The sequence below is a fragment of the Macaca fascicularis genome, chromosome 5 (genome assembly GCF_037993035.2).
Source record: "Macaca fascicularis isolate 582-1 chromosome 5, T2T-MFA8v1.1".
Lineage (NCBI taxonomy): Eukaryota > Metazoa > Chordata > Mammalia > Primates > Cercopithecidae > Macaca > Macaca fascicularis.
This window is the reverse complement of record NC_088379.1, coordinates 179,383,071-179,671,428: the sequence shown is the minus strand read 5'-3', so window position 1 is coordinate 179,671,428 and position 288,358 is coordinate 179,383,071. Positions and strand designations below refer to the sequence as shown.

General features: G+C 35.1%; 1 protein-coding gene across 2 annotated transcripts; it reads left to right on the top strand.

Annotated features, from left to right (window-relative positions):
* The first annotated feature begins 93,549 nt into the window (after positions 1–93,549).
* On the top strand, positions 93,550–267,099 carry GLRA3 (glycine receptor alpha 3). 2 transcript variants are annotated; one of them, XM_005556328.5, is made up of 10 exons: positions 93,550–94,056; positions 133,404–133,531; positions 148,527–148,594; positions 188,732–188,955; positions 201,460–201,542; positions 225,975–226,112; positions 231,479–231,693; positions 250,546–250,689; positions 252,956–253,000; positions 265,778–267,099. In XM_005556328.5, exons 1-10 carry the CDS (start codon positions 93,986–93,988, stop codon positions 266,054–266,056), a joined length of 1,395 nt encoding a protein of 464 aa, XP_005556385.2. In that variant the 5' UTR covers positions 93,550–93,985; the 3' UTR covers positions 266,057–267,099. The 2 variants fall into 2 exon arrangements, with proteins under 2 accessions (XP_005556385.2, XP_015306526.1); XM_015451040.4 differs by lacking the exon at positions 252,956–253,000 and having other exon boundaries at positions 265,778–266,450.
* The last annotated feature ends 21,259 nt before the right edge of the window (positions 267,100–288,358 follow it).

Below are 288,358 nucleotides of genomic sequence, written 5' to 3'. Positions count from 1 at the left end.
TATTATGATTATTTTACAATACTTTAAGATACTTCAATGGTTTTGCAAATCTCTACTTTACTCTATCTGTATAAAGATCCATACTCCTTTTTTTACAACAAATAGGAAATAAAGGATATAATTTTAAAAAATGATTTTGGGAAAGCTGACTTTCATTAGAGTGTGTCTGAAGCAGTGTTGTTATTGTGTGATCCCATATCTGAAGCATCTGTACGTGATACTTTGTTTCTATTTGTCTTTCAGCAAGCAAGGAAAACAGAAAGCACCCACTGTGATTTTCTAGTTATTTTTCTAAGCCTTCTCAAACAATTATTATCATCGATTTTCATCTAGCATCTTATATTCTGTCTGGTCCACTTCTTTGTTTCTCAGGAGCACAAGTCTTTACGTAACCACGTGGGTAGCCACTTCCTTTTTCCTTTGAAATGGATCCTTCTCCTGGCGTCTTAATTTTGGCACAAGTATAAGAGTTATGCAGACTCTCAGATTTAATAATGTAAAACAAATTCTGTCAGACAACATTTGAATTGGATGGTTCTGAAAGGGAAAACTGCATAGTTTAAAGTGACTTCCTCTATCACATTGTAAGGTATTTCCTTTCTTCCTTTCTTTAATAAAAGAACCATTTAATTACTCCTCTATGTCTTAGCCATGGAGGCGTGGCTATATGACAGAAGAGGCAGATGGTCATGACATTTTAAATATTTTTAATATAAACTTTGTTTTTTAAAAGCGTTTTAATTTACAGAAAAAAAATGCAAAGAAAGCACAGCGTTTCCATATATCTCCATACCCAGTTTCTCCTATTAGAAACATCTTACATTATATAATACATGTTTCACAATGAAAGAACCAATATTCACAACTCATTATTAAATGCATGAATTTTGTCAGATTTCCTTAATTTTTTCCTAATGTCTATTTGTGGTTCCAAGGTCCCAGCCAGGACACCACATTACAATTAGTCATGTCTTGAATTTTCAGTTTCTTTGGCTACGGCAGTTTTGCCCTTTCCTTGTTTTTAACGACCGTGACAATCTTGAGGAGCATTGGGAAGGTGTTTTGTAGAATGTTCCTCAATTAGTCTTTGAGGTTGCCTTTTTGCAGTTTTTTTATGGTTAGAATAATTTACACATATTTGGAAGGCCACAAAGGTAAAGTGCCTTTTATCATATCAAGGCAACTGCTATCGACATTCCTAGTCACAGTTAATGTTGGCCTTCATCATCGGGCTTAGGTAGTGTTTGTCCATTTCTCTAATGTAAAGTTACTCTTTCCGTTTTCCACATTGTAGCCTTTGAAAGGGTGTCACCTTGCATAGCCCACATGGAAGAAGTGGAGAATTATGCTTCTCCAGACTCCTAACATACAACAGTCTTTCAATGGTCTTTTAACTGCCTTTCTAAAATCTCATATAATTGAAATGATATACCAAGTAGACTTTTCAGACTGGCTTTTTTCACCTACTTAAGTTTCATCCATGTCTTTTGCACTTAAGTTTCATCCATGCACTTAAGTTTCATCCATGTCTTTTCATTCCTTAATGGTTCATTTCTTTTTATCACTAAACAGGATCCATTGTACTGATATATCATAGTTTCTTTATTCATTAGCATACTGAAACCCATCTTGTGACTTACACTTTCTGATGATTATGAATAAAGCTGCTATATACATTAACATGCAGGTTTTTGTGTAGACATAAGTTTTCAAATCAGTTCCATTAATATCCAAGAGTATAATTTCTGGATGTTGAGGTAAGACTATGTCTAACTTTGTAAGTAACTCCCAAGCTGTCTTCCAAAACTAGCAATGAATGAGAGTTCGTGTTGCACTGCATCCTTACCAGATATTGATATTGTCCAATTTTTTAAATGTTAACCTCTTTAGCAAGTGTGTAGCAGCATCTTGTCTTAACTTGCAATTTCCTAATGACAAATGTCTTGATAATATTTTCCTATGCTTATTTGCCATCTGTACATGTTCTTTGATGACGTGTCTGTCAGGTATTTTGCTCATTTTTCAATTGAGTTGTTAAGTATGATTTACAATAAAGTCGTTTATTTGGTATGTTGCATATTTCCCTCAGTCTGTGACTACTTTGTTCATTCTCTTAACAGTATCTTCTATCCTGAAAATGAAGGAAATTGCCTTCTTCTCACAGAAGATTGAGCTCAAAGAATTCATGAAGACAGAGAAGCTGAGAAGAAGTGGTCTTGGGAAGAATGACTTCTTGCAGAGCTGCTCTTCTAGCCTGTTAGCCCCCTGAAGAAGCACTTGTCAAGCAGAGTGTGAGGACTTAGACACAGAAACCAGTAGTAGTGAAACATCAGATGACCGTGCCTGGAGGTAGGCATATAAATACTCACGGTTACATCCGACCCAGTAGACTGGGGTTGTGTGTTTAGCAAGGATGCACAAGAAAGTTTTTTCTTTTCTCTTTCTTATGTTGCTGAATACTTCAGGAACAAGGAAAAAAAAATCGTATCCCAAAGAGAGAGTGATTGGTTTGTTCAGATTTTGTTGCTGTTCTTCCCTGCTATCTGATTAATAAAAAGAAGTATGTGTGGTGGAAAATATTTTTTAAAGAGAGAGAGAGAGATACATATATCTCATGCACAGTATATAGGGAGTGATGCAAATGTAGGAGCTGGCAGTGCAGAGAGGAGACATTGGTCTGAAGAAACAGCTCCTAATAGCTTATGGGGCACTCACCCTGTGCTCAAGCAATCATCGTCATTGACAAAGTGGCCATTTAAGTTATAATTGTATTAAATTAGGCCGGGCACGGTGGCTCATGCCTGTAATCCCAGCACTTTGGGAGGCCGGGGGGGGTGGATCACGAGGTCAGGAGTTCAAGATCAACCTGGCCAACATGGTGAAATCCTGTCTGTACTAAAAATACAAAAATTAGCTGGGTGTGGTGGGGCAGGCCTGTAATCCCAGTTACAATGGGTGGCTGAGCCAGGAGAATCACTTGAACTCGGGAGGCAGAGGTTGCAGTGAGCCGAGATCGCGCCACTGCACTCCAGACTAGGCAACAGAGCGAGACTACAACTCAAAAAAATAATAATAATAAATTAATTAACTAATGCTGATAATTTGAATACTTTATTTGGGGAGTTTGAGTAACTTTAACTCCTCACCAAGTATATGTGTTTTTTTGGTTTTGGTTTTGTTTCTTTTTTCTTTTGGGTTGATCTGTAACATATTTGAGTATAGGAAATAGTGGGTTATTCTTTTGGCCTTGCTATTCAGGGTGAATTATAAAATATAAATTTTTGTGAGATTTCAAAGATTATATTTCAAAGATTATATTCAAAGATAACATTGCTTACAGATTTAAAAGATGTGATTATCACAAGAATGTGATAGTGGGGGGATAAAATAAGAGAATATTTTCAAGATAAAAATATTTGTTTTATAAAAATAAAATTAAAATGGTTTCAAATATTTCAAATGGTAACTTTCTCTACCCACTGTCACAGTCATGAGGGTCTCTCTCTTACCTCTTCACAATGATAACTTGGTGGGGTTCCCAGAAGTAAAAACCCACAAAAGTATGGAAGCCTCCATAAATGGCACCTCTGAGTCTCTTATGCTCGTGCTAATTGAAACTCAGCCTCATCAAAAAGCTTCAGCAGTTTAGAAGAATTACCTTATAAATGTTATTACCAGTTTATGGCTTCAGAAACTTCTGCTCCAAATAAGCAGACTCCAGTTATGACCCTCTGTATTTGCCTGTCTCCAGATTTCAGGATGATTATTTGCTTTATGACTTCAGTTCTCTAATGAGTCCAAGAAAATTCATTGATTTCAGTTTGTTCAGCTTTTTTTTCTCTTGTTGAAAGAGTGTGTATAACATTCAAGTTGATAAGATATTCTCATCAACACAATTTTTAAAAAATGTATTTTGTTTACAACTTGTTTATTAAGAGTTTATAGTGGCAGTTACATTATGCTTCTTAATGTTCCTGCTGACAGACCTTTATTTCAATTTTATATATGATTTAAATTTGTCTTCATATTGGAAATGTTTAAGGAATTTTGATACTTACATTCACTTTCATAAAACCAAGATCTCAAAGGTTAAAAAGAATCATCAACTAATTTAGTAGTTAGAGACTCAATAGAGCGATTTCAATTGAGTCTGAACACTAAATTAATTGTTATAATACCTGATGAGTCTGACTTCCTAATGTCTCATTTCTTTATCTTATCATTCCACATTTTGAACTACATACAACAATGAAAATCATTTGAAAATTTACCTATAGCTTGGAAGAAATTGTAAAATTTAACCACACATGTGTGTGTGCATACATGTGCACACACACACAACTTATTCCCGCAGGTATTTCCTGTAGCAGTTAATAATACACCTTCCATATATTACATATTTAGTAAAGCTTTTAAAAATGATTCAATTTATGTAAATTATGTACACAATTATGTACACAGAAAGCATATAAACCTTTTATTGAGATGGGAAACTGATGGATCAAAATGTATACGAGTTGACATTATTAGCCACTATCCTTAAGGTGTACATCAGTCTAACCTGGTAACATATCCCTGTCTACTTTTTGGATAATAAGCAGTGGGCTTTTGTGCATCCATCTGGAAATTGGTTGTTGGGGACCATTCAACGATCTGGTTTTAGCCAAAATGCCCTTATGGGTTTGTCAGATAATATTATAATTCTTTGGCACCATGTACCAAGAGTAATCCAGCAACAGGAAATGAAATTCATTTTCTCGCTAATGTTGGTTGAGTACAGAGGCCAGTTTGTCCTACATGTGTGGGTAATGTCACATACCTTTTAAAAAAGATTTCACTTGGGGCCACCAGAAGCCATTTTAAGTGGACCAGAGGTGATTTTTATATTATGGCTTTTATTTCTCTTGTTGAAAAATTATATGTAACGTTTGGGTTGATTGGCTGTTTTCATAAATACAGGTTTTTAAAAATGTGTTTTGTTTACATCTTGTTTCTTAATCTTGTTTACACTCATCTTGTTTATACTCTCTGGTGACAATTCCATTGTACTTATTATTCTATTTTTCTTACTCTGGAACCAAAGACTGGCATAGTATAATATTCTCTTTGAACTTCTTCAAAGATGTGGTCTCTGAGTGTTGTGGGTTAGGGATCTTGGTGAGAACTGCCTGTTGGTGTAATGATCAATCGACATTTTCTTTTGCTTTGATGATGTCCCTTTTTGAATTGATATCCACCTTGATAATAATCAACTTCTTAGGAACCATTAGAGTTATTAAAATACCTTTAATCTGCTAATCATTCTAAATTAGGGTTTCTACTTATGTTAAACACCTTTATTTTCTCTGAAGCTTTTCAAAATCATGAGCTATCCCAAAACATTTCTACTATGAGTCTATAAACCTTCTTCCCTTTATTCATCCAGCAAGCTATGGGAATAAAGCAATTCTGTCATCTAGGCATATTTTTATCTCTGGAAAGGGGTCAAAATGGTGAGTTAAAATTTTTTCCAGTGTATCCTGCCTGATATTTTCTGGTTTCATTCTTAGGATATGACCTACAAACAAATCAAGATGAAATCTGGATTTCTGGGCATGCTTTAATAAATTTATTAGGGGGGTTTAATTAATCTACTAGATATTTAGGAAGCAGCGGTTAGAGGTCCATGAACTTCCCTCTTCTAATGGAAGAAGAGTAATAGTATTTAAAGTATTACAGTGACGAACGGAAACGTGGAAAGAAGAAAACAATACAATTTTAGAAAGCAAGCCTACTTTGTTAGGAAATACTGCATATTTTTAAAGGGCAGCAAAGACTGGCAAAATAAGGAACCATTAATTTTAAGGTAGAAAATAAAACTATGTTAGTAGAGGCCTCCATCAAGTTTCCACTCCTGCTTTCAGCTTAAGAAAGTAGGATTTTGACATTGGGTTAGTAGAAAAATAGTTGCATGATACTGGTTTGTGATGATTCCATGAAGTTGAGTTGAAAGAGATATTTGACTTGTTCAGATCTTTTATGTATGAATAGGTAACATGATTCACAATGACACAGAGGTTGTTGAAGGGCTAATTTTTAAAGCATTAAATGCCTATATATCCATAAATTCTCAGATAAGAGATTTGGTTAACAAAGATTTGGTCAAGTGATACAGTACTGTGTCAATTTCTGAAAATCAACGTGGCAGACGGAATAAGAAAATGACTCCTAAAATGCCCAGGTGTGCATGTACTTGTATAATCCTCCTCCCTTGAATGTAAGTAGGATCTTCGAATATGATAAATGTCACTTGAGTGATTGGATTATGTAATACAGAAAAGGTGAAAGGGTTTTGCCGCTGTAGCTGAGATCTCTGATTAGTTGACTTTGATTCAAAAGGGACATTATTCTGGATGGGAACTGATTTAATTGGGGGAAACCTCTAAAAGTAAAAGAATCTCTAGCTAGCCTTAAAGAGAAAGAGCTGTATTGAAAGCTTCCAGTAAATATGGGGAGCCTCTAAAAGGAGATGACCTCAATGCTACAACCACAAGTAACTAAATTCTACCAACAATGTTAATGAGCTTGGAAGAGGAATTTGAGCTCCAGAGGAGAATTGCAACATGGCTAATACCTTGATTTGAGCTTGTGAGACCCTGAACAAAGGACCTAGTTAAGCCTTACCCAAACTCCTCATCCTCAGAAACTGTGGTGTGGTAACTGCGTGTTGGTTTATGCATCTAACTCTGTGCTAATTTAATATCTAGCAAGAGAAAATGAATACACTTGGAAACCCATTGCTGGCTATAGTGAGTGAGACCCAAAGAATCATCTCTAAAATCTCTTAGTTACTAACTGGAAAAATTCTGAATGGTTATGATCTTTCAGGAGAGAGAAATTTACCTCCTTGGGATATATTATACTGTAGATGATACACTTTACTTTGAGAAAAAAAATTTGGTTCCCATCAGAAAGTTTATAGACTATTAGAGATAAAACAAGTAATTAGATAGATGGAGTCAGTCCTAGAGCTCAGCTAAACTTCAGAATACCACAAATTATGGTAGAATATAGGGAAATGTAAGTTCCTCGAGGCCCTGATTAAAGACTTTTACAAATTAAGACAATGTCTCAATAAACCCTAAGTCATAACTACCAGTGTACATTATTGATTTTCTCAGGAGAAAGCAAACTGATGACTGTGAATTAAACAGATGCTAAAGGAACAGAAAACAGATTTACAGCTGTAAAATATGCAACTTCATTATCCACCAAAGATAAAAGAATATTTGAATTTGTTACTCCAGAGAAGTGGGAGATTATTATTATATGTATACTCCTGAGATTCTGAACAAATTTATATCACTGCCCTGTGGTTTTTTTTTTTTTCTTTTTTTTTTCTTTTAACTTAGAGAAGTACTACAAGGAATGGTACAAAGTTTCATTTTCATTTCTCAATTCAGTTTTCATCTATTGATTTTAGTGCTTTGTTAGGCCTTGGTTTTAGAGGATATAGTGCAAGTTTGGGCAGATATTTGGAGGGTTTAGTCTGAAACTGATAGATTAAGCCTAAATAGTATTACAAAATCAGCTTAATCTATGCCCAGAAGTATGACTACTTCTTTGACCTTCAATTTGTGTAAAGAGTACAGGTAAGGCAAAGTTTAAATAGCTATAACCTGCTTGTGATCGAGGGCATCCTCAGGAAATGTGCAGGAACAGGCCATCAGGAGAGCTTTTATTTTACAGGAGATACTCGCACCACCCCATTTGGTTAGTGGATGTGATGTCACAAAGGAGGAAAGAATGTTTCTCAATTAAGAGTGTGAGGGCGACAGTTATGTGCTGGGGCATGCAAAGTGTTTGAGGGTTATTTAGAGGTACCCGGCACCTGATAGTTATTCAGTCCCAAGGAGAAGTCGGGTAACAATGTCAAGATGTATGGCAGATGTCACAGGGCCTATCAACCAAAATATTGACATTTTTTTCTTTAATAATTAGAGAACGTTGCCTTTATTCAATGAAAGGACATTGAGCTCTTTATTACCCCTTGCAGAAACTTCATTAATTACCCCATTTGTATTTGTTCCCTTTTGTTTCCTAGCTGAAAGAGTGAAATTATTTTTCCTATACTCTTTCAGTTTAAAGTGTATAAAACTGTCTTTTTCAAGAATAACCTAGGGTTTAACAACTATAGTGTTTTTACATGAATCCCAAAGCAAACAGCATCTTTAGAAATTCTCAACATATAGACCATTGTTGCAGTTGTTTTTTCATTTATTTTTAATTTTTTAATAATTAAATCTTTAAAGAATAGTTGCAAAGATTGTAGTGTTTTCATATATGCTTCATTTAGCTTCCCCTAATGTTAACATTTTGAATGACCGTGATACATTTATTAAAAGTAAAAAAATTACCATCAGCATAATACTATTAACTAAGTTACAGACTTCATTAGGATTTCTCTGTATTTTCCACTATCTTTTTTTTGTTTGTTTTTTCATTTCCGGGATCCAGTCCAGGTTAATCAGATTACTAAGTCATCTTGTCTCCTTAGTTTCCTCCAGTTTGTGACAGTTTCTCAGTTTTTCCTTGTTGTTCATTACCAATACACTTTGAAGGCATTTTGCAGAATGACCCTCGATACGGGTTTCTGTGGTTTCTCGTAATGCAACTGAGGTATGGATTTTGTGAAGAATATCATTTAAAGCCTTTTTCTAATATGTCAAGGAAACTTGATATCAACATGATTTATTATTAGAGATGGCTTGCTTTGACACCACAGTTAAGTTAGCGACTGATTGATTTCTCCACTAGAAAGCTGCCTTTTGTCTCTTTCCTGCGCTATTCATTAGAAGCTTCTTGGTAAGTCTAGTCCACCCTCAAGCTCCACCATGGAGAGAAGAGTGTCAAAGAATTTACAGGCATATGTTTAAACCATCATAGTACTTAATAAATATTTTGGAGAGATATTTTCAGGCTCTGAAAAAATCCTGTTGACTTATTTCTGCCATTCTTCTACGTTCACCATTTGTAAAGAAGCTTTTTCCTTTCTTCATCAATTAATTTATTTGATTATTTGTATCAGTATGGACACGTGTTTATTTCATCTAATGGGTAGTAATTCAATAATAGCATTGCTTATTTTGTTACTCAAGTTGTTCTAGGGTTGCCTTTGGGAGACTTTTGAAGTTTCAAGTTAACTCTTGGATTACTTTGACATGCCCTATGTATTCATCTATATGTTTATTTATTTCTCAGCCCTTGCTTGTTTTCTAGCACTATAGGATGCTCCAGAATCATTTGTATTTTTCCCACCCCAGCCCTAGGATCAGTCATTTCTCCAAATATGACCAAAGAAATCAATCATTCCTCTAAATATGATTGCAGAATCATATATAGAATCCATGATATAAGCAACAGTGGTGCTCATTGCTATAGAACTCTTATTGCTTATTTACTTTTTCTGGAAAGAGAAAGTTACATGTATATATGCACACATATCTATATGTATTTCTATATTTACTTATATTTATACATTTTAAAATAAGCAAGAACTCAATCTTTTATTTCCAGTTCTAACTCATCACCACAGGGGTCATTCTAGCCTCTCCTAATTGCTCATTTGTAATTCCCTTTTTCGATATAAAGAATTTGGTCCCAATTCCATTCCATGTAGTGAACTATTTACATTTTGTTTACTTACTTGTACAACTTTAGGAGTTGTATTTCCAGAATGGCTATATTTACCCTGTGAGATCAAAATTACCAGCTAAAATAAAGTGCTTATGTAAAGTTCTTTCTGTCTTTAATTTTATGATCTAGTCAAAACATTGTTCTCAACGTTATTGTGAGCTCTTTCTTGTTTCCCTCACAGACTTCAGTGAGATTAAATCCTATACTTAGATTTATTTGGCGCAGTCTTCATTTCATCCTTGGATTTCAAAAGCTTAGTTTATATTTTAATATGAGTACATTTAATTTACTATTTTGTATGGTTTCTGAAATTTTGAAAAATGCATCGTGTCATGTGTACATCACTGCAGAACCATACAAGACAGCTGCATCACTCTAAATTTCCATTGTGTGCTCTCCAGTGATCAAAACTAAATGTCCTGATCAACAACTGATGTTTTTTTCTTCAGTTAGCAAAATGTCATATAAATGAAAGTATACATTATACAGCCCTTTGGGTTTTGCTGCTTTCATTTGGCAAAATGAAATCAAGATTTCTTCATATTGTTGTATGAATCAACAGTTTCTTTTTTAGTGCTGAGTAATGTTTCTTTGTATAGGTATATTGCAGCATGTCAATCTACTAATATATTAAAGGGAATCCTGTTTATTTTCAGTTTGTGGTGATTATAAAGCTTTTATTAAAATTTGCATACAGGTTTCAGGTTTTGTGTGCACAGAGTTTTACTAATTCATGTAGGTTAAAAACTATACATGGTATTGTTGGTTCACATGGTGAAGATATGTTTAACTTTTTAAGAAACTGTCAGTTTCCGAAGAGACTGTACATACCACTTTGCAGTCCCACTAGCAGTGAAGGAGAGTTTCTGTTTCCTGCATCCTCACCAGCATTTGCTATTATCAATTTTTGTATGTTTGTTTTGTTCTATTTTGTTTTTGCCATTCTGATATGTGTGTAGAGGTAATTCAATATGGTTTTGATTGTCGTCTGTTTATTTTTTTTCCCAAAATGTTTGAGATCTTTCCTATCTTGATTAGGTAGTTTGTTCTTATGATTGTTAAATGATAAATGTTCTCTGCATTTCTGGATACAAGTTCTTTATCTCTAATGTAATTTGCAAATATTTTCTACCAGTCTGTTGTTTGTATTTTCATTTTCATTAGAATATATGTTGAAGAGCAAAATGTTTTAATTTTGATAAACTCTATTTATCAAACATAAATAGGAAAACTGTATTTATAGAACATATGGCTCATGCTTTTGCACCATATCTAAGAATTCATTACTAAGGTTATGCAATCTTCCTTCTCCTAGAACTTTTATAGTTTATGTTTCTATTTGGGTCTATAATCCATTTTGAATTAATTTTTATATTAGGCATGAAGTGTTTGCCAAGGTGTCATTTATTTATTTTGCATATGGATGTTCAATTGCTTCAGTACCATTTGCTAAAAAGACTGTGCTTTTCTATTTCTATTTTTGTGAGAAATCTGCTGGCTACATTTTGTGGGACTATTTCTAAGATATTTATTCTGCTCCACTGGTTTATGACTTGATCCTTTCATTAATATTATAGTCTTGAATGCTGTAGTTTTAGAATAGTATTATAATGTAGTAGTGTCAGATCTCCCCCACACACATTTTTTTCTTTATAAAAATGGTTCGTTATCTGGTTCCTTTGCCTTTCCATATACATTTTGAATCTCTTGTCAATATTTACAGAAGTTAGGTGGGATTTTTGTTGAGATAAAAAACAGTTTGGTAAGAATTGACATCTCAAATATTAAGTGTTTCAAACACTTAATGAATCCTGTGTAGCTTTCCATTTATTTAGATTGTCTTTGATTTTTTTCCATCAGGTTTATTTCCTTTACAGCATACAGATTCTCCACACGTTCTGTTACATTTAATTACACCAAAGCATTTCATTTTAAGTGCTACTATAAATTATATAACCCCCAAACCAGCTACCTTAAGATTCTCTCTCTCTCTCTCATGTGTGCGTGTGTGTGTGTGTGTGTGTGTGTGTGTGTGTGTGCTTCTTTGGTTGCTCACTTGCTTGGTCTTCAAGAGTTTGAATATGATATATGTAGATGTGTTTTCTTGGAATTTGTCCTGCTTGTTGTTCTCTCAGCTCTTTGGATCTGTGGATTGGTGTCTGTCACTAATATCAGAAAATTCTTAGGCACATTTTTAAAAATATTTATTCTGCTCATTATTTCTTCTCCCTTTGATATTCAAATTACACTTGTGTTAGACCAGATGATATTTCGTCATAGCTTTTTGTTGCTCTGCTCTCTTTTTCCCACTCCTTTATCTCTTTACATTTATTTGTGGCAATCTCTATTGACCATTCTAGAAATCCACTGATCATTTTCCTCAGGCTGGGTTGATTTTACAGGAATACCTCACTTTATTAGGCTTTGCTTTCTTAAACTTTACCAATATTTCATTTTTTATAAATAGAAGATTTGTGATAACCATCTATTGAGCAAGTCTATCAGCATCATTTTTCCAAGAGTATGTGCTCAGTTCACATCTCTGTGTCGCATTTTTGTAATTCTTGCAATATTTCAAACATTTTCATTATTATTATATCTGTTATGGCAACCTGTGATCAGTGATTTTTCATGTTACTGTTGTAATTGTTTTGGGGCATTACAAACTGAGCCCATATTAGATGGTAAACTTAATTGGTAAATGTGTGTTCTAACTACTCCACCAACCAGCCACTTCCCTGTCTCTCTTCCTCTCTTCAGGCTTCCCTATTCCCTGAGACACAATATTGAAATGAGGCCAATTACTAACCCTATAATGGTCTCTGAATGTGAAGGTAAAAGGAAGAGTCACATGTCTCTCACTTTAAATCAAAAACTAGAAATGATTAACCTAAGTAAGAATGTACCATTCAGGACATAGGCATGGGCAAAGACTTCATGTCTAAAACACCAAAAGCAACGGCAGCAAAAGCCAAAATTGACAAATGGGATCTCATTAAACTAAAGAGCTTCTGCACAGCAAAAGAAACTACCATCAGAGTGAACAGGCAACCTACAGAATGGGAGAACATTTTTGCAATCTACTCATCTGACAAAGGGCTAATATCCAGAACCTACAAAGAACTCAAACAAATTTACAAGAAAAAAACAAACAACCCCATCGAAAAGTGGGCAAAGGATATGAACAGACATTTCTCAAAAGAAGACATTCATACAGCCAACAGACACATGAAAACATGCTCATCATCACTGGCCATCAGAGAAATGCAAATCAAAACCACAATGAGATACCATCTCACACCAGTTAGAATGGCAATCATTAAAAACTTAGGAAACAACAGGTGCTGGAGACGATGTGGAGAAATAGGAACACTTTTACACTGTTGGTGAGATTGTAAACTAGTTCAACCATTATGGAAAACAGTATGGCGATTCCTCAAAGATCTAGAACTAGATGTACCATATGACCCAGCCATCCCATTACTGGGTATATACCCAAAGGATTGTAAATCATGCTGCTATAAAGACACATGCACACGTATGTTTATTGCGGCACTATTCACAATAGCAAAGACTTGGAATCAACCCAAATGTCCATCAGTGACAGACTGGATTAAGAAAATGTGGCACATATACACCATGGAATACTATGCAGCCATAAAAACGGATGAGTTTGTGTCCTTTGTAGGGACATGGATGCAGCTGGAAACCATCATTCTTAGCAAACTATCACAAGAACAGAAAACCAAACACCGCATGTTCTCACTCATAGGTGGGAACTGAACAATGAGATCACTTGGACTCAGGAAGGGGAACATCACACACCGGGGCCTATCATGGGGAGGGGGGAGTGGGGAGGGATTGCATTGGGAGTTATACCTGATGTAAATGACGAGTTGATGGGTGCTGACGAGTTGATGGGTGCAGCACACCAACATGGCACAAGTATACATATGTAACAAACCTGCACGTTATGCACATGTACCCTAGAACTTAAAGTATAATAATAATAATAAATAAATTTAAAAAAAAAGAAAGGTATGATGAAAGCCAAGATCAACCAAAAGCTAGGCCTTTTACACCAAACATATAACCAAATTGTGAATTCAAAGGAAAAGTTCTTGAAGAAAGTTAAAGTGCTGCTCCAAAGAACACAGAAATAATAAGGAAACCAGCAGTATTATTGCTGACATGGAGAATATTTTTATCATATGTATAGATCAAAACAGCCACAACATTTCCTTAAGCCAAAGCCAAATCCAGAAGAAGGCCCTAACTCTTTTCAATTCTATGAAGGCTGAGAGAGGTGAGGAAGATGGAGAAGAACAGTTTGAAGCTAGCGAAGGTTTATTCGTGAGATTTAAGGAAAGAAGCCATCTCCATAACATGAAATGACAAGGTGAAGCCTCAAGTACTGATGTGGAGTCTACAACAAGTTACCCAGAATATTTCCCTAAGATCACTGATGAAGGTGGCTACAGTAAACAGCAGATTTTTAATGTAGACAAAATGCCTTGTATTAGAAAAGGATGCCATCTAAAACTTCAACACAAGAGAAGAGATGGCAATGCCTGGTTTTAAACCTTTCAAGGATAGGATGCGTTACTTGATAGGAACATCCAATGTTCATTTACTATTCTGAAAATCCTAGAACCCTTATACATAGTAAATCTACTCTGTCTGTGCTCTATCAAAGCAAAAAAAAACAGCATGGATGACAGTACTTCTATTTATAATATGTGTTACTTAATATTTCAAGCCCACTGTTGAAACCTACTACTCAGAAGAAAAAAATTCCATCAAAATATTAGTGTTCATTGACAATGCACTTAGTCACCCAAGAGCTGTGATGGAGATGTACAAGATTAATTTTGACTTTCAATTCCTGTTATGTAAGAGACACATTTCATAAGGCTAGAGCCATCCATTGTGATTCCTCTGAAATATATTTCTTTCAAAGTCAATTGAAAATCTTCTGGAAAAGATTCAGCATTTTAGATGTCATTAAGAACGTTTGTCAAAATATCAATGCTAACCAGAGTTCAGAAGTTGATTCCAACCTTCATGGGTGACATTGAAGAGTTTAATACTTCAGTGGAAGAAGTAACTACAGATGTGGTGGAAATAGCAAGATAACAAGAATTAGAAGTGAAGCCTGAAGATGTGACTGAATTGCTGAAATCTCGTAACAAACCTTGAACAGATAAGGATTTTCTTCTTCTGGATGAACCAAAAAAAAGTAATTTCTTGAGATGAAATCTTCTCTCTGTGAAGATGCTGTGCCATTATTGAAATGACAAGCAATGGTTTAGAATACTGCATAAAGTTAGTTGATAAAGCAGCAGCAGGATTTGACAAGATTGATTCCAGTTTGGAAAGAAGTTCTATTGTGGGTAAAATGTTATCAAAGAGCATCATGCACTACAGAGAAATCTTTCATGAAATCAAGAGTAAATCAATGTGGCAAAGTTTACTGCTGTCTTGTTTTTTAACAAATTGCTACAGCCACCCCAACCTTCAGTAACTACCACCCTATTCTGTTAGCAGCCATCAACATTGAGGCAAGATCCTCCACTAGTAAAAAGATTATGACTTGCTTAAGGCTCAAAAGATCAATAGTATATTTTAGCAACAAAGTATTTTCAAATTAAAGTATGTACAGTGTCCCTTTTAGACATATGCTATTGCACAATTCATATACTACAGTGTAGTGTAAATATAACATATGTTACTAACTTTATTGCAATATTCATTTTATTGTAGTGGTCTGGAACTGAACCCACAATATCTCCAAAGTTTGCCTATACTACTGAGCCTGTCAAAGATGGGCTTCTTTATATCCATTATGATATTTTCAATTTCTAGTATTTCAATTTTTTTCTTATAGTTTCAATCTCTCTGCTAAATTTCTATATAATCTTCCATATTTTCTACATTTTCCATTAACCTTTAAAATATTAATTACAGTTATTTTTAATTATTATAATCTTAACATATGTATAATATTTGAGACTGGTTTTGATTATTATGTTTTCTCTGCAGGCTTTGTTTTTGAAAGGTAGTCCTGTTGTGTAGGACAGTAGATACTATGATTTTATGCTTTTTTATGCTTGAAAATGAATATACCTTACCTGTTGCTGGGCCTTATTTTGTTACGTTTAATCTAGTTGAGAGCTGAAATGGGTTGACACTTGTTGTTGGTGTTGTTACCTCAGCACACCAAAACTTTCAACTTCCTCTAGTGATAACCTAAGTTCGTATCATTGACTAATTTACTGAAGGCTTTTTTTCTGTATAAACGTTTCCTGATGGACTTTGTTCCCTCACTGACTTTAGATCTCCACTTTGTGCTGCTCACAAGAAAGGATTATTTCTCTCTTGCTGCTCTTCCAGCTACATCCCATTGTTATTTTCACGGGCATCTTGAGAGTATTTTGTTTGGGAGGAAATGAGGGGGAGTCATTCTCTGAAGTTTTCTTTGAGTCGTAGTCCTAGGCAGGTACTACAAACATGAGTACCAGGTTAAAGGCCTTCGCAGATATCCCTGCCCCACTTCCAGACATAATGATTGGCTAAATATTCTCCGCTTCCCTAAGAAGTAACATTTTCTTCTTGTTCTCTTCCCAGAGTTGCTGGGGATTTCCATATGTGCCCTCAGGCCACAGATTTTGAAGACTTCTGCTTCGCCTATGAAGCCTTTTTATCATTAGCAGAGGTGGGGAAGATGAGACTGGGCAGATGAGACTGACACCGGGCCGGGCAGTGTTACTCACCGTCCAGCCAGCACCATGAGGGAGGCTTTCTCAGTATTCTCAGCAGTATTCCCTGTGAGTACCTGGTATGGTTGCTAGAGGAAAACCTTGTAAGAGGGTACAAACCTAACATTTGCCAGTGTCTTGTTGTGGCTTCCAATTTTCATGCTTAACTACACTCAGATATTAGCATTTAGTGAAAAACTTCTAATTGACTCTGCATACCAACTCAAATGACATTCAGCATCTTTTGTCTCAGGTAAACAAATTCCCGGATCTTGTTTGTTCCTTAGAGCACATTTGTCACTCTGGATTTACTTTTTTTGCCCTGCAACATTCGTTGTCTTATGGTAAAAGTAATCAATTTTTAAGCTTTTTTAAAAAACTGTTTTTTCTTATTGTGAAGGAGGGAGAAACACTATCCAGTTCTCTTTATCTCTTAAATGACATAAGAACCCAGAAGCTGCCTTTTATGTAAATGTTTAACCATTGTGGTTGAAATAAATATAACGTATTTTCCAATACTAGGTCTTAAATAAAGCCATTTTCTCTGGAAAGTCATCCTATCCACTAGCTGTGTAGAATAGTTAGGAGACTATAATAAATCATAGAGTAAATTAGGAAATAAAGCTAAATTCTAAGTGTCTGTTTCCATTTTTGCATGATTATTGTAATCAGTTTTAAGAACAGAATGCTTATAAATCCAAATAATAACTCATCTTTTTATTAATTGTATAAGTCATAACAATAATTTCAAAAGCAATAGGATAATTTTGCATATCAGTTTTATTTTTAATATTTGGTATTGGGTTATTTGTCAACAATGGCTCTCTGTATCAGGATATTAAGCTATATAATAAAGGTGTAAAATTAATAACACTATAATATTCACAGAGATTACCAACATAACCCAACCTGAATAATATATGTTCATACCAGAGGGGTAAATGTCATTGTAGGTTAAAATCATTGGCAAGACACTGAGAGATATTCCAAGATTCCACCAGTGAATCAAATTTATATATATACACGATAGATAGATAGATAGATAGATAGATAGATAGATAGATAGATAGAAATATCAGTTTATGTTTTTCTGGGTCATTATATGGGTTATACTCAATTTGAACACATAATAATCCAAATATGCTTGTATTTCCCTTTTCTTACATAATTCAAAGTGCAAGAAATAGTACCCAAAATACTAAACTTTGTCATTTCCATTCTCCACGTTGATTAGTCCACAAGCTTATCTTAAAAATCTAAGAGACACCACGGGCACCATCAGGACTCATCTGCCCCACCCAGAGGCCAGGAGATCCACCCACACATACCACTGCAGACACCACTGGTACCAGCATATCCATGTCATGTACCAGTGGAATGGCACATCTGCCTCATTGTGAACACCTCTATCATCCATGTACCCCATTTAGAGTTCTAGGAACTGGTCCATTCACCCCACTGTGAACACTGCTAATGCCATGTGCCCCACTCAGAGGCCTAGAGACTAAGATGCCTCTCCTACTGTGGACACAGTTGGCACTAATGTGACCTTCTCAGGTGGCTGAAGACTGATCTGCTATTGCCACCACTGGTACCCATGGATCCCACTAGGACCTGAAGACTGACCCATCCAGGGCCAGAAGTCACCAGTGCTGATGCCCCCTTCACATCATCTTGGGGCCTGAGGACTGGTCTGCTCCATTCCCCAATCCCCAGCAAACCCTCATTATAGCCTCCAAAAACAGTTGCAGCCTCAGCCACTTAGTAACTTGCAGACACCAATGACATTGATTACAGCAGAAGTAATCATATAGAGACTACACTAAAATGGTCATCCAGAATCAAAACCAAAGCATCCTACCCAACTAACAGAATAGATACATCTACAGGAGCAACACTTTTCATATGGATACTACTCCATAAAACTAGAAGAAGGGACAGCTACATCAGATGTACAGACATCGACATTAGAATACAAGAAACATAAAAAAAACAAGGAAACAAGACAACTCCAAAGGAGCACAATAGCTCTTTAGTTACAGGCCCCAAGAAAAGAAAATATGTAGGATACCTGAAAAGGAATTGAAAATAATAACCTTAAGGAAACTAGTGAGATACAGAAAATCATAGATAAATAATACAAAGAAATAAGGAAAAAAATTCATAATCTGAGAAATAATTCAACAGAAATATAGATGTCATTTAAAAGAACCAAACACACATTCTGGAACTAGAGAATTCAATGAATTGTGTTTTTAAACTAAACAAGACCTTTAATAATACACTAAACCAAGTACAAGAAAGAATTCCTGAACTTGAATATATAAATATATTCTTTTGAAATAATACAGTCAGACAAAAAAAATAGGAAAAAAAGAATAAAAAAGAAGGAAGAAAGCCTACATGACATATGGAATAACACCAAACAAACAAATATATGATTTTTGGGAGCTCCAGAAGGAGAAAAGATGAAAAAGAGGCATAGAAAATCTATTCAATTAAATAATAACTAAAATCTTTCCAAGTTCTACAAAAAATATTGACATCCAGATAAAGAAAGCTCAAAGATCCCCAAATATTATACGTCCTATAACAAAAATTATTCTCCCTGAGGCACATTTTAGTCAATCTGTCCAAAGTCAAAGACAGACTTCTAAAAATAGAAAAAATGTGAAGTCACATGGAATTCCCATAAGACTAACAGCAGATTTCTCAGCCAAAAACTCACACACCAGGAGAGAATGGAATGATATGTTCAAATTCTGAAACAACAAAACTATCAGTCAAGAATACTATTTCCAGCAAAGCTATACTTCAGAAATTTTTTTAAAAAAAAGTCTTTCCCAAACAAACAAAAATTGAGGAAATTTATCAAAAAATGGACTGGTCTTAAATGTTTAAGGGAGTCCTATACCTGGATGTAACAGGATAATATTCGCCATCAGGAAAATACATTGAAGTGTGTAACTCAAAAAAGAGCAGATGCACAAATGAGAAAGAGAAAGGAATCAAATGTTATCACTACCAGAATGCCACCAAGTCACAAAGATAAGCAATAGGAGAAGAAGAAAGGAAGAAAAGATATGCAAAATAATCAGAAAACAATTTACAAAATGACAGGAATATGTTCTTATCTATCAATAACAACCTGGAATATAAACACTTTAAATTTCTCAGTTGAAAGATTTAGACTGTTTAGATACATTTTAAAAAGACAAGACCCACCTGTATGCTGCCTACAGAAATTCACTTCACTCTAAAGGCATGCATAGCCTGAAAATGAATGGTGGGAAAAGATAATTCAAGCAAATGGAAACCAAAAGCATACAGAAGTACCTATGTTTATATCATACAAAGTAGACTTTAAGTCTAAAATCACTTTAAAAAGATGCAAATAAGGTCATTATATAATGATAAAGGAATATATTCAGCAATTTCTAACAATTAGAAATATGTACGCACCAAATGGTAAAGTGTCCAGGTACCTATAGCAAATATCATTAGCGATAAAGAGAGAGACAGACCATAAAAAAGTAGCGACTTTAACACCCCACTTTCAGCATTGGACATATTATCTAGACAAAATTAAAAAAACAACCAAACAAACTTATACTGCACTGTAGGCCAAATAGAACTAACAGACATTTGCAGAACATTTTATCCAAAAGCTGCAGAATACACATTCTCATCAGTATATGAAACATTCTCCAGCATAGACCACATGTTGGGCCATAAAAGTAGTCTCAACAAATAAAAAAAAGTAGAAATTATGTCAAGTATTTCTTCTGACCACAATGGGATAACTAGAAACTGGTAATAAGAGGAACACTGGAAACTGTACTAATACATTGAAACTAAATAACATGCTCCTGAATGACCACTGGGTCAATGAAAAAATTTAAAAGAAAATTTAAAAATTTCATGAAACAAATGAAAAATGGAAACAAAACACTAAAATTTATGGGATGCAGCAAAAGCAGTACAATGAGGTAAGTTTGGAACAATAAATACCTACATCAAAACAGTAGAAAAACACCAAATAAACAACCTATGTGCATCAAGGAACTAGAAAAGCAAGAATAAATCAAACCTAAAATTAGCAGAAGAAAATAAAAAATAAAGAGTGGACAAGAACTAAATGAGATAGAGTCTCCAAAATAAAAAAAAGATCCACAAAATGAAAAGTTGGGTTTTTGAAAAGAAAATGATATTGACAAACTATTCACTAGATTAAGAAAAAAAGAGATAATCCCCAAACAACTAAAATCAGAAACATAAAAGAGACATTACATCTAATACTACAAAAATACAAATGATCACTAGAGACTCCTATGAATATCTATACACCAATGAATTGAAAAACCTAGAGGCAATGGGCAAATTCCTGGAGTATAAACTACTAATATTGAACCACCAAGAAATAGAAAACTTGAATAGACCAATAATAACAGGTAAGATTGAATCTGTAATAAAAAGCCTCTCAACAAAGAAAAGTCCAGCACTGAATGGTTTTGCTGCTGAATTCCACTAAATCTTTAAAGAATAACTAATATAAATTCTTCTCAAACTGTTTAAAAATTTTCAAAAGGAAGGAATTCTTCCTGACTCATTCTGTGATGCAAGTACTATCCACAAGCCAAAATCAAAGACACAACAAAAATTGAAAACACTATATAGGCCAACATCCCTGATGACCATAAGTGCAAATATCCTTAAAAATATACTAACAAACCAAATCTAACAACACATTAAAAAGATAATACACCATGATCAAGTAGGATTTATCTCAGGAATGCAAGGTTGGTTCAACATATGCAAAACAGTAAATGTCATACACTGCATCAACAGAATAAAGGAAAAAAAAACTTACAATCATCTTACTAGATGCAGAGAAAGCATTTGGTAAAAATCCCTATTGCTTCATAATAAAACTCTAAACAAACGCTGTATAGAAGGAACATGCCACAAAACAATAGAGAGCATTGTATTAGTCCATTCTCACACTGCTATAAAAAATAGCCAAGACTGAGTAATTTATAAAGGAAAGAGGTTTAATTGACTCACATTTTTTGCATGGCTGGGAAGGCCTTAGGAAACTTAACAATCATGATGGAAGGGGAAGGAGGTATATCTTACATGGTGACAGGCAAGAGAAGAGTGAGCAAAGAAGGAACTTGCCAAACACTTATAAAACCATCAGATCTCGTGAGAACTCACTTTCATGAGAATGGCATGGAGGAAACTACCCCCATGATCCAATCACCTCTCACCAGTTTCTTCCCTCAACACCTAGGAATTACAATTCAAGATGAGATCTGGGTGGGGACACAAAGCCTAACCATATCAACCACATATGACAAACCCACAGCGAACATCGTAGTACATGGGGAAGAATTGGAAGCCTTTCCTCTAAGATCTAGGAGAAGACAGGGAAGGCCACTTTTGTCACTTTTGTTTTACATAATACTGGGAATCAGCCAGAGCAATCAGGCAAAAGGAATAAATAAAGGGCATCCAGATTGGAAAGGAAGAAGTTAAATTGTCCTTGTTTGGAGAAGAAGCAATCTATGATCTTACATTTAGAAAAACATAGACTTTGCTGGGGAAAAAAAAAAAAAAAAAAAAAAAAAAAAAACCCTGTTAGAATTGATAAGCAAATTCAGTTAAGTTACAGGATACAAAATCAATGTACAAAAATCAGTAGCATTTCTACTTGAAAAAAAAAAATCAAGCAGTTTATTTTACAATAGTTACAAAATATCTAGAAATAAATGTAACCAAAGAAATAAAATTTCTCTACAATAAAAACTATAAACCCCCGATGAAATAAACTGACAAGGACCCAAAAATGGGGGGATAATTTATGTTCATGGACTAGCAGAATTAGTATTGTTAAAATGTCAATATTTCTCAATGTGATCTACAGATTTAATGCAATCATTACCAAAATGTCAATGACAATCTTCCAGAAATAGGAAAAATTCTCCTAAAGTTTGCATGGAATGACAAAAGACTCCAAATAGCAGTCCTGAGAATAAAGAACAAAGCTGGAGGCATCACACTACTTGACTTCAAAATATACTACAAAACTACAGTAACCAAAACAGCATGGTACTGGCATAAAAACAGACACATTGACCAATGGAACAGAATAGAGACCAGTGGAACAGAAAAGAGAACACAGAAATAAATCTTTGTATTTATGGTTGACTCATTTCAGACTAAGTTGCCAAGAACATACATTGCAGAAAAGAAAGTCTCTTCAATAAATGGGACTGGGAAACTGGATATGCACATGCAGAAGAATGAAACTAGACCCCTATCTCTCACCATATACAAAAATCAACTCAAAATGGCTTAAATACTTAAATTTAAGACACAAAACTATGAAACTAATAGAAGAAAACTTAGGAGAAATGGTTCAGGACATTGGTGTGGGCAAAGAATTTTTGGGATAAGACCTAAAAAGCACAGGCCATAAAAGCAGAAATAGATAGATGGTATTACATCAGCCTAAAACGTTTCTGCACAGCAAAGAAAACAATCATAGAGTGAGAAGACAACCTACAAAATGAGAAAAATATCTGCAAACTATCGATTCAACATGGGCTTAATAATCAAGATATATAAGGAGCTCAACCAATTCAGCAGCAAAAAAAAAAAAAAAAAAAAAATCCAATTTTAAAATGGGCAAATGATATCCACAGACATTTCTCAAAAGAAGACATACAAATGAGAAACAGGTATATAAAAAATGCTCAACATTACTGATAATCATAAAAATGCAAATTGAAACTGCAATGAGATATCATGTCACCCCAGCAATAAGGACCATTGTCAAATAGACAAAAAGTGACAGAAACTGGTAAAGATGTGGAAGAAGGGGAATTTTCACACACTATTTGTGAGACTGTAAAGACTATGTAAAAACCTAAAAAAGAACTGCCATATGATTCAGTAATCCTACTGCTGGATATATACCAAAAAGAACAGAAATCAGTATATCAAAAAGCTATCTACACTCCCATGTTTATTACAGTGCTATTCACAGTAGTCAAGACATGGAATCAACCTAAGTGTCCATCAGTCAATGAAGAGATAAAGTGTGGTATATAAACACACAATAAAACATTATTCAGTCATAAAAAATAATGAAATATTTTTGTTTTGGCAACATATATTTGCCTGGATGACAATATATTAAGTAAAATAAGCTAGGCATATAAACACATATATCATTCACACATACGTGAAGGCTTAAAAAAACATTGACTCATGGAGATAGAGAATAGAACGATGGTTACCACAGGCTGGGAACATGGGGGAAGGGGGATAGAGAGAGATTGGTTAATGGACACAAAAATACACTTAGATAGAAGGAATAATTTCTAGTGTTCAATAGCATAGTAGTATGAATATACTTCTTAATAATTTATTATATATTTTTAAATAGCTAGAAAAGAAGATTTGGCATATTTTCAACACAAGTAAAGGATAAATGTTCGAGATGATGGTCATCTGAATTACTCTGGTTTGATTATTACACATTGTATATGTATCAAAATATCACATGTGCCCCATAAATATGTACAATTATTATATAACGATAAGAAAATTCACATGTAATATTTGGGATTTGTAGCCAAAATAAGCCTAAGAGAAACAGGAGTATTCGTGTGTGTGTGTGTGTGTGTGTGTGTTTGGGGGTGTGTGTGTGTGATATCACCTTCCTTAAATTATTGAAACACAAATATTAACTTTAAATGCTTTACTGTAACCAGGTCCTACATGAGGCACTTTATATATCCATCATCCTCCATCCCTGCAACAATCTTAGGTTATCTGCTACCTTCATTTTTTACCTGTGAAGAAACTGAGGCTTGGAGCATTATAATATGTAAGTCAAAATCAAACTGAAGGGCAGAGACAGAGCTGAGTTTTTGAATTAAAATGTGGTTGAATAAAGTATTCCTTCTATTTCCAGTTTTTCACTCTATTCCACATAATTATCATCATATAATATGCTAATTGTATGTAGAAGAAATTCAACCACATAAAACAATGTACCTTTAAACAATAAGAAAGTTGGCCATATTTTCAAATGAGAACATAAAAGCATAAAAACTGGATTAGTTTATATATGTGTGATGATTGTAGATAATTTAATACTGGGTTGCTAGAACTAGCCTTTGATCTTTAGTCAGGGTTTTAAGAAATCCCTTAGCTACTAAACTATAACTAAAACTATGTAGACCACTAAAAGATAAGGGAATAAAAACATTCTGATAATACAAAAAGCTACTAAGGCTTTTGATTCTAACATTGATTTAATTTGTATTACAAATACAATGAATCACAGGTATGATACTTGGTGAGTTAGAATTGGGCCACTTTTATTAATATCTACCTTAAGGAAGAATTGTTGCTCACTTGGCTAGTTATTCCTATAATGTGTGCCACCCAGTACCAAGCATAGGTTGTGGAACACGGCAGACTCCTAAAAATTATATTGAACTATGTAGCTGTTGAATTGTTTTGTTTTGCTTCTTAAAAATTAAAATCAGGAAATTACATAACTTCAATCTAAGTTTCAGTTGTGAATATAACTGAAACTTAGTAGATTACAATATAACCAAGCTGTACAAACCTATTTTTCCTTGACATCAGATTCTTTATGGGTTAATAAAACACTGTAAAATAAATCCATTTGTAGGAGATAAAAATATCAACTATACTTACAAAATGCTTCTTAATTAGGTACCAAGATTCCAGAAAGAACATAACATCAAATAAATGATCTACCTTTTTTGAAGAGCTTTTTCACTAAAACAAAAATAATATTAATATTAGTTTGTGGAGTCAAAAACATGTAGAATTCCAAAAGCATGACAAAATAACATAAAAATAGAACACAGTAGAAAAATATTTACAGGTCAGTCCATTACCAAGAAAATCCCAAAGCTACAGAAGTATTAGATTTCAGTAAGTTAAACAGTTAAAAATGGATGTTGCAGTTTTTAGAATAACTACGAAATGAAAGAATATACAATTAAAAGTCAATTGATGGGTCTATTAGTTTTTATGGCTGCTATAACAAATTATGGCAAATTTGATATCTTAAAAGAGCAAAGATTTATTCTTTCACAGTCCTAAAGGCCAGAAGTCTGAAATCCAGGAGTTGAAAAGGCTATATCCTTTCTGGAAACTCTGAGGAAGAACTTTTTCCTTGTCTTGTTCATCTGCTGGCGGCTGTCAACTCTCCTTGTCTAGTGGCCACAGCTCTCCTGCTCTGTCTTCTTATTACTTTCTCCTTTGTACATGTGTGTCTAATCTCCATGTGTCTCTCTTTTATAAGGACACTTGAGGTAACATTCAAGACCTACCTGATAATTAGGATAATCTCCTCATCTCAAGTTCCATAACTTAATTAGATCTGCAAAGAACCTTTTCCGAGTAAGGAAATATTCACAGTTTTCAGGGATTAGGAGGTAGACACATCTTTTTACGAACCCACAGTAAGCCGTCTACAATGGGGGGAATGCATTAATAAAAATAATTTATTAATACAAAAGAAGAGAGGAAGAAATGAGAGGATGTGGAACATAAAATAGTTTAGACAAATAGAAAATACATAGTAAAATGACAGATGCAAATAGATCAATAATCCATCAAATGTTAGTGGAGCTAACAGTACAATTAAATGTAAATGTGGTGATGCTGGTTTAAAAATATTCCTAGTTATGAAACCACTTTAATTAAAACAGAAGCTAAAATGTTAGAAAAGTTATATAAATTTCACGACTTAAGAAAGATATCCTCCTTTCATCTATTAGGATATATGACTTTATTTTCTATCAAAGCACCAATGCATCCCCAGTAATTGATGGAGTTACCTGGGACAGTGTTGGCATTCAATAAATATTTTCTATTGAAAAAATGAATGATTAGGGAATGTGTGTTTCCTGAGAAACAGACATCACCAAGGCATGGACATATTAGATATACAGTGATCTTATTATATTGAATTATATCCGGAAATGCTTTATAAAGGAGATATTTGAACTGTCAGGATGAATGAATCAGAGATCAATTGGCAGAAGTGGATTGAGAGAAGAAAATGTGGTAGAAGATTAATTTAAAACAAGTAAGAAAGTATAAGGACTGCTTTGAAAAAAAAGGTGATTGAAGAGTTTGCTGTCACAAAGGTTTACACTGGTGAGCAGAGTGACATCATTTTGGGAAATGGTTTGCAGCCATGTTGTAAAGATATTCAAGTGCAAGACTGACAATAAATTTAAGTAAAATTTCTGAACAATGCAATAGCATTAAATGATGAAGTAGTGCTTTGAAGAAAATGGGTCTAGTGTTGTACTGTGTAGCATATACTCAGGACGGCATTCTTATGGACCTCCTCCCTTCCTGAACCTACCCTGATATTAACTTAATAAGCATTAAAAGTGTTGAGCTGCAGAGGCATGTTAAATGGTGAAATTTATATAACCTTTCTAACGTTTTAGCTTTCGTTTTAATTAAAGTGGTTTCATAACTAGGAATATTTTTAAACCAGCATCATCGCATTTACCTTTAACGTGTTAGTTCTACTATTAGTTTCACTAATATTTGATGGATTACTGATCTATTTGTATCTGTCATTTTATTATATATTTTCTATTTGTCTGAACTGTTTTATGTTCCACATCCTCTCATTTCTTCCCTTCTTTTGTATTAATACATTATTTTTATTCATGCATTTCCCTCATCATAGAGGGCTTAATGGTGGTTCCCAAAAAGATATGTCTGCAACTTTACACTTTTAATCTAAGGAATTTCTGAGCATTCTGGTTATTTGTGCTGCACTTTTCTGCACACTGGCTTTCACAATTCAGAATCTTTTTAAATTTCGTTCTTGGCCCTTTTTACTTGAACTGCTTAGCCTGACCCAGGACTCCAGTCCACGACTGACTCATAATTCCTCATTGGGAATTGAAGCTAGTTTGGGCCTCTATGCTACTTATTCTAAGGAACAGCATGAAGAGCTACGTACACCCAGATCAAGCTCCTTGTAACATGTCACACCAGACCCTCATAACCTCTTCAAGTTTCAGAGGAATAATCAGATAAATGAGGTTGATGTTGAAAGAACAGTAAACACGCAATTTCAATTGCTAAAGAAGTGGTTACAAAAGCTGAAAAAAAATGAATGAATATCAGCTGGCATTGGGGGAAATTGCAGGAGCGGAAAAAACCAACAACGAACCCTCAGAGAGGAAACAGAAAACAAGGAGCTCCAGTGATGACCTCAAATGTGACAAATCAACAATAAAGACAGAGACAAGAAAAACGGAGTTAGTTTTATCTGGGATTAAAGGAAACATCATAAATTGAATGCCTCAATGCCTGAGGAAGAAGAAGGATCAGAAATCAGGAGCACTTATAAACACATCTATTAGTACAATTTTATTCTTCAAATTATAAAGTGAAAACACTTTATTTGATATTTTGAGGTTTATTAAAAGATTGTCTATAAAATATATTTGATGGCAGCAAAGAAAAAATTGGTCTGTTATTTTATATAGACTAGGAAAAATACATAATGCTGTTTTTCACTGTCTTTAAACTTGATATTTGACCTCCACATTTAGGGACCCAAAAAGAATCAGAAAGAGATGTATGCTCCTTTATTCAGCAGAGAGATTAGTTGAAACAGTACGGTAATGAAATGTGTTATCTCATGCTATAGTTCATCCAATTATTTTTACCTCCCAAATGGCAAAATTGCAATTTCAAAAGCCTATAATCCAGCCTCTTAACATGATTCCAAGGGGAAAGCATGATAAATGAAAATGCCTGGGCTTTGTAGCATTATAGTGATCCTATTAGATTGAATTATATCCAGAAATGCTATAATTTTTGTGATGTATCACAATATTAGTAAGATGACCTGGGAAGCAAAAAATCATTGAAGTGGGGAATTTGGCTAAAACGAAGCCAACAGATGATGTCCCAAAATAGACTGCTTTAAAGTCGGTGGTGAATACGTTTAGGCTGACACAGAAAGCATTAATGAAGATGCACAGATTCTTGAATTCCACAAGGGTATCTTCTATCATTGCTGTAAGTGACAGCGTTTGCTTTTACACACACACACACACACACACGCAATTACACACTCCTGCTCCACTCTGCTTTCTTTGCTACTAGTTGCTAATCCAAAATTAGAAACGAGGGAGCTAATTTAGATGAATATGAAACATTGAAGTTATTTGCATCTCTAAAAATGAAGAATTTTGTTGTATAGTCAGTATATGTAGGGAAAAGACTATTCATCTTTCTTAAAGGACACTGAAAGAACACCAAATGCCTGCAGTTTCTTCATGTATTACTGGAGCATTTTCCTTCAAATTATATAGTGAAAAAAAAAAGCTCTGTTATTGGCTGGGCACAGTGGCTCACGCCTGTAATCCTGGCGCTTTGGGTGGCCTAGCGGGGTGGATCACGAGGTCAGGAGTTCAAGACCAGCCTGACCAACACAGTGAAACCCCATCTCTACTAAAAATCCAAAAATTAGCAGGGCATGATGGCGGGTGCCTGTAATCCCAGCTACTCAGGAGGCTGATGCAGGAGAATCTTTCAATCGTGCCACTGCACTCCATCCTGGGCAACAGAGCAAGACTTCATTTAAAAAAAAAAAAAAAAAAAAAAGCTCTGGTATAACTATGAAAGACTAAATAATGTGTTCCCAAATATGTCCACATTCCAATCTCTAAAACCAGTGAATATGGCTACTCTATATAACAAAAGTGATTTACTGATGTGACTATCTTAAGGATCTTGGAATTGGGAGATCATCTTGGCTTCCTGGATGGCTCCAAACAAAGCAGTTGGTTAAAGAGAAAAAAAGATGCTACCCAGCTGGCTTGCAGAAATAGGAAGGGGCCACAAGCTACCTCTAGAAGCTGGACAAGGTGAGGACAAGTGCCATCCTCTGGAGCCTCCAGAAGCAATCACTCCTGCTGACATCTTGATTTTAGCCTTGTAACACTTACTTCAGACTTAACTCCAGAACTGTAGGAAAGTAAACAATTGTGTTATTTTAAACTGCTGTGTGCTAACTTGTTACAGCAGAAATAGAAACTAATATAATCATATTCTTCATTTTGCAACTCTGATTACAGTAAATGTATACAATAGCTCTTTTAGTGTGAAAAACCACCATTCCCAAAGCTTTTTCTCCCTTAAAGGAATTGTTACATTTCAATGTCAATCATTTCACCTCCAGATGTTTTGGGTCTGGGAAGCAAAAACATCTATATGGAGACATTGGTTTTCTTTGCTGATGTATGCTTGTTTGTGTGAGGGTGAATATATATCTCTATTTTCTAAAGGGAAGGCAACTAACGCGTTTAAGTATTTATCCTATGCCAATCACTTTCATGTAAGATAATTTTAAGCCTACTTTAAGTCTAAAAATAACCCTAAATTCATATAGATGAGGAAGCTAATGCTATTAGAAGTAACATGTTAAATGTCTCTGTTTCTGTGATCCCAAATAGACAAAATTGCAAACACTTTTATATTTAATGCTCATTTCTATTTACTTAAATCCTCAGAATTTGGTAAACATGAAAGTTGAAAATTTTTAATATAGGACAGACATTTACAAATCATTATATAGTTATTACTGAAGATTTGCTTGTATGTTCCATAAAACACGTTTTTAAAATATCACACTATGTTATAGTCTGCTTTGGCTGCTACAACAAATGACCACAAACTGGGTGGTTTAAATAACAAGCATTTGTTTCTCACAGTTCTGAAATTTGGGAAGTCTAAGACCGAGCAGCCCACAGATTCCATACTTGGGGAGGCCCCTCTTCCTGGTTTGCAGACAGTCCTCTTCTCCATATATCCTCACAAGGCCAAGAGTAGAAAGAGGAAGCAAGTTCTCTTCCCCTCTCTTCCTATCGGGGCAGTGATCCCATCATGAGGACTCCACCCTAATGACATCATTACTTCCCCAAATCTCCATCTCCAAATAACATCACATTGAAGATTAGGGTTTCAGCCAGATGAGGGTTTCAGCATATGAATGTTGTGGTACAGGAACATTCAGTCCATCACACGCTGGTAAGAACGTATAAATGCGTTAGATTTTGGATGCAAACCAAAAAGACAGTGTCACGAATTTGTTGCATGTTTCTGAACATTAAATGGAGTATTTACTAAAGTTGTTAAGAAATTTTTAAAATATGGTCATATAATTGTCTATTTATTCCCAATAAACATTGGTTTGTTGTACAAATTATTTCATTACCCAGGTATTAAGCCTACTAATCCTTAGTTATTTATCCTGATCTCCCTCCACCTTCTACCCCCAGTAGGCCCCAGTGTGTGTTGTTATCTTTTATGTGTCCATGTGTCATTTAGTTCTCACTTTTAAGTGAGAAAATACGGTATTTGGTTTTCTGTTCCTGTGTTAGTTTGCTAAGGATAATGGCCTCCAGCTCCATTCATGTCCCTGCAAAATACATGATCCTATTCTTTTATATGGCTGCATAGTATTCCATGTACACTGCAATAATTTAAAATAAAAATAAGTGAATATTTACTTACAGGGTATAAAGTAATACCTAAGAAATTCAGTTATTTTGGTGCAAGTCTATAATAAATTCTATATTCTACCTGGTTATTAAACAAAAAGAAGTTATTAGTTGATGTAACACAATTAATATTATTAAAATTTGTTCACATTGATTCTGAGTAGAAACTCTATTTAAAACAACAAACTCTCCTCATGAAACTAAAATATATTGGCTATCTGAAACTGTCTTGTGGTATTTCATGCTGCTCTAAATAACCTTGTGTAAAATTTATGCACCAAAAATACCCGAGTGATAGCATTTATTGGTTCAAACATGAGAAATAAATGCAGGGAAATTCTACCAAAAAAAGAGTTGTGTTACCTAAACAAATTGTATCTCTAATTATGAATAATGTAGGTAAAAGCCAGTAGGGCAATGCTCTAAACTTTTAACTGGATCTTTTGCAAAATAAAGTTTTCTTTTCTTTTTCTTTTTTGAGGTGGAATTTATGAAAGTTTCTTTTCATTGATTACACTTTTAATGTTAAGTCTAAAATCTCTGCCCAATCCTAGATCCAAAAGAGTTTCCCATTTTATCCTAAATTTTTTATACTTTCAAATTTAACATTTAAGTATTTGGTCCACTTTGAGATAATGATAAGATAGAAGGTTTAAACCGAAGTTCATTTTATTATCCTATCATTGTTCAATTGTTTCAGTACCACTTATTAAAAATGCTCTTCTTACTTCATTAAATAACTTTCGCTCCTTAGTCAAAATTTAACTGGGCATCTTGATGTGAGTATATTTTTAGATTCTCTAATTTACTCCAATTTATCTACATTTATATCTACTCCAGTAATATACTCTCCTCATTAGGAAGGGTTATAAATAGCCAAAAAATTTGAAACAGAACAATACAAATGATTAACTCTTCCCAATGTTAAAGGGAATGTTATGTAAAATTGGTATAATTTCCCTTTAACACTGAGAAGAGTTAATCAATCATTTTGTTCTTTTTCAAACTGTTTTAGCTATTTATAGATCTTTCCTTTCCATATATGTTTTAGAATAAGCTTATCTACATCTGTACAATTCTTGCTGAGATTTTGTTAGGAATAGCATTAAATACATAGATCAACTTGTAGACAACTGACATGATTAATATGTTGTTTTCTCTTTGATAAATGCCGTATATTTGTATTTATTTAGATCTTTTTCATTTCTTCCATCAGTATTCTGGAATTTTCAGCACACAGTCCTGGGACATGTTTTGCCAAGTGTATACCTACATATTTCATTTTCTTTGGAGTAATTATAAATAGTACTGTATTGTGTTTTTAATTTTAGAAATTAAAGAAATGTGATTCATTTCAGTGGTTGATTTGCATGTGTTCTGTGATTCACTGAACTCAATATTTATGAGATTTCTTAGGGTATTTAATGTTGATAATTTTGATATTTGCAAATAAAGACAATTTTATTTCTGCCTTTTCAATTTGTGTGTTTTTAAATTATTTTCCTGCCTATTGCAGAGGCTAGAACTTTCAGTACCATGTTCAATAGGCATGCTGAGAGTAGGTATTTTTGCCTTATTCACAATCTTAGAGGAAAATGTGCAGTTTTTCACCATTAGCTATGATGTCAGCTGTAGGGCTTTTGAAATCATGAGGTTTAAGAAATTCATCTGTTCTTTGTTTGTTGACTTTTTGCATGAATGGTTGTTGAATTTGTTAAAAATGGTCTTTCTGTGTCAATTTATGATCCTATGATTATTCTTCTTGAGCATATTGATAGATAAATTATATTGATCCATTTTCAAATGTTGATTCAGGCTTGAATAACTGCAATAATCTCATTTGATCATAATATATAATACTTTTAAGCATCCATTCTTGGATGTGATTTCTAATATTTTGTTGAGGATTGTTGTGTCTATGTTCCTGAGAGATACTGGCCTATGGTTTTATACTTTTGTGCTATCTTTACTTGCTTTTAGTATCAGGGTAGTATTGACTCCATAAAATAATTCGAGAAGTATTACCTCCTAAATTTTTGTCTTTAAGAGATTATGTAAATTGGTACAAATTCTTAAATGCTTGTAAATTCTTAAGTGTTTCTTTTATCTCTTTCACCTGGCTGATTTCTGCTTGTGTTTAGTTTTTGAATAATTCGTTCATTTCTTCTAAAGAGTTAAGTTGATGAGTGTAAAGTTGTTCATGGTATTCCCTTATCTGTTTAATAGTTGCCAGATATTTCATAATATCCCTGCTTAGTGCCTGATACTAAAAATGTTTTCTCTCTTTTTATTTTTGTCAGTCTTGCTGAAGATTTATAAGTTGTATTGATTGATTTTATTTGAAGAATGAGCTTTTTGTATCGTCTTCTTTACTGTTTTTCTGTTTCAATGTCATTTATTTCTGCTTTTATCGTTATTATTTCCTTTCTTTTGTCTGCCTGGGTTTATTTTGCTCTTTTTAACTCATTTTCTGAGACAAAAGTAGATTATAGTTATGAGATCTCTTTTCTAATGTAAGTGTATTACGTAGAGATTTCCAAAGAAACAGAATCAATACAAAAAGAGGTTTACTATGAGGTATTGGCTCACACAATTATGGAGGCTGAGAGGTCTCACTATCTTTTCTCTGCAAGCTGGAGGCCCAGGAAAGCCAGTGTTGTCATTGCGACCCAAACCCATAGGCCTGAGAACCAGGAAGAGCCAATGGTATAAGATTCAGCTGGAGTTGAAAGAGCTGAAAAAACACAAAGGCTGATGGTGTAGATTCCTGTCCAAGTGCAAAGGCTTGAGAATCAAGAGCACCAGGAGTCCAAAGGCAGGAGAAGATGATTTGAACTATTCGTCCCTGTGGATCAAATTCCTCATTTGTGGTGCATCAAATTACTCAATTGTGATCAACCCCTGTGGGTCAAATTCAAAATTTTTTAGTGTTTTTAATTTGTTATATGTGGCTCCTGAATGTTCTTTTTGTCACTAACCTTTATGGTAGATAGTATTATATCAGTGCAAAGATGGCTATTTAGGAAGTGTATTCTCTGAAACTGACAATTGCCGTGGGTCTCTCTTTGAAAGGAATCTTTTTCACAAAATTCACTGTTGCCTTGAAAGTGTGACTTCATCATCTATTCTTATGGTGAATGAAAGTCACACACAAAATGTCTATTGCTATTACTGGAATTTCAGCCCATACTCTGGTTGATAACTACAATTTCTATAGCGAAGTATGCAAGTACTATTTTGAACAACATCTGATACAGATTGGTGGTCCAGGTCCTTACTTACAAATTGACAAGTATTGTTTTAGCCATAAACTCAACTATTATTATGGTCGTGTTCTGGAGAGGGAAACACGGGGTTTTGGTATCACAAATACTACCCATCAACTAACTGTCGGTTATTTGACCATTCTGCCCAACTTTGCTGCTTAGTTTGCAATGCATAGTTCAAGCTGGTTCTCCGATTTAATATGATTTAGGGGTTTCCCATAGTAACATTCAGTTTCTCATTTGTTTCTAACATGCTCAGTCTATACATAATGATCCCAGCTTCCATTTCATTTCACCTCTTGGTGTGCATATCCCAAATATCAAGTCCTATTGGAACAAATATAAAAGCAATTGCAAGACCATCAGAGTTCATCATAATATGATAGACTCATATTTGATCGAATTTATGTTGTGTGATTGATTTGAAAATAATGCTTTCCATTTCCTTTAACTGTATATATCAGAACAATTTCCTGTTAGCTAATATGTGTAGACTCTTGGCTTTAACATGCTTTAGTACAAATATCCAGGGACAAATTATTCAATTGAATGCATCTGAGAGACAAATTGTTCAACTGATCAAGAGAAGATAGATGTTTTAGCTCAAGTGGAGAGAGTGAATTCACTCTTTCTCCACCTTGTTGTACTCTTCAGGCCCTCAATGGACTGCATGATGACCATCCACATTAGTAAAGATGGCATTCTCTTTCAATTTACTGATACAATTGGTAATCTCTTCTGGAAACACCCTCACAAACATGCCCAGAAATAATATTTTATGAGCTATCTGTCATCCCTTATCCTAGTCAAGTTGACACAAAAAATAAATCATCACAGTAAAAATTTAGTGTTTCATATTTGTTTCTTAGCATTGCTCTAACTGCATCCTACAAATTTTGATATTTTGTAATTTTATTTTAATATGTATAAAGACTTATTTATCCATGAAATATTAAATATTGTGCTGTTTAATTTCCACGTTTATAAAGATTTTTCTGATGTCTCTTTAATACTGATTTCCAATTGATTCCATTATGGTAAGAGAACCTATCTCAAATATTTTAATTCTTTTAAATTGACTGAGGTTTGTTTTATGAACCAAGATATGATTATTTTGGATGATGTGCTGTGGGCACTGGAGAAGAATGAACATTCAACTGTTGCCATGTGGAGTGTTCTATAAATGTTAATTCATTGGTATTCTTAGTTGGTAGTGGTAGTGTTTTATTTTTGTTTTGGTTTTTTTTTTTTTTTTTGAGATAGATCTCACTCTGTTGCCGAAGCTGGAGTACAGTGACACCATGTCAGCTCACTGCAACCTCCATCTGGGTTCAAGCAATTCTCCTGCCTCAGGCTCCCAAGCAGCTTGGATTACAGGCTCCCAGCACCATGCCTGGCTAGTTTTTATATTTTTAGTAGAAACAGGGTTTCACCATGTTGGCCAGGATGATCTTGAACTCCTGACCTCAGGTGATCCATCCACCTTGGCCTCCCAAAGTGTTGGGATTACATGCGTGAGCCACTGTGCCTGACCGCAGTTCTTAACTGTAAGTAGGTTTGCCTAGTCCTCCTTTAACCTCTATTAGGTTTTGCTTCTTGTATTTTTAAGCCTTGTCTTTTTCTATTTTTCTTAGTCTGTTTGAACTGCTATAACAAAATGCCGTAGACTGTGTGACTAAAAAAATATGTATTTTCTCACAATTCTAGAGGCTGGTAAATCCAAGATCAAGTTGCTAAGCAATTTGGTTTCTGATGAGGGCTATCTTACTGGCTTGTAGATAGCAACCTTCTCACTATTTCTTCATATGGGAGAGAGAGAGACAGCTCTCTGGTTTCTCCTCTTGTGAGGACACTAATCCTATCAAATCAGAGCCCTACACTAATGATTTCATTTAACTTTGTTTATTTACTTATTCCAAACACTACCACATTGAAGATGGGTCTTTAACACCACCGTTTCAGGCAACACCATTTGGTCAATAAGAGTATTGATACACTTAACATTTCTACATGTATTTGGTGAATTGATCATTTTATCATCTTGTGATGTCTCTTTTTCCTAGTGATTTTCTTACATCTGAAGTCTGATTTATCTGATATTAATATATTTATTCATTCCATTTTAGTTAATGTTTGCATTTGCATGATAAATCATTTTTCATTCCTTATTTTCTGCCTACATTCGTCAGTATGTTTGCACATGAGTTTTTTAAATAAAGTATGTAGTCGGGTCAAAAAAATTTTTACCTGTTCTGCCAATTTCTGCTTTCGCTATATTTAAGCTCACGTTAGTATATTAACCAGTTAAATAATTATTTATCAAGTAGTTATTAATAACTAAGGATTAAGTCTTTCATTTTATTGTTTATTTTCTTTTTATTCTCCAGGGTTCTCATTCCTGTTTCTTCTGCTTCTGACCCTGATTGATTTCAGATCTAAATAGCAAAGGTAAATCAATAAAACTCTTGGAGGAAAACATGGAAAACCATGTTAGGACCTTAAAGTAGGCAAATAATTTTGTTAAACAAAATGAAAAACTGCTAAATTTGAAAGAAAAACTTAATAAACTGGACTACATTTAAACTGAAAGATTCTCTTCATCAAAGCAAAATCTTAAAATAATAAAAGCCAAAAATGTGGATAAAATACTTACAAAACACATATATGAAGTACTAAGCAAACAAGCAATAAAAAGGGGTATGGGGCATGGTAGTGTTTGAATATGCTTTCTTGTTGCTCTAATTCTGTGCCTCTGTGCATTAATATTTGAATGCATGCAATGCCAGCAAGGAAATTGGTCTTCACACATACTACAGTTTTCCAGAACACTCACAAACCAATGTAGCCGACTAAAAAAAAAAAAAAAAGAAAAAAGAAAAGAACTCATATCCAGAACAGACAGTTCTCCTTCAAATCAGTGAAAAAGAACAGAAAATTAGGCTAAGTACTTGCACGGCCGTTTCTCAAAAGAGAATATCCAATGGCCATAAAACCAAAGAGTACTCATATTGATTAGTTATTAGTTACACTTCATTAAGTCTTGTACCTTTTCACTTTCAGGAACAGATCTGTCACTTATGCATTTGTCTTCAAGAATAGAAATCCTCAGACTGTCATATATTCTTTGAACATTTTGTGACTTATACCTATTTGGCTTATGGCCAACAAAATAAAACCTAAAGTATTAATTGGCATTTAAGGACACTCTCCATTATGTCCCTGTTTTTTTTTTTTTTTTTTTTTTTTTTGAGACATAGTCTTGCTCTGTCACTCAGACTGGTATCCAGGCTGGAGTGCAGTGTTGTGATCTTGACTCACTGCAACCTGCACCTCAAGCAATTCTCCTGCCTCAGCCTCCCAAGTGGCTGGGACTGCAGGCGTCCACCACCATGCATGGCTAGTTTTTCTGTAGTTTTAGTAGAGATGGATTTTCACCATTTTGGCCAGGCTGGTCTCGAAACCCTGACCTCAAGTGATCTGCTCGCCTCCGCCTCCCAAAGTGCTGGGATTTCAGGCGTGAGCCACCAGGCCCGTCCCCTGTTTGTATTCTTATCACTCAAATAGTATCTTCAAAAATACTAAATTACCTTTCAACAGCACTTCAATCTGTTTCTATGTTTCCCCAAATCCTTAACTTTTTTCTCACAATTTTTTTCTTTAGAATTCATTCCCATATCTCTTAAAATCCTTCCAATCTTTCAAAACTCATCACAAAAAAATTATTTAACACAGGAAGTTTATTCAAATTCCCAAATTAAGTTTCTATTTAATTCTTTAATGTTTCAGTAGCATCTATATATAATATATGATATATATGTTTCTGTATATAATTTTTTTCTGTATACACACACACATACACACCCACAGAAAGAGACTAATACAGTTCTCAATAGCTTTAAAATTGACTTTCTTTCAGAAGCTTGGCCCAAGTGAATTGCAAACGAAACTGCTCTCCCTTTCTAAAAATTCCTTCATAGTTCTTTTATGTACTCATTTTGTTTCTTATTCCATAAAGTATATCACTCACAGTGTGCAGCACCCTAATGTGAAGCAAGCAGAACCGAGTCTTTGGCAACAGGTCACTCAGAAAAGACATAGAAAAACAGTAGAGAAAATCAGTAAAATAAAAAGCTTGTTCTTTGAAAAAAAAGTAATAAACCTCTGGCAAGACTGACATAAAAAAAGAAGACAGAAATAAGCAACATCAGGAATGAAATAAGGGATTATTACAGATCCTATGGCCTTTAAAAAGATAATTATCAAATACTACAAACAAGCTTATGCTCATAAATTTGACAACTTAGAAAAATGAAACAATTTCTCATAAACCACACACCAACAATCAACCACAATGAAATCATGTGAATAATTTCTATTACCATTCATGAAATTTAATTTGTAATTAGAAAGAGCCAAAAAATAAATTTCCAGGTTTAAATAGTTTAACTGAATAATTTTGTCGACTCTTTAAAGAATTAACAGCAATTTTATACGTATCTTCCAGAAAAAAATGAAAGAGGAAGGAACATTTTCAAACTAATTTTATGAGCCAGTATTATTTTGATACCAAAGCCAGAGAAAAAGCAGTACAAATAAAAGAAAACTACATGCCAATACATTTCATGAGGTTAGATGGAAATATTTTCCACAAAATACTAGCAACAAAAATGCAACAGTGTGAAAACGAATCACACACCATGACTAAGTGGGATTTACCAGGTATACGAGGCTGGTTCAACATTTAAAAATCAATTATAATCCAAAAAGCTAAAGGAAAAATATCCTATGCTCCTCTCAATTGATGTAGAAAAAGTATCTGACAAAATCCAATACTCATTCATAATAAAAACTCCCAAAAAGTTAGGCAACATATCTCAACTTGATAAAGAGAATGTATACAAATATCTATAGTGAATATAATAATTAAAACTGCATGGTTTTTCCCTAAGATAGAAACCAAGAAGTGATATTATCTCGCACTGCTCTTAGCATAGAAGTTGTAGCCACTGGAATAGGCAGGACATAGAAATAAAAGGCATACTGACTGAAAAGAGAAAAAATAAAACTGTTTCTATTTGCAGATAACAAGAATATCTACATAGACTATCCCAAAGTATATTCCAAATAAAACAAACCTTCTATCACTAATACGTGAGTCTAGCAAGGTCACAAAATATAAGATCAACACACAAAGATCAGTCATATCTCCGTATATTAACAATGAACAGAGCGAGGCAAAAATGAAAACCACAATACTGTTTACAAGTGCTCTAAAAATGGACTTGATAGATATATAATTAATAAAACATGTAAAAGATCTGTATGCCAAAAATTATGATACATTGGTAAATTAATAAAAAAATTTAAACAAAGGGAGAGACATACCATGTTTATGGATTGAAAGACTCAACATAATAAAGATGTCAATTCTTCTCAAACTGATTTATAGGTATAATGCAATTCTTAACAAATTCCCAGCAAGGATTTCTTTTTTAAGATATAGAAAACCTTATTCTAAAATTTATTTGGAAAGTCACAGGCCCTTGAATGCAATTTTGACAAGGAAGAATGAAATGGGAAGAAGAAGTCTCCCCAATATTAAAGCTTACTATGTAGCTACAGGAAGCGAGGTAGTGTGGACTGGGAAGAAAGAGACCTATTGAACAACAGAAGAGAAAAGAGAATGAAAAAAATAGACTCATACAAAAATGCCTAAGTGATTTGTCACAAAGGAGCAACAGCAATTCAGTGAAGAAAGAATAGCTCTTTTAATAAACAGTGCTGGAGAAATTTGACATAGATAGCCAAAAATTTTTTGAAAAAGAAAATTTCACTCACGATTTGGCTCTCTGTCTATTATTAGTGTATAGGAATGCTTATGATTTTTGCACATTGATTTTGTATCCTGAGACTTTCCTGAAGTTGCTTATCAGTTTAAGGAAATTTTGGGATGAGACGATGGGGTTTTCTAAATATACAATCATGTCATCTGCAAATAGGGACAATTTGACTTCCTCTTTTCCTAATTGAATACCCTTTATTTCTTTCTCCTGCCTGATTGCCCTGGCCAGAACTTCCAACACTATGTGGAATAGGAGTGGTGAGAGACGGCATTCCTCTCTTGTGCCAGTTTTCAAATGCAATGCTTCCAGTTTTTGCCCATTCAGCATGATATTGGCTGTAGGCTTGTCATAAATAGCTCTTATTATTTTGAGATACATCCCGTCAATACCTAATACCTAGTTTGAGGTAAAATTTCTATTTAAAGGAAAAATATATTTTAAAAATGTAGAGGCTGTCTCCAAAGTCTTATGCTATTTTCAGCTGTAGCATCTCCCAAAGTATCAATGTTACAAATTTACACAAAACTCACTTAAAACTTAATTATAGATATTTATTTTTCACTTATTTGATTTCGTAAATTAAAAGAAATTTTACCCTTATTTTTTCAGCCCTTTAAATCAAAGATGACAGTTGTTTTAAAATAAACATTATTATTTAAAGTTTACAAAATTAATTGTGTTTATAAAATATAATTTTTAAAAAGTTTGAATTGTAGCATTCACATTTTTTTAAGCTACTAAGGTTTAAAGCTTAACTTCTGGCAAACAGAAATTTCACTACATAACTCTATAAGAGTTATGTAAGCTGGGGTATGGTGGCAGGCACCTGTAATCCCAGCTACTCGGGAGGCTAAGGCAGAATTGCTCAAATCCAGGAGGCGGAGATTGCAGTGAACCAAGATCGTACCATTGCACTCCAGTCTGGGTAACGAGAGTGAAACTCTGTCTAAAAAAAAAAAAAAAAAAAAAAGAATTTTGTAAGCTGAACAATTTGAGATGTCTATGGTGTCACCTATTGTTTCTGTTATTAATCATCAGTCCTTTTCAAGCAGGGCACACATAAGGTGAATTTGTTTTCTCACGAATTAATATGGATGGTCTGCTGCGGCAGGCTTCCTCTTCAACATCATCTCGTCCCTTCTTAAAATGAGTTATCTATTTATAAGCTGCTGATATCTTTGTGCCCCTAAACTTTTCATAAAGCATCAGTAATTTCTCCCTTCTTCCACTCAAGCCTCACTATAAATTGGATGTTTGTTCTTGCTTCAATGCTACCAGAATTTGTGTTGCTAAGATAGGAGTTCCAGGGGCTCTTTTCACACTGATGCCTTAACCTTCTTAGTGCCTCAAACTAGATTCTACTCAGATGTGTTATAACAAGTTAGTACAAGTTTATTTAGGTACAAAACATTTTTGAAATCTATGCATAGTTTTCTCCTCATATGTATTTTCCATAAACTTTTTGCAGACACTTCATATAATGTCCATTGCCTGTACCTTTATGTTACTTATTTTCATTAATATCTTAAAAAGGATGCACTATAATGTGGTAATTAGCTATTATAGACACAAAATAACAAATAACATTAACACAATTCAATATTTTATTGAATCATTATATGTTGAATTTGTGGAGTTTTAGCCTAACATCTTGTACCACAAAGTATTTTATTCATAAAACTCATGATCAACTATTTCATTAAAATGATTTACAATAGCAAGATTTAGAAAGATTTCTTTTTTAAACAAAGCCCTTTGAAAGATAGTGATTCTAATCAAGTGATCTGACGTTAGCAAAAGTTCCTCACTTTGAAGAAGTGTCCAAGTTAACAAACTTCCAACTACAGTATTTAATACTGAACAGTGCTTGGTGTTTAATAATATTAATTCTGTGATGTATCTGTTTATTTCTCAATTTGTTTTTTTATAGTCTTTCACAGGAACAGCGGAAGTGGTTCTTGAATGTAGTTGTTTCAACTCTTCAATAAGGTTTTGTGGAAAAAAGTGCATTGATATCCAAGGCATGTAACTGAGGGAAAGCACTGAAAGATTACCAACAAAAATATTTGGCAAACTTACCAAAGTAAAAAACAACTTTGCATACACAAAATAATATTTCAATTATGATATTTAATATTGTTTTTGCAGAATTACATTATATAATTATGGCACTTGGTTTGTGTCTTTTCAAAATTAATAAAAATATGTTTGAATTAAAATTATGAAATACGAATAATATATAGAAAACAAAAGTGACATAGTTCAGAAAGAACACTAATCAAATAATCAGACTAAAAATCAATATTTTAGATGTTTTCAGTTTTTTTAAAGATATAGTATCAAAATGAAACCAATAAAATTCACAAGACAAACAGCAAACCAACCAATCATTAGATGCAATTTTAGAAAATTAAATTTACCTGGTTTCTTAAATTTCAATGAATAGACAAAACTGTTAGGAACAAAAATAAAATTCCTTTAATTTTTTATCACTATGTGTTAGGCCTGAGGAAAGAGATTAGGATGTATTCTGTGTTCTCATGAGAAAAAAGTCATCAGAAATCTGCAGGATTAAACATACTATATTTTGCAAGGCTTTCAATACACAGTGAATGCTCACTAAAGGGCACATAATCATCACTACAGTAATGACCATACTATCATAACTCAGCCTGACACATGTTTATAGAACATATTTAAATGCTAATTTAAATTCATTTAAATTTGAAATTGGAACTTTCCCTTTTTTCAAAATGAAATATTCCCTTAACAGTTCCTCATCAGTGGAATTTTAATGAACAGAATAGTCTTGAATTATGATTAAATCTTTGTTTTGTACTGAATATAGTTCAGTGTTGATGCTAAACAATTGTTACATAACAGGAAGACTTTCAGAAATTACCTTAACTTCCAAATGCTGTAAACTTGCAAAGCTTTCAATGTTTGTCTGTATACTTTGTCAAAAATGTGAGATAAATTTTAAATATATACACATGCAAAGATATTAATAGTATTTGCAGGTTTGGTAGAAGAACGAAGCACCTAGCAACCTTATTTGTGTTTTTCAGGTTCTTAAAAAATACATAACTTAGCACAGTGTTTATAAATTATCCTGATAATGTGACTGAGGTCACTATCTCTGTCTATGCATGTAGGTGTCGCTTTTAAGAGCAGATAAAATAATGAAAAACCTATTAGCAGTAGCAGATTAGGTGGTAATTTTCAGTTTCCTTGCTTTAAAGCATCTGAATGAAAACTTACTATTGTCTATATAGTAACTATGACATACCTTACATACTTATTTGGATAATTTTATGCCACACTATTTCAAATTATATTGCTTTCTAAAAATTTCATGTCTTTTCCTTTCTGGGAAACTGATATGTTGATTGCTATCCTATGGAACACATTAAACACAAAAGGAGCAAATCTACTTCTTTTAAGTTAATCCATGCTTATGTGAATCTCAATGTATACTAGGCACTGTTTTAACTGCTTTGAAAGTATTATCTCATTTGATCCCTATAATAGCCCTGTGAGGGATCCTATAATCCACATTTTATAGATGAAGAATAAATAGGTTAAATAATTTTCCCAGGATCATACATTAATAGGTGCTTAAACAGAGATCAGAAGTGTGAGACTGGCTCTCGGGGCCATGCTCTGTAACAGCATGCTGTGCTGCTCTCAGAGCACCATGTGGGAGCCAAAGCATCCCACAAAACCCACTCCCATCATCCAGGACACATTTACCTTCGTTAGGTCTGAGCCATCCGGTAAAATCCAAAGCTGAGATGAGGACTTGGAATAAACAATGAGGGGAAATGTGTGATTTTTTTTTTTTTGGAAAGATTGCTTAGTAACTTAAAAAAAATTCCCTTCTACATTCCTGTTTGCAGCTACATGTTTGAGAATTAGTGTGATAATCTCCATCTTATTCATTTAGGGATTATTTTAAATGCCAAATGATTCAAGCCCCTCATTAAACATATATTCCAACACATATTCTTAAATGATTTTATCTCTTGTTTGTACCCAGTTTATTCTCTTTTTTCACGAAAGTTAATAAGCTGTTCATTTTCTCTGAACTTTTAGTTATTAACCCATCTGTGCCTTCATAAATGGCATATTTTCCACTTTGAATGTCTTCTCTTTCAATCACTTTCAACTCAATTCTATTACTTACCAACACGGTATATGTAAAAATGTTTAGGCCGGGCGCGGTGGCTCAAGGCTCTAATCCCAGCACTTTGGGAGGCCGAGACGGGCGGATCACGAGGTCAGGAGATCGAGATCATCCTGGCGAACACGGTGAAACCCCGTCTCTACTAAAAAATACAAAAAAAACTAGCCGGGCGAGGTGGCGGGCGCCTGTAGTCCCAGCTACTCGGGAGGCTGAGGCAGGAGAATGGCGTAAACCCGGGAGGTGGAGCTTGCAGTGAGCTGAGATCCGGCCACTGCACTCCAGCCTGGGCGACAGAGCCAGACTCCATCTCAAAAAAAAAAAAAAAAAAATGTTCAGTCACATGAATTCTTTCCTCAGACACGTCAACACAGACACACACACACACGCACTTGCTTATATCTGTATTTCCATCTAAGTACATTCTGGACAAGAAAGGACACTAATTCAGATGAAGAAAGAAACGTCTATATGCAATGAATGAGCAGGATGATGAATTAGAGGCTATGAAGGACACTCCATATAATTAATATTTAATATTTCTGAGTTTCCAGAACACCTCGGATATTTCACAAGATGTGGTCTGATTGACAGGTTTTACTTGGAAGCTCTAAATTTCGTTTTTATCTTGTTTTGTTTTGCTGTGTTTTACATCAGCATTGCAATTTCCAAAGGACCTTTTCTTTTATGTAGCATGTTAGCTTTCAAGAGCAGATAAGTGAATTTTCTCTGGCGTTCATTTGCTTTCTATAAATATCTACACGTTTTTATAAATATCTGAAAAAAAATGCTGCCAATGTGGTATAGAGTTAGTGAGCTATGTTTCAGACAACCCGGTTCTCCCATTTATTGTGCTACCTTGGCAGGTCACCTGCATTAGTTATTACTCCTATCATCGCCAGGTGGGAGATTAGGAGGTCGAAGCCAACAATTGCAGTGGAAGCCTGTAAATTTCATATCAATTGTTGGCTAAAAATTTTTAAATAGGTAAGAAAAACAGTCGAAAAGTAAAGTTTTATGTAAAAGCAAGCAAAATAAAACAGCAAATACATCTAAATAGAGTGTAGAATGAAAACTATATCTATAAATCAGTATAAATAGAATATCATATATTTATTTATAAACTTAGAACCAATAACATGATAGCAGGTTTTCTTTGAACTAAGCCTGTAACAATTGAGAAGGAAAAATATTTTCCTTGAAACAAAATGTAAATAGACATTTTTATCTCAAAATCATAATTGAGCATAAGTATAAAAGATTATACTCAATATGCAATAAAATACTGGTAATTAAAATACAAATAGATCTTCAGACATTATTACTTCAATAAATATGCATCAGAATAAAGTGTATCAAAATAGAAACCAAGTATTTCACATGCTCATAAAGACCACCACAAAGAAGTGCCATGATTGAATTGATTATGATAATCATAATTAAATTTCTCATAAATAGAAAATAAATGAAAATGCGATACACACATTCTTAACCCCAAACAGACAAGCAAACTGTCTTCTAATTGATTTTGTCCAAATAGAGTCATACACAAAATATCAGATCTATTTTGGTTAATTTTAGCGGAACTTTTTATAATGCTTTGTTTAGTTCATTGGCAAGAATATTATAAATACTTGCTAAATGTACAAATGTGTATTAGCTTTCTATTTCTGCATAACACACTACTACAAACTTAATATCTTAACACAAATTTCTGTGTGTTAGGAGTCCAGGCGTGGATTCCTTGGGCCCACTGCTCAGGGCCTCACCAGACCAAACTCCAGGTGTTTGCTAGGACTCAATAGGATCTAGAGGTCCTCATCTAAACTCATGCAGAGTGTTGACAGAATTTAGTTCCCTGTGATTGTGGGACTGACATCCTATTTTCTTGACTGCTCAATCAGGGGTTGCTCCTAGTTCTCAAGGCTGCCCTCAGGACCTAGCTCACCTGGCCTCTCCATGGGGCCTCCCACATTTCCAATCTCTTAGACTGCAGGAAGGTTCCAGTCCCTTTTAAGGGGTCACCGCTAGATTAAGCCCACTCAGATAATCTCCCTTTTGATTAATTCAAAGTTGGCTGATTAGTGACCTATTCAGAAGTTTGAAATCCTATCATATTCACAGGTTCTGCCCACATTAAGGAGGAAGGAAACAAGCAAGAGTATATACAGCAGGGGGCAGGAATCTTAGAATCCTACCTGCCGCAATGTACATAGTTAACAGTGTGTTCGGTATTACTCATATCTCCATAGAGAAATACCTTTCATGACAAAGCAGGTATATCTCCTTTTCAGAAATTTTATTAACAAAGATTGGAAGCTAAATCAGATTCTTATATTGAAAAATCCTGATGCCACCACAAGTATAGGTAGGAGTAGTTCCCTCTATTGTTCTCATAATCCCTGCCTGTGCTAACACTGATATACTTAACGGAACCCTCGCATTGGTTCTCTGCTCTGTGGTATAAGAAACATTATCGGATGCAGCTGGAAACGATCATTCTCAGCAAACTATCGCAAGAACAGAAAACCAAACACCGCATGTTCTCACTCATAGGTGGGAAGTGAACAATGAGATCACTTGGACCCAGGAAGGGGAACATCACACATCGGGGCCTATTATGGGGAGGGGGTAGTGGGGAGGGATTGCATTGGGAGTTATACTGATGTAAATGATGAGTTGATGGGTGCTGACGAGTTGATGGGTGCAGCACACCAACATGGCAGAAGTATACATATGTAACAAACCTGCACGTTGTGCACATGTACCGTAGAACTTAAAGTATAATAATAAAAATAAATTAATTAATAAATAAAATAAAATAAAATAAAAAGCAACATTATTATAGAAAAAATAAGCAGGTGTCTCTGATACTGCCTCTTCATCCTATCCAGGATAGAAAATCAGAAACACTACTGCATTACATGCCAAATGGTAGAAATTGATGACAAGCTCAAAGACTTTGAAAAAATAAGTTTTGCGATCAGAATTCATATCCTCATTTAATTCACCAATACGGGTCTATAAAAAAGTAGATAACTCATGGCAATTGAAAGTGAAGTTTCATATCTTTAACCAAGTGGCATACCCATTTTCACAGCTGCTGTAGTATATTTCCTACAAGAGGGCGACACAGACTCTATACTTGATATGTAGTTGTGGCAGACATAGTAATAGCACTACAAAGATGTCTACGTCCTGCTCTCTGAAACCTGTGGATATGTTAGGTTACATGGCAAAGGAAAATTAATGATGTAGATGGAATTAAAGTTACTAAACATCAGACCTTAAAATAGGAAGACTATCTTGAATTATCTGTGCGTGCCTAATATAATTTCAAGGGTCCTTAAATGCAGAAGAGTGAATAGGGAGAGAGAACCAAAGAGACGGCATTGTGAGAACTGGTCAAACATTGCTGGCTCTAATGATGGAGAAATAGGCCGTGTGCCAAGTAAAGTGTGTGGAAAAGGCATCGTAAAGGAGTCTTCCCTAGAGACTCCAGAAAAGAATGCACCTTGCCAACTCTTTGAACTTAGCTCAGAGAGATCTATACCAGACTTCTGATCTACAGAATCATGAGATGAGAAATTTGTGTCGTTTTAAGCTACTGTTTGCCCTAGTCACAGCAGCAGCAGAAAATTAATACAGTAGCTATTAATTTAGTGAATGAATTTAATTTTATTCTCTGTAAGAAAAAGACTCAGAAGCATTCAATGGGATGGAAAGTAAATAGTACATGATCTCGCCTTAGGATGGTATTAACTCTGCTACATCGTCACACTGTATAGTCTGAAAAGATCTTGATTATCTGGACATTCTATGGGCAATTTTTCTGATTCTTTTTGAAGACCTTGGTAAGCAGGAAGTAACAGATGCTCTGTATGCCTTTGTTGTTGTTGTTGTTGTTGTTGTTGTCGTCGTCGTCGTCGAGACAGCATCTGTCTCTCTCGCCCAGGCTGGAGTGCAGTGGCACAATCTTGGCTCACTGCAACTTCACCTCCTGAGTTCAAGCGATTCTCCTGCCTCAGCCTCCCGAGTAACTGTGATTACAGGCACCTGCCACCATGCCCAGCTAATTTTTGCATTTTTAGTAGAGATGGGTTTTCACCAGGTTGGCCAGGCTGTTCTTGAACCCCTGACCTCAGGTGACCCAACACACTTCAGCCTTCCAAAGTGCTGGAATTATAGGTGTGAGCAACTGCGCCATGTATGCCTTTTTAAGTTGATTGCTTGCTAGAGCATGGGACCTGCCATATTAATGAAACTTTTACAGACATTTGTGGATTTTTGAAATAACACATACTGTACTAGGGGGTACTGCTTTGATTCATTTATCAGGTGACTTAGAATACTGCCAATTTTGAGTGTGGCCTAAAGCAGAAGTCAGCTTAGCAGCAGGTGTATGCTGTTGTAGAAACAGCCTTGCCACTTGGGTGATATGATCTGGCAGACCCAACAAGTTATAGAACAGGAGTCAGCAGACTGTTTCTGTAAATGGCCAGGTGGTAAATATTTTAGGCTTTGAAGGCCTTAGGGTCTTTGGTGCAATGACTACACTCTGCTGATGTAGTACAACTATTCAATGCTACCATTATCCCATAATTACTCAACTCTGCCTTGGTAGTGCAAATGGAACCACAGACAATATGTAAACAAATAAGTGTGTCTATATTCCAATAAAATCTTAATTACAAAACCAGGCCCTGAGTCAGATTTGTCCCATGGGCTATAATATTCTCAGCTCTGCTGTAGAAAATAACATTGTATGGAGTCCTTAGAATATTCTAATAAGAAAGTTACAGCACAGGCCACTAGGGTTTGGAATAAGACCTTCCTCTTCAGCAGGGAATTGTAAACCACTTGCCGTACAATTTCTGGATTGGGGGCCTTACTGGAAACTGAATGTCTGACTGTAAGGCATCAAACGATCATATGATTAAAGCTGCCCATCATACACTAATCATTGTCAGACCCATCATGTCATAAATTTAGGCCACCTAGCAACAAACCAGTATAAATAGAAAGTGGTATATGTGGGATTAAGCCCAAGCAGATCCGGATGGCACAAGTAAATTAAATAAACAAGTAGGAACCCCCCCTCCACCACCACTGTTACCTACTCTATCTCCACCTACACCTGTGCCCTTGTGTGATACCCCAGTGACCAGCTAATAGAAGAATGAAAAAGGAAGCAGGAAACTAAAGCCAGGTTCACAAAAGGGTTGGCTGAACACTCCAACTTCACTGAGGGGTGGCCTTGAAAGACAGTGGAGAGGGGAAATCTTCCCCTTGGAAATACCTTCAGGTAGTACATGTGGTCGCTAACTTTTGTAACATATTTATCAGTAAGTATTATCATGGGCCTCTGGAAAACATCTTGAAAGTTCTAGATGAGAAGTTCAGGACAAGGAAATCGGGGCAAGAAGCTACCAGATGGACCTGAAGTAGTGAGCATGAACTTGTTCAGCTTTAGTGAAATTTTATACTTAAAATTTCTTTCACAGATTAATGAGAAATTTATCTAAAGCTTAGCAAAACCAAATATGAACTTTGAACTCTAGACAGCGGAAGAGGAAACGGAGTGAAAAGAAGGTTAATTTTAAAAATAGTGGAATTGACCTGCTATTGATTCCTTTATTTATTTATTCATTAAATTATCCTTTTTATGTCCACTCTTCAATATTAATTAGCAAGTATATTAATTCCAAGTATATATGGAGTGTCTTGTAGTGAGTGACAAGCATAAGAATAAGTACGTATCTAAACAGACAAATACATTATTTAAATTATCATGAGTGCTATGAAAGAAAACAGAATACTAAGAATTACAAGAGTAGATCACCTTAGAACCAGGTTTCTCTGAAAAGGTAACATTTAAGGAAATGTTAAGAAATATCACAAAAAATTAGAGGAAGTCAGCAGTGCAAAGACTGACATTAGAAAACACCTTAAGGTTAGAAAGAGCTTTTCATGTTCAAGAAATTGAAAGAAGGTGAAAATGATTGGAGTGCAGTGATAAATGGGAACCTTAAGAGAGGAAAGAGAGGTGGGTAGGAGAGGCAACACATCTTAGCATCATTCTGGGCACCTGTTCTCAAGTCAGTCAATTGCGCCCTCAAGGGTCAAAAAAAAAAAAAAAGATTCTTCTGGTGTGGAGGGAGAATAGCTCTCTTTTTCTGTATAATGCAAAGATACACATATAAGACATAAACAGACAGTAAAATTTAATAAAAGTTGATTACTAAAAAAAAGTCTGAAAAGGCTCTTTAGAGGCTGAAAATGAATACTAATTTGAGAATCACCAACTAAGGGTAACACTAGTCCTTTAAGAAACAAACCTGCAAATTTCAGTGGCTTAACACAATAGAATTTTACGCTGTCATAACTTGCGGATATTACTTTCTTCCACTTGATGATTCAGGCACTAGGATTGTTTCTAAATTTTTGTGCAAATAGTTCCCAAGGATTCAGGGACTTCTGTTCCCAGCTCAGAATCCAGGATTGCACTCCTGGATCCTGTATTCTAGCAACTCCAGCACAGATCCTACACTGTCATGATCCTTCATTTTAATAACTAGCAGACAACTATATGCCCTTATCTCCTCCCCCATCCATTATATAGTTACAGAGCGGGGACAAGATATCCATGATAAAAAGCAAAACAAATATGCCACTTGAACATTCAGAGAAGGGAAGAATAAGAAAACACACGAACTCCAGTTCAAGGCAAAGGGGCAATCCTATAGGAGGGCATCATGAAGCCCTGCTCTGGCAGTGGTGGAAGTTCCTGACTAGACAGTAATTCTGGTCTCTGAAAGGATCATTGTTCTCTGTGAGCCTTCATTAAACTATGAGTAGATTTCCTAGTTCGTGTTCCTGTTAGAGTCATAGGTGAGGTGGATGCTGGCAGTATTCCCTCTGTGATGGCCGTGGGGCTTTACTAGCATGCTTTTTGCTTGTGTGTGTTTTGGGATCTGATAGCAGTTGAAGAACAAATATAAAAGGCTTTCTACTTCAGGGGTTTTGATTTTTTTTTGGTGTGCTACTGTTCTCCAGAGAAACAGAATCATTAGGACATATATAGAGCGATATATACAAAAAGGTTTTTTTATGAGGGATTGGTTCACATTATTCTGGAGGCTGAGAAGTCACACAGTCTGTCCTCTGCAAGCTAGAGGCTCAGAAAAGCTGCTGGTATATTTGCAATCCAAGAACTGAATGAAGGGCCTATGATAAAAGTCCTGGCTCCAGTCCTAAGGCCTGGGAATCAGGATCACTGATGTCTAAGAGCAGAAGATAGATGTCCTAGCTGAAAAAGAGAGTGTGAATTCTTCCTTCCTCCACCTTTTTGTTCTGTTCAGGGTCTCCGTGGATTGAATGATGTCCACCTGCACTGGTGAAGGGTGATCTTTACTCAGTCTACCAAGTCAGGTTTTGATTTCCTCCTTAAATATTCTCACAGACATAGCCAGAAATGATGTTTTACCAGCTCTCTGGGCATTTCTCAGCTCAATCAAGTTGATACATAAAACTAGCCCTCCAGTTTCCACAGAAAAAAATTCCTGTAACTTGGGGAGGCTTTTACTTCTAATCAATGCTAACTAAGTGCCAGGAACTATGTCACAGTCCTTCGTTAGAAATAATTCTCAAGTCTGTCTTACCTCATTTCTCCCCTCCACACTTTTCACTCTCAACTTACTGGTGGCTATTTTGAGACTATCTAAAACACTTCACTTGAAAGGCAAAGTAAAACCCTTATCTGATCTTTGCTCCTGTACTGAGTCACTTAGATTAACTGGGAAACTTTACTGGGTATTTGTTGCCCTTAACTTGTTCTCTGTCTTGTTTTACCCTTCTTGTCTGTAGATTTTCTTAATCTTGCTAAGCTGTAAATTTCTCTCTTCTTTCCCATTTCAGTTATCAAAGCAGACAATTATTGCACGAACTGTTATTTCTTAAAGTCCCATTTTACAGGGAGAGGGAGTAAAGCCAACATACACAAATGTTTTTAATATTTACAACAAAATTTCCCAAGAAATACAAGTACAGTAAAATCTTGGTCTGCTTTTCACATTACGGCACACAGCAATTTTACGAAATATTTGCCACATAATAAGTTATCCAGCCTTCTGTCCTGAAGTGTTTACTGTTTCTTAGTCTGTTGCTCAACTGCTGATAAAGTGACACATTTGTTCATAAGTAGTTGGAGTGGCTTCCATCCTCCAATACTGTTTCTATGTTGATAGAGTAATCCTAGAAATGTGTGAAATTAATAATAAGTGAGCAAAGGTGAATGCCCAGACAGCAGATATACTCGACCAACAGGAACAACATGTACTAGAAGAGACTTAAAACCAATGGTAGCTAGACAAGGCTTCCATTGGTCATCACCTACCAGAATAATGCTCAGAGACCTCGCAGATCAAGACAAACTCAGAACACCTCCAATTATGGGGTTGTGAGGCTTGTAGGCCTTGAAGTTGAAGTTTATATACCACAGCAGATGAGTAATGGAATCACCACCTGTGCTGCCTACTATGATGTACTGCCCTAAGTTTTCATCTACAGTTGGTTCCACAGACATTTTCAGAAGGTGTGATGTGTGTGACTTCTGGCTACTCACATTTGTTAGTCTGTCATTCTCGGTCAAATTAATGCACAAACCTCCCATCATGGTAGCAAATAAACCCCACTTCAGTAAGTTAGCTTTCTAAAAAATGATTGCTGTCTTACCTAATAGAACAACCAGTTTTTCCTGTTATGCAGGGGGCTGTCTGAGAAACAACTCTTTTCATTGTGGGCTTCCATCCAATAGCAGTTTAAAAGGGGGATGGGAGGTGATGGGAACCATACACATTTTTTCTCTGCCTTGGCCCAAATGTGGCGTATATCACCTTATTAAGAATTGCGAAAGATCTGAAGTTCTACCCTATTTGTAACTTAGCAAGTTAGACTGATCCATCTTCAAGGTTGGTAGCAGAAGACATAAGACTCCTGAATCACAGACAAAGGACAGGTTATTACTTAAGTTAATTCCAGTAGCCAGAATATCAACATATATTTTGCACCTGTTCCCAGGTCCCCATTTCTATAAGGAGACACTAGGAGGGACACATGATTCATGCACATTTAGTGGGTTGTACTCCACAGGAAAGAGACACTGAGCTTAAGAAACATGAATCTTTAGTAATGAGCAGGAAGCATGCCTGCTTTTTGCTCTCAGAGAAACATTATCTGGGCAGTAAGCATGCATGCTCTTTGCTCCCATGAAGACACTATCTCTATGCAAATATGACTTAAAAGATAGTCCAGGACAAACAGCAGTCAGTGCTCCTGCTTGAAAGACATGGAGATATCAGAGATCCATGGAGAATTGTTTCCCCAAAACAGCAATCCCTCTAATCAACATCATCTTGGTTTCTGGCAAATTTTCCCATTAGATTATGCCACGTCAACAGCTACCCTGAATAATCTCAACAGCTACCCTGAATGATTAATCTGGCCATAAGGCTACAATCTCTAGTACTCTAAATAAGTAGATCTGGTCAATCGGCAGTATTATGCTCAACCATGTCCTTCAAGGTACTTATAGAATAATTCCTATACATCAATAAGGTCGAGTTTAGAAAACCAAGAAGTATCTTTCACGAGTTTCTGCATTGAAATGGTCCATGGCATTAATCCAGCAGGATATATTTTCAATTATACAGACTAATCCTTGACCCTCAAGGATACAAATCTAAGGCAATCCTTACCAGTGAGTTGAGGCTGACCTGAATACCATTTTTTTTTTCCCAGATGGAGTTTTGCTTTTGTTGCCCAGACTGGAGTACAATGGTGCAATCTCGGCTCACTGAAACCTTTGCCTCCCATGTTCAACTGATTCTCCTGTGTCAGCTCCTGAGTAGCTGGGATTACAGGTGCATGCCACCATGCCTGGGTCACTTTTGTATTTTTAGTAGAGACTAAAAATTCATCATATTGGTCAGGCTGGTCTCGAACTCCTGACCTCAGGTGGTCCACTCACCTTGGCCTCCCAAAGTGCTGGGATTACAGATGTGAGCCACTGCACCCGGCTGACCTGAATACCTTTCAAGGGTCAGATGGCATCACTGATGACTTTAGATAAAGTTGTACGCATATTTTGTACTACGCTTTCTAACTGGATGATTCCCATTTTAGGGAAACTGCCCACATTTGTGACAATGTAATGAGTCAGTTACATTCCCAGTAAGTTCCCATGAGTAAACAAGGGTAGACACCTTTGTGACAGATCTCTACAGTTGTGTTATGGATACATGATCTATGGTAATGTCCCCCAAAACACTCTGAACTTCTCTAATAACCACATTTCAAGTTTTTAAGCAAACATGTTTGAGTTGGAGGGAAATAAATAGCTAGCTTCTGTATGAGAAGTACAGTCTTAGGGCATAAATAGTGGCCCTAAAATGAAAGAGCTGTTTAAAATTCTTCGATCCCCTCCTCCAGGTGGGGCCTATATCTTTTAGGAGCCTAGCTTGATAGGACCTCCAACATGACTTCCCAATTTGCTGGTAAGCCTTAGAATTTCCTATTGATTTTGAACAACTGAGTCTAGCCATTGAGTTGGAGGGCCTACCTGAGAGCAGGTAGTCTGACCTGTCCTGTTGACCAGGAACATCTTTGGCCACATGCAATTATCTGTCTTGTGAAGCAATTGAGTTACAACTGTGCCAATGGAGATTGGAAAGATCTTTGGAGGTGATGACACGTGTTTCGAGTGGGAGGTGCAGGAGCTAGAGCCATCTTCTGCTGTTGCAATAGCATTATCAGTAGCATCAATGAGACTTGATGATCAAACTGTGTTCAGAGCCATCTGGTGAGGAATTGTAGATCCAGCAGTCAATAAAATTTGAGATGCTTGCAATAGTTTGTGAGACCATATGAGGGCATTTTTCTACATAAGAAGGCGCATTGGGTAATCTGAAAGACAAAAAAAATCACTATCCTTTCTTCTCCCTACCTCCTGGGTTTTGAGGTGATGAGGCTGTTCTCCCTTCATCATTCCTGCATTAGGTTTCTATGTTGTGTAACAAATTATTAAAAACTTAGCATCCTAAAACAACTATCATTTATTATTTCATTGTTACTATAGGTCAGGAATCTGTGCATGGCTTAACTGGGTCCTCTGCTAAGGGTTTCACCAGGCTACAATACAGGCATTACCAGGGTTGCAGTCTCATCAGAGGCTCGACTAGGGGAAATATGGTCCCAAGGGTCCCTCAAGTTGTTGGCTGAATTTATTTCTTTCTGGCTGAAAGACTAAGGCTTCAGTTTCTTATGAGAGACTATCTCAGGAACTAGACGCTCCATCCATAGTTGTTGCAACTACTGTATCTCAACACATAGCATGTTGCTTTAAGGCCAGCAACACAGAGAAGTTCCCTAAACTAAGTTTGCTGGAATGTTGCACATCATAATGTAATCTCAGGAGTCACACCCCATCACCTTCACTGAATTATATTGGTTATAAGTAAGTCAAATGTCCAGCCCATGATCAATGGAAAGAGATTATATGAGGGGAGTATACACCAGGAGACAGGAATCTGGGGGTGCCATCCCATGATCTACCTACCATAGTCCACAGTGTACCCTCTGTCCTGCAATGACTCATGTCCCTTCTACCTGCAACACACATTCACTACCTTCCAAAGTTCTCAAGAGTGTCCTTCATTATAGCATCAAGTTCAAAGTTCAAAATTTCATCATCTAAACCAGGCCCAGGTGCAGATAAGGCGTCTGGTTGTAATCTTTTAAGTACAGTTCCCAGGAGACAATTACTGTGTAACTGTGGATCTAAAAAACCAAAGAGACAAATTTTCAACCCCTAGTATACTAATATAAAGTGGTAAGACTAGGCTGGGCACGGTGGCTCACGCCTGTAATCTCAGCACTTTGGGAGGCTGAGACGGGTGGATCACGAGGTCAGGAGATGGAGACCATCCTGGCTAACACGGTGAAACCCTGTCTCTACTAAAAATACAAAAAAACTAGCCGGGTGTAGTGACGGGCGCCTGTAGTCCCAGCTACTCGGGAGGCTGAGACAGGAGAATGACGTGAACCCGGGAGGCGGAGCTTGCAGTGAACTGAGATCGCGCCACCGCACTCCAACCTGGGCGACATAGCAAGACTCCATCTCAAAAAAGAAAAAAAAAGTGGTAAGACTAAAATAGAATAACAGCTGTAGGCATTCCCAGTCAAAAAGAAGGTAAAATGGAAGGCAGAAGATCAGTGGTTCAGTTAGAACTTAAATACAAATAGGTAAATGTTTGTCATTTCTTCATTACTGTTTAAGACCTGGAATTCCCCTCCATGGCATTAAGATCTACCCTATGGAGTCTTCCTTTTTCATGGAAAGTAGAACTTTTGCTGCTAAATGGTTTTATCAGCCTGCTTCCTATAAGTAGAATTTTAGAGATCTAACAACTTTCTTTCATTTTAAACTCTCTCTGTCCCTTTCAGTCTATGGAGCAGTGTTTTTAATGAAATAAATTTCACAAAAACTTTGTAGGTCTCCCATGGATTTTAAGTGGGGTTTACTCGATTGGACAAAACCTACCCCTACAGATCTTTTCAAGTTAATACGTTCTCTCTTTTAACCTCCTGCTGAGATGGGTAGGGGTCAATGCCCTTAAGCCTCCTGTAGGTCTTATGATTTGATTAAGAGGAGCTATGAGACACACCTTTAAACTGTTCAAAGGGTCTTTGTGACTGAAAACTTTAACTTTTTTTTTTTCTTAAGTTTTAGCAAGAATTAACACAGCCACATCTTTGGTTTTTTCTCTATGTCAAGATTTCAGAAGTGATATCTGAATTTTAGCATCTTTTGCCATTTTGATATGATGAGAATTTTCAAATTCATCAAGTCCTGGTTCCTGGCTCCTTTTTGCTTCATAGTTTTCTCCTCAAGTCTCTCTCTCTCTCTCTCTCTCACATACACACACACACACACACACACACACACACACACAAACATTTTACTATAAACAGGAGTAAGAAACCAGATGGTACCTTCAACACTTTGTTTGGAAATCTCTTTAGCTAAGTAAATAAGTCTATCATTAGAAGTTCTGCTTCCCACAAACATTAGGAGACAATTTTTCCAGGCTTTCAAGCATTATATAATAAACAAGTGGGGGTCCCCAGGGACCACTCTATGGTCTGTCTGCTACAATCTTAAAGTCTCTTCCAGTAGCTATCACTGCATTTGTTTTTTCAAAACATTCCCAACTCACATTCAGACCTTTGATTTGGGAAGCTCAAGTCTAAGAGAGAAGAAGGAATTTTCATAAAACTTACAAAAACCTTCTACATGACCCAATTTGGCTCACATGGGCCACTACTGTGGGACTTAACAAGCAGTGAACTCAACTAAGTGGTCATTTCAATCAATGACTATGCATATCTAATAAGAGAATTCAAGTGTCTAAATCAGAATTAATTCTGAATCAGCTAGGTTCTATTTTCACTGGACTGCCCCTAATAGTATACCATCAAGAACAGACTGGAGTTGTTGCTAGAGGAAAGAAAGAAACATCATACTTGGGAAGGATCATAGCAATATCCTGAATTTTCAAAATATGTCTACATGGCTCCCAATCATTTTTCTCCCAATCATTACCCAGGAAGCACGTGAAAGGAAATCCCTTTCTGGAGATAGCCACATTAATTGACTACAGTGCCCTTCTTTCTAAGGTATGTTGATCAGGGTGAGACAAAGGACGTAGGGTTAGAAATATTTTTGAGTCAATTTTTGAAGAGGTCATGCCAATGTCTAGCATGTTAGATGGTTGTGAATAGTAGGGAGTGTGAAAGGTCTATCAAATACCTTTGTCTATGATTGCAGGGTTGATTCCAGTTGGTATCATCAGTAAACAGGCCCTCACCATGAATATCTACATGAATGAACCAGGCAGTTTGAACAGTAGCTGCAATTTGTTTCCATAGGCCACAGTACCAAAAGAGGGATGTCTTTAATCTGACAGTCTGTAATGTTTAAAACGACATTCCACATAACTATGTTATTTGCAACTGTTCATGAATCTGTAAAATAAAATGTTTTACTAAGTGGGGGTATTGACCAGAAAGAGAGATGAGAAAAGGCTTTAGCTCTGCCTACTTGGTGGCATGACCACCTGTGCTTTTGCTTCTGTATAGTCAGTGCAGAGCTTGAACAGCTACAGAATCCCGATGAATACCCTTAGTGATCCAGAACCAGGCATTGAAGAAACCCTGTGTGCATTGTAGGCCCCATTGAGCTGGCAGTTTTGCTTTAAGCAATGGAATGCTTCCCCCAAAGGAACAGCTGCCACTTTTTCATCTAAACAAAGATTCCAATGGGACAGGCTGGCTGCATTCTTGAATATACCATTTATATTTAACAAGTGAGACTTGTTAGGTCATTCTTACACTGTTAGGCATTGAGGCCAAGTTGAACTACCCTAAAATGGAAATAACAGTTTGTAGTCACAATGACTCCATAAGTGAGGTGTCTAGTTTTGACAAGAGCCCAGTAGCAAGCTAATAACTGCTTTTCCCTAAGAGTCATGTCAGAGAAGACATGAATCCAAAACTCCAAGCGGCAACTCTATGTGGAAAACAGAGGCTCTGTATTAGTTCTCTAAGATTTCCATAACAAAGTACCACAAACTGAGAGGCTTACAACAACAGCAGTTTGTGTCCTCACAGCTCTGAATGGTCAAAGTCTGAAATCAAAGTGTTGGCAGGGTCTTGTTCCCTCTGAAGATATAGGGAAAGATCCTTCCTTGCCTCTTCCTACCTTCTAGTAATTGCCAAAAAATACTTGGCTTTCCTTTGCTTGCAACTATATCACTCCAATCTTAGCCTCAATCATCGCATGTTCTTTTTCCTTGTGTGTCTCTGTGCCTTCAAATGGGGGTCTCCCTATGTGTGTCCAAATTTCTTTCTTCTTGTAAGGACACCAGATATTGGATTAAGGTCTGCTCTAATTCTATGATTTCATCTTAACTTCAATACATCTGCAAATATTTTATTTCCAAGTAATGTTACATTTAGAAGTGGGATAGTGGTCAGGCTTCAAAATAAATTTTTGTGGGGAGACACATTTCAACCCATGACAGGGCTCCAACCAGAAAAATTATCAGTCATTGAGATTTAACAATGACATTAGGGTTTCAGTACTCCCAACGGTAGAAGGACTTCTCTACACCAACTCCTGAAAGCATATGCTCTGACATTATTGGGATGGGAATTACAAGTATGTAACATATTAATTTTTACTCTACATTTAGTTGTAGGAGCAACCAAAAAAGGACATTGAATTGGTCTAAGGCTCACACACAAGGTCACATTAGCCTTGTTCCCTGCTGTGAACCATATGAACCCTAGCTAAACTACATTAATTGTTTATAAGCATCTGCTGTCTTCATGGGAGTGGGTACTTTGGTGACTTTTGTGCCTGATCCAATAGACAAAAAGTTTGAATACCTCTTTATTCCAAAGTTCAGTATGTATATGACCTTTGGTCCTCCTTGGAACAAAAGAAATCTTGACTTTACCATTAGTCTTGTTTATCCTTAAAGCAGATTAAATTAGAATAGAGGATAAATAAGGGAACTGTAGGTGAAGAGGAAGAGAGTGGCTCCATGTTCATAAGCAAGCCACATTCGGTTTCAGTTGTCAGTCACTCATAGCACAACCAAATGAACTTCTAATGCTTTCAGCACCACCAAGCTTTATACTGATAGCAAGGTCTTCATTGCCAATACTGCTTCATCTTCAGAACTCTGACGCAGTAGGCACAACTACATTGCCTTTCAGATGGGAACTTGAAGCTTGCTGCCCCCTCTTTCTGATGCTGCTGCTTCCTTTGCTTGCCCTAACAAGAGTGAGAATGACAAAGACACCATTTGTGTAGTTTATTTCCATCTTACTTCTCACCACTCACCCTCCAGACTTTCATTTACAGGCAGGATTGTGCCGTTCCTTACTTCCTCCTTGCTATCTAACACTTAGGTGACAGAATTCACCACCAAATTCCAGGAAGTCTTCTCATATCACTGATCCAAGAACACAAAGCCTTTGTCTTTCTTTCCAAAATGTTGTGTCTCTTTCAGGACCCCAATTTCATAGCCAAAACCACCAAGAATTCTGAAGGATTAAAGATTCATGCCACTTACCAACTAACATACCAGAACTTCATGAGTGCTTGCAGAAGGCACCAGACTTCCAGGTCAGAGACAAAAAAATAGTGAATTATTACAGCAATTCGAGTAGCCAGAGTATCAACTTTTGTGTCTGTGCCACTTTTCCAAGTCACAGTTCCTACAGTGCAATGTGAAGGAGGCCAGATGAGTCCTGAACACACAATGAATTCCATTACATTAGAGGATCTTTGAGCTTACAGAACAAGAGTCTTTGGTACAAGGCAATAATCATCCATGCCTTCTGCTTCAGAGACAGCACTGGGAGTCAAGATCAAGAGGTTCAGAAAGGAAGTCTATCAAGTAGGAAGGTTACCTATTATGTAGTTTAGGTACAACAACTAAAGCCCACTGCTTGTTTGAAAATATTTTGGTGCTAAATTTATCTCCAACACAGGTCATAGGAGTGGTAGACTTTTATTATCAAGGGCTCATTAAGGGGAAGGAGACTCTGGTTGCTACCATGCAGTGTTCTAATTTGTTTGAGGATTTGGTATGTTAAAAACTCCACTTCATCTAGGTACTCTTAAGCAGACAGTACTCTTATTATGGAAATATAATCTATCCAAACTTCTAACACCAGAGGAAGGCCATACAGATCACGTTTGCCAATTTGTTTCCTTTATCTGTTCAGGCTCATTACTCGGTTAATTGAGGGGGAAACATATACCAGTCTTTCAGTGTGTTAAAGAAGTAGCTGTTACTGTAGATGGCAATACATGGCAGTCCTCAAGCTAAAATCCTATGATTTAAACAGCATATGATCATTTATTTATACTTCAATTGTGACTGTATTATACTAAAAAATATTGCTATGCACATAAATATTAATTCACTTATTTCTGTGATTTTTATTTGATGCCCTCATATTGTAATATTATGTTACTATATTTGATCTAAAAGTTGAAAACATTTATATAAGAAAATGTTATACCAAATAGTATGAGAAAAAGTTAAAGCGGCTTAAAGATTCATTATTTTAATATGAGTGTAGCTGAAAGGAAAGATAACAAGTGCTTAAATATCTGCTATTTATATAATTTATGAAATATTTTTGAATAAGAAATATCATTTTATGTTTAAAATATCATTTCTAAGTTTAAAAAAGTCATTCTTATTTCTTAAATATAGTAGAACCTACTCCTGTAGACAGTTTCACAAGAATATAAAATATATCATAAATTGGAGAGAATCTAATAACAACTCTAATATGCTCACACACACACACTCACATCATTTCTAAGTTTAAAAAAGTCATTCTTATTTCTTAAATATAGTAGAACTTACTCCTGTAGACAGTTTCACAAGAATATAAAATATATCATAAATTGGAGAGAATCTAATAACAACTCTAATATGCTCACACACACACACGCACACACACACATACACCTAGAGCAACATTGAGGCAAAGAAAATGGCTAAAAAGTAAAGCATCATCTTTTTATTGACCTTCAGACTTGATCTCTAATTTCAGAAATGCCCTTGAGCTATTTCTAAAGTGAATGTCCTCTTGAATAAATGTCAAGATTCAACAATGAATCTGATTTTTAATGTACATCTATAAACATAAAGATAATTTTACTTGAAATCATTTCAAGGTTTTGTCAGTCTCTGAATGCTCTAAGGAAAGATTCCATTTTAATATAATTTAGGTACAGATATAAGACTTGGATGAAAAATTTATGTTCTATGTCATGGGACCCTAAGCCTTAAAGGTAGTACATAATTTTCTCGTACTGTCGCAGTAAATATCTATAGGAAAAAATAGTAGAGCATACTACCACTAAAGTCATTGTGAGGTGGAATATCTTCTATATGCTACAAGTTAGAGAAAGACAGGAAATTTCCTCACGTTATTAGTCACCTGATATGGTTTGGCTGTACCCACACCCAGAATCTCATCTTGAATTGTAATCCCCATAATTCCCATAATTCCCACGTTTCAAGGGACACACCCAGTGGAGGTCATTGAATCATGGGGACAGTTTCTTCCATGCTGTTCTTGTGACAGTGAGTTCTCACGAGATCTGATGTTTTCCTAAGTGCCTGGCATTTCCTCTGCAGGCTCCATTCTCTTCTTTTCACCCTGTGAAGAAGGAGCCTTGCTTTCCCTTTGCCTTCTGCCATGATTGTAAGTTTCCTGAGGCCTCCCCAGCCATGCTGAACTGTGAGTCAATTAAACCTCTTTCCTTTATAAATTACCCAGTCTTAGGCAGTTCTTTATAGTAGTGTGAAAGTGGACTAATACATCACCACAGGGGTTTACACAAAGTACGGAACAGAAAACAGATCAATGGCCAAAATGGATGTTCTCAGTATTTATTTTTGTAAGTCTTTGACCAGTCTGGGGCCTCCCTCTTACAAGTATGGGAAAGTGCTGTAGAGAACATAAGTGACCACCAGCAGTCCCTTGTCTAAAAGAAGAGACTGCAAGGACACTACCAACATTCATTCAGCCAAGGGTGAGCCTGAATTGCCATAAATTTCTCTTTATTCAGCAAAAAAATAATTAAAACTCTCAAGGCAAGTGTGGTTTACATTGGTAAAAAACTCATATATCATAATTAAGATATGAGAATATATGGAAATGTGTGAGAATAATAATTTTCATGATTTTTTGCTACCTTAAAATCCAGAGAACTTTGCTTTGAACACAAGGAACGTGGGAAAATAATTTAATTATCCTAAATGTCTATATTCTTCTTCTTAATTTATATGGCTAGAAGAAAGAAACAGCCACTCATTTTATACGTTTGTAACATTTTGGGTACAGAAAATGTTTGGATGTACTTGGGGGATTTGGGGCTTTTTTTTCTGTCTTGTGATTTCTCTATCAAAGGGGAGAATAAAGAAGATAATTATTTTTGGAAGCAAACCTTTGTTTCTTAGGCCTCAGCAATCTGGCAATAAGAAAAGATTAAAAAGAAGTTCACAATGTAAAACTTCTCTGGCACTGCATGTTCCTATTAATTCTTCGACAAAGCCAACCTCCCTTAATTTCTTCCTAGATAATCTTGAGAGGTTCCTAGAAGTGTCATGCCCAGTGCTCCATGAAGCTGCTGGTCTCCATGGCTACTGCATGATGTTTTAGCACTTTCTCTTTCTTCTTTTGCTTAGTGAATATCCTTCCTCTGAAAGTCAACTATGCTGCTAACACTCACTAGAGGCACAACTGCATCTGCAGCTGCCACAGATTCAAATGTCTGCCCCTGAGGCTGACCTTGTTGCTAAGTCTACACCAATTATTGTTGACTATCAATGTTAAGGACCCCACAGACTAAGCCAGGAATGGTGCCAAGTTTCCCAGCCTGTCTCCATCAATCAGTGCAAATGTTGTTCCTGGTCTGTGTTCTCAAATTTTCAATATTCCACATTGTATAAAAAACAACTATTTTTTCTCTCTCCCACCACCTTGTATTTTTCACACTCACATTCTTTCTTTTATCCTAACATACAAGAATGCAAGTGGGTAAGGGGAAGAGAAGACTAATCTCAATTATAAATGCCATTTTGCATCCTGCAACTTTCCTCCTCTCCGATTTGTAGTCCTTTCATTATTTAAATTCAAAGATTATTTAAGGATCTATCCTGTGCCAGTGATTATTCTAAGTAATTAAAATATAAAGAAAAAAATGCAAAGGGGGTGCTTACCTCATGAAGCACACCTTACAAGACAGGAGTCAAAATAAATAAGTAAATCCATCAAACAGATTATCATGAGCTGGTAATTAAACAAAGTAGATGATGTGATAGAGTAACAGGTATGGTGCTGCTTCACACAGGATGGGAGATTTTCTCTGCGAAGTATTCAAGCTGAGACATGGAGGACTAGAGAAGTTAACCATGCAGAGAGCTGGACATCCCAGTTAGAGGCAAGAGTAAATATAAATGCTTTAGAGAAGAGAGAGGGAAGTATTTTGAGGAACTGAAACGAAGCTTATTTATCATTTAACTTGTGTGACTTGACTCTATTTAAGATTAAGATTTTTTCCCTAGTATTCATTTGTACATCTTCTACATCTACAACATTGTCTTCTAGGAATGCTTTAAACACACCTAAATTTTAAAATGAATGTGTTTCAGGCTGTAGTGAAGTTCCCTTTACAGGACACAATACGCAGAAGTTTAAAAGGCCAAATATTCACCAAAGCTACAAAACAAACAAACAAAGAATGACAAAAAAACCCCAAAATCTAATATGAGTTAAAGTTTTAAAAATAATTAACAAGAGAACCGTAAGAAACTTCCAGTTTCTGGTCCAGCATGTAAGAAGCTTATAGGCCGCGCGCGGTGGCTCAAGCCTGTAATCCCAGCACTTTGGGAGGCCAAGACGAGCGGATCACGAGGTCAGGAGATCGAGACCATCTTGGCGAACACGGTGAAACGCCGTCTCTACTAAAAAAATACAAAAAACTAGCCGGGCGAGGTGGCGGGTGCCTGTAGTCCCAGCTACTCGGGAGGCTGAGGCAGGAGAATGGCGTAAACCCGGGAGGCGGAGCTTGCAGTGAGCTGAGCCTGCACTCCAGCCTGGACGACAGAGCAAAAAAAAAAAAAAGAAGCTTATAAATCACCACTTCAGCCTAACAATAAGAAAAATCCTGAACAAACTGAAAATTCTTCTTAGTACCATAACAGACGAACCAGTGCCCCCCAAATTGGAGAGACAAACAGGTGCATACAGGCAGTCAGGGCATATTGGAACAGAGACTTGTGAGTTGAAACCACCGTTGGAACCAATGCAAGGATAAGAAAACCAAAAGTATAACTGTGAGTCAGTGGAGGCTCAGTGAGGCCTATTCTTGAGAGTTAAAAACAGGGGAACCCAGTTATGGGTGCCCCCCCACAACACACTTGCAAGCATGTTACCTCCTGGAGCTCTCCAGCCTCTCACAATAAATAACAGATAAAAAATGCCATCATGTTTTGGCAGGGTCAGAGGAAAAGAAACCGTTTGAATGTGTCAGAGAATTCATTTATTCTTAACAAGGTCTGCCCTCAGGGGAGATTATTTCATCAAAGCCTAACCTGTTGGTTTTATCAGAGCCTAACAGACCCAGGGGAAGTGAAATATTCAACCACAGCTGGCTATAGCATCCCCTGTGGAGGAAAGGAAATATCCAATTTCAGATCCCTCTAGTCATCCTATCCCATCTAAGTGGAGAAAACTGAGAAGCACTTGAGAAGTTCACAGTCCAGAACACACGCTCACTAAAAGACTGAGACCTAATCACAGGACCATAGAACATTTCCCTCCCCCTACACTGTACCAGCTCACTACTAAAAGCCCATTTCCATCAGTTCATTTTATCCAGTACATAATGTCCATCTATCAAGAAGAAAATGACAAGACGTAGAAATAGGTAAAACACAGTGTTTTAAGAGACAGAAAATGCATTAAAATCAGACTCAGGGATGGCAGGGTGTTGGAAGGAACAGATGGGGAATTTAAAATAACTATGATTAATATGCTAAGGGCTCTAGCGGATAAAGTAGAGAACATGCAAGAACAGGTGGGCAATGTGAACAAAGATATGGAAATTATAGGAAAGACTGTCCCCGCCCCAGATGCTAGAGATCAAAAAACTGTAACAAAAATGAAGAGTACTTTTGACAGGCCTCTCAGTAGACTGGACACAGCTGCAAAAAGAATCTCTGAGACTGAGTCCATCTCAATAGAAATCACTGAAATGTAAAAGCAAAGAGAAAGGAGAATGAAAACTAAAAAGCCAGAACACAATATTTAAGAACTGTGAGACAACGACCAAAGCTGTAATGTATGTGTAAGGGCACTATCCGAAGGAGAGGAGATAAAGGAACAGAAGAACATTTGAAATAATAATAACCAAGATTTTCCCCAAATCAATGTCAGACACCAAACCACATGATGATGGAAAAAACCAGTTTTGCCAAAATATACGAATAGATGTTAATCTGAGCTAATATGAGTAACTGCAGCCCAGGTTACACAAGATCAACAAGTCCCGAGAGAAACTGTACTCAAGATGATTGGGTTACACATTGGTTTTACACATTTCAGGGAGACAGACATTGCAGGTAAAATCATAAATCAATAGACAGAAGGTATACATAAGTTTGTCCTGAAAATGTGGGACATCCCAAAATACGGGCTTACAAGTCATAGGTGGGTTTTAGGGATTCTTTAGTTGACAGTTGGTTGAGATAATTAAGAAACTATCCAAAGTCTTACAACCAGTACAAAAGAATGACTGAGTTAAGATTAATGGGATTGTGGAGATGAGGCTTCTGTGTAGATAGATCCTCAAAGGTGGAAACTGTCAGAGGGAATAGATGGTAAATGTGTGTCTTCTCACTTTCAAAGGTGTCAGACTTTCAATTTCTCCTAGCCAGGAAAGGGATAGAAAGGGGAGATGTGGCTGCATTAATCTCCATTTTCTACAGATGCAAATTTCTCCTACTTCAGTCTGCTGGCCTGTGACAGTCATTTCAAAATATGTCAAATAAGTATATTTAGGGGTAAAGTATTTTTATTTCCCTCAGTCTGCTATATTTCATGTGGTGCAAAGTCAGGTTGGAAAATAAGTCACTTATATAGGGTTAATAAAAACTCATCTAAAGAGATTTTATGGTGTATAAGGCATGACTTGCCAGGTCCTTAGATAAGAGTATGGGCAGGAAGGGGAACAAAGGTCAGAGTTTAGTTCTTACACAGTCCTTACACAGAATTTAGTCCTTACACGTACAGAGACAGAGGGAGGGGCCTCCAAAGCTGAAAGAGGAGACCCCACATTTGGAGGATGCCAGCAAGTTTTATGCCATGGCTGGAGGAGGCAGTGTTCGATTTGCACCGGGCTCAAGGAATTGGTTTGACCAGGCGTGTTATTCACTTAGCCCGCGAGAAAACTGGCCCTCCCATCCCAGCCCTTTAATATGCAAATGAAGGGCGCCATGATGTTCTACATACCTGAGTATATATGGAGGTACCCATGCTATCAGGCATCTGTCGGGGCAAGGGCAAAAGGATGACAGTGGGAATTGTCATGTTGGGTGGAACCAGTTTCTAACGGCTGGCATTTGCATATTAAAGGTTGCCAGCCCAGGTCTGAGGGCCAGGGCTTTCATGCTAGACAAGAAACGTTTTTTTAGAGCTGCGAAAAACCTTCCAAGGACCTCTTTTCGTCTCTATCTGCCTAAAATAATTTTTTAATAACTCCTACCACACTTGTAGAGAAACAGAGATAAGAGTTACATCTGACTTCCCTTCAGAAACCATGCACGCAAGAAGAGAGTGGAGTGAAATATTTAAAGTGTTGAGAGACAAAGAGAAAAAGCAAAAACAAAAACCTAAGTAGAGTTCTGTACCCTGAGAAACTACTCTTCAAATGTAAAGGAAAATACTTTTTTAGGTAAATAAAAATTTAATAAATTTGTTGCCAGTAGACCTGACTTGCAAGAAATTTTAAAAGAAGTTCTTTAAAGAAAAACAAAATGATATAGTTCAGAAACTCACATCTACATAAAGGAAAGCATTCCTTAAGAAATAAGTGAAAGAAAAATAAAAACTTGTATTTTCCTTATTCTTAATTGATCTGATAGATGTTTGTTCAAAAACAATAGCAATAATATATTCAATTATGTATGCTTATGTATGTACATAGACTTATCTATGCTTATGCATGAATCAAATGAATGACAATAAGGATGGGAGACAAATATGAATTATTTTGTTATTATAAGATACTCACACAGGAAGTGGCATAGTATTGTTTGAAAGTGGACTTGGATTAGTTGTAAATTTATATTGCAAACTCTGTCCAAACATTAAAAAATCTTAAGAATGGAGAGCAAATGAAATCATATAAAATGCTCAGTTAAAATCACAAAAGACAGAAAAATAGTGTAAGATAAAAATAGGAATAAAAAGCAAGGTGAACAAACAGAAACTAACAAATATGTTACGTTTTAACCCAACTATATCACTAATAACTTTGAATCAATGATTTAAATGCAGCAATTAAACAAAAGATTTTTTAAAAGATCCCATTATATGTTATCTACAAAAATCCCACTTTAAATATAAGGACACATATGGATTACAGGTAAATGGATGAGGAAAGATATACAGTAGGCTCCCCTTACCCTTGTTTTTGTTTTTGTTTTTAGTTCCTGTGGTTTTCATTAACAGCAGCCACAAACAAACAGTCCAAAAATATTAAATGGAAAGTTCCAGAAGTAAACAATTCATAAATTTTAAATTGTGCAACATTCTTGGTAGCGTGATAAAATCTCACACCATGAATCCTGCATTATCTTGTATGAGATGTGAATAATCCTTTTGTCCAGCATACCCACACTGTATACGCTGCTTGCCCATTAGTTGCTTAGTAACCGTCTCAGTTATCAGATTGAGTGTCATGATATCTCAGTGCTTGTGTTCAGGTTAATTCTTAATTTACATAATAATGGCTCCAAAATGCAATAATAGTGATGCTGAAAATTCAAACATGCCAAAGAAAGGACATAAAGTGATTTTTTTAGGTGAAGAGGTAAAAGTCCTCAACTTAATAAAGAAAGAAAAAAAGGCATATATTGATGTTGTTAAGATCTACAGTAAGAATGAATATTCTATCCATAAACTTATGAAGAAGAAAAATAAATGTATGGCACTTTTCTGTCACACTTTAAACTGCAAAAGTTCTAGCCACATTGTATGATAAGTACTTAGTTAAGATAGAAAAAGCACTTAATTTGTGGATGAAAGACATGAACTGAAAACATGTTCAAGTATAGCAATATGTTGAGCCAAAAAGTTTTGAACCTATGCAAAGATTCTATCAAGAGATCTCCTGATATGAGTGACATCAAGACATTAATGGAAAGTTAAAAGATGGTTACACAGATTTAAGAATACAAAAGGTCAACAGTGGTTTACTGCTACATCACAAGGCTTATGTCATTCATGTCACTTTGTCTTGTCATGTAGGCATTGTATCATTTCACATCATCACAAGAAGAAGGGCAAATACTGTACAATAAAACACTTTTAGAGAGAGAAATCACATTCGTATAACTTTCATTACAGTATATTGTCATAATTGTTATGTTTTATTATTAGTTATTGTTGGTAATCCCTCACTGTGCCTAATTTATAAACTAAACTTTGTCATAGATATGTATACATAGGGAGAAACATAACATATATTAGGTTTGATGCTATCCACTGTTTCAGGTGTCTACTGGGAGTCTCAGAATATATCCCTTGTGGATAAGGGGGGATTACTGGACCATGCTAACACTAATTTAAAAAAAGTGTGAGTAGAAAGATTAATTGCAGACAGAGCAGATTTCAGAGCAAAGAAATTATCAAGGATAACAAGGGGCATTACATAATGATAATGAGGTCAATTCTGCAAGAAGACATAACAATCATTAATATATATGAGCCTAACAATAAGACATCAAAATATATGAGGCTAAAACTGATAGAACTGCAAGAAAAAAATAGATGAATCCACTATTACAGTTAAAGACTTCAGCTCCCATCTCTCACAAATGGAAAGTTCCAGCAGCTAGGAATTCATTAAGGCGTAACTGAACACACCAGTGACATCATCAACTGGATATAATGAACATTTATAGACTAATTCTTTCAACAATGGCATTCTTCTGCAAGATTGTATGGAAGCTTCACAAAGATAGACCACATTCTGAGTCATAAAACACACGTACCAAATTTAAAAGAATATAAATTATATAGTGGCTGCTATTAGACCAGAATGGAGTTTAACTAGAAATCAATTAAAAAGAGATAGTTTTAAAATCCCAAATTACTTGAAAATTAAAAAACACACTTGTAAACAACACATGGGCCAAAAAACAAAAAAAAAAAAAACAAAAAACAAAAAAAAACCCTGAGGAGAAATTTAAAAGTATTTCAAAGTAAGTAAACATGAAAAAACAACTTATCAAAATTTGTGGATGCAGAAAAAGCGGTTCTCAAAGGGAAATTTATGGCATTGAATGCTTATTTTAGAACAGAAGGAATATCTAAAATAAACAATCTAAAATTTTATTTCACAAAACTAGGAAAAGAAGAGCAAATAAATCCAAAGTAAGCAGGAGAAAAGAAAAATTAGAGCAGAAATCAATGAAATTGAAAATAGAAACTCACTAAAGAAAATCAATGAAACCAAAGGCTGGTTCTTCAAAAAGATCAACAAAATCTATAATTTTCTAGATCAGCTAAGAAAATAGGAGAAAGAACACAAAATATTAATATCAGAAATGAAAGAAGAGATATTACCACAGATCCATAGTCACTAAAAGCATAAAATAAAATATTATAAATAACTCTATGCACACAAATTTCATGACCTGGGTGAGATATATCAATTATTTAAAGACACATCTTCCAAAACTCATACAAGAAGAAATAGACAATCTGAATAGGCCCATGACTATTAAAAACTGAATCAATATTAATAACTGGATAACTGAAAATATCAGGCCCAGATGGGTTCACTGGTGTATTCTACCAAACATTTAAGGAAAAAATAATATCAATTACCTAGAAACTCTTTCAGAAGATAAAATCAAATACAATACTTCCTCACTCATAACAGGCCAGCATTATACTGATATCAAACCACAAGCATTAAGAAAAGAAAACCACTGACCAATATCACTCATGAACATAGATTATAAAATCTTTAAAAATATTAGCAAATCAAATCAAACAATGTATAAAAGAATTATACACCATGACCCAAATGGATTCATCCCAGTTATGTAAGGCTGGTTCAACATTTAAAAATCAATTAATATAAATCCATTAGGTCAACAGACTAAACAAGAAATTTTACAAGATCATATTAATCATTGCAGAGAAAGCAATTGACAAAATCTAAGCCCCACTTATTATACAAAGTGTCAGTAAACTAGAACTACAGGAAAACTTCCTCAACTTAAAGAATATCTACAAATAGTCTACAGCTAACATGATACTCAACAGTGGGAAACTTTAAGCTTTCGCATTAAAACACAAGTCAAAGATGTTCTCTTAACCACTGTTTTTCGACATCATACTGGATGTCATAGCTATTTCAATAAGATGGAAAAAGGAAATGATAGGTATATAGATTAGGAAGATAAAAAATAAAAAACTATCTTTCTTTGTACATGACATGATTGTCCATGTAGAAAATCCAAAATAATCAACGAAAAAGGTCCTGGAGCTAGTAAGATTATAACAAGTTTGCAGTAGGCAAGGGTAAGGTACAAAAATTCACCACTTTCCTACACACCAACAATGAACAAGTGGAGTTTGAAATTAAAAATACTATACCATTTACATTAGCATCACCCAAAAATGAAATACTTAGGTAGAAATCTAATAATACCTACATAAGATTTATATGAAGAAAATCACAAAATGCTGATGAAAGAAATCAAAGAACTAAATATATGGAGAGATATTCCATGTTCATGAATAGGAAGATTCAATATTGTTAAGATGTCAGCTGTATGGATTCAACATAATCTCAATGAAAATCCCAGTAAGTTATTTTGCGTATATTGATAAAATGATTCTAAAGTTTATATGTAGTATCAAAAGACCCAGAATAGCCATTACAATACTGAAGAAATTAAAGTCAAATGTCTAATATTGCCCAAATTCAAAACTAGTGTAAAACTACAGTAATCAAGAGAGAGGTATTTAAAAAAAATAGATAAATAGATCAATGAAACAGCATCCAGAGCCCACAACCCCAAAATATGATAAACTTATCTTTGACAAAGGAGCAAAAGCAATAAAAAATGTAGAAAATACAGTCCTATCAACAAATGGTGCTGGAACAACTGGATATCCATATAAAAAAAATGTTGAAACTAGACACAGTACTTATATTCTTCACAAAAGTTGTCTCAAAATAAATCACAGACATAAATGTAAAATGTAAAACTATAAAACTCCTAGAGGATAGCCTAGAAGAAAATATAAATGATCTCAGTTTTGGTGGTAACTTTTTAGTTACAACACCAAAGGAATAATATATGAAAGAAAGAATTAATAAGCTGGACTTTATTAAAATTGTAAAAAGTGTGCTTTACAAAAGACATTGTGAAGAGAATAAAAAGACAAGCCAGAGACTGGGCGAAATTATTTGCAAAACACCTATCTGATAAAGTACTGGCATCCAAAATATACAAAGAATTCTTAAAACTCAACAGTAAGAAAACAATTTAAAATTAAATGTAATTTTAAAATGAGCCAAAGATCTTCACGGACACCTCACCAAAGATATACACATAGCAAATGAACATATGAAAAGCTGCTCCACATCACATGTCATCAGGAAATGGGAGTTAAAATGACAGTGGGGTAACACTACACACCTATGAGAAAAGCCAAAATCCAGAACACTGACACTACCAAAGTTGGGAAGGATGTAGAGCAACAGAAACTCTCATTCATTGCTGGTGGGAATGTGAAATGGGACAGACACGTTAGAAGGCAGTTTAGCAGTTTCTATAAAAACTAAATATATCCTTACCATATGATTTAGCAACCATGCTCATTCATATTTACTTAAAGGAAAATTTATGTCCACACAATAACCTACACAAATATATTCATGGAAGCATTATTCATAATTTCCAATATTTGCAAAAGTAGGCAAATGGATAAATAGAGTGTGCTCTATGCAGATAATGGAACATAATTTAGCACTAATGAGAAATGAACTATGAAGTCATAAAAAGAATGGAAGAAACTTAAATGCTTATTACTAAGTAAAAGAAGCCTATCTGAAAATGCCACATGCTGTATGGTTCCAACTATATGAGATCTGGAAAAGGCAAACCTATGGAGAGTATAGCAAGATCAGTAGATGGCAGGGATGGAGGGAGGGAAGGCTGAATAGGCAGAAGATAAGGGATTTTTAGGGCAGTGAAACTACTCTGTATGATATTACAGTGGTTGATAAATTCCACTGTCCATTTGTCTAAACCTATAGAATGTACAACAGTAAGAATGAACCTTAATGTAAGCTATGGATTTTGGGTGACAGTGATCTATCAATGTAGGTTCATCATTTGTAAAAATTAAAAAAGTACCACTGTGGTAAGGGATGTTGATTATGATACAGGCTACATATTTGTGGGAGTGGAGGTATTTATATGATAGGGGATGTTGATTATGACACAGGCTATACTTTTGTGGAAGTAGGGGACTATAATTTCATACAGTTGGGAAACGTCTGTACATTCCACTCAGTTTTGCTGTGAACTTAAAACTGCTCTAGAAAAATAAAGTCAACTGAATTAAAAATAGAACCATAAACACATATATTTGCTAGACATAAAACTAATTCTAAACATAAGGGTATTACCACAAATCTGAGAAACATTAAGCTATATGAAAGAAACTTGTCACAAAAGCCCACATATATGTGATTTGATTTATATGAAATGTTCAGCATAGGTCAGTCCGTGGAGAGAAAGCAGATTGGTGGTTTCCAAGAGCCAGAGGCAGCGAGAAATGACAAGTGACTGTTAATGGTGTGGGGTCTATTTTTGGAGTGGTTATATGTTCTAAAATCAGAGAGTGGTAATAGTTGCATAATTAGATGAATATACTTAAAAACTACTAAATCGTACACTTTCAAAGAGTGAATTTTATGGTATGAATATAAATTATACCTCAATAAAGCTGTTATTTCAAAGTTATATTAATAATAAAATACAAATATTATCTTTAACCTTTAAATTGTTGGGGTTTTCTGTGGAAAAAATAAAATGGTATTACAGTTAACAAATGTTCCCATAAATAACATTGGAAGTTTCAAAAGGAATTCTTAAAAAATCAAAGTTTTTGAAAGGAATTGGGAGCAAAGAAAAATGTATGAAATGAAATATGAATATGAAACAGATTGCAACTTTTATTTTATACATGACAAATTAAAGCTTAGTTAAAATGACTTTTTGCAAGGTAATAAGAGAGTAGGTGCCAATGCTGGGAGTTGAATTCAGGCCAGTTACAGCCAATGTTAAAAATATTTTTATTGCTGTTGAGGTTTTCTTAAACATTTTGCTATCTCAGCAAATAAAGATCTTTGTCGCACTAAATCATATTTCTAGAACACAAAAATTCTACAAGGTTTTAAAAATTCATCCTCTTAAAACATTTACAGGGCATAAGAAAAGAAAATGCATATTAAATGTTCCAGATAGTTAAAATTTCAAAATGTCTAGAAAATGACTAATCAAATCCTTTGTAACAAGTAGAACACTAATCATTGTGACCACAAATTTGAAACTGCCTTTGTGAATCACTTGTTTTTGTATGTGTGAAATCAAGGCCATGCTTCATTTGTTTTGAGAACCTAATGCAGGAACATCTGTTTCAATGGTATCTGTTTAATATGAAAAATATTCTTCACTAGGAGAACAGGCTGAATTGTTATGTTGGCCATTTATCAGTTCTGTTAATATCACATGAAGGCAAATCGATCACACTGGAGAGAAATTCCAACTTTCCAAAAAAGATGCCCCATCACTTGTTAATGGAAATAAACATTTTATTTATTCATTGACTCTAAATATTAATTTTATCCTATATCTGTGTCAGGCACTTCAGTAAGTTTTAAGGTTGTGATGTAAACGAAAACAAGACATTGCCCTTTAAAAAATGAAGAAACAAGAATGTAAATAAAAATTTCAATATTTATGACAAACTCTGTAATTGAAATAATCATCCAGTATAGAAAAGGGCTGCCTAATTTGTTAAGGGTGTTAATAAATGGAGGGGTTAAAATAAAGTTTCTCAATTGAGAAGTTAACTTTCTTTTACAAAGTAAAAAATTTGTGACAATTATTGAGAGTATAACAATTCCAGACTTCAAGTTAAAAGCAACTCCCAGCTACAACCAAACTACTGTACTTACAAAAAAGAATTCAGTATATAGTTTCAGATAGTATGAACACAAGATTAGGCATAAGTTTAATAAAACATTATCCCCCCAACAGGTAATGTATCATCCATAAAACAAAACACTTAAGAGTTTGGGTACCATTGAAGATCTGTAACATAAATTATCACAATTCTTCTGATATTACAGTACTTTTCAACTAATACACTTGTAAATGTTCTTAAAGTAGTATATAGGAAAATTATGTTATAATGAAGAAAGGAAAAATAATTAGCAGGAAAGTCATTGTAATAATCTGAGTGGAGAAAATCTTTTGCAATGAAAATATATCAAATGTTTATCTAAAAGGAAAAACATTAAAAATATGCAATGTCTGTAACATTATTCACAACAGCAAAGACATGGAATCAACCCAAATGCCCATCAATGATAGACTGGATAAAGAAAATGTGTGTGTGTATGTGTGTGTATATATATATGTATATATGCACCACAGAATACTATGCAGCCATGAAAAGGAATGACATCACGTCCTTTGCAGAGACATGGATAAGCTGGAAGCCATTATCTCCAGCAAACTGATGCAGGAAGAGACCAGCAAACATTGTATGTTCTCATTTATAAGTGGGCACTGAACAGTGAGAACACATGGACACAGGGAGGGGAACAACACACATTGGGGCCTCTCGGGGAAGGGCAGTAGGGGAGAGCATTGGGTAAAAGAGCTAATGTATACTGGGCTTAACATCTGGGTGATGGGTTGATAGGTGCAGCATACCACCATGGCACATGTTTACCTATGCAACACACCTGCACATCCTGCACATGTAACCTAGAAGTTAAAAACAATTAAATTAAATTTTTAAAAATGCAATGTCAAAATAAAGCATAAATAATAGTGACAGAAAAAAGTCAATTAAAAAAGAAATACATAATATATATAATTTTAATGTAAGCATTTTATAGCTTATTCAAATAAAATTATCTATATGTTTTAAATTAATGTTATAAAGGCAAAAAGCATAATATTCTGAGTATAAAAGAAATGAACTGTGTAATATATTTTTTAACTTCAAAAATGTAAAGGACACAGCCCAGGAAATAATAAGTTTTAAAAAATAAAACTCCCTTATTTATTTTCTTTAACACTACATAGAATGAGGCTCAGTCAATATTTGTGAATGTAATTTTTTTTTTTAGTAATGCAGAAAATCAATACAAAGTCAAGTTGTGCTTGTAAGGCATAGTATTCCTATCATGAATATTATCTATGGTAAATAATACAGTAAGTATTAAACTTCTGAACACCAATAAACATGAGAGAAAAAGCTCTGGCAAAACTGCATGTGACAAACCAAATTCTAATGGCTGGCTTCCACATTTCTTACATAATTTGAAGAATATAAGTAAAACAATCTGTTAATACCAAATAAGAACATTTGTCTAAAAATGTTTTTTCAGTTATAGCTCCTGAACAGTGGGTAATAAGATTTGCTAATCTTAGTAGTTATTGAAAAATTTGCCAATTTCTTTTCTTTGCATGTATACACACCATATATCATTTTCTATAAATGCAAACGTATGATATTAGACATAACATTGAGGGATTCTATGCATTTTTTGTCCATTTGTACATGGTTTTCAATTCCCTCTACCTACACCTAAATATTTTATCTTTTATTCACTGCCTATATGAGTTTATTTTACTAGTTACCTTCTTTTGAGTTTTATATGTCATTACTTCATTACATTCACTGAATCTCCAAGGCATTATAGAAGAATAATTGGTTTGATTGAAATGGTTTAGTGCCTTAACTTTTAACATTATAGTCTACACACCTTTTTGGAGGGTGGGGGGAAAGATAGGGACTCACTTTGTCACCCAGACTGGAGTGCAATTGTGCTGTCATAGCTCACTGCAGCATCAAACTCCTGGGCACAAGCAATTATCCCTCATCAGTGTGCAAATAGCTGGAACTAAAGGCATGCACCACCATACTTGGTTATTTTATTGTTTTCTTTTTTTTTTTTTTTTTGTAGAGACAGGGTCTCCACTCTGTTGCCCAGGCTGGCCTCCAACTCCTGACCTCAAGGGATCCTCCCACCTGGGACTCTCAAAGCACTGAGATTACAGGCATGAACCACTATGCCCAGCTTAAGCAGAATTTTTGACAATATTTACTAAATTCAAGTATTTTACAAACATACCCATTTTAATTGGAAATTTAAACATTTTACCCAATGCTTGCCAAAATTCATACATGATCATGTGCTTTATTTCTTAAAGTTGTTGATAATTATGTTGGCAATTTTTTGATATTGAAAGAGTCTTGTCTTCTTGCTATAAACCCTCCTTGGTTGTAGAGTACATTTTTTTATTTGATAAATTGGCTAGGTTCTTTTTTTCTAATTGTTTGTTTAGATTTTTCTGTTAGAATCTTTGTGTGAAATATAACTTTTTTTCCTTTTAAAAAACTTAATTATGGCAGGGTATGGCTAACTTTCCTTATTTCACTTTAAAATTGCCTAAAATTTAGTAAGACTCGTTCTTCTGATAATTTTGTCTCAAGTCAAGATATCTCCTCTTGTGTTTGTTTACTTAAGCTCTGTCATGTTTTTTCTTATATAAGTCCAAGTTTTGCGGGTTATTTTTATTTCATCTACTCTCCAAATGGCTAGTTGTTTGTTTGTTTATTATAACTTGTACCTCTGTGCTTCGATATATTTCTTCTATAAGATCTTCTATACCTCTGAATGGGTTCATGTTAAAGCATCCTTCAGTTTACCTACTGAAATATTTAGTTGGAAAATCATGTGATTTAGTTCAAGTGACTGGGTGCACTTGAGTTTTCTTAAGAGTTCTTATAATTTGTTTGTTCAAGTATGTTCTGTCTCCTGCAGCAACTCTATTTTGCTGTCATGAGATCTGTTTGTGCTGACTGATCCTCTCTCTGGCTGTTAGAACCCCTATTTGTTATTTTCTTTATTAGCCTTAGATCTGGTGGTGGGGGTAAACAAGTGGAAGCAGGCAGACTACTCTCTACAACACTGAGCTCGTGGTGCAGGAGCAGAAGGGCTGCCAGCACCCACTGCTGAGGAGCAGGATGAAGCCTTCCTGTTCTCAGGTCTCCAGGCAGATACTCAACCTCAGGGGCAGAGGACCTAGTCCAGCTCCTCCCTAGTCCTTAAGGTCATACTGACTGGATAAATTTTTACCAATGTCAAATTTCCTTCTAAGAACCGAAGAGTCTCTGTGTGACAGATTCTTCCAAGAATCTGGAAACTTCTCCTTCAGCCCAAGGAGGAAAGAGTCCTTATCTGTTCTTTCCGTAAAGATCTTCAAGCCTATTATCTCATTGATTCCAGTGGCAATTTGATTTAGAAAAGACAAACAGATTATCAGGAATTTGAAGAGAAGCTGTAGAGAGCTGAATTTATTAGTTTTCTAGAGCTGCTGTGACAAAGTATGACAGACTGGGTGGCTTAAACAACAGAAATTTACTGCCTCACATTTCCGGAGGTGAAAAGTTCAAAGTCAGGGAAATGGCAGAGTTGGTTACCTCTGAGGACCGTGAGGGGAGTGTCTGTTCCAGTCCTCTTACCTTGGCTTGCAGATGGCCACCATCTACTCTCTCTTTTTATCACCTTCCCTTTATGCTTGTCTATCTCTGTGTCCAAATTTCCTCTTTATATAAGGATATCAGTCATAATGGATTAGGGCCCAATATAATGACCTTGTTTTAACTTGATTACTTCTATAGAGAACCTATCTCCAAATAAGGTCACGTGAGATACCCCAGGTTAGGGCTCCAACACATCTCTTTTGGAAGGACAAAATTCAACCTAAATGGCCATACTTAGGTAAACTGTCTACCCCGAATACTCTACTGAATGTATGACATAAACTCTAGATTGTTTGGTCATGGTCCTATATGCTATAAAAATGGGTAAATGGCAGAACAACATTCTGGAGGTAGATGGAATAATAAAGGCACTCTAGCCTTAAGGGCTACACAGGAGGAGCTGCTGGGGTCATGGGAACAAAGAGAACATTATCACAGGCAACTCGAGAATTTCACACGTACATCCTATTGACACATTACCAGCTGAGAAACAAATGAGGATTTTCATAAAACTCTAAAAGGTATTATACCTAAGACAAAAGTATCTCCTCTATAAGCCACCTCTTGGGTAATTTATTTGCATTTTCATTTCAGTGAAAAATAATCATATAATATTCCCATTTTAAAATTTAAAATAATAATAAGCAAAAAAAGTGGCTTAATGGCTAGTCATTGTCTAATCACTTAAGAACCACGTGGGACGCTCTCTAGTAAAACAACACATAGCATTCCAAATACATTTAGCAACAGAAAAAGGAACTACAGAGAGAAGAATAATATGTTTTAGTTTGAAGGCTTATATGATTTGGTAAATCATTTTAAACAATGCCATTTTTCATTTCATGAACAGAAATAATTTCTCAGTGTTTGTGAATATGTGTGTATGAGAAAGTTAAATAGACCTTTAAAAAGGAATATTTGAAATTTACCCCTCAAAAGGATTTTTAAATGTTGTCAATTTAAAAGAAAATAGATAAATTTTGAGGACTAAGCTCTGATTTTTTATCTTACCCAAATTCCTACCTAAGGGGTCTAAGGAGGCATGCCCTACAAACCATTCTCATCAGATGGGTTTTATTTGACCCTATGTATTGTGACTTACTTCTCAGTCTGACTCTGGCATAATATTATGAGACAAAGAAAAAATATTTAACCCCAAAATATATTTCATTTCCCTACCTTAATTGCCCGGCAAGGTCTCTTATGGGGAAAATCCACATTCTGTAGAGAATCGCCTACCCACTTTGTTTTCCTTCCCTTCTTTCTAGATCCAGGAGATAATCAACTAAGAGCCAGTCACCCTTTTTAGTCCAATTAAGAAACAATTTACAACCTGCTCTCTCTGAAGTCTGCTATCTGGGAGCTTCCTCTGCACAATAAAACTTGGTCTCCACAATCCTTTATCTTTAACCTGAACATTTCTATCGATCCCAGGTCTTTAGGCAAACTCTACCGTCAACCCGAAAATGCTTAAATTTACAGATAGCCTGGAAGACCCCACTTTGATTTCTCCCACCTTTCTGAACCAAACGAATATATTTCTTAAATGTGTTTGATTGATGTCTCATGCCTTCTTAAAATATATAAAACCTAGCTGTACCCTAACCACCTTGGGCACATGTTCTAAGGACCTCCTGAGGACTGTGTCACAGGCCATGGTCACTCATATTTGGCTCAGAATAAATCTCTTAAAATATTTCACAGAGTTTGACTCTTTTTATCAACATTTTCTATTGCCAGCAAAATACAGAATAATGAGCTCACCACTATTAGATTAATTGGTCTTGTATCATACACATTTAGCCTAATAGAATGGCTGAGTACCCCGTTGAAGGTTCAGCAAATATCCTTGCTTGAGGACAACACCCTGTGGCTGCGCAGTACTGTTCTCCACAATGCAGGTCATTCCCCAAATCAACTGCCAATGTGTGGGGCTGAACTGTTTCCCCAGACATTCATATGCTGAAGTCTTAACCTTCAGGACCTCTGAATGCTACTGTATTTGGAGATAGGGTTTTTAAAGAGGTATTAAAGTTAAAATGAAGCCCTTAGGATGGGCCTTCATCCAATCTGATTGGCATCCTTATAAGAAGAGGAGATTAGGACCCACAGGGAGAAAGCAGAGATGTGGATGCACAGAGGAAAGACCACAGTGAGGCGAGGTGAGAAGGTGGCCATCTGCAAGCCAAACAGAAGGGCTTCAGAAGAAATCAAACCTGCTGGCACCTTGATCTTGGACTTCTAACCTCCAGAACTTAGGGAAAGTAAGTTTCAGTTGTTGAAGCCACCCAGTCTGTGGTATTTTGTTTTGGCAGTCCTAGCAAATGAATACAGACACTAATGCTGAGAACATAGGAGTTCAGGAACCTAGGAGTACAAGTAGCATCAAATCTTCTCATTTTGACCTCCACTTATTTAGAGAGTTTGTTTTTCCTAGCTTCACAACGTTTGTCTCTAACAGGCAATAGTTCCTGGTGTCAAGGGAAAACTCATCTGTTAGAGATACAGGAAGAGTTCCATTGAACTAGAAACTGCATGTACCATCTGGCCAATTACCATGCCTTTATCATGCCAGTGGATCTGTAGACAAAAAAAAAAAAAAAAAAAAAAAGAGTCACTTCACTTCAGTAGCCATGTAGCCATGGTAATCAGCCTTGATTACAATGAGAAACTAAGATTTCTGCTATACAATACAATTTACAGTACCTATTTGGGAATCCAGGAGATCCAATGCATTGTCTCTTGGTTGCTTCATGACTAGAGATTAGAGATCAGTTGTCAAATCCACCAAACATGACTGAACAAGGACAAGGTAACCAAGATTTCACATCCTTCAGGATTAAAAGTGTACATCACTCCACCAGGGGAGCAATTTACTAGCTGAAGTATTGGGGCAGAATCTCAAATCGTACGGCACGTAAACTGGGTCTGGTGTCTTTTATATGCCTTCCAACAACTTATCTAACTTTTTCACTGTATTCTCACTTACCTCCTCAAAGAGTGCACCCTGTTATTCTGGCTTCACATTTTTCTAGACTCTTAAAATCCATATTATCTGAACCAAGCATATTAGCTGTTGGTTAGACATTGTCTCTAATGTTTTTGTTTGTTTTGTTTTGGTCTTTACTATTTGGGTATATAAGTATGATTTCTCCAATAAAATTGTAAACTCTAGAAACAATATTTTTAAAGTTTCGAATCACAAGTCAACAGATAATATAGCGATTATTAGACAGTAAAGTATTCAATACAGCTACTTATCAATCAACTGACACAAACAATGACACTTTCTATAGTGGAATTCTCTATTTTCTACAGTGTATTTCACTGTGTTGTTATGATTCACTCATGTTGAAATAAGTAGCTGAATTATATCCATTTTCATTGTTGTATAATATTCTTCTACAGGAACATACTTCACTCATTTACTTATTGTTTCTTTGTTTACTGATAGACATTTCATTTACTTCAAGCCAACTTCCCATTAAAAACTATGAATATTCTTGTACATTCTTCCTATTTTACCAATGCCAGATTCTTTTCTATGATATTAATTAAGATTAGCATTCTTGATTACAGTTAATGTAGAGAAAACTTGTCTTTTAAAATGGGTATACGTTTTCATTAAGCCTATGTAAGTTTCTGTTGATCCACATTCATGCAACAATTGGCATTACGATTACACATTTGTCAATACGGCTCTAAACTTTCACCCATAATTTAATTTGTATTCCTTAGTTACAAATAAAGTTTAACATCTTTATTTTTTTTATTTTTCTGAGACAAAGTCTCACTCTGTCCCCCAGGCTGCAGTGCAGTGGTGCAATCTGCACTCAATTCAACCTCTACCTCCTGGATTCAAGCAATTCTTGTGTCTCAGCCTTTGGAGTAGCTGGAATTACAGGTGCACACTACCACACCCAGCTAATTTTTATTTTTGTATTTTTAGTAGAGACACAGTTTCACCATGTTGGCCAGGCTGGTATCAAACTCCTGATCTCAAGTGATCTGCCTGCCTCAGCCTCCCAAAGTGCTGGGATGACAAGCATGAGCCACCGTGCCTGGTCAAAGTTTAACATCTTTAATTATGCAAACACTTATTTTGTATTTTTAAGCTCCTGTTAATGCAATATTTCCATATTTGTCTTTTATTAGATTGTCACTTTTCTTTTTTATTTTTTAGGAAATACCCTGGCTATCAATAATTGACTATCATATTATTTTCCAAACTTGAGTGTTCAATACTCTTTATTTGCTGCTTCTCTCTTTTTCTGCTTTTTTATTATTGTGAGAAATTTTGCTAATTTAAACCCTATTGAAAAACATTTAGCTTTTATAATGATCTATTTTATCTTTGTTTTCTACTTTATTAATTACTTATTCTCTTATGTGTATTTACTTCCTTGCATATTTATGAGATTTATTGAACTGTTCATGACAACATCTTAATTTCTATGTGTGCATCATTAATTTTCAGCCTTTATGACAATTTAGGGATACCTATTTCTTTTTAATCACAGTTTTAGAGGTTTTTAATATGTAGTATTCTTATTACTTTAAGTTATAAATATTTCCTAATTTGCAATATATAATTATTCATTTTAATTCAATTTCAATTTTAAATTCATTCTCTGAGATGACAGCACATTTTAAAATTAGTTGAACTTTGTTTATAGTCTATATGTTCAAATTCTATACTTTGAGTATCTATATGCTTAATGTGTGCTTAAAAAGAATGCTTATTATGGTCTGGGTCCGGTGGTCCAGGCCTGTAATCCCAACACTGTGGGAGGACAAGGAGGATAGCTTGAGGCCAGGAGTTCAAGATCAGCCTGTGCAACATAGCAAGACCCCCATTTCTACAAAAAATAAAGCAAAACACATTAGTCTGGCATGGTGGCACAAGTCTGTAGTCCTAGCTACTCAGCAGTCTGAGATGGGAGGATCTGTTGAGCCCAGAAGTTCAAGGCTGCCGCAAACTATTGTCATGCCACTGCACTCAAGCCTGGATGACACAGAGACCCTTGTCTCAAAAAAAAAAAAAGTTTATGACACAATTGTGGTTGTATTGTTGTTTATTCTCATTAGATCAAATTTGTTAATCATATTACATATTTTTGAAAATTGATATCCTAATTCATATCATAAAAGCTATGGAATAGCATATTAAAATGCCCTGCTACATTGCTAGATTTATCCTTTAGATTTTCTGGCTTTACATGTTTCAAGGCTATACTATTAGATGTATGCAAATTTAGAAATTTCCTATCCATCTGGTAAAACTTTATTCATTATATGAAGATGCTTTTTGTGGGTTTGTGTGTAAATATGTTAATTTCTTTACTTTGCCTAATATTTGATTTTACTTTTGCAGGTTTCAGCATTTACCTGATGTGTTTTCCTCTCTTTTTACTTTTATGCTTCTAAATATCCTTTGGTTTATACTCGATTCTTATAAACTGTATATAGCTGTTATTCATTATTTTTATTATTTTAAAATAATAAAAGCTGCTTTCCTCTGTAGCAGCTTTTGAGATGTCTTTGTCATTAGCATAATGCAGTCTAGCCTAGTCAGTCTGTAAGTTGTAACTGTTAATTTCCAACATTAAAAACTATCACATAGATAAGTGTTTTATAAGAAATACTAGTCAGTCTAGGCTAGACTGCATACACAGCTTAGTATTATGCAGTCTAGCTACAGTTTTTCTCCATGGTCCTGCTGGGATAATTTTCGCTTCCATAATATGCAAAATTCATATCTAATCATTTTGATAAAATTTTCAGTTATTGTCTCTTCATATTTTACTTATCCCCATTTAATTTATATTTTTTCTTAATATGCATCTAATTTTTGCTGGAAATCATGAATCTCTTCTCTATGTCTTTAAATGTCTTCTCCATATCTTTAAGCCTGTTTTTGTAAATATGTTTGACTCTGTATGGTTAACATTGTATAATTTTCAGATATATCTTTTTCTTTTCTTTTCTTTTCTTTTTTTTTTTTTTTTTTTTTGAGATGGAGTCTCGCTCTGTCACCCAAGCTGGGGTGCAGTGGCACTATCTCGGCTTGCTGCAACCTCCACTGCCCTGGTTCATGTGATTCTCCTGCCTCAGCCTCCCAAGTATCTGGGACAACAGGTATCTACCACCATGCCTGGCTAATTTTCTTTTGCATTTTTAGTACAGACGGGCTTTCACCATATTGACCAGGCTGGTCTCGAACTCCTCACCTTGTGATCCACCCACGTTCGCCTCCCAAAGTGCTGGGATTGCAGGCGTGAGCCACTAGGCCTGGCCCCAGATGTATCTTTTAACCCACTTATTATCTTCCAGCATGCTTAATCTGCTGTTAAAAATATCCATAATTTTTTAATTCTAGCTACACTATTTTTCACTTCTACATAATCTCCTGGTTATTTAAAAAATCTGACTGATTTATAGTGCCAGCCATATTTTTATTCTTCTAACAAACACACTTATGTTATATTCTCTAGCCACTTATTCCAATATCTACAATCTTTATACTTCAAATTCTGTTTTACCTGCTTTCTTGACTTGAATTCATAGTAGCTTGTTTCTTCATGTGTTCTGTTTTTGATATTGAGCATATGTTCTTTGGAACTTTATCTGTGGGAATTCTTCCCTTCAGACTTCAGCTTAAGATATAGTCCTCCAAGGGCTGAGGCGGGTGGATCACGAGGTCAGGAGATCAAGACCATCCTGGCTAACACGGTGAAACCCCGTCTCTACTAAAAATACAAAAAATTAGCTGGGCGTGGTGGCATGCACCTGTAATCCCAGCTACTTGGGAGGCTGAGGCAGGAGAATCGCTTGAACCCGAGAGGTGGAGGTTGTAGTGAAGCAAGATTGCACCATTGCACTCCAGCCTGGGCGACAGAGCAAGACTCCATCTCAAACAAACAAACAAACAAACAAACAAACAAAGATATAGTCCTCCAGGGAGAATTATGGTTGTTTCTACCAGATTTCTGGGACATTAAAATCACAGCACCAGTTAAATGTGTATTTGTAACTTGGTGTTTCTGTGGCCACAGGTGGTGTTAATTCTGGCTCAAAAACTGTGTGTATGTTTTTGGTAAATGACTTTTTAGCGAGATTTTTCTGGCCTCATTCAGAGCTAAAGTTGAGACAGACAAGTTTCCTTCTTTCCTTTAGGATATAAATAGTTTTTCTCGATTGTATCCTGTGGTTATTAACTCCAGGGACTGCTGGCTTTAAAAGACAGAGTGTTTAGGTCTTTGTTTGGGCTGCAGTCGTTGCTCCAATTCTGTGGGCCTCCAGTTAAAACAGAAGCTCTAGTCGAAGATAGATCAGTTGTTCCCCCTTGGGCACCTTTCAGCTTCAGTCCTCACTTGCTTTTTGTGCTTCATTCCTTTTCGGTAGTTTGGTCCTGTGGGTATTTTTTATTATTTATCTGTGAAATCTCAGCTAAGCATTTAGTTTTTTTTTTTTTAAGAAATATATTTCCAGTATTTTAGATATTTTGATAATGGGCACTTTTTAAAGGATATCTGCTCTGGCAAAAATACTATAAATGTTAGTTAAGAAAATGAGGTTTTGGAAGAAGCTGGAAGTGATAATGGTCTTATAAAATACTTACACATGTGATAGTTGTTATATTAGAAATTAATAGTCAAAATTCAGAAAATTTATTAGCTGTACAAATTAACAGATTATAATTTTTTCTATAGAGGTAAATTATTAATTCTGTAGCGTATCATTAGATATTGTGATGATTCCATATGTAGCCTAATTATTATCCAGTTTAAATGCTATAATAGGTAAGTTCTTAACGTTTCTTTTTAATGTGTTTCTGACCAAAGCTGTGGACATGAATAGATGCATCATGAACATGTTACACTACAATGTCATAGAATTGCCATATTTAAACTTCAAAAAAGTCTAAGCTATTGCCCAAGCCCAAGTCAGCCTCCTCTGAGTCTTCTTTCTGACTAGGCCCTTACCTTGGACTTTGTCCTTAGTTCCAGTGGGCTCTGCCTGTTTAGCGCACTTTTAGCAAGAATCTTGCTGGGCTAGTCTAGTGAAAATCCCCTGCCATTTGTACATAAACAACCTTGATATCTGATCAAATTCCTTATTCCTTACCCTCAATATCTTGTCATGCTGCTTTGCCTTCAATAAAAACCCTGTCAACTCAGTGTAAGAAGAATCCCCCATCCCTGATGTTTTCTCTTAGTAATTTTTCATTCACTGACCCCTACTCCTTGACCATAAATTCACACTTGTTCCTTATGTAACCAGAGTCAAGACCAATGTCTCTACCACATTATAAGACCCATTGCAGCAATCCCTATACCTATCACAATATTCTCGCTTGAATAAGCTCTTCCATACTGTCTCTAAAAAATGTCTTGAATATTTTTAACAAGTGTTAAAATTGTAAAAATTCTAATATAATGGATAATATTAACTTATTTTTCATAAACAAGGCACTCTCCTGAGGCAGGAGAACTGCCTGGATCTGGGAGGCACACATTGCAGTGAGCTGAGATCACACCACTGCACTCCAGCTTGGGCAACATAGGGAAACTTTGTCTCAAAAATAAATAAATAAAGTACTCTCAGAATGAACTGAGGACACACATAAAAACTCCAAAGATACATTTCGATGGCCACAGAAAACACACTACAATCTAGAGATCTTAAATAATTTGATGAAGAGAGAATGGGTTAAAAAGGTTAGTAAGCATGGAATTTAAAAAAGGGATAACCAAAGAACAAAGAATATTTATGCACTCAATCATTGATTTGACACACATTTACCGACCACATACCACATGCCAGACACTGTTAGACACAAATATATATTTTCCTCATCTTCATGGAGTATTCAGACAAGGGCAAACACCAAATTATATTTCATCTATGAAGAAAAAAACATCCTGAATTAAAGGTAAAGGAGAAATTTTGTTATATATTGTGCTCAAGAAAGAAACTGATAGCCGTCCTGTGAGTTAAAGGCTGAAAGGTGACCAAAGATAGAAAGGCCCAAGAAGACAGGTGTTTAAAGTAGACAAATTCTGAGAAAAGAAACAGCTTATATGACTGATACATAGTGGGGAAAAGGGAAACCAGTAAAGTAAAAAAAAAAAAAAAAAAAAAAAAAAGCCTAAGCAATTTTGAGCAAGAAGAACAAAGCTGACAGTATCACACTCCCTGATTTGAATATGTATTACAAAACTACAATTACTGAAACAAGGCACTGGCATAAAAACACACATACAGACCAACTGAAAAGACAAGGGTGCCAAGAATACACAATGAGGGAAAGTAGTCTCTTCAATGAATGGTTTTGGAAAAATCAAATATTCAATGCAAAAAAAAAATGAAATTAGACTTGATCTCTCACTATATGCAAAAATCAACTCAATATGGACTTAAGTGTAAAACATAAAACAATAAAACTCCTAGAAGAAAACTTTGGGGAAAAGCTTCTACAGATTAGACTGAGCAATGATTTCTTGGATGTGACACTAAAGCACAGAAAACAAAAGCAAGGATAAACAAGTGGGATTACATCTAATGAAAAAGCTTCTGCACAGCAAAGGAAACAGTTAACAAAATGAAAAGGTAAATTATAGAATAAGAGTAAATATTTGCAGACCACGTATCTGAAAAGGGGTTAATATCTAAAACTTATAATAAACTCAAACAACTCAATAGCAATAAAACAACCCAAACAAAAAATGGACAAGGGAACCAAACAGACAGTTCTCAAAAGAAGACATGAAATAGCCAATAGGTAAATGAAAAATGGCTTTTACCAGTCATCAGGAAAATACAAATTAAAACCACAAGAGATATCAGCTCATATTTGTTAAGTTGGCTATTATCAAAAAACACAGGGCATGTGTTAGCTAAGATGTAGAGAAAAGAGAACACTTTATACTGTTGATGGGAATGCAAATTGGTAGAGCCACTATGGAAAACAAGATGAAGGTTACTCAAACATTAAAACTAAAATTACCATTTGATCCAGAAATTCTACATTTGGGTGCATTTCTAAAGGAATTGAAATTAGTTTGTTGAAGAGATATCTGCACTTCCATGTTCACTGCAACATTATTCACAGTAGTCAAGATATGGAAACAACATGTGTGTCCATTGATGGATGAATGGATAAAGAAATCAATTGTGACACCATGATTCATGGTAATATATACACACACAGGAATGTTATTTAGCCTTAAAAAAATAAGAAAACCTGAACATTTGTGGCATCATGAATGGACCTGAAGGACCTTATGTTAAGAGAAATAAGCCAGTCAACAGAAGGATAAGTACTATATGATCTCATGTATATGTGGAGCCTAAAACAGTCAAACTCACAGAAGCAGAGCAAAGGGTTGGTTATCAGAGGATAGGGGAGGAGGAAACTGGGGAAGGATTGGACAAAAGTTCTAAAGTTTCAATTACACAAGACAAAAAAAAATTTTGAATATCTCCTCTACAGCAAAGGTCCTATGATTATCAATACTGTATTGTATACTTTAAAAATTGTTGAGAAGATAAATCTTAGTTAAATGCTCTTACCACAAAAAGGAAAAACAAAACAATCGAAAGAGTGGGAGAAAACTTTGGGAGGTCATGGATGGGATTATAGCATTAATTGTGTTGATGGTTTCAAAGGTGTATCTCTATCTCGGAACACATTAAGATGTGTACATTAAATATCCATAGTTTTTTGAACATCAATCATCTCTTAATAAATATTTTTAAAACTAAATAAGCAATAAATTACTCATTTAAATATTCTGAAAAGTTAAAACTGTCTACAAAATGTACAAAAAATAAATGCAATTTCACATTTTAAAAAATGAGGCTCAGGAGATTACCAATGGGATATTATTCAGAGTCTCGTGAGCTATAAAAGGGATCATGAATTTCAATTTGTTGCATTGGAAATAAAGGGCTTTGGGAATAGAAGTAGCATCATTTGATTTACTTAAAAAAAACTTAATATTTATAGTGGAGCTTTAATTAGATTAGCAGGAGAAACAATTAGGAAGCTGTTGCTGAGATTCATGTACAAAATTGTGTAGCCTAGACAAGCAAATGGAAATAAATTATTGGATATTTCTCCCACTATTCAAAACAGAGTGTCACCTAATCAACTAATAACTTTTCATGATTATTCCAGTGTTCTCAGTAGGTCAATATCTATGCCAAAGGTAAGTTCACTAGGCTCATATATTCAGTGACAATATATAAGCCTGCCATAAGGCCAATTATTCTCTACTAGATGTATATTAAATAAGCAACTTTCTGATTGATCACAAAATTAAAACTTTCTTTCAAACTTAGGGAGTGTTAATTCAAATATGCCAATATTCTAATTATTTCAAAAGTAACATTACTTTTGGTAAGTGTTTAAACTGGCATTTTGTGCTGTATATCAATTTTTGATGAGATGGTTAGAATGATTGAATGCTACTGAATCCAATCAACTCTCAGTAAACTAGCACTAATTCTATACTACATTGACTTAAAGAGTATATGGGGCTTTCATTAAATAGCAAAGCATCTCAACAATGTGTGGAAAATATTATAGGTTTAGCATTGGTAGAAACAACTGAGAAAATGAAAAAAAAAAAGCTAAATAAAAGAGGCATCTTTATCATTATACTGAAGTTGATCTTTCTGTAGCTTAGGCAATGTACATATATTTTGAAAAAATAGAATAAATGTGCCTTAAAAATAGCTCCATGGTAATGAAAAAAGAAAAACTAGACAATGAACCTAAAGTCCCAAGTTCAAGTTTGATATCTTCAGCTTACTGGATACGAGGGCTTGTAACCATCACTTAACCACAAAGGTCTACAATTGCTTTCTCTTGAAAAGTAAGAATTAAGCATGATGAAGATTGATATCCCATTAAGCTCCGAAGTCCCATGTCCTATATAATGTGAAGTAGAATTTGTTAGTGCAAGAAAGCAATAATAAAGGCCACAAAGGGTAAAGCTGAGATTTGACCATGTCAGAATCCAGCTTAGTTGTATATGAATGGGCTGATCAGCTACTCTTCAGCTACAGAAGGTTCCCTCTGCCCCCAGAAACACATTCAGTCGCCTACCCATTCAATCAGGACTATTATTCTGAAAAGAATAAGATTTACAAGATAGCTACCAAAAATATGTAGATGCATAATATTCCATTTGACCTTATATAAATTAAAACAAATAATATAAATGTTCATCAACAAAAATACACTAGGAAATTAAACATCAAATGTTATCTGAAACAGAGCACCACAATCAACTCAATTTTTAATATATGTAATTACTCTACTTCCCAATGCACTGTAACAAGTTCATTCATTTATTAATAGAAAAAATGCATATTGTGTTTCCAATATGATAATTAATGCATCCAACAAATATTTAGTATCTACTATATGCTAAGTGCTGTGCTAAATAGAGGCCATTGTCCTCACTCTAGTGAAAAAGTCAAACAAATAAATGAGGAGGATGATAACAAAGAGTGATAAGTAATTTGAAGAAAATAATTATGGTGTTAGGAAAAATGAGTATTATGAGGATTCCAGCCATTCTCTCACATGACCTTTATATATAAAAAAAAAGAATTAGATCCATACTAATTTTATGTCATACTAATTTTATAAAGTATATTCCTACATTTTATGTTAACTGCAAGATGAAATAGTTAAAATTATCCTGTCTTTTAAGCTATTGTGTAATTTAATTTTCCAGATTACTATAAAGAGTTTTAATATTATCTATTAATGTACTGACTTAAACATACATTAGTTGTCTCCTTCAAGCCAGAGAATAAATCTGCAAGGTCATTTAATCTAATTTTCTCAATAAATATACTTTAAAAATATATATTAAAAAAATATTTTTTAAAAAACATAACTTTTCTAAAAGTACCCAATCAGTGGTTAAGCAGAGCAAGGAATCCACGTATTCTTCAAATAAAGTTTTGAAGTTTTTTACGGTGTACGATTTTAAACAATTATTACTGCTATTCAAAGAATGACCAACTAAAAAGCTTTTGTGCTTAGTGAGATTTCAAAAGATTCATCATGAATAATTAAGTTAATAAAAACGGTGTGAATCTTCTCCAGGTGCAAATATTCCTGGGCAGAATCAATGGTGTTCCTTATGAAACTTGTGGCAATTTATCATTTAAATCAGAAAACCACTATGTGAAAAGAGACAAGTATAATAAGAACATCTAGAAATAAATCTGGGAAACTCTTTATTGTCACTGAATGTAAATAAAACTTTTTTACTAAAGCGTAGAGAGAGAAATTTTTCATATGAGAGGGTTGGAAGGTGGTGACTTATGCTTTCCCGTTAAACAGAGAATTTCAGGAATAACTAATGTGTCGAAATAAGGAATCATTTTTGACATGTCAATAGACTAAGTTAAGAGATGAAAGTAAGGATTTCAGAATAAATATCTGAGGAAGTTTTGGGGAAAATCTAAGATTCAAGGAGCGAACATTTTGATCATGGCTGATAGTAAATAAAAGCCACTATAAAGATCAAATAAGTTTTAATTTTTAAAAAATTCGATTACTTTGAAATACATAAACAACACAACACAGACACAGACACACACACACACACACACACACACACACACACACACACTTTTCTTTTCCAGTCTTCCATCCAAAACCCAAAGTAAATAAATGTGGGAAGGGAGGAAAACAGGGACAGAGAAGGAGGGGGGAAAATAGAGAAAAAGAAGGACAGAAAGGCTAACATGATGGTGAAAAGATGGACCTTATGGTACCATGTGACCTAGCTGTTCTTCTCACTTGAACTTACTATGAAGATGTAAAACGGAAAAGACAAAACAAAACAAAACAAAAACAAGTGGGGAGGATTGCGTCTCTAGTAGCCATCTCTTTAGACTTCACACTTTCATCTTTTTAGAACCCTTACTATTACTGAAGGAAACCCAACTTAAATCCAGTCAACAATGCTTCCTGGCCAGAAGCTGGCCAGGCTTGAGAGGATTCTGGAAGCAGCTGGTTCTTCCGTTCCACGGGCGTTCATGCACCACATTGTCTTCTCTTCCCCAGCCCTCCGCCAGGGTCTGGGTTTACTGTTGACTCTTGCATTTCGGTGCAGAGTCTAAGAGACAGTGTCACATCCGAAAAGACCTAAAGTGTGTCTTCCCGGAAGAGAACACTAGAGGGTCCCTCCCGCGGGGTTATACTACCTAAATCACAAAATCGCTGACTTTTCCCTGTGGCTTTTACCGCCCACCTCGCTCCAGTCGCCTTTTGGTTTGTTTGGGTTTTGTTAAAGGGTGAAATGCTAAGCCCCGCCTACCGTCGTAAGTGGCCTGTCACTCCGTCCCGCTGTGCGGTCGTGATTGGCCAGCAGGACGGGTCGTCGGGCCCCACCCCACCCCCTTCCCTTTGCCGCGCTCCAGGTCTCGGGTTTTAGCCCAAGGTAGAGAGCGGGATTCCAGCGGGCGGCGCTTGGAGCAGGTGGAGAGGCATCCTCTTTCCCGCTGTTGCTGCTCTTCTTCCTCCAATCCTGGGTCTCAGTCAGGGAAGGACGAACATTCTTCCTTTGCTGGTGGAGCTTTAGAGAATTGTTGCCCAGCACCTAGGCACTTCAGACATTTCATCTCACTCATTTTTGTAATTTCACTCTAAAAATCACCTGCACATTTATAATCCTGTGACTCTCCCCTTCTGCTCAATGCTGAGAAGGGGTCCGCATACTGCAGGGAGCTGTCTAAGGTGCTGAAGCTTCCCAAGCATCAGTCTACACCAACACCATGCGGGGTTAGATTGCACATTTTCATTCTGTCTTTCTGGTTCCCCATGCCTTGGATAAGACTATTTTCAGGATCGTGAATATCTCTCCGTATCATGGCCCACGTGAGACACTTTCGGACATTAGTTTCGGGATTTTACTTCTGGGAAGCAGCACTGTTACTCAGGTGAGTCCGCTTGGATTTAACAGTTGGAGAACTCATTAAGCCTGTGTATTACGTTACAACCACTTGTTATTGATGAAACCGGGAAATTTGCAGTTCTATATTGACTTGTTGAAACAATCAATTTAATAGCATTGCTGTCTATCTAAATTATCTAGCTGTCTATCTACTGAGACCTACTCATTTGTTTTTTCATTAATTCGTGCATTTTAGCAACCGGCATCTTGAGTTATTTGCAGCTGAGCAAAAAAAAAAAAAAAAAAAATACAAATTATTTCAAAAGCCTACGTTTTCCTTCTCAAATTGCTTTTAAAGTTCCCCTTTTCTAAGTGAATTATATAATTTGGGTGTTACTCTCTTTTTGAAAGTTACAAAACATTTACTATTTAGAAATGAGACATTACTTTTTTAAATGCAGAAATATAGAAGACAGTCGTTTACTGATGAGAGAAACTCCAAACATTGTTGGTATATTCAAAGGTTAAGTTAAATGAATCAAAATAAGGGCCTTGCAAGTACTATTTTCTAATGACCTAGTTCAGGTAATACATGAAAGCAAAATCATAAATAGATTATTAGATATGTTCTATGTCAGGAATAATCTTCTTGATGAAAGTAATATTATAACAAAGCCATTAAACTATGAAATTGTTCTATAACATGTCATTTTCTTATCATGATCCTGTCATATTTGGCAGGCTTAAAAAATAATTTAAAGAGTATAAGAGAACTAGGCAAAGGATCAGATAATTTTACCCCATTCTTAATGAATGTGTAAAGGTAAGGTACTGCTCACATAGAATTTTAACCCACCAATATAAATTTTATTTTACTATTACAATTAATTACCATAGGATTTCCATTTTTATGGCTTGCAAGGTTTTCAAAGGAGGATTGAAGTCAAATAACTAGAGTAACCAAGTTATATGTATACTGATTTCTATTAGGAGTATGTAAATATTCTTTATTGTTATGTCAATTTTTCATCTTTGGGCTACCTTAAAAAAACCAATAGTGTATCTCAAACTACCTTATAGAAACTTAAATTATTTTGATTTGCTTATATAGAATAGAAACTGATTTTGATGGTTATTATTTCTGAAATTATTGATTTTTTTCCCAAAATAAGAAATTCAACTATTTTTAACCAAAATATTTTCAATGAAAATCATTTTTATATGATCTAGTAAATTTTTGTAACTTTATTATTGTCAGAAATTTTATTTGTAATAAAGCAAAATATATGGAGCTTTTATATTTATGAAATTTTTATGTAAAGGAGTATGAAATTCATGTTAAAATATAAACTGATAATTTCCCTGTAATATATTTCTTCATGGCTTAGATGGTAAAATGCATTTTTTCAAAGAAATCAGATTAGCTTAGTTGATAGATACTTAGATTTAGGAAGCTAAAATCAGAAACCAAAATGTTTTGGTCAATGAGGTTAAATTTGTATAATGGCAATTCACTATGATATTTGTTAAAACATGTTCTGAGATAAATAATTTGCATCACTAGATTCCCTGATTTTTGTCCAACTGTGTTAAAAGCTATGAAAAGTATTTCAAATGGATGACTGTGATTATAAGAATTTATCTTCATTAATCTTAAGTAATTGTAGTTAGAAATACATTTTATGAGTAGCGCAAAAATGTAATTCTTTGAAAAGACATATAACATACAAAAGTTTTACTTCTTAACTTATATTCTTCATCAAGTTTTTCTTTCTACTTTCATAAAACAAATAAATTTTTATCTATCCATGACTAGTCTTAGATGAGAGTAAGTTATCACTCTCTGAAGAACTTTAATTATATGTAAAATATTAAGCATTTTCACTTTTAGTGATGACAGCCAAAACAGAATTTCCTGTGGAAAAAAAAGAAAGCTCCCTCTACTGGAAATATTTTGTAAAATAAATGTCTTCATGGAAATGATTCTTTATTCTCTAATTCCAACCCTGATGTGTTGAGCACAGAGGAAACAAGAAAAAAGATAAAGACAAAAGAAAGTAATGGCATTAATTCCTAACATATTTTTAAGTTTGAAAACAGCTTACCAGGGCAATTTGGAGGCAACAACAATCAGAAACCACAGATATTTATAAGTAGATAATTTACTGGTACAGACTTTTTATTTCATAGGCTTTGAAGATTTTTTAAAAACATATTTTTGAGATACAATATACACAGAGAAAAATGCACAAATAATACATTTCCCTCTAGAAAAAGTTTTGCAAAGGGAACACACCTAAGTGAGGAGACTACAGTTCAACAAGTAGAAGTGTGACTGTCACAGAAGCACCCACCCCACCCTCTTCCTCCACCATAATCCTTTCCAAGGCACTACCTTGGTCAAAGGTAATCACTCTCCTGACTTATATAATAAATATGTTTTTTTTCCATTTTAGAATTTTATATAATTACTCTGAGTCTGCTTTATTTTTATAAGTGTTATGTTTATGTGATTTATCCATATTGTTGCATGTAACAATAGCTTATTCATTCTCATTGCTGTATCATATGCCATTATATGAATACATCATAATTAACTTACCTATTGTCCTGTTGATGAGTATTTGGGTATTTCTTAGGGTTTGTTAGTACTGCTGTGAATATCTTTGAACATCTTTTGTGGTGAATACATGTATGCATTTTGGGATCATGAAGTTAAGGTCCAAGACTTTCTCTGGAAGGGGAATTGCTAAGCATAACATAGGCATGGGTGTGTTTAACTTTAGTAGATACTGCCATTATTCCAAAGTAGTTGTATGTTTTTACACTTATATCAGTAATGTATGAGAGTTTCTGTTGCCTACTAGTACACAATTTGATCAGTGCAATGTTATCATAATATACAAATTTTTAGTATTTCTAGCATATTTTTATAAACCTACAGATGATACTTTAGTGCTTTTATGTTTTTAAAAGCACTAAAATATCATCCATACTTTAGTAAATAAACATTATTAAGGCAAAAGCAGCAGAAAAATATTTACAAAATATTTACAAAAAAGTTTTTAAAACTTTCATACTTGGTTTGGATATTGCTATTTTATGAAATAATTCTTCTATGACTTTTGGATTTTAGTTATCATATTAATAAAATAAAGAACAAAACATCAGTGTTCAGCTTTCTTTGAAATGCAGATAAGTGATCATTATGAAGAGCTTGCAGAACAACTTCCAAAAGCAGGGAAACAGCCAAAAATATTTCATTTAAGTTGATTACTTTCTTGCCATATCATTTAAATTTTCATCTTTACATGTTGATATCAACGCAGGATTTCTATTTGAATAAATTAGGGCACATTGTATCAAAACCTGAATGTGTGAATTTCAGATATCATAACAATAAAAAATATAATATTTTCTTGGTTTACTTCAAAGCCTTAGTAAACTATTTTAGCATGGAACTTACTGGTTTTGCTGTTGGTATGTTTTTGGAGGATGAGAGGAATAATTTTTAATGTTGTCTCTATTTGTCTATGTAAGATATTGAAGAAAGCTGTCTTTCTAGGAATAAACTTTTACTATTGTTATGATTTACTACATGCAGGTGTAGCAAGATTCTATATAGTTTTTAAAGAATCTTTGATATATATAATGTGATTCTTCCCTTTTTCTCTGAAAATAACAATAAATTGTCCCATGTATGGAAGAATCATAGTCCAGTCCATGCCTCGAGCAATTTGCGCTGCCAATTGAAAGAACATCTTGAAAAATATTTCCTCTTCTATATAGTTTTTCTTCCCTTAAACACACAACTGTGTACTGAGGCAAGCCAATCAGCAATATGTGTTTACTATATAAGATTAAGCAATTCAACAAGATTTATTCACGAAATTCTGTGCACAAATTTTTGTGCTAAGCACAATTTAGCTATGGATGATTGAACAAATATTACCTTTTCCATTTAGCAACTTGGAGTCTAGAATAAACTGAAAAGGGTCAAACAACAAAAGAAACAATTACAGATAGCAATATTTTAGGGAATATAAGGAAGCGAAACCATCAAGAAGCCTTGGTATTTGTGGTGGGCCTTGTAAGATATTTGTTCAAGGGACAAAATGATATATAAAGGGAATATTCTATGCAAAAGGAATGATACAGATACATAGTATGTGATTGGGAAATGGTGGCTGTCAAATTTAGTTGAAATTACAGTCAATGATTCAAAACTGTATTCTACAAGCAAAACTATTGAGCTAGCTACATGAATAAAACTACAAAAATATGGAGGAGTCACAGCATTGCTTCACAATGGAATATGGCTAAAATTTAGAAGCAAGTAATTTAATTGTAACTGAGAAGTCATCATTACAGGAATAGTTTTATAACTTGACTCAAAATTTCCCTGTCAGTTCTTTTCTTTAAGAGGTAGTGTTTACTTCAAAATTACAATTAGTCATAGGATTGGTGATAGTAACTATATAAGAGCTATGTAAAGAAACAATGACACAACTACTAGAATAAAAGTTTATTCTGATTGTTTTAGAATTTGGAAACTATGTGAGAATATTTCTCCAAAATGTAGTTTCTTAAAAGAAATAGTGAAATATAGTAGAGGATTTGCATAGTTGGAAGAAAAGAAGACATTGAATTTGGTTTGGGGTATTTTGAGGTTAAGATGCTTGCAGAAAAGCTAGGTTTCCTGCCATCAGCTGGGAATTCAGATATTTGCATAGATTTAATCGCCAAAGCATGGATTTACAAAAGGTTATAAAGGTGAGTATACTGTGGTGAAAAGAAAAAATGGAAAATACATTTGTCAATGATGAGGATAGAACACTTGGAGCAGGACATGGAGAAGTACTCAAAGATCCTTGAGCTCAGCTGTATTGATGAGACTTATCAGAACCAAATGATGAAGTTGCAGATTTATCATAGTTTTATGCTATTTATCTCAAGGACCAGTTCTTATTAATAGCATATATTAATATATTTCTATCACTTATCAAGAGAACCTTATTATTAGCATTTCTCTAATTTTAGCTAATCTAATAAACTAGTCCATATTTACAGATAACATACTTTACCCAAGTTTTCTCAGGACATTTTCAGGGAATTATTTTGGAAAAGGTACATCATCTACTTTTCCTTATATCCTGAAACATATCTAGTAAAGTCTCCTTAATTTTCCCACCAAACTTGTCTCCTACCCTTTTCTATAGGATTATTTATATACTTGCATTAACAGTACTTACAGGGTGTTTTTTGTTGTTTGAGACAGAGTCTCCCTCTGTTGCCCAGGCTGGAGTGCAGTGGTGCAATCTCCGCTCACTGCAACTTCTGCGTCCCAAGTTCAAGCGATTCTCCTGCCTCAGCCTCCTGAGTAGCTGGGACTACAGGAATGTACCACCATGTCCAGCTAAATTTTTTGTATCTCTGGTAGTGACAGGATTTCACTGTGTTAGCCAGGATGGTCTCTATCTCCTGACCTCGTGATCCACCCGCCTCAAATTCATATGTATGCACATGTATATGTGGAAATACAATGTTTTTATTTTTTGAGTTTTAGGTTTTTGTTTTTTTATTAAGTGGATGGTATATCCTGTGGCTTTATTTTGCTTGGGGAAATGGCCAAGAGAGACAATTGACTCCTCCAGAGAACTGGTTCTAGAGTGAAGGCAGAAATTCCAAGACAGAACTAACTGTTTAGCAACAGACACAGTGTATAAATGGAATGAGCTGTTCAGTGACAGTCAATGAAGCTATTCTAACAACTGCATGGCAACAACACACATTTTCAATAAATGGAGTTTTAAATCCTGAGATGTTATCAGAAGGGAAAACAGTCATAAAACAATACAGCTCAATCATAGTGTATTTCTGAAATGTTTTCCTTACTAGAGATGCTTTTAGGAGGAAGTATTATGAGTACCTTGTAGGCAACACGATGCACAGAGGCAATCACCTCAGTGGTACAATTAGGAATAGCATAAAATTTAAAGGTCTCTGGAAAAAGCTTACTGATTGGAAGGATTTCCGATGTAAGCAATGAAGAATTCTCCATGAGTGCATACAAACATTTGCCATAACCAATTAGGAATTGTGGACAAACCCTGATATATTTCTGATAATATTATACAACCCTTGCCAACACAGAATGATTGGGCTTACAATGGAGGTAACTGGTCCATCCAATATCCTAACTAAATTTTAGAATCTCTGAACAACACCTTCAACAGGTGGTCATCCCTTAAACTTTAAAATTCCCTGTGATAAGGACTTGTTTACTCAGAAGGAAAATATTTATTGTTTTTAATTAGCAAAAACTAAAATGTCTTCTGTTTTCTCCTAGACAAAGTCAACTACTTTTTCCTATATGTACCTCCACAAATATTTGTTTCTGTGTTCTTTGGGGTTTTTATCCATGTACGATGACCTTCCTGTTCATAAAAATTGTGCATATATTTGAGCCATGGTTTTAAATGATAATGTTTTCCATGCAGGCACTCCATGCATGAAGTTTGGATTCTCTAGTTTCAGAGAGCCCATGGCATTCTACCTGAATATCTCTGTAACTTCTATAATAATGTAGGGAGCAATGGCTACATGCAAAGCAGTGTGTTAAGTACTGGGGAAACAAAACCCCAACTTTTAACACTATATCACTGTGGAGAGGAGAACCTGTGATATCCGTTTCCAATTTGTGTTTTAGATTTTCATGCAAGTTTTCTCTCTGTATCTAAATTTTAACTCCCATGGAGATAGAATCATTTCTGGCCTTTGTTTTACCTCCATAATGTTGATTTCAATGCCATGCATGCTCAACAAATAATACATAAGCACTGAGATAACATCTCCTGTCTGTCACATCTTTCTAGGATTTTAGATTTGAATTCTATTTAGTTGTCTGTGTTATCATGTGGAGTAAAAAGGAAGTATTGTGTTTAAGATCTCATAAAGTTTATAGGATCAAACAGTCTTCTTTGAAAACAAGAAGAGGTTGTAAAACAGATACAATTGGCAGCATCTAGTGGAAAAGAGAAGGGTTTGATTCTTTCACCCCTGGAAAACTGAATTTGTATTGTGTAAAGCATTTGTATTGTGTGATGTAATGTATACTTCTCAACTTTTTTCATTATTGCCTCTTAAGGCACCTTTCATAGACATGTTTTGTAACTGACTTCCATGAAATTGTAATACCATAGATATATCGTGTATTTTCTTATGTACTCTCTCTATATATTTATTTAAAAATAAAAATAATAAGACTTTTTATCCCCCCAAGAAAAAATCTTCTGCCCACCCACCTTGGGATGATACCACCCCTTGTTATAATGGTTGCTATGCTTTTATGATGCTTCTTTGACTAGGGCCATATAACTTATAATTTTGGGTCATGGCATAGAAATAAAACCATAAAAAAGTATTCATTTATTTTGAATTTTACTATGACTTTACAGCTTTTTATAATAAACAAGTAAAACAGTCTGTAAAATAAGTTAGTCTTAAAAGCATTAGAGAACTTTAGCAGTATATTTTTCTATAAATGCATATGGCTTCAAAAAGCCACTAGACTTTCTCTGTAGACACTGCTGCTCTTACTAATGTCATATCATAATTTTATTCAAATATCTTTAAAAATAATCTTGGATATATTTTCATTTCTATGTCATTTGTTTTTCTACACACTGTTGACTAGGTTTAGACTCTGCTGACTTTGTTTTTGATGTCAAATACATGTAAAAAGTTTACATTCCTTCTTAAAGTTAACCTTTAGTTACAAAGCAAGATTTCAACAGTTGGTCTTGATATTAGCTCTGGATGTTCTCCAGGTTAGGAGTTAGGAAATATGTACAACAATCTCACAGTAATGTTACTAAAAAATTAAAAAAATATATAATTGGCAGCTAATTGTGGCAACGAGTAAAATACTACTAATGAAAAGAAAATAGATGTAATTACTAGAGCAGTAGGGTGTGAGGAAATTACCAGCAAATAATGCTTGCCTTCTCTGTGGGTGGTGGGGGGAGTGTGTCAGATTGGTCATCTAATACTTTAGGTGGAAGCCTGCAAGAAGTTAAGTGATTTGAGTCTCAATGAAATGACTACCCAAATGTCCTCCATTGAATGACTGGGAGAAAAATGTGAATCCCATCTCTTTGCCTGGCTAATTCCTGTTTAACTCATTTCACATTCTCTAAGAAGCCTCTGGTCTCCCTGAAGTCTAAATGAGGATGCTTCCTCTGTGTGCCAATGCCACATTTCCCAGGACTGTTGCCACTGTCTGAGTTCTCCATCTAGCTCAAACTGTGAAGTTTTTGAGGGCAGGGACCAAAACACATTCCCAGTTCTATATGCAGGGCTTGAAAGAGTGTCTAGCATGCTAAAAGGGCTTACTAATTTCTGGTATGAAGCACTATTTCTTCTTTTCAAAAGCAAATTAACAATTTCAGATAAATAACTCCAGGCATAGCCAAAATTACTATGCTGTCATTCTGTGCTTCTAACATTCAGGTGAACATTCGATGAAGAATTTGGTGTAGCTTATTTTTCTTTATTCCCAATTTTATGTGTCTGTGGTAAAATATATCCCCACTTGCCTCTTATCTCTCCTTTTCACAGAAAAATGTCTAGAAAAAAAATCTTAAAAATTTTCATTTTCTTACTCACCTATGCCTTACTTGTTCTTATTTGGAAACAATTCCCCACCCTACTATTTCATCAGTAGTCAGCTTTCATGTGTGATGGTTTTTCTTAAATATTTTCAACTAAAATAATGCTTCATACCATAATAGGTGTAGAAAATTGCTATTTCATATAGAAGACATATATTTAAATCAATGTGTGATGTAATCATCTAGTTTAAAAAAGATATTTGCACTGAAAAGAGAAAGCATAACTAAATGACAACACTAAATATTAATCAAATAAATGATGCATGTTCTCAAGGTATCATATTTGAATTTCTAGTTTTACACCTAGCAAAGTTCTGGGATCAAAATCTCTAATAAGTTTCTAATTCTCTAGATAGATGGAGAACCATTGGTATCACAGAACATTTGTATTTGTCTTTTAATCTCTTTGTTTACATACATTTATGTGTTAATCCTATGAGTCTCTATAAAAGGTAGTTGAGTGATGATTCTTTGCTGACAATAACTGAAAATATAATTATGAATAACTACCCAAAATAATAATAATAAATATTGAGGAAAAACCTTTTTTTCTGGAATGGAAAGGAGTATAAATTCTTTAAAAAGAAGGAGAAAATATTATATGAATCTTAAGCAGGTGATGGAATTTGAATAGGCAGAAAAGAGGATGGAATTAGAATGGGCAGGAAAAGCATTGTTGCCACAGGCCACAGTTTCCATGTGGAATGGAGAATATGGCTAACTTCATGGAGATATTTCCACATGGGCCCTCAAGTTTTCTTTTCAAATGAATCCATGCTGTATTGTTGTGTTAGGACTAGCTGCTGAGGAAAATCTGTATGACTCTTCAAGGGAATTATAAAATATCAGCAAATGTTTATTCAAATAATAATTTTTCTGTTACAAAATATTTCATTGTCTGCACTTGATTGTAAGGGAAGAACATATTTTAATAAGCTATTCTGTATTCACTTGTCCAATTGATGTCAACATACACATGTTTTTGTTAATTTCCGTCATTTAAAATCAGTTTGTTCTACTTATCAGAAGTTTAAAGACAGAAACTAAATTATTAGTAGGTTAAACGAGACAAACATCCAAAAAAAAAGAGAGATATAAGTTTTCTTGATTTTATAAACAAGTGATTACATTTCTGATAAGTGATGAAGATGGAAGTGTGTAATGAAATCCTAATCCCAGGAACTTAGAGAAAATCTGTCTTTATAAATTACCTTCTTATTAATAACAAAACAATCTAATATGTACTAAATATTTTCCACCAGTTATTAAATCATTCCTTTATAAGAAGTGACTTACATTTAGTCTATTAAAGTACCAAGAGACTTTTCTTTTTTTGTATATCCTACTGTCTAGCACAAATAAATGGACCTCTGTGTCCTTAACTTGACTCCTGTTTTATTTATTGGTAAGAATAGAAGCAGCAGAGGATTATAAAGATAGAACTATTAGAAATCTTCCTTCTGCTTTATGCTGTTTCTTTGTAAAGACCTTAAAACACTTGAAAAGATTCTAAAATATTTTTCCCCTTAAATCTCTGAAATTTAGGATATCTCTTGCTGCAAATCTTAAATAGGGTGAGAATCATCAAAGTCATTGACTCTGCTGCAGACCTTTGCTGGTGCCTCCTGAGACTATAGTGGAGAATTAGGTTTTATGTGTAGCCTAAATATTTCCCCCTAAGTGATAACTGTGAACATAAAATTTTGCTCTATTTCAAAAGGACGAATGCATATCATTCCCTGTGGGTATATGTATAGTTATCATAAATACAATCTCACATCAAAGATTACGCTTAATTGATATGAAAAAAATTCAAATTCCTAGAGAAAAATCATAATTAAATTTTAAAACATAGTAGTAAAAGGATGAGATATATGCCTTTATAAGAAATATCTCATTTATTTCAGATGTTTTCTAAATTAACTGTCCTTGAATTCTATTGCCTCTCCTCATTCACTTGTGTGCCATGTGAAGATAAGAAGAAATTTGGAGAAATAAGACTCAGGATTAGATCCTGGTTCTCTCTTTGAAGAACTGAGTGATCTTTCTATAGACTGAGTGATTATATTTAATATGTTACTTTTAAAATGTAAAGTGTAGATCTGTTCTATCCAACTACAATTTTTTAAAACTAATATAGTCAAAATCTGATGATCTCTCTTTAGCAGAAAATACACCCTTAGCATTAAAGCTATAATTTCTTATTTAGTTAAATATTAGTAACCTTGGTCGGGTGGACTGGCTCACTCCTATAATCTCAGCACTTTGGGAGACTGAGGTGGGTGGATCATTAGAGGTCAGGGCTTCAAGACCAGCCAGCCTGATCAACATGACGAAACCCCATCTCTACTAAAAATACAAAAATTAGCCAGGTTTTGTGGGGCACACCTGTAATTCCAGCTACTAGGGAGGCTGAGGCAGAAGAATTGCTTGGACTGGGAGGTGGACGTTACGGTGAGCCAAGATCGTGCCACTGCACTTCAGCCTGGGTAACAGAGCAAGACTCCATCTCAAAAAAGTACATATATTAGTAACCTTAATGCCAGATATCTATCTTTGTTTCTAAAATTCATTGTATAGTAGAAGAGAGGGCTTTTGAATGGCAAGAAAGTAAGCAAGGGATGAACAGACCAGCCTCTTATTGTTGTTTTAGTACAGATTAGGTTCATTTGTGAGTGACAGAAAATGCGCAATAACATTGGTTTAAGAAAGATTTTTCTTCCTCTTAAGAGTAAAAGAAAGAAAAGAAAAGAAAAAAAAAGAAAAGAAAAGAGAAGCAATTGAACAGCTCAAGGCTGGAATAGAGGGTTGCCAGTCCTTCTCTCTTGCTGTTTTGCCACCCTTAATGTGGGATTGCTTCTTTGAGATAGAAGATAGATGCTCTGCTTTCATTCATTCTGGCTTCTTTTTAGCCATCAGAAAGAAGAGCCTTCCGTTTAAAGGCACTTCCAAGATGTTAAAGATTTTGCAGTTTTCCTGGCAGGCTTATGTGCTTCTGTGGCCAAGTTTTGGCCAAGAAATTGTAAATAGAAATGGCATGCTGAACTTCTTGGAAGCATCTCTAAAGGATGTCCAGAGCTCCAGATGCATTCTGCCTTGTGGAACTCAGACCTTCACTGAAGCAAAAAGGACTGTGACAGGTAGGAAAGGAGCATGGTCAGATCATCTCAGAAATATCACTAAAGAAGTAATATGGAAATAGTTGAGGGGTGGATACCCCATTATACATGATGTGATTATTACACATCACATGCCTATATCAAAAGATCTCATGTACACCATAAATATAGACACCTGCTGTGTACCCACAAGATTAAAATTAAAAATTAAAAAAAAAGCATGCCAAGAATTTGACAACACAAATGAAAAAAAGAGAAATAATATGGATAACTGTGAAGAAAATGTGTTTATTGTTGGGGAGGGGCAAAACTGGCTTCAAAGAGCATAGTACATGATCAGTACTACAGCAGATTTCAAAAATAGAGAGAAGGAAACACAATGAGAAATGACCAAAAGAAAAAAAAAAAAAACTTGTCCATTGATTGGATGTGAGAAAGAGTAGTGTAAGATAATTGTATTTATTCCTTTAGTAACTTGGAGAATGATAGTGTCATGACAAAAATAGAATATACAAGAAAACAAGCAGTCTTGTAGACAAATATTGTGAGTTAAGTTCTTGATATATATAGTGAACGTGATGCCTATGAGATATCCATTTAATGAATATACAAGTGGGAGTATAAGACCTGGAAATAGGTGAGATTGGATGGCGAGAATTCTGGGGGAAGGGTTTTCCAATATTTTTTTATTGTTGAGAAGCACACTTTGAGGTTTCATCCTGTTGGGGTAAATAAACCTGGTGACTCACAGAGATCTCTGGCCTATGGGCTCCAGCTGTGCCAGGCCCCAGCTCACACCCTAAAGACTGAGCTACGGAAAACACAGCAAACCTATAACCAACCGGGGCATGCAGATGAGGAGAAGTCTTTCCCCATCATGGACCTAACTATTCAATGTGTGGTCCTTTAACCAGGAGGAAAATCATCAACCTGGAAGCTTATTAGAACTACAAACACTGTCTTTTACCACATACTACTCACTGACTCAGAATGTGCATTTTATCAAGTGATATGGTTTGGATGTGTCCCCACCCAAATCTCATCTTGAATTCCCACGTGCATTCAGTTTTAAAGCGGAGACAGCATAGAAGTTCAGAAAGTTTGCGGCCTGATGATGCCATAGAAAAGAAACTCCCATTTTCTGAGGAGAAATTCAAGCTGGCTGCAGAAATTTGCATAAGTAATGGGAAGTCAAATGTTAATCACCAAGATAATGGGGAAAATGTCTCTGGGGCATGTCAGAGACCTTTGTGACAGACCCTCCCATCACAGGTCTGGAAGTTTAAGAGGAAAAAATGGTTTTGTGGGCCAGCCCAGGATCCCTTCACTGTGTGTAGCCTAGGGCCTTGGTGCCCTGCATCCCAGCCACTCCAGCCATTACTAAAATGGGTCAAGGTGCAGTTCGAGCTGTTGTTTCAGAGGGTGGAAGCCACAAGGCTTGGCAACTTCCATGTGGTGTTAAGCATGGGGGTGCACACAAGTCAATAACTGATGTTTGGGAACCTCCACCCAGATTTCAGAGAATGTATGGAAATGCCTGGATGCTGAGATAGAAGTTTGCTGCAGGTGCGGGGCCCTCATGGAGAACTTCTACTAGGGCAGTGCAGAAGGGAAATGTGAGGTGGGAGCCCCCACACAGAGTCCCTACTGAGGCATCACCTAGTGGAGCTATGAGAAGAGGGCCACCATCTTCCAGACCTCAGGATAGTAGATCCACCGACAGCTTGCACTGTGCACCTGGAAAAGCCACAGACACTGAATGCCAGCCCATGAAAGCAGCCTGGAGTGGGGCTATACCCACAACGCCACAATGTGGAGCTGCTCAAGGCCATGGGAGCCCACCCCTTGCATCAGCATGACCTGGATATGAGACATGGAGTCAAAGGAGATCATTTTGGAGCTTTAAGATTTGATTGCCCTGCTGCATTTGGACTTGTATGGGGCCTCTAGCCCTTTTGTTTTGTCCAATTTCTTTCATTTGGAAAGGCTATATTTACCCAATGCCTATACCCCCATTGTATCTAGGAAGTAACTAACTTGCTTTTGATTTTATAGGCTCCTGCACAGAAGGGGCATGCCTTGTCACTTATGAGACTTTAGACTGTGGACTTTTGCGCTAATGCTGAAGTGAGTTAAGACTTTGTGGGGACTCTTGGGAAGACATGATTGGTTTTGAAATCTGAGGACATGAGATTTGGGTGAGGTTGGGGATGGAATCATACAGTTTGTCTGTGTCCTCACCCAAATCACATCTTGAATTCCCACATGTTGTGGGAGGGACATGGTGGGAGGTAATCGAATCATGGGGGCAGGTCTTTCCCATGCTGTTCTTGTGACAGTGAATAAGTCCCATGAGATCTGATGGTTTTAAAAGGGGAATTTCCCTGCACAAGCTCTCTTTCTTTGCCTGCTGCAATCTATGTAAGACATGACTTGCTCCTTTGCCATGATTGTGAGGCCTCCTCAGCCACATACAACTGTAAGTCTATTAAAACTCTTTATTTTGTAAGTTGCCTAGTCTCAGTTATGTCCTTATGATCAGCATGAAAATGGACTAATACATCAAGCTTTCCATGCTCCACTGGCAGAGTGGCAGAGAGGCAGAAAAGGAGAGAGGAGAAGAAGCAGCTGGACATCAGAGTGAAGCAGGTTGACTTCAGAGGGACTGCTTGGACAGCGGAACTTTGGAGAAAATTTCAGTCAGGGATGGCCAAACTCCAGGGGAAGACTACGTTCCCACTTCATCCCCTCTCCAGTTCCCCATCCTGCTGAGAGCCACTTCCACTAATCAATATAATTATCCACATTCACCACCCTTCAATTCATTCATGCAACCTTATTCTTCCTGGATACCATCAAGAACTCAGGTACTAAGAGGGCAATTGCAAAAGGCTGTCACCTTGACTCCCCCACCTCCTCCACTGAGCTTTTAAACACTTAAGCCATCCATGGACAGTGAAGCTAAAGGAGCACACTGTAATATGTGCTCCCTGGAGCTCCAAGGGTCATGGATACCCCCCTTGCTGCTGCCGCAGGGCCACACAGAGTTCTACTCCTGCCAGCACCCAGAAGCATTCGTCCTGATCCCTGCACCCTCTCACCTGTGTGCTCACCCTCCCATGAGGGTTCGAGAGCTGCAGGCTGAGTAGACGAGCTAACCCCTTTGTGAGTCTTGCCAAGGGATCTGTTTCAGAAGGAGATGTGAGCTTGTTTATAGTCTGGAGAAAAGACATCAACAGATTTGGAAATGCTTAGAAAGACACAAGAGGGATACAGAAGACATACGGCAAACTACCTAAATTAAGATGACAAAGAAGAGTTTTAATAGCAATAGCTGAAGGATAGATTTTTAAATCAGAAAAGGGCTAAGTCTTTGGAACTAAATAGAAAGAGGTTAGAATAGAGGCAGAATATATTAAGTTATAGAATTGGAGGTTGTAATTTCATAATTCAGCATAATTCATTAGTTGAATGCTCAATTATATCTTTGAAGTGGGAGATCTCAAGTGTGATAAAGATGAACAATGAAACAGACCAGTGTAGGCTGATGCAACTGGTTACGAGGCAACACAGAATAAAGCCAAGTCTGTGTTATTTCTGGTACTGTGGTGTGGCCACACTGTAGTTTTCAAAGAGGATTCAGTCCAACCTCATTGCAGCAGACATTTCTATTGCTCTGAAGAGGAAGCGAATGAAGCCAAGGAATGATCTTTACTTATTAAGGCTCCACTAATTTTGGTGGCAACGTCAGAGATAGGACCCACATCACCTAACTAAAATTCTCTGTTTATTTTTCCAAAGGAGCACTGTATTAGACTTTTCTAGAGAAAAAATAATCATCTCATCACTCTGTAAAAGGTAAAATATGACTCATTTAATTAGAATTATAGGACAATCTTTAATCTTTTCATTGGAAAATATGAGACTGAAACAAATTCAGACGTTTAACTCTTTTTAAAAATTCTTCTGTATATGAGCACCAAGGTTGGCATTGTTGGCTTATATTTTTCACTTACATTTTTGAACCATTTTCTTTACATGTTGAAAATACCTGCCTTTTTGTACAAAGCACAGTCTCTAGGGATTTTGTTATGCTTGATTAAAGGAACGTGTGTGCTCTTATTGCCACAGGAAATAACTTCTGTAATTTAGAGGCTGTCTGAACCCTTTTGTTTCCTGGGAAACTGTTAATGTTTGCCCATAATAGTTTAGGCATACAGATAGAAGAAAGGTAGGAAAAAAGGATGGAGGAAGGGGGAGAAAAGGAGAGAAGGGTGAGAGAGTGGGTAACCTAGAATATTAGCTTTAAGTATAAACTGAGTATTAATCTTAAGAATAATGTTAACATCAGTGATTGCATCTTGTAACCTCTTCTCTCTCTTACTTTTTAAAAAGAATATAATTCTATAAAAACCTTGAGGTATAGCTTAATTTTCAGTAGAGTGAAATTGAATAACACCATTCCTAGTGCTATATTTACCTCTCCTTACCACTTTCAATTATAAACTCTTTTTTCTGCTTTATTGTTTAATTTTCTCCTTTGTTCTATGCCATTTTCTCTCTCCATAAAGGAATGTCAGGCAGAGGTGGGGCTTCTTGCACCACAGGAATAAAAAGGCCCAATCTGTCTTGAATATACTTAAGATAGAAAGCCTTCCATTTAAAGGGGATATTAACATAAACATCTGTAGTTATACAAGCATGAATATCTACCATAATCTGAATGAGTCCCTACTCTGCTGGTTCAATACTATTTATAAAAATAAATTTAGAATGACTTCATTGCAATATTCTGTGTACATCTGTTTTTAAGTCTGGAGACTCTAGAGATTGGTGCTTCAAAATATCATGCTTTTATGTCCTGAATCTTATTGATTTGAAGATTTATAAAAATGCATTTCATTAGTACTATTGCTATATCTTTTCCTTTGTAAATATATAACTTAAAAAATCCCAAGTATAATGGTAATTTCTGTCAGTATTGCTTATTTCTGATTGGTGAAATTACTTTTTCCCAGTATATTTGCAGTATTTTTTTCTGATAATACACATAAATTAAAATAAAACGTATATAGTGTTTTTATTTTAAACGTGCTTTGTGCTTATTTTAAAGTTCTAGGAAGTATTTTACCGCATAAAATTTAGAAGATAATCTCAATTCTTGATCAACTTTTTCTGCATTGATTTCATGTAATCATTTTGAAATTGTGACTAGAAAAATGTACCTGAAATCATGCTCAGTGACCTTTTGGTAAGTTAAACTGATCGAGATATATTTAGAATATAAGGAAGAAAATGTTCTTGAATTGAATTTCAAATGATCCACCCTGTATGAAACTGAGTTCTAGAAGAACTCTAGAAATTATAGCAAAGCAACATAGTTGTGTTGTTTTTCTAATTCAACATAAAATGTGTCATATGACACGATCACTGCCCTTAGTCCTGAAGTTTCCAGGCTAGTAAAGAGAATTATGACTTGTAAGTATTACATATCAACATTGAAAACCAGTGAATGAGAACAATATTTGTGACATAACCTATGGCCTGTAAGAATTCAGTGAAGGAGGGATAATTTCTGGCTCAGTTAAGCCAATAAAGGCAATATGGAGGACATGACATTTAAGCAAAAGAATTGATAAAATTCCCTTTGGCAAAAATGCACACTCAAATTCACAGAGATCAGGCCACATCCTGGATTTTGAATAATTACTCTTGTGACTCTAGGGGTGCCCTGACCTTTTTCTGACTAAAGAAGAGGTAACATCTGCTATTCCAAGAAAATTTTACTTCCAAATTTTGATTTTATTGGTAACCGAATGTTTTTATTAAGTTTGTTATCCAACAACACACTCCAGGCTAGAGTCAGAGCAAATTCCCTGTTTTTTTTTTTTTTTTTTTCATTTGGAAAACAAAAACAAAACAAAACAAAACATAGAGGTGGGGAAGTACCTTGTGCATGCTGTCTGTGTGTGTGTGTCTGTGTGTGTGCATGCATCTGTGTGTGTGTGTGTGTGTGTTATGTGTGTGGTGAATGAACATAACTAGAATAAAACGGTTTCAAAAAACAAACTGTAAAGACGAATTGTCTAGAATTAGTCTTAGGGAGGAAGTCTTTTTGGATATGAAAAGAACAAGAGAGAAAATAAAGACTATCCCCTCCCAGAAGGAAGCTAGGAGCAACAATACCTAGGAGAAACATTTTATAGCTTGAGATTTATTTTAAGAAGTCAACTGCTATTTCATGGATTTGACAAAGGAAAGGTAATATTGACAAAGTATTTCCCTGAAATACTGCTTTAGGGATTTAGAATGTAACTGGCATTTTTTTTTTTAAAGACTCTGTATGAAGCTGCTACTGTGGTAATTGATATATAACCACAAACTTGCATTTATAATTTTGACTCTAATCATTAGAGACATTTAATTAAAATGGATTTCAAAGTTTTTATGTGGATTTAATTTCACTTATAATTACTTAGGTAATATATAATTATGTCTTCAATATAAAAATCCAAATATTTTGGATAAATGAAAAGTTTCCCTTGGTTGCCAATACTGTCTTAGTTCCCTTCTTAGAGATGACTGAAATCATTTAATATGTTTCTTTCCAGATTATGTTTTATATATTTCTATAATTATATGTGACCACAAACAAATAAATATGTATATTTTATATATATATATTTAAGAAAAAATGTTCTAATTAGGAGATTAATACTACGTATCTATTCCATGCGTTTCTTTTACTTTCAAGGGGAGAGAGTTACCTTGAGAATTTGTTCTTGCCTCTCCCCACCACTAATCCATTCTGCCACAGAATAGAGAAGTGAATATTCTATTTGGGGAGTTTTCAGTCCCGCCTCTTTTGTTACCTTTTCTCTCACTTCTGATTGCCCTTTGCTGCATTCTTCTCTAACTGCTCCTTTCTTCCAAAATAGCATGTAATTTACTAGTTTATCGTATTTCTGGTTTATAACGTTCCATTCTGCTAGAATGTAAACTCCATGAGACCAAAGGTTCTGTTCCATTTTATTTGTTGCAGAATCCAGAGTCCTCAGACAGTGCTTGGCACATTGTATATTTTCAAAACCTATTCGAAGATGAAAATGAGCAAGTGTGGGTACTAAATAAATCAGCCTTTTCTTTAAGCCTTTTTATTTTGTCTTGTTTAAAAAATTCTCTTCCATAAAAGTCTTAATTTATTTTATATCTCTAATCCTTTACTTTGAATTATTTTTTAAAGTAAAATTTGCTTATGAATTAAAAAATCAAATGGTTAGGATAGCACTTTAATATTCTTCATAGCATTCTTTAGTCCTACCTCCCTTATACTGAGTTATGCTTCCTTAAAGCAATAATTTTTATTTTATTTTTTTATTAATTAATTAATTAATTTGTTTGTTTATTTTGAGACAGAGTCTCACCCTGTCACCCAGGCTGGAGTGCGGTAGCCTCAATCTCGGCTCATTGCAATCTCTGCCTCCTGGGTTCAACCGATTCTCTTACCTCAGCCTCCCAAGTAGCTGGCATTAGAGGCATGCGCCACCACACCTGGCTCATTTTTGTATTTTTAGTGGAGATGCAGTTTCGCTATGTTATCCAGGCTGGTCTCAAACTCCTGACCTTCAGTGATCTGCCCACCTTGGCTTCCCAAATTGCTGAGATTACAGGAGTGAGTCACAGCACCCAGCTGAGCAATCATTTTTAAATGTTCACGTTTTTCTTACTGTTATGACTAGATCCGCGTGTTGCTTAACAGCAGGGAAAAGTTTTGAGAAATACATCGTTAGGCGATACGGTTATTGTATGACCATCATAAAGTGTACTGACACAAACCTAGATGGAATAGCCTACTGCACACCGAGGCTATGTGGTATAGCCTGTGGCTCCTAACCTGCAAACCTATACAGCATGTACAGTATTGGATACTGTAGGCACTTGTAACACCATGGTATATGTATGTCTAAACATATCTAAACATAGAAATGATATAGTAAAACTAACTATGTTTGCTAAAGGTAAAAACAAATGGCTCGCCTCTATAGAGCACTTGCTACGAATGGAGCTTGCAGTATTGAGTGAGTCAGTGAGTGAGTGGTGAGTGAATGTGAAGGCCTAGGACATTACTGAACACTACTGTAGAATTTTTAAACACTGTACCCTCAGGTTACACTAAATTTAAAAAAAAATTTCTTTCTTCAATAATGAATCATCCTTAGCTTACTGTAACTCTTTTACTTTATTAACTTAAATTTTTTAACTTTTTGACTCTTCTGTAACAATGCTTAAAGCATGTTTTACAGCTTACAAAATATTTTCTTTATATCTTTATTCTATAAGCTTTTGTCTATGTTTACACTTTTTTCACATTTTAAATTTTATTTTGTTAAAAATTAAGACACAAGCACACACATTATCCTGTGCCTACACAAAATCAGGATTATCACTATCACCATCTTCCACCTCCACATCTTGTCCCATGGAAAGTCTTCAGGGCAATAACATGTGTGGAGCTGTCATCTCCTACAATAACAATGCCTTCTGGAATACCTCCTGAAGGACCTGCCTGAGGATGTTTTACAGCTAACTTTTACAAATATAACTAGAAGGCATGCAGTCTAAAATAAAAAATTTAAAGTATAGCATAATAAATATATAAACCAGTAACATTTATTATCATTATTCAAGTATTATGTACTGTACATAATTGTTTGTGGTATACTTTTATGTGACTGGCGATGCTGTAGGTCTGTTTATACCAGCATCACAATAAGCACATGAGCAAACTATTGCTCTATGATGTTACCATGGGTATGACATTACTAGGCAATAGGAATTTTTCAGCTTCATTATAATCCTATGGGATCACGATTCTGCATGCAGTCTGACATTGGTCAAAATGTCGTTATGTGGTACGTGACTGTATATCCATACATCTGAATAATACCCTTATGTTATTTTTTGGTTCACCTTTTGTTTTTCCTTAATTCTATACATGTTTTCTTCTGCCTTTAAGTGCTTTTTCAAATATTTATTTTCTTCCTCCCACTCTCAATCCTACGGTGTCGTCTTTGCAATACGTTCCATACTTCACTGCACTCCACAGCACAGTGGCCATCCTAGAGTTCTTTCTTCTGATCAAAACTATATTTGTATTTTCTAAGACCTTCTGCATGGATTTCATTTGAGGAAATCACATCACTACTTGTCTAAGTTGGATCAGCTCCTAGGATTCTTGGTCTATTTCTTGTCTGTTTCTTCATTTTGCTATAGTATTTTCTCAAACATTTTCCCAGGAGAGTATTTATACAGGTAGAGTATTTGATTCCATGTATTATGGCTGCTTAGTTACTTCTCACCTGATTCATAGATTGGCTGGAAAACTGGATTGAAAATACTGAATGAAAATAATGCTCACCGAGAATTTTGAAAGAGTTTTTTTATCTTTTTATCTTGTAGCCTCCATAAATGAAAATTTAAAAGCAGTCTTACTCTTTTGTGTTTTACTTTTTCTTTCAAAATATTCATTCAGGAAATCTTTCAGAATCTTCTCTTCAGAATTTTTGGCAGTTTTACAAAAATAGGTCTAGACAGTTCTCTAAGCTCAATCTCTTTTGAACTCAAATAGGCTCATTTAACTTTGACAATACCTGTTTTTATCATTTCCCAAAATTTTCTGGATAGATACACATAAATCTCTTTATAGATTATTTCTTTCGGCCAGGGGCAGCGGCTTACACCTGTAATCCCAGCACTTTGCGAGGTCGAGGCGGGCGGATCACGAGGTCAGGAGATCGAGATCATCCTGGCTAACACAGTGAAACCCCATCTCTACTAAAAATACAAAAAAAAAAAAAAAAAAAAATCAGTCGGGCGTGGTGGCAGGCGCCAGTAGTCCCAGCTACTGGGAAGGCTGAGGCAGGAGAATGGCGTGAACCTGAGAGGCGGAGCTTGCAGTGAGCCGAGATTGCACCACTGCACTCCAGCCTGGGCGACAGAGTGAGACTCCATCTCAAAATAAATAAATAAATATAAAAAATAAAAGATTATTTCTTTCTTTTTCATCTCTCAGAAATTTACTTGTAAAACTTTCTCATTGCTGATATCTCCTTCCTGTTGCCTTTGAAAATGCATCTGTCTTTAGTCATTTAGTAGTCTTTTAATGAACACTGCAAGGGAAAGAAAATAGAAATGTGCTTACTCTTGAACTATTTTTGAATATTTTATTTAAATATTTACATGTATTTAGAGATTTAATTTATCTGTAACTTATTTTCATGGTTTAAGAGAACAAATTTATGTTATTATTTTCCAATAGATTGATTATTGCTACAATACCATGAGTTTGAAGTAGTTGTTCTCTTTACCTTCTTTCCTATGCTTCACACTCAGCTCAGTAATGACTTTCTAAGTCTATTCAAGCAACCTATTCAAGATAGACTCTCATTTATTTTCTGTTTCATCATACTGGCTATTTTCTTCTGAGAACATAGAGCAGTCTCTAATTATCTTAATTATGTATATGTTTATTTTGTTTATTTTCTGTTTCTTCCAACATAAAGTACATTCCTTGGTCACAGAGACTTTATTGGTATTTTACCTACTGCATGTAGAGTCAACCATTACTTTATTTTAACACATATACACAACTAAATGAATATACAAATGTGTGCTTTGTATGCATATTGATATCAATAGGAATATATACAGATACATATACAGCTGTCCCTTTGTATACAAAAGGGATTGGTTCTAGGACTCCTGAGGATACCAAAATTCACTGATAGTCAAATCCCTTATATAAAATAAAGTCGTCTTTGCATATAACCTACCCATATCCTCTCACATACCGTAAATCATCTCTAGATTACTGACAATACCTAACACAAGGTAAATGCTATTTAAATAGTTGTTATACTCTATTGTTTAGGAAATAATGACAAGGAAATAAAGCCTTTACATATTCAGTACAGACACAACCATCCTCTTTTTCTGAGTATTTTCAATGTCTGGTTTTTTGAATCCACAGATGCAGAATTTGAGACAGATACAGAGGAGTACCTTTTATGTATATGAAATACAATATGGGGAACAAATATTCTGCTTTGTCTTATCTTAACAATCTGAAAATTTTGTGCTTCTATAAGAATATTGAAATTTTGTTGTTTGGTTTCCTCTTAGATTTTCAAAACCTGCTTTTTTAGTTTCTTGGGGGAATTAAATCTTGCTTTTTTTTGAAAGGCTTATGAATGCAGCTATTAGTGTAATGAGATGTGTGTGTAAAGCTACAGATTTAAGTTTATAATTTTAAGCTTAATTATTTTAAGTGTTTAATTAATGATGTTGAACATCCCAGATTTTAAAAAGTGATTTGTCAAAAATGTTTACATGGAATAAGAACAGGGGTTATAAGCTCCTGGAAAGTCTTTGCTATACCTTTCACCTGATCTTTTCAAGGAAGACCTTGAAAATATGAAGTCGTATCCGGACAAAGGCTCCACATGATCCCTTCCCAAAGAGACAGTGATACTCTAACTCAAATCAAGGGTTCTTGTATTGCTCTCTGGAACTACACAAAAGTTTGAAGAGTTGAAGAATCACTGCCTTTGTCAGATAGCATCATTGAAACGTTTCCTCATTTGAACTATCCTCTTGAAGACCTGACTTCTATAATATCCATAATAATAATAAATGTTATTACTTATTGAAAATCTAAGGATTCCATATCAACCTGTTTTATTATTGTGCAGAAACTTCCCGGTAAAAAATATTTTTTATTACCCTGATATTTAAGTGGCTTAAAACAACAATAAATACCTATTAGCCTGAAAGTTTCTGTTAGTCAGGAATTCAGGAGCTGCTTAAGTCGGTGTCCTAGCTCCGAATCTTTCATGACGTTTATGTAAAGATCTCAGTCAAGTCGGAGCAAGGCTTAACTGGGATAGAAAAGCTGATTCCAAGATGGCTCAGTGAAACGGGCGGGAAGTTGATGAAGCCTACTGGTAGAAGCCCTTGGTTTCTCCCTTGTAGCTTCTTGAGTGTTCTCACCACATGATGATTGACTTCCCAGAGTGAGTGATCCAAAAGAGTGCAAGATGGAAGTTGCAATGCATTTTATGATCTAACCACAAAATTCATGCAAAATCAAGTCATTTTACCCAGCCAGTGTTCAAGAGGAAGGAAATTAGGCAGCACTCTTTGAAGAGAGGAGGGCAAAAAAAATTGAGAAACAATTTTAAAGCCACCACAGTCATCCTGATACAGGAGCTAGAAAGAAATTATTAGGTAGATAGAGAGGTTAAAGGAGTCCTCAGCAAGGCTTCCCTTTTAGCAAAAAGCAGCCCCCGAATCATTTCTTTTCTAACAAAGAGCAGCCTGAAAAATCGAACTGCAAACATAGATAAGCAAGCTGGAAGCTTGTACAGGGGAATGCTGACAGCTGTGCCAATAGAAAGGGGCTATCTGGAAGCCAGGTATGTTCAACCCGTAGGCTCCATCTTCACTTTTCTTTGTCACTACGTGTACAGTAAAGAACCAGGAAACCTGGCACCAGCCAAGTAGAGAAGCCATCTGCATAATAAAAGATTAGGGTGAGGTGGCCAGCTTCTTCACACCCTATGCAAATGACACACCTGGTCTGACCAATCTTTCATGCCCTATGTAAATCAGACACCACCCCATCAAGCTCATCTATAAAACCTTTTGCACTTCGCTGTGGAAGCAGTAACACATTTTCTTCAGGACTGCATGTTCTGTGCAGAGAGCTATTCTCTTTCTTTCACCTATTAAACTTCCACTCTTAACTTCACTCTGGGGTATCCATGTCCTAGTTTTCTGTGGCCGTGAGACAACAAACCACGGGTGTTATCCCAGATGAATGACACTACTTCGATCCTGAAGACATTCTTCTCCTTCACATCTGGTACCAAACCACCACCAAATTCAGTGGATTCTATTAATTATATATCTCTTAGATTGTTCCACTCTTCTCCACCCCTGTTGCTGTTAAAATTACCAAGACTACCCTCAACTTTCTTCCTGACCACTAGAATTGTCTCATAATGGGGCTATGAAGATACATGTCCGTAACATGGTCTGTAAGGTACTACATGATCAGGTACTTGTAGTGCTCTCCAGCCTCATTTGTTATTAGGTTGATGCTCTCTTTCTCTCTTCCAGCCATGCTGACATTTTTCTAGTCTCTTGTATTTTCCATGCTCTTTCCTATCACAGGTTCTAGGAAACTTTCTCTTTTCACCTGTCTGTTCAACATTTTCCTGCCTGAAACTCTGGAGCACTGTTTCAGAAATCCTTCATCCTATAAATTTTCACTGAGTTTCACATAAACTGATAGATTTCTTTTGAATTATTAAAAATCTTGCTTAGAATACCAAAACCAAAATCAAACTATTAAATACAAAACAATATAAACCCCAGAATACTTTAAATATCCATTCAGTAGTTGGGCTATAAAAAAACAAATGTCATGAATGAGAAATTATTTAAGGAAAACTAGGCGACAAGTCTTTCAGTCAAGGCCCCTACAACTACATGTTTGCAAAGTGACTTTGAATCTCTCTTGCTGAAGCAATTTAGCAAGGAGTTGAATTCATGAACTGGGATGAGTCAATCAGATTCTTAATTTTATGATGCTCAGTCTTTGCTGAAGTTTGTCTGTTTTTTCTACATTTAAGTCTCGTAAGATACTACTATCACCATTCAGGGCTCTTTTACATAAACTAGGTTAAGTGGATTTCTCTGCATTTCAATTAAAAATGTCCCTGACCACAAGAGACATGGTATCCAATGAAAAAGCCAAACTTCAGCGTAAGATCTTGGCAGTTTTCTAAACATATGTGTATGTCACATCATTTGTTTTACTAAACTTATCTGTGAAAAATGTGTACTGGTAAAATATCTGGCTTGCCCAAGGCCAAACAACTAGTTAATGACAGAAAAGAACAAAATACAAGCTTCCTGACTATCCATCTGGAGCCTCAAACACTGTATTGTGACGTCTTGCATTTTATTATCTTGAGTGTGAACAATAGGAGCTATTAAGTCTTTTCTAAGTAATTTTCAATGTATTCTGAAACACTTAATTAGTTTCCTTTAAAATAAATAAGTCATTAAGAAGCTACAAATCAGTGAGTTAATTAGTTGCATTATGGTCTTTTAGCTCTTTCAGTTTAAATAAGCTGATGCCAAATCTATAAAGAAATAAACTATTACCCACGAGAAGAGATCGTTTTTTATGAAGTTATAACAATTACCATGAATTTCAAGTTTAGCATTTTCAAAGCTTAGTAAAAATGAATGAGTGTATGAAGAAAATAAATTTTATAGATAAAACCAACAAATTGTATAAAGATTAGATTTAAGAAATCTCAAATAATTACACCGCTTTTTGTCATATATTTCACTATTGAATGGAGTCCTCCTTCCCCACCCCATCCGCACCATAACCCAATATTAACTCTTCACACTCAAACATATATAATTTATCACTGGCAACTGGCAAGCACTGGATATAGATAACCCCTAATAAGCACTAATTTATGTAAGTCCTGAATGTGACACTACTGCAATATCAAGCCTGATTAAAAAGATACCGACAGCATTTCAATTTACAACTCTCTAGTTTCAACTTTAAATGACAATTTTCAGACTATGGTTTTGATGACTCAAGTTTCTCTTTTAGATTTCTACAACTTGATTTTTATCTACTTCTAAATCTTTGTACCATAATACCGTTACCAAACACCAGGGGTTCAGTTTAGGTCCCATTGCTCACCTCACAGAAAGCTGATCACTGAGACAATGAGTATTGCAAGGAAAGAAAGTCTTTATTTGGGTGATGTTAGCCAGGAGACAGGAGATTAGTCTCAACTCCTCCCCAGTTGACTAAAACTGGAGGTCTATATAATAGGGAAGGAATGTAACTACGCACAAAGACAATAATTAGGGAGGGGTAAAGAAGAGGTGTTGATCAACAGACAGCATGTGGTCAGTTGGACAATCATGATAGATGAGGGTTTTGTTGTCTCATTATCTGGATGTAGTGATCTGGTACACTTCAGTTCCTTGATACTATCTGGGAGAACTGATGGCAGGTGTTCTGAGAAAGGAACTCAGATGAGACAAATGTAAATTTCAAGTTTTAAGACCAGGAGGAGCAATTTCTATGCTTATTCAAAAAAAAAATGTAAATGTCAGTTCTATGGGAAAATTGGGCCAATTTCAATATTTTTAAATTATTCATCAGCATCACTCTTAACTTGGGCACAAAGATGAGAGAGGAGAAAGTTTAGACCTTCTCTAGTGTTAAACATGTACTCAAAGCATGACTACTGGTTGGTTTGGAGGATCAAATTCTGAGGCTTGACATCTCCCTCATTATATTCAGTTAATTCATTTCAAAAATATTTATGGAGTTACTCTAGATACTTTGAATTACTTTTAGGGCAATCTAAACAAATGAAACAATCACAATTTTTGCTTAAACAGTATACCCTACAAAGGAGGCAGATATACATATATCAATCCAATTACAATTGCAACAAGTGCTACCAATGAAAGACACAGACTTGAGACACATTTTAGCAGTATTTTCTAAAATCAGAGAGAATAGTTAAGGCTTCCTGGGGAAATTATGCTTAAATCTGGATCATAATGATAAGTAAGAGTCAATGAGATGAATAGAGGACCAATGAGCACTTTAGACAAAGGTAATCACTAATGCTAAGTTGGAACAGACCAGTCAAAGAGAACATGGTAAGGTGTGGATGGATTATGGATAAAATTAGATGGTAAGGCCAACAGGATGGATATCATATGTAAAAGTTAAAAGTGGAGTCAGTAATTAGCAAAGATTTTCATCTTAAGAATTGGAAGAACAGAGTTGCTATTAACCAAGTTTGAAAGGAATGCAGAAAGAGCAAACTTGTGTGGAAATGACAGGAGTTTGATTTGGATGTAATGCCAGATATCCAAGTGGAGATGACAAGTAAGCAGTTGGACCCAATAGTTTGCAGTGCAGGGGAATTCATAGCTCAAGATATAAACTAAAATTGCCCAGTGTATTCTATACTATGTCTGAAACCATGAGACTAGATGATGTCACCAAGGGAAGTGTCATTGGAGAAAAAATGTCTCAATATGAATTAATTGGATTTAGCTCTGTGGAGGATATTAGGACCTTGACAAGAGCATTTTATTAATGGAGTGGTGAAAGAGGCTGGTGTGGATTCAAGAGCAAATACAGATGTTGCTCGACTTATGATGGGGTTACATCTTGATAAACTCATCGTAAGTTGAAAATATATTTAATATACCTAAGCTACTGCACATCATAGTTTAGCCTACTCTTCCTTAAACGCGCTCAGGACACTTATGTTATTAGCCTACAGTTGGACAAAATCATCTAATACAAAGTCTGTTTTATAACAAAGTGTTGAATATCCTCATGTAATGTACTGAAAACTGTACTGAGAGTAAAAAGCAGGTGTAATCGTTATTATTTTAAGCCAAACATTGTCAGTTTTTCTAACAACAACAACAACAAACAAATGGCCCACACCATCAGAAAGTCAAAAAATAGTAAGTCGAATCATCCATGCTGAAATTCTCAGTTTTTTAATTTTTGATCTACTTAAACATATAACCTAATCACTGTGACGAATTCATCATCTGAATCTTTGGTTTATCTATTTCACATCTGCCTTGAGTTTAAGATCTTAAAGTTAATTCTCTTTTACTTTTTTCCTGCGTATTTATATTACATCTCAGATATTGTACATATGAATCAGATAAAATTTGAGGTTTAGAGTGATATATTCTTCCTCCCGAAATGATGTATTTAATATGTTGGCATTTTTTTAGAGAGGTAAGTTGCTAGCAACCTGGGATTATTACTGCATTCCAGCTTGGGAAATTGAGAGGATTTCAAGTAATACTTATCTTTCTTCTAAGGTTCTGTATTTCTGGGTCATTCTTACTAACATTGAATTCTTAAAAGTTGTAATTGTTTTAGATCTCTAACTCATATGAGTTTGCCATTTTGGTGAATCCTAGAATGCAATTTTTGCCTTACTAAATCCATAAACTTTTCAAAACTGGTGTTCAGGTTGTTAGCCTCTCAGTTACTACATATGGAATTTATTGCCACCCCAAAGGGAAATGCATCTCCAAATATAGGGATTGCCTTCAAGTTTCTTTTTACCTAGGTTTTAAACATGTAATTTTTCACTGTGTTTTTTAGCACTGCCATGGCACTTTTTAGAAAACCTTTTCTAGTTGCTTTAAGTGGAAGCTTTGGTTTGTTTTAAAATGTAGGCTTTTACTCTCAATATTTGTGCGGCCTAGAAAAATCACTAACTTTTCTATATACTTTTGTTTCTTCATCTGTAATCCATAGGTAATTATGACTAATAACATTATTATAACTAAATGAAATGTATATTAATCCTGTCCCTAAGATATCAGGAAGCAGCTATCATTTCTCTTTGAAAAATTAAAATTCGCAAGTCCTTATTCAACTGCAGGTAGAAATGCGATCACTTCAAAATGATAACCATATGTCATATTTCACTGGCACATTGCCAACAGTGACAAGAATCAAGATGCTAGTAGCCCATCAAGTTTTAGCTATTTCTCTGTCTCCAGAGGTGTTTTAAAAGTCTGGTTTTTTTTTTTTTTTTTTTTTTTTCCTTTCTTTTCATTTTTTCTTTGAGATGGAGTCTCGCTGTGTCACCCAGGCTGGAGTGCAGTGGCGTGATCCCTGCTCATCGCAAGCTCCGCCTCACGGGTTCACGCCATTCTCCTCCCTCAGCCTCCGGAGCAGCTGGGACTACAGGCACCCGCCACTGCGCCTGGATAATTTTTTTGTGTTTTTAGTAGAGAAGGGGTTTCACCGTGTTAGCCAGGATGGTATCGGTCTCCTGACCTCGTGATCCGACCACCTTGGCCTCCCAAACTGCTGAGATTACAGGTGTGAGCCACCGCGCCCGGCCTTAAAAGTCTTTTAAATATTCTACCACGTTGGCCTTTTTTAAAAAATTATTGATGTCCAAAAATTAACTTAAGGCCTACTTCGCTAGTAGTGTCTTCCCTGCAATGATTCTTTTTCTTAGCCACTATGCTTTAGTTTGAGATACTCAAAACATCACATATTCCCAGATGACCAGATTTCTCTTAAGTTGTCCCTACACTGAAGTATAGGGAGATGGGTAAAATGCTCGTATCTTCCGTTCTGCATCTTATTTTTCAAACTGTGGCTAGAAATATCAATTGCTTATGTTACTTACAACTTAGAAAAGCCCAAATAATAATTTTTTTTCATAAGGGCCCATAACTCTACAGGACTAGCTCATGGAGGGAGTGAATACAGAGTAAACTCTCTTTCTCCGTCATACCCCAAACCTTCTGTGCTTCAGGAGCCTAGGCACTGATTTGTTCCCCAAGAGTCATTCTTCCCTCTGTGCAAATAACTTTTGAAAATACATGCATGGAACATTGTGGCCCCATGTCTCAAGGTCTGTCTCAAACCCACATGATGTTTCTCACCTTCAACTTCCGCATTTTCTCTCAAAATTTTAAGGTGTATTTAGCAGAGATACTTATTGGCAATTATATTAAAGTCAACATAAAACCATCTATATTTATTGGCTATTTTCATCCTCCAAAAGTGAGTGAATATATTTTACTCCCCTATCTTTTTTTTCTTTTTCTTTTTTCGCGATAGGGTCTCACTCTGTTGCCCAGGATGGAGCACAGTGACACAATCATGACTCACTGCAGCTTTGACCACCACGGATCAGGCAATTCTCCTGCCTCAGAGTAGCTGGGACTAGAGGCGTTTGCTATCTCTTTAGCTAATTTTTGATTTTTTGTAGAGAAGAGGTCTCACTATGTTGCTCAGGCTGGTCTCGAACTCCTGGACTCAGGTCATCCTCCTACCTCAGCCTCCCAGTGCAGGGATTACAGGTGTGAGCCAATGCGCCCAGCTATTCCTCCCTTATATTATTGGATATTATTGTTAAATTTTGATGTTCTGTTTCAATACTTGAATGAATCGGTTTCTGTCAATATTTATGAAATTAAAGTTTCTGAACTTTCAACTGGCATGTCTTTTTATAAATAAAAATATATAAAATACCTAAGTTAAAAACTTTCATTGATGGGAATGTGTATGAGCCCACACAGAGTTTCCAAGAAAAGTTAATAGTAAATGAAATACTTGGTGCAGCACAGAAGAGTGAAGTGTGGGAGGCAAGCTAATTACCACAGATTTTGTGGAGATTCATAAATAAAAGACTATTCAAAAAAAAAAAAAAAAGTCAAAGCTGCTTCCTTCCAAAGTACTGATCATAACTAATTTGCTAACAATCTTAGTAACTTGCTATAAATACATCAGCTCTGTTGAAACTAGGAGGTTTAAACAAAATAGAAATGGCTTTAATGGTAAAGTTTCTTATCCAAAATTCATTCTAAATTAATATTGGGTTTCTTTTCACCGTCTCTTCCTACCCTGAGTTTTAAAAATCTTAAAAAAAGTTTTTGAATATGTATGTACAAATGATGTGGGCTATTTAAAACTTTGAGTAGGATGCCAAATTGGTTATATGGAGCCTGTGAGTTCCCTTAAATGACTGGTTTTCTAAGGGCTGTCTGCTAATGTTCACGTGGTACAAGGCTCAGATATTATTGTAATAAGAAGAGAGTTTTAGGAGAAATATATTAGAGTAAGAGTTTAGCTAATAGGAAGTCTTTCTGTGAGCAAAGCCTCACCCCTTTCAGAAAAGGAAGGGGCCAGGCGCCGTGGCTTGTGCCTGTAATCCCAGCAATTTGGAGGCCAAGAAGGATGGATCACGAGATCAAGAGATTAAGGCCATCCTGGCCAACATGGAGAAATCCCCTCTCTACCAAAAGTACAAAAATTAGCTGGGTGTGGTGGCATATGCCCGTAGTCCCAGCTACTCGGGGGGCTGAGACAGGAGAATCACTTGAACCCAGGAGGCGGAGGTTGCAGTGAGCCGAGACCGCACAACTGCACTCCACTCCAGCCTGGTAACAGAGTGAGACTCTGTTTAAAAAAAAAAAAAGAAAGAAAGAAAGAAAAGAAAAGGAAGGGATAGAATATGTAAAAATGCTTTTTAGCCAATAACTCAATGTAAATTTGCTAACAATAATTTCTTTTGAGTAAAAAATGTGAACCTTTAGAAGTAAAATCAATTGCCCGTAAGCAATTGAATGGGTCTGTGTCATTGAAGGAAACATCAATAGTACCTGAGTCCATTCAGGCTGCAAAAACAAAATACTATAAACTGGATGGCTTATACACAACACAGTTTATTTCTCCTGGTTCTTGAGGCTGAGAAGTCTAAGATCAGAGCACCAGCAAATTGTCTGGTTTGGGGCCTGCTTCCCGGTACATTGTCCACTCTCTTTTCACTGTAACCTCATATGGTGGAAGGGGCAAAGTGAATCTCTGGGGCCTCTTTCAGAAAGGCACTAATCTCATTTGGAGCCCTTATGACCTAATCTCCTCCCAAAGGTCCCCACTCCTATTACCACCACCTTGGGGTTTAGGATTTTAACATATGAATTTTGCTGAGTCCAAAATGCATGGCATTGAGACCATGTGGCATTGAGACCATAGCAACTCATAAAGAAAATTTAAATATTTATCTTTTCAGAATTTTCTCATTTTATAGGCACCAATCTGTAGAGCTTGGTTTTGAATTCTGTTATAAAACGTGAGGATTTTGCTCACACCGTATTAAGAAGGGAACCAACTGATCATTCACTTCAGTGTCATCTCATTTTGCAGCTCCTGCTCACTTCATAAGGAGACCACACAGAGTAATCAACTGAACTGTGAACATGTTAATGATTCAGATTCGTGTTTTATATACTTTACGGGTCGTAGCACAGTGCTTTGCATCTAACAAATTATATAAGAACTCAGAAATAATTTTTGTAATATATGCCTTGTATTTGATTACATTATGGTATAAGAAAGGATACTTTTACATAATAAATGCACTATAATTTTATTAGTAGTAAACTTGTCTCCATTGATAAAAGGCTTATAAAAGTTTGTGTATTATATTTTAAAAATAGTTTATCATCTATTACATATTCCTCCTCCATCCCAGCCCAATGTGTATTTCATGTATAGTTCTCAATACATTTATCAAATTATATTTATGCTTTTATTAATTTTAAATGCCATGTCAAAAGAACCATAATTTTGTGTTTAATTCACATTCATGGTAAAATATATTTTTAATCTTAAGTATTAAAGAATAAAAAAAGGCTGGGTGCGGTGGCTCACGCCTGTAATCCCAACACTTTTGGAGGCCGAGGCTGGTGGATCATGAGGTCAGGAGATTGAGACCATCCTGGCTAACACGGCGAAACCCCGTCTCTACTGAAAATACAAAAAATTAGCTGGGGGCGGTGGCCGGTGCCTGTAGTCCCAGCTATTCAGGAGGCTGAGGCAGGAGAATGGCGTGAACCCAGGAGGCGGAGCTTGCAGTGAGCCGAGAACGCGGCACTGCACTCCAGCCTGGGCGACAGAGTGAGACTCCTCCGTCTAAAAAAAAAAAAAGAAGAATAGAAAAAAAATGAGACATTGGATTATAAAATATATAACTGTTTTTAGAGAAAGCAGATAATTTTAGTAGATTTTCTGCTACAAGATGAAATAACTCACATCTTTCTAAGGGTATTAACCAAAGATGTATCTTTCATCTTGGTCTATGTTAGTGATAAGAGGTGGTATCTTTTCCTTCCCCCAGCTTAATTTAATTACTAATTGCATAAACAAGGAAAATTTATATATTAGCAGAAACGATTTTAACAAGTTGATCTTTAAAAAGGTTAAACATTGAGGTTATATAGATGCAATATAAATATATATAATTATGTATTTATTTATACTTTTTTTCTCTTTGAGACTGTTCTAGGCATGATGCCAGGCTCCTTGGAACTTGTCAATAATGGCTGCTAAATAAATAAATGAATGGGCTACTACTCATAAAACTATCGTCCCCTGTTAAATGGTTTTTATATATTCCCAACCCTGGTAAATTAGTCATGATTTTTCCATAATATACTTGGAAGCAAATATTTTTGGCAATGAAAGTGTATTTCAAATAGAATTTTTACAGAACCAATATCAGATCAAATTTCAGGAAAGCAGTTATTGCAGTAGCTCAATTATTCTTTTTTGAATACATCAAAAGAAATGAAATAAGATTTAAAATAATAACAATTTTTAACCTTTAAAAAGATTAAGAATGAGTTTGTCATATTTAAACAACAACAATCTTGCTTTTTTTAATTTAGTTATTCAAAAGGAATATTTGGGCGCTGAGAGTGCTTGCTAATAGGGTTTGAAATATTCAACCAAGAATTTGGGACAATACAATTATAGTGAGCATGGTGTGTGGTGTGTATGTGTGTGTGTGTGCGTGTGCATAAAATTGTGTTGTATTTTGATTGTTTAATGCTGTTGCCTTCCTATAAATGTCCAGGATTCTAGGAGTTCTTAAGCAACATTATCATATACTACAAAAAATGCAAGCATCTCATGGCACTTAACCTGCCAGTCCCTACCACTACTTGTATTTGGAGTAATATATTTTTAAAAAGTATACAGAGATGACATCTCTACATTCACTATTGGAAAATTTTTAATACCTTATTTCTCACATTGGTTCAAATATTAAACTATTATAATAGCCGGTTGCAATGGATAAATGATTGCTTAGTATGAGATGAGACAAATGTGATTTTTTGATTTTCTTATTCTATTTTAAGATTGATCATCAATTGTAACATTTGTAAAAATAGTTTAGAAATGGGTTAATGAAAACTAGAGAAGGACAGACTTTTGCAAGATATGATTTGTATAAATACAAGAGAGATTATTATCATTAAAATTTAGCATTGATCTGCCTAGATAAATAAAATTACTGTTTTGTCAAAGTTATTGGTAGATAGTGAAAATCTGAAATCTAAAATTAATTAAGATTTAATCTTAATTAAATCTTTAATCTTAATTAAATCTTAGTCTTTTATTTTTTTCTTTCTTGTGCTGGCTAATACTTGCTGTATCTGAAAATATATATGAAAATTGAGATCCTAGATAGATATATAGATATAATTACTTCTTTATTACTGCCACAAGAATAACAATCACTTAGAATATTTACTCTACAGTTTTTGGACATATATTATAGGAAAATCCTAAAGACAGACTTTGCATCCTTTCTTTTAAAAGCAAATCTTGGCCAGGTGCAGTGGCTCATGCCTGTAATTGCAGTGCGTTGGCAGGCCAAGGTAGGAGGATTGCTTGAGTCCAGGAGCTGGAGACTAGCCTGGACAACATAGTGAGACCCCATTAGGAGGCTGACACAGGAGGATTGCTTAAGCCCAGAAGTTCAACATTGCAGAGAGCTATGATCATGCTGCTGCACACAAGCCTAGGCAACAGAGCAAGACCCTGTCTCTAAATATAAATAAATAAATGTAAATTTGACATTACTTATGAATAAAGGTGTTTTTTTGAAAGACCTACAAAATAGTATCATGGTATGCAGTTGATACCATGAGAGTAAATAAAATTATTCACAAAGAGAGCAGAGGAAGAGCTCCAGAATGGAACTGTGAGGAATATGGTTATTTAAAGCAAAGATACAGTAAAACAAATATAAAAATAAGTCTAGGGAGGCATTATTAGAGAGTGACATCAGCAAAAACAGTAGAGTAAGAAAAATACAGGAGAGTAAGGACATCGACAAATTCTCTCCTTCATGAAAGCAACAAGAAAACTGGCAAAAATATAATTGTGAGAATCAAATTTTTCAAAAGCCTGACAGTTAATCAGAGGCTTGTAGTGATTCCTGAAGTTGTTTACTAAAGAAAAATATCTTTCTCTTAGTAAAAACAGCGGGATTTATGGCATTATAATTTGCTCTATTTCCCACTCCCTCTCTTCAGCTCTGTGGTGACAAAGTAAACCAATAGCCCCAAATTAGAGGACAAATCCACAACCTGGCAGCCACCAGAGGAGACAGCATGGAGTCCGAACTCCTTTAAGGCCGTATTCTTTAAGAATGATCATTATTTGACTTGCCTGCAGGTTTTCTGGAATACACCATTTGCAAATCTATTTTTCTGTGACCTAACTTGGAGTTCACCTACCGCCAAAAGCCCTTTTCCTGGAGAAGTTTGTTTAAAACATTTAGAGTCAATTTTTAACTTCACAGATGCCTAAGGCAATCAGTAATAGTGGGGACAAACAATATGCTTAACAAAAATGTTAAATGGAAAAGCATTGGAATGATATGTCCATATGGGTTTGGAAAATCGGCATATATTCCTGGTTATCTGGAAAGCCACATATATGGGCTGAATTTTTTTCTCCCAAAACTCATGTTGAAGTCCTACCTGCCACTACCTCCAGACGTGACTTTATTTGGAGGTAAGGTTTGTCACCTTACCAAGAGGTAATTAAGGTAAAACAATATGCCCTAATCCGATATGTGTGGTGTGCTTATAAGAAGTTAGAGCAGACACACATACAGAAAAGATCATATGAAAAAACAGAAAGTGGACATGTACAAGCCAACAAGGAGACCCTCAGAGGAAACCAACCCTGCTGACAACTTGATCTTGGACTTTTAGAATTGTGGGGAAGTTAATTTCTGTTGCATTAGCCACCTGTTCATGATACTATGTCATGGCAGATCTAGCAAAGTAACACACCCAGGGTTGTGCGCATGCTCAGGAAAGACCTGAAAAGACCCTTAGCTCTCAACTCTGGCTGACTTTTAGGCCTCACACAAGTGAAAGTAAAGTCTAGAGTAATCAACTGCCTGACATAGTGTTGAAGGTATGACCCCATGACACAGAACCCCCAGCAAATACTGAGAGACTTATTGGCTCTAGAAGTTAATAAAATCCATGTTCAATTACTAGCTGATCTCTAAGCTAACCAAGTAGAATGGTCACATATTATAAAGAAAGTGGACTTTACAGAATTAGCTCAGAAAAGTCCCTTTAAAAAAGAGCAACAACAACAAACTCTGGGGAGAAAAGACAATATGATTCCCAGAGTTATATTACTTAAAATGTACAGTTTTCAATAAAAGTTATAAGTTTCACAAAGAAACAAAAATGTGTGGACCAAACACAGAAAAAATGCAATCAATAGAAGCATGCTTAGGGAAACAAAGACATTGCAATTATGAGAAAAAGACTTCAAATGAACTATTTTAAGCACATTTAAAGAATTAAAGGAAACCATGTACAAAGAGCTAAAAAGAAAGTATGATAATATCTCACCAAAAAGGAAATTATAAAGAGATAGAGATTATAAAAAAAGAACCAAAGAGTAATTCTGGGGTTGAAAAGCAGCCTGACAGAAATGAAAAATTCACTAGAAGGTTAGTATTAGTTTCCTATGGCAACTGAAACAAATTACCACAAAGAACAGAAATCTATTCTCTAACAGTTCTGCAGGCCAGAAGTCTGGAATCCATTCACTGAGTCAAAATCAAGGTGTGAGTGGGTCCATGCTACCTCCAGAAACTCTGGGGTAGAATCCATTCCTTTTCTCTTCCAACTTCTGGTGGCTGCCGGCATTCCTTCGCTGTGGCCGTGTCACCCCAATTCCTGTCTCCATGGTCACATTGCCTTCCTTCTTCTGTCTCTCATCAGATATAATTCTGCCTCCTTCTTATAAGGATGAATATCCTTGTATGTTGTTGCATATAGAACTGTCCCTGATAATCTAGGATAATCTTCCCACACTCAATGTGAAGGATTGTATTCAGTATACACAGTCATCTAGTATTTGTAATAGAGAAGGAGGCAGAGTATTATTGGTTCAAATCAAGGTAAATTGGTATATTTGTTGGTAGGAGGATGTAGAAGTTTATTTTCTGGTCATTGAAAGGAGAGATTTTGCAAGGGAAATAAAGAGAATGGTTTAGAAGCAGCAGCATGTAGCTACAAAAGCTTCAACAATGCTTTTCCACACTATTCTTGAAGCATGGAATATAAACAAATGCTTTTTGATAGGACAGAAAAAACTTCCTTAAAATCAGATGGTAGAAGAGAGCTCTAGAGTCATTGAGAAGATAGTTTAAAAAAAAACTGTATTATTATAATGTTTTTTTATTAGAATAAACTTCCCAGTGACCACAATGACAGTTTGGTCGAGCAATAATAATCAGAGATAAAGGATCACGAAGTCATATAGAGCCAACAGAATAGGGAGAAAAATGCTTCCATTCTGGAAGAAAGCAAGAATGACAGAATGAGAATCACTGGGGAAAGTGACTCAGAGTGCCCAGAACAGGACAGAACCTCTAGAACAGGGCAACAGCTAATAGATACTGTAACTTGTGATTCTGTGCTTACAGAAATCTCATTCTCATATTATCACCGAGATTGATGAGATTTTAAAACTGTGCCCATGAATCACTGCATATATCCCTGTGGTAGACAACTTAATGATGATGACTCTAAGTCCCAGTTTTACTTCACACTAAAATTCTGGCAGGAGATATCTAAGGAATTTAATAATTGATCTTGTTATGATCATATGGTGACCCAAATGGTTTGAGATTTGGCAATGTCCTGAGTTGAATGACAGAGCTGGGAGCAAGTGATGATTGATGATCTTCAGGAAGTGACAACAGCTTGGACACATCAGTTCCAGAAAGTCAGTTTCACATTCCTGAGCAAAACTCTGTGGATAAAAAGAACCATTTGATCTCAACAAGCAGGCCCAACTTCTGTTGGAGAAGCCTATGTAAGTGAAAACCTGGACAGGAGAAATAGCCTACACTATGGGTTTCTGGGACAAGTAGTTGGACACAAAGGAAAAAATTTGGATGAAAAGAATATAGGAACACACTACCTTTCCTGGACACAGGTCTAATATAATATCCAGGTACACATGGTACATTTATGGTAATTTCTCAGTCGTGACACACAAATTTTAGATCTGAACAAAAGGTATTGTAGATTAATGACATGTAGGTGAAAGTAGAGTGAATTTAACTTGGTGTGTTACCAATTCAGGAAACACTCTAATTGAAGAAAAAAATGTGATTGTTTAACTTTTTAGACAGAAGTTTTTTACTGCTAAGAAAAATTCACAAAACCTGAAAGGTGATGTTTTCCCTCAATAAAAGCAATAAGATTGTAGTTCACAGTTGAATTTTCATATTTTCTTACACCTAAAGCAATAAGGATACATTTGGTTAAAAATTGCTATCAGATATCAAGCTTTTGTAAATACAGATTTGAAAGCTTAATATTTTGAAAGTGGCCTTTGTTTTCAGGTTTAATACAAAAGAATGCCACCTCTGAAAACTGGACTGAATAGATAGGAAACCTCACAAGTATTGACTATAAATCTGTAAATGTCTATCTTATTATAATCTTCACTGTGTGATATCTAAAGTCTTATATTTTGTTGCCAAACATATTTAGCTTAGCATTGCTATTTTGTATTTGTAGGTAACAATGATTAGAAATGCTCCTTTTTGTAAAGTCTACATTTTTGTTCTTATTTGTAGTTTGGTTGCCACAAAGGAAACAGATAGTGCAAGATCTCGAAGTGCTCCAATGTCACCTTCTGATTTTCTGGATAAATTAATGGGGAGGACATCAGGATATGATGCAAGAATCAGACCCAATTTTAAAGGTAATTGTTCTATTTGCTACTTTATATGTGTGTTTTAAATATTCTTCAACAAGGTACAATTTTAAATTGATTCCACAAGAAATTCTAATGCTTATTTTCAACAATCTTCCAAATACTGCATTAGTCACAGATGTGTCTTGAGAAAGAAATCCATTCCCATGTTCTCAATTATCATAATTTACCTTCTTTGGCCTAGCTAAGTTTTTTTGCCTTCGCTAACTGTTACAATACTTCTTGTCTTGACCAATGATTTCAGGAATATACATGTATGTAGGTATCTTTTATTTAATTATTCTATCAGTTTTCTAACTAACTCGAATGAAATCTACTTTAATTGCTAGTGATGCACTTTCCCATTTTTTAAATCTGCCACTGTAGTACTCTCTATATTGTGAGGAATCTAACCATTGTTGAATTCATCTATTGGGAAATAGGCTGGATTGCTAACTGACAGCCTTTGAAATACATAAGACATTATTCCACCTACCAAATTCTTTACCCGAATTTCTAGGAAAGAATGTAATTGTCAATTATTTAAACACCACTTTTTATTCTTCTGTTTAATATAGTTGTAACTAACATGTTTATATAAGGATATGTAACTTATCCAGAACCACAATATATCCTGTAATTTCACTTTAATGGTAAAATATTAGAAAGCTGCTTCCAGACCCCAACTTATTTAACATGTCCTTGAATATTACTTTACCCAGTAAAGAAAATAAACAAAGTTAAAGAACATAGACTTTTTCATGGGATTCGGTTAAGCTATTTCATTGCTAAAGTTTAAAAAAGTGTTGTCTATAATGACCATTTTTCCTGAATTTGTCCTTATGGAAGAAAAAAAGAATTGCTTAGAAGTGGGTGAAATAATTAACTAGAATGGAGTAAAAAATATCAAGGTTGGGTAGCAGTAGCAAAAGAAGTAAAACTCACTGATAATGTCTGAGTAGAAAATTATGAATTGATTCAATTTTAGAATGAATTTAATATTTAAATTGTGGATCACACTTCTTGATTTGTTTTTAAGCTTTTCAACCATAAATATTTTTAACTTCAGGAGAAAAACACGGAGTACAAGCTGTGCAAAAATAGTACAGCTTACGGGGTACAATATACAAATAAAAATGAGAAATTTCAGTATTTTAATGATCTTTTCCAAATTGAGGGAAAGCAATATTCCTGTGAATCCACTGAGAACTAATCAGTAATTGATCTTGAAAAATATGAAATTGTCATTTAAATAAACCACAAGAAACATAATCGGGAATTAGCAGATTCATTATGGTGAGTCCATATTCAGTGATTCAGAAGTATTGCTTTCTTTTCACTGAAAATTAAAGAAGAAAATGCATTCTATTTTTAAATGTCTGTGAATATTTAAAAATCATGTAAGCAGTCTCAGCAGATATTTTAATAAAACTGCAAATAAGTTACTAACCACACAAGAGTGGCCTCAGAGCTTTTGCCATTCTCTTGGAAAGTTTAGTGTTGGTTTATTATTTTAACAGTTTAAAAGACAATAGAAACATTAAACTATTTTAAAATGTGATTATCACTATTTATATATAAGCTCAGGAAAGGACCCCAAGGATTTGGTGTTGCTTAAAACAAATACTGATTCTTTTCTAAATAAAAATGCATTCCTAAAAATAAGCTGATCACCAAGCCAGATCAGAAGTGATTAGATTTTGGGGGAGACTAAAATTCATGCTTACACCCCAGTGTCACTAAATGAAGAAAAAGAAAAAGAAAAAGAAAAACAGAGATTTTCTCTCATTGTTTTTCAAAATATCTTGTGCTCTAAACATCAGGAAAACAATGCAGGCTGCATTGAATAACCAAATATAATATTATCAATTATACAAAAATAATAGTTTAATAGGTTAGGTTTTAGCTAACACTTTTTGCTTTTTCATCTTTTGCAAGGGTCAAATATTATTGACTTCAGCAAACATACTTATAACTCCATTTCCTAATTAAGCATATTCAACTCTGTTTCATTTCATTGGATAAAATAACATCATAATCGTTTGACCATCATTTCATTGCCCAATATTGGAATATAAATAAAGTAGTCTTTACATGCCTTTTCTTCCTTACGGCTAACAGGAGGATATGTAGGTGCTAACAAACTGAATCCAATACCTAACAGAAGATATTTACACAAAAGAAGGTGAGAACGATCAGCCCTTGTGTTGTCATGTACCAGGGGTCCACCTCACCTCAGGCAAAAATAAACTCATCAAACATAGAAGTAGAAAATTAAGAATCTGTTCTCCTGATAATATCTCAATCATTTTTTTTTTTCTCTGTGGTAGCTCACATGACTAAAAATACAATCCCTTGCCATGTTGATTTTGTACCTTTCCCCACATCAATGTTTTTGGAAGAAATCTAGTTAGCTCATCAAATGAACTAATTTAAAATTGGTGTTATGTATGCTTTCCCATTCAATTGTCAAAGACAATGAATTAATAGTAAGCGAGTTTAGAGACATGAATATTAGCAGTGTTATATTATATTAAAGTTTTTTAAATAAGCATAATTATCTAAAAGAGTTTTAAAAGAGGAATGGGGGCTCATGCCTCTAATCCCAGTGTTTTGGGAGGCTGAGGCGGGAGGATTGATTGAGGCTAGGAGTTAGAGACCAGTTCTGAGACACCCATCTCGCCAAAAAAACAAAAACAAAAACAAACAAACAAAAACTAATCAGGCATAGTGGCAGACACCTTTAGTCCCGGCTTCTCGGGAGGCTGAGGCAGGAGGATTGCTTGAGCCCAGTTGTTCGAGGTTACAGTGAGCTATGGTTGTGCCACTGCACTCCAGCATGGGTGACAGAGCAAGACTCTATCTCCAAGAAAAGAAGAAGAATGGGAATTGTAATATACGTAAAAATATATTACAATAACCAAAATTATTTGATCCTTCTTCTTAAACACAGAGAAACATAACATACCTAGATAAGTGATCAGTTGATAGAAAAGTGCTTATAAAATATGAAAGCATTGGAAAATACCTATATGTTTGCCCTGTCTAGAATTCATAAGTTTTGTAAAAGGCAAACATAAAATTTCACTATGGACATTATGAGACAATTAACAGAAAAGAAATGGAAATGTTTAATCTCATTAGCCAAAAGCAAAGTGTATAACAATAATATGACATTTTTACCTTTCAAAGATATAAAAATAAGAAATGTTCCAGGATTATTTAACCGAAATTATAAACACCAAAATTATGGTGTTTGTTTCGATTGTTCGGTCACTTCTCTTTAAAAAGTACATAAAAAAATCTCACCTCTTGAAGACGAAGTAGTTTAATGTTATTAAAACGTACCACAGAAAAGTATAAATACATAATTCTCTTAAAGCACTTTAAATTGGTATTGACCATGGATAAGACAGCCTCTTCCATTGAACATTATTTAAATCAATACTGAAATAAGTTAAAATAATTAGGTGCTTAACTCATTATCTTTCCTTTTCACTGATTTAATCTGTTCTCTTCACTTCCAGAGTAGTATTAATTCATCTGAAACATTTTTGAGAATCAGATTTCTCCGATAATGATCCAGTGCCTTTAGGATAATTTGACATAAGTATAAAAACTACTTCAAATTTCTATTATATCTTAGTCCTATTAAATATAATGATTTTAAAAACTATTATTTAAAAGGCATTTAATAATGACATATGCGTTTAGAAATGTTCTGAGAGCTGCTAAAAAGAACTAGAAAGTAAAGCTGCAAATATCACTCAACTAGTTGATCATGCAATAGAAATTAGAATTTTGTCCAAGTCATTATTTCAAAAATTTGGTCTTAAGGAGGAGAAATGTTATGTATAGAAATGGTTATTTTTATGTTCACTTTGGCAAAGGTCATTGGTAAGAACAGTGTATTTGCATCTAAGTTTTGATGTTATCAGGGGTTCTTTGTGTTTCTCACGTCAAATCGGGTTAGCTTGTTATTGTTTTATCCCATGATGTGACTGAGAAAAATATATGACACATTGTAAAGGCAAAAAAAAAAAAAAAAAAAAAAAAGAAATCGTTATTTTTATTTTGAAAATGAAAATAATAGGTAGATTGCACCATTTTTTTTCTCAGAATTTTGAAATCTTTCCTCTTTAGAAGCCTTTTTGGTTAGGGAAAAGAACAGAAACAGAACTGGCCCAGTGAGAGAATGTACCACGTCCCCAGGCACAGACTACAGGCCGTGGTGCTCACTGGACGGCACTGCCTAATGGTGTTACAGAGTTGGAGGGACAGATGAAGAATTAAGGGAAGACTTAATAATCCTTGAAAATGGTAGCTTCTTTATATATATATATATATATATATACACACACACACACACACATAAATTAAAACTTGAAAACTAAAGAGTAGGATATTCTAGCCTTGTTTCCATTCACTGAAAAACAAAATAAAATAAAATAAATTAAAATAGATTTTCATTTTCAAGACAGGAGTAATGCTCGTATATTTTCTGAGTTCTGGTTTTTCTGATTTTCTTAAATTAATAGACTTGTTTTAAAGAGCAATTTTAGGTTTACAGAATAATTGATTGGAAAGGGCATATTTGCCCTCTCCTCCTCAACAGTGTACCCTGTTATTGGCATCTTCATATTCATGTGGTATATTTATTATTATTGATGAACCAAGATTAGTACATTATTATTAACTGAAGTTCATAATTCACATTAGAGTTCATTCTTTGTTCTGTACATTTTTATGGGTTTTGACAAATTCATAAAAACGTGTGTTTATCATTACTGTATCATACAGAGTAATTTCACTGCCCTAAAACCTCCTGTGCTTGCGCTCTGAATATCTCTCTCTCTCACTTCCCCTCATCTACCCCCAGTCTCTGGCAATCAATGATCTTTTCACTGTCTCTAGAGTGTTGCCTTTTCCAGGAAGTCATATAATTAGAATCATACAGTATCTAGACTTTTCCAATTGGCTTCGTTCAGGTAGCAATACGCTTTTTGGGTTCCTCTGTGTCTTTCCTGGCTTGATATCTCATTTCTTTTTATCACTGAATAATATTCCAGGATAATCTCTTTTGTATGCATTTGACATTAAAGAAACTTTATACAATTATCGAGCTGCAGAATTCTAGCTCAGAAGTTTGTAGATGTTGATTCATTGCCTGCTGACATTTAATATCATAAAGAAGTCAAATCTCATTTTGATTTCTGCTCCTTTATATATAGGCTATTTTTTTTTCTGCCTATCTCTGGACATTTTTCAGTAGGAGGATTTTTGCTTATGCTGGCACTGTTTTGGGTTATTTCTGTAAAACAATACTTCTTTTTAAAAAAACAAAAAATTCTGCTATCTTCCCCTGTCATCTGTACCCAGCACATTTCACTCATCCCCTTCTCTCCTTTCTACTTTCCCTCTACATTTAAAGAGAACTGTTCAGATTTGTCCTCAGAATCACAGATTTGATATTACAGGGTACCATTTATCCAATTTTTGAATGTTTAGGGAGATTTTAACTCTGTAATTGTGTTTTGATCTCTTCACAATCCTCTTTATCCTAAACCATTTTCCCTGAATGCGAAGTTGTGGACGTTGTGTTACAAATTGCTACGCAGGTGTTAATTTGTATGTTTATTTGTTTGTCAGTTTTGTTTATGACAATAGTAACAATCATGTACCTGAAGTTGCTAAAAAAATGTCTACAAGTGTCAGTGATGAAAAGCAGCGGTTCACCCTCAACACTCACGATGCACAGTTCCACTTCTCTGAGGCACACACTCCAAAAAAAAATGTATTTCTGTTGATTGTCTGTTCCAATCTGTTTGATTGCTTTCTAGGCCTTTCACAATGCAGGCATTACGAGATTCCTTTGCACTAACTAAACTGATAATTTAATGCCTCGTTTATTGCATTCTGACCCTTTTGTTTTTCTTCTCTGCCCAATGATTTGTTGTGTCATCCTGCAGGATAAATTATTTATATTGTTCATTCTCTTTAAACCACTAGTTTTCTTATGTGTGATAGAATGTCTGTGACTCAGGAAGAATTGAGGGGTGATTAGCTTGGGTGGGATAGGAGGGCCATTTTTCTGCTATTTCTCTACCTCAAAAGGGAACTCTGACACAGGCTGCATTGCTCTGGCCGGAGCTTTGCTTAGGTGAGTGTTGAGATTTGACTAGGCTTTATTCTTGGGTCCTACAGATGGTGAAATAGAGCAGGCTTTAGGTTTGATGTACTGTCAGGTACTATGTTTGCCCTAATCATCAATGAAGTTATTTCCATTTCCTCAAAAATTCCATAGGGCTAAATACCAGGACACCGTTGCTCAACAGAAATACAGAGGGGAAGCAGGAAGCTTTCAAGACAGATACCAGGTCCTCTCCCTGGGGTCCTCTTCTCACTCCCCACCTCCTTCTCCTCTCCATGCAGTCCCTGCTTGCTTTTATTTTAGGCTTGCCTCTGTTTCGTTTGTCAACCATTTTTATCTACCTCTATATTTTATGTCATTAAACTAATTATAATTTTTCTCCTATTCTTTTTGGTATGATACATTTTTTCTCATCAAAATTTGATTATGTAATATCATTTTTATGTCTTCAGAGAAAAAGAAAATGATGTTCAATTCTCTGTCTTGAAACAGAAGTTTCTAGATGTCATCTGAAACTAGAAGCATGTTTAACATAAAACAATTGAATTGCAAGTAAAAGTACATTTATAAGACAACAAAACATTATTTCACTAGAATATTTTACCAATCACAGCTGGATTTTACTTCTTTCTTTTGATCCTAATCTTGGTCTCCCTCCGTTGGTCTCTTATGACTCTTAAGTGCAACTTCAGAAAGTATTCTCTCAGTAATCACCCAATTCTGTTTTCCTCCCAAGTATTCACTGCATTTTTGTTAAGTTTTCTTATGTTATCTCCAGTGGCCACTCTCTTTTTATGTAGATATAACTTTTGTTTGCCTTCACAATGTATTTGTGGTTTCTGTCTTTTACCCTTAAATATTTCACTAATCCTTTTCTCTCTTCATCACAAATTTACTCTTTCTAGTACTCTATTCTAAAACACCATCTACGCCAAGGGTGGCATGTGTACCCAAACTCATTTTCTACATGTACTTTTATTAGGGTAAATGTTAGCATTGTAAAGGTCTCCTTTATCCATTTTTACCATTCCTATCCACCAAGATACTATTGTTCTTGAATAATGTTTACAATTATTTTTGAAAAAGGTACATTTCTATTTGAATTTTTACTTAAAAACTCATTTTAACAAGAAGTATCTCTTGAATAATAAGCTTTCCTAAAACTATACATATTCATTTGAAATGTTGATGGAGTTGGAATCTGAACCCTGCATTTTGGTTGGTGTTTGCTTTTTGTTTTTAATGAATTCTTTCTGTAGTAATTATTTCTCTTTTTTTTATTTTACAATAATCTCAAGCTAACGGAAGTGTTACAAGTACAAAGGCTTTTTCTGAACCACTTCAATGTAAGTTGTTGACCTGATGCCCCAGTACTTGAGTATTTACTACAAATAAAAACATTCTCGTCGATAATCACAATCTAACCATTATAACAAGAAAAGCAGTTGAATATATGGCTGCCATCTAATTTGCTGATCTTTATTCAAATTTCATCCATTATCTGATAATTTATGATAAAAGGATTCAGTTTAGAACCCCTTCATATTTTATTGGTCATTTCTCATAGTCTTTTTCAGTCTGAACCAGCACTTTATTCTTTCCGTGACTGTCATGATGTTGACATTTTAAAAATATTCTTATTCAGTTATTTAAAAGAATATACCTCACTTTGCGTTTGTCTAATGCTTCCTCATGATTCAAATTAGGTAGTACATTTAGCAGGGATATTACAGGAATGATGATATGTTTTGACTGCCTTCTATCTGATGGTGGACCATGGCAGATTTTGCCATTACTGGTTATGTTTACTTTGATTACCTGATTAAGTTGGTGCCTGCCAGGATAGTCTATATATACCCACATATAAGCATAAATAAACACACACATATGCATGCACACACACAAACACACACACACACATTTATACACCAATTTTCATCTATACTTCTGTATCTTTTGAAAACCATGAGTTCACACTGATTAACTCAATACCATATGTTTAGTCTAGTTTCTAAGCTTCCATACTTTAACTTCCTCTTCCAACAGCAAGAAACCAGGCTCCCATTATTCTCAATATAATTACTTATTTAATCAATATGTAATGAATCTCCCTTGCTTGCTGCTACTTCTTTTACACAAGTGCCTTCCTCGGCCTGGTGGGACTCCGAAGACTTCCTCAGGTTCATCTCCTTGTGTAGATGCCTGTTCAGACTCCATCCCCGCAAGCCAGGATGGCCCCATGGAGACACACACCTTGACCATCTATGGTTCTAATACCCAACACCAGGCTTCCCTATCATGGGCGCATCCTCCTCTCTCACTGGACCTCCAACATTTCCTGCATGTGGAATTTCTCCACAATGTCCTTCTCTCCTGCCTGAGGTTACTACAATCCCCTCAGCCATCCCAGCACTTAAGCCTATTTTGCACTGCCCAAACAAATGGCTTTAATGCAGCATTTGGGGGAAGGAAAGAGAAGCGAAGGGAAAGAGAAAGGGGAAGAACAAATAGGATTCTGCTTCTATGCCATGATTTATAAACCTTTTTAAAGAACCTAACAAATAATTTAAAATCCAGATTTTAAGTCACCAAATATGCTTTGTAAATAAAAAATAAAATAACATCTCTCCTTGTGACATGTGTGTGAATTTATCTAAAATAAAACAAGTCTCTAGTTAGAATTATTTTGAAATTTAATCTTTTAATTGCATTCTGTATCTATAAAAAGGATAAAACTTTAATACAACATTACATGAAAATTTCTTTCATCATTTTTATGAACAACTGAGTTGTTTGTTTGTTTTCTTACTTGCTCTAGATCTGCCTAGTGAACGATTTTTCCCCAATATGAATAACAATAATATCATTGCCAAGATTTTGCATTGTACTTTGCTATTCTGCCATCACTTCATGTCTTAAACTAAAGGGCCACCTTCTATTTGTTTAAAATAACATCTAAAAGAAAACTTACTGCTGAAAACATCTGCAGCTACTGTCATTTGTTTTTAAGGACTACGCCTAAAGTCGTGAACAATTTAAAAGCACAATTGGCCATATGGATGCTATGGCAGTTATTTGCTCTGTTGCTTAACATAGGAGTGTATTGGATAGATATAACAGCTTTTGCATTGGCACAGAGAAGTAGCAGATCGGCCAAGAATGCTAAACAGGTGCTCTCTGTAATGGTAATAGAAGATTCATAATCTTCTCTGAGCCTCGTTCTCTACACAATTTTTGAATGTCTATGTCAAAGCTAGAATAGAAAGACTACTCCAAGATTGCTGCAGTAATCTCACATGGACCAGAAACCCAAGGGGTAGAACGTGGTACCTTTAAAACATTATGATGCCGTATCCTTTTCATTCTTTGTAATCTAACTCCAAGGACTGTCATTGTCCTACGGGGTCAAGTCGCTTCTGTCCCCACCTCAGACTATTATCATAAATTTCTGTTTTTTCTGTCTCTATGCTTTTGCCTATTCATGCGAACATTCATGAGTCATGTTAGTTCCTACACTTCCAAAGTCAAGAATCTGTTATGGCTCCAAAGCTTTCTTAAAGTAAATCCCAAATAACCTTGTTATTACATTGAAGAGACTCCATTCCATGATCTGAAATCATTTTTATTTCCAAACTGATTTTTCTTTGAATATTTTAAAATTTTAAGTTATTCTTATTTATTCACGTGCATCTATCTATCTGCCTTTTAAGTAAGTGTCTACCATAGTTTTGGAATTTGGAGTTAGGATGTGGTGTCCAAATTCATTCACCCTTCTTTCTGCTGAAGAAGAAAATATATACACAAGCAAATAGTCAAACGGGAATGAAATCACACTTTTTTACGTTCTAATATCCACGCAAGGAACATGTTATAACCATATGGAGAATAAAGTTTAGGCCTGAGACGATTGTGAGCTACTTTATTTGCACATGAAATTTAGGTTTTGAAACCAGATGACTTTTCAGCTTTAGGAAGAGCTTTCTGCTGCTTCTTGGAGGACTGTTATGGAGGCTGAGGCTGGAGCCTGTTTCAAATACAGTGAGGCATTATGATCCCAACTATTAGTGAAAGCCTAAATTAGTCAATTCTTTGACCATTATTCTTCTGTGGAAACATGTCATTTTCTTTATTTCATCCATCGGCCTTACTATTTGAGCCTCTGGTCAACTAGGGATGTCAGCACCATATTTCAGAAAGAAAACAAAAATATCAGAGGTTTCCTCCTCCAAAGACTGTACCTAACACTGCTCCTTTCAGAACCTTCCTGGAGTCATTAGATGTGCCACACAACACTTGCTCCCAGGGGACACTGAAATGTATCAGAACGCATTTCACTAACTTCAGAACCTTGAAGCCTATGCTGAATTTTTGCCTCCATTTGCTCTTTCACCACTATTATCCATAAACATACAGAAACTAATTAAATTTATAAAACGAGACAAAATATATTATAGAGCATACCTCATCCTTTATTCAATGCCTGTGGCAAATTAAAATCCAACAAATAAAAACTCTTTCCCTTTCTAAATTAAAATAAGAAAAATTATCTCCCCACTCTTTTATTTATTTCTGTTTCAGCCACAAAGATCCCAATCTGATGGAGATAGCATGTTCTAGTAGTAGGTTCCCCCTGGGCCATGTTTCCCCAATGGCACCCAACGGGTGTAACCCATCAGCATTTTATTTGCCGGTGATTTAACCCAATTCTGATGTTCTTATGTTTTCCTTTTACCAGAGAGCATGGCAGAATTTATCTCAAGCCAAATAATGTTCCTCACATTCATATTGCTATTCCAATAAAAAAAAATTAGTAGGATTGTAGTATTATCTGGGGGAACAAGAGAATAACCTAGAAAATATGAAAGATTGGTTTTAGCTTTTCAAGGATGCCAGTTAGCCTACAGATACTTTTCAGAGTTCATATTAGACTCACATTAAGAAAAAATTAACTTCTGACAGTTGTAACCTCATACTTTTTTATGATGGAATTTTGTTTTAATCATGGAGAAAACTATGTATATTCCTCTCTCACATAGTGACATATAAGACACTGCTCTCATCTTACAAATTTTAGAAATTTGTAAACTCTTAGAAATAAGCAATGAAGATATTTTAAAATGCTCATTAGTAACAAAATACAGCACCTCTAGGATTCAGGCCTTTTCTTAGGTTCTTATTATTACATGTTCATCCTTCATATTTAAAACAATTTAACTTCTATATCGGTTTGAATTATATGTTCTAGACATTCCCATGTTTAGTAAACTTTAGGCCCTTTCTAAGTACATAGCATCTACTCTGTTTTATTAACAGTGTTCACCAAATTTATAATAGGCAATTCTTCTACTGAAATTAATAGCCTTGAATTTTCAATGCTCCCAAGCCCTGACTCCTATCTCTGTATATTTCTATTTCTAAGAAAATCTCTGTTAGCCCTGTAGTATAGTGGCCCCAGATATTTTCGAGTCGGTAATTCCTTAGGACAGTCATTTCCAAACATTCTTGCACATTATAATGACCTAGGAAGCTTTAAAAAATACTGATGCCTTGGTTGCATGCCATACCAACCAAAGTAGGTGAGAATCGGGTATGCATATTTTGTAAAGATTCCCCGGTGATTTCAATGTGCAGCATAGAATTTAAAGGACTTTGAAACCTAGACTTTATTTTTAAATAATTTTATTGATTTTTCCTCTACCTTAATGCAGCAAGATAAATAGCCATCTAGAGAACAGGTTGAAAAGAAAATTAAGATGAAAATCATGAACCAGTAATCAAATAAATTTAAATTGCAACCTCAAATGATATTTTAGACCATTCTAACTAATGAAATAGTTTTAAAAAAATATTGGAACAAATGAAACATGCTAGTTATTTTCAGAAAGAAAAACAGGTCATCTACAAAATGGCTTTGGACTTTTCAATGGCAATGCTGAAAAATAGAAAATAATGAAAAATTATCTTCACAATTCATAAGAAAAAGTCATTTCCAGCCTAAAAGTTTCTACTAGCTATACATTAAGTGTGAATGCAAAACAACAACAACAACAACAAAAACAGACATTTATGGACAGGGACTCTCTCAAAAGCTTTATAACCTTATGCAGCCTTTGTCAAAATATTGCTGAAGCGTATGTTCCACTAAAATGAAGAAATGAACCAAGAAAGAAGTGTGGGACCATGAAAGAGGATCCCACAACAGAAAGCTATGGAAGTAATTCCTAGCATGATTGGGAGGTCATAGAACGATTGCTTTGAACCAGAGCAAAACATTCTCATTACATTCCTCTGTAAATCCAGAGGAAGGTAAAGTTCATAGAGCAACTGATGGATCTGTACATACTGAATCAAAATTTAGACATTTCAGCGCTTGTCGATAAGTTAACGATTCAAGTGAAGAAAGCTATGTGAAATATTATACATGAAACAATTGCCAATCTCAGGAAAATTTTCTGCAGGAAAGGAAAAAGTAAGCATAATATACTCTATTGTTTGGCTTGGGTAAATATCTACCTTGTCATATTAATATAAAAAGTGATTATTGAGCTAATGAAAAAGACCAAGCCTTTTTTCATACAGAAATATTGGATAATGGGAACATAGAAACAAAGGCTTGTATTAGTAGAGATAGGGATGATGTATGTAAAAAGGCTAAATCTTCATCTTCTTTGTGGGCATCAGAAGATGTGACTAAAAGAAAAAACATATTATGTAGAGAAACTGAGGTAAATATCCAAAGAATTGATTAAATGAATTGAAATAATTATCTCTGAAAAGAGAGAAACAGAAATAAGGCAAGAGGATACTAGGCATTTTTGTAGCAAACCTTGTAAAATCAATTTACTCAAAAATTATACTCAGGTTGAATACAAGAAAGAAATTAGGCTTAGATATCAGTTTCTGTATGTGGTGTTCCCTGACTAACTTAGGTAAAGTGTAACTCAGGTAGAGCTACTTTAGCCCCTAGCCAAAATATTTTTATGTTTCTATTTATGTAGGTGTCTGCCTAATAACAAAGTTTGTGGCCAGATAATGAAATGTTTTGAATGTCATGTAAACAACATGGTGGGAAAAGAATGATTTTTAGAATCAGAGCAATGGTTCACATTCTAAATACGAGCATCTTATGTAGGCTCACTGTGCTTTAATTCCCTAAAGCATAAATGATGGAATATTACCTTCTCTCAGAGTTACTATGGGTTAAATATCTATGAATCAGCTAATGTTGTAAGCAAGAAACTTACAACAATTCACCGATTTCTGCTCCTCCTTCTCTGCTAGATGATAATCTCTTTGTGTCTTCTTCAGTTTTGTGTGCAAAGGTTTTGGGTATTTAGTAAAGGAATGAATAAATGGGACTTATGAAAATGAAAATCTTTGGATTTATGATGAATACTAAATCCGGCATTAATAAGAAATTTCCAGAATGGAGGAATGAGAAACTCAATAAGTTCACTTCTCCAAAAAAAGCAACAAAACCACTGGCAAAATTATCAAGATTAACCGTTAGAACTCTTAAAATTGATTGAAAGCTTACAACAACCTTAAGAGTGTTTATTCAAGAAAAACTGATGAATTTCTGTAAGAACAGAAGGCATATTAATTTGGCCTACCTTCCCAGTTCCACAGCAGCCTTGCAATCCAGTCGCCTCTAAACAGTAGAAGTTGTAAAACCACCAGAAGCCGGCTAACCAGGTTTGGAGTTCCTCAGAAAGTCCATCCCCAGAGCTTTGTCACTATTCTGCCTGTCTGGTAGCTCCCCAGAAAAGCCTCGCTCAAAGGGCTTTCCATTATTTGACATGACTGAGAACTCAGTTGGTGGGAAAAATTTCTATCTCTAGGGCATTTGTGGAAAATAATCAGAAGATTGTTTAACATTGTATCTGCCTAAGGCTGTGACACTAGTTGGGGCAAGTAAGAGCCTAAACAAAAATTATAAAGGACCTGGAAAATTCGATGTTCTTAGGCAGTTCTGAAAAGCTCTAACATATCTTTGCAATCTGGAGTTTACATTTGCATATAGGGTTTTGTGCATGCCCAGGGAAGTCCTCAGAGAGTCCCAGTATCTCACCTCTGGTGGACCTCAGGTCCTGTGCAAGCAGGAAGTGAAGGGTAAGGTGGAGTTGTAAACTAACTGAGCACTGAAGACATGTCCCCAAACCCATGGAAGACCCTTGGCAAGAGTGGAAGATGTATTGGCTCAAGGCTTTAAAGAAATCTCTAACCAAATATTAGTTTACCACTAAACTCACTAAACAGAGATTTCAGTGGCTGTGTACTCTAGGGAAATGAAAACTTTACCATATTGGTCCAGGTAAGTCACTAAAGAGGAAACAACGACTGCAAGAAAAACCAGCAACCACAAACTGTGGGTTGGAGGTGGGAAGACCTGGTTTCCAGAGTTGCCACATTATGTTATCTATTCAATTTTCAACAAAAAAAAATATGAGACATGCAAAGAAATAGAAAAGCATAGCCCATGCAGCGAGGAAAAGATCAATAGACACTATCCCCGAAGGAGCTTAGATATTGGACTTACTGCATCAGGCATTTACAGAGCCATTAGAGACATCTAGATTTTAAAAACTAAGACCAAGAGAAGTAAAAACATAATCAGCATCAGTGTTCCTTGTGAACCTTGTGATTCTCAATACATATAGTTGTGTGGAATTATTGCTTCAATTGTGAGCATCTCTTTGTGTGTGTGTATGTGTGTGTGTGTATGTGTGTGTATATATATGTGTGTGTGTGTGTATATATATATATACACACTAATAATGTAATGCAAGGAATTATTTGAAAATGTTTTAGATAAGTCTCTAAACAGCCCTTATGTTTTATTCTCTTTTTCAGGCCCTCCAGTTAATGTCACATGCAACATATTCATCAACAGCTTTGGCTCTATCGCAGAGACGACCATGGTAGGCATTTTACTTTGCAACAAGTTTCACGCTAGAGTAATCTATAATTACATTAATGGCAACATTTTATGTAGTTTACAACCCAAATTAATATAACAAGATTTTAAAAGATAAAATAATAGTATAATTAAATTACAGTCACCTGCGGGTAATAACATTTCAGTTAGAGATGGTATATTAGAGTATATAAATATAAGCAAAAACAACATTGATTTTCTCAATTCGACAATCTAATATTAAACTTCAAATTAAAGCTAAAATGTCACCATAGCAATTATTTTTTCCAATAATCTTTAATATCCAGATGTAAACAGAATAGTAAATACTTACATGGTTACTCTGTACCCCACTTACACATTTTTTAAAGTTATTTTAAATATTCAATTTGATTACTTTTTCAAATGAATACAGTATTTGCCAAAACTTTATACTTAGAAATTTTATTAACTGTATTTGAAGACATTTTATATAATCAAGTTATTAAAGCCAGAAAAACAGAAAAATTGTCATTACAGACCAAATTTCTTCTGTCTTAAATTTTAAAGCTTTTTCTAAAGAGCACATGGTATCTCGACTTTGCCCTTTAGCTTTTATTGGGCAATTTAACTGTAATAAAATGCAGAAATAGACACATGAACCACTGAACATCTATAAAATTGTCTAGCAGCCAATTTACTTTTTTTGAAACTGTGTGGATGATGATTCTTAAATTAGCTAGAATTATCTTTTTAAATTTAGTAAGTATAGCTTGCAATACTTCTCAAAGTTAATATTAACTAAAATATGATATAAAACACAGGGATTTATTAGTTAAAAAAACAATATTAGATAATTACATTCACTTTACTTAGAATAGTAAACAGATAGTAAATTTTCTAAGGAAAAACAATCTAATATGCAAATTATTACATATATGATGGTGTAAGTGTGTGTAGAGGTGTGTGTGAGTGTGTGTTGGAATCCATCTCAACAAGAAGAGGCTTTATACAGGCATTTTTTTTTTTTTTTTTAAAAGCTGTTTCCCTCGTGTATGCAATGTAAGTCTTTTACCAGCATCTCTGTGGTTCTATTCAAAGTTAGTATAGCTTAACTACAATAAAGCATTTGTGGAGAAGAACCGAACTATATAGAATTATCTTCAATACGATACAATCTAAGTTAACACGAATGTGTGTATATGAGTGTAAATGCAGAGAAGATGCATGTAATTTGGTTAGAAACAGTGCGGTTCTGGTGCAATTTCCTCTTTCAGTGGCTATAATCCTGTTTTAGATTTTGATATATTCTAGATTCGTGTGGAAAATTTGGCCCTGATTTATATCCAACATTTGTACATATTCAGTCCATATAATCCACAGATGAAAGAATCACTATTGGTTTTGTTCTATTTAGGCTTCTCGAATTGTATTTCTAGACCTGATGATTTTCTCATTTTGTTTCTATACATGTATAATCCTAAAAACCTGGAAATATACTTCTCTATATTTTTCTTTTCCATGATTGCTTCCATGAACTACTTCCCACAGCAATAGTTGGACAGATTTAAAGTCTTACCCATCTTTATGGGGTAGGGAAGGAAGAGACTTGGAAAAAGCAGAGGGCATAGGTGGATTTCCTTCCCATTAAGACTTAAATATTATCAGTTTTCTGAAAGTGCCTTTTTTATGACATAATTCATCAGTCTACCACTAGAACGGTTATAACACAATCTATAAGATGCCTACAACAGTTAAATTTCTTACCTTAATAATTTTAGCCAGACTTTACAGAATAGCATTCTACAAAAAGCTTGCAGAATATTGCAAACACACTCTCACGATAACAGTTTTATTTCCCTCCTTCAGCATGCAAGCCTTTTCTCACCTACGTACTCCATCATTATGTATTCTTTCTGAAATCACTTTAAGCATCTATCACTCACCTCTTCACAGTCTAAAACAGTGTCAATGAACATTGTTCAAATATCCCAGAAGTTAAGTATTACAAACCTAATCATGTCCACCTTGGTATTTTTCTTTTTATTCTTCCTAATTTCTAAACATATATTATTTCCATTAAAATGATCAGATTCAATATTTATTACTTTTTAATGGTATCATCTAGAATAGCTGTGATTTCGATGTTCATCTATATAGGCACAAAGAAAATTAGAACTTGTTTGTATATTTTTATCATAAGAATCATAAAATGTTTTGCTCCCACTTGGTTAAGTTGTTGTATTTTATTCACACGGTCCACTATCACGACTCTACAACAAAACTTTATCTCATTATTCTATTGGTGTCTTTTTTTAAAATTCAGTACAAATGCTAATATATGTGTTAATGTATTTTTTAAACTTATTCACACTTCTTACACTGAGTATAGTTTACTTCTGTTCTTTTTTTTTGAGACGGAGTCTCACTCTGTGGCACAGGCTGACTTCTGTTCTTATAATACGAATAATTGAATTCAACTAAGGCAGTCAATTAAAATTGAGAGGATGGAATCTCAAATTATCTGTAATCATTAATGAATATATTTATGTCTGAGAATTCATATTTAAAATAAAACTACATAAGTATCCTCATCCATATGTGTCTGCTTAACAAGACTAAGCCTTCAATGTCTTTACTGGCTAAATATATTGAGCGCCCTCTGCTGGTCTAGTCTATAACTGGTATGTTTCACTTTCAAATACAGCTCTCCCATTTCAGGTTATTGTTCAATTCTTGGGAAAATTTCTCTAGTAGATATTCTACTTTTTAGGCCACTTTTTGTTAACTAAGTTAATTCAAGCAATGTATTTTTCATACTTTTCTTGCACAAATTTAAAAAAATGCACGTGCAGTTTTTTAACAATATAAACTCAAATTTCTTTTTAGCTGTTAAATTCCTTAGCCAATATTGTTAATCTGACTAATTTCACGTAGTGCCAACCATTCTCACCTGAGTACAGTTTCACTATTTTACACATAATCACCACATTTTTTTCTGTAAATATTATGAGAATTTTAATTTCTCTATTTCCCTCATATTTGAGTCATATAATGAGATTCTTTAAGGACTTGTTCAGCCTCAAATATTTCAAGTTCACATTCTTCTTAAACAGATAATGACTTAACAACTAATGGAAACTCCAGTTCTCAAAGATATTAAATTAAAAATAAAACTAGTTTATCATCACTGCTGTTTGGGAACATGGTCTTGGTGAGAGAGGCACCTTTGTCCTGCCTTTTAAACTATGGTGACAAAAGGAGCACATGACTATTTCAATGAGGGGAAGCTTAAGATCTCCACATTAAGTGGCTCTCATACGAAGTGTGCTCCTGCAAACCTATGTTGAGCTGTGGATAAGGCTTATGTGCCAGGATGAAAGCATTTGTTAAGTTGGGCTTAACAACGCAAAGAAATGCAAATGCAAGGAAAACTCTTAAGCAAAAGTTTTCTTTGGAAATATACACAAAAACCAAATTGTAATTTGGAGCATACACACAGACCTGGCCGGTCTTCAGCGTGTCCACAGAACAAAAGAAAAGATTGGGGTTTTATTGGTTAAGAGAAACGTTTTGTAAAATGTTTTGAAAGAAAGTTCATTGGCCTGGAGAAGTATTTCCAGCTCTGGCAAGCTGTAATTGTAGAGTGACGGTGGTAGGTAAAACTAATCTTGGTGGAAGGTAAAACTAATCTTAGAGGCATGGAAGGTAAAACTAATCTTAGAGGCATGGAAGGTAAAACTAATCTTAGAGGCATGGAAGGTAGTTTCAGCAATTACTAGGTAAAATGGGTTTTAAGATTATAGCAAGTTACTTCTGCAGCTGGGCTTGCCAGACAGTTCCTGGAGCAGGAGCTTTGTGAACTGAGTGCTTTTTCCCCATGGTCCTTAACTCCCATCTAGTTGGGTATGACTGTAATAACCCGAAGTCATATCATCAACTTTCACAATTCAGGCAATGGAATATTACATAGCAACAACATGGATATTTCTCATAAATATAATTATGAGCTAAAGAAAATAGACACAATAGAACATGTGTTAGAATATGAGCTAAAGAAAACAGACACAATAGAATATGTGTTTACTTTCATTTATATGAAGTTCGATAACATGAAATAATCAATTCTGTTGATAAAAGACTTCTGAATTCTAAAAGATTATCTTTGGTTGGGGGTGGGAGTTGGCTGGTAACGGATGGTGAGGAGGTACTACGGAACCTTCTGGGTACCAAAATTGTTCTATATTTTGATCTGGGTAGTAGTAACACAGGTCTATACATATGTCAGAATTATTGAATGGACACTGCAGACTTGTGTATGTTATGAATGGCTGTTGTATCTTAATTCAAAAGATTATTTAAAAGTAAACAAAAACCTTCACAAATTTAAAATTTAACACACCAAATGTGTCACACAGAGCGTATCTATTCAGTGATCGCAGGTGAGAACGTTAGAAGTTAGACAAAAAGCTTTATATGAAAGCTTTTATTCTTCACCAGAAACAGTCTGCAGGACTATGAATGTCTAGAGCATGAATATGTGATTTCTCTAACCCTGTGCCTTCTAGTACTTAAAATACCTAGTTATAAGGACCAAAAATGAATAATCTTGAAGAAAAAAATCACTGAGATGATAAGAAGCTTCCATGATGTAGGTAAAAGGGAATTCCATTTGTTGTGGTCTGGGGATTGGGGCTGGCTATAGGTAGCCCAAATGTTCTCAGCTAACTGAGAACTTTTAGAAAAACTCCAAAATAGAAACATTTATATATATATATATACATACACACTGCGAAGCATAACTATAACTATGACAGAAGCAAGTGAGAAATGCCCATCATAGAGGCACCTTATGGGACTGGCTAAACCCATGATGACATTAAAAGTCCATTACTTATTTGAAAAAGAGAGAAAACAATCACCCATAATGCCTCCACACAAACCCAGCACTGTTAGTAGTTAGCTGCATTTATATTTACTTCTAAATGTTTTGACTGCACATATTTTTACATGGTTTATGCATTCATTCATTCAATGAATCTTTTTGTGAGAGCATATAATGAACCAAACATTTTGCTATGCACAAAGGATGATATAATCATTTTTATTCTGACAAATCTCTTTTTTTACTTATTAGTGAATCATAAACTTTTTTCCATTATAAAGATAAAATAATGAGCCTCCTTTTCCTAGCTTTTTGTTCAATACATATGCAAAAAAGTGCACAAATTATAGGAGTGAAGTACAATGAATTAATACAAAGTGCACACATTCATGTAACCACACTCAAGTCAAAAGTAGCATCCCAGAGCCTGCTTATATCCCTTTTATTTTATTTTATTTTATTTTATTTTTATGTATTATTATTATTATTATTATTATACTTTAAGTTCTAGGGTACATGTGCATAACGTGCAGGTTTGTTACATATGTATACTTGCGCCATGTTGCTGTGCTGCACCCATCAACTCGTCAGCACCCATCAACTCGTCATTTACATCAGGTATAACTCCCAATGCAATCCCTCTCCCCTTCCCCCTCCCCCCTCCCCCCTCCCCATGATAGGCCCCAGTGTGTGATGTTCCCCTTCCCGAGTCCAAGTGATCTCATTGTTCAGTTCCCACCTATGAGTGAGAACATGCGGTGTTTGGTTTTCTGTTCTTGTGATAGTTTGCTAAGAATGATGGTTTCCAGCTGCATCCATGTCCCTACAAAGGACACAAACTCATCCTTTTTTATGGCTGCATCGTATTCCATGGTGTATATGTGCCACATTTTCTTAATCCAGTCTGTCACTGATGGACATTTGGGTTGATTCCAAGTCTTTGCTATTGTGAATAGTGCCGCAATAAACATACGTGTGCATGTGTCTTTATAGCAGCATGATTTATAATCCTTTGGGTATATACCCAGTAATGGGATGGCTGGGTCATATGGTACATCTAGTTCTAGATCTTTGAGGAATCGCCACACTGTTTTCCATAATGGTTGAACTAGTTTACAATCCCACCAACAGTGTAAAAGTGTTCCTATTTCTCCACATCCTCTCCAGCACCTGTTGTTTCCTAACTTTTTAATGATCGCCATTCTAACTGGTGTGAGATGGTATCTCATTGTGGTTTTAGTTTGCATTTCTCTGATGGCCAGTGATGATGAGCATTTTTTCATGTGTCTGTTGCCTGTATGAATGTCTTCTTTTGAGAAATGTCTGTTAATATCCTTTGCCCACTTTTTGATGGGGCTGTTTGTTTTTTTCTTGTAAATTTGTTTGAGTTCTTTGTAGGTTCTGGATATTAGCCCTTTGTCAGATGAGTAGATTGCCAAAATGTTCTCCCATTCTGTAGGTTGCCTGTTCACTCTGATGGTAGTTTCTTTTGCTGTGCAGAAGCTCTTTAGTTTAATGAGATCCCATTTGTCAATTTTGGCTTTTGCTGCCGTTGCTTTTGGTGTTTTAGACATGAAGTCTTTGCACATGCCTATGTTCTGAATGGTACTACCTAGGTTTTCCTCTGGGGTTTTTATGGTATTAGGTCTAACATTTAAGTCTCTAATCCATCTTGAATTAATTTTCGTATAAGGAGTAAGGAAAGGATCTAGTTTCAGCTTTCTACTTATGGCTAGCCAATTTTCCCAGCACCATTTATTAAATAGGGAATCCTTTCCCCATTTCTTCTTTTTCTCAGGTTTGTCAAAGATCAGATGGCTGTAGATGTGTGGTATTATTTTTGAGGACTCTGTTCTGTTCCATTGGTCTATATCTCTGTTTTGGTACCAGTACCATGCTGTTTTGGTTATTGTAGCCTTGTAGTATAGTTTGAAGTCAGGTAGCGTGATGCCTCCAGCTTTGTTCTTTTGACTTAGGATTGTCTTGGAGATGCAGGCTCTTTTTTGGTTCCATATGAACTTTAAAGCAGTTTTTTCCAATTCTGTGAAGAAACTCATTGGTAGCTTGATGGGGATGGCATTGAATCTATAAATAACCTTGGGCAGTATGGCCATTTTCACGATATTGATTCTTCCTATCCATGAGCATGGTATGTTCTTCCATTTGTTTGTGTCCTCTTTTATTTCAATGAGCAGTGGTTTGTAGTTCTCCTTGAAGAGGTCCTTTACATCCCTTGTCAGTTGGATTCCTAGGTATTTGATTCTCTTTGAAGCAATTGTGAATGGAAGTTCATTCATGATTTGGCTCTCTGTCTGTTACTGGTGTATAAGAATGCTTGTGATTTTTGCACATTAATTTTGTATCCTGAGACTTTGCTGAAGTTGCTTATCAGCTTAAGGAGATTTTGGGCTGAGACAATGGGATTTTCTAAATATACAATCATGTCATCTGCAAAGAGGGACAGCTCCAGTGGCGCAATCGGTTAGCACGCGGTACTTATATCCCTTTTAAATCCTACCCCTCCCAGTCTCCAAATAAGTTTGGGCGTGTATATATAATAGTACAGTATTTTTAAATGAACATATTGGTTTTATCTGCCTACCTTCAAAAAACAGATGACTCTCCATCTTGTTACACATATGTTAGAAAAAGAATTGCGCTGCTATGTGATTTAAATCAATATTTATACATTGAACCATTACTTTTCACCAGTGCCCATAATAAACCATTTTCATAAATTGAGAACAAAAAAGATGAGACATTTTGGGTTAATAGTTTTTCAGGTGTCGGTGTACATAGATGCATGGCACGTTGGAAGGGAGGATCTGAGGGTCCAGTGTGATCTCACAGAATTGTCCAAACGTACAGTTTTTCAATTTTCCATACAAATAATAGGCTCACATTTTACTTGCAACAATAAGCACATATATATAAATGCTACTTTGAATTATTGAGTCATTAGATTCTCGAGAGATACCTAAGCCAACACAGCATAAAAATTGATATTATCTCTCTATATATATATCTATATATATGTTAATGGAATCTTTAAACTACTAGACATTCTTTTTAAAGTATTTTTTTTATTAAAAAAAAGTTACAGGTATACCAAGATGCATGGATTATAAGTAACACTAAAAAAACTACCACCGTCTTAAGAGATTAAACAGTACAAATACATGAAACTTCCTTTCTTAAAGTAAGCTTTATTCCTGAGTTTGATATTAAGATATAAATGTTCATTCTATATGTATGAAAATATAATCAAAATGACCATATTGAAGTATCCACATGTAACTTAGTTTGGCTTCATTTTTCAGGTATAAATTTATGTTTTTTTGAGATACTCCATGCTTGTATATGTAGACAAGGTATTTTTTTCATTTTCATTTCAGTATTTCTTAATATATTTATCCATTCTACTTTTGCTAGACATGTAGGTTGTTTCTAGTGGTTTCAATACTACAAATCATCTCTGCATTGAAAATCATTGCATAGGGTGGATCACCTGAGGTCAGGAGTTTGAGACCAGCCTGGCCAGCACGGTGAAACCCCATCTCTACTAAAAAAGAAACAAGAATTAGCCAGCAGGGTGGCAGACACCTGTAATTCCAGCTATTCGGGAGGCTGAGGCAGGGGAATCGCTTGAACATAGGAGGTGGAATTTGCAGTGAGCTGAGACAGTGCCACTGCACTCCAGCCTGGTCAACAGAGCCAGACTCCATCTCAAAAAAAGAAGAAAAATCATTGCATATTACCTTCTAATGTTATATGTATGTGTGTGTGTGTGTATATATATGTGTGTGTGTGTGTGTGTGTGTGTATGCAAGCTATTCTACAGAGTATATACCTAGGGGTGAGATTACTTGGTAATTACTAAATTGCTCCCCATTCAAATTACTAAATTGCTCTCCAAGGTGGTCATTCTGTTTGAAGCACCTGTTAGCAATATTGTGAGATTTCTGATTGTTTTACATGTTCTCCAACACTTCGTATTTACCCACTTTCAATTTTTTAACTTCCGTAATGGTTGTAAAGTTGGATTTAATTGCTGCTTATCATGTACTTCCCTGATAAACAGTGAGGTTAAGCATTTTAATAAATGATTCAGATGTTCTTTATGCAAAATGCTTCTTAATATATTTTCTCCATTTAAGGTTGCTTGTTTATATTATACACACACAATTAACATACACACACATGCAATATTCTGAAGATGAATACTTTGTCAGCTGTATGCGTTTTAAACATTTATTCTACTCTTCAAGGTATTCTTTTTGATGTGTAAATAATTTTAATTCACAAAATGTAACCTTGTTTTACTTAAAAGTCTATGCTTCTTTGCCATAAGAAATTCTTCTCACCCAAGTGCATAAAGATATTTTCTTATACTCTCTGATAAAAGAGTTTTGCTTTCTTGTTTAGGTTTTAGTCCTCTTGGCGTTTTGTACAATTGCATATGTATACACATATGTAATATGTAACATAGGCATTTATTTCTATTTCACAATTGAATAATTACTTTCAATAATTTGTAATTAAATTTAATGAGTCAGTTTCAAGTTCTATGCTAATGATCTATTTGTCTATGCCTGCACTGATATCACTTTGTCTTGTTTAATACAGTTTATATTAGACTTGATATTTAATAGGACAACTTACCAAACACACAGTTTAAAAATTCTGTTTAAAGTATTAATTAGTGTTCTTGGGAGATTGGCTTTTCATAAAGTTTAGAATTATCTTGTCAAATTCCACAAAATAAACTTGAGTTTAATATAAAGATGAGCATTGGAGAAATTGTCATCTCAAAATATTGGATCTTTCTATCCATGAATACAATGCATCACGCTCTTTATTTAAATATCATTATCATTTAACAAATGCACATGTCTCATAAATTTCTTGAATATCTTTTAGATTTAATTATTTATACTTCATTATTAAAATAGACTTTAAAAATTATAACCTTTCACTTATTTTTAAACACTTCATTGTCGATACATAAGAACATGATCATTTTTTACATTGCCCAAAATACTCTCATTTTAGGCCTCATGCTTTATAATTTCTTCATATAATTATACCACCTAAGAATAGTAACATGTTAATTTCTTCCTGTCAGTACTTATACAATCTGCAACTTTTTCTTGTCTTGATGTTTTAACAAAAGCAATGTTAAATGAAATTGATTTGTTCCTGGCTTTAAAGAGAATATTTCTAATGTTTCCAAAATAAATATAGTGTTTGCTGAGTTTTGTATAAATATCCTTTATCAAAATTCAAAGTTCTCTCTACCATACTTTCTGTAGAATATGAAAAGCATTAAATACAAAACAAACATAAAATAGGTAGTAAGTGCTCTAATCCATGAACATAGTATATCAATTTATTTGTCTTCTCCAGTTACTCAGAACTATGTTTTTCAGGGATTGTCATATCTCTTAGTTTATTCCTAAGTATTGATGCATGCTTGTAAATGTTATATTTTTAAAATAATCTTTTTATTTTAGAATAGTTTAGGTCTACAAGAAATTTGCAAAGGCAGTACAGAGAATTTTCCTAGATCTCATACCCAGTTTCCTCTATTATTACCATGTTACATTAGTTAGTATGATATATTTGTTAACATTTGTGAACAAATATTGTTGCATTATTACTAACTAAGGTCTGTGCTTTTTGGATTTCTTTAGTTTTTTACTAACATTATTTTTCTGTCCCATTATCCTATCCAGGATACTACATTATATTTAGTTGCCATGTTTCCGTAGGATGCTCTAGATTGTGAAAATTTTTTACATTATTTTTTATAACTTCAACTGGTATTGGTCAAGTATTTTGTAGAATGTCTCTCAATTGGGTTCATACATATTTTTCTTTTGAGTAGATTGGATTATGAGATTTTTGGAAGGAAGACCACAGAAGTAAAGTGCCACTCTCATTACTTTTTATCAAGAGTATGTACTATCAATATGACTTATTATTTAATATGTTAAGCTTGATTATAGGCCTGAGGTGGTATCTGTCTGATTTTTCCACTGTAAAGTAACTCCTTTTTTTTAACCTTCACTGTGCTATTCTTGTCAAAGTCTGTTTTGCATTGCTATAAAGGAATACCTGAGGCTGGGTAATTTACAAAGAAAAAAGGCTTTTTGGCCCATCGTTGTGTAGGCTGTTCAAGAAGCATGTCACCAGCATCTACTTCCACTCATGGCAGAAGTAGGAGAGGAACAGGAGCCAGCATTAGGAGATTACAGGATAAGAGTGCAGGAAAGAGAGAGAGGGAAAGGTGCCAGACTCTTTTTAACAAGCAGTTCTTGAGGGAACTTATATAGTGACAACTCACTGGTTACCATGGGGACAGCACAAAGCCATTCATGAGGGATCCACTCCCATGACCCAAACATCTCCCACCAGGCCCCACCTGCAACAATGGGGATCAAATTTCAACACGAGATTTGGAAGGGGCAAGGAGTGTATCAGCACTCTTCGAAAGTAAGTCAGTGTATGTAGCCCAACTTAAGGGGATAAAGAGATTATGTTCCACCTCCTTGAGGGAACCATTTCTGCATATTATTTGAGATTCTTTGATAGAGATTTATTCCTTCCCCCTTATTTATTTATACAATAATTTATTCATATCAATATAGACTCTTGCACATTTATTTTATGTTTTGAGTTAAAATTCTAAGTTTGTTATTTAATTTGTTGCTCAAATTGTTCCAGTTTGGCCACTGGGAGTTTATTCACTTAGCCTCTGTATCTCTGACACTTTCCTACCACTTTGGCGTTTGAGCACTTCCGTGTGTTCTGTAAATATAAGATGTTCCAGACTCATCTTGTATTTGTCCCGCCCCAGACGTAGATCAGTCATTTCTCCAAGAATTCTGTTTCTTTTTTTTTTTTAATTGGAGAATGGTACTAGAAACCCAAATCTGATCACCGGATGTGTTCATTGCTACAGAGGTTTCATTGCATCTAGGCTTCCCAGCAGACAGAGCTTGGAAGTGTGTGTGTGTGTGTGTGTGTGTGTGTGTAAACATTGTATTTTAAATTTTATTTACCAATAGTTTCTAATTAATATATGGGCCAACAATAAATGTTGCAATATTGACATATTCTCAACTTGATAACTTAATTCGATAGTTCTAGTAATTTTTCATTTTTTTGTATTTTCTATGAATATGTTAATGCAAACTGTTAAGACAGTTGTACTTTTTCCTTCCCAATCCCTCTTACCTTATTGCACTGGTTCAGAACTCCTATACAATGCTAAATAACAATGGAGAATGGCTACCTTTGTCTTTTTGGTTTTTGATATCAGTTGAAAACCATGCAGCATTTCACAATTAAGAATGACACTAACTGTAGGTTTCTCATAAATCCTCCTTATTAGATTGAGAGAGTTTACTTCCACTATTGTTTGCTGAGATGTTTTATTATGAAAAGGAATTCAATTTTATTCAATGCTGTCTCAATATTCATTGAAATGATTATATGTTTTTCTCATTCACTCTGTTAATATTATTGATTATGTTGATTTATTTCCAAGTAGTAAATCCTTCTTGTATTCCTTGTATAAACCTCATTTGGCCATAATTTATTATTCTTTTTATATACTGCTAGATTTAAATTTCTAATATTTGGTTTAGGATATTTGCTACTGTGTTAACTTTGGATGTTGAACTATTATTTTCTTACAATATCAAGAGTGGCATGTGATATCAGTATTATGCTGTATTCCTAAAACTAAGTTGAAAGTGTCCCTTTTTCCTCTACTCTTTAAAATAGTTCATGTATAATTGATGAACTGTTATTTCTTCCATGAGTATTTATTAAAATTCACCAGTAATGCCATCTAAGCCAGTCATTTTTTGTGTGTAAAGGTTTTAAGTTACAAGTTCCATTCCTGAAATATAAGACTATTCAGTTTTTCTTAGCATCACTTTTGTAATAGTTTTATTTTTCAATGAAATTTTCCATTCCTCGTCAAATTATTTACACATCGTTACCACATTTTATCTTGCAAGATGAGAAGTCGTTGTAATGTTTCCATTTTTATTATTCTTACTGGTAATTTGGCTTTAACTTGTTTTTTAAATTAGTTTATATATGGGTATATTTTTATTTGTTCTGCTAGATATTTTTGCTGCTTTCTGAATTTATAATTAATGTTTATCTTCTGTGAATAATAATAGTTCATTTTTGTCTCTTCATTTGTTCTTTTGGCATAGCCTACTACACTGTATATTCTGATTGTTTTCTCTATACCTTAATCTCTCTGTCAGAGCTTCTATAATATCTCTTTATATTTCTGTGTTTCTATCTCTTATATTTCTACATTTAAGAATTGCCACTGGTAAATAAATTATTGGAAATTCATAAACATCCCAAATATCTTATAATTCATATCAATCCATTTTAGATTCCTTCACTGCAAATAATTTAATGACTTACATAAAGGCAATTTATTCACAATCTATGATGATATTTTCCTGTGCTACTTTATTTGGTTTTGTTAGAATTGCCTTTCGTCCTTGTGCTAATACATCATACTTCAATGACATACTATTATATCACCAATTTACTTTTAAGTATCCTTTTTCCTTTTTTAATATTTTGTTTAAAGCCATGAATATTTATTTAAAATTTTGTAATACAGTGTCCATAGGGCAACAGTTCTCTCTGATATGCTCCTCATTATATCATTAACAGCTAGCAACATGCTCAGCATAAAATAGCTCTTAAGTTTATATTGTCGAATATATGTAAGCATGTATTTATTCTGGCCAAAAAAGACTAATTTTTTCCAAAAAGAGAACTTCATTATTGTGTTCTTGACACAAAGGGATAAACTGCCATTTTTACTGCTTTGCAATATGATCTGCTTCTGCATTCTGAGTCCTGATCATTGTCATAAATCAACGCTACAGTCTCTAAAATATGAGTTAAGCAGCTAATTGTACAATCAAGTTAATGCTGGATAATGTAGCCTAAATGAACTTGGCTTTTTTATTCAAATCTTTCCATGTAATTCTATAATCTTTCCTCTAAAAGCATTTGCTCTTTCATGCCTGTATAGCAAGATAATTTTGTGAAAAATGCTGAAATTATTATGGAGATGTCTCCGTGATAAGAACTTAGAGTTCCTGTTTATATAGTGCTTATAGTGATCCAAGAATAATTTCAAAAATCAAAATCAAAAATATTAGGGTGTAACTATTTCAGAAATAGACCAGGTTTTACAGTAATTTTTATCACAATTGAAGTAAAATGTGTGTAATTGGAAGGAAAGTCCTTTTTTTTTTTTCTGTTCTTTTGTAAACATTTCCTAAAATGTGCCATTGGTCCTTTGTATCCAATGCCAATGAGTTAAATTATTATAAAGGTACATTTATTCACTATTTGTAAGTACCATAATAGCATTCAGTGACTATTGCTATGTCATTCATATTTACAAATTCAACAATATTCATGTAGGATATTATTAGATTGATGGTATTTCAGTTCTTTTGGAACAGTCTGAAAGTATCCTGCTATGTTTTTAATGTTAAAATTATATCTGTTTACATCTTACCCTCCTCCTCTTTTTTTTCTTACTTTGAGTAATAGGTAAAGCCAAACCAAGTATAGAAATGGCATGGATCTGGAAGATTTTTAATTCCATGCATGAGTAACCAGTGATTGGCAGCATGAATGTGCTCTGATCTATCACGTATAAGCATCAATCAGAAATGGGCTTATTTATGGGGATGCTTGCAAAAGATAAGTATACATGAATGTTATACACTTTGGTGACCCCATCAGACATATGAATAAATCTCTGCTTAATGAATTCTTCCACCAGATCATCCTTATAATCATTGTGCTCGAAAAGGGTCTGTCTACAGATCCTGTTCACAAAGGTAAAATTCTCATACAGAATACCATAGAGAATACAATTGTTCATTGTGCTAGAATGTTGTTAAAACAATGTTAAAAGGCACATTTCCAATTCTATGGCGGGAAATGCCAAGGAGAAACTGGTGCTCATGACAACAGAAAAAAAATCTGTATCCTGAGAGTCATCAGGCACACACCTCTATAACATATCTCCCTTATTAGACTGTATATCGTTGTAGAGCTTCCTTTTGATAAGTAAATTAAAAGGTTAATTGCATTTTTAAGGCATTTGAAATATTTGGGCTGAGAAAGAGAAATAAAGATTATAGAGTTAAATGTAATGGCAAAGATATGTGTCAAATACAACTCTTCTCTTTTCTGTTTCCTCTTAATTTGCAGTGGAAAATGACTCTTACTTGGTCAAGGATCTCTCTAGAGGAAGGCATCATAGAGATCAATGAAACACTTTTCTTGGCCACTTCTCATAACATAGAACTGATCAGATTATCATGAACAGATCATAGCAATGCTATTCATCTTCATAATATTCATCATCACATTTTTCTAAGAGAATTTGATTTTCTGAAAGAATCCTCTCCAAAATGTCATTTCAGCCTCTAAAGATAAAATGGGCAGCAAGATTGGGAATTGTGTTCTCTAAGATGACTGGCACTAGTCATAATGTGTTACTTAGTTATGAATTTAGCATGTCAATTAGTGTTAAGTTTTTGGCAACCAATTTAAATTGCAGATAGCTTTTCAGCTCCTAGGCTGAATCTCTGAGAGATGTGTGAGTTAATATTAACACTGAAGCTCTCTGGACCAGTCAAATGGCATATTTCTGTTGCTGCAATGAGACTTCGAGGTTACCCACAAAACAACAAGCCAACTAACTGCTTCAGAAGGATTCGAACATGTCAGACTGACAAGAACCTGGGGCTGTGCCACAAGTGTCCTGTCAAGTAGAACAGATGCACTCAAGAGTTGAGCTTTCCTGGTTAATTAGGAAGTCAATTAGAAACTGCAAGATTCCTTTTCAACAATGACATATGTATATCAAAATGAATTTAGTTCTTAAAATTTGGTTTTAAAACAAAAGAGAAGTTATTCTCAATCTCATCAAGGAGGCTTGATAACATAAGCTATTTGTTCTATGGAGAACACGAAGAAACATAGATTTACTGGCACAAATGTAGTACTCTAATCTGCAGCATCTTTTCAAAAATTTTAGTAGTTTCTAGGAATATTGCCAACACTCCAGAGGCTAGATAAAGCATAAGATAAATAATCTTGTCAGAAGGTTATATTAAGAGGTATAATTAACAAAAATGAACTTATAACATATGTTAACATTAAGTTTAATGTTAATTAAACTGAAATATTCACTGAATATATTCACTGATAAATCCTGGGCAACCTTCACCTGCAAAATCCATTCACTTTACTATGGACATTAATGAAGTGTTAATTTCCTCCTAAGGTAAGAAGACATTTGGGAGTGCTTCCTTCTCCATTAAGTCTTTCAGGGCTTCTGGGACTCTCTTCTATCCTCAAACTTTTGAAATAGTGAAGAATTACTCTTTACCTTTTCCTATAAGGACTCATACCCACCCCTTTCTCTCTCTCTCCAGTGGAGTTGCCTCCACCCCTTAATGATACTAGACTGTGACATTGTTTCACTTCCAGTCTCTCAGGAAGCCTCCGGACTGTCACAAGACTTTCTACCAGAGGTAATAAGAGAAGAGCCAGGTGCCTCTCTGAGCTGCTGAGATGGAATTTAACCTCTTTCCCTGATGGAAGTCACTTTGTTTGCTTTGGGTTGTCATTTCACTGTTTCTCCCCATGAGCATCATTTCTTACATTGCATCAGCTTCTCTTGTGTTTTTCTGCTCACTCCGTTTTTCAATGATCACTCACTGTGCTAACATGCCCTACATCGTATGCTTGTTATATACACATCCCAAGAAACAGTTACTAAAAAGGCTAAAAATTCTGATTCTAAATATACTTTACTTCTTTTCATATTATAACTAGCTATAAAGATAATTGCTATTCCTTATCCATGCACTATAAGATTAAGATGATTAATCAAAATTTGACAGCAGACATAAAAAGAAATGACTATGCTTTGCATCCCTTTTCTGTTTAGTTTCTCCTAAAGCCGTGTTTCTCAAACACTTTTTTTCATTATGCCTCCCTAAAGACACTTTGTAGACATCTTTCCCCTAATTGCCCTCCCCATGAAATTTCAGTACTTCAGATGAACTATAAATTTATTTATATACTCTGTATGTATCTCTGACTTATACATTAAAAGGGTAAGCATTCTTTCACCCACCAAGAACCAATTTTTGCTCCCTCAGGAACCATACTGTCCTCTTTGAAAATAATGTGTGCTCTAAAGTGTATATTTACAAGGGTACTAATGAGTAAACTTGCCCAAGAGTAATATTTCTGTACTCTTTGCTCAGTGGGCTACGTAACAGCAATACTGTCATATAATGGTAAGAGCACTGGGTATTCTGAAGAGGAAGGGATTCATGATTATGCCCCTAGCTATTTGCAAAATTAGTAATACTTATAAACTGGAGATCAAACTATATCCTCTTTTATTTTTGTATGAATTTATTCTTTGATGTTATTTTTTAAACTTTGCATGTGTACGTGCACACAAACATGTATACTAATTATAAGTACATTTAGACTTGTTTCACATTTACCTTCCACATCTGACACAAGGGCCATATTACTTTCTTTTTCTGCTGTGATTATATTTATCTTTTTATTTCACTCATGAAATCATTATTGCATCCTGTCTTTCATTATTTGATACAATTGTTCTCAAAGTATTTATTTACCATAGAGTTCATTCTTTATGTCTCCTTCGATGGTAACAAATTCTTTATGAAATGTACACCATACTTATGATGTTTCTATCATGCTTTAACCAGAAAAAGGTTCTATAAAGGTGTAAGTTACTAAAAAATTGTAGGTAGATAGGTAGGTAACAGGAAGGTAGGTAGGTAGGTAGATAGATAGATAGATAGATAGATAGATAGATAGATAGATAGACAGACAGATAGATAGATAGGCAAGCTTCTCTTTTTTCTGGGTTAGCTGGTATCAGGGTAAACTTTGTTGCGAAACTATGTCATAGATGGATCTTATATAAAAGTTCTTCATGAGACACTCTTAAGTTTTGTCTGAAAACTTCCCCTAAGAACTTGAAGATCATAAATTCATCTATCAGTAAAGCTTCCAGCCTAGAAATGTCCTGGGCCCTTTATTTCCCAGTGTTATTTTGATTGTTCAAAACAAGTAGGATCTTCCTTAATGAGCTACCCATTTATTTCAAGCCTATTAACCTCATTAGCAACCATCCACAGTCAAAGATCACTAAGATTTACATGTCATGAATAGCATTCCAAAACTGCTCCATTTATGATAACAGGGTCCATTTTGCTACTTGGATTAAGCACTGCTAAGTTTTTATCTGTCACCCTGGCAATTATCACTATTGAAATCTGGGAGTTCATTTCAGGGAGCAATATTTTCAGTTTACAGAGGACAGCCATCACAGTGCATGTTTTTTTTTTAAGATGCTGGCCTTTCGCTTACTAATATGATTTTAATCCCTTGGTAAATGGGCCCTCTTAGGGTACATAGCTGGGAAAAGATAATTAAATGAGGATACATATTAAATTCATTTCTATGTCTCTTATTTTCTATGTATTTGGATATCTCCTATATGACAGACTAAGAAATTTGTAATATATAAACATAATTCAGCATAGTCCCCTGATAGGCCCAGCTTTCAGTCAGTCAAATAACCCATAGGAGCCATTCCTGGCTATCTGAGTTAATACACAGCATCTAGAATCTCTGTAAACAGACCTATAGCAATCAGTTTAGCCAATTCTAAAATTTTGTTTCACAAGCCATGGTCTAGCACTCTCAGAATCTATTCCACATATAACAATTTCTGCACCAAAAAAATGGTAAAATCTAGCACTTCCTTAAGATCCAAGACTTCTCCTCCTTGGATTGACTATAATTGGCTTTCTAGCTGCTTTCAGAGATCTACTCAATGAGGGCAGTGATGGAAGGTTGAGGTGGGATATAAGAAAAATAGGTATACCCCATCCTCATCATACATGAGAGGAGGAGCTGCTTCTGCTAACACAAGAGTCTTAGATTTTGTTAGAATTTTCTAAATCTTCCTAATTTTATTATTCTAATATTTGAACTTTTACTCTTTCCTAACCAAGGAGCTAACACTCATATATGTCACTCTGCAAGAGAGTGAATATAACGTACCTTTTAGTCTATAGTCCACAAATTAATCATGTGGTGTTTAGTTTTCAGCCACACCATTCTTATCCATGAAGGTACAAGAGATAAGATACACATTCCAAAGAGTCATGAAAAATCCACGATTCTCTGACCATGCCTTAATATATGAGAATTTAAATTTCTGCACCAGATTTTATTTTTTCTTTGAGCTCCCTAATGCAATCAGAAGCAGGCAACCCATTTTTCAGTCACTGACTCCCTCAAACGTGTGACATTATTCTTTGCTATGGCTTTCAATACTTGGTTTGCAAAATCATGTACTTCATTTCAGGTGGCCATAGGTAAAAAAAAAAAAAATTAGGTGATTTTGCCGCAGGTTTCTATGTACTTCCAGTATCCTGTCATTTAATGGATTCAGATATGCCAGGCCTTCAAACACAAATAGGGCAACTGAACAGTACAAAGTTCCTATTCCCACAACTTCTCTGGGGCAAAGATTGATCCAGTTGTGTTCAGTGATTGTAACAGAAACCATGCCAGCCACCTCACAGAAGGGAATTTATTTCTGGGAGTCAGATGTTTATAAAAGTACTGGAAAGCTCAGGGAAGAGGATTATACCACAGATTTGGCTTGTTAGCAAAGCTGCTACCCTTGCCCAAATCAGGAATTGGGAAGGCTGCTACTGGAACAGTTGGCTCCAGGAACACACTGCTGAAATCTACAAATCGAGAAACAATCACAGTCACTGAGCCACAATTATAATTATTACTAGATAATTTACATTTGTTCTTTCAACAATCATGAAACTAAAGACATGACGGGGAAACTCCATTAACACTACTGTGGAAAAAACTCAATGATACTATAATCCCATAACTCCAGTTGCAAGTAGAAACTCAGAATGAGGAGATCATGGCTTTGTCTCAATCTCCCACAAGTGCATGTAATTGACTAAACAGAAATCACATCAAGGTCCCTAGCTTTAATATCTTTCTATCTTTCTAATTTCTGCAATACTGGCTGACAGTTTACAAGACAGGTCAAATGGAGGGTGAGTGCTAGTCTTCCACACAAACCTACCCCTTACCTCCAAACCTGTCCTCTGATTCTCAACAGATGACCTTACCTTTGTCTTCACAGAAAACATAGAGACAAGAACACAAGAAACCTTTAGCTACCTGCCACCAAACCTAAAATTTAACCTGGGTATAATGTTCCTGCTGATACATTGAGGCATATTTCCGTCCTTTTGCATAAGATTAGTTCCCAATTTTTTCTGGATCAAATTCTGAAGTCCTTTTTACTCCAGGACCACACTCAATGTATTTCAACTCTTCTTTATGTGTCCTCTCCCTTTGATGTTTTGATTTGTTAGCTACCCTCCTAAAATGAAAGCATTCCATGGATTTGTTTATTTCTAGTTATTACCATATTTCTCTTTCTATTCATAGCCAAATTACTTTAAATGGTTGTACCTGATGCTATTCCTCAATTTCTTACTGAATACTCTTATTTAGGCCTGGTTTTTCACCAATCGCTTCACTAAAATTATTATTTCCAAAGTATTCAATAACAACAATGAACCACTTAAGCTTTAACTTTCTTGACATCTTTGTAGAATCTGCCACTGTTGATTATGCTCTTGAAAACTGTCTTACTTTGGCTTTTCTGATTCAACCATCTCCTGGTTTTCTAACTCTCTGGCCACTCCTTCCCAAATCTATTTGCACTATTATCTTCTTTCTATTTCTTGAATGCTGGCCATTATTACTGTTCAATCAGAGGCACGGCCTTTGCTACACACATGTTTTCTATGTACATTTATCCTCGCCCTTGGCTTTATGGCCATGCACATGTATAGTGGTAATTGTTCAATCAATAGCTATAGCCCAAGTGTCTCCAGGTGAAAGGCCTGGGGAAGTACAAAACAAACCAAAATAACACTGAAACATAGTATTTGGAACAACATATGTATATGCTATAACGTTAAAGGCAAGATTAACTGTACACTGACACAGTAGTCTAATCAGTAAGTTGGTTTTTCAAACATCTGAGCTGATTATCTTCCTCAATTGTACAAATTCCTGGAGCTCATCATATCCAAATCTACTTCACCTGTTTGCTATCTCATTGAGTCAGCCAGAAAATTGAGGACCTATTTCTTCCTCTCTTAAGCACAATACCTAAAGAATTACAAAGGCACGGCCATTCTACCCCCCAAATATTTCCCAAATATGTCACTTTTTCATCACTCTGCGGATCATCTCTCACTGTTGTGACAGGAACTGTCACAGAATCTAACTCTGTTCCTACCTTACTGCCCACCCAATCACTACGCTGGATCTTTCTAAAACTCAAATAAGAACTTGTCATTTTTCTGTTCTTTCATTGGCTCTCAAGTAATTCCTGTTGGAGCAAAATTCAAATTCCCATGGCTTACACTAGCCTATATAATCTGTCTCACCTTAAGTCATCAGACTGAATTCTCTCCCCACCCCATCTCCTAACCCACTGTGCATTTCAGACATGCCCTTTGAACTCTTACTTTTTAGAGTATGCAATATTTTATCTCACATTTGTTCCTTGCATTTGCTGTTCCCCCCTCGACTACTCCTTCCACCATCACCCTTACCTCCTCATTGTCTAATTCTTTGATATTTACCTCTTAGGTCACATGGCCACTCCTGAGCACAGCAAAGCAGAGATATATAATTCATCGTCAAGGAAAGAAGCACAAAGGCAGAAGCCAGAATACTTGGTGACCAATAATAGAACACATCATAAAACGATCCATTGTATGTGTAGTTTGATTATAATTACGTAAAAAAAAACAAATTCTGAGTGTAACACAGACAAGCCTATATTCTTTAATTGTAAGACTTCATTCTTCCTGTGAGTACATGTCAACCTTAGATTCTGTCACTGTTTTTCCCTCTTTTGTTGATATATTAGGTTGTTGCAAAAATAATTGTGGTTTTCACCATTAAAAGTAATGACAATTACTTTTGCACCAAACTAATGTAACGATTTACATCTTTATTGGGTACATGTGAGTATTTGTTTCATGCATAGAATGTGTAGTGTTCAAGTCAGCGTACCTGGGGCATACATCATTTTTACATTGGTTTATCATTTTTATGTAATGGTATCAGAAATATTGGCATCAGATATTGGTATTGGTAACTCAGGAATAGTATTGGTTACTGGTAACTGTCTTAGTAACTCTTCTGGTTACTGTGAAATATACATGATATTGTTGTTAAGTATAGCCATTCTTGCCCGCCATCAAACACTAGAATTTATTTCTTCTATCTAATTGTGTATGACCAACTTCTCTTAAACCCTCTCTTCCCACTACCTGCTCTCTCCAGTCTCTGCTATCTATCATTCTACTCTCTATGTCCATGAGTTTTTTTAGCTCCCACATATGAGTGTGAAGGTGAACTATTTGTCTTTCCATACCTGATTTATTTCACTTAACATAATGACCTGCAGTTCTTTCCATGTTGCTGAGAATGAAATTATTTCTTACATTTTTTAGGCTGAACAGTATCCCATGGTGTATATATGCCACATTTTCTTTATTCATTCATCTGTTAATAGACACTTAGGCTGATTCCATATCTTTGCTATTGTGAATGGTGCTGTGATAAACATGCAAGTGCAGGTATCCCCTTGATATACTGAATTCTTTTCCTTTGGATAGATACCCAGTAGTAAGATTGCTGGATTGTATGGTAGTTCAACTTTTAGTTTTTTGAGAAATCTCCATTCTGTTTCCCATAGTGGTTGTACTAATTTATATCCCTGCCAAGAGTGTATGAGTTCTCTTTTCTCTGCATCCTCACCAGCATCTGTTATTTTTTTCTTCTTAATAATAGGCATTCTAACTGGCATAAGATAATATCTCATTGTGGTTTGCATTTGAATTTCCTTAATGATCAGTGGTGTTGAATACTTTTTTAAGATATGTGTTGGCCACTTCTGTGTCTTCTTTTGAGAAATATATACTCATGTTTTTTGCCCATCTTTTAATGGGATTATTTGGCACTTTTTTTTTTTTTTAACTGTTGAGTTGGTCAAGTTCCTTATATGGTCTGAATATTAGTCCCCTGTCAGAAGAGTACCTTGCAAATATTTTTCTCCCATTCTGCAGGTTATCTCCTAATTTTGTTGATTGTTTATTTTGCTTTGCAGAGGCTTTCTAGTTTAATATGGTCTCATTTGTCTATTTTTGTTTTTGTTGCCTATGCTTTTGAGGTTTTAGCCATAAAATCTTTGCCAAGACCAATGTCCTTTTTATAGGGAAAAGTCAGCACTTAAATGGGTCTTAAACGTTAGACCCAAAACTATGAAAATACATAGTAAGTATACTTAAATGGAAGACCTAAATCTATGAAAATACATAGTAAATACTTACTGTTAGTCTGATGGTAACTACTTTAGGGGTGACTAGATGCTTTTCTCTTGTTGTTTTTAGAATTTTCCTTTGCCATTGACTTCAGACAGTTTGCCTATAAAGTGTCACAGAGACCATTTTGCATTGTATCTCTTTGGGGGACACTGGGCCTCCTGTATATGGATGTCTAAATATCCTGCTAGACTTGGGAAGTATTCATCCATTATTTCACTAAATAGGCTTTCAAACCCTTTTAACATTTCTTCACCTTCAGGAATACCAATAATTTGTATGTTTGGTTACTTTATGCTATCCCATATATCATAAAGATTTTGTTCATTCTCTTTTCTTTTTTTTTGTCTGACCAGGTTATTTCAAAAGACCTGTCTTCAAGTTCTGTGGTTTCTTCTTCTGCTAGATTCAGTCTATTGTTGAAGCCTTTGAGTGTATTTGCATTTTATTCGGGGAGTTCTTCAGTTACAGAATTTATGTTTGGTTCTTGATTAAGATAGCTATCCCTTTTGTAAATTTCTCGTTCATATCCTGAATTGTTTTTCTGATTTCTGTGTATTGTATTTTCAAAGTCTCTTTATCTCACTAAGCTTCTTTAATATCATAATTTTGAATTCCTTTTTCATAATTTCATTAATTTCTTTGGGATCTGTTGCTAAGGAATTATTGTGTTGCCTTGAAGGTGTCATATTTCTTTGCTTTATCATGTTTCTGATGTTTCTGGTGTCCTTATGTTGATATCTACGTATCTGGTGTAATAGTCATTTCTTACAATTATTTGAGTTCACGAGGAATGACTTTTTCCTGAATATGTATCAATGGTTTCAATTGGTTAGAAACCTTTGGCTTTGATTCTGGGTGCATACTGTTGTGCAATCTTTGTATGATTTACTTGACTATAAACAGCATTGGTGGTATCTGTGATTTTCTCAGTAGTTTAGGGTACAGGTACTAGTGGAGGGTATGGTTAAATTTTGCTGGGGAAATGGATGCCAGTGGGCCAGTCTTTAGGTCCTGGTCCCAGTGGTGGTAGCAGGGTACTGAATATGCCTGTTCTTGGGCTCCCAGGGCAGCATACACCAGCACCAGTGTCAGTAGGACCAGGCAGGCCTCTTCTTGGTCCTCCAAGTGGCTTGCTCTGATGCCAGTAATGGCAGTCCCAGGTCACATAGGTGAGTGGGTTCTCAGGTTCTTGAGCATCCAGTGTGATGTGGGCAATGGCGGTGGCAGTGGCACTATAACCCTCTGTGTCCCAAGCACTACACGCTGGTGTTGCCAGTGGCTGCAGTACTGGGTTGCCAACTATAGTCCCAGCACGAAGCTCTCAGGCCTACCTACTTTTGATGGCAGCAGCACCACAGCACCATACAGAGTAGGGAAGAACTCTCTTCTTCCCTTGTGAGCCCAAGCACAAAGGCCATGCTACTAGTGGGGACATAGTCACCACTCACAGCTGCAGACTGGCGGCCCTCTGGCTTGCCTGCTCCAGCCTATAGTGGCAACAGCAACAGCTGCAGCCGCAGTGGTATATGGATGAAGAGAGGGGATCCTGTTCTGTACTCATAAACCCAGGCACAGAGCTGTCACTTCTAAGATACATTATTTGTGGGTTTTTTTTTTCAACTTAAACACCTATTGTATGTAATATCTCAATTTTAGAAATTACAAAATGTTTCAAAAATGCACTAAATATCTATAAGAATTGTTGAAATCAATCAAGATGCAAGGGTTAGGAGGAAAACTAAAATATCATGCAAATAGTACCAAATAAGCTTCACTTTAGCTTTACCATGAATCATCCTGGCAGATAATTCTTTAATCAAGTGATCAAACTAAACATCACCCATGAAACAAGTCAACATCATGTGCTATTGAAATGATGCAATGAGAAGGGCACAGTATCCTTTCTGCAGCATTTTTGTTAAAAAGGAATAATACCAATCTAATTATGAGAAAACATCAGACAAACCCAAACCGAGGGACATTCAACAAAATAACTGGCTGGTATTCTTCAAAAACTGGCTGGTATCCTTCAGGTCCTTAACAGGACCTGAAAAAAATGAAAAAAGAAAAAAAGACTATGGCTGTCACAGATTAGAAGAGACTGAGTTAAAAGCTAAATGCAATGTGGGATCCTAGATTAGATCCTAGACTAGAAAAAAAGGGATATTAGAGGATATTAGATTCTTTAATTTTATAATCTTGAATTCTTTATTCATAATCTTGTGAAATTCAAAATAGGTCTGCAGGTAAGTTAATAGTATTGTATCAATGTTAATTTTCAGGTTTCAAAAACTACTATGGATATATAAAATATTAACATTAGCAGAAGCCATATAAAAGATTTACAGAAACTTTTATTTTCTGTACCTTTTCTGTAAGACTAAACTTAAAAGAGAGGAAATAGCTTAATTCTGAATTTCCTTTTGAAATAATTTTTATTCCACAACAGCTATGGGTATTCCACAACAGATACAGAGTTTTCTATAATCAAATAGGTTGTCCTTTCTTGATGCTATTAAATGGGAAGGGTAAAGTAAGACAAAACAAGCCAACAGAATGGATCTTCAATAATTTTGCATCTCTCTTCTATGGTATCATCCTTCTCCACCAACTCTGCTCCTAGGGACATAGATTGAGTTTCACAAGGACGAGGGAATCTCAAGAAAAAGAATGATGTATTCATGGCAATTATCTTCCAATAATTTATATCCTTCTGGGAAAGGTGATGAAACACCAGGGAACAGGCTTTAAAAGCTGTCATTTTTCTGCTGAGATCATAAGAGTTTTACAACTTGCAAATGGCTCGTATTGCAAGTCTGAATTTCCATCTATCTTCTTTTTATTCTCAAAACACTGAAGAAAAAGTAAACGTCAGAAACAAAGGAGAGAGATTTTTCCGTCTTAAATTTCTCCATGAGTTTGGCGGTGTCTTGCCCTGTAAAAGCCCAGTGGCTATTTGATTCAGAATGCAATATATTTTTGCAATTCTCTTTCCTTTCTGGGGCTTCTATTTCTTATTACTTATATTAGGACTAAATTGCTTGCTATTGACAATTTTAGTACCAGAGTTATTGCAGAACATGTTATACAATTATTTCATTCTGAACAATACTCAAAGCAAGCTTTAGTGTTCCTACTCTTCAAATTATGTTTCTTAAAATAGCTTATTAAAAACATCGAATAATACATTTTCTTACCCTCAAATTAATTAGGTGAGTCCCTGGTCAATACCCATTCACACAGCTTCTACTGATGTAAAATATTGAACTACAGATTCAATTTTAGCTTGCCAGCTTTCTAACAAATAATATTTCTTAAAATTTTAACTATTATTTTTAAAATTTCTTTCTTTTAACAACAAAATTGTTGTGATATATTGTGTTTTGTCATACCTGACTTTTTTTGTTTTTTAATAATTACTCTCACAAAAACCATGCTAGGGAATTTCTAGCAAATGCAAATTATTCTATGTGTCTGAGCAAAAGAAAAAACATTTTATATATATGGATTCAAAGATGAGCAAAACTCGGGTGTGAACAAATAACCTCTTGCCTCACACAGGTTTAAATCTGTTCTTCCTAGGTTCTGCATCATAAGAAAACAGCATTCTAATCTTTTCAACAAATAGTGTTGGAATAATTTGTCAACTATGCAGAAGAAAAACGTGAACTGCAATATGTACTCATACCTCATAGAAAAATTAACTCATGGTTGACCACAAACAGAAATATGAAATTTAAAATTATAAAATAATTAGAAGAAAACAAAAACATAGAAAATCTTTGTGACTTTGGATTAGATAAAGAGTTCTTAGATATAACACCTAAAGCACAATTTAAGAAATATAAATAATGGATAAAGTGATCTTTATCATAATTAAACACCTTTTTTTCTGTGAAAGATGCTGTTAATAGAAGGGGAAAAAAAAGCTATCTGCTGTGAAAAAACAAGTTTGCCAATCTCATGTCTGGCAAAGGATATTTATAAAGAACTCTAAAAACTTAATAGTAAAATAAAAACAATACTTTTAATGAGCAATTTAAATGTTTGTTACACTTCACTAAAAAAGGTATACGAATTGCAAATAGGCAGAAAATGCTACTTGACATCATTAGCCATTACTTAAATGCAAATTAAAACCACAATGAGTACAACTACACACATATTAGAAAAGGTGAGATTATTTTTTTAAACAAATCTGAATTTACTAATTACTGATAAGAGTGCAAAAAAACTGTAACTCTCCTATATAGTTGATGGAAGTGCAAATAGCACAGCCACTCTAGAAAACAGTGTAGCAACTTTTTCTAAATGTAAACATGCACTTAATATGACATGGTAATCTCACTCCTAGATATTTACTTATGCGAAACAAACACGTATGCTTACATCAAATCCTGTAAACAAGTGTATACATTAGCATTATCCATAATCACAAAATACTAGAAAAACACCAGAAGTCCATCAATGGATGAATAAGCCCTGTGGCACGCCCATACAATTGAATGCAACTCAGCAATTAAGAGGAATAAATTGACACACATAATAACTTAAGTCAAGAAGGAGCCAGACTCAAAAAGTTAAATATCATATGATTCCGTTTAGACAACATTCTAGAAAAGGCAAAACAATGAGGCTGAAACCATCACTGGCTTTGAGGGAAGAGGTGTAGAGATGGTTTCAATACAAAAGGGCAACACAGGGAATATTTGCGGGTGTGAGCTCTAGTCTGTAACCTGCCTATGATGGTGGTTACACATCTCTCTGCATTTGTACAGCTCTATGTGTAAGCGCTATCTGAATTTTAAAACAAGTTAAATCAGGAACATTAACTATAAAATAGCTTAAAACAACACCAGCTTTCTTAGGTCTCACATGTATGTGGATCAGGAATTTGGGGAGCGATTTGCTGGGTAACTTTTCTGCTCCTCTTGTCATTGGTATAAACTCTCTGGTTTCAGCTGGAGGATCAGCTTGCCTTAAGTCTTCAAGATGATTTCATTCATATGCCTAGTGCCTTGGTGAGGAAGCCTGGAAATCTGGACCCAGCTGGGACTGTTGACCAGATTCTTACATGTGGCTCCTCCAGTGTAGTTTCTCAGGGGTTTCTTACTTCTGACATGGCAGCCAGCTATGTCTCAGAGCACTTCAAGAGACAGGGTAAAAGCTTTGAGAATTCTTACAACCCACAGGACATCTTTAATCTGACACAGTCGGCCTTCTAGTGATATTATTTAAGTTCTTCCAATATGCAAAACATAAATACCCCTTCCTAAAGACCCCAGCTTTTTTGTCCCACTGTAGCATTGTCTTGAAGTCTGGAATTGTGTCAACTAAATTAGACGCAAGTGCAAATGAGGTTCCCAAAGGGTGGATCTCATGATTCCTCTTGATCAAAAGGCCTGTGAATTTAAGAACAAGTTTTCTGTCCCACACAAAGGCAGCTTACAGAGGTGATACAGAATAGGAAAACTGCAATGGGGATAACATGCTGCTGTTCAATAGGGAAGGGGTGATGGGAAGTACATTGTAGTCACTGGTTCATAGCAATTCTGAAGCCTGGGAAAGCATATCCTTCCAGTTACATTATTAAGGCCCAGTCCTGCTCGCAGAAAATGTGGATATTGACTTGACCATGTGGACTCTTGTTTCTGCCTTCTGAGTTATCTTTCCTTTTCTGTAAAAAGGAGCCACATTTGCTACAAAGTAGCCTTTTCATACCACTTCCTGCTCATAGAAATGTGGAAACCTTGCAAGCTCTTTACATTTTGAACTGTCCCTGCCCATTTCAAATGAAGCCAATGGTGCTTCTACTAGTCTAATTCTCTTAACATTTATGTGGGCTTCCTATGATTCTCTACCTTGGGCTGGGAATCAAGATTCTTTGAGATAATGTTCTTATGATTCTTAGAAACTTTTTAATCTACATGAGAACATTTATGAGGCACATTTTTAATATTTCTGAAGTATAGGCACAGGGTCGTAGCCACATCCTTGAGAAGATCTTTACCCGGAACCCACAAAAAAGTGAGGTGGAATTTTTCTGGAATTTACCAGAAAATATTCTTAGCCAAATGCAACAGCTCATTAGTTGCATTTTCTGTTTTCTACATTACTGAAATGAGTTGTCAAGCTTTCTGCCCCACAATGTAGGGGTGGATTTTCTTTTCTCTCCTCTAATAAGGATTTCCTTCTCATTCCTTTAGCCATCACAACAATGTCTTCAAATCCTTGCAAGCTACTTCTTGCTACCTGGTCCCAGAGTCAAGGGAACATGTTTTAAGTTTTCTTCTTAGAGCAGCACCCACTTCTAGTTTCTTAGTTCTATTCCAGTTGTTGCTGCATAGCAAACTATCCCAAAACTTTGTGGTTTATACAAAACAAACATTTTATTACATGCCATGATTTTTGTAAGCCAGAGATCTGAGCAGGGCTTTACTAAGCCTTTTCCACATTGTTTGAACAGAAGTTGCTCAGTGGTATTTAGCTGGTATATGGGCATAGTCCCTGAGAGAAAATAATCTGCCACCATAAAAGAGACGTTGTCTATGAGATGGTGTCACTTGCAGTAAGCAGTATATTATATGTCATGCTGAGTTATTTTGAGAGCAAAAGGCCTAATGAAAATCAGTGAGATCTCAGCTGTTGTTTTTGTCCTACGATACACCATTGGTAAAGATGCTTAATTTAGTCCATGTGCTCTCATCACTTCAAATAATTTTTCTGTCATGAAAGTATTCGAGTATAAATAGCAAGCTAATTGTACAGAGAAAAGAAATATCAATAGATTCAGAACAGATCAAAACTATAATATGGAAATGAAATAATCATACTTAAGTATTTCTAACAGTTTCAGCTGCAACATTATGCTAAACCTACAGTAGGATTTACATTCAACAAAATATGAATTTCCTCAAGTTTACTTGCTCAGATAGAAGGTAATACTCACAGGTTACCAAATATTTGTATGCGATACAAGAACACACCAAAATTTTGCAACTCATCTTTTGCCTATGAAACCCTACATTCAAATACTTATAAATATGTATGCATAAATCCAAATACCTGTAAATGTAGAAATATTAAAATGAGTAGTGTTCTCTGCCCAAGTAGAAAATATCTAATGATTTATTACATTTTTCTTTTAATTCTGATTTTAATAGGTTGTATATGTATTACAGGTTATATATGTATTTAGGTTGTGTATGTCTTTAGGTTAGAGTGAATTGTGGATTTTAAAATTTTATTTGTTGCAGATGAAGCAAACATTTCATCTGTTACTGTCAAGAGCTATCCTAAATAAGGCAGCAATATTCAATGATGGTTTCTAAAAGAAGTTAATTCCTCTCCAGCTTTACAGTACACTTAGCCTCCACAGAGCTCCTTGGCCAGTCTCCAAATCAATAAACAACTAGTTAAGAATTATCTGGATTGCTCAGAAAGAAACCAAATGCAATTTAATTTTTTCTTTGACATATAATATTTCATTAACTAAAATTCTTCCAAAGTGGAACATTTTCCCTTTAATTTTTAACCTCTCACATTTCATAGTTAGTTATATGGCATATAAGCCCTCACAAATTAAAAAATTCCCAAAAGACAATAAGTGGTTTAAATTTCTGAAAATTTAAGTATCAGTTAAAATGTCAAACTGTGATAAGAAGCATGAGGGTTGGTTGTGCACTGTGGCTCACACCTGTAATTCCAGCACTGTGGGAGGTTGAGGTGTGCGGATCTGATGAGGTCAGGAGTTCGAGACCAGCCTGGCCTACATGGAGAAATCCCATCTCTACTAAAAATACAAAAATTCGCCAGACGTGGTGGTGGGCGCCTATAATCCTGGCTACCTAGAGCTGAGGCACAAAAATTACTTGAACCCAGGAGGCAGAAGTCACAGTGAGCCAAGATTGCACCACTGCACTCCAGTCTGGGTGACAGAGAGAGACTGTCTCAAAAGAAAAAAAAAGTCTTAGCATTCAGAAAAATTTGAAAATAATTATTGGAATAATTATATTTACATGTTCAGTTTTCTTACTGAGGACAAATGTCAAATACAACAAATTTTTTTTGTCAATAATATCTATTCCTTTGTTCTTATTTACTAAACCATATCTTTTATCAAATGCCAAGCTACTACATGTTAATGGTTCATTAAAAGTGTGAAGGGAAGTGTGAACTTTTAAACAGATTAAATTTTTAAATATGTGTGTATATAACTAAAAATCTAGATATCTTTAAACTGGAAACACTTGAGGTAAACAAACTTGGTTCACATAATTTGTTTACTTTGGTAAAATTTGATCTTACACAGGCCCAAAATAAATCTTTTTTTCTTTGTTATTTCTATAACATTAGTCCCAAATTACATATGATATTTAAAAAAAAAAAAAAAAACAACACTGATTGGTGGGAGGTAAATAGATAAACCCTGATAGTGTCAGATGTTGCTATCATGAAAAGTACTTGTATGCAAGATGAAGCTGTTAGGCCTTTACAAGCATCAGTTCGATCCTGAAACTTTATGTACAGGGCAAATTTTACTATCATTTTTTCAATTCTAAATTATTTTTAAAGCATCTAGTTTTATGCCCAAAAGTTAGTATCATTTTATTAACAGATAGCTATTGTTTTCATCTTTTATGATGTTTGTGGATTCCCGTGGGTTTTAAGTATAATACATATATACAGGCATTGTGATGGCTTATACATGTACATATACATCATTATGTATAGAGCACTCACTTCCAAAAATGTGTCTCTGAAACTATATTACCTTACATATATAATTCTCTCAATAAGGCCCTTCATGCTTCTACAAACAAATGACCTCTGTGTTCTTAAATACACCATAAAACCTTGTAAAAACTTATGCTAAGTGAAAGAAGCCAGATGCAAAAGGTCACATATAGTGTGATTCTATTTATTTAAAATATCCAGAGTAGGCAAATCTATGGGGACAGAAGCAGATGAGTGGTTGCCAGAGACTAGAGGAGGAGGAAAGGAGAACATTAACTGGGTACAGGATTTCCTTTTGGGGTGAAAAAAAATGTTATGAAACTAGGTGGTGGTGGTGATGGCTGCGTAATACTGTTAATATATAAAACATCTCTCATGATAAATGTTATGTGTATTTGACCACGATTTTTAAAATTTTAAAAACACACATTTACAAAATAGAATACAGTTTACATCAGACATTTAAGGAAACACACTAGTTGGAATGTCTTCAAAAAAATTATTATTCTATGACACTATTATCCATCTCAAAATTTTGAAGTATCTCTCAACTTTTTTCAAAATATTTTCTTCCCATTACTGGGAAGAAATTCTTAGAATTCTGATTTGAAGAGCATTTGTAGTGTTGATTGGTAACAGAATGTTCCAAAGACCAAATGATACTTAATTTCCCCAGAGACTTTCACTGTTTCAGGAGCCAAGTCATATGTTCCAGTAGTAGAACAATTGTTTAGTGAAAGTCCAAAAATAATAGTACACAGATACCCACATATTAAATATACAAAATGAGGCCAAGTGCAGTGGCTCATGCCTGTAATTTCAAACTTTGGGAGGCTGAGGTGGGCAGATCACCTGAGGTCAGGAGTTCCAGACCAGCCTGGCCAACATGGCAGAACTCCATCTCTACTAAAAAATTCAAAAATTAGCTGGGCACAGTGGCAGGTGCCTGTAATCCCAGCTCCTCGGAAGGCTGAGGCAAGAGAATCGCTTGAACTAGGGAGGTGGAGGTTGCTGTGAGCAGAGTTGGCACCACTGCATTCCAGCCTGGGGGACAGAGCAAGGCTCGTCTCAATAAATAAATAAATAAATAAATAAATAAATAAATAAATAAATATACAAAATGCAAAATAATGTCTTATGTGTAAATGATTATGTTTATTTTAACATGCAAATTGTGTGATTAACATCAAGCAGCAATAAAATCAATCCAGAGAGAATATTCTGTTGGAATGAGTGGATTTGTGATGCAAATTTCAGGTCATGAACAAAAGTATTAATGGACCTCCATGCCCATGTTGTCTAAACTAGGAGATAAGCTTCCTCTTCCTAGTGGGTATAACGCAAAATGGAGTGAATTGGAGCTTAGGAGCTGAGAAGCGGGCAGAAAAATGATGTAGAAACTTGCTGTGAAGGACAGAGTGCAGTCCACCTGGTTATCTAGCCTTTTTTTTTTTTTAAGGATGGAAATTAGTCATACAATTAGCAGACAAAGGAGAATTGAGTAGAAGTATTAAGTGAGCACAAAGACAGAAGGGGCTGGTGGATGAATGGGGGCTTGTGGAGCACGGCTATGCAGCACCTTAGCGGGAGAATAACTTGTTACCATGCGACTCAAGAGCAACAAAAATTACTACTTTTCATTGACAGCAAGCAGCTACTGGGAGTACTGGCCCTTTGTAGGTGTTTACACCTAAATCGAGGCACCCACAAACTGAATCAATTTCTTTCAACTTCTGGAAGAGTGTTTCCATGAACTAAGTTTACCTCTCCAGAAATTATTGCATTCGAGTGTACGGAATGGGTAGTATGCTTAATGGAATATAGCTTTGTATTGTTTTTGCTAGTATTTTAATTTTCAATCTTATATTTACACAGAAGTTACTAAATGAGATATGAAGAGTGTTATTTAATTGATCCAGCACATTTTATGTTCTAATCAATCCCTCTTAATTGTATGTTTCCAGAACTGGTACACAATTAGATTGCTTTTGAAAAAAATTTGGGAATTTTAAAATCTTCTTTTTTCTAAGAGAATAATTGTACATATGGATAATGGAGAAATCAGAGGGAGATTTAAGATAACCTTTTAAGCCTCTAAATAGTTCTTATAAAATGACTTTCTTCCCTGTTGCTTTAGAGAATTGAAAGACATTTTCCCAATGGGCCTTTACTGCAGAATCAGTGGCCCCAGACGACCATCCTCCCTGTGGAGGGGTTCACAGAGCAGATGGTATAGGCAACATGGGGGATATTATAGAGATGATGTTAGTAGCAATTATGGCACCATTGGGTGTCGGTATTCTCTGTTTCCTGACGCATGGGAACCTATGTTGTACAATACTTCAGAACTGTAAAAGCTTATACAGCTAAACCAGTGAAACATTGGTAGGGAGTATGAACTTCATTCTTGTTTATTTGACATAGGTGAGTTATTTTCTGAACATTTTGAAACTTGCCAAGATCTCTGATTAGGATTTTTTTAAAACAAAAAGAATTCTGGATTACTTTTTCCATCTGGCTATGAATCCAGTGGTATTTGCCTTAAGTGTTCTACCCTCTCCGATGACTGGCCAAAAAAATCTATTGTTTTAGAGATGTCTTCCAAAACTGGTAATAATATTGTATGCAAATCAGTTCAAAAAGATATAATAGTTTCCCATTGCTGCTGTCACACATTGCCACAAATTTAGTGGTGTTTCTGTTCTTTTATGAGATGGTCAGTCAGGCGTGGCCACAGAGGAAACAGGGAGACTCAGGAAAAAACACAGTTTATTATACTCACAGGTCCTAGAAACAAGAGGCACAGCATCCCATGCAGGACCATGTGAGAAAGACATCATGGTGGTCAGGAGGCAGAAGGTAGGCACATGAAAGTTCAAGCCACAGCCTTTATTGGGGTTTCCGCTGCAAAGGCAGGCAAAGCAAAGGTGGACAGTTTATTTAGGGTTGCCTAGCTTGAATAATTTTGCCAGGATTTGGGCTCTAGAGATGGTTTCTAGTTGCCTGGTTCCTAGCCCAGAGATGACTAAGGCACAGGAACACTGTCTTCCGGGTGCACTGGCTGATAGAGGAGGGAAGATTCTGAGCTTACTAGTTTGTTTACTCAAGATGTGCTCCAGGCTGGGCCCTCTGCTATCTCTGAAATTTGACTAGCACTGGGAGAGGTAGTCTCTCCTCAGCCAGAAGGGTTTTTTAAGATGTCAGAAAAACACAACATACAGAAAACTTTAAAAATATTTATACTGCAAGTGGCCTGAACAACACTAATGTATTACCTTACACTTCTCGAGGTCAGAAGCAAGTGTGTTTTGCCAGACTAAATTCAAGGCGTCTACAGGGCTGTGTTCCTTCTGGAGGCTTTAGGAGAAAACCCATTCCTTTGCTTTTACAGCTTCTAGAGGCTGCCCACATTCTTTGGTTCTTTCTTGACCCTTTTCCTCCAGCAGATACCCAGTCAGTTTCACATCACATCATTTTGGCGCTGACTCTCTTTCTCCTCTTCCAGCTATAAGAATTCTTATAACAAGATTTCTTTTGGTATATAATTCCATACATAATATATATGTGATTAAGTATAATTTAATAACATAAACATTATTGAATCCTTTACCTAGACTTAGAGCTAAAACATTACCAATATTAAAAATACCTGTATAATCCACTGTCTCATTCCCCAGCATTTCCCTAGGTAATCACTATCATAAAGTTGGTGATTATAATTCTATATTGATGGACATGTATACAGATATACACACATACACATACATGCACACATACATACATACACATAAAGATATATATAAAAAGAGAGAGAAAGAGAGAAATTGCTTGGCTTTGAATTTTACAAAAATGATGCCATACATTATATCCTCAGCATTTGCTTTTTTTCTTTATACTGTTTAACATTTATAAGACTCATCCTCATCATTGGAAATAGTGGTAATTTATTTTCATTGCTAGATATTTGATTTGATTGACATGGCACAGTTTATGACGCATTTTTCTGCCAATGGATATTTGTTGGTTTCAGGTTTTGGTTTGGTTTGGCTTGGTTTTTCATTAGAGCTAACAGTGTTGCTATAAATACTTTTGTATATGTCTTCTGTTGCACAAACACAAAGGTTTCTTTAAGTTTTGTATTTTGAGCCAAAATGTTTGTATCCTGAGTATGCACATATCAAATTTATGTTACAATGTTAATTTTTCAATTTTTTTTTTAACTTTTGAGAGGGAGTCTCGCTCTGTCACCAGGCTGGAGTGCAGCGGCATGATCTCAACTCACTGCAACCTCTGCCTCCTGGGTTCAACTGACTCTCCTTCTTCAGCCTTCCAAGTAGCTGGGACTACAGGCGCATGCCACCATGCCCAGCTAATTTTTGTGTTTTTAGTAGAGATGGGGTTTCACCATGTTGGCCAGGATGGTCTCGATCTCTTGACCTCGTGATTCACCCACCTTGGCCTCCCAAAGTGCTGGGATTAAAGGCATGAGCCACTGTACCTGGCCATTTTTTTCCATCTTTTTATGTTTTTCGCAGCAATGTATAAAGCATTATTTTACCCTGTATTTTTGACAAATTCTGATATCATCAAAAGTCTTATTTTTAACAGCCCAGTAAATATAAAATAGTATCTCATTAATATCTTAATTTTCACTTCTTTGTTTACTAATGTGGTTGAACATTTTTTCAGATACTTACTGGATATTTGCAATGCCTGCCTAGTAAAATGTTGTGATTGTTTTGGCCATTTTTTCTACTCAGTTTTTTCTCTTTTTCTCAATTATCGCTATGAAATCTTTTAAAGCATGTTAATAATCAACTGTCAGTTGTATATGTGGCAAACACCTTCTTGCAGTATAATTTATGTTTTCATTATCCTTAAGTGACCTTTGGATGTACAGAATTTCTTAATTCTGACATCGCAGAATTTATTAACCTTTATTTTATGATCAATATTATTGTGCTTTTTAAATAATTTACCCTACCTCAAGGCCACATAAATACTCTGCTGAATTTCCTTTTAAAAAAATTTTTACCCATCATATTTGAACTTTTAATTCACTCCAAGTCACCTTGAGTAGCGTCATGTTGAGATGTAATTTGACCTTTTGCCGTGTACAAAATGTGTTGTACAAGGTCCTTTTCTTCTTCGCTCCAGGAAATTTTATTACAGGCAAGTTATTTCACGTCTAGTTACTAGGACTTCTCCTAGGGTGGTACTATTTTGACTGTCAGTTTACTTACCCCTTTCTTTACACATTTTCACAAATAGCCAAAATTCAAAAATAATTAATATAGTTGGTTGCTGGGTATAATGGGATACTGTGGCTATGAAGAATCAGCCTTAAAAAACCATTTTCAAAATGCTGAATGTGGTTATTTAGTAACTTTACATCTCAATGCTAATCTGCAGGCAAAGCAAAACCAAAACTGTAAGGAGTAGTAAAATCTTAGTTTCTAAGGTTTTCAGGACATCATTATTTTTGTTTTGCTTTGAATCCTGGCCCTGAACCAAAGTATAGAAAGATTTAATCAAGCTAATTAACATATTCAGCATCTCACCTCTTAATACAATTTAGGAGTGAGAATGTCAAAAATTTATTCTTTTAGCTATTTTGAAATATACAATACATTATTATTAACTGTACTTACCATGCAGTACAATAGATCAGAAAATCATATTTTCCATGCTGTCGTGAATTCTCTTAGGGTGGTACTATTTTGACGGTCAGGTTACTTACCCCTTTCTTTACACATTTTCACAATGGCATCCAGTGACCTCAGATGCTTCTTACTTTCCTAAACTAAATGTATTAAGAGACAGAGATATTTCAGACAGAGCATCACAATGGGCATAGAGCATCACAACATTTGGCCTTGGTGACAGGTGACTGTTGCTTTTTCCTTGTATTACTTAGAAACAGAAACTGAAAGATACTTAGCATCTTTTCTAGTTCACATTTGGAGCAAAAAGTGTTCCCGGAAGAACTGAAAATGTATCTGTAAAGTGTATCACTAGTACTAATAACATAAGGATAAAGAGATTCTACCAAATTTTATTACATATACTGCAACTTAAAGAGCACTTTTATTTTAGCCTAAGTGTGGTGAACAGCTGCAGAGAGTTCTAAATCAAGAAATGTGACAGCAAAAAATGCTTCAAACAACTTGATTATGTGTCTTATAAATCAGTACAATGTAAATTCTTTACTAGTCAGTTATCTTTCCTGGCAGGTATGATTATAACTTGACCTTGTTCAGTCTTCTCCTGCCTATAAAGCAGAGAGAGACTGATTTGGTCAATCACTGATTCCTTTAGTGGTATTGAGGGCACACACTGGAGAATGGCGAAGGAAACAAGAACTGGGCACCAACCATGGAGCTGTGCTTCCTGGTGCCCTGGACTACAGGCTAAGAGAAGATGACCTGTTCTAGGCTGGTAGAAGCTTGTTCACATATCCCCATTTACAGATTCTCTAGATCCTTGTGGCGGGTGAGATTTCCACAATATCGTTAGCTTTCTGGTAAAAAGTTGAAGTGAACTCTGCTCCATTGTCACTTTGGAAAGATACCTGGGGCAGCTAGCAAACAGCAAAAAATATTTTCTGGTATGTAACCTTAGTTGCAGTTAGAAGATAGCCTCAGGGCACAAATACTGATCAAGGTGATGTACAGATGTGTAACATTCAGTACAAACTCTGACTTCGACCTACTGATAACATAAGCAATCTACCTGCTCTGATATCATTAAAGCATTCGTTGTGATTGCCTGGTTACTACATTCTGATGTCTCATAATTTGGTATTCAAGAAATAGAAAAATAGATGAAAACTGACTTTCAGTTTTTATGAGTATCTTCAGCCTTGGCTATTTTGCATGCAAATACAGTGGTCTTCAAATGTTTGCTTTGATCATGCTTACAATGAGATCTATATTTATTTTATTGGCTCATTTCAAAAATCTAGAAAAAAGTATTTACAAAGACATATGTGGTACTTATTTTCATATACTGTGTATATAAAAACACTACACATATACTCAGCTGTCAACATTTGTCATTCTACACATTAGTCCAAAATTGTGAGCAAGAATTTGGTTGAAATCATTGACTCCTTTTACAATTAACTATGAAAGATCTAATTGGGAAATCTCATTAGCCAAATTTTCTTGAAGTATTATTGACAATAATTGTCCTTTATTATTCTTTCATTATTCTAAAATCAGCTTTATTTTTCTTAAATTACTTATTTCATAGAACTTACTTGCTATGTTAAACATGAGAAAATGTGCTTTCATTGTGAAGAAGTGTATATGGTCATTTTTGTAACACAGAGAGCTTTTAAGACAAGTTCACTAAACATATTCTGGATGTTGTTGGATATCTACTAAAAGAAATTATTCTAAAAATAAATGCAAAGATGAAAATATCTTTCTCTAAGTGTCTAATAGCATTCCAGCATTTTATTCTGACAAAGCAGGAAATTAAAGTGGAATGGAACAACAAGTTTTAAACATGATAAATTGTGGTCTTTTCTTTGGAGGCATATAGGTCACTGAAGGTATATGGCCAAAACCTCAGAACTAGGATGACTCTTCTAAGTGGTAATCAGTGAGGATCCTGGGGGACGGAAGTACCCAAGAATGTCATTGATTCCTGTTATAATTCAGAAAAACCCAAAGAACAGTACATAAGATCCAAAACTCTTTTTTATAAGACTTTATTATTTAGAGAAGTTTTAGGTTGACAGCAAAATTAAGAAGAAGGTACAGAGATTTCCATCCTCCCTCTGTCCCAACACTTGTATAGCCTCCTCAATTAACTATGCAACCCATCCCCAAGAAGGATACATTTTCTACAGTCGATGAGCCTGCGTTGGCACCACATTGACACTATGGGTTCTAAACTTTTTAAAGCAGGGTTTTTTTTTCTTTCTTTTGTTCTTTTATCATAGGATTACAGAGTGAATATCTTTCTTCGCCAGAAATGGAATGATCCCCGCCTCGCGTACAGTGAGTATCCTGACGACTCTTTAGACCTCGACCCCTCCATGTTGGACTCCATTTGGAAACCTGATTTATTCTTTGCCAATGAAAAGGGTGCCAACTTTCATGAAGTCACTACAGACAACAAATTGCTAAGAATTTTCAAAAATGGAAATGTTCTTTATTCAATAAGGTGAGTCGTGGACTTAAATTGCCGATTTCAGTGAAATAGAATATCATGGTGTTTTGTTGGTTAGTTTGTTTGTTTGGTGACAGTTTTGAAATTTTTGAGCAAGTGCTATCATTATTGCACTTCAGTTCCTGTAATATACCCTTTCCCAAATATGTCTGATCAATAGTAACAGACCCAAGTCCTAGATTCAGGAACTATATAAATAATTCTTGGAAATCCACTTTTAAAACAAATGGTCCTGGTGATTCTTAATATCAGCCAGGTTGTCAAGAATCTTAAAGCCAAAGTGAAAGGCATCAGAATCATACATTGTGATAATATTTTTATGTATATGTGTCTTCTTCAAATATATATGTGTTAAGAAATGTTTAGGTTTGCTCATCTGAGATCCATTTTACATAGATTATTTTTCTGGTATATGTTTTTATAAAATATCCTTGAGCTTCTCTGGTCGTTCTTTTGCATGTTTGCCCTAGCTGTTCAATTTTCATCCTTTCTAACATGCTGCAAAGTGGTGATTTGTTGATAAACTTTGAACAAGGCAGGAAAGAAAAAAATCACTATATTATGTGAAGATGAATGACAAAACCTTTATCATGATCCCTGGAAAAGATCTTATTTACATTTATGTTCCTCATTATTGACTCATCAAAAGAGCATATAGCATTTAAAAAATAATGCCAATATTGAATAATAATTAATACCAAACCATAAACATTAATAAAAAAATTTTGACAGTTGAACTCTAGGATACATGTAACTTCAGCAGTTCATTAAATATGAAAGAAATTTAGAGTCAGTAAATAGCTACTTACAGGATATACTTGATGATTTTTGTCACATCTGAAAAAATCTTCTAAAATGAAGTGATTATTTAAAAAATTTCCATAATTGTTTTTCTAATTTTGTTCAATTGTGAAGAACAGGACATAAGAACAGAATTCATGTTATGTTTCTTAGGAGAGGGAGAATATGTTAGACTTCTAGCAAGAGCCAAATATTTAAATACGTTTATCTCCAGTAACATGTTTTAAAAGGCATCAAGGTAGGCTTAATATTGAGGTCTTAGGCTTAAATTTTAATTCAGTCTATTTTCTCTCTCTCTTATCTTCTCTTCTGTGAACTTTTCTTCTCATCAGGAATGGGGACATTTGATTTGGAGTTCCTATGCCCAATATCGGGGATAAGCGAGTAGGATTCTAAAATGTAATCTCAACAGCTTACTGATTTTGAAAATTTTTTTCTGCAAAGTGGTTTTATAAATAATGCTTTACTCCATGTCTACTCTTCATCTCTGCATCCCAATGTACTATGTCTGCTTTTCACATTTACCTATTTCATGTGAACATATTTCTTTTCCGTACATTTATTGATTTGATTTCTAAAAGTGACAGGGTGACATCACTCTATTGTGAATAGATCCTTTCATCAGAATTCTGAAAAACAACAAATATGTAGTAACATGATCTTGAGTGATTAACTGCTACATATGACACAAAGGAAGATTTCAGGTTCCACCACTGATAAGCCCTATATTCTCATATAAATGAATAAATTAATGGTGAATTCCAGGTCTATGCAAGAAAATTTTGCACCTTTTAAAAAAATTACCAAAAATCTCCCTGCTCCCTTGCCCTGCCACTAGATATCTAAAGATAGTAAGAATCTCACTTCTAGGAAGATGGAACAGACATACTTTTTTCTATTCTACCTGCTAAATACAACTAAAAACCCTGGACACAGTATATATAACAAACTTAAGGAGATGCCCGGTGCTGGACATAAGCACAGGCTGGGTAAGGACCTTGGAACCTGAGAAACAATGTGGAGGTGAATTCCCAGGATTTTCCTTTTACTTCATATACCCTAGACTTGAAGATGAAGAAACTGGCAACATGGCAACATCAGCGGGTACAGACAGAAAACAAAGTCCCAACAAAAGCCAAATTTCTCTAGCAAATCTAACATTCTCTGGAGGTTAGGAAAGGGGAAGCCTAGCAAGACAGAAAAGCTTTAGACAACTGCTCTACTCCAGCCCAACACCACAGGAAGAAATGCAACCCCACTTCAGACAGCAAAGCCCAAATGGAGAGCCCAGACTTCCAGTCTTACGAGGTGGTGTTGAGATACCGTCACACCTAACTCAAGATGGTGTCAGGAAAGGACAAACAATGAACTGGATTTTCATGCCCCACCATCCTATAGTGAGCCTCATACCTCCCAGTGCCAGGAAGACCACATAGAGAGCCAGGAATTCTACACTTTCCCTGCAGAAACAAAGTATACCCTCCCTCCCTGCTGGGGTGGTTTTAGAGAAGACTTAGAGGACAGTCAATATTTTCAACATCACCTAGCAGTTATGAGGCCACTCCCACCATAGTGTCAGTGGACATCATGCTTACAGGTGGGACATCCAGCAATAAGGAGAAGCCTGTCCCCTCACAGGCCTATATAGAGAGTGATTAAGAAACAGACACAAGATAGCACCTTCCCTTGACAAAGCAGAGCAATGTCAGAGAAAACCAAAAAAGTTTAAATAAGAGCCAGACTCTAATAAAATAATATTTATATGTCTAGGGTTCAACCAAGAAACATTCATCATACAGAGAACCAGAAATCAGACAAAGAACCATAAATGTTCAATAATTATGGAAAAAGACAATCAACTGATGGCAACATCAAAATGGCAAAGATGAGGCCAGGAGTGTTGGCTCACACCCTGTAATCCCAGCACTTTGGGAGGCTGAGGCAGGCAGATCGCTTGAGCTCAGGAGTTTGAGACCAGCCCAGGCAACATGATAAAACCCTGTCTCTACAAAAAAATACAAAATTAGCTGGGCAAGGTGGCATCCACCTGTGTTCCAAATGACTAGAAAAACTAACGTGGGAGGATCTCTTGAGCCTAAGAGGCAGAGGTTGCAGTGAGTCCAGATCGCACCACTGCACTCCAGCCTGGGTAACAGAGCAAGTCTCTATCTCAAAGGAAAAGACAAAAATGTTAGGTATCTGGCAAAGACTTTAAAGTAGCCATGATAAATTTGCTTCAGTGAGCAATTACACATATGCTTGAAACAAAATGAGAAATTAGAAAGCCTCAGCAAAGAAATAGAAGCTATAAAGTGAAACCAAATCAAAATTTTAGACCTAAAAATACAGTAATTGAAATGAAAACTCAGTGTATGGGTGGAACAACAAAAAAATGGAGAAGATAGAAAAGAAAATCAATGAACCATAAAACAGAACCACAAAAATTACTCAATGTAAGCAACAGAGAATGAATAGATTGGTGGTGGGGCCTGGGAAATAGCCTCAGGAATCTGTGAGATTACAACAAATGATCTAACATTCATGTCATCAGAGTGTCAGATGGGGGGTAAAGGGTATGAAGCTAAAAAAACTAGAGAAAATAATGGCTAAAATGTTAATAAATTTTGCAAATGGCATAAGACTACAGATTCAAGAAGTTGAATTCCCTAACATGATAAATCCAAAGATGTCCATATGAAGACACATGATGCATAAACTTCTGAAAACTAAATACAAATCCTGAAAGCATCCAGAAATTAATGACGTCTTATGAAGGCAAAACAATTAGAATGAGAGTAGATTTTTTTAGATGTTATTGAAGTCTGAAAGAAGCTACAAATATATTTTTAGGTGATGAAAGGAAGGAACTCTCATCTGAGAATCTTGTACCTGGGAAGATATCCTTTGGGAATAAAGGGGAAATCAAAACGTTATTGGATAAAGGAAAACAGAGAATTAATCACAAGTAAATCTATCTGGAAAGTATGGCCAAAGAAGCTGTCTGAAAAAAAGAAAATGATAAAAGAAGGAGCATACGAATATCAAGAAGGAAAAAAGGACACAGGAAGCAAAAATATGAGTGAATATAATAGACTTTCCTACTCATTTTGAGTTTCCTAAATTATATTTGACAGTTCTAGCAAAAATTATAAGGCAGATGTAAGGGGAAAATGAAAGAAACAAATGAGAAAACATTTTTTTATAAATGCATTGACAGAAGTTAACAAGACCGGGAAGATCTCAAGTTGTCTAATATCCGTTCTGTGGTCACATGACTTGACGTTAACTGGGAAGATGATTTGTCCAGATATATAAAAATATGAAACTCATTTATCCTTCAATTCAGCATTTCTGTTTCTAGGAATCTAAATTACATACGTATGTGTAGATAAGATACCTTTACAAAGAGACCCACTGAAACACTGAAATAGCAACAAAAATGGCCTTTATATGTTCACTAATAAGAACATGACTGAACACAATGATAACCCAATGAAAGTTATAAAATAACTTTCATGAGATAGACCTGAATGTAAGCCTACATTATATATTTCAGTTCAAGAAAAATGTTTTGTATATTTTTATTTAAGGCATACACACACACACACACACACACACACAAATACATATATGCATAACTATGTATGTAAAAATATACATATATATAAATCTATACAAGAAGTTTACACTAACCCCAAACAATTTGGGAATGAATAGGAATAGTGGAATTTGGGCAGGAATAAAAGGGAACTGTACATTTTGCTATATGTAATTTTATATTGTTTGAATTTTTCATAACAAGTTATGTATTACTTATGAATTAAATACATATATTTTAAGTTATAAAGTCTCTTAACATGAGGTCATGATTCTTCACTCTTCTGTGCTGTGGGTTCATGAATGTTATCAGGGGACCCATGACAGGGTATAAGTAAAATAAGTTTCATTCCTTCCTGCTGAGTTAAAAACTATTTTTGTAAAAGGTGTCATTTTATTTTTAATTATATTTTGAAGTACTGTTTCACTTCAGATAGATTTGGGGTTGCATAGGTTGCAAAAATACATCACCAGGTAGCATGGAGTAGTCACTTTGCAAAGATAGAATGTCTAGATTATTTATTGAAGTTGTGTGTGTTTGTATGTAACGTATCTTACAAGATTATCAATATTTATTTGTTTATTTTGAGTCTTATTGGAGTTGGACAATGTCAACATAAAGAACATACCACTGAGCTTTTAGTATTTCCCTGATCATTGAGCAAAATACAATATAAAAGCTAGGCTACTTTTTGTGTGAGGGTCTTCTTGCTAACAATATGTCATCAAAGCCAAAAATGCTTAACTCTGTCCCTCCTAAAAATTTGTCAAATAGGATAGATCTTGTTATTAAGAAGATTTCAAGACGATAGTTGTACTAAACCCTTAACTGTGCCAATTCAAATGCATTATATTAAAAAATACTAAATTTATTGTATTGAAAAGTTAAATAATTTAAATACAATTAATAAGAACTTGCTACTATGTCCCTTGGAAATGTTCAAGTATTTTCTGTCTTAAAGTATTGGAATAAAACTGGAATTATGTCTCTTATAAATGACATCATCCATTATGAATTGCTCACATTTCTTCTAATATTTTGAAGAAAGGTATGAAATAATTTAGAAATGCATCTTTTGTCTTTCAGTATGAATTCAAATGAAACAGATGGTTTCTCAGCTCCTAGTTTTTGTTTGCTATATCCTGGCTCGCACAATCAAAGAAAAAATTCATTTTTTCTGAGTTGTTTTTGGAAATCTCACAGGACTTTGAAATCTTCAAATGCTTCAAATCTTCAGTTTCTTTGTTAACAAAAATTGTGCTAGAAAAAGAAAAAATCTTGTTGAATTTACAAATGGAGCATCTGTGATGTTTCATGAGAGATCTGGCTTTCCTGCTTTTTTTAAAGAAAGCAGCAGCAGGTCCTTGCAAAGACGACTAATTGAACTTCCACATTTATCTGTATTTCCTCTGAAACCCCATTAAAACAAGGAAATAAACGGAATAAAGAATAAAAATGTCATTAACACACAGGAGGATGAAAGTATTGGGGAAAAAACAGCAACAGATGAGTGATAACATATTTAGGAAACTTAAAAATGAATGCAGTTGTGAAAACTGACTTGGACAGAGATAGTGGAAACCTAAGTCAATGATGGGGAATTCAAAAGGGAGAGAATAACAAATATTTTCAAATTTTTAGAAATGTAAGGCACCTGGGACTTCAGAAAGTAGAGGCCAGAAGAGATCTAAAAGGAGTATAATTTATTTAAGCTTTGTAGAAAAAGTGGACCCTCTCTTCCTGATTTCCTTCCCATGCACTCGGGTTCGAGACTGCCCTTTTTACATTTTGAACTCAGAAGGAAGCAAGAGGTCAGAAGATGCTGGAGAGGCTCTTTCAAGAGCTTTAGGCTTAGGGGTTCCAGGCACAACTGGTACTTGTCATGAGGCATCATACCAAGAAAATAAGAATGACAGGACCCCGTGCTGGGCCTAAAATGCTGAAAGGCAGACTTGAACTTTTTCCACTGAGCAGTAGACAAGAATACAGATGATAGATATAGATAGATATAGAGATAGATTATACATGTAGATACAGGTATAGATAATATGGCTGTCCAGAGGTTCTCCAAATGCCAGAATCTATAGATCTTTTCTCTTAGGCAAGTTAGTTTCCATATATATATAATATATAATACATATATAAATACAATATTAATATGTAATATATATAATACATATATTATATATATACACACACATATGCACATATATACACTCACATATATTTTTCATATATATATACACACACACACATATATATACACACATTGTTTTTTCCTGTTGTATGATATTTATATCTGTCTTAGATATATAGATATATATGTATCTGGAAAACTAACTTGCCTACGAGAAAAGATCTACATTCTGGCACTTGGAGAACCTCTGAGCAGCCACATTACTATCCTACAGTTAAGACCATTACTCAATGAGCCATCTGCTACTAACTGAGCTCCAGGTAGATTTTAGTGCCTCATTCTTAAATATATTTAAAATTTTATGAAATATATAACATAATTATTACCTATATTTGTGTGTTTATATATGTGTGTATATATGTTATATGTAACAAAAAGTTACACAAGAACTATAATAAACTAGCAAGCTTAATCATGAACAAGAATTATACATTTATAACATGTAAACACTGAATATTAATTTAACCACAAATGTTTATATAATTCATGAATGTCACTTAAAAGTTGACACAGTTCTCACTTTGGGAGGCTGAGGCGGGAAGATCACGAGGTCAGGAGATGGAGACCATCCCAGCCAACATGGTGAAACCCTGTCTCTACAAAAAAATACAAAAATTAACTGGGCATGTTGGCGCATGCCTGTAATCCCAGCTACTTGGGAGACTGAGGCAGGAGAATCGCTTGAACAAGGGAGGCAGAGGTTGCAGTGAACCAAGATCACACCACTGCACTCCAGCCTGATGACAGAGCAAGACTCCATCTCAAAAAAAAAAAAAAAAAAAGTTCACGCAGTTCTATAAAACATATGAAAAACAGTTGTACTTTTGCCCTGCCCATCCTTACCCCCATTTCTGGCTTGTCAGAGAGGTAACCTTTGTTTAGCTATTTGTCTACCACTCACATTCACATACTTAAGTTGCTGTAATATCATGCTTGGATTTTAAAATATTTGAAATTGTCTATTAATTCTCATAAAGGAAAAACAAGAGTTGATTTCCCTGATATGATACTCCATGTACATTTAACTTTCTACCACTGACTTTGGGAACCCTCTACTTTCATAGCAAGCTGTAAGCAAGCCTTCTCTTTGTCCAAGTGAAAGATATTCTCATCTCTCAAAATTATCAGCCGCATAAACAACCCTGGAAAATGGCTCAGATAAAAGAATGATCAGAGCTTTGTAGTCTTGGTATACAAACTAGAGGAGTTATAGGAGCACAAGAGGATCAAGGAGAAATATATCTCCCAGCCTAGATCGAGGGTCTGCTATTGACTAGCTGTGATTTGGGTTAAGTCTCTTTACTTCTAAAAGGCTCATTTCTTCTTAGATACATGGCAGTGGCAATACTAATTACCTTGAGTTTGAAATAATGTATTAAAATACATTAAATAAAGCACCCAGCATAGTGCCAGACATACAATGGGCACTAAAGTTGTTATTTTTACCTTTTAAGAAAAGTATGCATTCTGTTTTTTTCCAGAATCCATAAACCAATACAGTATGGACTCTTAAGTTAACATGTCTCAGCCTCAATTTTTTCACTTATAGAATGAAGATGGTAATATCTTTACCACAGAAAAATGGAATCACATCATAGGAAGTTAAATATGATATACTTTCTTACTTTACTAATGTTACTAACAAACCCAAATTTTCTACTCATAGTACAGAGGCATTCTTGCATTAAAAATCAAATCATGGGAAGAAAATTTACGTTAAAGATGCTATGCACAGCAACTTGACAAAGATCATGATATAATTTTAATTTTTATTTAAGCTAAATAGAGTAACTGTGAAATTTGTGAAAATAACTGAAGTTTACTTGTATGATAATAATGTATTTTTTGACATTGACAGCCATTAATTTTTAAATAAGAAAGCAAACTTTTTTTGACAGTTGCTTTTTTAAGTGCTATTTATTCAAGGGAAATCAATTTACAATGCTATAAAATACATGTCGTCAGAAGAATTTGGCATACATGTAATTATGTATGTTTTTCTGAAGTGGTCCATAGCTTCATAAAGAAACCATCAACAATACTGTGATTGCTTTGGTGATGGGTTGTTGAGTTAACGATGGTCTCTACGATCAGATGACAATTAAACTCCAGAAGTAGGTTACAGAAGCTGATTCTAATCTCCCTTCTAGTGCTCCAGCAATCTAATCTCTCCTAAGAATGATTTACTGCTTACAAAATCATTCATAATGATATACCAAATCATTCAAATATGTCAAATCGCTGGGGATATCCTTATATTTTCTATAGTTTAACTACATTTCTCTGATTTCTTTTGGAAGAACTATTTATGCAGGTTTTTATAAAAATTTTTATACATGTTTTAGTTTAAATTTAATAACTGATATGTGCATGCAATGTATAATTTCTTGTATTATAAGAAATACAAAATTTAAGATGTCATATTAATTACAGAACCCATTTTCATGAAAATGCTTCAATGCTTTTGAGAGGCAGTATACTTAAAGGTTAAAAGCATGAAATCTAGAACTAGAACCCCAGGGCTGCAAATTCAGCTGTAGCAATTTTTGCTGTGTAAATGTCAGGTGAGTTACTTAACCTCTAAGTTTCCTCATCTTTAAAACAGGGTAATATCATTTACCTATTCTTGGAAATTTGTAGTGTGGAGTAAATGAGTTAACATACATAAAGTGCTTAAAATACTGTCTACTGCACAGTAAACATTGTCTAATAGATGTGTTATCTAATATGATATTACAGATAATATAGATTAAAACTGATTAAATTGCTAATTGAGTTCTTTGTTTTTATGACACTAAATAGAGAAATATTAGGATCTAATAAAAATACTCATTTATATACAAAGTCTATAATAGAGTCAGCAAACATTTTTTAATTCAAAAATGTTTTGTGGTTGAGATAGACACATTAAACAATGCTTGTTCAAAAATGTGCAATAATTGAATTTTAATGAGGTCAATTGTTTGTCACAGATTATTATCAGCTTTTTAAACATTACTGTTTCACAAAGTACTAATGTTAAAAGTCTTTCCCAAGACTTCTTAAAGGAAAAGAAGAAACGCCATATCCTGTTATGTATCTTGTCTCAGAAAGAGAACTTAGTGTCCCTCTTACACAAGTAAACATTCATTGCCAAAACAGTAGAATGTGATTAATTGCCTCTTGATTTAGTTTTCTTTTGATGTGGTCAAGACATATCTTTATACGTAGTGTTTTGATAAAGTATCATACCCACCAAGTTGACACATGTTTTTCAGTATGCTGTGAAAGGAGCAATTGTGTTGTACCTTAAACAAAAAGAAAGAAAAGTCGATGAATAGATTTTTTTCAGGATATGATTTATGACAGAAGTCCTACAAGCTGTGTTTTTCTTTGCCAAATAATTCCTTTCAAGTGTTATTTTTTTAGAATTATGTAATGTCTCTTTTTTTATGCCAGAAGAATAGCCAGGATATGAATTTGACATCACATGCATGGTGAGAGCGTGGAAAAGATTCTGAGAATGCTATTTACTTCCAAACAAAAGGTCACGGAATTAATTTTGCAAGTCAGCGTTTGAAACTGGCTGTCTGAGAGCCTTGGATATACGGAAAATTAATGTGTGTACCTTCAAAATTTATGTGTGCATACACTTCTAATAAGCCCTTTCACAAGGCAAAGAACACTGTGTCTACCTAATTTTACAATTGCCTTTTTAAGAGAGAACTTTGTAAATTTACACAATCATACTTAACCTAGCTGAGCCAGGAGAAAAATCCCTTTTGAATATTGAACTCTATGAATTATTCTAGTGTATTATGGACTCTGACTCGAATGAATTAGCAGATTATCCTCCTAAGACTCTTAAAAATTCAGCAGCTTCACTGTCTGTCCATTTATGTGTCCCAAATTATGTTAATTGGAACTAGCTCACCAAGCATACTCTCTGTAGAATATACATCATTCTAACTTTACGTCTATGGTCTACATAAAAGTGTCAGCTTGAAGAACGTGGTTGTATTTAGTAGAGCTGCGGGCTATTTTTTGTTCAAGCTTAAACAGTTCTTTTTTCTTCCTTTCTTCTTTCTTTTTCCTTCCTTCCTTCCTTCTTCTTTCTTTCCTCCCTCCTTTCTTTCTTTCTTTCTTTCTTTCTTTTTTCTTCTTTCTTTCGTTTTCTTTCTCTCTCTTTCTCTCTCTCCCTCCCTTCCTCCTTCCCTCCCTCCCTTCCTTCCTTTTCCTTCCTCCCTTCCTTCCTGCCTGCCTTCCTTTCTTTTTTGTTTTTGTTAAGAGACAAGGTCTTGCTCTGTCACCCAGGCTAGAGTTCAGCAGTGTGATCCTAGCTCACTGCAGCCTCGACCTCCTGGGCTCAAGTCATACTCTTGCCTCAGCTTCCTGAGTAGCCAGGATTACAGGTGCACATGCCACACCTGGCTAATTTAAAAAATATATATATATTTGTAGAGATGGAGTATTTTTATGTTGCCCAGGATGATCTCAAACTACTGGGCTCAAGCGAACCTCCTGTCTTAGCCTCCCAAAGCTCTGGAATTACAGGCGTAAGACACCACACCTGGCTAAATAGTTCTTAATATGTAATTTAATTTAGTCATCTTTGTGCCCACACTATAGAATTTGGGGGATGAGTAAATGAAGGGATCTAGGAGTGGTTGAATATACTAATAATCACTAATAACCACTGTTTGTTGAGTGTTTGCTATGACTTAAGCACATGTCTAAGCACTTATGTGTGTTAACTCATGTACTGCTCATAGCAACTCTCTGGAGTACATAATATTGTTATCTTCATTTTAAAGATGAGAAAACTGCAAAATAGGGGATTTGAAGTAATCTGCCTGGGGTCAGGAAGTTTACATAAGCTAATCCACCTAGGGTGCTCATGAATACAATGAATTTCAATGGGAATATTCTCAATACAAGAGGCTTGCTGAAGAGTTCTCAGAAAAGAACTTCATTTGAATAAACTTGAGTGGATCCCACCATCTCTTTCTCAGGTCTAAGAACTACAAAAACTACCCTGAAGAGATCTGGGTAGAATGCTTTTCCCGCAAAAAGTATTCAAAGGTGATGAATTTTCTGGAATATCAACATACTAATTCTCTCTGGAAGTTGGAGGAGAGCCTTTCCAATGAGCAGAATACTGGTATACAGCATCTAGGTTATCCTTTGCGTGAAGCCAAGTCAGAAGTTTGTTTGATGAGCATAGAATCAGATCATGAATATTCTAAAGGGCTATTTCCTGAACCTAATGATTCCCTTATCCCACACTAGGGAACGTGAGGCTGAACTTTTCAAGTCCTCCAGATTCACTTTACTAAATACACTGCTGGATGTTCACTGACAACGTCAGGGTCGTTAGAATGATAACTGAAAGTTACATAAGATTGCTCCTATCCACGCTGCTTTTCCACCTTTAGAACTCCAATGCCTCTCGAATATTGCATGTGATTTGCAAGAAAAGATACCTTTTGACATTTGGCATTAATTTTATAGGATCCACTCCCAAATTTCTCTTTTGAGGGTGTTGTCTTGGAATACAGACATTTTCTAGACATCCACAGCCCTTCTACCTGAACAAATAAATGCATAGATATATAAACATGACAGAATGTTTATATTTAGGTTGGTGCAAAGGTAATTGCTGTATTGCCAGCACTTTTCATGGCAAAACCCACGATTACTTTTGCACCAACCTAAGATATGCAGCTATCCAACCCCCAGTCCACCAAAGCCAGATTTGTGTATAAGGGCATAGCTATTTTTTAGTAAGTAAGATACATAAGTTGGAGAAATTTTTACTTAAATCTGAGTTAGTCATTACCAAAGCAACATTGTTTCTCCTGTACAATAGAATATTAATGTAATGTCATAAATTTCCTTTAAAAATAATTACTTTCACTTTCAGATTAACATTAACACTTTCCTGTCCAATGGATCTCAAGAATTTTCCCATGGATGTACAAACATGTATAATGCAACTGGAAAGCTGTGAGTATGAACCACTTACTTTTTAAAATACTTTTACAGTATAGTAGATACAAACTTTGAATGCCTAAGATGGCTAATTTATTTTGTAATCATTTTGGTCACATACTTACTGAATAGGCATATAACCTTTCACCAGGTGCTGAAAATAATGATACCTACCAATACATGCACTCTACACTATGAGAAAGAAACAATTTGAGGATCTAGAAATAACAGATTTTTAAAGCTTGAAGTTTAGATACATGTTACCATACACATTATCAGAAGTGAAAAGGACGGCAATCATTAAAAACAAACTATCATTTATTAAGAGCCTCTTATCAACCAAGTGTCTATATATATTTTTCTTATACTGACAACAAAGATATTGTTATCCCTATGTTTTCAAATGTGAAAATGGTCATGTTGAATGATTGAATATTCGGCTCCAATTCACAAAGGTGACAATGACAAACTGCCTCCAAACTTATGCTGCTTCCGATAACCAATGTTTTTTATTTTAATGTCACTCTGCTGGGTATGTTATGTATGTTATCTCAGAAGACAAAATTTCTCACACTTTCTCACAGATTTATTTAAACTTTCAGGTATTCCTCTAAATTTCTTCTTTCAAAGTGGACCCATATGCCTCACTGATTAATGTTAATACAGGTGAACATTTCACATCCTACCCTTTCTCTGATCTATGTAATCAGACCTAAATTAATTGTTTACAGTGTTTAATCTCATATAAAAATTAAGCAAAATGCAATATTTTCTCTTATGACAGTATGTTATACGAGGGGGAAGAAAAGGACGGTTTGACACATTCCTTGAGGAAAATTTGAAGGCCTATCCTCAGACTCCAGGTGTCAAAGGCAAGGCTTGTAGTGTGATGGAGTTGTCACTAGATGGCGGACCAACTTTGTGGGGCAACGTGACTATCGCCCTCCCTCTCCCACTTGGTTTTACTTAAGAAGTGGAAATATGAATTTCTCTTACAATTCCTCCTCAGAAAATTTAAATTGATTATTTTTATAAATAGTTCTTAAATAATTAGCACACATATGGATAAAGTATTCACGTAAATGAGAGGAAATAAAATAAATTAAAATTGGGGGAGCTACTTAGCAATCAATCTATGTGGGGAGAAGCGGCAGGGCTGATTTTGAAATTGAAGAAGGGCAATTTGAGGACAGGCTGATTGTATATCTTGGTTGAAAAATTAAGTACATTTAGCGCATAGTGTTTAAAAATGTGCACGACCCTCTAAGTGGCACCCAAATTACTAAGTCCAGGGGCGGGGCGTGGATATTAATCAATAGGTCTGAGAAATGGTTCAACATATAAGGGGCAAGAAAATTGTTTGGTCCTTGCTGTACCTCTTAAAGATTATTTTAGTTAAATGAACCAAGATTATTTAAGAAGTTTTCATAATTTTCCAGCAAAAAGAACAGAAAGTAGGATAAAGCACACTTATGTGGAAGGTAGAAACAGGAGAGGTTGATTCACAGCGGACGTGAAGCCAGAGACTTCCCGTGTGTCCGAGCGAAAAAGCTTAGATAAGTGGGATCAGTTTAGAAGCAATGACGAAGAAAGGGAACAGGGGATGAGAAACAAATGTTAATGGAACAATTGATAAAATCCATCTTAATATGTTTGAGATCTGGGAAATTTAGGTCTAAAGCCAAAGAGGGAGCGAAAAGTGAAGATCAACTATTAAAAGCCATATACAGAGTGGTTCAAGGAATCAGATGAAATAGCTGAAGAGGAGAATGTAGAGAGGAAAACAAAACACGAACAAGAACAGACCCTTAAAAAATGCCTACATTTAGAAGTTGTTGGAAAAAATTCCAGACAAAGGCAAGGATGGCAGATTAAAATCAACACTGTTCAACCTCAAAAGAGAAAGGACTGTGAAGGAGTTCTGTGTAACAAAATCAAATGCTGCAAAGAAAGTTTTGTAAGGTGCTTGAAAAAAGCAATTGTTACTGTTAACAAAGACAAATGTGATTAGAATAATGATGGTCAAAGCTGGAATCTAAAAAGGTTTTGTTTTTTTTTTAGGTGAGTGATGAGGAAGTGGGAGCAGTGAGTGAAATCTTTTATTCCATGAATGTTACTTATTAAAGAAAGATGAGAAAAAGTACAGTGCCTGAGGGTTGGTTAGATCACTGGGCTTCTGTTTTGAGTAAGGAAAGCTTACTGGTTCTATTTTGCAGGGCACAAAAGCTGACATAGTAAAACCTCTCGTGTGTCTGCCTTTCTCAGAACATTTCTCAACATAAGAAAAGAGAGTCTCTTTTCTTTTCCCCTTTATTTCTTAATTCCTCTATAAGAAATACGAGTGGGTTGTTCAAGGGGTTGTTTAATATTTCAGTCATTAAGCACTTCCTGCTCTTATTAGGAATTAATTTTAATTTAGTTCACCATAGAGACTTTGTTTATTAAACTCCCGCAGCAGATGCTAATGTCAAATTTTTTTCTTAAAACATTTTTAGGACAATTACATGTATATATACACACACACATATAATATATAATACATACATATATATTAAGAAATGCCTACATTTCTGTGTACATATGCATACACATGTATATATATATTCATACATACGAATCTACATATATGTGTGTATATATATATGTTTTAAGAAAAATTTATATCTATTTTTTTCTTTCTCTTTAAATAGTGGCTAAAAGGTCAAGATAAAAGATTGTAAATCAGTGGAACCCACTGGAAAGTAGGCAAAAAATGTTTAAGCTACTGGAAAGCAAGAGCTGTAAGAATCCCAGGGTCCACCTTTGAATGAAATCTGACTGCAAAAAGGAAGAAAAGAAAATGTTCAATAATATTAAGACATGGGAAGCAGGCAAAAAGGAAACACAATTTAAAAGCAAACACTTTAATGGCTTGTCATGGTACAACTTCCTTAAATTCAGTAAAAGTTCAATAAGTATATGTCAATGGTCAAGACTGTTCCAAGTGGCCTGGAAAATATTCTTTCATTTAGGCATCAATTGAAAAATATTTATCAAATACCTAATATATTCCGCAGATTATGTTGGGTGGTATAACAACAAATGAAGCAAAAATTTCTCTGCTTTCAAGAATTTCAGAGCCTACCTGAAATATAATGATATAAATGATATTTATGCCAATATAATAATTCAATTAAAGATAATAAGCAAATGTTAATGGGATACTGTTAAAACAAAGGAGAAAGTGAATAAGAGAAGAACAAAATTAGCAATGAATAACTAACTTAGAAAAGACTATCTTGTCTAAACTATCAGTGATCCCATGCCCTCAAAGTACACATTTACGACTTATAATTGAAACCATAGATGATATAAAATTCCTAGTTAGAGGAAAAGAAATTACTGGGGAAGAGGCTTATGCAAGGAAAATCCAGGGTAAGAGAAGACTTGCATTAGAAATTGATGAGAAAAAAAAATGTATGAGTTAAGAATAATATCAAAGAATAAAAATAGAATAAAAGGGTTAAATTCACTTAGGAAAAAAAGAGATTCTCAAACTAGATGTTAACCAATATCAAGACCCAACACTATGTCGACAACTAGACACTTTCTAAGAAATCCACGCAAAAAATAATAATAATTTGGTAAAGAAAAATTTTAAAAATGTATATGTGAGAAATATACCTTGAAAAAGTCCAGAATAATTTTGATCAGAAAAAAATTAATGGCAGAAAAAAATTATGAGGCACAAATACTTGAGTAGCATGCTGGTAAAAAATCAATATACAGTGGCTCACGCCTTTAATCCCAGCATTTTGGGAGGCCAAGGCAGGTGGATCACTTGAGGTCAGGTATTTGAGAGCAGCCTAGCCAATATGGTGAAACCCCATCCCTACTAAAAATACAAAACTTAGCCAGGCATGGTGGCCCTTGCCTGTAGTCCCAGCTACTCGGGTGGCTGAGGCTGGAGAATCGCTTGAACCCAGGAGGCAGAGGTTGCAGTGAGCCAAGATGGCACCACTGCATTCAGCCTGGGTGACAGAGTGAGACTCTTTCTTAAAAAAAAAAAAAAAAAAAATTCCATATATAATTAGGAAAATGTAAGTATTTAACCATATAACTTCTAAATATATTAAGCAAAAGCAGGATGAACTGCATAAAAAACAGATAAATCAACAATTTACTGGATTATACAAGCACAGTATATTTGAACAAAACAAATCATAGAGATAATTCTTACTGTTTCTTTGTTTAATTTTGTTTTTAGCATATGGAAACATTTACAAAAATTGATTATGTTATACACCACCAAGGAAGTTTCAGTAACCTCCTATGAATCAACATGTTATAAAATTAGAAACCAATAACAATATAGAATTACTGTAAATTACTACAAGTTCCCATACATTATTATATATTAATATATACTTGCATAACTGGAATGAAAAACATGCACTAAATGACTATTTGTTTAAAGGTGAAAATTAAGAAAAATGTGATGTTACAATGAAAGCACAACATATCAAAATTTCTAGATACAACTAAGCCAGATTTTTTTTAGTAAAAACAATTTCACTAAGCATTCTATTCAAAAAGAACAAAACGACACAACAGAGTATCCAAAGAATCACAAAAACCCCTAAAACTGGTGCTTTGAAAAATCTCAGAATCTAGACACGTCCTTGGAGAAATAATCTAAATTAAAAAATTAGGTTGATTGAATATAAAACATACAGAATGAAGAAATAGAAACAATCAGAGCATGCCAGGTTAAAAGCAATGAAAGAAAATCCTGATCTAGTCTATCTTTTTCAGTCATAGTTATGGAAAGGAAATTCAGCCAAAACCTTTATTTGAAAACAAGAAGGAAGCCTGGGGGAAAAACATCCACATAAATAGCTAACTTTGTTATAAATTAATGAGAATTTCCAAGAGCAGAGATAATAATGATGGGAACAACAGAAAACATTTTGAAAATCTGTTCAAATATTTGCTGTATAAAAAGAAGAATTATGCATAAAGATGATTTCCTCAAGTTTCCTCTCAATCAGGAGAACTGAATATTGCTATGTCTACATTAATCTGAAAAAAAGAAGGCTATTCATGGAAAAAGTGGATCAAAGCTGATGTCTGTTTAACCTTACTGTGTTTTTTGTGAAAATATATGTTCCACTAAAAATTTACTTTGGGTTATGGGAAATTTTAGGATAGAGCTTGAATTAGGAATGTTTGTGCAAATATAGAGACATCATCTTAGAAATAGTGCTTATTGAGACATGAATAAGCATGGAGACATGAAAATCAATAAGATTTCTGGAGCTAGCACAGAAAACGACAACCAAAAGAGAGCCAGAGAAAGCCAGCATCATCAAGTTTCAGAAAAATGGGGGATAGAGGAAGAAAAGAAACAGAGAAAGACAATAAGGAACTCTGTAATATTTTAACAATATGTTTCCTAGAGGCTATTTGGAAAATATGATTAATCTAGTTTATTCATGGAGGGTAGAGTCATTAAAGGTAAAAAAAATAGAAAATCAACATTATGTCTTCTTCAATATTTAGGTATAAAAATGTATTCGCGGCCGGGCGCGGTGGCTCAAGCCTGTAATCCCAGCACTTTGGGAGGCCGAGACGGGCGGATCACAAGGTCAGGAGATCGAGACCATCCTGGCTAACATGGTGAAACCCCGTCTCTACTAAAAATACAAAAAACTAGCCGGGCGAGGTGGCGGGCGCCTGTAGTCCCAGCTACTCGGGAGGCTGAGGCAGGAGAATGGCGTAAACCCGGGAAGCGGAGCTTGCAGTGAGCTGAGATCAGGCCACTGCACTCCAGCCTGGGCGACAGAGCGAGACTCCGTCTCAAAAAAAAAAAAAAAAAAAAAAAAAATGTATTCGCTGCAACACAAGTGGTATTTATCATAGTGTTTCACTCTGCTGCCATTTAAAATAAAAATAAAATAACTACACTAAAGTTGAATCTTTACCGTTACAGTAATTTAGAAAGCTAACCCATCACTGAGAATTCCACTGAAGTCAAAGGAAATAATGTGGCCCCGTTTGTATGTTCCAAGTTCAGATGTTTCCCTTATCAAATTATAAAGGTCTCTCTGGGAATGTGCTTATTCCTCAAATCACAACAGAGTTTCATGCAACTGCTTGTATAACAGTCAGAAGTTCAACATACTGTTCATTCCTCTGATCTAGAACATACTTAATTCAACTTCATTCTGGGATAAATATTATAAATGTTTGCTTTTGGATATGAAGAAAATGTGTTATGTTCATTTATTTCTCTCTCTTTTTAATACTCATTTTTCAATCTCAAGGTCAGTAAGAAGACATAGGCCAGTTCCCATGACAATATGCATCTCCAGAATTCACATTTTATTCTCAAAATTTGTATTTTACTAGGAGAAACCTAAGAAAATAACAATAAAAATATCAACCCATATATGCCACACACAGAATTCTGCAATGAAGACTTGTTTTTCACTAACTGCTTTAAATTTGAGCCTCAATTTTTATGTTCAGTTCTTGATTGCAATAAATGAAACCAAGGAAAGTTCCTAGTGAAGATAAACTACTAAAGTGATCACTAACCTTCCTTCTCAGGATTAGATTGCATTAGTTTACTGATTACTTATCAGATGCCATTATCTGAATTATTTTAACCCGTATGAAGTGCTAGCAACATGAGGTAATTTTCAACAGATACATTTTCATTTATATCACAAATACATTTTTACATAAAAGCAATTATAAATTATTTTATTTGACAGAAAACAAATAACTGACTATATTAAGACCTAGACTATGTCCCTAAGGAATGTTTGGTGGAAGTTGGTGTACAGGACTAGAGGCAGGAAAAAAACTCAAGACTTAATTTTCAGTTTTTTATTTACGTTAAAAGGAAAATTCCTAACTGTTTTTTTTATTTGCCAGTTTAAAAAAAAAAAAAAAAAGCCATGAAGGATTTTTTTAATCATGTAAAAATACTGGATAATGGTTTCCTAGAATCAGAATAACAATTAAGAGCCATTGATGACACATGATTCATAAACTATTACTATTTCCCTAAAGGGTCTAATTCTGTAGTTCACATCCAAAGAGGAGTATGTTGCACTGCAGCCCTGGCAACAAGAGTGAAATTCCGTCTCAAAAAAAAGAGGAATGTAGACAATAAAAGTGGAAAACCTCACTAATGCGTAAAAGTTAAAAAAATTATTTAGATTTGAAAAGAAAATAACTCAGTGAAGAAGTACTGTTTGCCAAAAAGAACAGCCTAAATTTCTAAAATTACAGAGTAATTTTTAAGGGTCAACTTGAAAAGAAAAAAAAAAAACACTAGCAAAAGCTTTCAGAAACTTGAAATGTACTTTAATAGTATTGTTGGATAGAAATATCTAAAGATAGAATACACTTTAATGGGGTTTGGGGATAGAAAATTCTAAAGAGAGATGAGAGGTTTTTATAATTTTAATTTATCAGATTCATTTAAAAACATGTTTGACATTACTCAGATCACTTACTCTGGAATTTATGCTAAATTAGCTAAGGCAAAAGATAAGATTTGGTGATGATTTTTCACAATTATTTTATAATAGTCTCTACTGTCATCCAAGCTCTTTCATAATTTAAAAGTTTGGATACTGTTCAAAATAATATTATGTTTTTTGTTTGCCTAGTGAGAAATACAGATGGTTCTTGTTTCCTGAGTATTTGTTGCTTAAACCTCTGCAGTTACAGTGTTAGCTAGAAAACAGAAGTCCTCCCAAGACAAAACTATACATTAATGAGCTCACTACTTATAAAATAAATCCCCACTTAAACATTAAATATTCCATCCTATGCAACACCAGTGGCCATTCTGTTCTAATCTGTCCACATCTTTCTAGGTTGAATTTTTACTGATCATCAGGTATTCTAAGCATATTGACCACAGTCAATCATATGGTCAAATTATGCTTCGAGAAGTTAAGTGACTTTCCCAAGGTCACACAACTGTGAAGCGGACAGAGAAAACAATATGATTTAATAGCTCAAAAACTTTTCATACAACCATTGGTCATTTAAAAATCTATATGATGATTTCCAAATACTTATATATTGTAACTGTGGTATTCTTAAATTATCTCTGCAAGTTAAACATACCCAGTAATTTCATTTGTTTTCTCATGTGAAAAGACTTAGAGTTCCCTCCTTTGCCTATTTCCTTTCTCCTAGACGTCTTCCCATGTATTAAAATTGGCCTAAATCGAGACTGTAGAGTAGCGCTTCCCACCAGTGACAGTGCCAATCATTCTGTTACTATTGCAGTTTCAGATCACACATACATTAGAGATAGCTGCAAAACACTCTTAACTCAGAACACATCTACAGTCAGGTGAGTACTACAACTAAGTTCTATGTTCCCCATTCCGTGTTTACTAAATTGGTTCACTTGGATAAATACAAAGTACTTTACCTTTTTTTCTAGTTAAAGATCATCTTGCTAGGTTTAGTACATAATTCTGCTTTGATGATCCATGTCTCTACTGGTTAATCACCCAGAGAATTGAACAATATATCATTACACACTCCCAGAAGGACAGGACTGAAAGCCTTGCAACAGTGCACCAGAGGTATTTGTCTTGATTTATTACTACTGAAAAAAATCAACAATTGCTTTTTCAATCAGCTATGAACTACTTAAATTGATACCAATTTCAACATTTTGAAATCCTTGTTTATAAGAAAAACATTAGAATTCATCAGATATCTTGCTGAGAACACTATAGTATCCCTTAATATTCTAGCATAGTCAGTAATAAGATTATAATATGATATAAATGTAGCATGGCTTTTCCTTTATGACCGTAATTCTGGCTCCTACTGACCACAGCTTCCTGCTCTACCTGCTCCCAGATGTAATCTTAACTACTCCAGAATTGTATGGATTTGGTGTTAAGCTCCTTTAATTCACAGAATCTACCTGTTAATAAACTTGAAAATATTCTCAACATTAATCTCTTAGAAGCTTTGCAAAATTCTTTATCACCCCTCTGAGATTCCATATAGCATCAGCAATCTCATCTGCAAACATATTCATGCTCTGGAATTTTATTTTCCTTCAGAGAGAAGATATAGATAAAACGTTTATCTTTCTCTTGTCCTCCTCAAGCAGCATTCCTATTCCCTCCTATTCTTATAGAACCCAGGGATCCCTTTCTTGTTTGCACTTTCAACTTCAATATGGATGAAATTAAATGTATAGCCTTAATACATCAAGAAAATACTTATTGTTATATTTGGTTTCAGTGTTCTGTTTGGCTTATCATTTACCTCCTTTACTTCATGTTTGTATACTTTTTCAGACAAGTTGCTAACAAAGATATTTGATATCAAATGAAATGTTTATCTATTTATTTCAACATTGTGCTTCTGTGGTTATTAATGATGTGGTTACCATAATCCTTATGTCAAATAAAACTGTGCTCTTCTCTCTGCCTAAAATATGTTTCCTGAAGAAACCAGGCCATTTCTGATAGTCTTTTCTTAAGTCAGCTCTCTTCTCCCCAGTTGCTTCCTATCTCATTAAATTATAAATTTAGTTCAAAATACATATCAACATTTGAAATGATTGTTTTATTTCTGATAACATTTTTATTGCCCACCTCACCACCACCCACTACATGCAAGTTCCATGTAGACGAGAAAATGTCTCTCATTTCTCACTTATTATCACTAGAAATTCTAGTAAAAATTAAGACAGTGATCTCTTTGTTTCTCTTAATGACAGTCAATCATATGGTCATATTTTTTACAGTGCAGCTAATAGAGCTCGCTTGTAGCCATATTTCACCTAAAGATCCATTCAAGAAAACATCAGGTTGGTTATTCAGAATGACTCCTCTCTTCTCTTACGTAACTGAAAAGTCTATTGAAGGCTAATTCATTGCATTTACGCAGGTTCTACCTTCAACTCATGTCATGATACCACAGGTCTTCCGCACACTGTGCATCCACCATCTATTTCCTCCCCCAAAATGTCACCAGTCTTTTCTTCTTTTAGCTTTTAATTGTGGTAAAATCCATATCTTAGTCTGTATTTTGCTTCTATGACACAATACCACAGGTTAGGTCATTTTTAATGGATAGAAATGTATTGGCTCACAGTTCTGGAGGCTGGAAAATCCAAAATAAAGTTACCCGCCTTTATGTTTCAAAATATGAAAGTAACCCATTTCCATCAATGGATGAGTGGAGAAACAAAATATTATATACATACAATGGAATATTATTCAAACTTAAAAGGAAGAAAATCCTGACATATACTATAACATAGATAAACTTTGAGAACTTTGTTAAATGAAATAAGCCAGTCACACAAAGACAAATACTGTATGAATCTACTTATATATGAATTTAGAGCAGCTAAAGTCATATAAGCAAAATGTAGAATGGTGGTTCTCAGTGGAAAGAAGAAGCGGTGAATGGAGAGTTGTTTAATGAATGTAGAGTTTCAGTTTTGCAAGATGAAATAGTTTGGGAGATTGCTGGTACAACATTGTGAAGATACCAAATATGACTGAACTGAATGCTTTAAAACGGTTAGGATGGTACATTTTATGTTTGTATATGGCTATACTTTGAACATAACAAGACCTCCATCTCTAGAAAAAATTTATAAACCCAAAAAAGTAGCTGGGCGTGGTGACACCTGCCTGTAGTCCCAGCTACTTGGGAGGATAACTTTTGCCCAGGAGTTCGATGCTGCAGTGAGCTATGATTGCTTCACTGCACTCCATCCTGGACAACAGAGTGAGACCTTATCTCTTAAAAATATATAAATATATCAAAGATAAAAAAACTCCAAGACCAGTCAAAGCATTACTGCCTTACTATTCTCTATTCAAAACATGACACAACTTTCAGATGCTGCTCAAGTGGTTTGGCTCACAGTGTCAATTATGATTTGGGGCCTGTTTAGTGAATTGTTTCACAAATTTGAGCAGATCTGAACCTCCAATATCCTGGGAGGCAGACACAGAATGTTTTCTAACAACCTGAAGTTTATTCCAAAAGGTAGTCAAGCAAGACCCTCTTACAACTTCTCCTACAGTGAAATCCAACCAACCACGATGGCTTCCCTCATTGAAATGAGCTCAGGGTCAGGTCATTTTGAGATTTTAATTGAAATTTCTCACAAAAATTTAAACTTTGTGCATTCAAAGTGTGTCAATTTTGTGAAGTTTTGAGAAATATGAACGAAGTTATTGTTGTGTTTGTCATTTAAGAAGAGCAGTTAGGAGTCACAAATTATATATCCACACTTTTCCCAAGAGAGAGGGGGAAACCTTAAGTCTGTGATATATGTTAAAATGTCTCATAAGACAATGGTTATAGGTCAGCTATACCAGAAGTTTTAGAGAAAAGGTAATTACTAAGAAGATACTTAATTTACTGGACCAATAATTTAAATGAAACCACATGTAACGGCCTGATTTATGGTAAGAGTATTCAAATGAAATGCACAAATTATAAATAAAAATGTTTTAGTTAAATACATTTTGACATAGCAGTTGTTCCTTGTCAGGTCAATGAGATTTACTTGAGCAATATTTCTCCTAGCAATAGTCAGCATGTGCCAAGAGTGAGCATTTTCTTCCTTCTGCTTTTTGAATTCCAGCTGCTAATTAAGAACATAAGCATTTGCAAACTGGGTCAAACTAGAAATCTCTCTCTGTCTCCACCCTAACCCTGCCTAACTTTTGAGCTAGCCAGACCAAATATGATTCTGGTTTACTTTTAAAACAAAATGTGAATCTACAATTTATTAGTAAATCTTTAAACTCATTTTCAACTTAAGTGTACTCACAGCCCACATTCTCCCTTTGAATAAGTGCTTCTTTTACATATTTACCCACTGTGTAACGTTTTGTATAACCTCTTTTCTCGTGTGCAGTCTTTTAAGCTATTTTTAAACCACCAAAGATTTTATGATTTTAAAAAGTGATAATGTAATAAATTTGAATGATTTCTTCAAAATTGGTATGTTTGTGCAAGGAAATTTTAATAGAAACTGAGAAACAAACCACAATGAATGCATTAGTAGCCTCTACTCACAATCCTCCTTTCTAGTCTTAGCTACTTTGTTTGCCTCATTACCAGTTGCCTTTTACTTTCTTTTCCTTACTTTCTCTCCCTCTCTCTCTGTCATACATATGCATTTGTGTTTGTCTCTATGAATACATATGTGTATATATGCATATACTATATGAATGATTATAAACCCAAAAGATATTTCAAACAAAATACAGTAAATTTTAAAACATTTTTGTACCAAACTCATATGAACTTTGCCAGTTTATGTCAGATTTAAGGTTTTTTACCTAATCTCATGGATATAAAATTGTATTTTATTGTATTTACATCTCTTTCAGTTTCAGCTTTTTTTCCTGCATACTTAGTAACCATTGCTGTTTCTTCTGTAACTTGTCTATTTAAACCATTAATATAGAATTATCTTTTTGTTTTTATAATATTATTATATTATATTAAATTATATTATATTGTATCGTATTTGTTACACATGTTATTTTCCATATGTTATTCATATTTTAACTTTACAATACCTTTCACAGTAAAGTTTTAAATATACATATAATAAAATTTGTTTTTCTTAATAAATTATGCTTTGTACATGCCAATGTTGCAAAATATTATCATGTCCTTTAATCCAGAACTTGTATAGCACAAATTATGTTTATATTTTAAATAAAATTATATTTTATTTTTGCATCACTCCTTTTTCTAAGTAAATAGTAAATAGAAATTTTTTTCATCATATTTTATTAAAATTTTGCCATGTTAATTTAAAGCATCATTTTTTTAATGATATTGATTCTTCCTATCCATTAGCATGACATATTTTTCCATTTGTTTGTGTCTTCTCTGATTTTTTTAAGGAGTGTTGTGTAATTCTCATTGTAGAGATCTTTCTTTCACATGCCTGGTTATTCCTAGGTATTTTATTATTTTGTTATTTTGTGCCATTTGTAAATTGAATTGCCTTTCTGATTTGGCTCTCAGTTTGGCTGTTGCTGGTGTGTAGGAATCATAGTGATTTTTGTACATTGATTTTGTATCCTGAAACTTTGCTGAAGTTGTTTATCAGCTGGAGGAGCTTTCGAGCCAAGACTATGGGGTTTTCTAGATATAAAATCACGTCATCTACAAACAGAGGTAGTTTGACAGCCTCTCTTCCTATTTGGATATCCTTTGTATCTTTCTCTTGCCTGATCGCTCTAGCTAGGACTTTCAATACTATGTTGAATAAATTGGTGAGAGAGGACATTCTAGTCTTGTGCCAATTTTCAAGGAGAATGCTTCCAGCTTTTGACTATTCAGTATAATGTTGGCTGCATGTTTGTCAGAGATGGCTCCTATGACTTTGAGGTATTTTCCTTCAATACCTAGTTTATTGAGAGTTTTTAACATGAAGCAGTGTTGAATTTTATCAAAAGCTTTCTCTGAGTCTATTGAGATAATCATTTGGTTTTTGTCTTTTGTTCTATTTACATGATGAATCACATTTATTGATTTGCATATGTTGAACCGACGTTGCATCCTGAGAATGAAGCCTACTTGATCATGGTGTATTAGCTTTTTGATGTGCTGCTGGATTCAGTTTGAAATTATTTTGTTGAGAATTTTTACACCGATGTTCATCAAGGATATTGGCCTGAGGTTTTATTTTTTTGTTGTGTCTTTGCCAGGATTTGGTATCAAGATGATTCTGGCCTCATATAATAAGCTGGGGAGGAATCCCTCCTCCTCAATTTTTTGGAATAGCTTCTGTAAAAATGGTACCAGCTCTTCTTTGTACATCTGGTAAAATTCAGAACTATGATTCTGTGAATCTATCGGCTCCCGGGCTTTTTTTTTTTTTTTTTTTTTTTTTTTGGTTGGTAGGCTATTTATTACTAATTCAATTTTGGAGGTTGTTATTGGTCTGTTTAGGGAATCAATTTCTTCTTGGCTTAGTCTTGGGAAACTGTACATGTCCAGAATTTAAGCATCCCTTCTAGGTTTTCTAGTTTGTGTGTGTAAAGGTGTTCATGATAGTTTCTGATGGTTGTTTTTATTTCTGTGGAGTCAGTAGTAACATTCCCTTCATCATTTCTAATTATATTTATTTGGACTTTCTCTCCTTTCTTCTTTATTAGTCTAGCTAGTGGCCTAGTTTTATTAATGTTTTCAAAAAAAAAAAACTACTGGATTTTTTGATCTTTTGAATGGCTTTTTTGTGGCTTGATTTCCATCTGAGCCACTCTGATTTTTGTTATTTCTTGTCTTCTGCTAGCTGTGGGGTTGATTTGTTTTTGCTTCTCTAATTCTTTCAGTTGTGAAGTTAAGTTGTTAATTTGAGATCTTTCCGCCTTTTTGATGTGGACATTTAGTGCTATCAGTTTCCTCCTTAACACTGCCTTGGTTGTGTCCCAGAGGTTCTGGTATGTTGTATCTTTGTTCTCATTATTTTTAAAGAACTTGATTTCTGCCTTAATTTTATTATTTACCCCAAAGTCGTTCAGGACTGTGTTGTTTAATTTTCATGTGTTTGCATGCTTTTGAGCAATTTTCATAGTGTGGACTTTTGTTTTGATTGCACTGTGGTTCAAAAGTGTGTTTGGTATGATTTCATTAGTTTTAAATTTGTTGAGGATTGTTTTATGTCCAATTACATGGTCAATTTTAGGGTATGTGCCATGTAGTGAAGAGAAGAATGTATATTCTGCTGGTTTTGGGTGGAGAGTGCTGTAAAGGTCTATTAGATTCTTTTGGTCCAGTGTCAAGTTTACATCCTGAATATGTTTTTTGCTTTTCTGACTTGACGATCTGACTAACACTCTCAGTGTACTGTTGAAGTCTCACAGTATTATTGTGTGAGAGTCTATTTCTCTTTGTAGGTCTCCAAGAACTTGCTTTATGAATCTCGGTGCCCCTGTGGTAAGTGCATATATATTTAGGATAGCTAGGTCTTCCTGTTGAATTGAACCCTTTACCTTCTTTGTCATTTTTTATCTTTTTTGCTTTTAAATCTGTTTGGTCTAAAACTAGGATTGCAATCCTTGCTTTTTCTGTTTTCCATTTGCTTGGTAGATTTTCCTCCATCTCTTTACTTTGAGCAATGAGTGTCATTATCTGTGAGATTGGTCTCTTGAAGACAGTATACTATTAGGTCTTTTTTTTAATCCAACTTGCCACTGTGTGCCTTTTAAGCGGGACATTTAGCCCATTTACATTCAAGTTTAGCCCGAAGCAATTTACAGATTCAATGCTATTTCTATAAAATTACCAATGACATTCTTCACAGAACTAGAAAAATATATTTTAAAACGCATATGGAACCAAAGAAGAGCCTGAATAGCCAAGGCAATCCTAAGCAAAATATAGAGGCATCATGCTACCTGAATTTAAACTATACTACAAGGCTAGAGTAACCAGAAGAGAAGGGTGCTGGTACAAAAACAGACATATAGACGAACTGAACAGAATAGAAAGCCCAGAAAAAAGACAAAACATCTACGACCATCTGATCTTTGAAAACGTTGACAAACACAATCAATGGGGAAGAGATTCCCTATTCAATAAATGGTGCTGGGATAACTGGCTAGTCACAAGCAAAAGATTGAAGCTGGACTCCTTCCTTACACTATATACAAAAATCAACGCAAGATGTATTAAATATTTGAAGGTAAAACCCAATTCTGCAAAAACCCTAGAAGATAACTTAAGAAATACCATCCTGGACATAGCAATGGACAAAGATTTCATGATAAAGACACCAAAAGCAATTGCAACAAAAGCAAAAATAAACAAGTAGGAACTAATTATATTTAAGAATTTCTGCACATTAAAAGAGACTATCAACAAAGTAAAGAGACAACCCACAGAATGGGAGAAAATATTTGCAAACTGTGCATCTGACAAAGGCCTAAAACCCAACATCTATAAGGAATTTTAACAAATTTACAATAAGAGAAGATACAACCCCATTAAGAAGTGGGCAAAGGACATAAACAGACACTTTTCAAAACAAGACAAGTGGCCAGCACATTTTTTCATATGAAAAAAAGTTCAACATCACTGACCATTAGAGAAATGCAAGTCAAAACTACAATGAGATACGATCTTGCACTAGTCAAAATGGCTATTACTAAAAAGTCAAGAAATGACAGATGCTGGTGAGGTTGCAGAGATAAGGGAACACTTATTCACAGTTAGTGGGAGTGTAAATAAGTTCAACCATTGTGGAAAGCAGTATGACCATTCCTCAAGGAGTTAAAAGCAGAACTACCATTCAACCTGGCAATCCTGTTATTGGATATATAATCTGAAGAATATAAATCATTGTACCATAGAGACACATGCACACGAATGTTCATAGCAGCACTATTCACAATAGCAAACACTTGAAATCAACCTAAATGCCTATCCATGACAGGCTGGATAAAGGGATAAAGAAAATGTGGTACATATAAAACAAGGAATACTATGCAGTCATAAAAAGAACAAGATCATGTATTTTGTGGGAACACTGATGGAGCTGGAGGCTATTATCCTTAGCAAACTAATGCAGGAAGAAAAAAACAAATACCTCATGCTCTCACTTATAAGTGGGAACCAAATAATAAGAACGTATGAACACAAGGAAGGGAACAACAGACAGTGGCATCTACTTGAAGTGGGAGAGGAGGAGAAGGGAGAGGAGCAGAAAAAACAACTATTGGATACTGGACTTAATACCTAGGTGATGAAATAATATGTACAGCAAAGCCCTATGACATGTGTTTACGTATGTAACAAACTTTCAAATGTACCCTCAGACCTAAAATTTAAAACTGAATAAATAAATACAATAATAAAAAATTAAAAACTACAAAACAAAAAGTGTCATTTTTACCTTAAATTTCCACACATAGGTCTGATTTTGGACTCTATTTTGAATGATTTATCCACATTGTGCATTTCTGAGGTTATTTAAATACATTATTGTGAAAATGTTATTCTCTCAGAATTGAGCCATGATTTCAATGCAATGTAAATGAAAATCCTAACATGATTTTCAATTGGATATTAATCTGAAATATGAAAGTCTATACACGGCAAAGGTAGTTTTGAAAATAATAAAGAAGTAGGCCCTTCTAACAGAGAACAAAATATACAAATAAAGTTACGGTGTTTAAATAATTTCTAAGCCAATGTGTACATATTATGTTTTTTCTCACTTATAAATGAGAACATGCAGTATTTGTCTTCTTTGTCTGACTTATTTTATTTAAGATAATGGCCTCCAGTTACATCTATATTGATGCAAAAGGTATAGTTTCATTCTTTTTATGGCTGAATAGTATTCCATTGTGTATATATTTCACATTTTCTTTATCTGGTCATCCATTGATGGAGATCAATGGCTTGAAATCTGTTTTGTCTGACACTAGGATTGCAACTCCTCATTTTTTCTGCCTTCCATTTGCTTGGTAAATTTTTCTCCCTCCCTTTATTTTGAGCCTATGAGTGTTATTATTTGTGAGATAGGTCTCTTTAAGACAGCATACCATTAGGTCTTGCTTTTTTTTTTTTTTTTTTAATGCAACTTACAACTCTGTGCCTTTTAAGCGGGGCATTTAGCCTCTTTACATTCAAGGTTAGCCTAGAGCATTTTGTATATTCAAAAATAATCCACATCTTTGCTACTGTGAAGAGTCCTGAAGAACATATGGACAGAGTGTAGAATGATAGACAGTGGAAACTCAGAAGGCTGACAGGGTGGGAAGAGGGGGAGGCTGAGAAGTTACTTAATGGATATAATATACATTATTTGGGTAATGGATACTCTAAAAACCCTGACTTCAATGCTAAGCAATCTATGCATGTAACAAAATTACACTTGTACTCGATATATTTATACAAAATAAAAAGAAGTCAGGCTTCAGAGGCCTTTTCTGTATCTCTCAAGATTACATCTGCATCTTACTCTGCTGCTACACAGATATTCACATTGCTATGGTCCATTTGATATTCCACTATCTTACTGTGATACTTGCAAATAGTACAATTATTATATGTGTATACATACTTAGATTTCTTTCTAAATTTTATCTTTGGTTCCTTTGATCAGTCTTCCTATTTCTATAACAGGACCAAATGCTTCTTATTGTTTTATTTTATAGTGCATTTTAATTAGACAGATTTGTAAAGCTATACTTAAGCATATTATAAAACCAAAGGGTTGGAAAAGCCTTAGTTAGAGTTCATCTACTTTAACTAAACCAGTTAGTTTTAACTAAAACATTGAATGTCTCTTATAACATTCCTGAAAAAATGATCTCCCAGCCTCTGCTTTTGGGAAACTTATCACCTTAAAATACAATGATCAGATAATTCCATTAGATATTCTTATTTCTATGTAACTGAAATGTACCTCTTTGGATTTTCTATTTTGATTATTACTCTCCTGTCATCACTTTTCTCTTCCAATGCATTCTCTAAGATTCTTTATAGCTCTTCCTCTTCATTTATATATTATCTCCCTGATGTTTTCAAATAATCAATAATTTAAATTAGTATATGTAGATAGTGGTTCTTAACTTATATCTTCAATCCTAAACTCATTTCCAATATCTAGTTCCATGATTTCAACTACCTTCAACATATAAGTCAATGTTGCGACTTCTTAGGTTCAACACCTTCATCTTCTGCTATCATCTCAAATTCAAGGCAACTCAAAATAAAGTAACACACACACACACACACACACTTCCTCCTTCCCCTTTATATCTTCTCTATTTCTAATTCAAATATTCAAGCACCTGCTATATGCTGGCCATGTACTATTTTAGGTAATAGAAAATATGCCACTGACTAAAACAGAATACATTTCTTTTTCTATAAAGAGTAAATTCTAGGAGACAAAGTGGGAAAACAAAATAAAAACCCTGATGAATATATATAATGTCAAAACCTGATGAATATATATATAACGTTAGGTAAGGATAAGTACTATGGAAAAAATAAACAGAAAATAGGTAAGGTAGAGTAACTGGAGGAAAGATGTTTTATTAGATGGTCAAAGAAAGCTACTCTAATGCCATGAGGTATGAAATACAAGCAAATATTGTTGCATAGCTACTTGTCAGTGACTTAGACTGAAAACTTTGAAATTTTCCTTTTTTTCCTGTAAGCACATAGTTAATTATGTGCCAATTTTGGTTAAATTATCTACTGAAATGTTACCTCTGACTTATAATCCTTGTGGACCATTGCAGAAGAATGAGAGGGTTTTCGTTTTTTGGTTTTGTTTTGTTTTGCCTTCTTATGAAGGCAAAAAACTTTAAGTCTCTTAAAGATTAATTGCAATGTGGAATTGGAAACCATATCAATAAACTCTTCCTACTCCTTTAAGTTAAAACGAACTTGTCTATCTTGCACTTTGAATGGGTCTTTTGTGTATGCTTTTTAAACACGTTTTTGTCATTTTGAAAATATCAGATTGATGAGTTATTTAGATCTTCCAAACAGCTGACACACTTCATTGTACACATCAAAATATCACATTTGTTGATGTTACCATCAAGGCCATCAAAAAATCTTTAAGTGTTGGGAAGCTATCAAGCTCATGGTGTAACAAAAATTTCTCCAAAATTCCAATTTTGACTTGAAAGTTCAAAATGTATCATTGACAGCAAATACTGTCTGTTGTTTCCCTTAACATGACACGTTCAGATAAGTTCACTTCCTTCATCTTTGAGAAAATGGTCTGCCAAATACCTAGGCACAGTAACCACAGTTTCCACCCATTTTTTTCACATAAAAAATAGTATTTCACAAAAAACCCAAGCTAGTTCCAGCTTGCAACTCAAAGACACCAATGATTCTCCTTGAAAGAATCATATTACAGCCTGCAGCTGAGTATTTTGTGCAGACTTCCCATTTTGACACACAGAATATTAAAAGGTACTTACATAGGGTCCAAATTTAATAAAATTAATCATTGTTAGTGCTTCATCAAAGATCAAGAACATTCTAAATTAAAAGTGACATTGTTTTTACTATAAGATATTGACTGTTTCATAAAGGATCAAAGACATTCATAAATAAAAATGGGATTGTTTTTACTGCAAGATATGGTAGTCAAAATACAGTAACTCCTAGCACAGTTTGGTGCCAGCCCCTTTATTTGTGCAAAAGCACCAGAAGTTTTGCCCATCGTTGTTTTTTCAACATCAGGGCGAATGTTGACACAATGAAAAAGGCAAATGATTATGAAAGCAGTTTTGACCTTGTGAATTCCATGAAAGAACCCTGCTAGAGTGATGCTACTCAGTTACAATTTTTGTGGTTCACCACTTGCTCAAAAGATTCCAATGATCAAACTTTTAAACTGGAAATTTAAACTTAACATCATCTTACATTATTTGTCACTTTATATGCTTCTTCATGCAAACTGGCTCTAGACAAATGAAGCTGTTCCCACTGCTATTATAAACCTTGGGAGTTCGCAGTTTCTTTCAAATGATTTTGCTGCTTCTTGAGCCTAAAGTTCTTCACCTTTTGCATACTTTATATGCAGGCTCTGCCTTGTTTTCAAGATCCAGCTCAAATGAGGCCTAGGTAGATGTCACAGAACCCTGTGCTAAAAGGACACAGCACTTTCTGCCTCTACCATGCCACTTACTCTTTATTCGGCAATAATATATCACGTTGCCTGAAGCCTAGCAGGACACCTTCCATACAGTTGGTACTCGGTGAACAACTCTTTGATAAAACAAGCATTTGGTTGCACTGAGCCATTTGTTTACGTGTTTTATGGTAGCTACCATACGAGGTTGTTGACTGAAGTTAGAGTTAATGTCTGTTCCCTGAATAAATTAGTATTCATTGGGAAGCTTACTGTGGTATAAGGTAGTTCAGCTCACAATCTTGATCTCATTAGCCAGTCTGTTCTCTTTAACATTCTCAGACTTGTATAAAGATCTACCAACCAATAGCATAAGGATCTCAAAACATTTTGAATTTTATAAAAAAGTATTGATTTTTTAAAATTATGTCTGAGAGTTTGTTGAGACAATATTATCACTTAGTTGCTATCATTAACAACCAGTAAGTTACTCAAATAAAGGAATTGCACCTAACCATTGTCTCTTACTATCTTCCTTCTGGTTTCAAACTTAAGTACTTTTTGAACCATAATGAAGTGTTATACTATGATTATGAAATACACGTACCTAAACTAATGTGGATGACTCTTTGAAACAAAAGTGAGCTACATATACTGTCTGTAAATTGTATTAGCAACTAAATAAAGCTTGTCTTTGAAGAAATTTCATAAAGCTAGTTTCATTTCACAGCACACCTTGAGAAAATTTTAGAATATAAAAACGAAATGAAGTTTCAGGTCATTTTTCCATTCATCTATCTAAACTGGGACACAATCAAACATATTTTGTCTTCAGTGATTATAGGTGTGGAAGAATGAGAAACATGTCTTATCTGGCAGGAGGTAGAATTGGTGCCTATTTTAGTATCCTTAAATCTTTGAGAAATGTACATCTACTTTCTCAGTAAAATTGTATTTATAATGGACATATTAAAGGACTTATGAATGAAAGTGAAAGCTTTCTATTATTACCAATCAAACCATTATTAATTTCAGGGGTCAATGAAATAAATGTATTCTAGTATAAGCAAGTATTAAGTCCCTGCTGTGTTAAATCCATCAGCCTAGGGGACAGTCCTTCAGGTTCTCACATCTGTTCTGGAGTCAAAATTCAGATGTAGATGCACACTTCCTTCAATCTCAGTGACTTCACAAACTCTACCAAATAGCGCTTGCTCCACAATGAGCCATCACACTGACGACACTTCTGCTGAAATCTTCAGCAGCAGAATCACATACAGTCCAAAGAGATCTGGTCAGTGACGCTCTTACTACTACCATCTCCACTGCCTGTGGCGTGGGTGCTGTGAGGTATACCTAAGGGTCAAGTGTGGTAGGGCATCTGGCTCCAGTCACTACCACCACAGTTGGATCAGATTTCACTGTGTCTGGGAGAGTTTTTCCCAGGTATTGGGGAGGGTGGAGGGTGATGAGTTCCTTTCCCTACTCAGTGTTCTATTCAGCCTAACCTACTCCATGCCAATTGTTTCCAGTCACTCACATAGCCTCTTCCCTACAATACAAGCTTGTTTCCAGGAGAATTTGTTTGGGACCATTTCCCTTCTGTGCTGCTTCACAGACCTGGAGCTTCTGCCTTTTCTTTTTTTTTGAGACAGGGTCTTACTCTGTTGCCCAGGTTGGAGTGCAATGGTCGATCTTGGCTCACTGCAACCTCCACCTCCTGGGTTCAAATTATTCTCCTGCCTCAGCCTCCCAAGTAGCTGGGATTAAAGGTGCCCACCACCAAGTCCGGGTAATTTTTGTGTTTTTTAGTAGAGATGGGCTTTCACCACGTTGGCCAGGCTGGTCTCAAACTCCTGACTTCAGGTGATTGGCCCGCCTCGGCCTTCCAAAGTGCTGGGATTACAGACGTGAGCCACTGCACCCAACTGCTTTTAACATGTCGACCATTTGACTTGGTTCAGAGGCCACACCATGCCTCCTCTCTCTTTCTACCTCTGTGGTAGTTGGGCATCAAGAAACTCATTGATCAAAGTAACAACAGTTCTGCCCCACAGGTCCCATTCACTTTTGACTCATTTTCTGCAGTAGTCTTTAAACATACATTTCAACAGCTTCTCACTCAGAGGGAAGGAAAAGATAAAATTCTGCAGTTCTTAGATAGCTCCCATATAGAAATAGGAAATTTTAGTTTACTAAAGGCTGCTGACCTATTACAAAATCCATTAATCAATTCTGTGCTGAATTCACTGATATTATGTGCAAGGGTTTCCACCTCCACAAACTGTCCCATGTTTAATGATTAAATCAAGGAGGTATTATGTGGTAGTACTTTCCCCCCACAGATGTTACAGTTTAAGTCATTTTCTTTGTGTGTGTTTTTTTCCCCCAAGTTGTTATTTATTTTCATGAGGGGGGAAAAGAGAATCCTTTATGATAGTGAAAATATACTTTTTTAAAATACAACAGCTTCCAGTAACATACTGGTGTAGATGTTCCAAACAGCAAAGAAAATACATGCATTCTATAATAAACTTTTATTTGCCTGTTCAAGAAATTCTAAAGAAAATACTCCAATTCTATTCAACATTATGGCTTAAGGAGTTGAAATTTTTCCATGATAAACATATAATTTGTCTGGCCCAAACCTTGACTATTTATAAATAGTATACCATGGCATGTCCCTTCAAGTTTTGACATGTCATGGTATACTTTTAATGAGTCCACTTTGTTTTCTTTATTTATAAAGGATGGAAATTTTTAAAGTCCATATATATCAATAATGAATGCTCCCCTCTCTTTGAATTAAATGCTTAATTCAAATTAATGTAAGAAATTGGTGAATCATTAAATGATGAAATGTGTATCAAAATCTTCACGAAAACATAAATTTCCATTTCCTCTCCACTTTCACTTTGTAGATATTTTCTAATTGGGTTTAAGTGCCCAGAAATAAATGCTATCTACGTGCAACTCTGGAGAGGTTCGAAACACAACAGAAGTAAAATTAACATGCCTAAATCCTTGAACAATCTGTATATAATTAAGAGATTTCTGACATTTATTCTTACACTAAGTTTAAGTCATTTTTCTGGCTGCGCACGGTGGCTGATGCTTGTAATCCCAGCACTTTGGGAGGCCAAGGCAGGCAGATCACGAGATCAGAAGTTTGAGAGCAGCCTGGCCAATATGGTAAAACCCTGTCTCTACGAAAAATACAAAAATTAACAGGGTGTGGTGGCATGTGCCTGTAGTCCCAGCTACTTGGGACACTGAGGCAGAAGAATCACTTGAACCCAGGAGGCAGAGGCTGCAGTGAGCAGAGATCATGCCACTGCGCTCCAGCCTGGGTGACAGAGCAAGACCCCATCTCACAAAAAAAAAAAAAAAAAAAAGCCATTTTCTAACAAGTGACAATTTCAGTTTTTGTTGAGAAAGTCCTGAATAATTTCAAAGTAAGGAGAAAGCAGATAGAATGAAATCAAAATAAAAATTACCAAATTAATCCAGTAGATACCCATCCCAAGGAAAGAATGTATATGCATGTCCCTTCAAGTTTCAACACACCATGGTATACTTTTAATAAGTCCACTTTGTTTTCTCATATTATTTGGTGGGAGTTCCACATGAATAGATTCCACAGACATTTATGAAATGGAATTGGGCAATGAATAGCTCCATCCAGAGAGTTACTATAAGGTGACACTGTTTGGTCTTCTCATCCTATGTGACTATAAAGTAATTTGTATTTCTTTTCTTTGAATGCCCTTTTTAGACTATTCATATTTTTATTATGTTTTGCCTAGTTGGGTACACAATGAATGATCTCATTTTTGAATGGCAAGATGAGGCACCTGTACAAGTGGCAGAAGGACTCACTTTGCCCCAGTTTCTGTTGAAAGAAGAAAAAGACTTACGATACTGCACTAAACATTACAATACAGGTAGGGGTTGAGTAGTGTTCTTTACACTGACTACTTGTGGTTTTATGATATCCAGATGTTTCTTCATTATAATGCTAAGTTATTTAACTCTTCTTAGATCACCGTTTTTCATAGGCGTATAGCAGAAAATGGATGCATTTGAAACTTATCAATACTTTGATTCATTACATATTGTTAAATAATTGGTCTGTATGAGACCAAAGTAATGCTTGGTGTTCAATTATCTTTAAATAATTTTCAATGAAAAGCTCATGATTACATAGTAATAATGTTTCCAAAACTATTCTTTTAATTTCTGTGAGCAATAAAATGTGTTTTTGACCTTTCTTGGACAGTAAACACTGTTTCCGCTAAAAAAAAGAAAAGCTTTGTTGCCTGACTTCTCCCTTTGTCATATTTTCATGCATTTCAGTGTTACTTTTACCTAAGCATCTACTATTCACACTAAGACACTTGAGATAAATATCAGATATAGTTATCAACACTAAGAATTTAGAGACTCAATGTGGTATCTGCACATCGGCAAATTCTGTTCAGTTACTTTAATTAACATGGGCTATTTCCATAAGAAATATTCTAACTACACAGTTGAATGTATGCATTCAGTTAGAAAGTAATGGAATTCAGAGAATTCCATTCTCTGAATGATTGAGGCATCATTCCATTGTGGTGACTACATGGCCTCGCACTAGCATCAGCTGCTGTTCTTATCATTTCATTACAGTTACTATGATTCATCGTGGACTCAGCATTTTCCAGAACTGTGCTCTGACCTTTCACTATACAAAGTCCCTAGTCTCTCTTATCTCCTTAGCAAATTCACAATATCTGATCAAAAAGTCACCACTGTTTTCCTTTTCACTCAGAGACGAAGCTGATATCTAACTTATTAGGGAGTTCAAGTTTAACATGTCCACACAAAGATAAAGAGCAGGCAAGTCAATGGCACCGTCCTTGCTCAGTTCCCTTAGACAGATGCTAAAACTCCCCTAGAGTTGACTTACGGAGGTATATTAGTTTCCTCGCGCTGCCGTAACAACCTATCACAAACGGTGACTTAACAGAAATGTGTTCTCTCACAGTTCTGGAGGCTAGGAATCCAACATTCAAGGTGTCAGCAGAGCCATGCTTTCCCTCAAAGCTTTAGGGAAGAGTTTTTCCCTGTCTCTTCCTGACTACCTGTTTCTGGAAAACTTTGTTTCTCAGCTTGCAGATGCATCATTTCAGTCTCTGCCTCCAGAGTCACGTGGGATTCCCCCATGTGTCTATGTTTCTGTGTCCAAATTTCCCTCTTTCTATAAGGACGTCAGTAATGTTGGATTTGGGACCCCCTCTTATCCAGGACAATTTCATTTTAACTTGATTGTATCTGCAAATCCTTTATTTTCAAGTCAGTTCACATTCACAGGTTCTGGGTGGACATGAATCTTAGGGAGATACCATTTAACCCAGAACAAGAGGTGAAGTTGTAAACATCAATTAGGGATGAAGTTTTATGACAGAGGGACTCGAGACGCTTCCTTAGTGTAAAGGAAGTTTGCATACTTCCTCGAGTTATCAAATGAGCTATTACAGCTTAAAAGAAAAGAACTTACATTTATGAATGCCTACCGTAAGCAAGGAATGGGACATCTTGGGAGATATCATAGAGACCTTACAACTTTACATTCTAGAAGCACTGTACTGTCCAGAAGCAGAATAACTTGCCCAAATTACGTAGAGAATGAAAGCATCTCATAGAGTCCTCATTCAAGTATGTGGTTAATTTGCTTCAGATCCCAGACTCCATTTCATATTTGCTTTTACAATGCACAAGAATCTTCTTTTGTTTTCCAATAATAGGCCTAGATTCCACATATGTCTTTTATGTTACTTGTGAAAATACAACAAACAACAATACTGGGTTACCTAAGACCAAATTTATAAAATACCCTTTCCTCCCATAAAATGAAATACACTTAAGTTAAAAATGTTTTCATATACAAATTAATTGCACAAAATTAGAGGATTTATTCAGTTGTATTTTCACTATCCCGAAGTATTTATTAGTTATATGCTACAGCATCCTGTTATCTGTCTCCTGCTAGTAATTTCTCCAAAATCTTTTATCTCTCTTCCCCTTGCTCCGTAGTACCCTGCCACAATGACTTGCTTGCTTATATACTCCAAACTCATCTCTGTCTGTCTCAGGGCCTTTGCTCTTGCTCTTCCTTCTGCATGTAAAGTTCTTCCCGAAATTGTTCCAGGTCTAATACTCCCACTTCCTTCAGGGTTATTCAAATGCCAACTCTTGAAACATCCATATGTCACAATAAGTGTTAAATGCCCAAATTCTGCTTTCACCATCTGAAATTATATCATTCAATTTTATGTTTATTTATTTATTGCATATTTCTTTCACTGTCTTAAGTTTGTATTACATTGATTCTGTTGATCACTATATTTCTGGGGTCTGCTGCCATGCATAAGTGATGGATATTTTGTCCAACTTGTTCTTTTATCTCTTCAGATCCACATACACTAAGTATATTTATTTATATACAAGCAATGGTGTATATTTGTGTTCATGTGTGGATCCCTTTATTTTCTTTCCCAGCAATATTATAAAAACATTTTTAAATTTTTATAGATCCATAATAGCTGTACATGTTTTTGGAGGTACATGTGATATTTTAATACAAACATGAAATCTGTAATGATCAAATCTGGGTAACTGGGATACCTATCACCTCACATATTTATCAATTCTTTGTGCTGAAAACATTCCAAATCTTTTCTTCTTTCTATTTTGAAATGTGCAATAAATTATTGTTAACTGTAGTTATCCTCATTATGCTATTGAACACTAGAACTTACTCATTCTAAGTGTATTTTTAAACCCACTCACCAACCTCTTCACCTGCCTTCTTCTCAGCCTCTCAAAACCACTATTCTCTTTACTACAACAATGAAGTCAATTATTTTAGCTCCCACATATGCATGAGAACATATGATATTGTCTTTCTATGCCTGGCTTATCATCTAGTTTTATCCATGTTGCTGCAAATGATAGAATGTCATTCTTTTTTGTTTGAATAATATTCCATTGTGTATATATACTACATTTTCTTCATCCATTCTTCCACTGAGGGACATTTGGGTTGGTTCCCTATCTTAGCTATTGTGAATAGGGCTTCAGCAAACATGCAATGAACAGGTATCTCTTCAATACACTGATTTTCTTTTTTTTGGATATATTCCCAGTATTGCATATGGTATTTTTACTTTTACTTTTTCAAGGAACTCCTATACTCTTTTCTCTGGTAGCTGGACTAATCTGTATTCCCACCAATGGTGTACAAGTGCTCCCCTTTCTCCCCTTCCTCATCAACACTTGTTGTTTTCTGCCTTTCTGATAGTAGTTATTTTATTAGGGTGAGAGAATATCTTATTGGTTTTTTTTTTTGAGACGGAGTCTCGCTCTGTCGCCCAGGCTGGAGTGCAGTGGCGTGATCTAGGCTCACTGCAAGCTCCGCCTCCCGGGTTCACGCCATTCTCCTGCCTCAGCCTTCTGAGTAGCTGGGATTACAGGCGCCCGGCTAATTTTTTTTTTTTTTTTGTATTTTTAGTAGAGACGGGGTTTCACCATGTTAGTGAGGATGGTCTTGATCTCCTGACCTCGTGATCTGCTCGCCTCGGCCTCCCAAAGTGCTGGGATTGTACTTATTGTAGTTTTGATTTGCATTTTTCTGATTCTGAACTTTGAAAAACACTCTTTTTAAATAAAAACACAATGGAATTTATTTTTTTCCTTGAGAATCACCTGAATCAGTTATTCTTGTTTTATTCCATTTCATTATTTTTCATAGAAAAATTTAAATCTTTATATTTATTATGTTTCAGGAATCTTTAGGCATTTTGTGTATATTTGACAAATTGATAAAAGGATCATGTATGGTTTGCACATATGTTTCTGATTACTATTCGCCTAAGAGTGGAACCTACATTTCCCAGACTTTGTGAACTTTTGTTGAGACTTAAGCTCCACAACACATGCATGGGTTCATCCAGATATAGCGCCCTTGCCTCACCTGTGCAAGCACGCATGGCCCAAGTCACTCGCACTGAGTCCTACCTAGCAATAGGACAGCAATTGCTCTTTAACATCTTTCTTTCATGATAACTAACAGAATGCTACTTAAAGAGCAGAATAACTTTCTGACCTCATCCTTCTTAAAATAATTCAAATAAAAACAATTAAACCAAGAACTTGGTGATTTAGAAGAACAATTTTTATAAAGGAGAGATAACATAGAGTAGTATAAATCAATATCAATAGAGTAGGGAGTAGAACAGGACACAAACAAAAAATATCAACTTAATGTTTATTAAACCATCATTTACTCCTCCACATATTATTGCTCACCAAAATAGAGGTAAATAATACAGACACAAAAGCATACGTATCTACTACAAATGGATCCCACTTGTTTTTAGTAAGTGTGCTTTTATTTTCAAAAGTATTAATGGGAAATAGCATATATTTTCCTACTTGTTTGCTTTATTATTCAAGGAATCATTCGTGTTCAATTGTATTTATCCTCTCGCACTTACTTTAAAGAAAATGGAAAGGCTTCTGGAACAAATAGCACCTGGCTTTAAAGAAGCACTCAAAGCATCAGAAACAGTCAATGAGTAAAGAAGATCTTTATATAATAAGTATCTGTTTCTCCTGTCTGCCTCAGAAGCAATTGTCGTAATCAAGTGAAATAATAAATCTTTGGATATTTTGACAAGTGTAAAGCGCTTTTCAAGCCGGAAGTAATAAAGTTTACTGCTATTTCCTACAAGAGTACATTCTCTTACTACATTGCTTCTTGATACTAACAGTGAGAAATATTTTTTCAGGAATCAATATGAGTCTCTTTTCATTATCATGGAAAGTTATATGACAGAAACCTTATCAAAATGAAATTGTGAGGTCAGGAGCAGTGGCTCACACATGTAATCCCAATACTTTGGGAGGCTGAGGTGGGCAGATGACCTGAGGTCAGGAATTCGACACCAGCCTGACCAACATGGTGAAACCACATCTCTACAAAAAAAAAAAAAAAAAAAAAAAAAAAAAAAAATCAGCCAGGTTTGGTGGTGCATGCCTATAATCCCAGCTGCTGGGGAGACTGAGGCAGGAGAAAGTCTTGAACCCGGGGGGCGCAGGCTATAGTGAGCTGAGATCAGTCCACTTCACTCCAGCCTGGGGGACAGAGTGAGACCCTGTCTCAAAAAAAAAAAAAAAAAAGAAAGAAAAAGAAAAGAAATTGTGATATTTGATGCCATAACAAAGACCTATTTGTACTAATTGCTGTATTTACCTTACCACCAATTAGGAAAGTTTACATGTATAGAAGTGAGATTCCATCTGGAGCGACAAATGGGATACTATCTGATCCAGATGTACATTCCCAGTCTCCTGATCGTTATTCTATCCTGGGTTTCGTTCTGGATCAACATGGATGCGGCACCGGCCAGGGTAGCTCTGGGGATAACCACTGTGCTGACAATGACGACACAGAGTTCAGGATCACGAGCTTCCTTGCCAAAGGTAAGTGCACCGAATGAGCATACACATCTTCGCACACACACTTATAATCTTGCAAAGATATCATTGTCGGCTTTGGTCAGATATTTTTCAATGGCATTTCAATGGCATTACTGGTGTTCAAAGTAATGTATAACCAAAGCAGAAAACACGTAAAACAGAAATAAATGAAAAAAATTCTGCAAACCAGTGATATCCGCTATTCACATTTTGTGTTATTATTCTCAATTATTTAAATATCGATAATACTCTTATGCACTATGGAATTATTTGTATCAATAGGTTTTAAAATATTTAGAAATATATTAAACATTTAAGTTGAATCTACATGGTAATTTTAAATGGTGGCATAGTACTCCATTGTATGGATATGCCATAATTTACTTAGTCACTCTTAGGACTGATATTATAATAAATATTTATATAATAAATGTTATATATATTAGTGTATATGTATATATGTGTGTGTGTACCTGTGTCTATACATATCACACATATCATCTATATTTATATATACACATTTTATGTAAACATACATATATATCTATATATAGACACAAACACATACACACACATAGCTTTACACATATTTTTGTTATGTTCTTAGCATATATTCTTATAAACAGAATTGCTGCAATGATAGCTGTATGCATTCACATATATTGCCAAATTTATTTCCAGAAGACATATACCAATTATACTACAAGTATTTTATCAGAGTGCCCATAGTGCTGCGTCCTGAGCCAAATATGGTATATATTATTTTTGTGGGTTTTTTTTTTCTCCCTTTTGCTTTTAAGTAACCATAAGTCAATAGGAAGGAGACCTTATCTAATTCCATGATTTTCATCCATGCTGAGCTGCCAGAATTAAAATAAAATTGTTCCCTCTGTGAGGTTCGTAAAAGACCCAATATTGCTTTGCATAAGATATACTGAAATAAAACTCTTTTCATTTATTTAGCTGCATAGAAATAGAAAATTATTTTCTTCCCCTAAAATGATGTCTAAGAAGAAGTTTCTATCATCTAAATTAAGTAATTCTGCATAGCTTCCAAAAAGCTTTACTATTACTTTCATTGAAATGAAGTACTTCTGTGCAATAAAATCACATTAACTTTTTTTGTGTGCATTTGATGCTATCTTCTTGCCACACCAAGTAAATTATAAATCTATTGTCATGGCTCCCTTAGTCCTTTCTACTAATTCATTCCGTGATTCAATTTATTAGATTGAAATGCCTATATAAATAAAAATTGAAAATAGGATTTAATCATTAAAATATGATATTAACACGATCTGCCTCACTAAAATTTAATGTTTGTCTTTCAAAATAATGTCTACTTTTATTAGCAAGTAATTGTATTTTCAAAATTGTTCGCATCAACTAGTGTTTTCTAAAATATTGTTCATGTGAAAATTATAAATCTGTTTATAAATGTAAACTAGTAAGACTCAATACTTATTTACATAAGGATAAATGTTGCAACAGTAATATCTGGGTAATAGTGGAAATTTCATGGTTAATTTGTAAAGGAAATCGCCAGTTTACTCACTGATCTTTATGAGCTAAACAGAAATGAAAGCTCATTTGTCTGTATGCTGTCAGTCAGAAAAAAGAGAATCTGTGGCTTCTACAAGACAGGATAGAAAGACGCTTATATACAGAGAGTAAGCTAGAATTGGGGCTGTATGGAAATGTGAGTAGAGGATGCAGAGATAAAGCAAGCAATAAATTAAAAACACAGAATTAAGGCACAACTTAAAAAAAAGAAGAATGACTAGGACTGCTTCATATTTTTTTCTCAAGAAATAGGAGACATTTTTAAAAGGCTTTAATTTCCACAAGACCTTAGAGAAGAAATAAATTTTCAGCCATGAGTTCAACTATACAAGTACACGTGTACAAAACCTCTCCATCTCTCTGATCATAAAGACAATGACATCTAAAAACGTGATGACTCAGACTCACAAAAAGAATTGATTGAGAAAGTGATACCTTAAAAGAAGTTGACTGTATCGTCTTAGAATTCAGGATAAGTCAGGAATAAAAGGTTTCAGGATAAGTCAGGAATAAAAGGTTTAGCATAATGAATTACTTACGTTCAATTTTAGCAGGGCAGACCCCAAGGACCCAGGATAAACAACAAGAATTAATCTGTTGGATGAGACATTCGAAAGAGTAGAAAATCTCTTTAAAAATGCAATTCTGATTCTGTGACTTTATTGGGCCAGAGAGGCAGAAGGTGAGGGCGTTACAACTTGCATTTAGAAACACATGTGTGAGACCATGCACCTTAAGATCTTCTACTCTCAGTCTCACAAAAGAACCCTCAGAAGTCTGAAAGTCTTGCCACTAAATCACCCAGAATTTACCTACTGACAGTTTCTAGGAAGTAGAAACACAAAGTTACATTCAGGAAAATTGACTATCAAATATCGGAGAGTGAAACAATAAATCATTAATTTGTGATCTTTGCCTAGTGTTTTGTCTAGGCTCTGTGTCAATGTATCTCCTGTAAGATAAGAACGAGCTTAGAAATTGCTTAAGTAAGACTCAGAGAATGAAATCTCAAAGAATGTACTATAGCCAGCTTCTAGAGAACTACAGAGCTGATATTCCTCTCTGATATTTTCTATTGCATCAGCCTCTACAATGTCATGATAAATCAAGCATGTAGTCTCTCAAAGCAAGAACACGCCTGTCACTGGTTCCTTGAAACTTGAACTCTTTCACATTTTTGCAGTGTCTGTATCAGGTGGCCATAAAAAGGTGATATACGGATTCCATTCCAAGCAAATTTTCAAGGTTGTGTAACTTTAGGAGCGCTTTCTTACACCGTGTGCTTGGGGCAGACTGAGATAAAATGGCGATGACCATGGCGCCCATCAAGGAAGACTTCATAGGACTTCATAATGATTGGGTTTAATTTGGGCGCAGCAATGGGCCACTGATGAATTTTAATAAGGGGGGCAATTACACTGACTTCTGTTTGAAGACCAGATAGAAGAGGTAGAGTGGGAGCAAGGAGTCCACCAAGCAAGCTATTGTGGTCCACAGCAGATGATGGTCTGGCAAGATTGGTAACAACAGAGACAGAGAGTAGCAGATGGCTTTAGAAAGAAGTAAATGTTTTTGAAAAAATATATTTGGAGGTAAAGCAGACAGGATTTGCTTATGAATTGAACACGGAAGATTCAGGGAAATGCAGGAGTCAAGGGTGGCATTCAAGTAAGTAACTAGGCAAGTAGAGATGATAGTTACTAATAGGGAAGGTTGGGGGAAAGGTTAATTGTGAGTTCTTTTATAAAACATGTTAACTTGGACACATTTACAAGACAATCACATGGAATTGTCAAAAACTAAGAACTTCCAAAGTTCTGACCAACAACACCCAGCCCTCAGACTTTAGGGAATAAACTACAGATGAATTGAGAAGTGGACTAGAGGTGATTTTTCTGGTGGAAGAAAGCCTGGAAGGACAGGGAAAGAAGATGTATTTGTGCTTGGCCCTCTTCCTACAGCTGAATATCTTCCCTCTCTGTTCCTCCCCCAGGGCTATCCCTACCCATACACAGAATGTATTAGATAGTTTGGTTAAAGGCAAGATCCACTCACCCCAGAACTTTACTCCTGAATTCTTTGAGATCTCAGCATTCTGTAATCTTTTTTTAGATATGGAAAGCTAGTCCTTCTTAGGAGGATTCATTTCATCAGGGGTGAAAGAGGGGATAGTAATAATATTTCAATTATTTTTTAGTATAAATATAATTTCAATATTCAGTTAAGACCTTGACAGTGAAGGAATTAAGTATGGGGATGGGTAAGAACAGAGAAAATCTGTAGAAGAGACAAAACATAGTTTTAATTTGTAAACACTGAGTACTAGAAGGAATCCGCATTAGGGAACTTTGGAGAAGTCTTGGCTATACAGCAATATTATATAAACCTTACCCTTTCTTTTATGATTTCAACAATCAATTAATTCCTGTTAGAGATCTACCCTCATTATTTTTTTTCCATCCTGTTCTATAGAGACTGGCTAAGGACCAGGTCTGGTGCATGTTTTATGCTTCATATCATCTGCAGAAGTACACAAATGTGTACACAAGTGTCACTATGCATACCTTATTTTAGTCTTTTAAACTTATTGTCATATCAGAGATTTTTGAACATAGCATATCAGACAGGTGCACACACACACACACACACACACTATACACAATGCACACATTCACGTACACAGATAGAAATTTGGCAGGGTGGGGATTCTCTAGATTCAACTTTATCCAAACCCTAGCTCTTAGCACAATATATTAATATTATGACATTCTTGGCACTTGGGGCTGATGATCCAGTTGCATCACAATTATTCTGCATAACAACTCCCAAATCTCAATGGTTTACAACATTTCTTCTTGCTCCCAGGACTGTGAGGTGCCTGTGTCTCTTCTGGGCTTGCCCTGAGATTGACTATTCAAGTGAGCATGGATCTAGGCTGTGGAGTGGGTTTCAGATCTGCTCCCTGTGTGTCCTCATTTTGGGGCTGCAGGGACCTGTAAGATGTTCTTTCCATGGAGGAGTGCTGGAGAGCAAGAAGGCAAGCACAAACATGCAAGCTTTTGCTCAGAATTGGCACACAGTCGGTTCTGTTCTCGTTCCATAAATTACACCAAGTCTCATGGCCAAACTGAAAGTCAGTGGGGTGGAAGACTGGGCTCCACCCACAGGGAAGCCTTGGAGCAGAAGAAGGGAAAAAGGAATTGTAAATAATCTTATCTACCTCGGGGCAATTATTCTTTTAAGTTTTCTGTCTCCTTTCTTAGACCACACTCTGGCTTGTCAGTAAATGCTCAGAAAAACAGGAGGGGAGGAAGGGATAGGAAAGAAATAGAGAATAATCCCAGGGAGATTCAATGTGAATTTCTCTGCTCCCATCACTATGGCCATCTCATTGAAAACAGAGCTACTAAGCATTAAAAAATGAGGAGCACTTGAAAATTCAAATATGGCTTTTTGATTAAATATTTTACAGAAACTCAGAAGCTGGTAGCCTATTGAGATTGCAAATTCTTCACCGAAAGCTGTTTATGGTCAATGATTACTTAGAACCTTTTACCTCTCTCAATTCCACTCATTTTTCCCCTTTGAAGTTCTCTGTGAAATTGTCCTCATTTTGAGAGGCGGTGTCTGCGTGCAGTGGCTCAAACCCGTAATCCCAGCACTTTGGGAAGCAGAAGAGGGTGGATCATTTGAGGCTAGGAGTTTGAGATCAGCCTGGCCAACATGGCAAAAACCCGTCTCCACTAAAAAATACAAAAATTAGCTGGGCGTGGTGGTGGCCACCTGTAATCCCAGCTACTCTGGAGGCTGAGGCACCAGAATCACTTAAACCTGGGAGGCAGAGGTTGCAGTGAGCCGAGATTGTGCCACTGCACTCCAGCTTGGGTGACAGAGCAAGACTCCATCTCAAAAAAATAATAAAAAATAAAAAATAAGAAAAATAATGATGATAGCTTTTATATTATATTAAGTTTTCATTCTTGATAAAGACACCAATTTTAAAAGTGATTATAACTATTAGAAAATATAAATTGAACTGATACATTTTTTGAACACCACAATTGTGTTGGCACACAGATATTTATGTGAGGTTGATTACAATAAAAAGATAGGAAATGGGAAGAAAAATGAAGGATTTCTATTCACTGTTTGTTCATAGCTAATTAGCAAATATACATTCTTATTCTTCTCAAAAAAATACCCTTAAATATTAAAGGAGAGTAAATTGTGTTAGTGATAACATAATGGGGTTAGGAGAGCTACATAGTAATCAGGTTTTCCTATTAATATAGCAATTAATAGTTATTATTGTCAGTAATGTTGTGGTCCAAACCATTTAAATATAACATTTTAATATTTGCTGAAAGTGTACCTAACCAATATTACTTCAATCAAGTTCAGTACAAACATGATCCAAGTGGGTTCATTTTAAATTTATTACTGTGACAGAATGTGTAATAAATTTAGCTTTATGATACAATGCTTGATGTAAGCAATATATTCAACTAAATTTTTTAAATGTTCATGGATCATAGTAAATAATATAATTCCATATACACTCATTTAGGAAAATGGAAAAAAAGAAAAAATGCCCAGAAAATGAAATAATTATTTAGTCATACCCTTATCACAAGATATAATGTATATGAATACCATCTAATTTTATTACTGATAAAAAAAAATATCCGTTTTGTAAATAAAAAAGTCCTAAAAAATGGGTGGGTTCTTTGATAAGAAGGATAGAGATTGTTGGATGTCTCTAGCTCTACATTTCATCTTAGGACCTCCTTTACTAGACTTATTAGATTCCATCAAGGACCTACTTAGGACCTACTTTACTAGAATTATTAGATTCCATCAAGCTGAAAGATTAATGATTATCAAGCATTTTCTCTGTACTTGAGATAGAGACAGGACTGCTACATAAATTCTTAAATCTGATAGAACAACTAGGGAAAAGTATATGGTCAAATCATAAACTTTAAACCTTTTTAAAATGGCATAATGCCACAGCTTTGACATCAAACTAAGTTTAAAAACAAAGATATGTATTCAATGTGGAGACTACTTTACGTAAATAAAGTCATCCACCACATTCATATATATGCTAGAATCATACCATGAGCCCCCAAAAGACAAAAGTGGATGTAAAACTACCACCTCGCCAGTGAAAGAAAACACGTTGCCCCAAAATCAGTGTAAAACAAACACCTTTACAGGCTTTATCTGTCTTCAAGATACCTACTTGAAGTTTTAAATGAAGCTCTTAAACTCCAGAGGAAAAGGGAATAGGAATTGATATGATTACCATAAAAAATGATGTTATAGAAACACAAAACCTTCACTACAAAAATGCAGAAGAGAGAGGTCACAAATATGATTTAACCTGAGTTCTTCAAAAAAAGCAAAGGTAATATATTAAGAAATGCTAGGAAGTCTAACAGCATGCAGCATTTTCTTTTTTCTTTTCTTTTTTTTTTTTAATTATACTTCAAGTTCTAGGGTACATGTGCACAACGTGCAGGTTTGTTACATATGTATACATGTGCCATATTGGTGTGCTGCACCCATTAACTCGTCATTTACATTAGGTATATCTCCTAATGCTATCCATCCCCACTCCCCATTCCCACAATAGGACCCATTGTGTGATGTTCCCCTTCCTGTGTCCAAGTGATCTCATTGTTCAATTCCCACCTATGAGTGAGAACATGCGGTATTTGGTTTCCTGTTCTTGCGATAGTTTGCTGAGAATGATGGTGTCCAGCTGCATCCATGTCCCTACAAAGGACATGAACTCATCCTTTTTTATGGCTGCATAGTATTCCATGGTGTATATGCAGCATGCAGCATTTTCAGTGACATCTAGGTCTGACAATTTCTCCTAAGTGTTAAACATAAGAAAAAGAGCTACAGACTACAGAAAAAATGATGGTAAAACTCCAGTTACTGAAGTGGGAGTCAGAGATAACTGTGACTTTTCAAAATTATTTAGCCTTTTTGGTTGTACTTTCTTTGTCTGGTGACTGAAGTATTGGTTAAATTTACCTCTTTGGAAACAATGAAGTTCTGTTATTATGTGACTCTCTGTTATATTTTATCTCATGAAGTAAAAACCATTGCATGAGTGCCTCACACATGTAATCCCAGCACTTTGGGAGGCTGAGGTGGGAGGATCGCTTGAGGCCAGGAGTTCAAGGCTAGCCTGAGCAACATGGTGAGACTCTGTCTCCACATTTTTTTTTTTTAATTAGCAAAGTGTGGTAACAAACACTTATAGTCCTAGCTGCTTGAGAGGCTGAGGCAGGAGAATTGCTTGAGCCCAGGACCTCGAGACTGCAGTGAGTTATGACTGCACCACTGCACTTCAATCTGGGTGACAGAGCAAAACCCTTTCACAAAAACAAAACAAAACAAAAATCCCTTATGTGAAAAATAAATATTGTGTTAGAAGCATCATTCATTTACTAAGGGTTATGAGTATGATAATCATCATGAACGTTCCACCAGCAGTACTGTTGTGAGTCACCCTCCAGGATGATAAATGTTAGAATGTCGAAACTCACAATATCCTGGGCTGTATGTTTCATTGCCTAGTTATTCGTTCTCCGAGAAAGTAGTCCTCGAGTTACCTCTTTTTGCCTTTTCAGTATCAGCTCCATTCCACTTCAACACCTGTTTTTAAAACATTATTATTTCCTTTTGTTCAGTTTCCTTGATCTCAGGCTTTAGGTCTTAATGAAGTTTGAAATGCTTTTGAGATTAATATTACTTTTTCCTGTTACCAAATGTAAAATTCTTATGCAGGTTCTTGCACTGAGGAGAAATGTAGGATTAAGGGTACTACAAATTTGTATTTTAAAAATGAATGATTAAATGAATAGTCAATGAGATCTGAAATTAAAACCTCAGAAAACAAGGCATAACACAAGCAGAGACATTTGCAGCTTATCCAGAGAAAAAGCATTTATCTGTAGGCTTCTATCACTTGCCCATTGCACAGCCAAAATTATTCATCACAGTTTACTTGACATTTCTGAGGAACTAGGGCAATCCACCAGGACTGAATGTTATTAAAAGAAGAACAAATTACCCTATTCAAAGGGCTATTTTAGCTCATCAAAAGCATACACTACCATGTTTTATTATACCTTTTCCTCAAATAAAAAGCAAGTTTGGATTGAGAAGAGAATTGACAAACTACCTCTCTAAAGGATCCCTGGAAATTTACCTTATAGAGTTCCTACATGTAGATGTAGATGAGATTTTGTGATTCAAACTCCAGGTTCTGGTTTAATCAATTTCTTTCTCTTAAGTTTAAACTATGCTGTTTATAAATACATTTAAATTTCCATTTCTAGAATCCATTGATTAATAGTCATCTGGGTTATAATTTAGCTAACCACATCAAATGTATCTTTGCCCATTAATATATTGTTGTCTATAGGCTGTAGCAGGAATTTATTGGTCACAGGAAAATCCTTTTGACCACCTCCATGTGGACTGAGGTAAAGGTACACACCTTGGCAGGCCTCTCAACCACAGCATATACTGCCATAGATAATACAGTTCACTCAATGTACTTGTTAAGGAATATGATCCAAAATTATTGCTATTCAATAATCCTATCAAAAGTTGGTGCAAAAGTAAACTTATTTATGAAGGATTACGTGAGAAATACGCAAGTCATCTATTTCTCTGGACTTGTTTTAGTACATTTTCACATTGCTATAAAGAATTACCTGAGACTGGGTAATTTATAAAGAAAAGAGGATTAATTGGCTCACGATTCTACAGGCTACACAGGCTTCTGCTTCTGGGGGGCCTCAGGAAACTTACAATCATAGTGGAATGTGAAGGGGAAGCAAGCACTTCTTATGTGGCTGGAGCAGGAGGAAGAAGATTGAAAGGGAAGGTGCCACACACTTTTAAACAACCAGATCTCATGAGAACTCTGTCACAAGGCAGCACTAGAGGGATGGTGCTAAACCATTAGAAACCACCCCCGTAATGGAATTACCTCCCACCAGGCCCCACCTCCAACACTAGGGATTACGTTTCAACATAAGATATGGGTGGGGATACAGATCCAAACCATTATCAGGATCAGAGAGCACAAAGTCAAATGACTTCAGGGGTCAGATGCACAAATCAATGAACAAAGTGGTCTGGTATAATTAATGAGGGGTGGAGGGATGAGCAGTATGGTTAACTGATGATGAGCATTCCATGCTTAGAAGCATATTCTTTTTCTTTTTTCAGATATTGTGCAGTCCAAACAAACTTATTCTCATACATAAATTTGGCTTGCAGACTGCCTGTCTTTATTCTCTGCATCTAGAGAATTGATTATCTGTCTTAGGTTAAGTGCTTCAAAGCACCACCTGGACTCTACTTTTTTGAACCTCCTTACAATTCATATTGCTGAATTTGGACCTGACACTATTGTTTTAGAAAATTTTTGGCTGAAAATCAGGGGAAATTTCTTATGCTTTATCACACCCTAATTAATTGACAGCTTCTTTCTATACAGCAGTGAGTTTTTCTCTTTAACACAGGTGCCTTTATGTGCTATTCAAGATATCACAGTGATCAAATCATAATCCACATGTTCCTTAATTCTGTACTTATGAGGATTCTTGTTTCAGAAGGACAAATAGAAATCGCCCCTACCTGAGTTTCTCTGGAGTTAGCATAATGCTCTGTGCCACCAAGGCTACTTTCCCCTCTAGGCATGTGGTAGGATTACATCTCCTAGTGCTCTTGTGATCAGGGTTGACTGTGAGTACTTCTGGCTAATGAACTTTGAGCGGAAGCAACCTGTTCCACTACCAGTCTGGAATATTTGTGACCAAATGCGAGAACCACCAGCGACTTGGTTTTCCTCTGCTGCTGTGTTACAAGTGAGGATAGCAATGACAACACCACTCCAGGGTCAGCATTCAACTCAAAGTAGACATGGAATATGAGAGCCAAATAAACCTTTGTTTCTTCAAGCCAGAGAAATTTTGTGGTTATTTGATAATTGCTTTGTGTCCTAGCTTGAATCCTCTCTACGCCAAACTCCTCATGTCACTGGAGGGTAGATACAGAGAAATCTCATGGTTAGGCAAGCTCCCTGAACATGACTGCTTCTCAGAGCCAAAAAAAAAAAAAAAAAGGGACTTGATTCCCTGTTTAATAACCAAGATGACTGACAGCAATAAAATCCAATTTTTATAGATATAGATATAGATATATAGATATATCTATATATTTCTTACTTGAGATGCAAGAGGCAGGCTTTCTCTATTTCTAATGAAAATTTTACAAGAAAGAAAAACTGCATAATTTCTTGTGAAAAAATATAAGAAATCTACAGAACATATGGTGCTTATATTACTTTCCCTAAATTATAAAACTTTTTTTAGAATGAAAAAGGCTAGGCCTTGCAATAACCTAGCTTGGTTACTCAGTTGATCATTTATCAAGCTGATCTCTTCCTGGATTGCTACATGGCAAGTAGTCAATAGTCTCCTGGCTCCTGGCTCATAAACAACTTTAGTATATTTAATACTGCTGGGGGACACACATGGTATTTCAAAGGATAAAACATTTCTCTTATCTTAATAGTTTTGCTTCACCTGAGCAACTAGGTTGTTTTCATCTACTAAATATAATGACCATTTCTTTTTATACGTCGTCTACTAGGAAGTTGACTGTCAGATTTTAGGATCAAAGCTAGCAAATATGGAGGATCTCACAGTATGTATTTTGTGCACCGACATTACTCTTAAATATCAGATGAAATTTAAAAAGCCTGGAATTTTAAGATACAGAGAGGAATTCCAATTTACAGTGTTTACAGTTGTTGATTTGCAGTGGTGTCTTAAACGGAAGCAGCCTAATAACTATGTGATATAGAATAGTAGTTAAGTTCCTGGGCTCTGGAACCGTGTGAGTTACATTCAAATCCTAGTTTTGCTACTTGGTAGCCATGTGGCCTTAAGCAAGTTATTTCACTACAGCTGTTTCCTCATCTTTAAAATAGGGATGATTGCCTCTATTGTTGTGAGGTTTCAGTGTTACTGTATGGACACTACTGTATTAAGAACATCTCCTGGCATATTAGTTAATATATTTATGTTTCTAATAATAAATGGCTAGTGATTACAAGTCAATACACAGGAGTCAACCTAACTGAGAGACTTTACCATAAATAACCCTGTGCTGCATCCTAGAGATACAAAAATGAATAAGGTCTGGCCTTTGTCTTAGCTCATGGAATGTAATAGCCTAAAAGCAGAAGATACATAAGTGGATAATATCAGCACACTGAGACAAAATCAACGATACAATGGAGTTATTTGGTATTTGCTATCAATACATATTTTGTTAACATATTAGTATAGACATCTCATCTTCAAATCTTCATGGACATACTAATTTTTGCATCCTTCTAACCAAAGATTTTGGAAAGTGGAAAGCATTTAAAAATTGCAGGATAGTGTAATTAACTGATAGGGGGGGCATTCAAGTGGTGCTAGCCACAGACATCTTACAGGACCTACCACAAAAATAAATATAATTACAGTTGTAATGAGTGACCTATGAAAAAAGTAGAAGTGGGATGCCAAGAAGCATTATTGTGGCCTGGGCATTTGAGGATAGTTTCCCTGAGGAAGTAGCTTGCAAGCTGAGACATGCAGGATGAACATCCATTACCCAAAGAAGGAGGTTTCCAGCCAAAAGTAATAGCAAAAAAAAAAAAAAACAAAAACAAATAAACAAAAGTAAATACAAAACAGCTGAGGCAGAGTGGAGTTTGTCAATTGCTTTCAGGTTTTCAAAAACTAAAAGAAGGGAAATGTAGCTACTACATAATAAGCAAGTAAGAAACTGTCATAAGGTGGTAATTATTGCTTCCACAGTGTGGTCTTCCCTGGCCACTGCCATCTAACATAGCCGCCTTCTAGAACCCAGTCCTTCATATCTTTACCCTCCTGCATTTTCTTTACATTTCTCTTAAATTATCTTATATATGTGTTTGCTTTTATTGTATGTTTTTCTAACTTGAGTATAAGCTCCATTAATTATAGAGCTTGTCTGTCTTTCTCATCTCTATACCTATAACACCTAATGACAGAACTTGAGTTCATCATTGGCATTCAGTAAATGTTGAATAAAAAACAGAAATGAAAGCTAGGCTTTATGTGAAGGGTTAATATGCATTATTATGAAAGGCTAATTATGAAGGGCTTTATACCCTATAAAACAGATTTTGAACATTAAATTAACAGAGAGCAAATGAAGAATTGTAAGCCTAAAGCAATGCAATCAGATTTGCATTTAAAAATCAGTAACTCTTGTGGCAAGGGTAGAGCTGAGGGACTAGGACACGCTGTGGCTTCCATCAGTGTGATGGCAGTATCGGGAAGGACAGAAATTGATAAACTTGAGAAATGGAAAGAAAAGATAATTAACAGGGCTGCATCTTTGAAAAAAGAGAGTGAGAAGCCTCCTAGATTTGGGGGTGAACAACTGCGAGTAGAGTCTCTTAATGAGAAGAGAGGGGAGCTGTGCATATTTGCTGGGTTTTTTTGTTTGTTAGTTTTTTGTTTTTGGTGGGGGAGGGTGTAGTCTGGTAGAGATTCTTAACTCCTTTTTAGTCAAATTAAGTTTGAGGTGTGGGAGACAGTCAGAGTGCCATGAAGGAAGAACCTGGATAAAGGGGGATCTAGTCAGGAAATAGAGGTTTGGGGATCATAAGCACAGAAGAGGAATTGAATCCATAGGGATAGATAAGATGGATTAGTGGGTTATGTCCCAATGAGAATACAAGAGGACCAAGGCCATCTCCCTAAGGAGCTCAAGAAAAGAAAGAGAATCCAGAAAACCGACGGGGTGGAGTAAAGGGAGGGAAACCCAGAGAATGCAGGTCACAGAAGCCATGGAAAGGACAATCCTTGAAAGGGAAGCATTCTTCTGCAGGATGGCTTGGGAGTGGTTTCCATGACAAAGGTCCCCTGACCAGTGCACCTCATTAGTCAACCTTTAGGTTTTATTTCCATAGACACTTGTATTCGGAGAGTGATACCGAGGGGAGATTCTTCCGGAAAATAGAACTAGGGTTCCAGTGGACAATGGGTCTTTTGGGAAGGTGGTCAAGATTGGAATGATACTGCCTAACAGGGTGGCATGCAGGAGGGGGAGGAAAGAAGGTAATGAATCTGAATCCATGGGGAATGTGCTGTATGTCATGAGTATGCTGTGAATGCTTTGAAGTAAGAACTGCTGTCTTTATTTTAAAGTTACTAGCCCCAAAGTTCCAAACTTCCCACGTCCTGTGTTTGCTGTCCTTGGCGGGGAGACTGGAATGGAGGAGGAGAAACAGACTTGAAATTGGTGAAGGGGGTCAAAGAGATGATGAGGAAAGTAGGCCTTTAGGCTCAATGCTTATAAGCTGTTCACAATTAGCAGAGACCTGGCAGGCACAAATGACGTTTCGATGTATTTGTTGTCACTGAAAACGCTCATTGAATTAATTTGGAAATTATATTTCTGAGGTAATTTCTGTGGTTCATGTCATTATGGATTCAGAACGCTCAAAAATGCACACATACTTTATGAGTCATATTCGTTCAGGAATAATGTGGCTTGAGACAGCATCTTTGAAAGCCATATTACTTGTTCCAGGACTGTATATATTTGGAAGCAGCCAGAAATTTCTGGCCGAATTACAGAATTTATGAAATTTAAATCTATACTTGCAAACAGATGGGCATTTGACACAGCACTGGAATAAAGTGAGATGCACTGCTCTTTGCCCGGTGGAGATGGTGCTGACCAGTAGAAGTCACACTTAAGTGCAGGAGGAGATGCAGAGTGCTTCCTTGTTGAAATGCTTCGTATGTAAGTTGACACTCTTCCAAGTGTCAAGAAATGAACTCTTTCAAAAAGAAAATCAACCCAATTGGAGGTATTAAGAAAGTGTTGCTCCAGAAAGTGAATCTCCATATGTCATCTATATTCAGTTTCTGCCCCCACGCCTGTATTTTACCATTTAATGCCTTCATTTATCTGTCCATTGACTCAGCAAATATGTACACGTGACAAACACTGATGTGATGGTGACCAAAACAGAGATGTCATCTGCCCTCAAAGAGTTCACAGGACAAACAGGAAAAAAAAGAAAAACAAGGAATCACAATTCCAGTGCAATGTGTTAGGGTAACACAGCAAGTCAGCACAGGTACCATGGGATTCTGAACTAGATTTGGGCAAAGTCTAGCCTGAGACCTGAAGAACCTGCTGGGAAAGATGGGAAAGAGCTTTTTTCCTTACTTTATTTATCGTTCCTGCCACTCTAACTTCCCCCCAAATGTTGAGCCACTTATCCTTTAAAACTACTATCTAAATCTGTCCAAAATTCCCACGGGCTAACGTTTCATAAAAATAGCTACACTAAATATTGAAGATGAAAGAGGAAAGAATACGGAAGATATAAACAGCACAAAGACAGGCAAGCTCTCAAAATCTCAAAATGTAGGGTGTTGATCCTTAAGATAATTATACACTGGGTCCAAAGAAGTAGGGCAAATTAGCTTGAACCCAGCCTGGCATTCTGTTCTCCCAGATCCACATCTTCTTAGAAGTAAGGATATTTGTTTTTACAGCAAGGAAACAGACTTGTAGCTAACTGTCCATTTCCAATGAAAGGTGGAAAAACATCTTACCTTTTATAAACAAAAGTATCTCTCATTTTTATTTCCAATACTTGGCAAATGACAGCATTTTACGCATCTAATTGGCCATATAAAGTATGAAATAAAATGAATTATCTCATGCTCACTCCACAAAGGTATGTTTTTGCTGACACTGCTTGCAAGATACGCTTCCTTAATTTCCTTAGAGTAGAAAATTTCCTTACAGTAGCATCAAAATAATGATGTTAATGTATTACATCACTTGGAAGAAAATAGTTATCCATAAGTTTATACACATATACATAAATAAATGAATAAACAGATAAATGTAGAAGACAGTGATTTTTCTTACAGTAGAATGCTAATTGATTTCCTTTTTTTTTTTTTTTTTTTGAGACGGAGTCTTGCTCTGCCGCCCAGGCTGGAGTGCAGTGGCCGGATTTCAGCTCACTGCAAGCTCCGCCTCCCGGGTTCCCGCCATTCTCCTGCCTCAGCCTCCCGAGTAGCTGGGACTACAGGCGCCGCCACCTCGCCCGACTAGTTTTTTGTATTTTTTTAGTAGAGACGGGGTTTCACCGTGTTAGCCAGGATGGTCTCGATCTCCTGACCTCGTGATCCGCCCTTAATTGAGTAATTTCCTAATACTCAAGCAAATTTTCAACCTTGAGCAATGGACATATACAAAGATACGAGGTCAGCTACAACCTGAAATCACTGCAAATTAAACTGAGAGAAGTATGAAAGCAGTTGCTTAAAGGTTACCGAATTACTTTTTCTAAGGGACTTAGGTCTGTATAAGTCTATTTCTAAAAAATACGGACCTAGCTTTTCTTTTTACTCTTCTCTTCCTGTCTCTTCCCTTTGTGTTCATTTTTAAAAGTTGTCTGTTTGTTCCGCTTTTTCTTATCCTTCTCTTCCCTTCTCTACCTTTGAGGTGACAAGACACAGTGAGACTGTAAGGCCATAGCTGAGCAAGTGTCAGAATCAAGGATGGTAGCTGGGGCTGGTGGAACCAGGATCAGGGATGCTATCAGATTACGAGAACCTATGGAACAGGATAAATAGATAGTTAGGATCAAGGCCAGTGGGGCCATTGCGGGATGGGACCAGGGGCAAGGAGCCAAATGGGGCAAATGGTGACCAAATAGAAGCCTCCAGCCATAATCCCCCCTACAGGAATGCCAAATGGAACAACTATCTGCACACAAAAATCACCTTCATAAGAACCAAAAATCAACTGAATGATCAAAGTATCTGGTTTTACCATTATATTAAGGTGCTGAGGCTGAAAAGATGGTTGGCAGAATTGAGATGTTAGTCACATACATGGTGAATGATCAAATACATGTTGAGGATAATGGGAGTCAAGTTTCCCACTTTTAGAGAAAAATTTTGCATATATAGAAAGGGTATAGGCTACAGGGAATGCTGTGGTGTTGAGTTAGATTTAGAGATACTAATGGAAGCTCGTGTTTGATGGATAGATGGATAGAGAGATAGAGAGAGAAAGATGATAAAGAAATGTATACAGTTGCTACATTTTATGTGTGTGTGTGTGTGCGCGCGAATATATGTGTATGTGTGAGATTGATAGCTCTGTCCACTGTGAGGGCCTAGAAACGATACCCCTAAGGAAGATGTGAGTACACCCAGTGTCCAGATCTTGGTTTCTAAAAGCCACTCTTCACTACAGAAGAGTTCCTTAGAGAAAGGGCTGACTCAAAGACCAGAATAGGAAAAGTACAAGATGAATCTGGAGTGTCTTGTGCCAGAAAGTGAGGAAATGCTCAAATAATGAGGGAGACTTGTCAAAATGATATATGTGCTAACATCTAGGGGCTCCTAATGGCCCAATCTGGGATAATGTGAGAATCAAAATAAATAATGATGTTAATGTATTACATCACTTGGAAGAAAATAGTTATCCATAAGTTTATACACATATAAATAAAGGAATAAACAGATAAATGTAGAAGACAGGGATTTTTCTCACAGTTGAATGTGAATTGATAAATGTAGATGAATAAGGAAATTAGAAAATCACCACTGAGTAACCATCATTGTAGTAATTGTTTCAGCCAAAAATCATCAACATATGCTAAATCTAGTGTGTGAAGATTTAAAGAGTAATAGAATACTTATATAATTTCAAAATATTCCATGCATGGGAAGATTCGCAATTTTACAATAGAGCAACATAGCAGACATTACCTTCATCAATTGATCAGCATTGTGTACCTCCTGATATGATGCACTGTGGAGAACAGGGAATCACTCGTTAGGAATCCCTACTAAAAATCCATCATCTGAATGTAAATGAGGAAACATCAGGCAAACTTTAGAAAATAACTGGCCTGTACTCATCAAAAGTAACAATGCCACAAAAAAAGCAAGGAGAGACAGATAATGTCCCACACTGAAAACTAAAGAGATATGACAACAAAATGCAGCACGTGATCCTGGATTAAATCCTGTGCTGGAAAAAAAAATAACAAAAAAGTTTGTTTTTTAAATAAAAAAGGGTATTCTTGAGACAATTGGTGAAATGGGAGGGATTTAAGGATTAGGTGGTAGGATTTTATCAATGTTATAAATGTTAAATTTCGGATTTTGTTGAGTGTATGGTGTTATGTCTACAAATTACACTCAAATAGTTTGAAGGAATATATACATGTATATATATATACACACACATACACACACAATAATATATATACATACACACACAACAATAAATGTAAAGTGGAGAAGTAAATGTAGTAACAACTGGAGAAGCTGATAGTGCTTTTTACAATTCTTTTTTTTTTTTTTTTTTTTTTTTTTGAGACAGAATTCTACTATTTCGCTCCAGCTGGAGTGAAGTGGCGTGATCTTGGCTCACTGCAACCTTTGCCCTCTGAGTTCAAGTGATTCTCCTGCCTCAGCCTCCCAAGTAGCTGGGATTATAGGCGCCCGCCACTACACCCAACCAATTTTTGTGTTTTTAAAACAGATGGGGTTTCACAATGTTGGCTAGGCTGGTCTCAAACTCTTGACCTCAGGTGATCCACCCGCCTTGGCCTCCCAAAGTGCTAGGATTACAGGTGTGAGCCATCGCACCTGGCCTCTTTGTACTATCCTTATAACTTGTCTTTATAAAAGTTAAAAATATTTCAAAATATGTAACAAATAACCATATATTATTTATAAATGCAATGAAAGAAAAATATCTTAACAGAATTAATAAATACAGTTTTAAACTTTTTAAAAATATTGATGAAAATGTGGAACTAAAAAGCCAACAGCATTATCTATATTTCAATGTTCACACTTTTTAAGCACTGTACTGTTCTGAAGGTAAAGTTATATTTCATCTTACTTTTCCTTTCATCGTGTTTGGGCTATTGCCTAAATTTGAAAAAAACAAAAAAAACAGAATACTCATAACTAATACATAAAATTTACAAAAATGGCTATCTGAAAACTTCAAGAAAAAATTGTCATTTTCTTTATTTTTCAATACTTCTATATGAATGACATAATTCAGAATCAGAAAAACTCAGTTTTGTTCTCAAAGGAAGTAACAATATAAGTGAATTTGCTTGCTCTCTCTTTCTCTCTTGGCTAGGTTTCATATGTCAAAGCTATTGATATTTGGATGGCAGTATGCCTCCTTTTTGTGTTTTCAGCACTTCTGGAGTATGCAGCTGTAAATTTTGTATCAAGACAACACAAAGAACTTCTGAGATTTCGACGAAAGAGAAAGAATAAGGTAAGTGATTAAATGGTTTGGGTTTGGCAGCATCCAGTTTTCACTGGAAAGTGAATTTGTTGTATTTAATAGAGATGAAAAGAGAGGCAATTGGGACTGGGGATGAAATAATATAATATTCCTTTCATTTTTTTTTCCAATCCAAACTAAAAATGTCAAAAATAGCTTCAGGGAGAAAATGATGACACCTAGCTCTACTTTAAACAGCATATCTGGTGACATGAGACCTACATTAGCTTCTTTTTAATGTGCTTCCTGGAACGACCCTTTTTTATTTTAATTAATGAATTATATCATTTCTTACTTTCAATGTTAGAGCATTTCTAATGGTTTCACTTGACGTAAGTCATCAAATGTAATTATTAAAGTTCTTTTGTCAGAGCTAATTCATTTCATTATTTTCATCAAATATTACTTATTTACTAATACCATGATGATAAATACATGAAAAACTCTGTGGTCTCTTTTTAATGCATATTTTCATGAACTAAAGACATTTCTTTTGAAACCCTGTGGGAAACACAAGAAAGTCCTGTTGTTTCCTGGCTACTATCTGATAAATGATGAAACCAGGAAGAAACTTAGAACATCATGAAGAGACCATAGCCAGTTTCAGAAGTAAACCCCTAATTGGATTTGGATGTCCTAAATGAAGTTTTTCCTCTATGCAGAACTGTAATGTCATCTCCCTTGACATGCACGTGGTTTTGACCAATCCGCTTTCCTTTTCTGTAAGAGAGATCCTCTATCAACAGCAGATCTATGCATTTACTTCTAATGTGAATGTGCCAACAGACATTTTAAAGCAAATGGTCTTTTAAAGCAATGGACAGTAATATCAAAGTTTTGTGTAATTGTGGCGAGGATCCAATATCCTGGCATATTTAAGTCAAAACATAAACCTTAGTGATAATAGTATAGTTCGCATAGTGTGCATTTTTAAGTATGTAAAGATTTAACTTTTTAAGGATTCTTTATGGTTTATAAATTATACTGCAATTTATGTATTTATTATACTTGTTTAAAAAGCTTTGACGTCTTAGTGTTTGAGTCTACTTAGTATTAAACATATTCTAAAGCAGTAACTTACTTATCATTTCTAATTGGCCCTCCAAAAAGCATCACTGCTCCAATAAACACACAATTAACAGCAGCGTGGAAAGAACATTAGCATTCAGCATCAGAGATTCAGTAATACATGAACAAAAAACAGTGCTAAGACTTGCGTTTAATCAAATTTTTATGAAAACAGAAGCATATCTTTTGTACACTGAAACATACTGTGATGGGGAGATTAACTTTATCTTCTTCCCTCACCTCACCCTGGTCTACTGGTCTGTTATATTTTCTCATTTCTGCTCATTCTGCCTTTGTCTCTTTTTCTTCCTCTTCTCTCTCCCTCTCCACATCCTACTTTCTCATGTTTTCTTTCATAATGACTGGCACCGGTTGAACAACAATGACAGTACAAATGCTGTATCACAGGGACGACGCTCTGGTCTTTCTTTGGTATTAGTGACTGATAAAGACCACTTTCCCTTTTAGTATCATTAATTAGAAGTAAAGCAATATGCATGTTCCCTATCATTATGATTTGCTTTTTGTCATTTTGATTTTCCATTTCCTTACCTTTTTCCTCCTTATACAATTTAGAATGTATCAAGCAGGTCCTGTAAATTCTGGAAAAGAGAAGTTTTATGCATCCGGTGTCCAAATGGGTAAAGTGTGAAAGCTCAGACATATCCTACATCCACCACACATTCAACAATCACAATATCCAGTAGACAAAGTATTAGATGACAAGTTTGTATGCTCAATTCTGGATCCTTCTTTTAAAAAATTATTTTTACCAAAGTGCCTCCTTACTCAGTTTTACCACATGTAAAAGTGAAATAAAAATATTTGATGCTCCTTCCTCTTTAGCTCATAGAAAGAGGGAAGCATTCATTTTCTCCAGTGACTGGTACTCTGGGAAAATGCAGAAATGCAAAAACAGTCATATCTTATTGTTTTCTGATAACTACTTGATATATTCAGCGAGCAAATGTAATTAAATGTAATTTTGATTTAATGAAAAAAAGAGTTTTTTTAAATTCAGTTTATACGTTGGGATAGATACTTTGCATATGTGAAAATCTATTAATTGCTACCTAGGTCTGTTCAAATGGTATATGCAATTACAACCAATTGTGTAATTATATTTAATCATATATGAATTGATTCTCTGGTTTCTCAATTCCTCTTGGTCCACTTTACCTTCCCGCAGACAGAAGCTTTTGCATTGGAGAAGTTTTACCGTTTCTCAGATATGGTAAATTGACTTTCTTAACTCTAAATAGAGGAATGTGGTCATCAGTAAAAAGCAGACAGCATATTCTGCACTACCAAGGCAGTGTTTGGTGGGGAAAGGTAGCTCCTTTTGTATTGAAAGCAGAGCAAACACCATCCTCCTTCAGCTAAGAAGGTTATTTTCTTTTTCTAAAAACTTCATTCTTGTCTTCTCTCATCCATAAAAGGATATTTAAATATTACCCTTCATTTTTTTAACAGAGCTATTTGATTGGTCAAAATGATTTAAAAATATATGTTAAAGAGAAATGTCACATATATCTTGTAATAATCATCATAGAAGAAACACTCAGATACTTGTACAAAATTAGTTGAAAATAAATGGAAAATTTATTTATACAAACAAATTCTAAAAGCAGCTGCACAAGAGACCTCAAAATAAGGCAACAAAATGCTTTGTGCCTTCTGTGTATCTTTAGAATCCATTCTAAACGTTAAAATATGCTGAGGTTACTTATAGCAAGTGAACAATTTAGTTTTGATAGCAGCATCCTTTGAAATTGTCAAATAAAAAGAGTTCACAGAGGCACATGTCCAAGTATAATGACTAAATATTAGGAAAGCAATATAAAATAGATAGTTTTGGTCCATACGTGGTTTGACTTGGGGGTTCATAATATAGTATACAGTAATTACATAGAAATCTATTGAAGCCAAGAATTTAGCCTGGGAAATCACACACAAATAGTTCTGTCTACTAAACTTAATTTCTGGGGTAAATTATATCTAAAAGTAGCTACCAGATGATTCTACTGTACATTGCAAGTAAGCATCCCTGCAAGAGACATAATGTTAAATAATTCTTGCAGTAATCTCAACCTCATAACAGATTGTCTAGATCTGGTATTATTTTAAAGTACTTGCTAAGTTCTCTTATAATATGTAATCACTCAGCAATTGTCCTTTTGCTACTAAAATTTACATCTTATTTCCCAGCATCCCACTTCTCCCTTTGTTTTTCATCCCTGAAAGAAAATTTCACATGATCCACTTGCTTTTACTTGATTATCTTAACTGTAAATTTTTCATGGCATGGAATTTACATAATTAGATATAGTGTTTGCAATATATATTTATAGATACAAGTGGGTATTAGACTATATAGCAGACTCTCTAATCTTTCTTTGGAAGACCAACATAATTATATCTCTAGTAGCTAAACAGTTAATGTTTATAGAAACTATAGAATGAAAGGTATCTATTTAATTAAATATTACTTTATGAAAACTCTAATGAAAAAACAGGCTTATTGTATGGAAAGTCAATAAATTTTTATTTTTATAGAAGAAACAATATGATAACACAGATATAGTCATAGAAAGTATATACATCCCTTTTGTGTTTAAAATATTTCAAGCATTTGGCAAATTTGGGGGTGATTGGTTTCTTTGACTTTTTGAAAACTATTTCCCTAAACTAACAATGCTCTGGGCTGATCAAATTTGTCCTTTAAAACTATGTATTTTGCTTAGAAACAGTATGAGTAATCTAAATTTTGAAATAAACAGAATCAAAATGAGTCTCAATGTTTGTACTATGCCCTTTATTGTCATGAGTACTGGTTTACATGGATTTTCTTCAGTACTCTAATTTGGCAGAACAGGCAAAGTAAATAAAATAGTCTCACTGTAGAAAGTTTGCCACAACAGGGGACCTTACATTAATGCAATTATTGTTCCTAGGAAAGTTTTAACTAGGCTCAGCATTGACCTCAGCATTGTATACAGCTTTTTTAAACTTACTTTTTCCTCTGTGAAGGTACCAGAGAATCCTGCGTCTATTCTGAAAGAACACAAGTTTGCTCTTGTATCCAAATTTCCCCACCCCACACTGTCCCAGCCTGCTGTGTGCTGATTACGCACTGCACCATGTTATGGATGCTATCTCCAGTGCTGTGTGTGTGTGCGTGTGTGTGTCTGTATGCATGATATGGAAGCATTTTGGCTAGAGTTGCTATTCCCATGTATGATATCATTACTTCAGTCCTGGAGGCTTAAAAAGACATGCCAAGGTATTTCCAAACATGTTTTTTGTTGAGAGTTATGGATGAAATGGGATTGCTTTAATGCATTTCATGTAGCTTCCTCCACAATTCAATGTAATAGTGCAATGGTTTGCTGCAAGAAAACATATGTACACAGTATTCTAGTGCCTGTTTCCCTACTGATGATTATTTATTAATTATTATTTATATATGCAAATGAAATAGGAATGGACCATTAGTTCTAGATTTAAGAAATCCTGACCAAGTTTATGTTTTGCTAGGCACAGTGGTTATCCTTTGAAAAAATAAAGCTATCATTGACTGCATTTTGACCATCTGTACACAAACTTTATTTTATTTACTTATGTTTTTGTATGCTGTCTAACTTTAAAAATAATTCAAGATAGCTTCTAAGGATAATAAATAATTGATTTTCTGCCCTGTGCATTTGTTAAGTCTATAGTCTAAGGATAAATACAAATGTACATATATCCTATTTTGATGAAAGTGAGAAGGATTCATGTTTGAAAGCCATATGGCATCCATATACACTGATTATTCAATAATCTTTCCATTCCAGGTCAGCTTATGCTGTTCTAGAGCTAAGATTTTCTTTAAATAGATTAAGTGTTTCCTACAAATGTCTTCCATGCATACCTGAAGAATAGTTATTTCCCAATAACTTAGATTCAAACAAAATTCTATTTGAATGACTCTAATAACAGGAGTTGAAATTGCATCCTCTCAAATAAGACAAAAATTGTAAGACTTTAGTTATTCCCTGGAAACAAATATTTAAATATTTAGTTTATGCTAAACTCAGCTATTTCTTATAGCTATATATTCTCTGAAAATCTGTTCAGGACAATAATATTTGACAAAATAATATAATCTCTGTTTAAATTTACATGCATTTGGTGACTTCCATCTCAATGTTAATTAAAATAGAAATGCTGCTTTTTAACATATGATGTCTATTGTAATACCCTATGTCACGCCATAATTATGAGTTGGCAGTAAGTGAATCTAACATATTATGCTATAAATAGATATGTAGATTTTTAAATAAATCATTCCATTGATTTCTTATCTGTCCTCTATAATATTTCATCTAAAACATTAATCTTTCTAAATTTACATTTTTAAATTTTTACATCTTTTAAATTTACCATTTATCAATCTTCAAACCATTTCCGAATCTAAGTTTAATATGCCAATATACACTTGGCTAATTAATAGCGAATTCAGTTGTCATCTATAATAAATGCAGGGTTCTCCTGGAGTGAAATTTCAAATAATTTCATATTAACAATTGACTTACAACAACAAAGTGTTTTTTAAACCTCATCTATAATTGCATTATTTTAGACTTTCCATTTATAAATGATATAAAAATGTGTGTAGATATATGAAACTGAATATTTTATTTTAGACTTATATTTTAGAAAAACAATTTTAATTCACTCACATTTTTCATCTGTTCTTAATATTCTCAAGGGACAATGATGTTTCCCAATAAAATGAGTCATTGCTGTTTATTAGCAATTTAAAATAATCCACACATTTTGAAATAATATAAATAGAATTTCATAACAATTTAATTTTCCTTCCTTTATTACATTACCATTTGGTAATAACATTACAAAAAAGTATTTAACAAAAAGACATTTGGAATAATCTATTTAATATTTTAATTGTATAAAGATTGCCCCAAAGGTACCTACTAAGGGAGAAAAATTAAGATGCAAATAATGTGTTTAATGCTGTTATACCTTACAGCATTTCACATCATCAATACTTCATGCTGTTCTAGATGCTTAATGTTTTGTTCACACTCAATGGCAATTTTCATGCCTTCATCACTCTCACATCCATGTTAAGTTTTCTTTTTTCTGGTCATTTTTGAGGACTAAGAAGAAGATACAAAATTAGTCCTTGCCTCACACATGTGTTAGTACACACCATCATGTTTGATGACAGAGATGAAGCAATTTCATTCAATGACTGTATGCACCCTTCTATTTTCTGTCTGTCTCTAATATTTCTAGTTATAACTTGCATTTTATATGAATCAGTGTTTGGCATAATTGAAATAAAATGAAAAGAGACATACAAAGTCTCACAGTACGATATAGAAGCATAATGACTGAAATGTTCTTTTTGTCAGTTTTAAATTTACAGAAAAATGATATTCCTGTAAAAAGAATTGTGTGGTAGCTAAATGGCTGTCTCCATTCTTCATTGCCTACCATTCTAACTTGCTTGAAGCATAGTAAGAAGGTTTACTTGTGGGTAAACTAAACTACTTCTTTAACTTTTTAATCAGCGATTTTGCCCACTTCCTATATTTTATGTTGTCAAGGGCCTTAATTTTATAACCACTAAAGATTGGCTAATACATAATGTCTCTGAGTCAAAAGTTCTAGATATATTTTTTATTCCTTGCTTTTTTGACATGTAATCCATGAAAATGTAAGCTGAAGCTATTTCCAGAAAATTAAATTATCTCAAAAAAATATTTGAGTGCTAATTACAATAAGGAATATCACTGCACATGTAAGCACACATAAACACAGGATAATTTATGACTGGGTAATGCAAAGCAGAGAAATTAGTAATAAAATATTTCAGTGCTGCTTCTTATTTAGTAATCTAATAATAACAATAAGCTGATAGAAAAGCTTCATCCCTGCTTAAAATTATTGTTTAAGAGAAACCTTTCAAAAAAAGTCCCAATAAGCCAGTCATTTAAAAAAATCCCTTGATGTTTTTAAGGTCCAGGGGCTCATGGTCTCTCTCATCCCCTGTCTTCCTGTGAGTGCAGACAGGACCCTATACAGGAGTCTGTTCCTTTCCTTCCCATGGAGCTGACAACCTGTTTCTGAAAGGGCCCTGATATGACTCCACATGCCTCATCTCATGGGCACACTCAGAATGATCTCCACTCTTTCATACAACACATTTAAAACACAAAGACTCTTTGCATAAATTAGATTTGCAAGGAATTCTAGCAGTCACATGGCAAAACCCATGTATTATAACAATAAGACAGTGAGGACTTGAGGGGTGAATGGCCTTTTTATTTTTATGCTGTTGGTTAACCTTTTAGTGTAATGGTGCACAAATGCAAGACCTCCTGGAGAACAGGTGACTGGGTAGGCCTATTTTACATAGTATTTTAGTGCTAGTTTAGTTACTCTGAGTTTAAAACATCTAATAGTAAAATGATTCAAGTTGTTATTAGTATTCTTTCCTTTTGTGTTTGTGCAATTTCTAGAATAATGTAATATTACACTCAAAATATTAATAATAGCAGCAATTTGAGTGCTTTGTCCGGTGTTTTATATTTTCTCTCACCCTGAAAGAACTGATAGGTAGTATAATAAATATTTTGCAGGAATAAGAAACCAAGAATCAAGAGAGTTAAGTAGCTAAATTAAGGCTATGCAGACTTTGCATGTCCTTGTCGTCTCATCTCTAATATTAAATGTTTTAATTGACCATTCCAATATCTGCTTAAGCCTTTGCTCTCTGGGCAGATGGGATATGATATACTCTTCCTATGCTGTGCTCTTGGGCCATGTTGTACATTTTGGGTTAAAATGTGTTCTGTTTTTCAGTGAGATCTATTTGAGAAGCCCAAACTGATATAAAAATGCCTTGTTCCAAGCCCTTAATAGTGTATCCAGCTATGACTTTTGTTACAACGTAAACAAAACAGATATTCCAAGATGGAATATCTGTCAATTTCAGGCAAAAGCCACTGAATCCTCCAGAAACCATGGGCAAGAACCCCAAGTATTTCATCTACAACTGTATGTTAGCACTTGTCCTTAGAAGATTCAAGTCAAAAGCAATTTTCATACAGGTTTTCTCTTGTTGATACTCAGGACAAGCTCTCACCACAACATGGGACTTTCCATTGGTGAACTAGGTGGTCTGTTTTGCCTCTGTTGGAAGAGAGTCATGAGGTTCAGACCATTCTGGGTACTCAACTGCAGGGTCTATCATTGGCCCATTGTCACACAGGGGTTTTTTACATGGACAGGATACACTTCACCAGAGTCACTCCCATTGAGTTCGTCTTGAATATACTATTTTAATTTTGTCATGGCACTTAGACTGGAATGCTTTTTTGACATCACCCATGATGGGGTAGGTATCTCAGGCCTAAATATAGACTGATGTCCTTCAGATTCCTTTGGTCTTGGGGGCTATTTCTAACCAGAACTCAAGAGAATACCAGTAGCTGTCATTCACGTAGATTATACCTGCTGACAGAGTCAGAGGATTTTCTAGTCTAGAATCCTGGCAACTACCTTAGAGTGCCACTATTGAGCTTTTTCCAGAAACTCCAGTCTATGTGTGTTTTAGCAGCAGATACTTGTACAATCAGTGAATTTTAAGACCTCAGAGAGACCAGCTTGGCTACTACGTGCCTTAGATCGCCCACAGTCTGCTTTAGTTTCCCTTTGAAATTCCATCTGGTTACCTTATACAGTGGGGCCAATAGAAATCCAAAATGTACCTTCCAAATTTCAACAGTGCCACAAGTTTTTTCTTTCTTTCTTTCTTTTTTTTTTTTTTTTAAATAGTAGAATGCAGAAGAAATAAAAGTTTGTCCTTTAATGTTTGTGACTTGTAGCTAATGTCCTCAGACCAGGTTATGCCTTGTAAGTGGACTCATGGGGCTGGACCTTGCATCTTATCTGGATTAATTAGCCACCCGTACCGAGTCAAAGGTGCCACTAGTTTCCAAACTCTCCTTGACTTTCTGTTTGGTGAGGGAAATTATCATTTATTAAACAACTTACTTTTGACAATGATCTGGACCAAATTGTTTCTTATCCGGTTGTGACAACATACTGGAGAATTTAGGTTCCCTTAGGGATGGACAGTAAGATTATAATTGTGTCCACCTCACATGAAGACATGCTGTGTTTTACTTTTTTGTACCATTGAGACTAAATACAAAGCATCAGTCAAGTCTATCAAATCCAACCAGCCATCTCTGTCCTTAACTCTTGGATAGAGTTTTGTGTCCAAAACTCTTGAATAGTTTTCACCACATCCGGCCAGCTTGGTAGAGGCTGTTGGGAAACTTCTTTACTGAACCCAAATAGTCAACAGTCAGCTTGTAGGATCCATCTAGCTTTATAGGCCACACAGGCTATTCTAGAGAGAATTAATGAAAACCAGCACCCCTGCGCCATTCCCTTAATCAGATCTGAGAATTCCTGTAATCTTCCTACAAAGGAAGATTTAGGCAATTCTAAGGGCTCCCATTTTATTACATCCAATTAAAACTGGGCTAAGGAATGACTTGCCTGGGACTAGGCTCAAGCCAGAGATGCCAAGATCCTTCGTTTATGTATCACATCTTTTCCAATCATACATTTGGTTAAAGGCAGTGCCACCTACTGAGTATATCTTACTCTCTTTTTTCCTACCTACAGTATTTAGTGTGACCGTGATACCTACTATTATAGCTGATCTTTTGCCTCCTTCCCTGCTCAAGCAGTTTCTCTTTCAGTCTTTATATTGCTCTCCTGTTCCCCAGCATATTACTACATATTTTGCTTTGGCATCAGGTAATTGCAAGAAGTTGTGTTCACTACCCCCATGACAATTCATCTTTAACCATAGCACAGTCATAGCATCCCATTGAGAACTGGGCAAGGAAATCCTGGCCTTCCAGTCAGGCTGTTTTGTTTCAGCTGCCTTAACTGATGGAGTAAATTTAGCACCGTATGTCAGTGCCCTTTGTTCCTTTCCCCATTGGCACCGTAGGATTTAACTTCTGAGCTTAGGGGAGTCCACTGCCAAAACTAGAACAGATTTCCGTCCTCCCAGCAGGTGATAATGTGCCGGGAAATCGTTCACAGAAATCCTGTCAATTTTTGCTGTGTTCTTTTTGTGTCTTATCAGCCACCTAAAGAGAGCTTATAGATGTACCTCTGGCCATGATCTTTCTTCTGAACACCCTAGATTTTCTTCTCATCAGTAAAACCTAGTATAGCAGCTACAAGAGTTAATGTACCCATGAATCTAAATACCCTCCTGCCTTCCCAGAATAAGGGCCACATGCCTAAGGACTCTTCTAACCCAGTGCCTACCTGAGTTTTGGTCGGGAGATATGGTTTGGGTAGGCTCCTTTCTGACTGTCATATGGCCGCCCCAGATTTGCTGCTATACTTCACATATCTACTCTTCTGCTGAGGTATTACATTTCACAGCAGTGAGAGCATCAATCAGTTTCCCTTCACAGCAGCGATTGATTGATTGATTGATTGATTGATTGATTGAGTTTGAGATGGAGTTTTCACTCTTGTCGCCCAGGCTGGAGTGCGATGGTGTGATCTTGGCTCACTGCAACCTCTGCCTCCCAGGTTCAAGTGATTCTCCTGTCTCAACCTCTTTAGTAGATGGGATTGCAGGCATGTACCACCACGCCTGGCTAATTTTCTTTTGTATTTTTAGTAGAGACAGGGTTTCGCCATCTTGGCCAGGCCAGGCTGGTCTCGAATTCCTGACCTCAGGTGATCCACCTGCCTCCGGCCTCCCAAACTGCTGGAATTACAGGCGTGAGCCACCACACTCAGTCCTCAGCATGGATTTATACTGCCCCACGCTTCACCTACCCTAAAAGGGGTCATTGAAATTACACCTGCCAGTAATTCCTGAATGATAATACTGCAGCAGATTGGGGGTTAGCATTCACACCAAACATTACTTTTCACACTACAGCATCCAAAAACATGTTATTAGCTCCTCAGTCAATTAAACTAAAGATCCAGGAAAGCATGAATTCCCTAGAGAACTGCTACCACTTCTTAGCAAAGTGACCCAGTTTCTTTATGCTTTGTCCAATTTGGTAGCTACTAGCCACATGTGGTTATTAAGCACTAGAAATTTAGAGTCTGAATTGAGACATACTGTGAATGTAAAACACATGCCAGGTTTCAAGGACTTCGTATGAAATAGAGAATGAAAACTATCTCATTTTTTACTTCAATAAATGTTGAAAAGATATTGTGAACATACTGAGTTAATTTTTTTTTCAAACTGAAATTATTTTGACCTGTTTCCTTTAACTTGTTAAATGTAGCTAATGTAAACATTAAAATCACACACATGGCTTTTATTTGTGGCTCACATTATGTTTTTATGGAACAGGGCTGCACTATAGTCACTAGTTTGCAGTGTCACTTGCCTGGAGTTGCAGAAGGGAATATTAAAATTAAGTGCGGTGTCCTTCCAAGTACCAACTGGGCTTTTGTTTTCATCTTGAGCTCAGGTCATGAAGCTGCTTGCTTTACTGGCTGTGTCTTTCCCTTAAGTAGTTCGTTTCATGAGGATAATTTTTTTTTCTTTTCTTTTCTTTTTTTATTTTGAGACGGGATCTCTCACTCTGTAACCCAGATTGGAGTGCAGTGGCACAATCTTGGCTTACTGCAGCCTCTGCTTCCCGGTTCAAGCAATCCTCCCACCTTAGCCTCCAGTTAGCTGATCCCACAGGCGCCCACCACCACACCTGGCTCATTTTTCGTAATTTTGATAGAGATGGGGTTTCGCCATGTTGGCCAGGCTGGTCCCCAACTCCTGAGCTCAAGCAATCCACCTGCCTCAGCCTCCCAAAGTTCTGGGATTACAGGCATGAGCCTCCACCCCCAGCCCCAAAAATTATTAATAGGAAACAAGGAATTAACGGTCTCTTGAGCCACTTTCCCCTCAGTTTTATCTCACCGATCATCCATCTACCAATTCAACAGGGGATAAACCTGTGCCATCCAGATTCCAATAGTAAAATTCAGCATGTTATTTTCTGTAGCACTTTGACTACCTCAAAACCAGGTTGGATCAGCATTAGATTCTCCTCAGAACTCCCTCCTGGAACATTTGGTCATATTGAGTCTCAAAGTTTGAAAGCCTGGTCAGCTTTTGTCCACCACTGCTGAGATTTGGGGTTCCAATTGTCATACAGACTCTCAGAACACCCATAGGCTTTAATCTAACGTTATGTTCACTCAGTCTCCTAGGAGGACGTGAGGCAGGAAACCCATCAGGCCTCCAGCATCTGCCTCGCACAGGAGACTCAGCAAGTTCTCAAGAGCACAGCTTCTTTTGCCCCTCATCACACAGGACACATAGGTACAGCTGCCATGGACAAAAGTCAGGGTGTATACGATCGCCTTCACACAGCGAATCACAGCCTTTGTTCCAAACCACACTTGTACACCACCTAGTCACTTGGGCCAAAGATCTTCAGGCCAATGCACAGCTCCCCCAATGCAGGTGCAGCCCCTCACAGTAAATAATGCCGACTCCAATTCCCTCTGTAGCTTACCTCTATTGTTTTCAAGGAAATGATGCTTTAGGAATCAGGGGTCATTCTCAGCACTCCTGTAACAGCCCAGGCTGGATGTTAACTCTTTACTCACACTCGGGTATATGGAAAGATACAATTGAGAAAAATTCAATTGCTCACTAATATGTTAATTTTAAATAGATTATCTCTGTTTTGAGATGAGCAGCTAAGGTCTCTAAAGATTTTAAAATAAGTTATTCATAACAGATAATTAGAAAGGTAATCAATGAATTCTGCTTTACTAAGCACATCAGCTCTAATCCTGATATCTGAGCGTTTTGATAATGAATTTCTCAACTGCTTCAGTTAACCTGTCAACACCTCATTGGAAATGCTCCCTGAGAAGTTATCTTTTGTCTTACTTTGAGATAGATTTTTTTAACACATAGGTTGCTATAGTTTAAAAGCCTATTTTATACTTCAACATTCAGCTGATTTATACACAAAATAGTGCAAATTACCCGGGTAGCCTACATTTTCCTTTAGAAATGCACACACCAGCATGATTTTCTGAGTTATAAGGATACTATTTTAGCACTTACGTAAGAATGATTTAATTCCAATTTGTAAGATATGGAAAACTTTAAGGCAAATTATAAATTTGCCTTAAAATTTTCATGGATGCCAAAGAAATGGTAGTCTAAATGAACATGCTTATTAAAGAATACTGGAAAATTGATATTGATTTTCAATTTTTGCAAGCTTACAACAGTAGTCTCAGATAGTTTGGACTGTCCGTTTTTATTTCAAACTTGTGTCCTCAAAATTCAATTGCTTATATATTTTACAGTCAAAATACTTTCCAATAATCATATACTTTTGTTTTTCAGGTGGAATCATGTTACTTTCATAATTCCCAAAATAACTATTTTATACCTTACTGTATCAACTTTGGTCATCTTCTCATTTTAGAATCCATGATAACTTCTATTTTTTACTTTCATACTTTATAATATATTATTTATTGAGGAGCTACTTTCACAGAACCAACATAATTTTCTTTTTCTTTTTTTTTTTTTTTTTTTTTGCAGACAGAGTCTCACTCTGTCGCCCAGGCTGGAGTGCAGTGGCGCGATCTCAGCACACTACAACCTCCACCTCCAGGGATCAAGCGATTCTCCTGCCTCAGCCTCCCGAGTGGCTGGGACTACAGGCGCGTGCCCCCACACTCAGCTAATTTTTGTATTTTTAGTAGAGACGGTGTTTCAGTATGTTGTCCAGGATGGTCTCAATCTCCTGACCTCGTGATCCACCTGCCTCAGCCTCCCAAAGTGCTGGGGTTACAGGCACGAGCCACTGTGACCGGCCCATAATTTTCAAGAGTTCAAGCCAATTATTTTACCTTTTATATTATTATGAAAAAGTATTATCATAGGAGAGATATAACAATGTTATTAAATGTCTTCTCATCTTTTAGACCTTCAATTTAGTAATCAAATAAACCCTTACTCATTGGTAAACAGCTGCCATTACATTCTAAATAAATGTATTAAAGTAAATTATTAATTTGCATATAAGTTATTAAATACTATATTTCATAAGCATACTTCATTTATTATATATTATTAAATAATTTTTATTTAAATTTTTCTTTAAGTCCTTTCATTTACAAACATGGAAAATTATCTTCAGTTTGCCACATTTAAAAGAAATGATACTTTTTAGAAGAATATAGTAATAATAAATTTATGTAAAGTTTATGTTCTTAACATGAAATAAACTTCTGCCACATATAATTCACAATTTCAACCAAACCAATGTGCCTGAAAGGTAGTCGTATATAAACTAGAGTACATGACTATCTTCTAAGTATTCCACAAAGGTTAATGTAAAACAGAAAAGTAGCATACAGGGAGAATAACATAAACCAAGCAGTATTATGGAACTAGACTGTATTTTCTGAGGAATTGACTTCGAATTGAAAGAAAAAGCTTGAAAAGGTTTGTCTCCATGAGAAAGAAAAATTCAGTCAATGATCCTGGTATGTTCGTTCCCCTTCGACATCACACATTAGGCCATTTATACAAATAATGCAAAAAAAAAAAAAAAAAAAACTAGTTTATGACTATATATAACACAATAGATTTTATCTTGTTTTAATTTAGATATTCAAGCAATATGTAGAAAATATCAGAGTTTAGTTTTCCCATTAAAACATAGCCTTTGGGATTTCACATTTATTAATGGGCGCATCTATACAAGGCAGCAGGATGAATAAATAAAACTTCAATGGGGAATCAAAACCAATTCATCTTTATATGCTTTGGTTACCTTTTCCTTATATTAATGTAAATATTAATCGTGATAAAATTGGTTATGATTCTGAGATGCCTGTTATACAGGCTCTATTCTATTATTAAAGGGACTTGTCACATTTTCTTTGACAGGATGATGAGGTAAGGGAAAGTCGATTCAGCTTCACAGCCTATGGAATGGGACCATGTCTACAAGCAAAGGACGGCATGACTCCAAAGGGCCCCAACCACCCTGTCCAGGTAATGCCAAAAAGCCCTGATGAAATGAGGAAGGTCTTTATCGACCGGGCCAAGAAGATTGACACCATCTCCAGAGCCTGCTTCCCATTAGCTTTTTTGATTTTTAATATTTTCTATTGGGTTATCTATAAAATTCTTAGGCATGAAGATATTCATCAGCAGCAAGATTAAGTCTCTGGGGGCATGCAAGTGGGTCAATTCAGAGGAAAGTGTCTCTGCCATAGGTGTGTGTGTGTATGTGTGTGTGGTGTATAAATGATGACCATTGTATTAAAATGGTATATGGAAAAGGTTCGTAATTTGGTTAGCTATGCAAAGTCATGAGAGATAAGATTCTTTTAATGAATATAAAATATTTATTAGGGGATTCTATTTCATATTAATTCCCGGTGATTTGTTTTTTTCACAGTAAACCATCTAAGTGGAAGCTTTACTGCCAATGTGTTTATATGTTATATAATATCTCATAATAACAGACACGAAAACTACTTTGGAATTCCTTAATTTGTAATTCAATGCTATTAAATCATACAAAAGCAAATTTTGCACAGTAAATTTTATGAAAGGAAAGGGGGGAAATTATAAAGATAATAAAAACCAATAATTTGAATTTTAAAACTATTTTCTTATAGTATAGTTATGAAATGGGAAAATAATTAGTTACAGTGGGAAATTCACTCATATTAATGGAGGATTGTACATATAAATACTATTTAATCAATATATGTAATTTTGAAAATTTTTAAATAAGAGCATTAAAAGACTTTAATGGTTTGGAATACTAAATTTAATTGTTTAGAATAATAAATTTTCCTCTGTGCAAATTTAAAACAAATAACATAAGAGATTGTGTTACAGTCACAATCTACTTTTCTTAAACTTTATATCTCTAGGAACGAAGGTGGAAATATGGAAAACAACTTTGTTTTCAAATAAGTATCATAGCTATGTATTTTTAGTTATTGCCAAACATTGAACAATTCAAGCCAGCACCTTGTTTTTGTTAGACTTTTAATAGCTGCTTAACTGTGTGTGATTGTGTTTAATAATTTGATATAACTGAACAAAATTCAGTAAGACTTTTATATTTTAGTTTAGAATGTGACTTTAAAATTCAATGGGATTAAAGTATTTACATTTTGATAAAAATGAGTACAATGAAAACAAAAATTGATTCATAAAAGATTTTTTAATAAAAAAAATTTTCCCAGCAATGTTTTATGGGTCTCAACTCCTATCTCCAAATATAAGGAGGGAAAGTTTTAATTTTAAATGATATAAGTAAGTCATTTCTATAAAGTGGGGACTGTTTTTCTATTTCTGAATTAATGATTTCAAAATCTAAGCCATTCGCAAGATGAAAATAATTTTAAATGAAATTTTTATGTAAAATTTTTCAATGACCCCATGGGAGTACTTCAACAACAGCAGAGCATTAGTAACTTGTTTTTTGCAGTGTAATTGGGTGCAAATGTATGATAGAGTTCTTGGTAAACAGAACCAGACTCTGACTCTTTTTCAGTTTTGCTATTTTTTTTTAACTATTTTTACCATAAATGTATTTGGGAAAGCTTTGGAATGCCTTTTAGGTATTTTAATTATTGGTCAGATGCACAAACTCAGTCTGCCAAATTATTTACAGAGAAAACTTTAAACACTATGAAAACAATGAACTCAGATGTACAATAGAAAAGCCAGTTATTTAACGAGATGCTGTTTTCTGCCCTTCAACCACTCTCAAATTAAAAGCAAAAACTACCATTTAAAACTAAAACCTTTACAATGTTATTATACATCAGCTTATACAATTGTAATTTTTAAAAATAACATTTTAAAAAATAGTAAATGTTAAGCAGTTTTTGCTAGTAAAATACCAAGTTCCTCTCCTTTATAAGTAACTTAAAACAACACTATAAGGAAATAATATTATGTTTGGCATTATGTGCAAATGCCACAACTAAAAGAATTTGTTACTCTCTATGTACCCACGTTGAGGACTGTGCACGTGAAAATTAAACACATGCTTCTTCATTTGGTGTGTATTTAACAAAACCATGGAAACATATTCTTGTGCTAAAGATAGAGCAAGATATGTCATTTGTATTCCTTGAGAATTAGCAGGAGAGTTCGAGGTAATTATAAGCTACGTCATCTCGGTGTGTCTCTGAAATACCTGAATGTGTTTTTCTATACTTTCCACATCTTATTTCAAGTTTCCCAACATTGCTTAAGTGAATTCTGCCAGGAGCAAACAGAAATATAATAAATACAAACATGCTTACTTCCAAAAGAAATTCACAGACATCACTTGTTTCCATATTTGAGAATATTAAAAATGTGTCTTTTTTAAATCTGAAATTTAGAAAGTGAAAATACCAAACATGAGACAATGTTGTCAACAAGGACGTTGGTGCATTAGAAGTCTATCTCAAAAGTATTGTACTTTCCTTAGGCATAGTTTTCCTTTCCTATTACGTTTGTCACTGTCTTACTGCACTAAGAAAATACTTTAACAGCTTTCACTCACAAGGCAACAGTGACAACGCACATGTGGCTGAATCCAATATGTTTAAAGGAATGTGTCTCCTCCTATGAACTCTTATTGACCTTTTAAAACTGAAAAATCACATCGCAATTAGCATGCTGAGATAATATTTGCCTCAGTAAGCCCTGTGTCCAACCAGAATATTTCAAATTAAACCAACCAAAAAATTATCAATGATAAGAAATTTAAAACGTGTGCATATACATTAACTACTCTACACACAAATTGGAATTCCAATGTGCATATTCTGAAGTATTTTTAAATAGCCACATTAGAAAATACGGGATTTTTGTGTATGCAGTTTATATCATTTTCTTAAAAAGCATTATTTGTATCTCAATCATTGAAATATCTGGTTCCATAGCATATGAATTTATAGGCTATTTTATACATTAGCATATATGTTCTCAACCTTTTCTTTCTTTCCCAACCATTAGAATTAGACTTAAACCATGAGGCTCTAGAACTTACTTTACAACTTTAAATAGATTCAAGAATCACTGTATTTGCAAGAAAGCTGAGGGTGTTTAAAACTTCTCTAACCCTTCCAAAAGTTTCTCCATGGCACTTGCCTGGAGAGCCCATCCAACTCTTGGTGGCTATATTAGGGAATCAACCGGGCTGTTCATCTTATTCTAGAATGAATTCTTATTCTGTTGATATAGTCCAATAACTTTAATCTTAATTTGCAATTATAAGTGCTTGTATATTTGTGTATCCCTAAGACATGAATTCATGTATTAGTTTATGAATACCCAGGATCTCATGGAAGGTAAGGGAAATTTTAGAAAAAAAATGAAGAAATGATCTAAATGTTTAACAGAAGAGAGCAAGCTGTTCACTATTTTAGTACTCAGTGCAACTTAAGTGGTTATAATATTTGAAAAAAGATTTAGATGTATCTTCCATACTATACACCCCTTTTTCTGAACATTTAATTCCACTTTTTAAAATATGCTTTTCTATTTCTCTCAACACAACATACTTCAACCTGCTGGTTACTTGGGAGGACTGAATATTATACTGGCAGCTAAATTTTTCTTTCATCTATAAAGTACACATTCCAGGAAATGGACATGAGAGAATACAAGAGACTTGCCAAAATTGACATAGAAAATACTTGCAGTATACTGTAAATGGAAAACAAAGAAACTGACAACACCACGATTCACAAGGGTCCCATAAAAATTTACAACACTCTAATAACAAAATTCTGAGAACAAAAGTGTATCCAATGATCCTTAGACAGATAGCATTAACAGTCTTTGAGGTCATGATATCTTCTACTCCAAAAGTGATTCCACACTCTTTGCAACATAGATAATAGCATAAACTCCCAAAATTCATCAGTATATATGACCTGTATTTTTCATCTAGTTAATATTGAACTAGCAAAGAAAAGCAAACCATTCCAAATATAAGACAATCTGGTGTTAATACAATATATTAGAAGACATAGCGTATATGTTCACACGGATTCCCTCCTGCGAATAAAACACCCATAATACCCATTGTATCTTGTTCCTGAATTAAGAGACATCTGCCTCAGCAGATACATTGGTTTTTATTTTCTTATTTGTGTACTACAGTGGTAAACATAGCCATTGCAATTTTTTCATTGCTATATAAACTTTGCATGAATAAACAAGCAGTGTACACTGTAAATTGCATTAATTTAATTAACTTTAAAATTAAACTTTTATCTCAGCCCCCCTCCTCTTTATAAACATACTGATATTAAAAAGTGAACTTCCATAGGGAGACACCTGGTACTCCAATTACTTAAAAAGTAAAGTGATGCATATTCTTCCATAACAAAGATACTTACAGGCCATGTGTAAAATATAACTCCCTACAATTTAAACGGAACTAGGACAGGGAAAAATATCCTGAGGAAGCTTCTTTGAGATATAAGGCCAAGAGATATAATCCAAAGTTAGCAGCTAGGACCCACTTACCTGTTTTTTTTGGTCTACATTTTACATCTTAATAATGCCTTCATCTCTTCCCTTTCCCTCTCTCTCTCTCTCTCTCTCTCTTTCTCACACACACACACACACACACACACACATTGGTAATGAGATGAATTCTTTCAGATTAAAAATACAAAGACAGAAAATTTTCCTAGACAAAGGTTCATAATCCTGTGACATGTTTTGCAATATTAAGTCATTGCTGGTGGAAAATATGAACCATGCAGTCATTCGATTTGGCCAGCTCTTGATCATGCAACAATCTTTTGCCTCAAAAACACATAAACAAAGCTAACTGGATCAAGTCTTTAACCCTTAACAATCGAATTCTAAAGCACTATTTGAACCATTTTTGAAGAACAGCTAAATAATTGTCAGAAAGCTTTTTCAAAAGACAGCTAATAACATAGGATGACTTTGTAGTGTCCGAACAGGTGGTTTTCTCAGTACTTTTGATGGTTAACACGTAAACAAAGAGGAGAAATTTAAGGTGATAGAGTATTATTTTTCAAAAGTGATTCTGAACCCTGGCTATGTATTGGAATTCCTTACACATTTTAAAAATGCATACATATGCTTGGTATCCAATATAGAAGATTATGATTTAATCACTGATTAAACAAATATTCATTGAGTACCTTATGTGTGCCTGGCACTGTCCCAAGTGCTAAATTTATTATCTTTGGAATAAGATATGAAATTGTGGATGATTGAAAAAATTCCAAAACCGAGAGAATTGATGTGAGCTTACACAAGCTTGTTCTCTTAATAAGGATCAATTTAACACTTTTTAAGTTTTATAATTTTTTCTTTCTTCATGCAACTAATTTTAGTTGTCTCTCATTTATATTCTTAGAATTAAAAATAGACCCGGCCCGGTGGCTCACGCCTGTAATCCCAGCACTTTGGGAGGCCGAGGCAGTCAAATCACTTGAGGTCAAGAGTTAAGACACCAGTCTGGCCAACACGATAAAATCCCGTCTCTACTAAAAATACAAAAATTAACCAGGCGTGGTGGTGGGTGCCTGTAATCCCAGCTACTCAAGGGAGGCTGAGGGGGAAGAACCACTTGAGCCCAGGAGATGGAGGTTGCAGTGAGCCAAGATCGCACCACTGCACTCCAGACTGGGTGACAGAGTGAGACTCCGCCTCAGAAACAGACAAATGAAAAAAGAATTTAAAATAAACCTTTGATGTGTTTCAGTTCAGCTTTCCTCTCAATGTCAGAATCTTCACTATTACATTATCCACATTCTCCGAGCACCCAAAGAGCAACTGGTAGCTCATTACTCTGAGGACAGTCTTCTGTTCCATTGTGGCATAACTCTAGATGATAAAAATGTTAATCTTCATCAAAAAATGACTTTTCCTTCCTAAAATACCAAGTAAGTTTATTGCCCTCACATAAGACAACCAGCATATATTTTCACATTTCTGTTGTCTGCGTTTAAGTTCAATCAACCCCTTATCACTAGCTTTATTCTTACTTAAACCATTCATGAGAGCATTGTAAGTGTTAAACAATGATGACACATTTTCAGACTTATAAATAATGAAATATAAAATGAATTATCTACATAGATAAATAGAAATTGATGAAAATTTCTATGTACATTATTTTCAGGAACTGTTAGTGTCTTCCTGTAATTTAGCAATAAATTTAAATTAAATATTTTTAAATTTATTTCAGATATGAAAATATTATATAAAACTCTACAAAGTAATATGAATTAAAAAAAAACTAGCAGCAAACCATATTAACCATATGATGTATTTTTAGAGTAAAGCTATAACAAAAGTACAAGGGATTAAGTTGTTTTATTTTAATGGCTGCTTTTTCTCTGGGGTGGGTTTAGCAATGGTGCCTTTGGGCAACCCCGCTCACATACACATTATCCAGCCTGGCTGGTTAATAGTAAGGAGTTGTGACTTAAATTCCAGGAAAGGATTCAGATGTGAAGTTATACTTGAATATGCTTGAATAATTTTGCACTTCTTCACTTTTTTCTCTATGAATTATTCAATGGTCATTCCTTAAATTTGTATTTTAATGTATGATAAATGGTAATACTGGGGGGGAGTAGAGTGAAGTACACTGACATTCTACAGCTATAATATGATATGCTATGAAAAACAAAACAAAAAGAAAATGTGCCATATATTTTCCATGTACCATCTTTATATGATATACAGTGACTTCATTATTAGTGAGTCAAGTTGTTTAAAGAACTACCAAAAAAAGTATTGCTATTTTATGGTTTTTATGGTGTAAATTATTTTTCTGTCTTCTCGAGTCTTATGTCTATGTCAGTCTTCCTTGTCCAGATACTGTCATATTTTTCCAGGAAATTATACTGAACATATACTTAAAAATTTATGCACGATTTCATCAACTTGTTTTTCATTATATTTAGTTCAATTTTGCAACTAACAAACTCTCTATCAGAGTCATTAACCTGTGAACAGTATAAAGTATTTATCATGTAACTGTAGATAATTTGATCAGAAACAATAAAAATGAACACTTTTCAAGAATATGGATACCTCTTTTGTCTAATTTTTTTACAGAACAAATTTTACCAAAGAATCATGTTGTCTTCCTGACAAAAATCATATTCCATTCCTGTTCTCATGAAAACTGTTACATCTAGGATTACATAGTCGGTGATATATCATTCAAAGAAGTCTTAATATATGCATTTCATTATAGGAAAAGCACAGTGAGAAGGATGGTGAATGGAACTTTTCTACTAAGGACAGAATGAGAGAAGATGTGTTACTAACTAGAAAAATGACTTGGCATTATTGTATTTGTAGTTTTTGTTTGTATGTTTGAAAGACTTCTTAAAATCTGTTTATTGAAAAAACCACTTTCACTTGACTTACCCGTACAGACTATTTCAAAAAGGAATACTCATCTTTTTTTTAATCTATAATTTCATCTTTCTTTTTTCCTCCACAGAGTTACATTGGAGGTTAGTGATAGAATACTAGTAAAGAAATAAGAATTTTTTTTTTTTTTGACGCGGAGTCTCACTCTGTCACCCAGGCTGGAGTGCAGTGGCGCGATCTCGGCTCACTGCAAGCTCTGCCTCCCGGGTTCAAGCGATTCTCCTGCCTCAGCCTCCCGAGTAGCAGGGACTACAGGCACGTGCCACCTCACCTGGCTAATTTTTTGTATTCTTGGTAGAGATGGGGTTTCACCGTGTTAGCCAGGATGGTCTCAGCCTCCTGACCTTGTGATCTGCCCGCCTTCCAAAGTGCTGGGATTAGGGGCATGAGCCACCACACCCAGCCAAGAAATTTAAGAAAGTATTACAATTTCGTATGTGATAATTAGTCTGTCATTTTTAAAGTACCTATAATTAATATGTAACAGCCTTTGACACTTTTATATATTGACTAGCACAAATTTCAGGAAAAAATCTTAGATTGAAAATTCCTTGCTAAATCAGCATGATGGTTTTCTTCAATGAGCTGGCCTTCATTAATAGCTTACATAGTTCGTACCGTGACATCAGCAAAAACTCTGTGCTGAAATGCTGCCATAGAATCAGGCCAGCTCATCTGTAAGTACAAGTGCTGGCGGTATCTATGGGTAATAGATCCCTAAACAAAAGGTATAGGAATAAATGTAATGTGACCACACTGAGAAGGATGAGAAGCTTATTGGTAAACTATGATTTATTAAGTCAATTTGCACTACTATGGTTTAAAATATTTTCGTTACTCTCGTGATATTCATCATTTTCTGCATCACTACACTGTTTATTTTTCTCTACATAGTTTATTTCAATATACTCTTGCTGACAGTTGCTTTCTGTCTTGATAAACTGATTTTCTAAATATATTTCTTCTTTGTAATTTTGTATAATTTCCGTTTTTAATTACACATTCATTGGAATCCTAAATTGAATGAGGCCATATTTACTGAACTACACTATAAATATTTAGTTTGTTTTTATGTTTCTTTATATTTGTATATTTGACCCCATGTGTTGTCTTACCAAGTTATCTCTGTTGATGCTCTTCACCCAATATTGTACTGCTCTGACAGTATCTAAAAATTCACTTGGGCAAACGGTTAACTGGAAGCTGGGTTATGAACAGAAGCTGGCACTCTGAAAGAAAATCAGAGCTGGATATAAGTTAAAGCAGTGAAGACAAATTTTATTCGGAAACTATTGCACTGGGGACAGAGAGACCTCAGTATATAACTGGGTTGCATTCTGAATACTAGGACAAGTGAGGATTTGGGATAAGTGAAGTTCAGTGGGTGGAAAATTACTAGAGAGAAAACCTCACAGGGATTCCGGCTAAACTGACTTAGCAAAATTCTTGCTGAATGCAGGCAGGGTGATAAGATACTGAACGTGGGGGGATAATAAATTTGATTAGATATCAAGGATAAGGGATTTTCGTTAAACTGAACCAGCAGAATTCTTGCCTAACTGAACTAACTAGGCCAAGAACAGAACCCAAGTTGGGCCTAATCAAAAGGAAGGCTCAGAGGCTTATGATCAGAGCGTGACCCAGGAGAAAATCTTATCATCATCTATAGTCCATTCTGTGACATGAGGAATGAATTGTCTGAACACTTGTTCTTCAATGAATGAATACTCGTTAAAAATCATATGACATTCACTCGCAGTTCTGTAACCTAATGGCACTTGCTCTTCCAAACTGGTCTCTGTTCTTAAACCATTAAAAATCACTATTTTGATGTCAGGTTCCTTTTCTTTCTGGGGAAAAGAAAAACTCTTCTAAATGATCTGTTACAGAAACAATTATGTTTATAGAGTCTTATTTCAATAACTTCTCCCTCCCAAAAATTTCCCACAGATTGACCTTGTTTGAAATACTTATTCTGTGGAAGATCAAGCTTACAGGTATAACATTGAGTTTCCTAAGTGACTAATCAAAGAAAATGGGAATGAACTATAAATCGAAAACAATAAATTTATTCAAATTGCCAAATCATTTGACAGGTAATAGAAAATCCAAAAGCACAAATTTATTTTGAATTGCCTGGAAGTTAAAGAAGATCGATAATAAATTATTAGATCCTTTTTAAGAAACACAGCTTTACTCTATCACATTGTATTTGATAAATACCAGAATTGAAGCTAGAAACCTACCTGGCGATACTCTGGGCGCTTCCTTTGTTCTCCTCTTTATCGTCAGCAAATTTTTTGAGTCTCCACATTATTAGGCCATGAAAACTTCAACGGGTGGCAAACAGAAAAGCCTCCTCCACTTTCAGGACCAAAGCAAAACAGGGAAAAATCTGCAGGAACCGTGTGTCATAGATAAGAGTTTTCCTTTATTTTCACTTTAGGTTAGTACTTCTCCTGGGTAATCAATAATCTCTAAGCAAGACTCAGTCTTGTCTAAAGGGATGGAACTTATATTGATGCATTGCATATAGTAAATTAAAATATCTTTCCAACTTAGATGATTAATTGTGTTTTGTCCTTCTCGAACGAAAAAGAATACGAGAAACAAATGGACATGGTATGTTATTTGCAATTTACTTTAAATCAAATATATCAGAATTCATTTACTGTTGTGAATTGGTTACATTTGAAATACCTTTTTTATATGAACTAATGAATTAGTTATACATTAACTAATGAAAATGCTGGGACCATGAAAAAAGATGTTATTTCAGGTCATCAAAAATACAACTAGGGTAATTATGTTCATATGACTCATTCACCTAATGGATAATGTAACTTCATTTCTAAAAAGAAACTTTAAAAAGTAATATTAATGTGTTAGTATAAGTCATGAGTTGCTTAACTACAGGAATATGTTCTAAGAAATGTGTCTTTAGATGATTTGTCATTATGCAAACACCACAGGGTGTACTTCTATATACTTACATGGGTTAGACCACTACATCTAGGCTAGACTACATGCAATAGTCTGTTGCTTCTAGGCTGCAAACCTGTACAGCATGTTACTATACTGAATACTGCAGACAACTGTAATACAATGGTAAGTAGTTGTGTTTCTAAACATATATAAGCATAGAAAAGATACCATAAAAATATGGAATAAAAGGTAAAATGTAGTACACCTATACAGGGCACTTAACTTGAAAGGAGCCTGCGGACTGGAAGTTGCCCTGGGTAAGTGGTGAGTGAATGTGAGGTCCTAGGATATTATGACCCTACTGTAGACCTTTTTTTTTTTTTTTTTTTTTTTTTTTTTTGTCTGAGATGGAGTCTCCCTTTGTAGCCCGGGTTAGAGTGCAGTGGCATGATCTCAGATCACTGCAACCTCTGCTTCCCGGGTTCAAGCAATTCTCCGTGCCTCAGCCTCCTGAGTAGCTGAGATTACAGGCGCTCGTGACCATGCCCAGCTAATTTTTGTATTTTTTAGTAGAGACAAGGTTTCACCACGTTAGCCTGGCTGGTCTTGAACTCCTGACCTCAGGTGATCCTGAGGTCTCCCAACATGCTAGGATTATAGGCATGAACCTCGGTGCCCAGCCACACTACTGTAGACTTTTTAAAGGCTGTACACTTAGGCTACACTAAGTTTAACTTTTGAAATTTCTTCAATAATAAATTAACCTTAGCTTCATAAAACTTTTTACTTCATTTTTTAATGTTTTAAGACTTTTTTGTAGTAACACTTAGCTTAAAACACAAGCACAAACATACAAAAATAATTTCTTCCTTTATATCTTTATTGTGTAAGCTTTTGTCTGTTTAAAATTTTTATTTTATTTATTCTTTTACTTGTTAAACATTTTGTTAAGAACTAAGACACAGACACACACATTAGCCTCAGCCTACACAGGTAGGATCATCAATGTCACTGTCTTCTTCCTCCACATCTTGTCCTACTGGAAGATATTCAGGGGCAACAACACACACAGAGCTGTCACCTCTTGTGATAAAAACAACTTCTTCTGGAATAAATCCTGAAGCACCTGCCTGAGTGTGTTTTCCAGTTAACTTTTTTTATATAAGTAGAATACACTCTAAAATAATTATTAAAAGTCTAATAAATACTAAGCAATAGGAATTTTTTAGCTCCATTATAATCTTAAGGGACCACTGCTGTATATGGGGTCCACAGTTGACTGAAATGTCATTATGCAGCACAATACTGTATTTAATATTGTTAGCATATTTATATTTGATTAACTGTCTCATTGGTATTACTTGTGCTAAACATGCTTACTTTTTGGTTTTTTTTTTTTTTTTTTTTTTTTTTGAGACGGAGTCTCACTTTGTCGCCGGGCTGCAGTGCAGTGGCACGATCTCAGCTCACTGCAACCTCCACCTGCCGGGTTCAAGTGATTCTCCTGCCTCAGCCTCCCGAGTAGCTGGGACTACAGGCATGTGCCACCACGCCCAGCTAATTTTTGTATTTTTAGTAGAGATGGAGTTTCACCATGTTGGCCAGGATAGTCTTGATCTCTTGACCTTGTGATCCACCCTCCTCAGCCTCCCAAAGTGCTTACTTTTTAATATGTGTTATATATTGTATTCTTAAGCAACAAAATATAGCAAGTTCACCTGCTGTTATAAGCATGGTAAATCCCTAAGTGATCAAAATGTTTGATGCTTATCACTCAGAAATACAATTAAAGAGTGTAAAAGGTATTTAATATGCAGTTATCTATTTTAATGTCATTATTTTGTCCTCTACTTCATAAGCGAGATGACTTGAACCACTTTGATATCTTTACTGATCATTACAACTACTAACCAAGTATATACTGAAAGATTTTTGCTAAATAAGAATATAATTACAGACAGCAACATGGTATGTGCTGCATACTTTTAGTTTCAAAAACTCCCCTGAAGTGTTTAAAGAACAATTATACATATCCAAAATTGTAATTTTTTAATTTCCTATAAATTTTAGATCATATTCAGAAGGTATCTAGGGTTGTTACATTTTTCAAAAATTATACATTCTTGTATCTTATAAATGTAGATAGAACATAAACCACTCTACACTTAAACCACAAGAGGGCTCCCTCTCGTTGGTTTGAGAATTGTAAATGTCATTCAAAAAAACCATGAGGCTAATTTCGTTAATGATTGGGGCCAAGATTTTGGCATAAAAGAGTGTTTCAATTTTTTTTAATGCAATGAGTCAATATAAACCTTGTACTTTAACAGCTTCATGAAACAGTTTTGTGGGAGAACCTTCTCAAAACCCTTATTTACCAGCAATGAAATGGAGCCTAAGGATATACGGCAATTTTGCTCAGCACTACTGATCCCAGTCACTGTTGAAGCCAGAACTACACTCTCCATCAGTCTCTGTTCTTAATCTTCAAATTGAAGTAAGAGGGTTTAGAAACTGAGATAAATGTTAATATAGTCCTGTGGAGACAATTTTACTACAAAGTTTGAAAGAAATACATACTAAAAATATAAAATTAGAATGAATATAAAATCTGAAACAGAAACAGAAAAAAATTTCAGTGTTACAGGGAAAATATGCCATAGGTACGTGTTTTTTCTTCCAATTACTTTACAATTTCACTAAGGATTGTTGGTGGAAATGTTTCACCATCGCTGGGAACCATGCTGCTCTCTTGAGCTAATTTAAGAAATAGAAAGACAGGGTACTGCTGAGTATATATATTAATTTCAAAGTCAAGAAAGCATGTGCAAGGGTCTCATCAGCATTTATATCCCTAATATGAAGTTCCTGTTCCACTTCTCTGTGCTTCATTTGAAGTCAATGTACTCTTCCACACAGTTGACTGAATGCCAAAAGGTTGGATATGCTAAATGTAGACACAACTTTACATGCAAAAAGAAGATGAAGAGACAAAGAGAATTCTTGCTTAGTTCTCCATTATTCCAGCATATAAAAAACCTCTACTTTAAAATACTAAAACAACTGGTTTATTTGATTGAGTTAACCAGCCATTAATAGTGTAAAGATTTTAGCACCATATCACATATGTAAGAGAAATAATCTATGGAATATCAAAATTTGTTGTCAAGATGGCCAAGTTTTAGTTCCAATTGCATGACATAATTGTTTGCCTTATTTCAATGCATGACTTAAAATCTATAGCTTCAAAGTGACAATAGTGTCTTAATTGCAATGTTTAAACCACAAAGCAAATATTTGTTAATTTAGATGTGTTCTTTGACTATTACTTTCTGGCTTTCAATATATAGCTAAATTTCATTCTTAATATCAATTTCTACTTAATAATGAAAATAGAAATATTTCAATTAGACATTAAAAATTTTTATCTCATGCATGGAACTAATTTTGAAAAGCATTTGGATAAGATTCATTGATTCATCTCTCCTTTATGTCTTTCTGAAGAAAAGTGAAATATACTGTAAATCAACATGTTATGCACATGGTAAAATTATAATTTAGGAAGACAAAATATAAATAATATAACCCTCCAATTTCAGAATAATCTAAAAACATAGGAGTTGGCATCCCTAAAACCCATGTTAAGTCTTCTAAAATTGTAATACAGAAAAGCATATTTTGGAAAAAGAAGGGAACAGGAAATTATTTGAACTAGGCTAGTCTTTAAAAGTTAATTTGGCCAGCACAGTGGCTCACATCTGTAATCTTAACACTTAGTAAGGCTGAGGCAGGTGGACAGAGTGAGCCCTGGAGTTCAAGAGCAGCTTGGGCAGCATGACAAAACCTCGTCTCTAATTAAATAAATATAATACTTAAATAAATACATAAAAACTTTTTAAAAGTTAATTTGGGTGCCTCTTTGCTCTTCATTATTCCCCTTTGTTTTTTCCTAAGTACATGTTTATTGTTTAATAAATTTATGATATTTTTATTGCTTACTCGAGGTTTGGTATAAAGGTTGAAACCATGAGTTTACTTTCAATTTCTGTGTATTCATTAACAATAAAATTTACTTAAAATGTTGCAGCTTACAAACTCTCTAGCAGTCATTTTCAAAACCTGAAAACAAACACATAAATCAAATGATAGTCATGGTTGAAATAATCAGAAGGGTTTTCAATGAATAACATAATTTTTGTGTGACTCTTTCTGACAAGTTAGAAACTATTACAATAGGCCAGGCACAGTGACTCACACCTGTAATCCCAGCACTTTGAGAGGCAGAAGCGCGTGGATCACTTGAGGTCAGAAGCTCAAGACCAGGCTGGCCAACATGGGGAAACCTTGCCTCTACAAAAAATACAAAAATTAGCTCAGTGTGGTGGCGCAGTCCCATAGTCCCAGCTACTTGGGAATCTGAGGCACAAGAATCACTTGAATCCTTGAACCAAGGAGGCAGAGGTTGCAGTGAGCCAAGATTGCACCACCACACTCCAGCCTGGGTGATGAAGTCAGACTCTGGCTCAAAAAAATAAATAAATAAAAATAAACTATTACAATAAAGTCAACAAGTCAGAAGTTTAATTGAAATGTTTCAAGATAAATATATTGTCTTTGCTTCTTCCAAATTTATGCTTGCCCTAGGTCATCACAGGTTTTAAAATTTAGGAGATTAATTAGGTTCAAGGTCCTTGCTCAGTGTGTTCAGTAGAGCCAGAGGGACACATGTGAGGGGAAGAACAATATCACATTATATAACACAATCGGTGCATTGAAAAGCATTCTAAACCTTAGGGGTGGCTTCAAGTAGTCCAGTTACCTAGAAGCCACATTAGTTTTCTATAGTCATCTCTAGTGAGGAATAAACAATAACAGAAACAAAAATCGAAAGAGAAAAAAAGAGTGCTTGAGGCCAAAATTATATGGATTTTCCTTTCTTAGAAATGCTGGAAGTCACAGCCTCTTAACTAGTATTAGCCTGGTTTAGTCACCGAGACCTTTACCCAATCCTTATGAATGTGACTCCATGCTTGAAACCATGAGTAAGCTGTGCTTCATACAACAAGATGGATAGTTTTTACAGTCTTTCTATTAATGGGGTGAGTTAAAGTTTAGTAATGAGGATCAAGATTGTCAGAAGACTTACACGTTCTAATTCATATGTCTAATACCACATGACTGTAATTGCTCTGTGGACATGCCACCACTAAAACTGCAATCCTTAGGGTAAGGACCATTTATTTTTTATTTTTGAAACCTTAAGCACTTATCTAGTAAGTAATCAGTAGTATGTGGTCATTTAATAAATGAATCAATGAAATATAGCCAGTTATCAAATGTTGGTTATAGTGGAAACTGAGCCATGTAATGGATTGTCAGGGTGACTATAGCCTAGCTTACTTAATCATTTTCTTAAGAAAGTTAAATATAAATATTCTGACTGGATATAAGTATCAATTCTATTTATGGCTTATTACTTTGCCTTATGCCTGTGTCCTTCCATATTACCTTTCAAAACAGATACAATAATGCATTGCAGTGCACCACACATCTCTCACAGTCTCTCCAACACATGCCTTGAAGTTGGGAAGTTGAAAGTAAAAAAGAGTCTGAATGACAATATAACCATAATTTTTTATAGTAAACGTTTCATGTGGTTAAAAAGATTATTTAAAATTACAAAATGGTATTTTAGTTGTCCCAGAAAGTGGTATTATTGTAAGGCAAATTTTAACTCTGATCGCTAATATGTTAATCACATGTTCCCAAAATTATCACCACTCAATTTTGCAATTAACCAGATGATTTATTATGATTTAGTCTAAATATTATTATCGTGACAATTGCTGGGCTTGTTTTACTATTTGGTGTTCCCCCAAATTCCCTCCAACTCTATCACGCCAGATTTTTTTAAGCTGGCGAAACCATTTCTAATCAATTTGATCCTCTGATGTTTTGCTCTCTCACTCAAAAGAAAACCAGAAGAATTTTCTCAAAGCAATTCTGCCTAATGTTTTTGTGAGGCTCGGATGTATTTATAAACATAACAGGAATGGAAGCTGCCAGCAGCACTGTGCTAAATGCACTCAGCATACACGCCAACCATGGGGACGTGTAAAAAGCAAGTCCGTGAGAGATTTACTAACATTTGCAATATGTTTCCTTGGTAACGGGTTCACACTTCAGGAGATAACTTTGAAAGCCACCTGCAACATTTTGAACATTTTAATCCTTTTACACTAATGAATTACGATAGGATATGTGCAACTTTGAATTTTAACAATCATTGCCCCAGTGAGGCTAGTGGGTAAATATCGAAAACATCTGAGGTAGATTCTGGGATCTTGGCAAATTACATCCAGATGCAATCATTGAAACAAAAATGGGAAGATAAACCATACTCAAAATATGTTTGTCAGTAATGAGTGTGAATATAATACTTTGTATTTGGTGTTTATCACACTGTTATACATTGAGGAGGCAGAATGAGGTCAACAAAATGTGGCATATGGCTTTCAAGTATCTATATATTTTCAACTTTTCACACAATTTCACATAGTAAAACAACCTAAAGAAAATGGAAAAAAAAAAAAAAGTGTATCCAAATCAGTAGAGATTTACACATAGCAAAGTTGAAAACTTTCTCAATGATATTATATAATAATGTAAGTCATCTTTCAGAAGAATTACTGTAGTACCTGGAGGCTAGCTGTGTTATGTCAATTCACCCCTATGATTCAGAACTTACAGCATATAAAAGATACGTTAATATGCACATATCCCTTTGAGAATCACGGAGATTCACCATGATATCAGTGTATATGATAATATGTGCTTCTACAGTGATTGATGGTTCTAGAAAGATTTCAAAGAACAATTAGTACCTGCTGATGTAACTGGTGACAAGGTAACCAATAATATTATCACCTCATCATCCTATAAGATTTGTAGTCCTCTAGCTGTAGATAGTTGTGATGATGTATATTAAAGACTGAATAGGACACCTATCTTCAAGAAAAATGAAATTAGGGGATAAAAGATGAGTACTGGATTATAAAATCATATCCATATAAATGTAATTACTGAGAACACAAAGGGAATTCTACCAAAATTGTCTTAAAAGGTAGCATAGAAAAGTGATTAAGAGATTGTTGGAGCCAAACTACCTAAATTAAAAAGGCGATTGTACCATCTACTAGTAATAGGTAGTACTACCAGCAGCATCTACTTTAGGCAATTTTTAAACCTCTTTTTGCCTTTACTTCCCCTTATTAAAATGTAGATGCTTTTAAAAATTGTCATGAAAATTCAACGAATCAATATTTGTAAAACACACACATACAAGAATGCCTATTAAAAGGAAACAAACAAATCACATTTTTATTTGTTAAATTCAGACTACAAGGAACAAACGTTTGCTTGGCTTAATTCAGGTAATACAAGTTAATTATTAAATACAGAGAAAAACGATGAAAATAATCTTGGCCATTGGGATATAAACTCCAGGAAGGTGAGTCCACTACTGTTCATTTATGTATCCTGATTTGGAATATGCACTTGGCCTATAGGCACTTGATAAGTATTTGTGTAAATAATAGTGGTTGAAGCATGGGAAAGCCAGTATTTCTAGATGCTAGAAAGTCATTTAAAATATACATCAAAACACTAGCAATAATTAACTACCTGATTAGACTCTGAGGGCAAGCATACACTACTTCCTACTCTGCAGCTACTGAGGGGAGTAGGAGAAAGTCTTCTCCTGACTTGTAGTTTCTCTACAGTCTCTTTCAGCTTCTTCTCTCACCATCAACTGCTAACCTCCTCGGTAGATCCCCTAGTCAGACCCTCCGAAAACAAGAATTTACTTGCTTTGGCCACATTCCAATATAGCCTCCCTCTGTTGGGCAGAGTTTTGCATCTAGGCTACCTCTCAATCTTTTAGCCACTTTGTAAGTTGACTTAGTTTGTTTTAGATAACCACTCCTGGTTTCATTAGCTGTGGCCAAGATAACAGAAATCTCAAACAGAAATAGTATGGAGATAGCATGCAATCGTTGTGCAAGAAAACTTTAAGAAGACTGTGAGAATGGCATTCGTTTGGAAACTACCTAGAAATGAACTGTATAAAATAGGAAAAAGTTTGCTTCTCCTATCTAAGACAAATTGATTAAAAAATAGTTTCATGTGGGAAAGGGGGAAACCCTAAAGTACAATAAATAATAAACAACATAATTATTAGTAGTAAGATGCAACCACTTGCGTGTAAAGGAATAGTTTATAAATAGTTCAACCACCAGGGTAGCTGTAAGAGGGATGAAACGTCCATTTAGGAGGACTTTATTTATCAGTTGTGTCACCAAAATAAAATGGAATTGGTTTAAAACTTACAGAACTAGCACCAAATGTCAGGGGTTACCCGTGTCTCTGTGCTAATCTGTTCTTGTAATTATGAATATTCTTCAATAGATCCAGTTGCAGAGTGTAAAGATGGTATTCCCGAAGACAGGAAACACAAATTAAGTTCTGCCATAGCATACACATTGGCCTATTAAAACTCTTCACTTGTTGAGAAAATTTTGGCAATTTATCTATCTGACAAAAGGCTAATATCCAGAATCTACAAGGAACTTAAACAAATTTCCAAGAAATAAACAATCCCACAAAAAGTGGGCAATAGATATGAACAGACACTTCTCAAAAGAAGACATCTATGTAGCCAACAAACATATGAAAAAAAGCGCAACATTGGTCAATAGACAAATGCAAATCAAAACCACAATGAGATACCATCTCACACCAGTTAGAATGGTGATCATTAAAAAGTTAGGAAACAACAGATGCTGTAGAGGATGTGGAGAAATAGGAATGCCTTTACACTGTTGGTGGGAGTGTAAATTAGTTCAACCATTGTGTAAGACAGTGTGGCAGTTCCTCAAGGATCTAGAACCAGAAATACCATTTGACACAGCAATCGCATTACTAGTTATATACCCAAAGGATTATAAATCATTCTACTATAAAGACACATGCACACGTATGTTTATTGCAGCACTGTTCACAATAGCAAAGACCTGGAACCAACCTAAATGCCCATCAATGATAGACTGAATAAAGAAAATGTGGCACACGTACACCCTGGAATACTATGCAGCCACAGAAAGGATGAGTTCATGTCCATTACAGGGACATGGATGAAGCTGGAAACCATCATTCTCAGCAAACTAACACAGGAACAGAAAACCAAACACCGCATGTTCTTACTCATAGGTGAGAGTTTAATAATGAGAACACATGGACACAGGGAGGGGAACATCACACACTGGAGCCTGTCGGGGGTTGGGGGCTAGGGGAGGGATAGCATTAGGAGAAATACCTAATGTATATGATGGGTTGATGGGTGCAGCAAACCACCATGGCACTTGTATACCTATGTAATAAATGTTCACGTTCTGCATATGTATCCCAGAACTTAAAGTATAATAATAATAAAACAAACTCTTCCTATGTTCACTTGAATATAGCACTTCTATTTTATTTTGCTCACTCACATAAATAATTTGCCATACATCACATCTTAAATAGCATTTATTGAAACAGATTATCTTAACTCAAAACGGTCACCAGCATTATTCCTAGAGTACTATTTCAATTATAGCCTGATTAAAGGGTTTCTCTCTCGTCGATCTATCTAATATTGACAGTGGGGTGTTAAAGTATCCCCTATTATTGTATGGGAATCTAAGTCTCTTTGTAGGTCTCTATGAACTTAATTTATGAATCTGGGTGCTTCTGTGTTAGGTGCATATATATTTGGGATAGTTAGCTCTTCTTGCTGCATTGATCCCTTTACCATTATGTAATGGCCTTCTTTGTCTCTTTTGATCTTTGTTGGTTTAAAGTCTGTTTCATCAGATTGTAGGATTGCAACTCCTGCTTTTTTATACTTTCCATTTGCTTGGTAAATATTCCTCCATCCATTTATTTTGAGCCTATGTGTGTCTTTGCACGTGAAATGCGTCTCCTGAATATAGTACACTGATGGGTCTTGACTCTTTATCCAACTTGCCAGTCTGTGTCTTTTAATTGGGGCATTTAGCCAGTTTAATATTGTTATGTGTGACTCTGATCCTGTCATTATGATGCTAGCTGGTTGTTTTGCCTGTTAGTTGACGCAGTTTCTTCATAGTGTCGATGTCCTTTACAATTTGGTATGTTTTTTGAGTGGCTGGTGCCAGGTGTTCCTTTCCATGTTTAGTGCTTCCTTCAGGAGCTCTTGTAAAGCAGGCCTGGTGGTGACAAAAATCTCTCAGCATTTGCTTGTCTGTAAAGGATTTTATTTCTCCTTCGCTTATAAAGGAGAAGCTTAGTTTGGCTGGATATGAAACTCTGAGTTGAAATTCTTTTCTTTAATAATGTTGAATATTGGTCCCCACTCTCTTCTGGCTTGTAGGATTTCTGCCAAGAGATCTACTGTTAGTCTGATGGGCTTTCCTTTGTGGGTAACCCGACCTTTCATTCTGGCTGCCCTTAACATTTTTTTCTTCATTTCAACCTTGGTGAATCTTATGATTATGTGTCTTGAGATTGCTCTTCTCAAGGAGTTTCTTTGTGGTGTTACTGTATTTCCTGAAGTTGAATGTTGGCCTGTCTTGCTAGGTTGGGGAAGTTTTCCTGGATAATGTCCTGAGAAGTGTTTTCCAACTTGATTGCATTCTCCTCATCACTTTCAGGTACACCAATCAAACGTAGATTTGGTCTTTTCACATAGTTCCATATTTCTTGGAGGCTTTGTTCATTCCTTTTTAGTCTTTTTTTCTGTAATCTTGTCTTCTCTCTTTATTTCATTACGTTGATCTTCAATCACTGATATCCTTTCTTCCGCTTGATCGATTTGGCTACTGAAACTTGTGTATGCTTCATGAAGTTCTCGTGTTGTGTTCTTCAGCTCCATCAGGTCATTTATGTTCTTCTCTACACTGGTTATTCTAGCTAGCAATTCGTCTAACCTTTTTTCAAGGTTCTTAGCTTCCTTGCATTGGGTTAGAACATGTTCCTTTAGCTCTGAGGAGTTTGTTATTACTCACCTTCTGAAGCCGAGTTCAGTCAATTCGTCAAACTCATTTTTCATCCAGTTTTGTTCCCTTGCTGGCAAGGAGTTGTAATCCTTTGGAGGAGAAGAGGCTTTCTGGTTTTTGGAATTTTCAGCCTTTTTGTGCTGGTTTCTCCCCATCTTTGTGGATTTATCTATCTTTGGTCTTTGATGTTGGTGACCTTCAGATGGGGTCTTTGAGTGGACGTGCTATTCCTTTCTGTTTGTTTGTTTTCCTTCTGACAGTCAGGCCCTTCTGCTGCTGGTCTGCTGGAGTTTGCTGGAGGTCCACTACCGACCCTGTTTGCCTGGGAATCACCAGCGAAGTCTGCAGAACAGCAAAGATTGCTGCCTGATCTTTCCTCTGGAAGCTTTGTCCCACAGTGCACCTTCCAGGTACCAGCTAGAGCTCTCCTGGATGAAGTGTCTCCTTTGTCCTGCAATTCTCTACCTCTAAATGCAGGCTTTCAGCAATATTTTCCTCCCTCTATCCCTTTAGTTTCAGATACCTTTCACCTTACTGGATTTTGACATCTCATAAAGTTCTCCCTGCAAAAGTGGGGTCCTGCATTCCCCCACTATTTGAGCTCTCCTCACACTGCACTTTGAATATTTTCACATGGAAAGTTCTAGAAGAACAAATCAAGGCCATGACGCTGGGAGCAAAAATGTAAGAGAGCATCTGGCTCAGGTGAAAGAGTGCACCTGCTGAAAAGGAAGTTTCAGTCACGTAAATCTGGATAGCTCAGACCATGCCTGCTGCTCAGACACGTGCATTTATTTCTACCTTTTTTTTTTCACTTCGCATATTTTATACTACTTCAAAGGTAAAATACTGTCTTTAATGATAAACCTATCTAATATATTGGTACATAATAACCCTAGAAATTATTTTACAAGCCAGTTTGTCGCAGGTGAGTGCAAAAGTGGGGTCCTGCATTCCCCCACTATTTGAGCTCTCCTCACACTGCACTTTGAATATTTTCACATGGAAAGTTCTAGAAGAACAAATCAAGGCCATGACGCTGGGAGCAAAAATGTAAGAGAGC

Excerpts from the sequence above, each read along its gene's own strand:
- GLRA3 (XM_005556328.5), top strand. The coding sequence starts at position 93,986 with ATGGCCCACGTGAGACACTTTCGGACATTAGTTTCGGGATTTTACTTC. Across the intron at positions 94,057-133,403 it reads GAAGCAGCACTGTTACTCAG|TTTGGTTGCCACAAAGGAAA; the intron begins GTGAGTCCGCTT and ends TCTTATTTGTAG. Across the intron at positions 133,532-148,526 it reads AATCAGACCCAATTTTAAAG|GCCCTCCAGTTAATGTCACA; the intron begins GTAATTGTTCTA and ends TCTCTTTTTCAG.